General features: G+C 40.3%; 9 protein-coding genes and 1 pseudogene across 16 annotated transcripts in view; 5 read left to right on the forward strand and 5 right to left on the reverse strand.

The window, feature by feature from the left end:
* Positions 1-261: 261 nt before the first annotated feature.
* Positions 262-7249, forward strand: myoz1a (myozenin 1a). The gene is made up of 6 exons (XM_071537315.1): positions 262-402; positions 2590-2676; positions 3723-3910; positions 4654-4933; positions 5672-5831; positions 6507-7249. Exons 2-6 carry the CDS (start codon positions 2592-2594, stop codon positions 6739-6741), a joined length of 948 nt encoding a protein of 315 aa, XP_071393416.1. The 5' UTR covers positions 262-402; positions 2590-2591; the 3' UTR covers positions 6742-7249.
* A 579-nt stretch (positions 7250-7828) lies between these two features.
* On the forward strand, positions 7829-20270 carry LOC139659091 (protein-cysteine N-palmitoyltransferase HHAT-like). Its single transcript, XM_071537312.1, has 12 exons — positions 7829-7950; positions 8987-9134; positions 9237-9301; positions 9818-9931; positions 10024-10218; positions 11302-11514; positions 12242-12419; positions 13328-13478; positions 14429-14464; positions 15676-15877; positions 16189-16330; positions 19844-20270. Exons 2-12 carry the CDS (start codon positions 9014-9016, stop codon positions 19927-19929), a joined length of 1503 nt encoding a protein of 500 aa, XP_071393413.1. The 5' UTR covers positions 7829-7950; positions 8987-9013; the 3' UTR covers positions 19930-20270.
* A 9188-nt stretch (positions 20271-29458) lies between these two features.
* On the forward strand, positions 29459-47188 carry LOC139659079 (protein-cysteine N-palmitoyltransferase HHAT-like; annotated as a pseudogene).
* A 6838-nt stretch (positions 47189-54026) lies between these two features.
* Positions 54027-86016, reverse strand: LOC139659080 (voltage-gated delayed rectifier potassium channel KCNH1-like). Of its 2 annotated transcripts, XM_071537301.1 has the most exons (13): positions 85944-86016; positions 81565-81688; positions 77295-77401; positions 76766-76894; positions 75470-75588; positions 74633-75025; positions 71683-71709; positions 68412-68569; positions 67378-67649; positions 63504-63703; positions 60970-61222; positions 58684-58880; positions 54027-54878 (listed from the first exon to the last, which is right to left on the reverse strand). In XM_071537301.1, the coding sequence occupies exons 1-13, from the start codon at positions 86014-86016 to the stop codon at positions 54027-54029; spliced, it is 2904 nt and encodes a 967-aa protein (XP_071393402.1). The 2 variants fall into 2 exon arrangements, with proteins under 2 accessions (XP_071393402.1, XP_071393404.1); XM_071537303.1 differs by lacking the exon at positions 71683-71709.
* A 503-nt stretch (positions 86017-86519) lies between these two features.
* Positions 86520-88844, reverse strand: mrpl57 (mitochondrial ribosomal protein L57). 3 transcript variants are annotated; one of them, XM_071537318.1, is made up of 3 exons: positions 88704-88827; positions 88085-88232; positions 86520-87096 (listed from the first exon to the last, which is right to left on the reverse strand). In XM_071537318.1, exon 3 carries the CDS (start codon positions 87079-87081, stop codon positions 86770-86772), a length of 312 nt encoding a protein of 103 aa, XP_071393419.1. In that variant the 5' UTR covers positions 87082-87096; positions 88085-88232; positions 88704-88827; the 3' UTR covers positions 86520-86769. The 3 variants fall into 3 exon arrangements, with proteins under 3 accessions (XP_071393419.1, XP_071393417.1, XP_071393418.1); XM_071537316.1 differs by lacking the exon at positions 88085-88232 and having other exon boundaries at positions 88704-88844; XM_071537317.1 differs by lacking the exon at positions 88085-88232 and having other exon boundaries at positions 88699-88835.
* Positions 88845-89438: 594 nt separating this feature from the next.
* Positions 89439-101350, forward strand: LOC139659077 (cytochrome P450 3A30-like). Its single transcript, XM_071537299.1, has 13 exons — positions 89439-89538; positions 89829-89922; positions 91021-91073; positions 93359-93458; positions 95389-95508; positions 96174-96259; positions 96417-96559; positions 96681-96805; positions 97046-97121; positions 97856-98016; positions 99101-99327; positions 99915-100077; positions 100170-101350. Exons 1-13 carry the CDS (start codon positions 89468-89470, stop codon positions 100242-100244), a joined length of 1494 nt encoding a protein of 497 aa, XP_071393400.1. The 5' UTR covers positions 89439-89467; the 3' UTR covers positions 100245-101350.
* Positions 101351-102547: 1197 nt separating this feature from the next.
* LOC139659076 (cytochrome P450 3A56-like) lies at positions 102548-116917 on the forward strand. Its single transcript, XM_071537298.1, has 13 exons — positions 102548-103081; positions 103393-103486; positions 104285-104337; positions 107685-107784; positions 108980-109099; positions 109416-109501; positions 109669-109811; positions 109893-110017; positions 110303-110378; positions 111393-111553; positions 113037-113263; positions 115242-115404; positions 115500-116917. The coding sequence occupies exons 1-13, from the start codon at positions 103011-103013 to the stop codon at positions 115572-115574; spliced, it is 1494 nt and encodes a 497-aa protein (XP_071393399.1). The 5' UTR covers positions 102548-103010; the 3' UTR covers positions 115575-116917.
* Positions 116918-117179: 262 nt separating this feature from the next.
* LOC139659078 (solute carrier family 22 member 7-like) lies at positions 117180-123668 on the reverse strand. The gene is made up of 9 exons (XM_071537300.1): positions 123288-123668; positions 122740-122843; positions 121477-121631; positions 120418-120586; positions 119858-119981; positions 119361-119473; positions 118744-118958; positions 118348-118456; positions 117180-117390 (listed from the first exon to the last, which is right to left on the reverse strand). The coding sequence occupies exons 1-9, from the start codon at positions 123666-123668 to the stop codon at positions 117180-117182; spliced, it is 1581 nt and encodes a 526-aa protein (XP_071393401.1).
* A 14044-nt stretch (positions 123669-137712) lies between these two features.
* epas1b (endothelial PAS domain protein 1b) lies at positions 137713-193411 on the reverse strand. Its single transcript, XM_071537287.1, has 16 exons — positions 192987-193411; positions 165820-166010; positions 161523-161668; positions 159873-159960; positions 156787-156905; positions 155856-156058; positions 152918-153024; positions 150307-150454; positions 149948-150156; positions 149164-149396; positions 148242-148355; positions 146678-147210; positions 146267-146363; positions 145536-145629; positions 144813-144962; positions 137713-144137 (listed from the first exon to the last, which is right to left on the reverse strand). Exons 1-16 carry the CDS (start codon positions 193010-193012, stop codon positions 143986-143988), a joined length of 2610 nt encoding a protein of 869 aa, XP_071393388.1. The 5' UTR covers positions 193013-193411; the 3' UTR covers positions 137713-143985.
* Positions 193412-197187: 3776 nt separating this feature from the next.
* Positions 197188-246940, reverse strand: part of LOC139659073 (protein kinase C epsilon type) — an 82881-nt gene continuing 33128 nt past the window's right edge. Inside the window, exons 3-16 of one of the 5 annotated variants that reach the window (XM_071537290.1) lie at positions 236308-236476; positions 234504-234538; positions 234232-234320; positions 233522-233654; positions 232284-232426; positions 231616-231712; positions 231096-231196; positions 230898-231014; positions 229481-229654; positions 213581-213735; positions 203626-203764; positions 202969-203157; positions 201829-201975; positions 197188-201146 (exon numbers count right to left, since the gene is read on the reverse strand). In XM_071537290.1, coding sequence (XP_071393391.1) covers positions 201012-201146; positions 201829-201975; positions 202969-203157; positions 203626-203764; positions 213581-213735; positions 229481-229654; positions 230898-231014; positions 231096-231196; positions 231616-231712; positions 232284-232426; positions 233522-233654; positions 234232-234320; positions 234504-234538; positions 236308-236476 — 1823 coding nt within the window. In that variant the 3' untranslated portion in view covers positions 197188-201011. Of the gene's footprint in view, positions 201147-201828; positions 201976-202968; positions 203158-203625; positions 203765-213580; positions 213736-229480; positions 229655-230897; positions 231197-231615; positions 231713-232276; positions 232427-233521; positions 233655-234231; positions 234321-234503; positions 234539-236307; positions 236477-246940 lie in introns of all 5 variants that reach the window. The other 4 variants (XM_071537289.1, XM_071537291.1, XM_071537292.1 and 1 more) reach the window with 4 other exon arrangements.

Below are 246940 nucleotides of genomic sequence, written 5' to 3' on the forward strand. Positions count from 1 at the left end.
CTCTGAGCCATCTGTGAGAATGATTTTGCTCTCTTAATATCCCCATCAGCACTTTGAGCTGCCCAACAGAGATTTCTCCCCCCCTTAACAGCACCCCCCCAACGCCCCCCAACCCCACCCAACCCCCTGTTCATACTCCTACTCTCAACCACCTCCTCCTCCCCTCTTGACACCGCCGCTGCTGCCACCCACACCCCCACCCCCCACCCCTCTGGAAGATCTGCCATCTGAGTGAAGGGTGGGTTTTGCACTCCGCGGGACCAGGATCCAGCCATAGGGTCAGAGGCACTGAGGGATTTGTAAACTTGTGATCGAGATCACCAACATTGAGCCCTGGGTCTCTTCTTCTCTCTCCGGTATTTATAGGCCTGTCTCTCACCTCAGGATTACAACAAAAACCCGGTGAGTGGATCTGCATCCCATCAGTGTGGTTTGTTCTACTAACCAACCAGCAGCTTGGGTTTAACCAGAGGCCGGCCACTGCAAAACGGGAAGAGGGAATAAAGATGTGCGACAGCTTTCCGTTAATAAGCTGCGGGGGGTAGCAATTGCCGCAACTGCTCTTGGGAAAAGGAAGAGGATCTCAGCAACTCAATGAAGCAGTTCATTAACTTACTGATTTTGTGGATAAAATGCTTATGATGCTGCCAACCAACGCAGCAAAATGGCACTGGGAGTCCCTTTGCTGCTTTTAGAGTTTCTCAGTACGTCTTAAAATGACCGAAGGAATAGGAGAATGTGCTGGCCATCCTTCACTGCGTGCGCTGCAAAGATTTTATATGGTGTTACCAAATCCTGGCTGCAATACTCAGCTGAGAGGGGGGTGGGAAACCTGAGTGCCAGTCGTCCGCAGCTTGTGGTCATTTTTAGGGTAATTAAAGGGCGTCTAGAGACCTCCCCCTCCCTAACATCTCCCATCACAACCACCACAATTATCACTCGAGTTTTAAGAGAGATTCAAACATACCCTCAGAATTGTTTTCTAGTGGTTTGCATTGTGTCCTTATGGGTTGTGTCAAGCTCATTTGATAGTCCAATGACGCCGTTACTCGTCGCTAAAATGTCTTGGCTGGAAATGGCATTTAAAAATAGCTGCAGCGGATTGAGTTACAGCCAGTAGATGTGATGTGATGTTTTGCCACTTAAAGAAACTGCTAAGAGCTGAAGGCCCCAATAGACTGAAATCAGCGTGACATAAACACTGATAATGTAAAGATAATGTAAGGAACGCCATGTAACCTCCACCAGACACATATGATGATTTAAGCTTTACCTAAGGTTACTTTACTTAAGGTTTTGCTGAGCATGCATACTCTTTTTCAGCAACACACTGAATCAAATTCCTAGTCACATTCACACCAGGTTGATGTTTCTGTTGTTCAGCTGTGTGCTCCGACAGTTAGTGATACCTTGCTTAAAGCCACCTCGACAGATGAGAGAGGGGAGAGAATTACTCCCACCTTCCCCGCCCAGATTTTCCCGTGGCTGCAGATTCGGAACGATCAGATCAGATGATATGAATAATGCCAAATGCTATTTTGTGATCCCGAGGCCTTGGGTTTACAGCAATAGAGTTGCACAGGAATCTCTTGATCATTGATCTCCCGCCGGAACTGTGTTTCTGTTTATGTTCACCCAGTGTGTGTACGGTGTCTAGTGTCTCCAAACAAAACCGTACAGCAGGCTATATGTTTCCTGTGGGCCAGACATCTGTTTGGCCGGGGAATGCGGGGAATCCGAGGGCACTGACATCACCCTTGAACTTGAAAAATGAGCAGGGTCCATGCTGTCTGTCTGATCATGGCCTCATACGCCTGGGTCCCGTGGTTTCGCTTTCAGGGGTTGTTTTTGGCGGTGGTGGTGATGGTGGAGGAGTGATCTTGAGACTTTCAGCATAACAGTCAATCAAAGGGCAGAATGTTCAAGTTTCTTTCAATTTTGCGTGAAATATGCCTCAATATTAAAAGCAAAAACAACTTCCTTCAGTGCAGAAATTTGAACTTTTGTACTTGATATAAAAGTATTATGTAACATGAATAAATTTCTGTCTCTGAACTCCAATCCGGAGAAGGAGGAGTGTAACCAGTGACATCATCAAGTACAACTTTCTAAAGTACAGGGGGTTTGACTTTGTAGACTTACACATAATCTGAGCTTTTAAAAATGAGTTTTATTTTATAGAAGTGTTAAAAACTCAAGAAAACTAGAAAAAAAAGGTACCCATATCCCTTGAAAATCAGTCTGGATAGCGTCACAGTGTCACAAAATCATATTCTGATGCACTTTCTAGAGCAGCTTGATGAAATCCTAAATTACATATTTTATCTCTCTTGTTTCTAGCTTTGGGAGAAAGTTCATTTTCACAAATCTTAACAAAACGGTCCACGTCTATCACTGGAGTAACATCCGTGAATTATGCTTGAAATGTGGATTCAGCTGGATATTCAATTTAATATTAATAGATTTTAGGAGTTTTTTGCTTCTATTTTTTTGTAACCAGGGATAACACAAATGTTTTGCCTGTTGATACGACAGTAACCGTGGAGTGACCTTTTCACAGCCGTGCTCTGTTCTCCTCCCACCCTGCAGTCATGCCTCTGGGAACACCTGCCCCCCCAAACAAGCGGAAAAAGCCCTCCAGGATCATCACTGACCTGTCACATATCGCTCAGGATGGTAAGGCTAATTACATAAAATTATGAGAATATAATACTCCTCAACAACTGAAACCCTTTCAAATAAACACAGTACACATAAATAGATGGATGATAGGTGATAGGTGGGTGGAGCACGTTTGTAATTCGACAGGGACGTTGAGGTTTTGTTTACAGTACAGTAAAAACAATAAGACACACTAAAAAACAATGAAAATCAATAATAGAAATCCAGTCCAGACTTTTTAGTATAAAGAATGAGGTTCTCCCTTCAGATTATGAGATATACTGTACCTTTGTATCATCAAAGGTCACTTGGTGTACTGTAATATGAAGAGCTAATCTCCAGTTAAATTATTTCAAGAGAAAGCAGGAGGCGGCAGCTGTGGTGACACATGTCTGTGTGTTGCGCTACACTGACTTGCAGTTCCAGCGAGCTGCTAAATCATATCAATTTGCACTATTTATATCCTACTGTAGGTTTTGATGAAGGTGGATATAAATAAAAAGACAGATAGTGAGGAAATAGAGCGGGTGTCTTGAAACAAATTGGCCATTAATATTTGCTTTCCTTTCTTTGCTTTTCCTTTCTTTACAGAGGAAAAACATTGAACTGTCTTTTAAAGTGAACTTTTAATCACTATCAAATCTATGAGCCAGCACAAATATATAAACAAAATGGACAGTACGGAAAAGAAAACATTACAAGATGTGCAAGGAAGACCAAAATAGACAGCAAGGCCGTATATAGCGGCTCCATAAGAGATATAAGAATATGTCTTAATAAGAGAAATAATAATTACAATAAATTATATATGAAAGTGCATGCCTCACACACATGCACGCACATACACACACACACACACACACACACACACACACACACACACACACACACACACACAGAGTGGAATCAGGTCATGATTACACATATCCATGAACAACACAGAGCGCTGTGAATCACAACCCACAATCATTGTATTAGACAGACATTCTGTAATTGTATTAGAAAGACATACAGTACGTTTGCTTGGATACCCATCCTAACCCACTCTCACCTTCATCCAGAGTATGAGTCAGAGCCAGAGGCGTCCGAGTTCGACCTGGGGACGAAGATCAGGACTCCCAAAGACATCATGCTGGAGGAGCTGTCCCTGATGAAGAACCGAGGCTCCAAGATGTTCAGGATGAGGCAGCAGAGGGTGGAGAAGTTCATCTATGAGAACAACCCCGACCTCTTCAGCAGTGAGTCTATGGTGAGAGCCTAGTACATGGAAAACAAAACTAACAACCTCTCTGAAATTTCACTGAAAAATGTAATAACCTAAATAATATTCCATGGAAAACTGTTGCTCATGATGTTTAAAGAAACTAAATCTGTGGAATATTACTTTACTGTAGTAGCCTTACTAGCCTGGATGCAGCCCTGTCAATCACTCATTTTAATTTTCATTCATATTTTTAAATAACAACATGACCATTTGAATTATGTAATTCATGGGATTAGCACAGCTGTATTTGGACTTGCTTTCCTGAATTCAAAGTCACCTGGACCAATGAAATCTCAGCACTCAGATCATTCCTCATCAATGGCACTAGATGAGAGTTGTTTTAATCATCTGGGTACAAGTAAACACAGGATAATGGCATCAATCAGCATAGACTCAGGAAACCACTGCCAGGCCTTTGAATCCTGAAGTTCAAATTGTGAATCTGTCAATACTATCTGAAAGCCTACCTTTCAGACTAAACTAGGATAATAAAAAGTGGCAAGATGTGAGTGATGTGTATCTGTGGGAAGTTTACGGAGGTGTGCTAGTTTATCTGTAACACTTTAACTATAAATTTGTTATAGTTATAGTATAGTATATTTGGTATAGTGGTCAGAAGAGAAAGGTCTCAGTATTGGAAGTCAGAGGGCTGAGCAGGGTTAGAAAATGACAGTGTAGGTTAACACCCAACGCCCGGTTCCGTCTGTTTTGAATGTTTTTGTTTTCAGGACAACTTCCAGAAGCTGGTTCCCACTCTGGGGGGGCAGATGATGGGTGCTGGGGGGCACCTAATCGGCAAGCAGTCTGGACGGCTGGTCGGAGTCGGGGTCGTGGGGCTGGCCGGGGGGCAGAGCGGCGGGGGGGCGCCTGTGCCCCCTCCAAAGCCCGGCAGCAAAGGGGCAGGAGCAGCGGGGGCAGGAGGGCTGGGAGGGGCCGGAGGACAAGGAGGCGGTGGCCTTGGGCAAGATGGGACAGGAGCAGGAGGGAGTGAGTGGTCTCCACTGAAAGGTGGGTATCCGTTTATTTTAACAGGAATGTTACAAGAGGTTTTTGTTTTTAGTGCTCTTAACTTGCCACAAAGCCTGCACAAATCCTGATATGAATATGGATTCAAACTGCTTGAAGTGACTTTGCTTACCATGCACTTGACTGGCCACAAGAATCACTTGAAATATCAACTAATGAATGAATGTATATAATACTATAATGTAATATAATATATATTTGATTTGGCTGATTTTTTCTGGCAAATCTTTTCAATCTTATCTACAGCCGTCCACACACTTTCACACACACACACACACACACATCTTTTACACATATTTTGTCACATCTTTTAAATCACTTCTTAAAACCTATTTTATGGACTTGCTTTTATGTGATGTCTTTACCCTATTATTTTATCCTCACATTGTCTTACTCTATGTTCTTGTTTTTACTTGTTCTATCTTGTCTTTATTTGTTTTATTTATTCATTTATTTTTTGTTATTTTATGATTATGCTGTTTAATTTTTATTTGATTTGCAAAAAGGTTTATTATTGTTATTAGTTTATTATTAGTGGTATTAGTATTTTATAAACAACTACACAGTAAAATCCACACTTCACAAAGGTTTTAATGACATATATGAAATTACCCACAAATTTATCAAATATTAACCAACTACAGTTAGTTACAACTATACAGATGTGTGCTACTAACTCCAGTGTGCCGTGTCTTCTGGCTGTGGACTTTCCCCTCACAGGTGGTGGAACAGATGACCGAAGTAAGATTCATGTGAAGACGTATATGTCACCATGGGAGAAAGCCATGAAAGGTGATGAGAGCCTGACAGCCACTCTGAAATCTACAATGCCCGGTCCCATTTCTTTTAAGGAACTGCCCAAGTACAAATGCTTCAACAGGTAATTCCCTCAAGGTTCTTTGTGACAGATATTATTGTTTTTCATTCTTTGGTGGGGTTTTCTATATTAATTATTTATTATTATCACTACCAGAACAGAATACAAAGCGTGTTGAGTGTTGACACTCGTAGCCTACAATCAAGGCATGTGCTACGTTATGATATTGCTTTGGAAATTTATGATTTTCAAATGATATCTACTGTGAGACATTGAGCTGCCTCACTCATCTGTCACCATCTAGTCCATTTATGATCTATCATCGATTTTTATCTTTGCTTCATCTTTATTTTCCATTACTGTCATTACAAATGTGTTAGCCTGGTTAAATAACAGTTAAAGCCCAAATCTATAACTGCAGTCTTACAATTACCCTCTGTAGAAACAGTGCTGCTCTTTGTTTGAATGAATTGATTTGAATCAATTGAATTGATTCATCGAACTGGCTATATTTTTTTCTCAAACTGAGTGATGGAGCAGGGACTGAAAGTACTGTATGTAATGGCTAAATAGGAGTTTTATGTGTAATTTATAGCTTAAGAATGTTATTTTACTTTGGTAATCTTTGTAGACAGTGGAATAAAACGGGTCATGAAAGCCACCAAGTCAATACGCCATAAATTTATATCGGCAAATTAAGCCGGATTGGGGCTTTTATCCTTTCCCTTGCTCTGTTAGGAGTGCCATGCCCTTTGGAGGCTACGAGAAGGCCAACCAGCTCATGAAATTCCAGCTGCCGGACATCGAGGCGACCAAAGAGGAGCCTGAACCGGCAGTGGTTTACCAGCAAGACATTGGCTGCCGGCCCTCCTTCAACCGCACTCCTATTGGCTGGGTGGGCAGCAGCGAGCCCAGCAGCATTCACATGGAGACGGATGTCGTGCCCTTTGATGGAGAGACCGATGACCTGTGAAAAACACTCATACTGTGATGACACTCATTATGCACACACACACACACAAGCATGCACGCATGCATACACGTACGCATGCACACGCAGGATAGATGAGCTTACAATCGGATAACTATATTACTGATGGAGTTGAATCTCTCAGTGTGGATAACAGATTGCATATGAAAGGCAATCATGTTGTTATCTTGCTCAGTATTTGATCATGAGGCAAAGAAACCGGATATAGAGGTTATTGAAGGATGAAACAGTAAATGTTTCTTTGTTAAGTTTTTAGCAGCACGAGTTCAGTCCAAACACTCTTTTTAGGCTTTGTTTCCTTTGTATGTGCATGCAGTCTGGAAGTCAACTTGTTGCAAAATAGTTTTTGTTCTTCAGCTTACAGCCTTTGTTATTTACCAATGCCTTTTTGTTGTTAAGGCCTTATGACTAATTTAAATTTTGGTTGTGCTATGGAAACCTTAGTAAACTACCTTCAGGATGCATAGAATCAATGCATAGCCTACTGTACCACTCACAGTTTCTTCACAATAAACCTTGTCAAATTTTAATATTCCTCTAGTAGTGTGATTCATATTTCAAGGAAAATGCCTTTGTGTGTCTGTAGGCTTTGAAACATCATTTGTTGTTATTTTTTTTGGTCAACATTAAGATCAGAGCAACATTTATGATCTGTAACTCAGCTTTAGTTGAGGCCATCACGTAAAACATTCGCACACCAAGAACAGTCACACATGGATTATGATGGATTATGGCTATATTGTTGACTGTCAAGAAAAAAGCCATTACCATAAGATCTTGGGCTTTTATTTTGAAGTCGTGGTGCAAAATTCTACCGGAAATGTGTCTTCTTCAGATATCCATAGAAAACTTAGGATGCATGTATGCTATCATTTCTTGTTTCATAAGGGCAGCAAGATTATTACATATGACATTATTTGTTTTCCTTTGGTAGTTGAGATATAGGCTGTTTCCTTAATTCACACTCCCGCTCAGTTGGAGGCGGTAATGCACCGAAACGGTTTTCGCCAACCAGGATAAAAATCCAAAGAAGAAGAGGAAGAGGAATTCTGCATATTTCTTAACAGTTGTCTGGTGTTGCTGCTTTCACTGAGTTGTCGGTTTAGGGTTGTATGTGTCAGCCGAATGGGACAGTGCAGAGTGTGCAGGTTTTGTACCATGTACAACAAATCCATGCACACCAGCACTTAGGTAAGTTGTAACTTGTTAATTAGCCAACTTAGTAGCGTTAGCTAGCCTATCTTGGCATTTGACTTGAGAGGGGGTACGGGAGTTTTCAAGAAGTGGTTATGGGGATAAAGTGGCCCAATCTCAAACCGAGCACTTTGCCCACTTTGCGATTTGGTCCGAGCGGTATCGACGATCTCATCTCAAACGCTAACACTATACTAAATAGCTGAGTGGTCCACTGGACACTAAAACATAACGTTACGTGTTTGCCCGCTATCAGAACTCCCTACAAAGTGATAATTCCGCCACATAGCTAGCAACCTCTCGCCTCTGTTACCTAGCAACGCTAACCAGGAAGTTGAAGAAAGGTTTGACATCTCCATATTGTTACTTAATGTTACCTATAATTTATATGGCGGAATTTAAGTCATTAAGATGAACATACTCCCAAGAATTTTATCAGTTTTATGTTGCCATTACCTCAACCTGTCTTTTAGTGGCAGATGCTGCACAGCACCAATTTAAATGGAGAAGAAGAATATCTGGATGGGCCTCATGCACTCACACATAAAGTGCTTGAAAGTGAGCACTGAATGTGGAATATTAGTGAAGGCTTTCTAAGACTTTAAAAGACCAGTGATCAGCAAACCATGACTCTGATGATATACTGTTTCTGTTTCATCTTCAAAACTGAAAATGAAGATAGCTGAAATTGTTTTGATATGTTTCAAGAATCCATGGAGTATCTCACAGTTATGATTTCTTGTCTACGACATTGCTAGAAGTCACAGCAAATATTTATAATATAGCCTAGTTCAGCTGAGAAAAGGTGAAAATGTGTGAGGTAACCTTTGCTTTTCATCCACCATAAGTTTCTGTCACATGAAATGAAAGATGAGAAGTTATAACAATAGCGTGCATATTGGAAGTTCACGGGAACCCAGAGTTTTGGTTAAAGTTGTATAGGGACTAGTGTCTCTTACTCCTTGTAGAGGACATAAACTGACTGTGTGTGTGTGTGTGTATGTGTGTGTGTGTGTCATTAACACTGTTTTAGGTGTTCTATAGCATTGTCATTATCCTGATGACATCTAAATCAAAGGGCCAGTTGGCAGCGCTGCCACGCACAGAGATCCTCACGTACTGGGTGCTTTCCTTTGGCTCTCATCTGTACTCTTTCTACGAACTGCACAGATTCTCCACAGGTAAGACAGATAGGCTAGATAGCAGTGTTGAATGAAAGTTTGATTATATGATTATTAAAGCTACAGGAAAATGAAGCTGTCCTTTCTCCTGTTTCACCTCAGAGCATGAAGCAGGATTAGAGAGAGAATTCCAGCTGGAGAAAGGCCTTCTGAAGCAGTTTAAAAGAGTGAGTTCAGTGTTCAGTTTGCTGTTTAACTCCCCCAAAATTCATTTTACCTGTATAAGTCAATCTCAAGAACTAAAGAATAGAGCGGAATAGAAACATAAATCTTTATTGTCCAAAAGTGGAAATTTGCTTCATGGAGAAAATATAAAAAGCTCAGCAGGTCATCTGTGAATATTTACTTAAAATATTTTTTTTTTTTTGATTTTGTGAATTGGGGCTTTAAACTTAATCTGGGCAAGTATGTGTAATTTACTGACTTTTGTCTTGCCTAGATTTTTAATTCAAAATTCATTAGCAAAACTCAAGAGCATATGAATGATTCTGTCCATGTAAAATCATACTAAAAACATACACATCCTTGTTCAAAGTAATACATGAAAGACTGATTCAAACAATTTCAAACAACACATTTTGGCTGTTCAGAGTTTCTTCTGCTCCACAGGGTTCATCCCTGCATCCTGTTCCCAGCTCACATACGTGTTAAAGGCCCATGGTGAAGTTAGTTGTTTTTGTCAGGACCCCACAGACTTTGAGTGGAGTTTCTGGAGCGAATGGGCCAAGAAGTCTTTGCTGTGGACTCTGATCGGACATGGCCTGATATCTAGATTGACCAGCATCTGTTTCCCCAAGGTAGGAGGCAGCTGCTACAGAAGTTAAATGGAGAATGTTGCTATTAAGTGGAGATTTTGAATCCAACACATTTCTGATGTCGCCCCCAACAGCTAAGGGTGCCAGCGCTCTTGGTGTATGGCCTCGTAGCAGCCTGCAGTGTATTGGGAGTTAAAGGTGTGGCTGTGCTGCTGGTACATCTGGGCCTGTCCTTCTCAGTGGCCCAGCTGCGCAGACCTGCTCTGTCATGGACCTGCAGCCTGCTGCTGCTCTCCACCCTTCACATTCAGCCGCTGCAGGAGATCCAGGTGGGTTGGAGCAGTTCAGACATAGGCCTACTTGTTCCTGATTTTAAAGGTGTATTTTAGATTAGATTAAATGGATAAAATGGATAAAATAGAAGCTTAGTTTGAAAAAAAAGTTTAGGGACAAAACTTTGTCAGGTGAAACAAGAGTTGATGTTGCTCTCTTTCTTTCAAATGGTGCAACCTCTGATGTTTGCTATTTGCATTTCACTCACATGATTTTTTAGAGCTGTTTTTTGGTAGTTATGTTTTCAAGAAGCCAGATTTTATTCCTGATAAGTATGAATATGGCTGATAAGTTTGAATTTCACAAAGTGTTCTGTCATAGGTAATGGCAATTTTCAAATTGTCTTGAATTTTTTAATTTGCCATTTGATTACCATTGAAGAAAATGTCATATTTAAATGAACACAAGAGGGCACAAGACACTGAGAAGACCTGCAGACACTGGCAACTTGGCTCCAATATTCTTTCCCCATAACACTGGATTAAAGTCGAGTGAATTTGAAATTACTTTGGCTTTTTAGTTGAACCTATCTATTTGTGCAGTTCATCAGATTGAGTCAAGCAGATTCTTTCTGATCCTAATCATACATTTTGACTTAAAGTGTGTAGTAAGGACCAGACAATTAGAATGCAGTATGGTATCCTGTACTACTGTATGTGAAATAGATGTTAAGGCCTGATAGACCTGTGTAGGCCACACACTGAAAAACTGCCTCTCATTCCCTCCCATGCTCTCCCTCACACATGTGCATCCTGAGTGCAAGCAGGGCTTAGATTGAAAACAATTATATTGAAAAAGCTTTCAAATTCACCTTTTATAGTTGTTGTAGGCCTTGTTCATGACTATTTGGGAATTGCGAGATTTTCCTAGCCAGTTGTCTAGATATGCCACAATTCTGCTGACAGTGCCATTCTGGTCAGTGTCAAACATTTGATAAAACAGTGATTTGATTGACCCCTGAAATGTATCTGTTATTGCAGGTGAATGAATTGAATGTTTTTTCCAGAACTGTCACTGTTGATATATGGCTTTTTCAGGAACATGTTACAATTCACTGGACTTACCTTTGTGTTAAACAGAGAGGCTGGTATAAGACAGAGGAGGAGTACTACCTGTTACTCTTCAGTGTTGCCGTCTGTGGTCTTCGCTTCATCAGCTTCAGCCTCGAGCATTGCTGGCGCCCCCTGGAACCTGGTGGAGTTGAGCAGCTCTACTGGTTGTTTTCCTACTCTTTTTATCATCCCTTATTCTACAATGGACCCATTATCACTTACAAAGACTACATTCAGCAGGTAAGAGACACAGTAGAGGTTATTCCAAGAAGTAAGCTGCAGTTTGGTGTAGAATTGCCTCTTTTGTCTTTGTCTTGAAGAGCCACCAAATTTTGCATAGTGGCCTAAACATCACTGGTGGGCTATTTAGAAAATGTCTTGCTAGGACAATAACTTTAAATTGTTGCAAGTATACAGAAATGGCTACCGTTAATTTGATTTGGTCTAGTTGACAATCATTTATGTACTGTTTCTGTATTTAACTAATGCCTGCTTGTTTCAATACCTATCCTTGGAACAGGTTGGTAGAAGAAACAGCTGAGCAGCCAATCATCCAATTACATTTGGTCCATTTGGTCCCCTAAAATGGGGGGACTATGTATAAAAAGGGCTCTTTTTATACATAGTCCCCCCATTTTAGGGGACCAAATGTAATCCCTAAACTGTTCACCCAATATGGATGTAAATACCATCAAGTTAAAGGTGACAGTCTGCACTTTAACCTCATAGTCATTGGTTCATTTCAAATCCAGTGTGCTTGAGTACAGAGACAAAACAACAAAAAATGTGTCACTGTCCAAATACTTACAGACTGCACGGTACAGTCATTCATTAGGGGTTGGGTGTCTTTACCCAAAAGCACCTCATAGTATTGTTTTAGAGATTTTTTGTGCTGGAGATTGAACCAGCGACCCTTTGACCAGTAAGTGCTCTCCATTAACAGTTTGCCAACCTTCTGCTCTTGCAGATGCGGAGACCTGCTGAGGAAAGTGACACAGACAAAGCTGTTTATAGCTACTTGCTGCTTAGAGCAGGAAGGATTTTTCTGTGGTGGCTCATCGCAGAATACATGATCCACGTCATGTACATGCATTCCATCCAGACTAACGAGACCTACTTAGAAATCCTTCCTCCTTGGGCCTTGGGTAAGTCTGTATTTGCACTTTTTTTGGGGTCCTTTAAAGGAAATATATTATTGAGTCTTTTGCTCTATGATTTATCTGTGACTTCAGATCCACTGGAGCAATGCTAGAACATGTTTATGAGATGCAGAAATCAAAGACACTTTGCCCACTGACCACTCAGGATTTCATTGAATTTGAAACTCCATCAGATATGCTGATAACGGACTCAATCATTGCCCTCAATTCATAATCCAATATTTATGCTCTGTGGTGTTTTGCCTAAATCAAATACGCCTCTGGCAGAAAAAAAGATATTGGTCTGAATATGAGACTCTCCAAAACAGAAGCAGTCTAGTCTGCCTGACAGGATTTTCGGTGAAGATGGAAGTAGTCGGAAGTGAGAACTATCGATCCACCTGTATACTCTCTGCTAATAACGTGTAATGTATTTTCTTGTATGTATTTTCTTCCATTCCTTCCATTCCTTCCTTCCTGTTTAGAAACAGCAGTGATAAATATGGCCCAGATTTTTTGTGTAACTATTTTTAGCAAATATAGTAAATGAGCAGATTTTGAAATTTGATCAAAATATGAGTGAAAAGTGAGACACTGCACCGCAGGAGAACACTGGGCGGGGGCCATGAAAATAAGGAGTCTCCTGGGAAAATTGTGAGGATTGGCCAGTATGCTCCTGGCACACTCCTATGTTGTCTTGGCGCAGTCTGCAAGACACATGGAGTCAAAATGTTGTTACCTATGCAGCCAGCTTGGTCCATGGATACCCCCCCATACACAGCCTCATGCAGACCCTTTTTCACAATGTCAGCAGCCAATGACCTTACCCCAAACCTAAGGAATGGTCTATGGAAAATATAAAAATAGGTGTTTTTTCTTTGAAAACCCCCCTTCTTCTTTTCCCCATATCCCAGGCGGCCTGGCCCTCGCCCTCGTCCAGTTCTTCTATGTGAAGTACCTGGTACTGTTTGGCTTGCCGTCCATGCTGGCTACACTGGATGAGCTAGTTCCCCCAAAGCTTCCTCGCTGTGTCAGCATCATGTACAGTTTCACAGGGATGTGGAGGTGAGTTTATACTGGGGAACCGACACCGCTGACATAACCTGTAATGTGTTTTAGTTGCTTGCACGGCAATTTTGCGTTGGTCTTGCAGCATTCCTTAACGCCTCTCTCTCTGGAAAAGGTAGCATCCCCGGTATGCTTGTAGAGAAGGTGTATTTAATGTCAAGTGCTTCAAGTGGTCAATGTGCTTTGGCAATCAAATTCTCTGAGCATCGTGATTTGTCTCATCTTGTGTCATTACTGGCAATCAGAACAATAGGTTACCTCTACAACATCAAGGACAGTGCATCCTTCTTTCAGAATCAAGCTAAAATGGTTTGTTCTCTTGGCCCAACCTCATGATGATGAATATTTTCACAGATTAGACTTTCGATCCATTCCCAACATCTTAATAGCAGCGGTGCCAAGAGAATCAAAGTAAAACATGAAGTAGATTCAAAACTTTGAAACAACTGAAATGGTGTAAATCTTTGTGTTCCGAAAATCATTATGTGCTGCCTCTCTCAGTCCAGAATAACACAAATTGTCATATATTTGAATTAAACTGTTTTATATTATTTGAAGTTCTAGAAAAGCTCAAAGGCTGTTGGATAAACTGTATTTTCAAAAACATGAAAAACATATTGAAGCCTTTGTTTACATAGTGATTTATTGGCTTGAAGGCCTGTTTTCTCTTCCAAATGTATTGCCTGGGGTTTTTGACATTACAGTTAACAGCATATCACAACTAAACATATGTATATGTATATATATATATATATATATATATATATATATATATATATTTTGAATGTGTAAAGGTTTTTATTTGTAGTGTTTGTCAGTGCTGGAGTAAGCACTGTATTTTTTATGGTCTCTAAGCCCATGTGCTCAGGTGTTTCTTAGGGACAGCTACATTATTCTGTAAATCTCTAACTGAAACATCCAATTATTTCCCTTTCTCCCTCTTTTAGGCATTTTGATGAGGGTCTGTATCAATGGCTCATCAGGTAAGAGGCACTTCATCAAATTCTACGAGTGGTGGACAGCCTGATTCAAATGTTAATGCTTATTAAAAATGTAAATTTTACTCTAATTCAGATAATACCTAATAATTGGACTTCCTTGTTTTCTTTTTTGTACCACAAACCTAATTTACAAGCACAGCAGAGACACAGTCAAGCTTCCCCATTACCAGTTTTTGTCTAATATTTGGAATAGTGTGTGTTGTTACTTGTTGCACACTCAAAGAGCTCATTCACTATTGGGCATTGAACTTCTCAGTTGAATTACCCTCAAAAAGGTGTCACTGCACAGCTGCCTGCCAACATGTGCATCTCAGCAAACAAGGATAGTGAATTTGCATGTAGGCTTTTTCATGATTATGAGGTTGCATATCATAGGTGAATAGTTTTTCTGTTCCGTTACTGTTCTCCCCACTCTGGAGAAATGCCACCTTGTTTAGTATGTGCATATGTAATGGCGGCATTATGCATTTGCTCACTTGTACTTTAAACAACATGCATTATTAGTTTGTCTGCTTTTAATGATGCACACTTGGCTGAATGTAGCCTACTGGGAGTTTATGGTCTGCTTGGTAGATGTGGGTTGCTACTTTAAGACAGCAGTACTGTTTCACAGTTGTCAGAAAACACAGTGTGATTTTCTGTGAGAATATTCTAATGTTGTTGTTGGGTATTGTTTGCTAATTATTGTCTGTGTTCACTGAGTTTTTATTCTGTTTGATGTATACAATGGTGTAAGTATACAATTGTTTGTCAAATGTACAAGATTAGTTAAAAGTGAAATATGGTACATCTACCAATGAATTACAACCACTTTGTTAAAGATGCCAGAATCTAAATTGCAAATGAAAGTTTCCATTTTAATCCATGTCCATTGGAAATTGTTTTCCCTTGCTTTAATGGCATCCTTTGCAGTTATCCTACTGCAGATGCAAAGTGATACCCATGACACAGTGCCCCCCTGTTTCTTCTAGTGAAAGTGCTGTTAAAGAGGTTTTAATGCGGTTCTGAAATTTTGCTGCAAATTGTCTGAAGAGCGCTAGATGAGTGTGTAGGTGTTAAATGATGTGCTCCACATGACTCACTCCTGACGCCCTGTCTCCCTGGGCAGCTAAGTGGCTCTTTCCTCACCATTCCATTCAATTTTTTAAATGTTTTTTTTTGTTTGTTTTTTTTTGCCTGTACTCATGTTCCAGATACATCTACGTCCCATTGGGAGGTTCCCATCATGGTCTTCTGTACAAAGTGCTGTCCACTGGCCTGGCGTTTGGGTTTGTCTGCCTCTGGCATGGGGGCCATGACTACCTGCAGTACTGGGCGCTAATGAACTGGGCTGGAGTTCTGGTGGAAAATGGATTGAAGACTCTCTTTGCCTCATCCTTTATTCACTCTATTGTTGTAAGTTTGAGACCCAAGCATTTATCTTCCAGAATGCAAAAAAATTGGGATAAAAGAGAAAAGAATACATTGGAAAATTGTAGTTCTAGCTTTGGGGGAGAGTTCATGTTCTCAAAATAATGATTGAACTATCCAAGATCAGTTATATTGTGTTTCACAGGGAATTTCCCATATAAGTCTGATGGCATCCTGTGTAATCCTTCTAGTTTATGGTGATAGAGTGCAATGCTGTTGGTGTTCTTTGCATCTCAGATTTATGACAAAAATACAGTATTTTGTGGTTTTACTGCAATTGTGACATTCCCCAGGAGCACAATTTCTCTGCACCCATGAAACGGCGCTGCATTGCCCTTCTGTCTAGCTTCTCCACTGCCATGCTCATCCTCTCTAATCTGGTGTTCCTTGGGGGAATACATGTTGGCAGAATCTTCTGGAAGCGTGTCTTCGTTCAAGGTAAATTGCTTTCCACAACACTCGCTCAACAGGATTTGTGAATTTATTCTGCAGCATTGTTTCAGCTCGCATTTACAAATTTGTTTCCAATGTGGAGAATCAGCCATATGGTATTTTACTATCCAGTGTAAATTTGATTATTTACATTGCAGTTTTCCATATTTTCTTCCAATGATGACAGCAACTCAGCTTACCAGTTCCAAAAGCAAAGAGTTGGTGACAGCTGTTAATAGCCAACAACAATACTTGTTTTAAAAAATAGGACTTGAAAGAACCTATGCTGAAGCCCATGTACCTAAACATCCTTGTACTTCTGCCTGTGTCTTTATTTGGCTCATTTGGTTCCTAAAGCAAGATGGCAGTCCCTCCCTGGCATCTAGCAGCTCTCCCATTTAAATCTCCACACCAATTTTTAGCTTTTATTGCAAATCAGTTGTTCTTCTTTCCACACTTGAGGGATTAGTTCACCCAAAAATGATTTTTTTTTCATGATCTACTCTGTAGACTCCCGCACACTGTCTTCACTTCACAGAATTTTATTGAATGACACAACGTTTCTGTCAAGAGACCTTCATCAGGTATGTAAGATAAGAGGTACCTGATGAAGATCACTTGACCGAAACGTTCTGTCATTCAATAAAATTCTTGTAAGCGAAGACAGTGTGCGGGAGTCTACAGATTTCTAGTTTGCTCTCATGTCGGTTGAAACACCAGCGAATTATATATTCAGCACTTAGCCCTGGGCTCTATTTGGTATCTACATATGGACCCTGCATCTTCTGAAGTCCCTAAAGTGACTGTAGGATTTATATTAGGTGCTTGCTCAACTGCCCTTGTCTGAAATGTCTGTGGTAGTAACCTTTACAGGCCAGCTGATGGCCCTCATGAAAGATCACTCTTAAAACTCAACATTGTGTGACAAACACTCTTGTAAAAAGACATACAGTGCCATTAGACATGGTCTCTAATATTTATTAAAAACTATCACTCAACACATAAAACACTCCCAATTTATTGAAAATTACTTTAACTTCCTAGCTGATTTCAATTGTAATGCCTAAACTTCAGTATTACTTACTCTATAACCTGCTACCCTACACTAACCTTTTATATTGGATAACTTCAGCACAACAACTCAAAACCAACAATAATGGAACTGTTTGACTCATATATAACCAAATGATATAATACAATTTGCAATATAGGATATCTTGTGGTCAGTGAAAAAACTGCCCCAATACATAACTGAAAAACTGAAACTGAAAAAATAAAACAAACACAAACTTGCCAATGTACAATCTGTTACTTCAGTTACTGTCTCATTTATCATACACAACATCATGAAATAAGCCTGACCCTATTATATCTTTCTACACCAAACTCTTTGTCATCTTAATGCTTTCATATTGTCATGCTTGCCAGCTAGCACTGGAAACATGTTTCCAGTTGTTTCCATTTGTGTAATGATAATGTATTCAGGGAAATGGAAGCGGCAGAACTAAACTTGCAAATCTTCAGTTCCCGCTTTTACTGAGAAGCACAGTCCTACTGATCACCAATCAACTTTGCATTTAGTTTTGAGTTGCCTCTCTGCAAATGGCCTTTTCACCTCATTTGCACTTGAAGTACTCTGTGTTAATCAAGAGAAAAAAGCAACTGAATAATTACAGCACTGGCTGGCTGGACCCATAGTAACATGCAATTGAAGGAAAATAAATGTGTTATTCATCTTTTTCACTCATCTCTATCACTTCTCTGCTGCTGTCGACAAACTGCAGACATTTTTAAATCCATACAGCAAGCTTTAACTGATGTATTTGGGCAGTAGGTGGCTGTTCTTCAAATGGAAGACCTGTATTCGTTTTTCTGCAACTCACCTGCACTCCGACTCCGACAAGTGAAAAGAGAATTCTCTTATGGGGATCAATAAAATAAAACGTGTCATTTTTATATAAATAACTCCCAAGTGTCATGATGTTGCCAAGACATTATCCATTATAGCGGAGAAGCAGCTTTCTTATTTGCTTCAAGCAATAATTGTGATAACTGCAACGCTTTTGACGGAGTAAACCGAGAAGCCCTAATTCATTAATTTGACTTTCATGGCTCTTATTCTACATTACCCTTACTCTGTCTGCATGTTTCTACATGCTAATATGGTGCCAGTTTTTACTATTGTGCAGATGGTATATAACCAAGGCATGACACTAACTTCTTCACCAACTACCAACAGTGAATAGTGGATTCAAAATTTCACCAGTCAGTTTAAGTTCTTAGCTAGTAGGCTTCTTTAGAATAGCTAAGGCTGAATACAAGTTAGTTACATGCTAAAATTGCTGGTAGAAATGACAAACTTTCCAGCCATGGCCAAAAAAAAAAAAGTGTCTTGTACTACTTTGAAGTTCTAGATTTAACTCTGTTAAGTTGACAAAGCCCTACCGTCTGCATCAGTCAAATGGACAATCAGTTAGAGAAAAATATTATATATATTACTATATAGTGTTAATAGAATTCACTCACTTGCAAAGACAAGACACTGGGATGTCTTGGCATGATGGCACGGACTGCTCATTGGTCATGTAGGTTACGGACTAAAAGGTTTCAAATGGTCCTAATCCAATTTACATGTCAGAGATAATGTACTGTATGTAACCTTTCAAAAGCGTGCATCAACTTTTGTTCCACAATTAAGTTTTTTTTTTTTCCCTCTAATTGAAACGCGATGAATAATTGAGTCTGAAAGATAAGCAGCTCTAAGCTGGCACTTTTATTTGGACATGGAAATCCATTGAGGCCACTGCTCTCTTTTTGAAAAGCGCTGAACAAGCAAAAGAGAATAAAATGAACACAAACTAGACAACACAAAACTATATTTCAGAAAATATAAAATAAAACTGTCTATTACCAAAACATGGCTTGTTTAGCCTTAGTCCACCTGACCTTTCTCTTACTGCACAGTGAGCTGGTTATAGTACAGCTGTGCATAAACCAGCCTGTGCGTATGTGAATGAGATTTTGAAGAGAATAGAAAAGAATAGATCATTGAAATGCATTGTGGTTGCAGGTGCAGGTTACTGAGAGAATCTGGAGGCAAGCCAGTTGGGACGAGGTGCGGACAGCTGTCCCTGCCTACTAGACCTTCCAAGGAGCAGCTATAAATAGAATAAAAGAAAAACTGTAGCATAGAAATAGTGTAACTTCAGTGAGACTTGACCCAAGGAAGGTAATTAAGTAAAAAGTATGCAATTTCTTTCTTACTTTTGAAAAAGCATCAATAGTAGTCTAAATGTAAGTCTAAATTTAATTAATCAATATTAATAAATATTCATAAAGGAAACTAAGACCTGGTTCAGATCAAAATGAGTTGAGGAGTGGATTTACAATGAATCAGTTACATACTGTAAGAATGAGTTTGTTAAAAAATATTTCCACGGTTACTAATGAAACACAGTAGCTGAGAGTATACTGATTGTTTTTTAAAGGTATTTATGTTTGTTTTTATTTGTATTTCAGGCTGGTCTACCATTGCCCCACCTATGTTGGCTTTCCTCTACTGCTTTGCTCAGATCGGACTTGAGTGGACTTCTCACCCACCGTGAGTCACCTTGCAGTGGCATTGGATTGAGAATCCCTGCTATCATACAACCAGAGCAACCTGCTGAGTCCAGTGTCTTGCCTTCAGTAGCCAAGGTCTCTATGGCATATCTGGTTCATAGCCAGCGTCTCCACTGTCTTTAGAACAAAAGCTGGCTGGACTGTGTGAGCCAGCCACTTCTCACAACCTCACCAGACCGGCCGTAAGCTGCCTGCAAGCTAAGACATAAAGGATAAATGTTATTTCATTCCACAGAGAATGTTTCCTGTATTTCATGGAAAGCTTGTGCGCATTTGTACTCTTAATACAGTGAATGTTTATACTGTATTGCTGGAAAGCTTGAGAAGGTGTATACACTGAAATAAACACACTGCCTCTTTTCAGTGCAAAATGTTGAAATGCTGTCACACGAGTCAAATAAATGTTTTTATATATATTTTTTCATTGTTGAATGTTTTTAATTTATTGGTTTTGGCCAAATCCGGTAAGTGTCATCAGATTGAGGCTGTTCATTGAAGCTGGAGCTGGATGTGGAGTAGGATGTTGGGAATGCAATTTAAAAAAAAAATAAAAAAATTGGGGACATTTTTTAACCTGAAAAACATATGCAGCTAGGGAATTAGTTCCAAACAAGAGGTTAGATTTAAATAATACTGATAATTGATCCTATCTTGAAAGCATGCACAAAAGCCCCTCACATTTTAGATAATAATAATTAATTCTTGCAGTATAATTCAGCAGGGGCTGACTAGTATGGCATCCAGTGATTGAGGCAAACTGCTTGTTGCAGGAATTATCAGGAAGCTACTCCAGAAAGTTTAATTTTACAGAGTGCAGAAATTGTAATCTGGCACTCGAATCTGAACCTCCTCTTACTATTCACAATGCACAATAAGGTGTATGCCGTCTGGCTTCCAGGCTTCGAAGAAGTTGTTGGAAGGACATCAGTGCATTGTTATTCAGAGGAGCTATTGCTGAAAATCATTAACATGAAACTCTCTAGGTGCCTTAAATTCTGATACCATGCTACAAACAACTAGCATTTCCTTTAACATGCTGTATGTGCAGTTTCTTTGTCCATCAATTACTGAATCAATCAGTCAATCAATCAATCAATCAATCAATCGGTAAACCAGCTTAATATGCACTTGTGTGTAATTTTGTAAATTGGATGACTGTTCAAATAAACAAGCATACAACGAAGCCGTTTTGTCGATGTAAATACAAGGACTCTATAGTCGTCAGTTATTTTGAAGAGCCTCCAGGTTTTTCATTAGTTGATTTCTATTCTTGTCTGAGGGATTATCATATCTGTGGCACTAAGTAGGATCAGTGTGAGGGGTCAGTGAGGAATCCTCTTAAATGAGCACAAAACTATAAGGTTTGACTAACACAAGAAGATCAGCTAAGAGAATACATCTGCTGAATTACACCTTGGATAGCTTATGAGGAAAGTAACCCAGTGATCAGTGGCAGAGGAGCTAAAAAAAAAAGTTAATCACTTCTCACAAGTTACAAATAACTTTAAAGCTGCTATATGCAGATTTTTAACATCAACTAATCAAGACTGTTAATTTTGAGACATAAGCATGATTACTTATGTCTCTCTCTCTCTCAAATTCAAATTAGCTTTATTGGCATTAAATACTTCAGCATCTGTTGCCAAAGCAAAACAGTGACAATAAAAGTAGCAATAATGACAATGAAGATAATTGAACAATAGAAAATTGCAATTATTTGATCACATACAAAGTAGAATAGAAAGTATTAGTAGTTCTCTCTCTCTCTGTCTCTCCCTCCCTCTCTCTCTGTCTCTACCTTTCAGAGTGGCCTTCTTCAGGGCCTTCATGGCGGACAGCTGGTCAGCATCCGGCCCTGTGATCTTCTTCACCAGAAACACACAGACACACACACACAGAGGACAGTTTCTACCGCTGTGTCAACGGTGTGTGTTGGTGTTTATATGTGTGTGTGTAAGTGCGTTTGTTTGACCCATTTCTCATGTCATGCTAAACTAACGGAAACACCCACACAGGGCGAGCGGCAGGCTAATTGTTCATTCATAAAGATGATGACACTCAGCAGGACTGAAGGGCCCTCAGCCGGCTGTCTCCATGGCAACCAGCTCTCAAACACTGGCATGGGGGATATGTTAAGGGGATTGGCGTGGAAATCAAGCCCACACACAGGCATGGACACAGGAATACACATGCATGCAGTTATGCAGTTACACACATGCACACACACTTGGACGCACAACACACATGCATACGCTTACACATGAACATATCCTTCCATATAAAAATACACTCACTGAGCACTTTATTAGGAACACCCGTACACCTGCTTATTCATGCAATTATCCATTCAGACAATCATGTGGTAGCAGTGCAATGCATAAGATCAAGCAGATACAGGTCAGCAGCTTTAGTTAACGTTCACATCAAGCATCAGAATGGGGAAAAATTTTGATCTCAGTGACTTTGACCGCGGCATGGCTGTTGGTGCCAGACGGGCTGCTTTGAGTATTTCTGAAACTGCTGATCTCCTGTGATTTTCACGAACAACAGTCTCTAGAGTTTACACAGAATGGTGCAAAAAACAAAAAACATCCAGTGAGTGGCGGTTCTGCGGACGGAAACGCCTTGTTGATGAGAGAGGTCAGAGGTCAGAGGAGAATGACCAGACTGGTTGGAGCTGACAGAAAGGCTTCAGTAACTCAGATAACCTCTTTACAACTGTGGAGAGCAGAAAAGCTCACGTCAGACCTTGAGGCGGATGTCACTTTGGTTGACATTGAGCTGAAAGCTGATACCTACCCAGTATTAGTAAGGTGTTCCTAATAAAGTGCTCGGTGAGTGTATATACACATACAGTACACAGCACACACACACACACAGGGGTACTTTGCCGAAGGAGCCTTGCACAACTTGGCCTTCTCCGATCCCTCATCTTTACTGGCACATCATCACACACTCACACACACACACACTCACACACACGCGCACACACACATATTTTTATTTTCAGGGTCTGAAACACCAAATATCTGCAAAATTTGTCTTTGGCAGATAAATCATTAAGAGTGTCCTGCCACACTGGTTGCTAACTTTTTGAGACGATATCATATATATCTCAGTTATATACAGTCTTTGTTGTTTAACTGTTTTCAAACTTTGTCCCTGCTGGCCACCGTACACTCTCTGACTGTGAGCCAGTCAAATCAAAGCAAAACAACGGCTCTGTATCAAACAGGCTCCTGATTGGCTGCCTGTTACACTGCTCTACACAAAGCGGATGGTTAACTAGCCTAACGTCAGCAGAAAGTCAACTTTATGATCGTGTGAAGCCACCAAAAAGAAAAAATGAAGATGAAGAGGTAAAACATCTGTGGTAGAAGTGAGTGAGCGAGTTTCAAAGTTTCGCATGTTGTCTAATAAACCTGTAAGACTTTTCCAAACATCACTGATTATTTCCCCAAGGAGAGTTGGCAGCAACACCTGGCTTCACATGCATACATTTACACACATTCACACCTGGGAGCTTCCCAGTACAGCCACAGTCTTCTGCTGCTGGATGTTGAGATAGGGCCAGCAGCTACAATGGAGTATGATATCAGAAAATGTTTCAGCAATCTAAAACATCAATGGTAAATGTCAGGTTTTGGTGTCAGTCCCTCAGAATCAAAGAGCGAGGGCTTCTTTCTAGAGCCGCCGTTTTGCACCGACGTTCAACAACCATACAGGGAGAAATCCATCGCAGGAGAGGCCAATTTCTCCACCCACAGGAGCAGGAGAGAGACCAGAATGCAATGCAGCAACAAGACAGGTTGGGTTTGACTGTTACTCTCTCCACCTACAACCAACATCTGAATCCAACAAGTCCACGCCCCTTTTTTGGCAGTTGTTGCATTCTGGGAAAAGCAGGAAATCACTAACTGCAGTAGAAGCAGATGAGGCAGGTTGAGGGAAAGTGGGTACAACTATAACTACATTGAACATCACAGACTGATGATATATAACAGTGTAAGAGAATTTTAGATTTTTTTTTTTCCTTAAAGCGGTAAAAGAAACTACCGAATGCATAGATGTAGAGGAAATGTGAATCGACAAATTCAGACTACACATCTCAGTGAATCACACAACAGGTTGAGCAGGGTTCCCGACGTTCATCATCCTCACAGTAGAAAATTACAACACACACACACACACACACGGACACACAGTTGTCATGGAGCCTCCCCTGATACCTGCTTCCCACTGTAGCAGAGTGACTGATGATATCATCCTGTTTGTCATCATTCTCTTTCTGTCTTTCTTTCTGAAGCTTCCTAGCTTGCTGATTGGTGGATATTGATGCAATGAAACAAACTAGAAAACACTCTCACATCGTTTTCCTCCTCCTTTTGCTCCACTTCATCTCATCCACTCCCTTCATCATCCTCTCCTTCCTCTATATCTGTCCTCTCACATCATCCACTCCTCTACCTTTTCCCTCCCCTCCTCATCTTTCTTTCCACCCATCCATCCATCCATCCTCATCTTTCTCCAGCTGTCTTGAATCTATTTGCCCACTACTTCTTTTAATTTCTCCTCCTCTTTCTTCTCCTTTCCTCTCGTTTCGTTTCCTCACCTTTCCTCTCCTGTCCTTTTGTCTTTCTTCTCTCCTCTCCTGCTGTCTATCCTCTGCTCTCCTCTCCATTTGTCTTTCTTCACGTTACCTTTCCTCTCCTTGTCTTCCATCTCCTCTCCTCCGTCCTCTCTCCTCTGCTCACCTGTAGTTCCCAGGTCAGTTGGTGGTCGTGTGTCCCGGTGCATTGTGGCTCCTGTAGTTCCGGCTGAGGCTCTGCGGCGCTAACATGCTCCTGTGCATCGACTGCTAGGCTACTGGAGCCTGCTGAGACATCTCCTCTTCCCTAACTCTCTCTCTCCCTCTCTCTCTCTCTCAACTAACTGTCATAGTTAGTAGACTGCCAACTGTCCCTCCCTTCCTCCCTCCTTCGTTTGTTCCCCGCTGTTTTCTATCTTTTAACCGTTCTCACCTCTCCTCTCAGTTTTGCACCTCCCTCTCTCTCCATACTGACTCCCAGTGATGAGAAGTGATGAGGAAAAGTATATAGCCACTCCCCCCTCCCTCAAACACACACACACACACACACACACACACACACACACACACACACGGTTTACACTGCATGTCATCAGCACCAAATATGGAATATCACACTTCCATATGCAAACGAGATTCCCCACCCTTTAACGCAGCTCAATACTTCGACAGTTTTTGGTACCAGTGTATGAAAGATTTATCTCACTTCAGCCAATATGTCCTGAAAATATCAGCTCGCTCTCTCTGGACTCAGCACCTTCCAAAGAATGCGTGTGTATCTGTGTGTGTGTGTGTGTGTGTGTGTGTGTGTGTGAAAGCACTGAGTGTCCATGGTTGCATGTTTCACACTGTCTCTCTCGAAAAGCAGCAAACCACTGCTGTTTTTCTCTTTGTTTGATGAGTGTGTGTGCATTGTGTAAGTGTAATTGTACATGATTCCACCGGCTATGTTACAGAGGAGCGAAGGGAGAATATATAATAACCTCAAAATGTTGTGAGAAAATGTCAATCACACATGTATATCTCATATCTATGAGGTTAGGTAGGTATAGATACACACATCTGAATGTTGAGAGCGTCTTAACTCTACACTCCACGTGGGCGTCTTTTTGAATACTCTGATCCCTTCCCAAACAGTACCAGTGGAGGCAATACAAAATACTCCTCCACATTGTTTTTTGTTTTGGTGAGAAAATCTCTTTTGAAGATACGAGTCCTCTGAGAAAATATTGGAGGACCAATGCCATGCTAATCTTACTGCAGTCACATCTACAGCTGTGTGTTTGATCAAAGGCTGTTATAACCATGGGGACGCTCTGAGCTGTCTCTGTTCAAAACAGACCTATAAACAAAGCAGATGATGATGGACTTCAGCCTGACTCAAGATGTCACTGTCATTCATCTGCAGTTACAATCTACTGTAGTACCACTAAGTCTCAGGCTGGGTTTACCAAGGTCATCTTTAGGGGCTGTAATGTAAATTGCTGGTTACTCGATGTCCAATCTTCCTTTAAAAAATAGAAAATATTTTTTACAAAATGTCAGACTTCTATCTCAAAAACTGTTTTTTTTAATTATTATTTAAATTCTGCCCTTATGGAAACTATTGTAGTCAATGGAAAATACCAGAAGTATGTTGGAAAACAACCATGCTTTAGTTTAGTATTGGTCACGGTGGGAAAAATGATGATATGTCGGTGAAACATAAGCGCGCCCAAGAAGCCATGAAAAACACACCAACCGTCAGTTCGTTTTTCACCAGACATTTATCTGAAACCAACCAGGTAACAAAGGCAGAAGTGAAGATCTTGTTCCTTTTTGCTCTGAGATTACCGCAGGGCAGGCAGTAAAGGCACCTGATTAGATCTCTGGAACCAGGAGCAGTCTCAATGGCTCTGAGATGAGGTAGAAGTCCTGCGTCCAGCCGCTGGTCGAGTCCCTAATCGATGGCTACAACGCCACAGTCTTCACCTATGGGCAAGCCGGGTATACACACTAGGGGGACACGGTAAGTTGTTGGATCAGCAGTAGAAACCACATATCTGCAGTGGAAACATATTTACTTTAAGACAACATCTGCAGCATCCACCTGTTCAGCATAATCCAAGTCTCCTCAAGCCAAACAAACTCACGAAGTGACTCGAAAAGGCCGACATTTACACCATTATTTAGTTGAAATCGCCACTATAGCCGTTGATTTAAAAAAAAGTTTACGTTTGCGCGCACCGTGGGGGGGTATAAACCGTGTGGAGGATGTATTCTTGCTGCTGGGGGAGAAGAGGCAGAAGAGTGGGGGTGTGCAGGCCACTGGCAATCTAGCCTTAGTTGCTAATGTGTGCACAAGCTATGGAAACATTACTCTATGCAACCCCAGTTCTTGTGTTTAGCTATTTATACTATCTACAAACTGATAATTGTATGGCTAGCAAGCAACTATCAACAAAATACACAATATGACTGTGTCCTCTTGTAAATATGTTCACGTGCGCACTGCAGCCGTGTGCGCCACTTATTATCAGCCATATTTCCAATTGTCACCATGTGCCATAGGTGCCAGTTTTTTGGTATATCTGCATCTGTATTTTAAGTTAATTATGCATTGTAACTGAGTTACTGCCTTATTATTAGCTGTTAGCTGTGCACTGTTTGGTTGTCATTATAATGGTTGTAATTTCTGGATGTGAATCTAATGCCATTGGTGGCACCTAGTGGATCTACTGTGTATGCTGGTTAATTGCCACAAATTTACAAATGTTTAAGGATTCCTTCCATAATCACTCACTATCCCATGTATCTGAGAGAAACCTTTCAGTAGCATTCTAAAGTAGCTCATAGCTCTTTCTGTCTCAGCAATCCTGTTGGCACAGACTAGTATTTCAGTACCTCTTCGTCCATGATTCCTCCTCCACCTCTGCTAACGACTCCTGCACTACTACTACAGACACCTGAGAGTGGTGCCTGCAGCTGGGCCTTCTTCACGGTGATGGAAGACCTCTTGTCAGAAGACCCCGCAGTGAAGCCTGTCCACACTGTGGCTGCGTTTGCTGGTGATCTTTTTTTTATGTTCTGCAAAATGTGATTACCTTTTTCAATTGAAAAATTGCACATGACTCATGCAGACACAGGCCTACTAGTTGATTCCATGTTTGTATGACATGTATGGTATCCTTGCTGAAGCAAAGTGGTTAATCTTAGAACCCTATAGCTATTCATCTCCTCTGGGCATTTATTTGACAGGCTGTCTATTAATATTGTCGCTGATAATTACACCCCTACTTCAGTAGAAACTTCCACTTTATTCCTCTGTCATGACTATAAATTCTCTTTTAGGCCTATAAATTACAGATGTTTATAATGCATTAATTAATTTAAATGTTAAGAATTCGACAGGAGAGGACAATCTGGATCCTTGCCTTCTGTGTCTTTGTGCTCCTTTAATTGCCACTCCACTTGTTCACATTTTTAATCAAACACATTTCTCAGGCAGCATCCCCAAGGTTTGGAAAGCTGCACAGGTTTTTCCCGTGCATAAAGGTGGCGCCCACAGAAAACCAATACTGTCTTTCTGAAATGGGATTAAAACTGGCTACGCACATAATCTGCATTTTGACATGACTCAGAGACATTTGAATTTCTGGACGTAAAGATTTGAAGATGAACACCAATGACAGATGCCTCTCCTTTTTGGATGACTGCCTTAACAATAGGAATTTGTAATTTTGTTTTTCTTTTTTTTATTGTTTTATTTAATTTATTTATTTTTATTAGGTACTAGCTTCTGTTACTAAGCCTCAACAACGGTCACATGACTCCAAGGTGGACACCATATGTGTCACCTTCATCACACTGTCCTAAAAAAATAACAGTGAGAGCATAATTACAGGCCAAATTATTTTTATTTAAATTATTAGTCTGCGTCTAATATCCTACAGCTAACCAAACAAGCCAGTTTTCAATAGCTGAAATGGGAATATTTTGTTAGCTGTCTAACCAAGTAAAGTCCTTACGACTCCCAGCTTCAGGTAACAATCGTTATCTGACTTTGAGTGAGCATATGAGTGAGTTTTTCATGTCACCCTAGCATACATGAACAAGTTGTTTCACCCTGAGGCTACTTAGCTAATGTTAGCTTCAAGTGCTAGAATAAGATGCTAGAAAGGGAATGGGTTATAACCATATAATGTTACTCGGCCAGCTGTTGGATTTCTATTTCAATTTCACTTCACAAGCTAATCATTAGCTAGCGCTCTAACGTTAGCAATCGGCGCTAACAGTTAGTTAGTTAGCTGATAACTTACCTAAACAATTCGATTTGGGCTTCAATAAATGTCACCAGCAATATTCAAAATTGTCTGTGAGCTTCAGGAGAATGTATTGCAGCTGAAAGACTTGATTTATTAAGCATTTATCATGTTAGAAAAGAGCATAAACATCAAGCTATGCAGCTAGCTAGATAAATAAGCTAACACCCACTGCCAGGTGAACTGACAAGCTTTCAAATCAAATTTTCAAATTTTGGTATTAATGCACACATCTATGTTAGAGACAGTGCTGTAACTGGCTAGCTAGATATAGATGTTGCCACTATGCTTCTGCTCATTTTGTGGTCTATGCACTTCGTTTATCTGAACATTTTGTCTTTCCGCGATGTAAATGGGATGACCCATTCTCAACATAAATACTTTAATTCTAATTCACACTCCTGGCTGAGTCAGTAAATATTCTCATGCATATTTTTGTTTCAAGGCAGCCATGAGAAGACCAAAGAAGTCCAGCTCTCAGACTGACAGGTTTTAAGGAGAAGCCGCTGTCCGTGTCTACTACATAAATTCATAATGTTACAATTTTGGTGTATATGATTATCTGTTCATATCCATCTTTTTCACTTTGCATATCTTGTATAGTTCCACGGAGATCGATCAGGTATGCACCTACTCCTCACCACCCTCAAGACATCTGAGAACAACGCCATCACCTCCAACACGTCCCGGCTTATGGCCTCAGAGTGCCTTTGGAGCATCTTCAGTCTGCAGAACCTCTTCACTACAGTGGACCTTTAATCCAGAAAGTTGATGCAGAGCTATGCAGTCAGCTTCAAATGCAGCTGAGTTGGCTATAGAACAATCAAAACTGCAGTAACATTCCTTCAGTCCCTCTTTCAGAAAACATATGATGACATTTCGGACATTCTGTGCATCTATCCACCTTAGTGAATAACATGTTTTTTTCTTGTCAACACACATGAGATTAGTTTAGTTTATTTTATTGCACATAACCCCCCCCCCCCAACAAAAAAAACTGAAATACATAGAGATTGGAAAAAACAACAACAACCCAAAAACACACAAACAAACAAAAAACAGACTCTTCATTCAAGAGTATACGTCTAACCCCTCATGTAAAATCATAGTAAAAAAGCTAGTAAAAAAAAACAAAAAAAAACGGTTTTGCCTGACCTGACAAAGACCGTGCTGGTCAAAACGTTGCAATAATAAACTCTTTGGGAGTTTATATTCAGTGTGCGGACATGTCTCTGTAAGTTGCTGAATTTGTCTTTTTCTAGTTAGAAAAAAACCCAAAACATACTTTTTCACTTTGATGTGGAAGAACATTTGGGTTAAGTATAAATGATTAAATGCTATAAATGTTTGCGAGACTGAATTTCACATAGTGTTCAGTAATAGATCATGAGCATTTGTTCTGTATTATAGGGCTATTAATCAATCAAATGTATCAATTTTTTAGTTTTCCATCCAGTTTTTCTTGAATTGTTTTGTTTGTCATCTGATTATCATTGAAGGAAATGTCATATATAAACTGAACACAGGAGGGCACAAGACACTCATGGGATCTGCAGACACTGGTCACTTGGCTCCAATATTCTCTACCCATAACACTAGATAAAAGTCGGTGAATGCTATTCAGTGGAACCTACCTTTTTGTTCAGTGTTATTGAAAGCATACACCGTAATGTCAAGCAACTTCGTCCTGGTTCTAACCAAGGATCAGGCAATGAGAATCCAGTCATAATGGGTAGAATCTTATACTGCTGTATGTGAAATAGATGTTAAGGCCTGATAGATATGTGTAGGCCACACACTGAAAAAAAAATGCCTCTCTTTCCTCCCATGCTCTCCCTCACACACGTGCATCCTGTGTGCAAGCAGGGCTTAGATTGAAAACAATTATATTCAAAATGCTTTGCATGATTGTCTGTTTTCCTTTTCTTCCTTTTTATCGTTATTATCGTATATTGTTTTCATTCTTTGGTAATTAGGTGAGACACTATAAGCCGCTCTGGGTTTCTTTCCTCACCTGCACAATCTGTGTTTAGTAGCATGTTGTATTTATTTGTTACCATTTTCTTTGTGCGGAATATATAAAACAAAACTAATTGTTATAGTTGTTGTAGGCCTTGTTCATTACTATTTGGGAGTTTTGAAAGATTTTCCTAGCCAGTTGTCTAGATATGCCACAATTCTGCTGACACTGTCATTCTGATCAGTGTCAAATAAACCAATGATTTAAAACACATCACTATATTTTATATCATTCACATTTTGCTGTGTTGTAACAGGTTTAGGCTTGACAAACCTCTAAAATGTATCTGTAATTGTAGGTGAATGAATTGTATGATTTTATTTTATTTTTTTCAAAGCTGTCACTATTGATATATGGCTTTCCCAGGAATATGTTACAATTCACTGGACTTACTTTTGTGTTAAACAGAGAGACTGGTATAAGACAGAGGAGGAGTACTACCTGTTACTTGTCAATGTTGCCGTCTGTGGTCTTCGCTTCATCAGCTTCAGCCTCGAGCATTGCTGGCACCCTACTGGAGCTCTACTGGTTGTTTTCCTACTCTTTTTATCATCCCTTATTCTACAATGGACCCATTATCACTTACAAAGACTACATTCAGCAGGTAAGAAACACAGAGGTTATTCCAAGAAGTAAGCTGCAGTTTGGTCAAGAATTGCCTCTTTGGTGTTTTTCAAGAAGAACCAGAGTCTGATTGTTTCTCTGAAGTTGAGGGAATCTGAGCTCACCTCATTTTGCATTGTGTCCTAAACATCACTGGTGGGCTGTTTCGGAGATGTCTTGCTCGGACAATAACTTTAATTTGCTGCAAGTATACAGAAGTGGCTACTGTTCATTTGATTTGGTTTGATTGACAATCGTTTCTATAGTGTTTATGTATTTAACTAATGCCTGCTTACTTTCCTTGGAACAGGTTGGTACACACGTTCATAGGGGTTTGGTATCTTTACCCAATAGCACCTCATATTATTGTTTTTTTGTTTTGTTTTTATTGTACTGGAGATTGAACCAGTGAGTGCACTCCATTAACAATTTGCCAACTTTCTACTGTTGCAGATGCGGAGACCTGCTGAGGAAAGTGACACAGACAAAGCTGTTTATAGCTACTTGCTACTCAGAGCAGGAAGGATTTTTCTGTGGTGGCTCATCGCAGAATACATGATCCACGTCATGTACATGCATTCCATCCAGACTAACGAGACCTACTTAGAAATTCTTCCTCCTTGGGTAAGTCTGAGTTTTTTTGTTCTATGATTTATCTGAGACTACAGATCCACTGGAGCAATGCACCAACATGTTTATGAGATGCAGAAAGACACTTTGCCCCCCACCACTCATAAGATTTCATTGATTTTGAAACTCCATCAGATATGCTGGTAACTGACTCACTCATTGCTGTTGATTCATAATTCAATATTTATGCTCAGTGGTGTTTTAGGCTATTTTGTCTGAATCAAATACGCCTCTGGCAGAAAAAAAGATATTGGTCTGAATATGAGACTCTTGTTGAATCCCAGCCAAAACAGAAGTAGTCTAGTCTGCCTGACTGGATTTTCAGTGTAGATGGAAGTAGTCTGAAGTGAGAACTATCGCTTCACCTGTATACTCTCTGCTAATAACATAACTATGGAGACTGTATGTTTGGTGTAATGTATTTTCTTGGCCATTTAGAAACAGCACTGAAAGATAGGGCCAAGATTTTCTGTGTTACTATTTTTAGCAAATATAGTAAATGGGCAGATTTTGAAATTTGATCAAAATATGAGAGAAAATCCTGAGAAATGAGACCACAAGAGAGCACTGGGAGGGGGCCATGAAAATAAGGAGTCTCCTGGGAGTCTCCTGGGTTGGCAAGTATGCTCCTGGCACATTCGTGTGTCTTGGCACGGTCTGTGAGACACATGGAGTCAAATTTTTTCTGTAGGTGCATTATGTTACCTATGCAGCCAGCCTGGCCCATGGATACCCCCCATGTGCAGCCTCATGCAGACCCTTTTTCACAATGACAGCAGTAATAACCTAGGTAATGGTTTTGGGAAATAGGTCAAATAGGTGCTTTTACTAACCCTTTAACCCTTTTCCCCATATCCCAGGCGGCCTGGCCCTCGCCCTCGTCCAGTTCTTCTATGTGAAGTACCTGGTACTGTTTGGCTTGCCGTCTCTGCTGGCCACACTGGATGAGCTAGTTCCCCCAAAGCTTCCTCGCTGTGTCAGCATCATGTACAGTTTCACAGGGATGTGGAGGTGAGTTTATACTGGGGAACCGACACCGCTGACATAACCTGTAATGTGTTTTAGTTGCTTGCACGGCAATTTTGCATTGGTCTTGCAGCATTCCTTAACGCCTCTCTCTCTGGAAAAGGTAGCATCCCCGGTATGCTTGAAGAGAAGGTGTATTTAATGTCAAGTGCTTCAAGTGGTCAGTGTGCTTTGGCAATCAAATTCTCTGAGCATCGTGATTCATCTCATCTTCTGTCATTACTGGCAATCAGAACAATAGGTTACCTCTACAACATCAAGGACAGTGCATCCTTCTTTCAGAATCAAGCTAAAATGGTTTGTTCTCTGGGACCAACCTTACTCTCACAGGATGAATCTTTTCTTTTTTAACCAGGCTCTGTTTATTATACTATGTTTCTGGTATGCTCAGTTTCATCAGTAGTGAGAAACCTACTGCAGTGATGCTTCCCCCAAATTAGACTTTCAATCAATTCCCAACAGGTTAATAGCAACGGTGCCAAGAGAATCAAATTAAAACAAAGAGTCTCTGTATGTTAAAATCAACAAGTGCATTCATGCATTCATGCTTTGGTGCAAAACTTTGAAACAACTGACACTGCATAAATTGTTCCATCATAGCGGTGTTCCAAAAATCATTATCTGCTGTGTCACTCAGTCAGGAATAACACAAATTTTCATCCATTTGAATGAAACCCTTTTATATTATTTGAAGTTCTAGAAAAGCTCAAAGGCTGTTGGATAAACTCCAACTGTATTTTCAAAAACATAAAAAACATATTGAAGCCATATTAAAGTCTCCCTCCATTATTGTAGTATGGAGCCCCAGTTGAAACACTGCCAACCCTCTACTTGCTTTGTTTACATAGTGATTTATTGGCTGGAAGGCCTGTTTTCTCTTCCAAATGTACTGTCTGGGTTTTTGACATGACAGTTAACAGCATATCACAACAAAATATATTCTTTGAGTATATTTTGAATGTGTAAAGGTATTTTTTTATTTTTTTTTATTTTAGGTTTTTTTTATTTGTAATATTTGTCTGCAGAATACAGTAAGTACTGCATTATAATTTATGATAAATTCAACAAAATGAAGTTAATTTTCCATCAAGTCAGATGTACAGGAAGTAGACAGAATAACAGAAATAAAACATGAAAAAAGACTTGAACTTTGGAGTTACTGATCACAGGTGAATCATGTTTGTTGAATACCAATTAGCAGTATGTCAGCTTTAAAAGAGGAGGTCTGACAGTTGCCAGCTTGTGAGTATTTAACACAATTTTATGTAAATAAGATATTTAAAAGAGTATAAAGAGGAAGGATTTTCAGGGTTTACTGAGTTGAGGTTTATGCCCATGCACACGCGCAAACACACACACACACACACACACACACACACACACACACACACACACACACACACACACACACACACCCACATACCCACTCCTTATGCAGCCCCATCAGTTATTTCAATCACACCAGCCTCCACAGAGAGTGAACATTATAAAATTATATCTCAAGGGGATTGCTACATTTATTAAGTTTATCATAAACTGTTACAAAAACAAAGACTATGCCTATCTTATGCTGAAGGGGTCACAATTGCTTAAGATAATGAATACACATTGCAGTACTTGCTACACAGAGAAAGAGCACCTTAATCAACATTACTGAAAATGTGGAAAGGCTAATTCCCACTAAGCTTCCACTGCTTGGATGGATATTGCAGCACGGTCAGAAACATTCAACATCGAAAATTGTGTGTCACGCTGCCATTTGCCTAGACTGAGAGAGACTGCTGGTTGACATGATGCAAATTTGACATGCGTCTCAGCCTAAACAAAACAGACATGCAATCATAAGCAAACCTCATGATATACAATCAAAAAATGCCATTATTGGATCTGGCGAATAAATGGAATGTTGAAAATTGGGTTCAGATCTGGTTTAGGACATGGCTATAAACGAGGGGTGAAAGAAATGACCAGTTTGACGTTTTAGAGAGTCCAGTGTAGAGAACCTCAACATTTTACATGACTTTGGCATCTTCGTGACTCTTTTAGCGAAATCTTTTGACTCGTCAACATAATCAGTAATAACAACCCGCTCTCTTATTTCAGTCCACGTTAGATTGAGATGGAGGTCTGTGTGTTGGCTTAGCATTAAAATGTATAGGTTGTAGACTAGATGGACCAATGTGCTGACAGCGATGCACTCCAATCCAGCTCATGTCTGCTGAGCTGGCCGATGTTGACAGCATTGATGGAATGCATAAAGCTGTCCAGTGACATCACTGACAAAACAGTATCAGTTTATAGGCAGAGTGAAGAAGAAAAACGCCTCCTCCTTTCTAATCTTTTTAATACACCCCCCCCCCCCCCCCCCCCCCACACACACACACACACACACACACAATACATGCCTCAGTGTTTTATGTCTATTTTAGCCTCTAAGCCCATGTGCTCAGGTGTTTCTTAGGGACAGCTATATTATTATGTAAATTTCGAACTCAAACATCCTATTACTTCCCTACTCTTCTAGGCATTTTGATGAGGGTCTGTATCGATGGCTCATCAGGTAAGAGGCACTTCATCAAATTTTACGAGTGGTGGACAGCCTGATTCAAATGTTAATGCTTATTAAAAATGTAAATTTTACTCTAATTCAAATAATAGTTGTTAAACCTAATACCTAATAATTGGACTTCCTTGTTTTCTTTTTTGTACCACAAAGGGTTAGGGTTAGGGTTAATTTACAAGCACAGCAGAGACACAGTCAAGCTTCCTCATTACCAGTTTTTGTCTAATATTTGGAATAGTGTGTGTTGTTACTTGTTGCACACTCAAAGAGCTCATTCACTATTGGGCATTGAACTTCTCAGTTGAATTACCCTCAAAAAGGTGTCACTGCACAGCTGCCTGCCAACATGTGTATCTCAACAAACAAGGATAGTGAATTTGCATGTAGGCTTTTTCATGATTATGAGGTTGCATATCATAGGTGAATAGTTTTTCTGTTCCATTACTGTTCTCCCCACTCTGGAGAAATGCCACCTTGTTTAGTATGTGCATATGTAATGGCGGCATTATGCATTTGCTCACTTGTACTTTAAACAACATGCATTATTAGTTTGTCTGCTTTTAATGATGCACACTTGGCTGAATGTAGCCTATTGGGAGTTTATGGTCTGCTTGGTAGATGTGGGTTGCTACTTTAAGACAGCAGTACTGTTTCACAGTTGTCAGAAAACACAGTGTGATTTTCTGTGAGAATATTCTAATGTTGTTGTTGGGTATTGTTTGCTAATTATTGTCTGGGTTCACTGAGTTTTTATTCTGTTTGATGTATACAATGGTGTAAGTATACAATTATTTGTCAAATGTACAAGATTAGTTAAAAGTGAAATATGGCACATCTACCAATGAATTAGTTACTTAGAATTAGAATCACTTTGTTAAAGATGCCAGAATCTAAATTGCAAATGCAATTTTCCATTTTAATCCATGTCCACTGGAAATTGTTTTCCCTTGCTTTAATGGCATCCTTTGCAATTATCCTACTGCAGATGCAAAGTGATACCCATGACACAGTGCCCCCCTGTTTCTTCTAGTGAAAGTGCTGTTAAAGAGGTTTTAATGCGGTTCTGAAATTTTGCTGCAATTGTCTGAAGAGCGCTAGATGAGTGCGTAGGTGTTAAATGATGTGCTCCACATGACTCACTCCTGATACCCCGTCTCCCTGGGCAGCTAAGTGGCTTGTTCCTCGTCATTCCATTACGGTTTCCCCACCTGTACGCCTCTGTGTCTCAGGTTCTGTTGTTACCCACACAAGCGGTATTGGCCAACAAAAGAGCTCTTACTGCTCAATTTATTTCAAAGTAGGGGTTCTTAGGCAGGGTTGTTTGGTTGAGTTGTTACAGCTACCCATGTGAACAAGACAAGCTTTTGATCCCAAATCCTGGGAATAATTTTCCATAAATAAATAAGTAGGGGTCAAAGCAGTATTTCACTTTGGTTTTAATTTACACGTACAGCAAGCACATCTTCATATGAGATGATGAACAGTCAACTGCCAACATTAGTTGCCAATTGCCATCATTGTCTGCTCCAAGTGCTTGCAGTGGTCAAGTGTTACCTGATACTGTATTTTGGAGGGCTTCCTGCTTTACACCTACGGACCTTTGATCGACATACTGAACCAAAGTTACTTTATTTCCATTCCATACAAAGAATGCAAAAAGAGGAGGTGCTCTAGGAACTACACGGTGCCAGACCCCCCCGGTCTGTTTGACGGTCACGTCTGGCCCATGTATATAAAACACAAGAACATTTACATCTAAATAATGTTAGATTGATAAATAGATATTCAGGACATTTAGTATTTAAGACATTTGGCAATTGCACTGACCCTTTGGTCGCTGTAGACTTTACCTCTCCATCTGTTTTTGCACCTCCTTTTATGCTCCAACATGGCCAAGCTGGCCACTCTATTGAAGGCTCAGAAAATGCTGGCTCATCTTTCAGGAACATTGATTAGCCACAGGGTGTCTGAGATAATTAGTTCCCAGCTCAGCAACACTAGACTGAAAGTGATGTTTGCTTGTAAGTGTTGTGGAGTGATGTAGCATGGTGAGACTGTTGGTGCCTCTGGGACAGACAAGGTTCTCACAATACCTGAGACTATTTTTCTTCACATCATGCACAACACTCTCTCTACTTTGCATTTGTACTTTGGCTTTGAATTACTGTGAGGCAGAAAATTCATGTTGCTTGCCTGATTGTTGTGATATTATTCACATTATGTGGGCTATTACATGAACATGGCTATTTCTATATTGTTTTTCTCATTTCAAGCATTGAAAAATTAAGTACTTGAGCAATATGCTTGTTTGTTGAACTATCACATGAAAAAAAATGCAATTTCATTTAACTGTGCAGCCTCAATTTTTATTTTTTAACCTTTGTTATTCTGTTGATATCAGACATTACACACCTAACAAATAGATGGACAGGACAGGATAATTTGGATGAGCCAATTGAAATGATGAAAATGTCCACATGGGAAGTGTCTTGGGCATGTGTTTAGGGTTCAGTACTGAACACAGAGGCCACTTTGGAATCATTAACCCAGTTACAGCATTAATAACATCTTCGCAGAATTGATATTCTACGGAGTAGGTACTCCTATTTTTGCACTGGGCATCAGAGCATTGCTTATTTGAATAAAAATCAATGAACATCACATGATAATTTGTGTGACAGGTGCTCTTTGGAATTCATTGGTGCTCTGTGTTGCTGGCTTTGTTTTACATCTGCATTATTCACTGGCTGCAGTATGCCTATATCCGGTCCTTACCATCTTTTGCTAAAGAAAAATAATGAAATCATTTTATTGTCTATTTGTTATCTGTATACACATTGGATGTATAGATGTATAGAAGAGACGTAGAGAATTTATATATCTTTTTTCTTTGATTTGGACAGGCTATAATCTCCTTTGAAGAGCTTTAACATTTTACACATGTTGATTGTATTCACTGATTTTTTTTGCCTGTACTCATGTTCCAGATACATATACGTCCCATTGGGAGGTTCACGTCATGGTCCTCTGTACAAAGTGCTGTCCACTGGCCTGGCGTTTGGGTTTGTCTGCCTCTGGCATGGGGGCCATGACTACCTGCAGTACTGGGCCCTAATGAACTGGGCTGGAGTTCTGGTGGAAAATGGATTGAAGACTCTCTTTGCCTCATCCTGTATTCACTCCATTGTTGTAAGTTTCTAAGCATTTACCTTCCAAAATGCAAATAATTTAGGCTAAAAGAGAAAATAATACATTGGAAAATTGAATATTGATAGAAATCTTTCCCAAAACTAAAAAAACAACCATAATAATATAATAATCTGATTTATTAAGAGATATTCCATGGAGCTACTTCAGTAAGAATAGATGGGAGACCAACTTTGTGGATCCTGCGACATAAAGAAAACTTATTGGCATGTAAAAGTCCAAGTAAACATTCATGTGCCCACAAGTCTGTTTCCAATACATTAAAAATGCAGAAGCTGCAGGCCGTTTCTCTGGATGACATCACAGATTGAGTGAGTCAGTCTTGCTTCTTCGGCTTCTAGCTTTGGGGGAGAGTTCATGTTCTCAAAATAATGATTGAACTATCCAGGATCATAGTTATATTGTTTTTCACAGGGGATTTCCCCATATAAGTCTGATGGCATCCTGTGTAATCCTTCTAGTTTATGGTGATAGAGTGCAATGCTGTTGGTGTTCTTTGCATCTCAGATTTATGACAAAAATACAGTATTTTGTGGTTTTACTGCAATTGTGACATTCCCCAGGAGCACAATTTCTCTGCACCCATGAAACGGCGCTGCATTGCCCTTCTGTCTAGCTTCTCCACTGCCATGCTCATTCTCTCTAATCTGGTGTTCCTTGGGGGAATACATGTTGGCAGAATCTTCTGGAAGCGTGTCTTCGTTCAAGGTAAATTGCTTTCCACAACACTCGCTCAACAGGATTTGTGAATGCCTTTATTCTGCAGCATTGTTTCAGCTCGCATTTACAAATTTGTTTCCAATGTGGAGAATCAGCCATATGGTATTTTACTATCCAGTGTAAATTTGATAAAGATGACTTACATTGCATTTTTGCACATTTTCTTCCAATGATGACAGCAACAGAACTTACCAGTTCCAGAGGCAAAGAGTTGGTGACTGTCCACTTTAACAACTGTTAATAGCCACAATACTTGTTTTAAAAAAAACAGAACTTGAAAGAACCTATGCTGAAGCCCATGTACCTAAACATACATTTTTTTTTTTACTTAACTAATAGTATAATTAATATTTTTTTAAGGTGTTGGCAGAATAAAATAATTAATACTAAGCTGTAGTTTAACTGCTATTCTTTGCATGCGCATGGGGAAATTCTCCAAAATAGAGTGACATCTGCTTCATGGCTGTGCCAGTCCTTGTACTTCTGTCTTTATTTGGCTCATTTGGTTCCTAAAGCAAGATGGCAGTCCCTCCCTGGCATCTAGCAGCATGTTTAGATTTTATTGCAAATCAGCTGTTGTTCTTTCCACACTTGAAGGAAAAGTTTACCAAAAAATGAAAATCTTGTCATTATCTACTCACCCATGTCAGTTGAAACACCAGCAAATTTCATATGTCCACATAACACAGTGTGTGTTAGTGCAGATTCATGTCAACCTTCTCCAAAACAACGTAAGTGGCCAGGAAGTGGTTCTTTAGAGTTCCAACAAGACTAGGTTAAAACCTAGTATAACTAACTCCGCTGTAGACTGCTAATACAGAATAATAGTCCATACATCCATACTGATCTCTGTTCCGGCGTGTCCCGTCTCCTCTCTCCGCCGCTGTCCTCTCCACCATGCCCACGGCCCGCACTGATCCTCCCGATCCAAGCGGCAGTCGCTCTGCTACCCATCAGTGCCGAAAACGCTGTTCACCGGACACCCGGTGACGCATCGGCGTCGGGACCCCCGCCGAAATCTCGGCCGGATCACCGGGAACAAGTCGGCGCCCCAGCTATTGGCACTGGCCGGCACGTGCCCCCGGGAAACTGGTGGAAGGTCGGCAATACTCCCTTGGTGCTTCAAAACCTCCATGCTTGTCTGTGTCTCTCTCTCCGCCGACAGAACAGAGGGCTGTCAGGTGGACTGAGCTCGTGCATATGCATCGAAATAATTGTAAATAATAATTGTATAGATTCTACTTTAGCTTCAGCTTACATGCATGATATTAGTCAGCCTGCTTACTGTGTGGGAGAAATGGGCTCCCGATGTCAGTGGAGAAACAAGATGGCGGAGAAAACGAAACTTAAATTTCTGGCTCTGTGTGCCTATGATGTGCCACGTGCCACGGCCGACCAATGGTGTAACTTGATCACTCAGTCAGTCAGTCAGTCAGTCACTCAGTCAGTGAGTGACAGACATTTGCGTTTATAGGGCTGGCCCCGCTGTTGCGGTCCAGCCAAAAAGGTCAAGAAATTACTATAAAATTACTCCAAACAGCTGGTGCTGCATAATCCAATTTTCCTGAAGTATTCAACTAACATAAACGTGAGTAGATGACAAAAAAGTTCATTTTTGGGTGACCTATTCCTTTAAACCTGAAATAAGCGATTTCAGACCCTATAAGCAATCCTGAAACTAACATGTGCTATGTGGAGATTTCCTTGAGATATAATGATATAAACAAACAAACAAACACACACGGGCCAGCTGTGTTGCTTTTTTTCACCTCTTTTCTAAAGCTTGTTGTCAAAACCCGGCCAGACTCGAAGCTCCTCCCAGCCCATACAGTAGTTTTTCATTGTTTTTTTTAAAACTAACTTGTCTCGCGGCGCTCTCCCCCTCTCATTCCTGAAAACAGAATTCTCCTAAGGCGGAATTGATGAAGTGAGCGAGTAAACTAGTAATCTTACTACCTACCTCTAAAGGTCAATTTATGCTCTTTGCGGTGTGCATGGTGTTTGCGGTGCGGCCGTTTACCCTTTCTATAGAATGGGCAAATTCCCTTCTGTCCGTGTCACAATCTGTGGGCTTGTCTGACTTTAGCCCCAGCAGCCGGAAGGAGGTTATATTCCAATCACCAATTAAGCTTTGCTGTGACAGTAAAAGTTATGGGAGCCTGACTGGTTCACAGCAAATGGTGCATGACATTATGCCCCCGACTACCCCTCGCTGTTAGCAGACACAATACCCTAGAATTGATGTAAATAAGTTAAAAGAAAAAGCTAAAAAGAAAAAAGTATACCAGAATGGGTTCTTGGAAAATGCCATTTCTGTCTTGAATTATTCAAAGCAAGAACTAGACCTATGAGAAATTCAGTTTGCTTTTATGGGGAAGCTTTTCACTACTCAAGGGTTCATCAAGACCCTTATTAAAAATACTAATAAGATGCAAAATAGCGCAGCAGTCAAGTCTTGCGTAAGTGTGGCTCTTGGTAAATACTAAAATAGCCCATTGAAAAAAATAATATTTGATTTTGGTGCCTTTCCTACGTATTGGTATTTTTGTACCTTAAAGGACCATACTGGTTTTATTGCATGTTTTAGCCCATTTACTACACAAGCATGCTTTTACATTACTACCGACCATTTTCCAAAGGATACCATACTTTTTTAGATCTTTGAATGCATTTTTCCTACCTCCCAGGAAGCCATTTGTTTCCATTCATTTCATTCCGATTTGAAAATCAGCTTGCAGAGACTTGAAAATTGCTTGAGATAGGTAATCACAGTGAACGTGTTGCCCCTGGTTTATTTTAGTCAAAATTACTTTATTGTTGTGTGGTAATTTAGTTTAATGCCTGCATTGATTTGAAAAGTCTGCAGGTCTTCTTGTGCGTTCACGTGTTCACCAAGTAGGGAATTTCTGATATATCCGTTAACATGTGAATGCACAATTCCTCTCTGAACTCGGAAACTCTTTCCATGTAGAGACACCGAGAGACACCCATACAACAGAATGTCCATCTCTGGCAGAAAATAGTGCCTGAAGAAAAGATTGTTTTAAGAAGTACATTCATACATCCATGACTTAAATCCGGGCACAAATGCTAGCTGGAGCAGCAGAGAAATTTAAGGTAGGTTTATCACCTTAACATTTGGTAAAAAAAAAATAGATAGGGAAATCGGGTAAATATTTAAAAATCTATAAGGTATGGTATGCTTTGGAAAAAGCCCTGTATGGTCCTTTAAATTGAAATGTAACGAATCCACCTCTTATTCCCATCGGTGCTCTTTATGCCAGCATGATAAACTACCAAGGGAGAGCTGGGGCTCATCTCATTAACATGAGATCAATGCTGTTAAATCAGCCTGCATGTGGTTTTTAATGGTGCTGGCAGCAGCTTAGTTCTCTGACCTCTCTGATGAAATGTGTACATGTATGTTTGTCTCGAAGAGACACAAATTCTTAATTACACTGTGTGTACAGTAGTATAGTGATCGGCTTTGCGACATCAGCATCATCAGATCTCTGTTGCTTCAGCCACCAATAATGACATAATGCTGAATGCCGCAGTGATTCAATTGGTATCTACATCTAGACCCTTCTGCATCTGCTGAAATCCCTAAGTGACTGTAGGATTTATATTAGGTGCTTGATGAACTGCACGTCTTTGTGGTAGTAACCTTTACAGGCCAGCTGATGGCCCTCATGAAAAATCACTCTTAAGATCCAACATTGTGTGACAAACACTCTTGTAAAAACACATACAGCACCAGTAGACGCAGTCTCTAATATTAATTCAAAACTATCACTCAGCACATGAAACTATCCAGCTTTATTGAAAATACACAACAACTCAAAACCAACAATAATGAAACTGTTTGACTTCTATATACCCAAATGATATCATTGAATTTGCAATATAGGATATCTTGTGGTCAGTGAAAAAACTGTCCCTTTAAATAAAGAAAAAATAAAAATAAAACTTACACAAACTTGCCAATGTACAAAACCTGCTGTCTGCTTCATCATACGCAACATCATGAAATAAGTTTGTCCCCATCCCACAAAAGCTTAATGGACTTCAACCACAGTTATATCTTTCTACTCCAAACTCTGTCATCTTAACAAGTGGTATTGCTTTCATATTGTCATAGAAAGACGCTCACAGTTGGCAAGCATGTAACTAGCACTAAGTTAGTTTCCAGTTGTTTCCATTTGTGTAATGATAATATATTCAGGGCGATGGAAGAGGCAGAACTAACCTTACAAGTTTTTGGTACCCGCTTTTACTGAGAAGCACAGTCCTACTGATCACCAATCAACTTTGCATTTAGTTTTGAGTTGCCTCTCTGCATGTGGCCTTTTCACCTCATTTGCACTTGAAGTACTCTGTGTTAATCAAGAGAAAAAAAAAGCAACTGGGTTGTGTAATTACAGCACTGGCTGGCTGGACCCATAGTAACATGCAATTGAAGGAAAATACATGTGTTATTCATCTTTTTCACTCATCTCTCATTTCTCTGCTGCTGCCGACAAACCACAGACATTTTTAAATCCATACAGTAAGCTTTAACTGATGTATTTGGGCAGTGGGTGGCTGTTCTTCAAATGGAAGACTTGGATTTAAGCCTCCACAACCTTGTGTTAGTGTCCTTGAGCAATAAACCAAATCCCTATTAGCACTAGGGGGCGCTGTTCTTCATCTCAACCTGCACTCAGACTTCCCTGTGGGGGGGGGGGACAAGCGCAAACGAAAATTCTCTAATGGGGATCAATAAAATAAAACCTTCTCATTTTTATATAAATATCTCAAGTGCCATTATGTTGCCAAGATATTATCACTCACATTCACACATTATACACATTATAATCACATTATTATTATTATAGGTTGCCGGTTCGAATCCCTGGCCAGATGGCACAAAAATCTGGCAAAATGACAGCTGGCAACCGGAGGGTTGTCAGTCAAGATCGGATGCAAGCTCCTGCCATTGTGGCCTCAGGCCTCTCCAGCTTATGGCTGTGTGTTTGGATGGGTTAAATGCAGAAGATTAATTTCCCCATGGGATTAATAAAGTAGTATTCTATTCTATTTTATTATTTTCTAACAATTTGAAGCAGGGAAATTGGGAGGTAGTGAAGTAGCATTTCTAAGTTTGCTGCTACCCTATGATTTGAGTTAGTGGAGGGCAGATTGATTTACCCTAAAATAAAAAAAATAATATCATAATCATAATCGTGATTGTGCTTTGGCAACACATGTCAAATGTCATGCCAATAAAGCCTATTGAATTGAATTGAATTGAATTGAATTGAATTGAGAGAGAGAGAGAGAGAGAGAGAGAGAGAGAGAGGGCAGCGGTGGTCAAGCGAGCTAGAGAGTGAATGAAGAGAGGGAGCGGTGGTAGCGAGAAAGCCGGTGAATCAGAGAAATAAAGCGTTATTTTCTGATTGTTTCACAACAATCACAAATGCACAAATAAACACGGCCACACCCCCGCACACCTCTGCACAACCCTGCGGGAAGTGCCGCGATGCCTGATGTGGTGTGAATATAGCCGCACTGTGCAGCTCTGTGTGTTCGTGCCTGAACACAACGAGAAGGGGGTGGGCAGTGGGCGACTTTGGAGGCGGGCTGTAGACTGCCCACCCAATCAGAAGTTAGAAACGGTACTGGTATTTTCTGTGCTATTTTTCCATTGACTGAACAAAAAAAATTGGTGGCCTTGGTGGTCAGTGTCTGTTTTGTTTGGAGAAGCAGCTTTTGACAGAGTAAACCGAGAAACCCTAACTTGAGAAACTACATTACCAACAGATTACCAGCAGCTATGGGAAAAGTTTGGTGTTCCAGAGGGTTTGTTGTTTGGTCCCTTCCTCTGTCTGCATGTTTCTACATGCTAACATTATCCTTGGACACTGTGTCAGTTTTCATTATTGTGCAGGTATATAACCAAGGCATGACACTAACTTCTTCACCAACTACCAACAGTGAATAGAGGATTCAGAATTTCACCAGTCAGTTTAAGTTCTTAGCTAAGTAGGTTTTGTTAGAATAGCAAAGGCTGAAGTTGGTTACATGCCAAAATTGCTGGTAGAAATGACAAACTTTCCAGCCACGGCCAAAATGTACCAGCATTTGTCTAGTGGCTTGTACTACTTTTAATTTCTGCATTTAACTCTGTTAATTTGACGAAGCCCTACCAACTGCATCAGTAACATCAAACGGATGGACGGTTGTAGAAAAATATTTCACGCTGAGAGTGTGAATGAAATTTATTCACTTGCAAAGACAAGACACTGGGATGTCTTGGCATGATGGCACGGACTGCTCATTGGTCATGTAGGTTACAGACTAAAAGGTTTCAAATGGTCCTAATCCAATTTACATGTCAGAGATAATGTTCTGTATGTAACCTTTCAAAAGTGTGCATCAACGTTTGTTCCACAATTAAGTGTTTTTTTTCCCCTCTAATTGAAATGCGATGAATAATTGAGTCTAAAAGATAAGCAGCTCTAAGCTGGCACTTTTATTTGGACATGGAAATCCATTGAGGCCACTGCTCTCTTTTTGAAAAGCGCTGAACAAGCAAAAGAGAATAAAATGAACACAAACTACACAACACAAAACTATATTTCAGAAAATATAAAATAAAACTATTACCAAAACATGGCTTGTTTAGCCTTAGTCCACCTGACCTTTCTCTTACTGCACAGTGAGCTGGTTATAGTACAGCTGTGCATAAACCAGCCTGTGCGTATGTGAATGAGATTTTGAAGAGAATAGAAAAGAATAGATCATTGAAATGCATTGTGGTTGCAGGTGCAGGTTACTGAGAGAATCTGGAGGCAAGCCAGTTGGGAGGAGGTGCGGACAGCTGTCCCTGCCTACTAGACCTTCCAAGGAGCAGCTATAAATAGAATAAAAGGAAAACTGTAGCACAGAAATAGTGTAACTTCAGTGAGACTTGACCCAAGGAAGGTAATCAAGTAAAAAGTATGCAATTTCTTACTTACTTTTGAAAAAGCATCAATAGTAGTCTAAATGTAAGTCTAAATTTAATTAATCAATATTAATAAATATTCATAAAGGAAACTAAGACCTGGTTCAGATCAAAATGAGTTGAGGAGTGGATTTACAATGAATCAGTTACATACTGTAAGAATGAGTTTGTTAAAAAATATTTCCACGGTTACTAATGAAACACAGTAGCTGAGAGTATACTGATTGTTTTTTAAAGGTATTTATGTTTGTTTTTATTTGTATTTCAGGCTGGTCTACCATTGCCCCACCTATGTTGGCTTTCCTCTACTGCTTTGCTCAGATCGGACTTGAGTGGACTTCTCACCCACCGTGAGTCACCTTGCAGTGGCATTGGATTGAGAATACCTGCTATCATACAACCAGAGCAACCTGCTGAGTCCAGTGTCTTGCCTTCAGTAGCCAAGGTCTCTATGGCATATCTGGTTCATAGCCAGCGTCTCCACTGTCTTTAGAACAAAAGCTGGCTGGACTGTGTGAGCCAGCCACTTCTCACAACCTCACCAGACCGGCCGTAAGCTGCCTGCAAGCTAAGACATAAAGGATCAATGTTATTTCATTCCACAGAGAATGTTTCCTGTATTTCATGGAAAGCTTGTGCGCATTTGTACTCTTAATACAATGAATGTTTATACTGTAGATTTAGGCTCGTCCCTAATGGGAATTATACCCCTAGCCTTGGCTGTGTCAAGGTATATTTTCTACACAAGAAGCTATGCTGAATCACTGTAATTCCAAGCAACTGTAAAAAAAAAAAAAAAATATGGACGCTGAACCAATCTTGGATATATGATTCTGATTATGTATTGCTGAGTGGTGCAGTAAGCTGAGGAAATGCTCATTTGATATTTGTCGTCCTCCGTCCAGCCACAGGAACAGTTGGTGTATTCACTGGTACACAATAGCCACACAAGGCTGAATAGACGAGGAAGGACATAATAAATGATTCCCCACAGGTGTAATTTATAATTTGGGGAAGAATATGATGGCACCTGTATGAGTTGGAAAGCTTGAGAAGGTGTATACACCAACACTGAAATCAACACAGTTAATACACTGCCTCTTTTCAGTGGAAAATGTAGAAATATTGTCGCACAAGCAAATAAATGTTTTTCTATCATTTTTTTCATTGTTGAATGCTTTTAATCTATTGGTTTTGGCCAAATCCGGTAAGTGTCATCAGACTGTTGAGGTTGAGGCTGTTCATTGAAGCTGGAGCTGGATGTGGAGTAGGATGTTGTGGATGCAATAACAGATAAAAAAAAAAAAGCTTTTTAACTTAAAGTACAACTAGGGAATTAGTTCCAAACAAGAGGTTGGATTGAAATTATACTCAGTGATCTCGAAAGCATGTGCAAAAGCCCCTCACATTTCAGATTGCAATAATTAATTGTGTAATTCAGCAGGGGCTGACTAGTATGGCATCCAGTGATCGAGGCAAACTCCACTTGTTGCAGGAATTATCAGGAAGCTGCTCCAGAAAGTTTAATTTATTAATTTTCCATGCTTTATCTTGTGAGTGTAGAAAATGTAATATGGCAAGAGAATATGAACCTCCTTTTACTATTCACAATGCACATTAAGGTGTAAGCAAGTGGCTCCAGGGTGTGGCTTCCAGGCTTCAAAGAAGTTGTTGGAAGGACATCAGTGCATTGTTATTCAGAGGAGCCATTCCTGAAAGTCATTAACATGAAACTCTCTAGGTGCCTTTAATTCTGATGCAATGCTACAAACAACTGGCATTAAACATGTTGTTCCCAAGGCTGTATGTGCAACTTCTTTGTCAATCAATCACTGAATCAATCAACCTGTAAACCATCTTAATATGCACACTGTGTGATTTTGTAAATTGAATGACTGTTCCAATAAACAAGCATACACGTCAAGCTGTTTTGTCAATATGAATAATGACAATACAAAGACTATGTAATAGTCAGTCTATTATTTTGATGAGCCTCCAGGCTTTTCATTAGCTGATTTCTATTCTTGTCTGAGGGATTATCACATCTGTGGCACTAAGTAGGATCAGTGTGAGGGGTCAGTGAGGAATCCTCTTAAATGAGCACAAAACTATAAGGTTTAACCAACATAAGAAGATCAGACAAGAATACATCTGCTGAATTACACCTTGGATAGCTTATGAGGAAAGTAACCCTATCAGTGATCAGTGGCAGAGGAGCTAAAAAAAAAAAAGTTACATCACCTCTCACAGGTCAAAATGGATGCTATGTGGATGCAATCACAATAAATTTCCCAAGGTGAAAAGAATTATTGCTCAAGCTGAACAAACAGGATACAGTATATATAAAATATTTATTGTTATGAATCGTACAGTATATCACAGTCGTTAAAGAGTTCCTGTTGTGCTTGCAATAGTTACATTTCTGATCACATGAAATGTATGAATATAGAGGCATATGCATATTACATAAATGACCATACACTATAGCCAATCTTTCCTTAGGAACAAAACATTGCAATGTAATTTGTGCATACATAGTGTACTATCACTAGGCAGCTCCCTAGAGCTGACCACAAAAATAGTTCTATGTTCAAATTCCCTATTCGTGCTAATGTGTTTCAGAGGAGCAACCGTAACTTGGCTATACCGCCTTTCTTAGTGCATGACTGGACAAGGGTTATGGGGCAATTTTCTAAAGGCACAGTTTTGCATGCTTTTCAATGGAAAACAAAGATAATTGACTGTAATAATAGCAAGAGTAATGTAGCAATAGTAATGTGGTTGTAATAGCAATGACTGTAAAAATCCATCATAATCGGCAGCTTAAGGTGTTGCATTATGCATATTTTTGTTGCTGCTCGGACCTTTGTTTATAAATGATACAGCACAGAACGACATATTGCTTTCAGAGGTCTTGTCTCTGAACTTTTAGAGTGCATCTAGATCCCATTTCAGTACCATCCAGCAGCTGTGGTGTTGGTAAAAGATTTAGCCGGTCAAGATGGGCTTTAAGTTAAAGTACCCTTATAGCTGCAATACACATGCCAGAAAGAATGCCTTAAATGGTTGCTTGGCTGCATTTACATGAGAAAAGAAAAATCAGAAAAGAAAATCAGATTTTTAACCTTATAGGAGACAGATCTGATCTTTTTAACGATTTAACATGAAAAAAAACAAAAAAAACAAGTCATATTCCTCTGACATATTGTAAAATAAACATTTCTTTAACCGCTCAACTGGTATCCAAAATGTTGGTACTGGCTACAGCATGAGACACCAAAATAAGGTTGTGACAATGAATTACCATAGACAGTGTAAATATAACCCATCACTATATGACAGTAGCTCCAGCATATAAAACCAAGGGTATGGGATTGATAGCTTATATCATTCCAACTGAAAGTTTTAAACATATGTTGAAAGAATTAAAGATTCTGTCATGCTTATGTGTCATTGGTGGAGGGAAACAGACTTATATTGTGGCTAAAATGACATTTTTCTGCTAATAGTAAGTTAAAGGGATATTTAAACAGTTTAACTTTTTGTCTGGTAAAGAAAAATGATTAAAATTAAAGATGTCAAGTACTCATTTAAGGGGTATGGATGGAGTGACAGATAAAAAAATAAGAAGGATTACACAAAGTCGTTGTCAACACAATACACAGTGCACATAGGGAGGCGGTTATTAAGTGATAAACATTTCTAATTTCATTTCTAACAATGGCACCGCTGCATCTCTCACTTCATATGATTTCAAAGCCTTGTGTAAAATAAAATCACTTTTCTATTAAAATGACTCAAGAGGCTACTAACCTGTCTCCCATAAAATTGTCATGCAAGGTTAACCATCATATCAATATACTCATACATCATATATATATATGATTTTTGTTCAGATGAAGGGAGGATTATGCAAACTGGAGTCCTATTAACATCATTCTCTGACAGTGTATCAGCTGTCCTTCGCCTTTATTGTAAACAGTCAGTACCTTGTTGTAATTCTGGTCGCATATCAAACTGTTAGCATTATTTAAAAAAGGCATAAGGTTTTCTTCTGCTGTATCACTGAGGATGCTCTAATGGATTTTAACCAGTTGAGGTTACATTGTAGTAACATATATATATATATATAAAGTTTTATACCTTTGTCCTACCTTTGTACGGAACATTTTCAAGGTACATAATGTGCCTTGAAAATGTTCCATTCTGTCGATTGACTTATCAATGCTACAGTTACAGACTTGAAAATAAATGTGGTACCATGACTAGCTCTCATATGTTTACCAATCCAGAAAAAAACCTCAAGTTTTTGTTGGAGAAAATATAAGCACTGACTCACTTGTTCATGTCTATCTCAGAACAACATAATTTTACTGATCCTGAAAAAGGCTTACCTTATTACTTTTAATGATTCTAAAAACCCTGCTTCCAATTTACCAGGAAAGCAAAGGTGCCCAACCCTAACTTGATGTGTGAACTGTCCAATTTTGGAGAAAATTCAGAAAATGACATGGAATATTACTACTGAATTACAGTTTTTTCTTTGAGCAATTCTCAAACAATAGGCATAATTTAAAATGCAATAACGCTGCATTTAATTTATTGGTATTTAAATATCAAAGAATTTGAAGATTGATTGGACATGATTTCTAAGAATCATAATATGACTCTGACTGCCCTTCGAATAATTTGAGACAGTAGATCCCTCCTCCACTAGAGTGACTGAACTCCTTGGCAACACTGTCAGCGCTGCCCTTCTTTTAACTATTGATTTCTGAATTCCTCACTAAAAGTTTGCCTGCGCAGCTTCGTGAATGCCCTCTGACCGAAAAGTCCAAACAAGACGCCTTCAGTGTTTTGTTTTTTTTTGCACGTTTTTAGAATATAAAAAACAAACCCAGAAAGCACGAAGACTGGCTCTAACCCAACTGGGTTCTCACCTCTATGATGACATGGCCATTTATTTTTAGTGAGATAAATTTTTGATGGAAATGTGGCTACAGAATATGTAGGAGTGACAACCTCAGCTGCTTCTTCCCCTTCGCTGTATCCTTCTCTGCCTGTCTCCTGTCTAAATAAGAGAAAAGGCATGCCAGGGAAATGAATTATCCACGTACTGGTAAGTGGTGTAACGGTTATTTTTAGCCATGTAAAAGAATGTATATTCTCCAGACACATTAAAGCAGGGGTTCTTAAGACTTTTAAGCCTCAGATCCAAATTTTTAGTTGCACCCTGGGAAGCCAGATTAGTGAAAACACAGTAGAGACGCAGTGAGTACCCACCAGAGGAAGTCCCATAGCCTATTAATGGGTTCTTGCCCACAGTTAAAAGAAACACTGCTGTGTGCCTCTATAATTATTATTATTATAAATACCAGTATTATTAGTGTTAATATCAGTGGGGTGAAGTTGTATTATCACTGAATGCAATTAATTCATTCTGAATTCATCAATATGAACAGCAAAAACAATTTGATGAAAAGTTAAAAAAATAAACATTTATTAATATTACGAAGACTTTTCAATCATTCATAGTGCCCTTAAAGTGCATAAACAGATGATATTTTAAACACAAATTTATCTTGTTACACATGATGCAATATTGTACTGAGGCTCATGTGACATTATGGGTCATGGTAATTCTGCACAATTATTGCTTAGCAATACCAACACGCGTGGCCCGCTTACACTCTGCTGTGTGTCTCTCTCTGAAGGTGCCTGATTTTAAACACTTGCCATATACTGCGAATTGTTAATTTTGGACTTAGCAGGGTCCTGTAAAGAATTAAAAATGAAAGGATTTAACTATCGCAAATTCTGCTCCAAAATGCACTGCTTATTCCAATCTCAATACACCTATTGTGCCTACTGTCCTGCATCCTGAATTAAAGTCTAACCTCTGTATTATTTATTTATTTAGAATGTGTGCAAATTTCATGCAAATCAACCAGAATTCAAATTTTTGGCCTTTGTGACACCCCTTAATAGTCATTCATTTTTATCCCATGTCCTCATGGAGCATTCTGGTTTTTGTGTCATGGCTCTGTCTTGAGTGATTCTAAAGATGATTTGCTGGACAGAGACATAAACACACATGCATGCAAACAGGTGCAACAAACACAATACATCTCCACAGCCATTAAAGCCAAAAATCACCATTATCATCATCTTGGACCGCTTGCCTAGGTTTGCGTACATGAACAAGCCTCGCCTACAACTAGAATCCCCAAAGAGCCAAGGCGCTAATCTGTGAAATCCTCAAGATGCTGCAATGACGATGAGTGGGAAGCTGACTTGGTGCACTCAGAATGCTTGTTAAATACGTTTTATTATAGTAATATTATCCAAAAGGGCATTCTTTACTGTCATTATGACGGTGGTGCAGCTACAGTAGGTATGGGCCACAACCATATACCATCAGCATACTTAATTATGCATAATCACTGCTAAAAAATGCATGGCTTTTACAGAAAGGTTACCAGCTCATCTATATTGTTCTAGTTGTTTTTATGTGAGAATAATACATAATTGATAGCAAGAAAGATGGATAACTTGCTCCCTGCTGCCACACTAGTTAGCAACCAATTCCATTTTTCATAAAGAACAGAATCCGTAGTTTATGGGAATTATTAGTTCTGCTGAAACACCTCTTTGAACAATCAGATTGCTTGGCCAGGACTACCTGTTGTATAATTCATAATAATGATGACGGTTGAAATAACAGGAAAATATAGCCTACCCGTTGCTCGAGGAAATTACCCTGGGACTGTTCAGTGTCTGAATAGACTCCTGTCTTTTTTCATTGTCTATGTAAAATAATGCAAATTACTTGGTGTGTGGCATCAATTAATCAAATATGGATCATCTGCATTTTGATGCACAAGTCTTTTATGTGACATGCAAGGAATCCTATACAAATGTCTCAACAAACCAATGAATCATGCTGTTTCCATTGGAGCTTTCCAATATAAGCTAAAACTGTAATACATTATACAACTGTGTGCTTTTGTTCAGACTCTCTCAAACTCTGTGATGATATGAAACAGTGATTGGACTCAAGATTCAATTATTTACTAATCAAGCTATTTTTCCATCATAGGGTAATGGAAAAATAAATCAAACTTATGTACAAACATCATAGCGCTGTCAGTTTTTGTGTTGCCTTTGAGTGTTCAGGGTGTATTTTATGTTAGTTGCCAAAATTTGAGGCTACAACATATGAATACCTTGACCTCTCAACACAAGTTCCCTTGTTAGCCAACCGGTACTGGGGTAAGAGCCAGTGAATCTTGAAGACCACAGCATTGCCTAATCTAAATGGCGTGCCCAATGCAGCCTCAGCCATCCAAGTAATCTGGACATTACTGGATCCCAGCTGAGTTCACCAAATGCTCGGTAGATTGCTGTCTCACGACTCAAATGCTCCTGTCATCCTTTACGAGAAGATGTCCTCTTTGTCCAATTCTGGAGAAGTGGGTCTAGAGATCTCAAAGAGAGGCTGTGGAGAGCCAGAAGCAGCTTTCCTAGCTTTGAGGAGCTGAAGTGCTTCTGTAAGTTGTGCCTCCAGGCCAGACATTCGGACGTTCAGGTTCTTGAGGTCGTCCTTCAGCTCCAACTTGAGCTCCTGAAGTGAGGCCTGAAGCGTTTGCTCCGGGATGGGGTAGAAGGCATGCCTGGTCTCTGGCTGGACAGGACTGCGGTCCTGCGGGGTTGTGCGGAAGTCGCCCACTTTGTCCAGGCGCAGGTCGCTTTTGGTGATACCACTGTCACAGGAGTCTGTCTTCTTTAGAGACATCTGTGAATCGTGCCCCTTGGTCCGTTCAGGCAAAGTTTCCATGGATTCGGCCTTAGACACTTTGTTCCAGTTGTCAGCTTTGGCCATGGACTCTTTGAAGCGACCCCAACCTTTGACTTTGACAGGCTCAGCTGGCCGACATGCTCCAAAGGCAACAGGAGATGGTGCCTGCAGCTTGGCCTTGTCTGAAGGGGTAGAGTTGGAGGGTGCTGAAGATGAGGGTGTTGCTGGGCTTTCCGTTACTGTAACAATGCTGGTGGTGGCGATGGTGGTTTTAGCTGTAGGGGCTTCCACATACACAGGGCCTTTCTCTATATCATGCTCGTCTAGGTCAGGTTTGTCAGTTGTCAGGCGGGCTTCCTTCTGCTGTCTAAAACGCTGAAAGAGTCTTCGTACTGGGTGATCCGGTGGCAGGTTCAGAGGTGCTTCATTTTTACGTCTTAGGCGCTCTTCTTCCTCTCGTTTCACATCACTGATCTTTCGAAAGACAATCTACAAGAAAATAAAAGATTTTATGAGCAAAACACCATAAGTGATGATCATTAGATAATTAGCATTAACAATAGAAATATTGAAAGCACATAAACCAAACCAACAAGTTGTAAAGCCTCTAGTTAGGTATAAAAATCAGTTTATTCTCAAACACATTGATAGAAATCATCTCCAGTTAGATGGTCAGGTTTTCCTAGTTAATTGATTGTGAGCATGTGTGAAGAAGGTTGTCTAAGGTGCATTTCAAAATGTGTGCTCTCTGTAAATGTCACCTTAAAGAGGGTATTCCCATGGCACAGAGGGAAAGTTCATATCACGCCTCTGGCTTCAGTGGGTGAAGAGGCACAGCAATTTTACCATGCAGTTGCTAATGGACTACTACATGTTGAGAATTTGTGTCGCAAATTTTGACTTTGTAGTTCACTTTTATGTCATTTTGATTTTGCTGATGTACATTGTTTTTATGTTATTTGTCTGCAACCTTTAGGTAGTAGTAATGTCTGCAATGTTGCTGCTTTCTTGGCCAGGTCTCCCTTGAAAAAGAAAGCTCAGTGACACTATTTGGTTAATTAAAGATTAAATACATTTAAAAACAGAATTCATGTTTGGTATTTTTACAGCCTGGGGCAGTCCAGTCAATAAATTTTTAAACAGAGAACTAAGACTTAAATTTGAGTTATCTGGAGCTACTCCACTGACAATGAATAGGAAACTAATATTGTCCACTACAGAATGTTTTATATCTTATACCCAGTTTATAGTTTTATAGTGATGTTTCAGTTCTTAACAAAAAAATATGCCCTTATCCTCAAAAAAAATCCACCTGGGTTCTCTAACCTTTACTATTTTCTCCAATTCAATGTCTATAAAGCAAGTGCAGATTTTACATCCTGATCGCATCAAACGTTCAAATAGTTTCTGGTTTAAAGAGGGATTCAGGTTCACAAATATTGATCAGACTGTATTAGACCATTGGAATAATACATGTCTGCTTAAATTGAGTTTCATTCTTTTAATATAATAGTATTTCAATTAATGTTGAAGTCCTTCATTCAGTGGTATTCTAAAAACACTGACACTAACTATTTACATCCACATGAACTGTGACACTTAGCTAACATATTTTCAACTTTAACTGCTCCTCTTTCAGCTACTTTGTTTGCATCCAGCCTTCAAGCCTCTTCAGGATTCAACTACTTGTAGGAAAGTTAATGCGAGGAAAAAGATCAATTCAATCAATAATTGGTCTATGCAGGATTTTAAAATGGCAATACAACTGGCACATTTTTCCTACTGTACATGGAAACAGCTGAATTGAATTATTCTCATGATCAGGGTAACAGCTATAATTAGATTATTGTGTATGTGTAAACTTAGTTAATTAGCTTATGGTGTTTATTGTGCCAGGAAAGGAAGCTGGTTCCTGTGCACTGAAATTCCTGGGGCGCTTGCAATTATAGAAGGGGGCTGCCTGTGCAGCTTTATGCAATTATTGTCTCTTGATTACAGTGTCAGGTGTATGCAGAATTTGAAAAAGGATCTTGAGAATGTGTACTTGGTTTATTCCACAATTTCATTGTATTATTGTTTCACAGGTGAAAACCAAATGATTATTTACACTTATTCACATTAATCTACATGGAAATGTTACAGATTGGTTTGTGTTTATGTCAAAGAAAAATATTCAGTGTAAATTGCTGCTTTGACTATGAAATCTCTTATTTGATAAATACATTTTTAGCTGTAAGTACAAAATGTATTTATCTACATGGAAATGTTACAGATTGGTTTGTGTTTATGTCAAAGAAAAATATTCAGTGTAAATTGCTGCTTTGACTATGAAATCTCTTATTTGATAAATACATTTTTAGCTGTAAGTACAACATTTTTTCAGAAGAACATTTTATGTAAAAGCCACCTGTATTCCAGTCTATGAGATCCATTCAATCACTTCCAGGATTTCCCAGCTGTATAAATCTAGAAAGTATAGGACCCTAGTGAACGGTCAGTTCAATGCAGCAGATGAGATTGCCTCTCCACATGCAGGCAATTCAATCTCACTCTCTTGGGGAGGGGAACCTTATTATGAACAGCATAAAGATTGGTAGCTACAATCATGCTACTGCTGTCACTGCTATTCATTTCTGAATGGAGCAGTGGGTTTATGCATGGTCACAATTTCATAAAATTGTGTTTCTGTATATGTATAGCTGTGTGACATTGTTGAATGAACTCTGTTTTTTTAATCAGTAGAGATCATCAAAGTATGAATATTTTTTAAGAAAATCCCATTCAGATAGATACTCTTTAATCCGGTAACACCACACAGTTTAACAGATAATTGCAGAAATCCCACAACATTGATTAATAATGCTGCTGCGCTCCTGCTGGCTTGGGATCAAATGACGAAAGCCCCGAGCCGAAACGCCGGCTTTACTAATAAATCTTTCTCCTCAGTACTGCAAGTGTTGCTGGAATTTCCTCTTTCCCACTGTAGGATCGATTCCCAGCAGAACCTTCTCTCCAGTGTCTCCCTCTCTCTGCTCCTCTCAGCTTTCCTACTATCTATCTCAATAAAAATAAATACTAAGGGGAGTGGATTGCCCACTCCTAAAACTGCTATTGGATCCACTTTTTTATTGTGACCAGGCAGGTCAATTAAAGTAACATTCCCTTGACATTTTAATAAAAATAAATGTCCAATTTGCTACTCTCTATTGCCAATTGATATATCACAATAGTAATTCAACCTATAGGCGACCCAGTTCTTTTACATTTGTTGTTCTAAACACCCGATGTTGGGCAGGTCTTTCCCAGGAAAAATCCTCTGGAAGTGAAGCAGGAAGTGAAGTGTTTGACATGTCCAGGCAGCAGCAACAGCAAACGTGTCTTTGGACTAAATAGAAGAAGAACTGGGTAGTTGAGCATGAGCAGCGATAGCCACCATGGCTGAACAGACAAAGAAAAGAGCGCTACCTACATTGACTCAAACTTCATCAACAGAAAATCCAAGGAAAAAGGTAAGTGTTGTGCAAAATCATTGCAGCAATGACCGCTTATCACCAAAGATGTCACCAAAATAATAATTAATAAAAAAAAGCACATATTCATATTTAAAATTATGGCCTGGCGAAAGGAATTCTGAGGGGAAAGGGGATAAGGGGTTAAAAAATAAAATGAAAATAATCATAATTTGAGAAGCAGACAAACAACATGGGAGGAAAGTGTAAATGCTTTGCGTTCTTTTTTCATATAAAGGCTGCTATGGGAGCTTACAAGTACAAATCTTGTTAAACTCGCTGAGCTAAGCATCTTTTAGATATACAGTACTGCAAGGCATCTCTAATTCAGTCTCTAATTAATAGGTCTATTTCCACTCCTATAATTTAGGTTGATACTGTAGTGCATTTAAATCTGGTGGATGAGTGTTTTGTTGTTGTTGTTGCTGTTGTAATAGCTTTACTTTTTGAAAAAGATATGTGGAAAAAATATGTGCTTTGTACGGTGTTTTTCTTCTTTTGCTACCATAGTGTACAACTGAAAAAGAGAATTCACATAGCTTAACAAATTAAATGAATAACATCATGCTATAGTTTGTCTAACAAGCACTAAATATGCAGCTATTGTGGAAATAAGGCAGTTGTAAGTATTTTGAAAGAAAAAGTGCTATGTAAAGATAGGATAGGTGTTGAATTGAGTGAATTCTGACTGCTTTAGTCTTGTTGAAAAGTGAAGACTGTACCCCTATCCCCATCTTCTCACTTGTCACATTGATGTTTTGAAATCTGTGGTAAGAGTCACTCACCCTCTTCCGAAGGTTGTAAGTTAGCAGCAGATTTCTTGAGAAGTGGTTGGAGAATGCTGTGTAGAATTCCAGCACCTTTTGCAGAGCGTCGCGTTTAATGACGTGCAGGTCGCAGTAGGTCAGCGCTCGAACGTTGGCACAGGCTTGGGCGAGAGTCACTTCTTTCCAGAAAACATCCCCAAATACATCTCCCTTACCTGCAGAGAGAGCACAGAAAGACCCACTTTTTGACCTGACACCAGCATTTTCGTTTATGAAGTAACTCTTGCAGAAAAATCAGCTCTTCCAGTCCTATTTGGGCAATGGATTACTTGACAGCTCTCTGTCAGCTACGTAGACAATTGATCTGGTTATCTGGTCCGACACTGTTTGCGGCTTTACTCTAAGAGAACTGCATCCTCACATGGAGTCCATAGTGTATTAGGGAATTTCAAACATCTTTACTCACTTTGGATTAGAACCTACGATCTAGGTTGAACTTGAAGTGATGCAGCAATCAGGACCAAAGCTGAGTTTAATCCAATCTGATAAATTAGTTTAGTTAGTTTATTTCTCAGTTTAATGTAGCTCTCAATTTTCAAACTGACCATAAAACAATGAGGAACCATTTAGTATTATACATCATTTTAATCTTGAATTTGGTTTTATACAGTATGTCCGACTGCCATCTGAATAATTCCTGATGGCAAGCAGTATAGGATGCAGTAGCATGATCAGTTATAGCTGTACAGTTCATATGCAACATCACTAACCACTACAGGATAATTTAGCTCGTCAGCCAGCAAGAAATCTATACGTTTGAAAATAACCTATTATTGATATTCAGTTGAATTACAGTGATTAACTTCATTTAAGCTCCCAAAAGGTAGCACCAGCCCCAGGAATAAATGAGATGCTCCATCTTGTACGCACATGTACTTTATATTTTGTTTCTGTTCGACAGTGCCATTAGGCTAATGAGAACTTGATTCATAGTCGTAACTTGTTCATCATCAGGGCTCCATTGAAGTGAATCCACCCAGGTCGATCGTATCAGCCTGACAGTATATTGATTGTTCCAAAGAGGAACCAATAGTAGGTTATTGACGCAAAACAGCCAAGGCTATGTTACTGAGTTTCCCAAAGAAGGCCATCCATTACTCACTGAATCAATCATTTGGCAAATTAAAGCATGAGGCAAAGTTTTAAAAAAAATAGGAGCTCTGCTATAACATAACCAAGGTAGATTATTACTGCATGTCGATACAGTACAAACAGTACTAACTCTGTATGTGCGTTTTTGTGTGCATGCTATTTTGCTCATGAAGGAAATGCACTTACCATTGCAGTGTAACCCCATCAAATACAGACCACAGTTCCAAAATGTGTAAACTATACTGAATGGGAATAGTGGCTTTCATCCAACTGAAACTAAGAAAAAGATCAGCCACCAACTTGCCCCAAACAGCTCAACTTTTACTTTTGCAGTCAAGAATAGCTTACAAGGTGGTTTCTGGGCGAATTTATGGGGAAATCGAAGGACATTTTCGAGGAGGAATTTAAACAACTACTCTCACAAAAATATTTGGCGACGGTGCTTGAGGCCAGTCGGAGTGAAGGCTCTCTCTGCTGCCCTCTCTCTCTCTCTGCCTGCCTGCTTGTGCGGATGTGTCTCTCAACTGACGGCTTGGGTTAAGGGCAAGTTAGCAGCAGCACATCCACACAGGAGCCAAAAACAGTGAAGGGAAGGGAGAGCTTTCTTCTTGTAACGTTGGTTCTCAATGTGAATGTGAGACCCATGCTTTTTTACAGCAGTACCAGTCTGGATTTATAGTCTGCAAGAGCTGACCAGATCTGGGTTATGTCCTTGGACAATTGGGGAAATGGACCTTGAAGTCCTCTTTCATGATATAAACAGAAGAAATTCCCATAACCATGTCAAATTACTAATTGCAATTTAGTGAATTTTTGAGTTTGTTATGTTGAATAGGTTTCAGGAATTGAGAAAAAAGGCGTTCTATTTTTAACATTTTTTGAATGGGTCTTATAATCCCTGGTTTCATGAAATTAGCTCAGCACACAGGACCACATTTCTGTAGAAAAATATGTTTATTCAACCAGTGCGGCAAACATCCTTGGAGTCCTGAAAGTGGCATGCATTAAATCAAAAGCACATAGTTTCTCACATCCACACTTGCACCCCTTAAACTTGTCTAGAGAAAATGGCTGTGAATTTAGTGTTGGGAACGCAACAACATGTCTGAATCCGTCTCTTAACATCATGTAGAATGAAAGGGCTCGACTCACCCAAAATGGCCACCACCTCATCGTCCTGGATGACCTCCAGTGATCCCGACACCACGAAACAAAGGCTGTCCACACTTTCACCGGCGTGGTAGATCAGGTCGCCGGGGGCACAGTGGATAGTCTGAAACTCCATGGCCAGCGCTCGAAGGCACCCGTCGCTCGCTAATCGGAAAGCCGGGTGCTCTTTGAAAACCTTCCGGTTGAGATGAACACAAATATCTGCTCTCATATCCTTGGGGCATATCTGCAACACCTGGAGAAAAAGAAATGTGGAGGGATGGGGGGGGGGGGGGGGGGGGTAACAAAAGACAAATCACAAGCTGCAAGCTCAACTTAATTCAGGTAGTTTCAAATACTCGGGCCTTATATCCCCTGTTGGGATCAGACTCCTGATATTGCTATTCAAGTGGCATGTGTATCAAGTATTGAAGACTAACAAGCAGTCTTGTTTGTCTGTTCTGAAAATCTAATATTACGCTAGAAAAAGACTGGGGCCTATTTTATTACCTGTACTTTATGGAGATTTGTTGCATATGAGTACATCAACTCAATATCTATGCATGTTAGATATTGTTTATCACAGTACATTTATATTTCTCACAAGCAAAAAGGCCCAAAATCCTTCTGGTACATTTTATTGCAGGGCTAGTTGGTCATTTCTGTAACTGGGTCCAGAATTACTACAGGAACCATGGATACTACAATCAAGTATTAGGCTACATGTCATAAGTTTCAGTTTAAGTCACTACAATAGGAATACACATGAGATCAAAGCAAATTTGTTAAGTTTATAACAAATAAAAAACAATTAAAACAAATAAAAACAATCAACAATCATACATGGCCAAATAAAGGTCTACTGACACCAATGCCTTCATGTGTTGCTTATGTAACATAAGGAAGGTATAACAGCAGGTATAAAGGCAGGAAGTCTGAGTAAACAGTTTTTTGATTTCATCAGGTGATATCAAATTCTACTTTTTGCTCTGGAGCTGATTTTACCCTGTTCCCTTTCCAACACATAAGACTTGCTCCAAGGCATTTTTTAAGCCTTGGAGCAATTTTTGACAAGATTGTGCAACTGAATAGCAGGAAGGTTGGTCCTAAAAATGTGTACATTGAGTGTGTATATTGAGATTTAGGAGACTTTGAGGTTGTGATAATGTTGAATAATACTTTCACGATTTTCAGTAGGGCAGTGTGATAATAAACCAATAAGAACTAATGAAATAGGAACACTAGAGAAATCTTTTATTTGGTATTGTGCTGTTAAAGGGGAAATTCCCCCCTAAAACATAATTATCATCTTCATATGATTTTGGAATAAGATATTTATCCCACAGCAATTGGATAGGGGTACATTTTCTGGTTCAGGACAATTAGCATTACCATAAAATACATCTGAGAGTAAATGCTCAAACAAATATTCAGAGTCTGCAGTGTCTGCCTACAGTTAAGTGTGTTAGTTTATTTTTTTTGTATTTAAAAAGAAATTAAGTATTAATGGAGCAGCCCAAGTTTTTCATAATGCAGATGAGAGACTTGAAGTATTATTTTTTGGGGGTTCTCGCTCTGGGAGACTTGATTATAAGTACGTATTGGAAGGGACTGAACATGAACAGGATGAATTCTGCTTTATTTTATTTATTTAAGGTCATACCAGCTTGAAGTCCAGCAGCCATTCTCCTGTTTTTGAAGAGTGTGGCAGCATGTTGTTCAAGTACACCTAATCAACAGGACGCTAGCCTGTTGTAGGGCACTACCTTTAAAACAAATCTCTTTGAAGATGAATGTCAAGCGGAGAGGGATTATGTGCCATTTTTAGAGCCTTTGGTATGGCCTGGAGCCAGAGAGATAAATGATACATAGGCGCAGTGTGAGCTTAACATATAAAGAGGAGAAAAATAATGAATCCATTTTGTTTTCCATAAATTTACCCTCTGGACACAAAAGTTCCCCCCTAGTTACAGAATCCCCCCTTATTATAATTTTATTACGTCCCTAATTTGAGGAAAATCAATCTCAAAATTTCCTCCAAATCCATAATTGGCTTTTGGATAGGTGAATTTAAACGGGCTGTGGTGATATGAGCACATTCTGGCTTCCAATAAACTAGAGCTGCATGAGTTGAATTTATCTGCTTTCAGCTTTAACTGCTTGAATTCCACCCACTCAAATCGTTTTAGCATCATTTGAATGGGAGGGACGGTGCTAACTGCCAATTACTGTGCAATACACTTACCACACCTAGTCAGTGTCTGCTTTTGAAATTGGTCTGTAAATTTGGACACAGAATAACCTCATGATTTATCAAATTACCAGTGAAACGCATTTAACAGTTTCACACACGCTGATGTTATCTAGAAGTTGGAAAAAATAAAATGAGGGGACATTTAAACAAAGTCACAAGAAGCACACATAATATCAGGAAAACTGAGGGAAACTACCAGCAATCACACACTGTAAGACAATCAACAAAGGTGAGACAGAACTGCATGCAAGTGAATCAATGTCTGGCTTACAGTTTGAGATACCTTTTCAGTATCTATGCCCCGTGACATAGACCAGGTGGAGGCAATGTAGTCCATAACTCTCTCGCTCAAGCCCTTGGGCACCTGGTAGAGCTTGAGGAAGTCGCGCACGCTGTTCAGCATCTCATGGTAACGGTTCGTGTTGGCATACATCTGCTGGAAGATGGTCGTCACGTTACCAAAGATGGTGGCGTAAAGAAGGGCTGGGAAAAGAGGGATGGAGAAGATGAAAAGGTAGGAGTTTCAATTTTGGGGGATCTGAGGCATCATCAAACATTCTGTGTTTGCCTTCAACATGACAAGACTGAGCGTTGCCAAAGGGAAATTCTTTGTGCTGTTTGCTACTGAAGCATATATGACAGAATATAAGATTGCCATGTCACACACACACACACACACACACACACACACACACACACACACACACACACATTCCATTGAATTCAGTGCATTATCCAACTTCATACCCTACTTGTACATATCTAACCCCAGTCGAACCTAACCAGAATTTTAACCTTACCTTTGACCCTTCAACCCTAAAATTAACTTTTTTCCTCATGAAGGCTGTCAGAAATGATTTCCCAAGTAATTTTAGTGATTTTATATTGTACCACTGTTGTGAGGTGAAAACCTTGTATCTCTAAAATGTCAACTTCAACTGCGGTAACTAAGAAAACAGCCTTGTTTTTTAGCAAACATGCATTTTTCAGTTTGCCTTAATATTTAATACTGGTTCATCAGTGATTGCTTTGGTCAGTTGAGTGGGAAATGAACAAGTAGCACTGCTCCATCCCTCCAAATCTATAATCAACACACTGCGCTACTTGGTGGCAAACAGGGAAAAAACATAATTGTAGCGGTCAGCTCCCTAGTAAGTGTGTGTGTGTGTGTGTATGTGTGTGTGTGTGTAACCATCCCTCCCCATGAAGCTACACCCTACTAATTACGAATGTCTCTTTTCTTAACCTGCCTGGTGATATAAGAGTTAAAAAAACGTCCAAGTAGAGCAGCGCATAGTGAAGGTGGTTGGACTGGAAGGTTGCAACAGCTGGAGTGTGTATGGATCAAAGACATCAGATGTCTGCTGCGTATGTGTAGTGTTCTCTTGGCAATGAAGCCCTAATTAGCCCTGCTAGAAGGGACGGAGAGGAAACATGCCAACCACACTTTTCAATTATCCTCAGATGATGACAGTAAGCTGTGTACGTGTGTGTATGAGTGTGGGTGTGTGAGTTGTTTGTTTATTTTACAGTACATAATCAAAGTGCTGAAAAACTGTACAGGGAATAATACTAATTAAAAAGCGCTCTAAACTCCTCGAGGGCAAGGATAACCACAACTTAAATCCTTTCATCGCCATTGCTTAGTGGTAAAGCAGTATTATCGAGGGTTGCAGTATATTACATATTCCTATAGCACCTAAAGACAAATAATATTATTCATGCTTCCACATATTCTCACACAACATATTCTCAATGCTGGACATTTGTAGGTTACAGAATGACAAAATGAACAGCTCAAGAATCAATTTAAAATCTCAGAAATTATTTGACGATCGTCTTCTTTTGAAGTTGTCAAAGTTTCGGGATGATAGCTAGCTCAGGCTTGAGCACAGATGGCAAGCTCAGACACTTCTCTGATACCAGACACACTGTAGCTGTAACCAACGATCCTCCGCTGGTCTCTATGGAGCCTAATGGTGTTTCATATAGTCCCTAACATCGCTCTTCCCTCGCTGACATAATAGAACTTTATCGCAGCGTTGTGTATGGCATCTAACAGCTGGCTTGTTTGAAGGTAGTTAAAAGACAGTCAGAAACTAAAGCCCCAGGCCAGCGGTTGCTATAGCAACAGGACATATGTATAGCCCCCCATCCCACCCCCCAATCCCTCGTCACGCTGTGATCTTCTACTGCCAACACCGATCCAGTGCTGATGGTAAAAATAGAACAGTATCAGGGCATCCATATTTCATAGAGAACAGCCATGGACTAAAGTAGATTGCATCTCCTTTAGTAATCCTCCTGAGTTTGTCTGGTTTTTAGATATTTAGGTTTTAAGATAATTTGTATTTCACAATGAAAAAGTTAGACAGAGATAAGTCTGCGGCTGAGTTTGCAAGTGCCCTCGAGAGCATTATTCATAAACCGAATGCCCAAACTGAGCGGGGACTGTGATTCTCTCATCACAGGGTTGAGGTTATGGCTGGGAAAACTACAGTGTAGGTGAAGAGTGATTGCAGAGGGATTGCAGAGAGTGCTGTGCTAAATTGATCCGGTGGTGTCAGTTATTGCTTGGAGGTGCTGCTCTCCGCATGCAGTCACACATAATGGCAGTGCGCTGCACACTGTATTATGAGCCACACAAGCAGCAGATACCTTATAAATGTTTAATCTCTAGCTGGGGAAAGAAGAACGCACTGTGCAAATCTGCACTCTTCTTTTCTCAACATTTTAGATCTTTTTGTCAGTGGGTGTAGTCAGGTTTCAAAACAAAATCAGAATTCGGTGTTTGTTATTTACAGCAACACCTGCTATTTTTATTTTATTTTTATGTAACCGTAAACATGAGTTGTGAGACACATTTTTGCTCTTTAAAGGCCCAGTCCTTTAAAAAAGACAATAACATGGCTTTGGATTCTTGCCTTGATAGGCATTATTCATACTGTTATTTGTCATCTTTTCCCATTTTTTCAAATATTGAGATATTTGGTGACCATTTTGTTTGGATTTATCACTCCCATATGCTTTAATGAAACAGAAATTACACCTTTACCTCCTTAAAAACTGCCGGCAAGCCGTCATATTTGTTGCCCCACTAAACTTGCCCTACTCCAGCCTCTGAAGTAGAGCCTCCTCCTCCTGCTCCTCCTCCCCAGAAGCTGTTTTAAGGCACTATGGAACAACTTCTCACTCACCAACTGTGGTGATGTCTTTAGGCATTTTAGATACATTGGAAGCCTGTGTAAGTGATGTAACAGAACAACAGACTTCCCAATATCTCAATAATTCAGCAAGATGCCAAACACCAGTCTGAAGTATTAACTCACATCAACACGTGAATGACAAGCCCCACATATCACTGTATTAGTGTGGACTGACATGATTGACAACATGCTTGATGGGACTGAAAAAGAGACTGACAGTAAAGTAAAAGATCCAAACCCGTTCTGAATGCCATTTGAAACTCTTAAAGGCTTTAAGTTTACATTGTTTGAATGTTAGTATTTTTGTCTATGCCACTGACAGTTTTATAAAATCAGGAGATATTATTAGTGTGCTTATATTGGTAAATTAGTATATCCATAATACCCAAGAAGATGTTCTTTTACACTGGGCACAACACTGATGCAGCTAAGTGAGAGACACTTCACAATTTTACCTTAATGAGGCTGGAAATGGGTTCTTTTCTTGCCTTTTCTGTGAATTTGTCAAATTCACAGAATGATAAAATGTGGAAAATTGAGTACGGAGTGGACTGTGAGACATCCATTATCAACTGTCCACTTTTTCTCATCAAAATACAGCCATTCACATCCCAGGTTACAGGCAAACTCGTTTATGGCAACAGGTAAATTCATTGCCATGGTGCTACAAATAAATTATATCTATAGTGAAATCAATACTTCTGGCACTAACTTATGTTGAAACTCAGCAGTGTATTCTAGGTTACACAGGAGGTAGGAATATTGCTAAGCTCATCATCTGTAAAGTTCTATTTTCTGAACACCTATGGCTGTATCCATAATTCATTTACTCAACTACCTCCATGGATTGTGGCTTTAAAGAGCATAGTTAACCTCCTCATGTATCATGTATCATGTATCATATATCATGTTTCCCCTACATTAGTTGAAAGATAAAACACCCCCACTCACATCCAATCATCATCATGGCCACGGCAAAGATCTTCTCTCCGTCCGTAGTCGGGGCGATGTTTCCAAAGCCGATGCTGGTCAGGCTGGTCATGGTGAAGTATAAGGAAGTGATGTAGACCGAATCTTTGTTCGGGCCGCCCTCCCACTTCCCCGAACCGCTGGCGTTGAAGCGGTACGGCGTCCCCACCGTCTCGGCCAGTATGTAGAGCCAGCTGTCCACACGCACAATATTGGTTTCTTCATCAATAACCTCATAATCGCCAATGCTGTACCTGATGTGCGGAGAGGGACACAAAAGGTCAGTAAATATTTGAGGGTTATGTATTCAGTTTACGTTGCATTTCACAGTCATAGCTGGCGCTCTAAACCAGGCCGTTACCTGGATTGTGTGGACTGGAATCAGAGCAAAATTGGTTGTGAATGTGTTGGTCTATTTGTGTGTCACTCTCAATTATTCATAGTTGTAAATATGTTATGATGTAAACATAAAAGGACATATAAAAAGGACAAATAGGTGTTAAGTATCAAGTATCATGAGCAAATTTATCTTGTTTTTATGTCCCGCCACCATGGCACACGCAGGACATTATGTCATTTTTATTATTATGTGTGTGTGTGTGTGTGTGTGTGTGTGTGTGTGTGTAGACACATTGTTGTGAACACAATAAATCAAGAACAATACATGATGGGTAGAGTAGATTATCTGATTGGGTTTTGAAGCACCTTGCTGCATGAATCTGAATATTTATAATTTAACATGATGATCTATCTATCTATCTATCTATCTATCTATCGACAGTCTATTATAGTATAATGATACTGTGATTTATATGTTTAAGTAGCTCCAACCTAAAACTTTTTTTTTTTTTTTTGTCATTTGTAAGCCTAGTTATATGAATTAATAATAGAAATCCTCATCAGTGTACATGTATTGAACTGTATAGGGAAGGGAATAGGGAGGGCTGTTTGGTGAATGCCAACTTGTGAAAACTAATCAATAAACTAATAAGAAAATGTCATGGCATGAACCGTACCAAATGCAGGCTAGCCAGTGAGCGGCCAGTCCAAAAACACACACCAGCAGGACCAGCACAGCCGCCCCGTACTCGATGTAGTGGTCCAGTTTGCGGGCGACCCGACCCAAACGGAGCAGCCGGACCACCTTGAGTGAGCTGAACAGACTGCTAATCCCCTGAAAGAGGGACAAGAGAGGAGATACAGAGAGGCAGATGTCAGAAACAATATAGTGGCCTTGGCATCAACAGTAGATAAGACATCAAGCCTTTAGACAAAGAATCATATTCATATCCATTTCCATTTTTATTTATTTATTTATTTTTTGAATGGCTATACTTGAAGTTGTGCTGTCAGTTCATATCATTTGAAGAGAATGTTACACAACATCTGAAAGTACATTTGAAATAGGCTATATACTGTGAATGTATACAACCAACAAGGATACAGTCTTTAAATAATGAAATAATGATTTTGATTATGTAAGTTCCAATATGAAAACGATTCTAGTTAAAAAAAAATTTTATTGTTTACTTAATAGGAATGAAACAAACATGTAGTAGCTCTTATGGAGCAGTTAATCCCTATATCAGTATGAGGTGACAATAGTTTAACAGCAATTATAACTTCCAATTGTGACTTCCTCAATAGTCTCATGTTCTGGATAATATTTGTTTCAACTTTTATCCAGAAGTGTTCAAAATGATCATCCTTATCATTGATAATTAGCACTGAACAAAGCCCATTGTCAATATAGAGTATGGTGAAATGACACACTCCTCTCTTTTGCTCCTTTGCTTGCTCAGGGTCTGACCTACAAGTCAAATATTAATAAACAAATCTATATATCTATAACTGTATTGATATAAGCCACATTACATCAGAGTGCTGTGAAGAACAGCTACAAAAGCCCATTGAAAAGTTTTGTAAAGAACCAATATGAGCTGTTATGAATCAAAGTTAAAACAATGGTATAATTCACAAGGGGTTCATCTACTGTATTATATAATCAATGGATATTAAATATGTGATAAGATCACAAGTAGATAATGTAAATAATTAACTTATTTGTTAGATGGGTTTTCCAGCAGCCCCCTCATCTGCTATTTTATGAATGATGCAATTATCAAATGGCACAGAATTCAAAGGAAAGCTCTTTGTTCCGCTTTGCCATTGCAGGTAGATTTACACCAACCTACCAACCTCAAATCATTTAACTAAAGCTTTCTGAGATGCCACAGAACATGTATGTGATTGTTTTGCTTTTTTTTTTTTTTTTTTTACCAAACTGACCCTTTAAAATGATCAAATTATTAAACTTCAGACCATTTTTGGTTTTATGTTTCTAGCCTGCCACAATGATAAATAATTGCAACAAGTAAAAAGTGTATTTCACTGACAATACACTCCATGTTCTTTGTGCACAAGATGGCATTTTTAGGGAGGGATCAACTCAAAATCTGTACATTTTTATGTCCTTTCATGCGTATTTGAGGGAAACCTTGGTTGATAGGTTTTAATATAGGTACAGCTTAGAAAGTTATATTACATTACAAAGCTATTTTTTAGGTGAGTGTTAAGGTAGTCTTGATTGACAATGATCCAGAATAACGTATTTGTTATCGTCTTAACGACCTTAACAGGCATATTAAGGCAAAATTAAGCTTACAAACAAGACAAGGAAAAATACAAACATTTAAAATGTGGAAAAAATGTCTTGTGCTGGTTTCACACACTCCTGTGCAATGTAATGCAGTTTTACAACTTATAGTGGTTACATAACCCGCAGCTAAATGTCTACTCAGCTGTACTGTATATTGAAACTCCCACTCAGTGATAAATTCAAAGAGACAATGGCAATCACAGACAAGTCAGTGTGCTTTGCTGTTTGTGAGTGTACAGGATTTCTCTTCTGTGGCGCTGGTATTGTGTGGGTGGATATTGATCTTGCTAATGTGCTGTGGTGTGCAACCAGAGTACAACTGCAGCACTTGGTGTCACTTGATCCGATCTTGCTGCCAGCCAGACACCTCAGCTTCTCTAAAATCAATTTGCAGACCTGAGCTCCCAACTCTATTCAATTAACAGTGCGAACATGGTTCTGTATTTCAGTTGTATTTGCAAAACTCTATAAATCCAATTTGGGAAAAAAATAAATAAAGATTGACTATTTCTAAAATACAGTCTGTAAATGGGTCATTATTTAGTCAAATCAGGACTTGAATTATCTACTATCCTATAAAAAGTACCATTATTTGCTTTAATTTTGTAGTCAAATAAGGACTTGAATTATCTACTATCCTATAAAAAGTACCATATTTGCTTTAATTTGGTATGATCGATAATTATGTTAATAGGTGTCACTTTTTTATCTCATTTTGGATTTTGTTGTTGAAAGTTTTTACCACACCTTTGACATAATTGACCAATAGTAAGTCTGGAGTTAAACATAACTGGCAACCTTTTGCTATATTTCCCTTAATATGCTCTTAAGGGTTAAGTTGAACAACTTAAATTATCACAATATTATAATAAAACTTCTGATATCCCCAAAAATACCTTAGTTGACCAAATGAACCAAAATGAAGACAATATGCTATGATATGAAAACGGGGCATGAGTAGCACATGGAAAGGTGCGTAAACGAAAGAGGTGGTGCATATAATGAACAGCGTACAATGTCTGAAAACAGCTTCATGACACATTTTCCTTCCTTCCTAATAATGCATACAGTATTTTCAGTTAAAAATGGCGATCCCTGGATGACTTTTATTTTGAAATTTTCACTCTATAAACTGACAATGCTGCAGTATGTCACAAATGACACAGAATCATATAAACATCAAACATGAAAATTGACATGAGGATTTAATCAGTATTCATGGTTGTGTCATGCAGCTGTTATGAAGCTCATTATCAAATATTAGTAAAACACACACCCAAAAAGGTGCAAACTACTGGCAATGATAAGCTATAGAAAAATAAATAGTCACACACTCCTTACATTTGCTGTGAAATTATATTTGCGCTTTCATCAAGCACTATAGCTGAAACGTTGGTGCGTAAACAAATCAAATCAAGTCACAGGAAAAGTAAGGAGTGTATCACTATTTCTTTTTCTATAATGAAGCTGTTGTTCAGGCAAGATGAACCAGATAAACCAGAGTTTATGTAAAAAGTTAGTCAGGTGTGCATGTGTGTGTACCAGTAACAGTCGGTAAATCGCTGTTACGCAATCTGCTGGAATAATAATATTGATCAATATCGTATTCTGATCAAACTGAAGCCTACTTGAGTGACAGCTCGGTGGTTCCAATTCTTCGCATCACGTCCCATGCATGAAAACAGGCAGAAGAGGAAGGGGGCCATGCAAACAGAAAAGAGGAATGAAACAGAAGAAAAAAAAAACAGGAGTGAGAGAGGAGACACTTGATCAGTAGTAAGCGATGAATTCATAGATGAGAAAATCAATATTAAATAAAGGTGTCAAACGAAAACAACACAAAAATTCATGTAAAAATGTTATTTGTAAAGCATGTGCAGTCCAATGCAGGATCGAGCGTGCACTGAAAACTCGGTCACTTGTGTCACTCTATTTCTGTCACTTGTCCCCTAAAGAGCTTACTGTCACAGACACATACTGTCAAGTATTTGGATGGCCACACACTTGTTTTGTTTTGGTTTCATGCTTTCATTATTTTGAATGTGGAAAAAATGAGGTTAAATCAGTCTTGAATCGACATGATCCTGCCGTAGAGCTTTAAGATTGCCAAGAATAACTTCCTCGGTCGTTTCTATTTACTGATCTTCCCTTCCCTATTTGGAAATCTGTTGGGGAAAACAGCCATCAAAGTTATTCATGTCAGTCGTTAAGGTCTGTAGCAGGAGTGTGATGTATCAGCGCTGCTTTAATAACACAGACAATTGTTTACTTGCTCTCATTTACCCCTGCCATGTACTGCCTCAAAGCAATTTGGAGCAAATTGGAGTCACTGAGTTCTCATAGAGACACACAGAGAGACTATTCTGCAGCTGGAAGGTCACAGCTTTGATGTCGGTTTACAACCACAGCCAGTGTGTCCATCGTCCATCAAAGTGACAGTCTACTCTTGAACCTCACAATAATTGCGCCATTTCCCATACAAAATAATGTGTATGGAGTATGAAGCTCACTGCACAGCGCACAATTCACCCCGCACAAACTAAACACGACGTGCCTGACGGTTAAAGAATAATGCTTCATCACAGTGGCTCCAAATGCCAAAACGCTCTTGTTTTTCCCTCCTCCTGACCCCTGGCTACTTCTGCTCCAGCCACTTGAACTTGTCAGCATTTAGGATGCTGAAACGTTGAAAGACTAGAATGGACCAAAATGCTGCACCTGCAAATACAAGTCGGCGCTCGCTGGCCGCTGCCCACAAACAAGCATTACCACAGCATTTCATCGTGCCTTGTATGTGCTAGCAGACAGACAGAACATACACGGTGCTGCCACTGTGTGACACACTGGGCCTTTAAGTGCTATCACAGCATTTTACACACACGTGCAGTCGCAAAAACACGTACTCTCACTCGCAGGCACACGCATACACACACACACATCCTGAGACAAAACGCATTAAAGCACACATACAGGCACACACACACATACACATACACACAATGATCCATAGATATAATGAAAACTGGCGAGCACAGGGCCCTGAGGCTACATTTAATCAATGTGTGTGTGTGTGTGTGCGTGTGTGTGCTGGAAGTATAAAAACCAATGATCTCCAGGAACATTTGGGCATGATACAGTAGCTCCAGTTGTACCTCAGAGAGAGAACTGACTTTCAATAAGACACAGCTGCAGATACACACATATTATTATTTTGTTATTTGGTGAATAGTAAATTAAATTTCTAATTTCATCACCAAAGCACACATGTTAAACTCATCCAGTTTGTCCTCGCTGTGCTGTCTGAGAGAACAGCAGCATACAAGAAAATAGAGACTGTCCACACTACTCAGCAAGAGAGCACAGAATTTCAACATATAATAGCAGCTTATAATGAACCCTCCACATAAGTAGATCGTAAAACAGTAATTCGTCCCTGAGCTGCCCATAGCCCAAAATAGGAAAAGGTGACCCGCTCTAAATGCTTGAATATGATATAGTTTGAATCACGGCTCACGTTTTGCCATGATTCAACCCTTCTGTCAGCTTTCGTAAGCTGTTCATGCAATAGTTGTGTCATTTGTCTCGAAACCATCACTCATCTCTGTCACCCCCGCCTCGATTCAGAGCCTCTGCATCACAAACAACTCGCCTTCCCCCAGTTCAATCGGGCCAATTATTTCAGGATCCTGTGATAGGACTCAAAGCTGCGCTGTACAGGAGAAACATCCCTCATTAGGGTTTAACATCTACGAATCCACAAACAAGCATTTTATTATGCCCTTTCAAACACTTTCTTTTTAGAGTCAGTACACAGAATATTAACCAGTAAACAGGATCGGATGTAATTATTAAACTAGGTTCAGTGCCTGCATGGAAACCTGGCAAAGACGTTATAGGATCAATCACCTTATATTTACTCACACACACACATCATATTAGGACTCTAGGATTTGTGAACTTCCCCTTTAATGACCAGAGCTGAACAGGCAGAGAACAACAACTCTGTAAATGTAAAGACCAGTAAGTATTCGCTCATATTTACAGTAAAGTCAAGTTGTCTGTTAAAATTTTAGACTCTAATATAAGAGAGAATGTGCACCTTCGTCTTTGTGGAATAAGACTCAGCCATTCACAAACATATAAGGTGGATAAGCATGCGTGCAATAAATGCCAACACGACTGCGAGAACTCCTGCATGAATTGTTTATTTCCATTTGTCTACTGGAGGGTGAATGCTCCTTAACACTGGAATTATTAGCACTACTAGTCCAAGTCAAGGGACCAAAATCATTTTTTCTGAATAAAACAGCTTCCTTGCTGTTTCACAACATAGTTCATGATAGATTAGACCTGACCTCCATTGACTTACTTAATTATTTCTGCTTCTAATGCTTCAATAACCAAAACACAGGTGCAAGTGGTTTTCTGGGCGGACTGAAAGGATTCCCTGTTCATGATCAAACATATTGGCTTCTCAAAAACATGAGCTGCCCTTTTAAAGCCTTTAAATCACACCATGAAGCACCAAAAAACAGACCATCTTGACTCTCATGATGCCCAGAAAAATGCCACACTAACCTCGTCCACGTTCTCGAAGGCGTTGATGACGTCGTACGGCAGGCAGGACAGCAGGTCGATGACGAACCAGGTCTTCAGGTAGTTCATTCGGATCAGCTTCGGGTCTGAGATGACTTCGCCGGCGGGTCCCACGAAAGTCGTGTGGAAATTCAGAACGATGTCCACCAAGAAGATGACGTCCACGATGCTGTCCACCACCAGCCACGTCACGTTGTTCTGCTTGGTCTTGAAGGAGACGTTGTACGGCACCATGATGGCCGTGTAGAAGGTGAGGATGAGGATGACCCAGTCCCAGGTGGTCTTGAAGAGGCAGTAGTGCAGGATGATGTGAGGAGGGGTCTTGGGGGTCTCCTGCTTGTACTGAGGTAGGATATCTGAGCCAAGCTGCAGCACCTGCCAAAGATTTCGGCGTTTCAGCAAAACTTAAGAAAACCAACAGATATACAGCGGAGGCCAAAAATACCTCAAGGCTTGAGTTCTGTCCTCCTGGGCTCACCTGCTCCGAGGCAGAAATTTGCTGTGTAACTCTTAAATGTTGAGTCGGTCGAAAAGACTCTCCTAGTTCACTGTCTTGAACAATTTGTCAGTGCCAAAAGTTTGCGCCCTATTACACCTGTCTTTTCCATTCATTTATCACATGCAAATTACATGCATACAGAGTCTTAAATCTAATGTCTCTGTGGAAAAGCCCATGACAGAATCAATGACTAATGCACAATTTTTCCAGCTAAGTTATTAATATAATCATTTATACAGAATATGACAAATCTTCTTTGAATATATGCTAATTCTCACTAAATAAAATATGGAATAAAAATCACATATCCATACCCATACCTCAGCTAAGCGGGAGTGCTTGTGGACATTCTCCCCTTTGTGGACTGTGGGCTGCAGCTGTTGTAATACTCCTCTACTGCTGGTTAGGGCACGAGTCAGACGGGCAAACTTCCCCCAGCCTGAGGACAAACACATATTTCAACGTGTCACATGATGATTTTAGACACTGGGCTGTTTTCTGGTATATTTGAGTGAGTACTAGGTTTTCCAGCTTGGGGAAAGTGCAGACAGAGTCACAGAACCAGGGTCTAAAAATGTAATTCAGGTATGAATGCACAATATTCCGTTTTTTTTTGCTATACATTTCTTCAGTATTCAACAATTGCACAACAGTTCATAACAAGGCCATCGTGCTTGGATTATCGGCTGGGCATGCAGGGCGCAAAGAAAAATAATAATAATTTTTTTAAAAAGCCCCGGGTTTGCGTTGGGATAAATTTTGAATATTTCACTGATTTTAACTGGAATATGTGTCCATGTTGGTAAAATTAAAATTGAAAAGGCCTCTGACTGCAGGGTACCAGACACAACCAAGCTATTAATATGAGATTGCTTGGGCTACCGCCATTTCTAGTCTGCCAATACTGTTATGGGGCCTTTATAACCACAGTCCCTACTCTCTATTAATGCAGTAGGGGCCCATGCTAGTTATTGATGCCTTATGTAAACTACAGCTGCTGTAAAAGAGGCGGCCCAAACTTCAGTCTTTACGGATGTGAGGGACTTTAGCACAGTTCTACCTGTTGATGCAGGGGATTGAGCTACAATCTCAGTTTTGAATTAATTCCACATCCTGTTCATATTGTAAGCGTTGATTTGTAGTTGCTCTCTTACACATATTTACATACTATCATGGCTAAAACAGTTATACGATGAGCATTTTTTTAGTGCTGTGTGCCCGACCTATCTGATGGCTGGTTAATTGACTGAGTCGGTACTTGATGGGGCAGATGCACAATGCACAGGGTCGAATGATGATCGCTGGCAGTTTTGTTTGCACTCTGCATTTTCGAGAAAGCCTAATGTTGCCTCTACTCTTTCTCATATCATAACCTTTGTATTGATATACACGCATTTTTGAATGTAGATCCATTGGGTTTCATATTTTATTGTACATATTTATTTCAAACTGAAAGGTGAGCAATTTTAAAGTATATGAATTTTTTTTTCCATTTAAACCACTGTGGGACTTGTTTTTTGTATTGTTTTCAGTTGGCAGCTTCAGAAGGATATCCTTCCCGACAGAAGATGTGATGTTCAATAAATACTGTCGAAGTTTCATTTGCTGAGTCAAACCTTTGGAAGAATCGTCCTCGATGGGCTGTTTAAAGGCTGTGATGTCGCTGAATGTGCAAAGAAACAGGACCACTTTCTCTTGTTCATTGCGAATGGGAGCAATTTTCACAAAAAACCAAACAGGCGTCCCTGCAAAAAAAGAAAGAAAAACATTTATTGATCTACATCATGTGATTATTTTAGAGATGATGACACTGAATAAGTAATAGCATTGTGTATAATTGTGCAATCCATATTGTATAGTGCGAGTGGAAAGTGGAATTGTACTGGGCTTTCAAAATTTTCCATGTAACACCTGCAAGCAGAGGAAGGTTACAGCTGCAAGCGGAAACAAATACTGCACCATTTTGCTAGGAAAGATTTCTCTGGTCTGGCTCTCAACCAATTAGTACATTTCTACAGAGGTAGAAATGTTCTGGGCTGCCTTTGAACTCCGCTGTATGTTACAGAGGCTCTGAATATATTTGCATGACAAGAGATTGGAAAAATCGCATCTTTCTATTTCTTCACATATGCCAACGCTACTTACTGTTCTTCTTGTACATTAGTATTTCAAATGAATTCATCTCATAGTTCTCAAATGTTAGTCGCACTTTCTCAGTCGTGTCCTTGTCTGTGAGCTCCCCATACATGAAACTGGAAAACACAAAGGGAAATAACATTGTGAATTTTTAATGGACATTGGCATAATGGAAAAGCACAGACATTCTTGCGCTACAGAAAGACTGCTGAGCAAAGCTTGAATGTGTGAATATTTCAATAATTCCTCTGCCAAGTTTTCCCTGGGTAAAATAATGGTATTTTGTTTTGTTTTCAGATTTCTTTGACATCACCGTTTCAGGTCACCATGTTAAAACTCCCAGATCAGGTCCCCTGTTTCCCTCTTTTGCATCCCACATTCTTTAGAAAAAATACTCAGGACTTGAAATAACTGTACATTTCCTCCACAACAAAACGCTAGCAGCATTTTACAGGTACAACGAAACTGTGAGGACCTCCGTGTGCAAAAGCATACTGTAGAATTAGGCTGTATGAAATTAGAGTGGAAGTAGATTGATGCTCATTGAAATATACCATGAAGGCACACAAAGATAAATGTTTCCCAATGTCTAATAAGCTACATGCAAAGTACCTCGCAAAAACAAATTAAACCTGAAGAGGGGTCAAGCCACCGTGAGCACATTTACCCACGCTGCAGAGACATTCATCTCACTTTGCTTGTTACTGCCACCCTTAGTAGCAGCCTGTTCCAGCATGATCTAAATATAACTCTGGAGTTTGTTATGAAATACAAAAGGAAGGCTAAATTTAATGAGACTACATTCTGACGCTGCAGAGAGTGTTCAGAGCGGCGCTTGATGTAATATCACTGATGAGTGTCCTCTCTCACAGCCAGGAGGAACGACACTCTCACACGACTTTCTTCAAAGATAATACTTTTTTTTGTTTTAATGATTTTTCAATTGACTTACCACACAAATGCTAAAAAATACAATCCCACAGGTTTGCCATTGCATGTATATTATGATCAACTAGAGATAAAGGCATGCATGCGTGAAGAGACATAGACACACACACACACACACACAGAGTTTTGGTCGGAAACCAAGAACAGCATCTTTCAATAAGATGGTGACAACATCTTTGATCAACAGCTATAACAAAAAATGTTTAGATATTAGTAAAGACTAAAATGCTCTTGGGAAATGAGTACACATTTTATGTTTAGGCAATCTTCAAAATCACCAAACATCTATATTGTGTGATTTATACAAAAACATATGACTTAAGGCTTCATCATGAGGCTCATAAAGATATCTCTTTCACAGAAAATTAATCTGCACATGGCCAGTCCCACATGAAATGGTTCAAATAATGTGGAAGTAAACAAAAACGTGGGTATAAGCTTTTTTTTAAAAAAGAAAAAGCTTGAAAACCAAATGGACGAACAGCAGGAAAAGATGAAAAGACACAGTATTGTTTGAAGCCGAGTAAATAGGGGTTGCAATACAGAATAGCATTTTTTTTGAGAATTTGAGGAATAGTTTAAGCCTTTTGAAAGTGTCACTGCTATACAAAATTTGGTGTAGAATTATGCGGATGTTTTTGGCATCTTGTAGATCAGGGAAATGATGTTGAGTCATACATCAATTTACTACAATCAATCTTTTCAGAATGTACACAAAAAAAAGCTGCTGCACACCAAATATTTCTATACAAACAGAAGAATATTTTCCACTGGATCTTGAATAACACTCAGAAGATTTTAGGACTGTTTTTCTTACAAAACACAAGGCTCCACTGCAATCTAGCAACCTAAAAATAAACCCAAAATAAATTGTCACACTATCTATTCAATATTTGAATTGGCATGGGTTCTAAAGCTTATGTTTAGGGACCCAAAGGCCTAAATCAGTAATAGCCGCAGTGCTGGCTGTGACAGACACCATCTCCCACAACAGACACCATCTCCCACGCTTTTGAAATCTGGCAGTACCAAGTGTTTCCATGTGATTTAGTGGTTGTTGATATGCTTATTCAGGCATAATGAAGATGACAGAAGTCCAAAAAAGGTTCACTTAAATGGGAATAGTACTCAGTGTAAGAATTCCTACATGTTATTCCTATTTGTGAACATAAACAGGGACACTGTATGGGTCCACAACACCAGTCTTTCATTCAATGACTAGCTCCAGTTGTTACAACTTGATTACATCACATATTTATGCCTTAGTTCTCTGGTTTCTGGCTTTGCAGGAGAGACATTCATGTGTTATGGACTATCTTAGACCATGAGAACACCATATATGAATTCTAATAGTGAGTGGTTTTCTCCGTTTTCATCCGTTCTATTCATTTTCTTGTTGTTCATACAGGTCCGAGTCATGGGGGGCAGCAGGGCAAGCAGAGCGGCCCAGACCTTCTTTTCTCCAGCAGCTTCCTCCAGCTCCTCCTGGCGGATCCTCAGGCACTTCCCAGGTCAGCTGGGAGATGAAGGCCCTCCAACGACTCATGGGTCCGCCCGGGGTCTCCTCCCAGTCAGCCAGGCCCGGTACACCTCTACAGAGAGGAGGCTGAGGGGCATCGTTACCAGCTGCCCACACCACCTCAACTGGCTCCTCTCGATGTGGAGGAGCAGCAGCTCAACTCTGCGCTCCTCAGCCTGTCCCACAGAGAGTGAGCCCAGCAACCCCATGAGGAGAAACTTCATTTTGGCCATCTGTATCCACACTTTCGTTCTGTAGGTCACTACTCAAAGCTCTTCACCATAGTTGAGGTTTGGAACTAAGATCGGTAAATCAAGGGCTTTTTTTGCGGCTCTTTGTAGTTTTCAGTTACAGGTTTTAAGAAACTTAAAAAAAAAAACAACAACCCTATAATAAGCACTTTATCTTGTAATGTTCTGTCTATTTTTCTCTTTATGTCTTTGTTTTATTCTGTTCATTTATAAATTTTATCTCTGTTTTTCTTTTACATTCTTTGATTTACCTGTACAGCACCTTGTAACGTTGGTTTAGAAAGGCGCTACACAAATAAAGTTTACTTACTTACTCACTCTCTTTACCACCACAATCCGATGTAATGCCCACATTATTACAGCTGCTGCCCTTAACCGGCAGTCAATCTCACGATCCGTATATAAAATCAATAGTTAACATGTTTTTGCTGTACTGCTAAGGTGATGTTAACTCCTGCATGAACTCCTCCACTCTCTCTGATAGATGATGAAATCTAAAGACACTGCAATTGTGGCAAAACTGCAAATTAAACACATTTTACTTTGAGATCATAACACGATGTAAAACCACTGCAAATCTCCAATTACAGTACTTAGCTAACAAGCAATCCAACAATCCATGTAAAACGACTCAAGGACCAAACTGACAGCTCCATTATAAGGACATTATCTTAGGGGCCAAAACTGAGGTCTGCTTTGCCAACTTTTTATTGTAGGCTCTTAGGACATAAGAGCAAACGTTCTTCAGAAACACTTCTCTCTGACCAGAATATTGGGCTAGAAAGACTTTAATTATCTCAGCTTGGCCAGCGAAGGTGAAGCTCATCCAGATTACTGACACAGCCTCAAACAGGGAAGACCACAAAGAGGCAGACAGACAGTTCAACTTCACACACATGTAAAACACCAGGTCCAAATCAAGTGAACGAGCTGCTCTTCTGTTTAATGCAGTAAATATCCTTAGAGTGCATGTCATCGCATATGCAACCATAAGAAGGTCTTGGGAAGTCACTGAGTCATTTCTTCAGTCTACTATTATATACAAAATATCTGTCACAAGAAGTTTTAGTTGTTTTCCAGATGGACAAAGAATTCATCTGTGACAACCTCAAAATGTAGTTTGTAAATTTGGGGTGGAGAAAAACAAAAAGGCCAATTATTTGAAGTTTTACTTGTTCCATATATTCTTGCCACTACTATAATTTACTGTCATGTTTCATTAAAAATGACAGATATCACAGACATCTGGTTTATCAATAAATTGATCAACAAATATCAAGACACAAACAACATTATCCACCATTAGAATCTGTGAATATTCATATAACAAACATCTCACCTCCTTTACTTTTAACGAATATTAGTTAAGTTATGCTTGCAAGATTAACTTGCATGTTTTATTCTAACACACATATTTATTCTAGCGTTAATAAACTTACATGCATTCAAGGCACTTACATTTTTTTATTTATCTTTGAGCTACCTTGGAAGACCTTTCTCAAACATTTTTTCAACACATTAACACATTTATTCAAAAACACACAAGCATCCTGTTGCCTACCTGCAGGTGCTGCTTTTCTGCATGACTTCAGCCCTGTGGTACCCCGACAACTTGCAGAAACCATCATTGCTGTAGACGATGGGCCAGTCCACTATCTGAGCATTTCCGAGGACAAAGTTGGTATCTGTTTAAAATTAAAGAGGAAAGAAGAGGCCAAACACTTGAGGGGTTACAGTACACCCTAACAACATCAACGATCTACAAATAATTAAGCAATATAGTTTTGGTGGGGAAAAGGTTGATGCCAATTGCATTTTATCTCAGTCAAAACCAAGGATTTGGGGGAAATGCAATTGAAAAAATATGAAATGGAGAAACAGTTATTCAAATAATAACAAGACAATGCAAATGTGAGAGCAAAAAATGTCATTTGACAAGTTTTGAATGATTGTAAACTGAGCACTGCTACATACCGCTACACATCTTTCATTGCAACAAACTAGAGTCGAGTGCATTTTGAATCTTGTTTATTGGCAATCTTGCCTGCTGTATAGCTGAGCAAAATCATCAGTACTCACGTTTCTGAAGTGTCTGCCCTTGAACATTCCTTCTGTTTTTATTTGTAGTGCAAATATTGGTGTAGTTATTCTGAGAAATGGACAAAATATCTCATCCAATATTAAGAGCCCATTATGTGTGTACGAGTCTGGCTTTTACTGGAAAAGTACACATGCATCTCCTTCATGGATTCTCAACGTGAATCTTGATATGCAATACTGAAGAGAGAAACAATTTTGGGGGGAGGTAATTTGCCGATATTGGCCTTTTATTAAATATCTGATAGTGGCCACTTGTGTCATGCAGTGCTGATATAATGGAGGTTCCTTCCTGACCACAGCTACAAAAAACAGCCTGGAAAACTTGACATGGACGTTTATTTTCTTTCGCTTATTTTCACGTAATTGTTCAGTTAAGTTTCTTTGTAAATTAATTCCTCAGTTAAAGGCAGTAATGTATGCCACAGTTTCCTCTACCATTAAAGGTGCAGTGGGTCACCCTGCCTTAAAGAGCTGCTAACCCACTTTGTTTTATTAGGAGATTTTTAGTGTCCATGATGGTCTAAATGCTGTTTTCAGAGGCTTTTAATTAATACTTTTAATAAGTTGATGTGAAATGCAATGACCAGATTTAAAGGCATTGAATAGGACAGGTTAGCTGATGATGAGAATTGTAAAAAAAAAAAAATCTCACATTAGTGCCTTGAAGGAAAATTTTTCACAGCAAGTCTTAAAGCAATCCACCAAGCTAAGCATAATAAACTATAACAACGTGAGGACAGAGGGGTGAAAGAGCGGGAAAAGGAATTCAAAACACATGACTGCACAGTGACACATGGTGACCGACATTTCTATGATCACATCACAATAAAACACACTGAAATGACAACTACAAGCACATGAGACTGTCGACACAACATGATTGCACAAGACGTTCCATGCCAATGTGTTATTTTACAGTGATCAGATGCGTGTTAATACTGTGGATAAGTATAAGTCATTAACCCTATGATTGTTAATATTCCTGGGATTGTTAATTTACTATTATGTGGTGACCAAAACATTCTAAAAAATCTCAACAAGCCTAATGAATTAGTGCTTTGTAAATTAACAGCATTTGGTATAGAACATTTAATGATACACTACAAAGAGAGAGGGATATTAGAGAGAAAGAAAACATAGGCAGCACTCCAAACTATACTGTATAGTACCTGTCTGTCTATGTGACAGTGTCCAAACTGAAAATGTTAAAAAAAAAAAGAAAAGAAGGGTTAACAAATAACAGTGAGAAACATCCTTGAATGTCAGACAAAAAAAGATGGGAAGTGTCAACCAAAAAAGTGAGCTGCTGTGATCCTAGCGATCGTCACAGTGCCGCTCTTAACCTGAAGAAATGCTACCTCAAAGCATCCTGGGAAGAGGGGAGACGGGAGTCAGATCACGTGACGTTGGCCCTTTTCTATTGCTGTCTGAGGGTTTCTATTGCTGTCTTTGGGAGGAGCTTGATAATATTAACCACCAATTCATAGATGTGTGAAGTTGAGATATACAATATTTTTATTGTGCTTAACACTGTTGCTAAGCATCTTTTTCTGCCATTAGGGAAATTTGAATAGCAATTTTTTGCTGATTTATTCAGACCATGGACTGCAGATTATCATTGAAGTTAAAGCTGCTGGGCCAAAAGGTCACTGGTTCAAGTCCCCAGAGTAAGATACTATAGACTGGGCTGCTGTAAATTAAAGGACTACTTCACTTTACATCACTACAATAATGTACCTTTAAAGACAGAAAACAATCTATGCATAAACAGAATTAACATGTCTTGTAAGTTATTCCTTTTATTTTGGACAGCTAAGCTAAGATGGTGAATTATTGGACATAAATAGATTCATCAAAACTAGAATCAAGAGAGACAACACTGTAATCTTGGACTGTGTCATCAACATGTAGCATGGTGCTGCTCCATTGACAATGAATGAATGAGGGACCAACGTAACGTTATATAAAATGAATACCCCCCCCCCCCCCCCCCCCTCCCTCAACCCCCTCCGCCTCACAGAAGCAGCTCCCTCACAGTGGCATCACAGATTATAGTCTTGGCTCTTTTGTTTCTAGCTTTAGGGAAGATTTACTGCTGGCTAATCCATACTAGACCGCCCAAGGTCACAGGAATAACATATGCACATTTTTAGAGTGGTTTTTCCCTTTTAAAACACACCTTAGAGACCCAGATGGATACCACACATCTAAAGAAAGCCTTGTTCTGAAGAACTGGGTGTCACCTTTTCTGAACAAATTCTTCCCTTGTGTCATAACACATTTTTAATGTAGATATTTACAACAGGGGCAGGCTGACACAGCGGCCTAAGGAGCACACACACACACGCACACACAAAATGCTGTATGTTTGGATCTGGCTCACGGCCTGCTGTCAAGTGTCATACTTCTCCTGTCTTTCCTGTCACTTCCTACTGAATCCAAGAATACAGAAAGGCCAGGGGATTATATTAAAAATGTGTTGACCACAAATGCATGTGGATTATCTAACCTCTTCAAAACTAAAGCCATGACACCCATGTCCAGTTCTTAAAAATTTCTTCAGACCGTTTTGAGGATTTTAGTGGAAAATAGTCTCCAGAGCTGGACGACACACATGAATGAGCCAAAATGACTTCCATTTGTCTGAATAAATTGCAGATTTACTGTTTGACTGGTTAACAAACTAGTTTGTTGCTAACTGGTTAAAACTAAGAGGCCTGGTGTGTGTGTATGCATACATACAAACATGATCAAATGAGGCTGGATACAAGCCATAAATTGCTACCCAAGGAAATGATCAGTCATCAGTTTTACCATTATACATCAAAATCTCCTATGGTGAAATGGTCATTTGGTTGGTTTGCCTGTGGTTTAGTGTCCATATAACTGGAGATGAGGTGATGCTGCCAAGTTTCAGGGGATAATGTCCCATTAGTGTAGTTTTAAAAGATTTTTTAGAAATACAAATAAGAAAAGACACTAGTCTCCATTGGACAGCTGGAGGTTGGGTTTAACAACAGTAAGGTTGGTCTTTAAACTGCATTTAATGGTAATATTAACTTACAAAATCACAAGGCACTTAATAGGCTATTGCTTGACTTCAAACAATACCAGAGAATAAGAGTTAAATTTCCAACCAATCTGTAGCTTGGTGGGGAGAATGGTGGTAAATAATACATTTTTTTTATAAGAGAGATCAGCGGAAGGCCTGCTGATTCCTGTTAAGGCAGAACATTAACGACACTGCTGTATTTAGACTTTCATTTTACACTGAGACATCTCTGCAGGCTTTACTGAAGAACAATCATCTGCTTTCATAATTACACTTTGCTTGAAATAACCTGTAGACTACTGAACCCTCAAGTGTCCCTGACTAGAAATCACTATAATATTCCTATAAAGACTTCCAGCATAGTGTGAGTGTAGTAATCAATGGTAACCTTAACGTACTTTGTGGTATTTGCCTACGCTTTCACTAATTGTCCAATATGGACTCGACTAGGGGCTTTGCTGTAATATTTTAAACATTTTAAAATACATCATAAGATGACTATTTTTGTTTTTCGTAATGGAACTGCCTATTTTAAGCAACAATGTTTTTTTCAAATTAAAGGTTTTTACTCTTAACAGGATTTAGGCAAAACAAGTGCATACACTAAAACTTTTAAATGTATGGAAAGGTGGCCATTCAATCACAATTAACCTGCTTCAATTTCAACTCATTAGCCAAACGAGTAGATTGCCTTTATTAGACATCGGGTAGTTAATAAGTTTCTACAACAGGCTAGGCGATTGTTTGTTGTCTAAAAGCTTCATATGCAAAATAAGCCTAACCCTTACCGTTCGACCGTCTGACAATATTCTCCAAAAAAGTATTCTGAGGGGCCACAAGTCCCCTCCGACCCCCCGCCATGCTGCCGCTTCACTCAGTCCGCTGCGGGGAAATCTTACTCCTAAACCTCTGACCGTCACTCCGGCCGTTCGTCTTCATGGTCTCCCCTGTTTGGAGACGTTGCACGGGGTTCTTGGTGAGGGGCTGTCTGCTTGGTTGTTACCTCAGCCCAGAGAGGAAATGTGGTGCGGTGCGTTGGCGCCTCTACGCACCTCAGCATCCAGGAGAGGATAACGACGCCTGAGCGCACTGAGGTCTGCTCAGGAGGGGCTGGGGCTCCGCGCTGCTCCGAAACATCAACCATTAGAAACACGTGAAGCGCCATCTGCTGCACATGCAGTAACATTACATATACTGTGGGTCCAGTTGTCTGTACACTGATGGAAAATTCAGCATCCTTGCCCAAACCAAAAATGACAGATAAACTATTATAACGTCACTATAAATGTAATTTGTCTATTTACTGCGTAAGACTATACTCTTACACCCAACTCTGAGATGAACTCGAACCCAGACATTGAACAAAATGTTTACCATTTTTCTTTTAATATAGTGACACAGCTGAAAATAAAATACAGTCAACGGTGGACTTGATTCATAATTTATCAGGGTATCTTTCCAGCTGAGATACACAGACCCATCGCACATCAGTTTACAAACAAACGCGAGCTTGTCTACATACATAGACAAATTACATAGCCATGACAAATGAAATAAAGCATTACAAAGACAGTCTCTGCATGTCGATCAAAGTAAGCTTTTCCATTGCTCGCATTAACTTGACCATGTCTTGGTGGTTTTGAGGTGATTCAGGTGGTCCGTTATGTACTTGTGTTCTGGAAAGTTGCATAATTTGCTCTCCTTGAACTTGAGCCAGTTCTGGGCTCTGCGCTCGGCGGCGTGGCCGCACTCCTGCTCCTGACTCATGTACGACCGGCTGATCCAGTACTCGTTCTCAGCCTCGCGCTCCAGATGCTTCAGCGTGTTGCGTTTCATCTGCCAGGTAATGGGTCGTGGGCGGCGGTACTTCCCGATCCACTGCTTCCCCGGGATGCCTTTCCGCAGCAGGACCAGGGTGAGGAACATGGCGGCAAGTTACTTCTGAAAAGGCACACAGTAGCACAATAACAAGAGTTGAGTGAGAACAGCGATGCCAGTGGTATTGTTCATGCCATGTTTGTGTTTATGTAAATGAGCTGTTTTATTATTTGCCTTTACCCACTTAGTCAATATATCCACATTACTGATGATTATTTATCAAAAATCTCATTGTGTAAATATTTAGTGAAAGCACCAATAGTCATCCCTACAATATTGTCGCAATACCGATATCGAGGTATTTGGTCAAAAATATTGTGATATTTGATTGTGTCCATATCGCCCAGCCCTACTTACAACATTTAGCCCACTTCGTAGAAAATACCGAGATATATATCGTGTATCGCCATTCAGCCTAAAAATACCGAGATATGATTTTTGGTCCATATCGCCCAGCCCTACTTGGGACCCAGAGTACTGCTGATTTCCTATCCTATCAGGTAGTTTATTGTAGTTAATTGTACTCACCTGGCATCCCAGATGTAAAATAGTCCCTGATTAGATGGCTACAATGAAAACCAACAGAGCTTTGCTACAGGAGGTTCAGGATTGGAAAAACCCTGATATAGTCCTTGGTTTCTAGATTTAGCAAAGGTCACGATGAGCTGTCCTATGTCCAGTAGCGAATATATATATGTATATGTCTTAAATTCAATAGTGCTCCTCAAATCTTTACAATCAGTTAGAGGCAACTGTTGTTGAGGTAGATGCAGCCATTAGTGCTTGGGTTTTTCTGTTTAAGATTTCACTTAGGTTTTATTTTTTCCCTATCTTAAGGATTACATTTAAGGACGTTGCAATAAACATCTCAAATCGATTCCTTAAGTTAGGGAAAATGCGGAGTGGTTTCCCACATAGGCTACTACCTGAAATACGTTGTCACAGTTGCCATGGTAACAGTGAACCATCTACACTAGCTTGCTGCTGCGCTGACAAGCCAGCGAGCTAACGTTGTTTTTAACCATATAACAGACCAAAAAGTTTAACTAACCTGTAAACTTAATCTCTCATCAGCTGTTGACTGACGCTCTTCAATGAAAATAAACTCAGCTATAGTTACCACTCTTCGATAAGATCTAACGATGCTTGTGAAGGTACATTCAGTGTTTTCCTCTATTTCGTTTGTTAATCCGATAAATCTGTGCAACAGGAAATATTTAGAAATGATTTTAGTAAAATAATTAAATCAAGATGCTTTGTGGAACCGGTAAGGTTTCTATCTAAAACAATACATCTCTGCTTCTATGTTTATACAAAATAGACAGATGAACGTTAGCTCCAGTTCATGATCTGCTCGTCTTCCTGGCGAAACCTAGCGTTAGCGCCTGGATACAAGTTAACCCCACGTTGACAAATTAACGAGTATTTACATAAGGTCCGACAATCAATACACTGGCGACGATAACTATGACCCCAAACGCATATACAAAACCCTTAATTATTTCATTTAGCAAAAGTAAACTAACCAGCAACGTCAGCTACGTTCACACGTAAGCTAACATTAGCGCTAGCTAGCTGTACTGACCAAGGGCAGCATGAAAGAGTCGCATTCGGAATTGCTCACAAAAAAACTTGCAAAGTAACGTTAACAGAGTTGTTCTTTACCTCACCTTCGCACTATGATTGATTTGTTCACTTTCCGCACACCCGATGAAAAACGCTAGGAAACCGACAACATAGGACAACCCTAATGAAAAACGTGAGAGTCAACGGGGTCGAGCCGGAGTGTTATTATACTTCCGGTCTCTTCTACGGCGCACGGGAGGGGTCAAAATAGTCGTTATTCAAAGAGAAAAATGATTCTTAAAGCAGCTGGCTTGTAAATGCCATTGCCGTTTCATACTCTGCGCAGACTGCGCCACAACTCTTGCATCAAGTAGACCAGCAGTACCACAAATCATTTGCATTATCATCATTATTACTTTTGCAGTTTATTTTTTTAAAATTATCGTTTACGGACACAAAACTGACACGTTTTATTGCATACAGTAGTTTCAAATGTAACCTCACATGACATGGTGCCTTCAAGTGTTTTTGTTGTTGTTTATTAACCACAACAAGTGTAAATACAGGCACTTACAATATTATACAATGCAACTATACAGTCAGAACAAACCAAATATGCCAGGGTGGATAAAGTAAACATTACACAACTACTTTACAGCCAGGAGTTGATGGGCCAATCTCACAACATCACTGAAAGACAATAAACTCTTGACCGTAGATGACCGTTCACTCCCTCCCACTAACGTCTGTGTGCTCCTCCCACCCCCATGTTTGGAGGGTGATGAACTTGTTGCTTGATATCAACGCCACTTCCTGGCTGTCTCAGGGTTTGTGTACAAGTCTCCCTCTGCACAACAACACGACCAAGATGTTTCTCTTGCCATTTTTTTCAGCAACCACGTGGGCTCTCCTGGTTCTCTTTCTTGCTCTACTGTTTTGGTGAATAGCGTCTTTCTTTCTCCCACTTTCTTTTGTAATTTCTGACACTTATCTCTTCTGGTTGTCTATTTTGACATTTCGATTATTCGTTAAGCTGTTGTAACCATATTTGTCCCTCAAATAGCTTATTTGTATCTTATATCTGCTGAGCATGATGATTTTCAAACAGAAATTAGGCTTTATATTTTCCCCCAATTGCGTCAGCGCGGCTTGACAGGTTGTTTTTTAAGGTCCTGAATACTGACTCTCATTAGCCTATATGCAACAACATTGCTTTTTTTGTCATATAGGTATGGCACTTCGCCACACAGGTTCTTCAAAAAGCTGGGAATTCCTGGACCAAGGCCCCTACCTTTTATGGGAACAATGCCATACTTTGCCAAAGTAAGTGATCATAAATTGCATGTTTTGGGTCTCCTCGATTCCTCCAATTCCTGTCCATGTTGCCTGTTAGTGCAGTAAGGCGGTATACTGAGGCACATCCCTCAGTTAGGCTGGCTCACACAATTTAAACTGGAATGAAAAGCCGTTACTTGACCTCCTCCTATAAAACATTCATATGTTTGTAAGACTGGCATAACTGATTACATGAGCAGTCTTGGCGCACAGACACAATATAGGCACGACAGCCACGCAATAAAAAGTTGGTCAATGATTTATTGATCTAAATCGATCTCCAGTGCGCCTAATGTGTGATGTAGACATTACGTCATGTTTGTCATATGGCGATGCACAGACCAGCAGCGTTCTACTTTAACCCGAAAGGGGGTCCCGCTGTGAAAACGAAAGTGAAACTCCAAACTCGCACGCGTTGTAACGGAATTTGTAAACATCAACTTGATACTTTTTAATCGGAGATTTATAACACTGCTCAACTCTCAGATATAAAGTTAACGTGAGTGCAGTCAGTGCAGAAACCTAATTGCATATTAAGTTAACTGAGTGGAAAAGATGGAACGCACTCCTGGATTGCTGAGGTGTATTTACTGTCAGCAGTTAATAAACTGGACACTGACACCAATAACACATAATTGAGAGTTATGGAGTTCTGGTTGAAGACGATCCTCCTTGCAATGGGGTCCACCTTTCCTCTCCTCACTAATTATTGCCCAATGGTATTCTATTTTTAGCACCCTGATGAGGAGAGACGTTTTGTCTTTTTTTAAATCCAGTAAAATAAAGGTATTACAGTTGTGCAGACGTTTTGTCATCTGAGGATGTTCAAGTTCCCTGGTTAAGGGTCATACTTGCAGGTATTTCTTGTTATGACAGATGTCCATCAATAGTTCGACTGATGTGGAGATTTGATGTAAAGCGAAAGAAAATGTTTGTTTTACTGGAACAGGATACACCAGTCCCCCATTATAAGGCACAGTAGCCTGCTTGGTCATATTTTGCTTGCCTTACACGTGTTTATACTGGTAGTTGTTGGAACCTCTATGTGTCTCTAAACTTGACACTTTTTTCTGAAATGCCTTGTAGGGACTTCTTCTTTATGACCGTGAGTGCCAGAGCAAGTACGGCGATGTCTGGGGGTAAGTTGTTGCTTAATCCTTCAGGGCCAACTACTGCTGATGCTGTTGCTTGAAGTATTTAAACAACAGATTTATAAAACAGGGTCAAAATTCCTTCTTGTTTGTTTGGAGTTGATTTAATGATTCTGTTATACTATGATAAACTCACTCCAGATAGCGTTTCTAATAAAGGTTAATTTTGGGACTTTGATCAAATAACAATTACTATCATGCACCACAATACAATTTTACTGCATATACAGGTCAGTGAAGTTATAAATTCAAAGTGCAGTACATTCATTGCTCATATGTAACGAGCGTACTGTTTTATACCTTTAACAGCTCATATCTTTGTTAAGATCACATATGGTATAGGCTATTTCTTGGCATCTGCATATCCCAATCAAAAAATCCCTGTAACAAACAACAAAACAATCTGAATACTGCCATGGAAGCAGAATTTGCACAGACTACAAAAACAGTGTTACATGCATCAGTGTCTTGGTTTATAGGATATGAGCTTACAGTATGTAGGTCACTCTAAACAACATACAGTTTATTTGTTTGTTTATTTATTTAAGGATCCACATTAGCTGATGCCGTGGCAAGGCAAGGCAAGGCAGCTTTATTTGTATAGCACATTTCATACACTGGGGCAATTCAAAGTGCTTTACAGAGTGATAAAAATAAATTAAATAAAATAATTAAAAAGTGCAAAAGTACAGACAAGAGATACAAAAGATAAAAGACTTAAAAAGTAAACTAGTGCAGTTCAAATCAAATGAGATAGAAAGATGAAAGAACGCAACAAATACAACAAATACTCCCACTTTTAGATGCACATTGTGAGTGAACCCATATGTTTTTCTGTAATTTTCTTTTCCCCTGTCCTTCCTGATTCTACTCTTGATCTGATATTTATGTCAGATCTCACTGCCTAAGGCAGACGCAAATCATAGATTCTCCTATTGGTCAAAAACCTCACCATCCAGAGATGGATGAGAATCATACAGGGTAAAGCTCTGTCCCCCCCCACATATAGTGTTCATTCATGCGCAAGTAAGCATTACCTGGACAAGACGAATGAAAATTCGTACTTGCCCGTGTCAGCTCTGTTGGGATCCTGAACAGAAAGAGTTAAAATTAAAGTTATTTAAAAGCTAAGCTGAAAAGATAAGTTTTTAGCCATTACAGGGTAGAGTAGTGAGCAGTGTAAAATAAGAAAGTTTTTAGCTTTGACTTAAAAGTGGTCTGAGTCGGGGCTTGTCTAATATCATCTGGGAGGTTATTACAGGTCTGTGTTGCATGATAACAAAACTCTGCTCTACCGTGTTTTGTTATAACTCTTGGGACAGCCAGCAGGCCAGCTCCAGATGTCCTAAGGGTCCTAGAAGGTTCATATGGCACAAGCATGTCAGAGATGTATTTGGGCCCAGAGCCACAGAGTGATTTGTAGACAAGCAGCAAGATTTTGAAATCAATTCTCTGAGTGACTGGTAGCCAGTGTAAGGATTTTAGAACTGGTGTAATGTGGTCGTATTTCTTAGTTTTCGTCAGGACCCTGGCAGCGGCGTTCTGAATAAGTTGGAGTTGCCGAAGAGCTTTTTTTGAAAGCCCTGTGAACAGACCATTGCAGTAATCCAATCTACTGGAAATAAAGGCGTGGGTAAGCCTTTCTAGGTCTTGTTTGGACATTAGTCCTCTGACTCTTGCAATATTTTTTTAGATGGTAGTAAGCTGACGAAGTTACCGATTTGATGTGGCTATTGAAATTTAAATCTGAGTCCAGGATAACGCCAAGATTTCTGGCTTGACTCTTAGTTTTGAGGGACAGGGAGTCAAGGTGAGAGCAGACATTCTGTCTTTCTTTCTGTGCTCCAAAGACAATTATCTCGGTCTTATCTCTGTTTAGTTGGAGAAAATTTTGCTGCATCCAGTCATTGATTTGTTCGACGCAGTGGCAATCAGTTAATCTTCCTGGGGTCCACACCTAAACAGCATGCTTGTTTATCCTGCATAAGTTCAGAATATTAATATGCACGTAGGCTAATCATAATGATAACCAATGTTTATCACAAGTTTAAAACTCCATTCAATAATCCATTGTAAATGAAAGATTAATCCCGCCACAGAAAGATTAATTTCTTTCCTCTGAAACAGTTGACAGAGCTCTGGATGCAAGGTCTGAAATTAGAGCTAAAAAATAGGTATCAACATAGACCTAATCCAGTTTTTTGAGTTGAGATATTATCCATCATTTTTTTTTTTTAATAGTTAATACTTTATATGTTTGTGTTTATGCGCAGGTTGTATGATGCACGTAGGCCAGTGTTAATGGTGGCAGACCCTGAGCTGATTAAAGCTGTTTTGGTGAAGGAGTGCTACTCAGTGTTTACCAACCGCAGGGTAAGAGAGCAATCATATTCCAGTGTTGTGTGCTTGTGTCTCCATGTTGTGGACTAGGGTCCCGATATTACCGTACACCAGGGTATTTGAAAAATCTCAAGGTATATTCAATACCGTGATAACATTTACAATCTGCTTTCTTTCAAAATACCACATTGTGTTTGCTATTTACTGTTGTGTAATACAGCACCGATAGTAGCTGCAGCGCAAATTCCACTGTTATACCCTCAGGAATCGATCTTTGGGGCAACACGCACAGCACCCACTCTGAGCTGAAGGTAAAGGAAATTAAAAAGAAATGCTACTGTACCCGTTTGGTATTTCTTTAATGTAAAGGCAGATGATATCAGAAAACCAGCTGATTTTAGCAAACAATGGAAGTATGAAGAGGGGTCACTATCACCACAGGGTGCGTTTTGTATCTTCACTGTAAATCAATCGTAGTCCTTGTCTACATTTTATATTTCCAAATTTGCTTTAAAATTTGTTGTTAGACTGAATGTGGTCAAGAATAACCCGTCCTCACTGTCATGTAAAAATGTAAGTTAATTGTATTTCATAATTTTAGAATTTAATAAGTAAGATGATATCCTCTTTTACAAGCCAAGCATGGTCACAATCATTTGGGGTTTACTTTAAGGTGATAGTGTCTATGCTGTCATTGTCCACTCTGCCATCCACAGGGTTATAGGGGTAGTGGAGATATTAATTGTTTGTAATGTGTTGCTAAGTATGATGTGTTTGCATTAATATTATGAACTAAATATTTATATACACACACATACACAGAGTTGTGCTCATGCAGAGTTACTCCTGAGTAGGGGGTTGGGAAATGTGAGCAGACACAGGCCAGCAACTTACAGTCCGGCCAGAGAGTGTCAGCACCAGCCTAAGGCTTGACACTGGCACTGTTGTCTTTGTGGAACTCGCTGTGCAGTAGGAAGCAGATGAAATATTTGAAAGCAAGAAGCTTAGACACACTGACCTAGAAGACTGAGCACTAAAGCTGGAAAGACAGAGTACGCCTCGTGGAAGTCAGGTGACTTGGATTCATAGCCATATCCTCTACTTAGTTTACAACAGGCAGTTAGGGATTCATGGTCCAGGATTATATCAGGCCAATAACACAGCTTCTGAGGCAGCTGAAAAAAGCAGGCAGTGGTTCTAGCTGAACATAAATTATACTAGTTAGGGTTCAAAGCATAGAAATCTATCTCTTTACTCTATCCCATGACTAAGACTGGAGTTATATTTCATATGTTGGCATCGCTATGGTAGGAGGTCTGGGTAATCAACACCATTCTCAGCTCTTGGTATAATTATCTTACATAATGAAGCTTATTGTTTGCTAATATAATTCGATTTCTGCACTGCTGAGCAGGCGGTTTCAAGCCAGGCGGATCAGCCGTCCCTTTAGCTTATTGTTGGTGAAAGTTTAGAAATTATTGGTTTATGTTGTGTACTACGTATTTATGCCTATGTGTAGGAACAGGAAGGTGGAGATGAGTACAGTTCGGATCAGTGTTGAGAGCAGGTGAATGCAGCATAGACTGGTAGTTGTTTTGGAGAGTGTTCAGTGTAATGCAGATGTAAATTTTTTCATAAGACAAATAAAAAGAGCAAAAACTGTTGTGTAGTAGTGTGAAGGTACAGTATGAACCAATGTTTTTAACTTTTTGGCCAGAAAAATAGAGATGCAGTAGTCTTGCAAAACTGCAAATTTGGAGAACTAAGATTATCTGTGATTTCAATGAAGATGTATAACCTTGAGCGGCTCCGCATACATTAGTGTTATAAGGGGTTTCATTAGTGGGGCAGACAAAATCTGTTCTCTGCTTTGGCTCTCAGAAACAGTAGAGGACGTATACAACAACCGTATAAAAATCTAACATTCAGTGGTTTTTCCCCTTAATTGTACTCATGTTCACAGGATACTGTTGCAACACTGATGGGGCCTATGGCAGATGGAGTTTCAGTAGTTAAAGACGAAAAGTGGAAAAGAATTCGGAGTACTATATCTCCATGCTTCACCAGCGGCAGGCTGAAACAGGTAATCTTCATATCTGGAGCTCAAACAACAAAACTGCATGCATCACTTTATGAAACATCACAGTCTCTGGGGCTGATGTGTCTCCAAAATGTGTTTAGAAATACAGTATGTGGTGACACACTGACTTGTGTTGTATTTGGTTGTGTTATATTTACTGTACAGTATATGCTATAATATATTGTACTGTAAAAGTATATTTATGCCTCTGTGACCATGTACAGTTGCACTAAAGGTTAGGATAGTAGTTTGCAGAAGTGGTCTGTGTGTCTTTCCCACAAAAAGTCCTGTGGACAACATACACAAGTTGTTTCCAGTGGCTGTCCAGCAAAGGGATGACCCAATTTATCAACAAAATATGATTATTAGTATTATTATGTGCACCCCATGTATTCTGTATACCACTGGGAGTTGGATCATTTATTTTTTATAGATAGATGATAGATCTTGATAAATATATATATGTGGAATGTGGATGTATTCTATATGTATATGTATATGTCTATGTAGATGGATATATGTAGACTATATAGAGATATATCCATATTTAATAAGAGAGATCCATTGAAAGAAGTTGGCAGTGGCACCAATGACAGAAGTAAATGTGTATAGTACATGTTTAATTTAAGTTTATCACACATTAAAGTACAACGTTTCTTTTTTTAAAGGTCTTTCCCATTGTAGTGCGCTATGCAGACCGACTCATTGGGAGCCTAGGACAAAGAAATTTGGATGAATCTGTCGATATTAAAGGGTACGTTGCCACCCTGTTACATACAACAATGTGATTACATTGTTTTTCATGACATAACGTGGAATGCATCATTGAATTATTTCAGTTCAGCATATCTTTTTTCACTTAACCCCCTTAGTTTTTACAGGTAAGCCACATTTCTGTTTTTCTGTTGTAGGTTCATGGCGCCCTACAGTTTAGACGTTGTGACCAGCGCATCCTTCAGCATTGATGCAGACTCTATAAACAATCCAGATGATCCTCTTATTGTTCATCTCAAGAAGATTCTCAACTTCAAAGTGTGGCCTCTTTTTATATTAAGTATGCATTCCATTCACATCCGTTGGAAGTGGAGATCATTTGATTTCATGAGCACCTTGGCATCACTAGTAAATGCGCATTTTGGCTGAAACACTCATATAACACTTTACTCTCCTTTCAGTGGTTTTTCCCTTCACCAGCCGGCTGTTAAGGTTCTTGGACATTAGAATAATGCCAAAAGCCAGCGTGAATTACTTCTATAACATTATCAAGAGATTTAAAGAACAGCATCATGCAGATGAATCTGTAAGCTTTTCATCTATTCCAACTGCATAGACATGAAAAAGGTTCAACATAAAAATACACTCACTAACCTTTTTCTGCTGTTCTTTACCCACACCTTCAAATGAATTCTACTGCATTTGAAAATTTTATTAATAAGCTATGTAGCAAACTTGCAAGCCAAGAATGCAACTTTATGACGGTATGAGGGTTGAAGTGTATGCACTTTTTTGTAACTTGGATGTCGAATATTCTGCTGTCTAGATGCGAGCAGACTTCCTGCAGCTGATGATTCAGAATGAGATCCCAGAGATACAAAATGGTGAACAGCCAAGTAAAGGTATAGTTTCATGACACTTTCAACACTATGGTAATTCTATGGTAAGAGAGGCGGTCAGATGCTCTGAAAAGTCCATCGCACTCCGTTTCCAAAATTAGAATTGAAATTCTGGTTGTTTCGAATTGAATAAGCTATTACTTTTGAATCTTGTTTGCGCAAAAGTTTTTGCAGTTCCACAATATAGGGTAGCAAACATAATTCAGATTTGTCTTCGATAATAATCTATCAGAACTAAAAGGTGCGTGTCTTTATTTGGAACTTTAACAGTCGGTTAACCGATCTCCAGGCTCCTCTGATCAGATTAAAACTAGTGGAGAGAAGTCTACAATAACATAACATACAGTCAATTGCTGAAGGACAACTACTATTCCTCATGCCCATCACCTTTGGGAATAAGCACACTGTTTGAGTATGTATTTCATGTTAAGTTAAATTGTTGCAACAGCAAAATGTTTAAGTCTGTTTAAGTAAAGTTTACTAGATGGTCATCTGTTTGGAATCATTTTATTTCAGGAAAAAGCCTCCTCACCCTCAGCTAATCTTACATGTGGTGTTCCTCAAGGTTCAGTTTTAGGCCCCATTTTATTTTCAATTTTTTGTATTTCTCTTCGCCACATTATTTGTAGTCACTGTGTCACATTTCATTGCTATGCTGATGATATGCGTCTGTTTGAGTAGAGTTTACTTGTTCATTTGTTTGGAATAATTTATCTTCATTTCACTTCATGTTGCAGGTTTGACTGATAAGGAGATCCTTTCCCAGCCTTTTATTTTCATTTTGGGTGGCTATGAGACCACCAGCACCACACTGAACTACATCCTTTATAATCTGGCAACCAACCCTGATGCATTGCAGACCTTGCTGGAAGAGATAGATGCCAACCTACCAAGAGAAGTAATTCTGAATGTGATTTATGTCTTGGTGTGTTCCTGCTGTATCTCACTGGCTCATTTCCCTGCTGTCTTAAACATGCTATAGTACAACCTGTGTTAAAGAAACCCAATGTGGACCCTCTTACTCTTAGTAACTACCAACCGATTTCTAAACTCTCCTATCTAAGGTCTTATAGAAGGTAGTCTCATACCAACTGTTATCTTTTTATGAACACCAACAACATGTTTGCAAAGTTTGAGTCTGGTTTTAGAGCCCTGCACAGCATGGAGACTGCTCTCTTTTTGGTTCTTTTAGATCTCAGTACAGCATTTGATAATGTAGACCATGCCATCCTACTTCAACGCCTTGAACTTTGGGTGGGCGCCATAGATACCACACTCGACTGGTTCCGATCCTACCTCACCAACAGAACATTCTCTGTTGTTTTAGGAAAAGCCTCCTCACCCTCAGCTCATCTTGCATGTGGCATTCCCCAAGGCTCAATTTTAGGCCCCATTTTATTTTCAATTGATTTGCTTCCTCTTGGGAACATTATCGGAAGGGAATGTGTCTCCTTTCATTGCTATGCGGATGACACGCAGCTATATCTTCCCGTCAAGCCCAGTGACCCCAGCTGCCTCAGGTATTGTCTTACTGACATAAACTGTTGACTGTCCCAAAATGTTCTCCATCTTAATGAGAGTAAATCTGAGGTTGTTTTATTTGGCCTTCCAAATGCCATCAGTCAGCTTCAGAATCACCTTGGCAATCTATCAGCTAATGTTACATCGACTGCTAGAAATCTGGGTGTTCTGTTCAATCCAGATCTGCACTTTAAGAACCACATCAAGAACATTGTTCAGGCTTGCCTCTTTCATTTGAGAACCATCTCTAAAATAAGGTAATTCTTATCATTTGCAGACCTTGAGAAGGATGACTCATGCTTTTATCTCAACCTGCTTAGACTATTGTAATTCTCTCTACTAAACCAGGGCTCTCTCTCCCATCTGCAGCTAGTACAGAACGCCGCCGCAAGACCTTTAACCAGATTTATCCTCATCTGCTTATGTTTGTGTTTGATGCTTACTCTACTTTTTGCTTCTAGGCTCCCGTTTCATATGAGGGTCTGATGGGTCTACAGTACCTGAACCAGGTGATATGTGAATCAATGCGTTTAACTCCCACTGCACCTCGGCTTGAGAGGATGTGCAAAAAAACTATCCAACTTAATGGCATCACCATTCCTGAAGGAACCATGGTTGGAGTCCCTGTGTACATGCTGCACAAAGACCCGCGCTATTGGAGGGCACCTGAGCTCTTTAGACCAGAGAGGTATCAACAAATACATATTGCATTGTGCTGCTTTCATTCATTGCACAATGAAATCCTTAGAAAGAGCCTCTTCTTCCTCCTCATCAGATGCTCGATTACAGCATAAAAGAACAACTTTGAAAAAAATGTGATGAGTTTAGCATGACATTTTCATTAAATGTTCTCATTTTGTTGAGTTTACCGCGGACATTCTAGCCTACACAAGGAAAAGTTTGGTGATGTGGATGTTTCATAAATTTTACACGGCTGTTGTGTATGTAAATTTTAATTGACCAAAATTACCCCACATTACGTTCATTTAATTACATTTACTGTATATTGTCCCATTACTGAAACACCGGACCTACAAGCAAATAAACAGTGAAACTTAACAGGTGACAGCCAAAACACACAAAAAGCAATTTTACACATTGTCCCAATACTTTTGCCCCTGACTCAGTAATACTGATTCTGGAGCATATGATAGCTGTTATGATAGCTTTCAGCTTGTTCTACATAGCTGTACTGTCTCAATGGGCACTTAACTATTTTAATAGTATGTGACTAGAATGTGTTCATGTGGTATGTGTGCCTGTCTGTGTTTGCAGGTTCAGTAAAGACAGTGGGGAGGAAGTGAACCCATATGTGTATATGCCATTTGGGCTTGGTCCTCGTAACTGTGTTGGGATGCGCTTCGCTCTCATGGTGATGAAGATGGTTCTTGTGCGTCTCCTGCAGAGTTACAATGTGGAAACCTGCAAAGACACTGTGGTAAGCCTAACAGTACACATACATTTATGTGCATTCACAGTCATATTACTCTGTCTGTTTTGTCACTATTTTTACATCTTTTTTTCCTTTAGCTTCCTTTGGAGTTTAATCTAATATTCCAGCCCAAACAACCAATCAAGCTGAAGTTTGTTCCCAGAGAGCAGTAACCAAGGAGGAGCATCTCTAAATACATCTTGCTTCTGAAATCCTGCCAAATACATCATTTTCACTTGGCTGACTTTATAATGTATGACGACTGCTGACAGTATGGCACTGTTCATTGTATCTTGATGATTACAAACCACACAAATGCGTATCGAAGTTTTTGACCTAGAGTTTGACCAGTTTTTCCTCCATCACAGAAGAGGTTATCTCTCAATTCTACAGGCATTTACAAAATGAGGTTGGCTACTCGCATCTAGAATCTGTTGCTACTATGCACAAAGGCAAGCCAAGAGTCATGGTATGATATCCATCAGCACAGAAACAAAGCCTTCTCATTATCATCTCTTCACTGATGTATGTCTGCTGTGCTCTCTGATCCCAGCATAACGTCTGTCTTCTCCGTGGGGTGAGAAGAGATGTGATTTCCTCTGAAATTATATAAAAAGATATAGCAGCAATTTGGATAATTTTATTTACTATACTATATATACGGTTCCACGTGTCATTCTATATACTGGCTGTTCGATCTCTCTGTCTTTTCACTCTTGACCACTGACAGTGGCACATAACTGTACTTATGCTTGTACCCCATAGTGATTTTTGTAAAACTAGATCATCACTTACTTTGCACATGTGCAATTGATAGGAATCATAGGTGTGATTTGGTATCAGACATAAGACAAGACATAATATCTGAGGAGTTACCTGTTTAACACAATTTATTTGACCATTTACATTTCTGGTATAGTCACATCTTAAAAAGTTTATGTGATGGACAATAAATTTACAAATTTATTGTTTCCGGAAGGAGCAAAGACACTAGGCCAGATATAATGGCAACAGAGCAGATGATGACCTTTGGAAGATGTTTCCACATGTCCTCCAACAGTGGTGCTATTGCGACACCAAGATGACCCATTAAACTGGTGTAGGCCATCCCATTTTGCCTGTTAAGATAGGGAGAAAAACAGTAAATCAGAGGAACTTGCATAATGAAATACTTTATGAAGGAAGAACTGTTTAAATATTAATATATCTGTCCTCTATAGCCATTAAAGAAACTGTCTGTAGCCCTGTCCAAGGAAATATAGACTACTACCAGTGCTACTACAAATCATCATCACTTTTGTATTTTTGGCTGGACTGCAACAGCGGGAATCTATACAATTATATCACCATTTATGTCGATGCATATGCGCGAGCTCAGTCCACCTGAAGCCCTCTGTTCTGTCGGGGGAGAGAGAGACAAACAAGCATGGAGGTTTCATCACGCCAAGGGCTTATTTCCGACCTTCCTGAAGTTTCCCGGGGCCACGGTTATGGCCGGTGCTGCTAGCTGGCCGCCGATTTGTTCCCGCTGATCCGGCCAAAATCCGGCTGGGGTCCCGACGACGATGCGCCCCCGGTGTCCGGCGAACAGCGTTTTCGGCACCGATGGGTAACAGAGCGCCTGGCGCTTGGATCGGCAGGATCAATGCGGGCCGTGGGCGCGGTGGAGACGACAGCGGTGGAGAGAGAGACGGGACGCGCTGGAACGATCAGTATGGCTGTATGGACTATTATTCTGTATTAGCAGTCTACAGCCAGGGGTTAACGTGGGCCGGAACGATCCGGAACAGCGTTCTGGCACCTTTGATTAATAAGTAAATAAATCTGATTGGCAGTTTCATACATAATTATGACAAGCGAGTTCACAGGGCTGCCAACTCTCACGCATTGACCGAGAGACTCACGCAATTTACATTTTTCACACGCTCTCACACTACAAGTCTATTTTCTCACGCAGTGAAAAACAAATTCATAACTGATAACGTCGCGACGTGAAAAAAGGAAACTGACAGCAGGACAGACGAGACAGAGCAGCACCGTGCAGCAGAGTTATTCAGACCAGCTGAATAGCGAGAAATATACACAAATTATTATATTATATTATTATATATATTATATTATTATTATATAATTATTATATTGTAATTTATTCCCATGCATGCTGCTCAGAGTAATCTCAGTCAGCGGCTCTTCTGCGTCTCGTTAATATAGAACCTCCTTGGTCTCTCCCTCTCCTCTCGCACCGTGCGCATGCAGGCAGTAGAGAGAGTGAGTTGCTATGGTTACGGGGACGCTGAAACTTTCTCATGATTCCCAATAATAGATTTTTTTTAGGTTAGTATGCCTATGCAAGATCATGAATGTAAGCACCTCAATGCTGAAATCTAGTAATATAACATAATTTTACATTTTTGGTTAACATTATACAGGGTTGCTGTTTCTTGACTTAATCCAAGAGGTTAGGTGGTGTAGAAATGCAGGAAATTTGTTTTAAATTACTATTTTTTTCTGAACCCCCCCTCCGAAACAGGGTTCCCCCACCTGCCAAATCCCACTTTAACCCCTGTCAACAGCGGAGTTAGTTACACCATTGGTCGGCCGTGGCATGTGGCACACTCATACACGGTCCAGCCATATACTAGGTTTTGACCTAGTCTTGTTTGTGGTGGGGCGGGGCTTGTCTGTCAAAAGTATTTTAGAAACATTCCCACAGCTATGTATCAGATAATATAATTTCAGTGTTGTATTTTACCTGAGAGCCAGGAGTTGATCTGATCAGGTGTCACACAATGCCCTTTACTCCCTCCCTCTAAGGTCTGTGCTCCTCCCACCCCCAGGCATGTTTGGAGAGTGACGAAGCTGCTTGTTCTCAAAAGTCATTTCCTCATATTCTCGTGATTTGTGCACAAGTCTCTCTCGGCACAACAGCACAAGCCAGGATGTTTTTCTTGCCTTTTTTTTCAGCAGCCACCTGGACTCTCCTGGTTCTCTGTGTTACTCTACTGTTATTGTGAGTAGTTTCTTTCTCCCGCTTTATTTAGTCGTTTCTGACACTTCTCAAAGCGCTAGGTTGTCTGTTTTTCAATTATCTTTCTTCGTTAAACTGTGGTCATATCTGTCACATATTCATTAATTTGTCTCTCAAGCATATGTCTAACTACTGAGCAACATCATTTTCAAATGGAAAATAAATTAGATTTAGCTTCAAAACAGTCATTTTAGGGTGTCTGCTTCAGAGCGTATTGGCTTGACAGATTGTTTTTTTAGGTCCTGAATGCAACAGTACTGCAACAAGGGTAATTCCTTCTTTTTGTCATATAGGTATGGCATTTGGCCACATAACCTTTTCAAAAAGCTGGGAATTCCTGGACCAAGACCCCTACCTTTTGTGGGAACAATGCTATACGCTTTAAAAGTAAGTGATCATAAATTTCAATTTCATATTCTTCTCCAAATGTCAATGTTGCATGTTAGTAGCTGGCTAGTAGACTGGAATAAAATGCCAACACTTTACACAACCTCTTATATAATGCAACTGTTTTATGACAGGGTGGCTCATTAATCCCAAATGTCAGCTATTTCATGAGGTCTTTTTAATTTTGGACATTGAGGTGTCAACATTAAGTGAGTGGGATAGATGGAACACATTCCTAGGTTGTTGAGGTGTATTTTGTATACTGTAAATAGTTCATAGACTTGACTCTCTGACACAAATAATACATGATTCAGAGTTATGGAGTTCTGACTGAAGACAATCCTCCTTGCAATGTTTCCTGTGTTTCTTCCCCTCTATTGGGTAATAATTACCCAATGGTATTCTATTCTTAAGACCCTGATCAGGACATGTTTATCAAATAAATCCATCCATTTAAACCCATTAAAATATGAGTTTCATTTGCATCAAGGTAACAGGTGTGCAGACGTTTTGTCATCTGAGGATGTTAAAGTTCCCTGGTTGTGCTTAAAGGGTCATACTAGCAGGATTTTCTTATTATGACAGATGTTCATCAATAGTTGTTCAACTGATGTGGAGATTTGATGTAAAGTGAAAGAAAATGTCCCTTTTACTATAACAGGATACACCAGTCCCCATTATAAGGCACAGTAGCCTGCTTGGTCATATTTTTCTTGCCTTATCTACATTTTATGTTTACTTGCTGTTGGAATCTCTACGTACTGTAACTTTGACACTTCTTTCTGAATTGCCCTGTAGGGACTTCTAAGTTTTGACCGTGAGTGCCAAAGCAAGTACGGTGATGTCTGGGGGTAAGTTGCTGCTTAATCCTTCAGGGCCAATCACTGCAGATGACATTGCTAGATAAGTATTGATAAGTATTTAAAGACCATATTCATAAAACAGGGCCGAAGTTGTTCTTGTTTATCTGTTTGGAGTTAATTTTATGATTCTTTTATGCTACAATAACCTCACTCCAGATAGCATTTCTGGCGTGCTCTTCAAGCCACAAAATTAACTTATATTTCAAGTGAATGTTAATTTTGGGACCTTGATAAAATATCAATCATTGTCATGCACCACATTGTAATAAACAGTTATACCCAGTATAAATTCTGACAAGTAGGATTTAAAGGTGGAAAATTAACTTTTCAGATCATTGCTGTCCCTAATGATAATAATAATAATAATAATAATGATAATAATAATAACAGTATAATTTTACTGCATATACTTAAAGGATAAGGCTGGTGTTTTTTAATGCATTGCTTATCGTCAACAAATCCTATGAAAATAACAAAATCAGTAATGATTTTGTTTTGCCAACAAGTCTCGTCCATGTAGCCGGTGCCCAATGAAGCCATGTCCCAGCAGCCATAGAACTCCATTGTATTAAAAAAAACGATTAAAAACACGTCAAAGAGCCATGGCGTTGCTCTGGGCAGCATATTTCATCATCATGATGCACCAGGGCAGCCGACTTTTTCCTCAAACAACTTAATAAGTTGGCTATAGACGCGTTTGCGATCTCAGGAAAGTAGTTCTGTTGCACCGAAAATAGTCCCCGGCGTAATGAAGAATTTGTTCCCATTTGAATTTGATTTGGTAATAACTACAACAGGCTGACTTTTAGTGGCAACAGTTAGCAATTTTTAAAGTTGAAACTATGTCTTTGTGAGCTGTATTTCAAGGTTTTTAGCTTACAATTGGAGCCAATGACATCCGGGTTGAGGGCTAAAAACGGTACGTGGGAAGTCAGAAAGTAACGGGAGTAGAGCAAACGCATTGTTGATTTTGTTATTTTCATAGGATTTGTTGACAGTAAGCAATGCATTAAAAAACACCAGCCTTATCCTTTAAGCCAGCGGTTCCCAAACTTTTTAGGCGACGCACCCCCTTCTACATCCCGACCGGGTTGACGCACCCCCAATCCCCCACACCTTAAAAAAAACAAAAACAACAACAACGCAACATATCCTATTTATAGCCGCATTAAAGGCATCAAATTTAATCATGCACAAATAATCAGAACACACATAACAAAATATTCAAGAGATCGCAACAATGCGCTCTCACATTCAAATGAAACTGAAACTGCAACAAAGTTTCAATAAATTGCAACAAAGTTACACACAAGCGTCACTTTTAAAGAGCAAAGAGGATTTCAGCATTGAGGTACTTACATCCATGATTTTGCATAGGCATACTAACCTAAAAATTTGTTATTGGGAATCGCGAGAAAGTTTCAGAGCGACAGAGACACAGAGCGTCCCCGTAACCATAGCAACTCACTCTCACTCCTGCCTGGTGCACACAGCGCGAGAAGAGAGGAAGAGATGCAGAAGAGCTGCTAACTGAGAATACTCTGAGCAGCATGCATGGGAATAAATTACAATGTAATACATTTGTGTATATTTCTCGCTATTCAGATGGTCTGAATAACTCTCTGCTGCACGGTGCTGTTCTGTCTTCGCGCCGCAACGTTTATGAATTTGTTTTTCACTGCATGAGAAAATGGACTTGTGGCATGAGAGCGTGTGAAAAATGTCAATTGCGTGAGTCTCACGGTCACTGCGTGATAGTTGGCAGCCCTGTGAACTCGCTTGACGTTATTATGTATGAAACTGCCAATCAGATTTGTTTACGGATCGTTCCGGCCCACTTTAACCCCTGCAATTAATCATACATAACATAGCGGTTACGGAAATTAGAACACCAGTAATTTGAATCAAATTGCAATAAAGTTACACACGATCCACCAAGTAAAGAACAAAGAGAATGACACATGCATAGGCTCAGAAACAGATAACATGGACGAACAGAGGATCCCACAAAGAAAATCCCACTTGAAAAAATTACAGTGAAATGGTGTAATTATTACACCATTATACCACCATTACATTTTTCCTCTCACGCACCCCCTAGAGGCAGCTCGCGCACCCCACTTTGGGAATCCCTGCTTTAAGCAATATCACACGAGAGGGAGTGCTGTTGTACTATATATCAGCACGGCTGTGATTCGGTCGTTCAGATACATCCGTGGTGATATAGAGTACAACGGCACGCCTCGAGTGTGATATTGCTTTTATACAACAGTTGTATAAACAAAGGTATTTATCAAGTAATGGTAATTTGAGACAACAGATGATTTTTGTCTGTTATTTGTCTCCGCCAACAAAAAACAGTTCCCTCAGGATTCCACTACCAAGTGTTGTCAAGCAACAGGTAAACTGTTTCCCGACTGCAGCTAGCTGCTTTGAGGTTTGCACAGACAAATTCATCTTACTTTCTTCCCAATCGTCGTCCTCTGATGACCGGTCATAATTAAGGTCAATGTATCCATATCGCTGTCGTTACTAGGTGCGAATAAAGTTAGAGTTTTGTGTAGCCGTGTATTGGGAATATCTGGTAAGCATTTGTTTGTTGTACAACACTGTATTGTCTGCTAGAAGTGCTAACCAGCTGGTTAGTGAGCTAGCCAGCTGCTCAGTTAACGTCATTTATCCTCACATGAAGTGCTCCAGGCAGCGCTGTTTCCACAAACAAACGCTATTTGTGAACGCAGCCTAATCAAGGTTATATTAGAACACCTGTGAAGCGGAGTGATATGTATAGTAAAAAAAAGTCCCAGTGCTGTTAATGCCTCTTGTCCAATCAAATTACTTGACCGGAACTAACTGTTGTATAAAGGTCAATAAACAATTTATAAATTCAAAGTGCAGTACATTCATTGGTCATATTTAACAAGCATACTGTTTTATGCCTTGATCAAGAGCTCTGACAATCAATTTGAGAAATGCATGTTACCATTAACAGCTCATATCTCTGTTAAGATCACATTTGGCATAGGCTGTTGCATATCCCAAAATATTCTGAATATTGCCATGGAAGCAGAACTTACACACACAACTTACACTGACTACAAAAACTAACTAACTAAATGTAAGTGTTTACATCGCTCAGTGTCTTCTGGTTTATAGGAGTTTACAGCATAGGTCATTGTAAACAGGATATGGCATTTGTGTGAAAAGTTATTCCCGCCACAGAAAGCTCTGTATGCAAGGCCTGTAAGTAGATGTTTGTTACAAATTAGGTATCAACATAGACCTTTTTTAGTAGCTAATACTTTATACTGTGATATTTTTGTGTTTATGCACAGATTGTTTGACGCACGTCAACCAATGTTAATGGTGGCAGACCCTGAGATGATTAAAGCCATTTTTGTGAAGGAGTGCTACTCAGTGTTTACCAACCGCAGGGTAAGAGAGCAATCATACTTCAGTATGTGATGTGTGCTTGTGTCTCCATCTTGTGGACTAGTTTTGGCTGGTGTCCCAATGTTACCATATACCAGGGTATTTGAAACATGTCAAGGAATATTCTTTTTTCTTTTCTTTCTTTCTTTTTATTTCAAAAGAAAGTGTACACTAACCAGCACCAATGTTTAAACACACAAACATAATAGTACACTAATTATCCACATCCCCATCCCCTCCAAAGGTAAAAATTGTGATATTTGGTCCAAGAACAGCTTAAAATTTGGAGGAGATTCCTTTTCCAAAATACAAGAATACATTTCTTAGCAGAATATGTTATAGTGATTAATATTCTGCATGGAGTCTCTGTCCATTGCCAATAGTAGTTGCAGCTTGAGCATGAATTACACTTTTATGCAGCCAAGAAACACACTTTGGGGGGTCACGTGTAACACCCACCCAGATGGTGAAGGAAATTAAAAAGAAATGCTACTTAAAGTCAGATGATATAAGAAAACCAGATGATTTGGGCTAAGTTGCACACAAGCAGGAAGAGGGATCAGTATCACCACAGGGTGCATTTTGTGTCTTCACTGTAAATCAATCCTGAGTTATTATTTTGAGTTATTATTTTGAAATGCTCTGTTTATATTGGTTATTATCATGAACCTAGTGACATGGGTTGCAAATTTTTTTAACAGTCCAGCACTTAGTCCATAGTCTAAGAGGAATACCATTCAAAATATTCATGTACATATTATTCATATGGCCTGAGGGCAGTCAGTATTTGATCAATGATGCTTGCAAAACTACAAATTGGAGAACGAAGACTCACCTGTGATTTCAATGAAGATGTATAACCATGAGCAACTCCACGGGAAATGACAAGTTTGGCCTCATTAAATTATGCTCAGCTTTTGTCCTACCCAAATGAGCTGTATGGTTCCAGCTATGAAGCAGAAAATACCCTTATTCTCAGATAATCATCTTCTGATCACAGTCACTTTTTCTTGTTTCTAATTAGTTCAAGACAGAGATATGCATTGGTGTTGTAAGGGGTTACATTATGGGGCAGACAAAATCTGTTCTCTGCTTTGGCTCTCAGAAACATTAGAGGATGTATAAAACTCTCCTGTATCACAACTACAAACATCTAACATTCAGTGGTCTTTCCTCTTAATTGTACTCATGTTCACAGGATACTGGTACTGAGCTGACGGGGCCTATGGCAGATGCAATTACAGTAGTTAAAGATGAAAGGTGGAAAAGAATGCGGAGTACTATATCTCCATGCTTTACCAGCGGGAGGCTGAAACAGGTAATTATCAGGGTCCAGCAAGGTCCATTCTTATTAAATATTCAGGCCTACTTAAAATACGTGAAATAGTAAGGCATGTCATTCTATACAGTATATACAGTATATATATGTGTGTGTGTGTGTGTGTTATTTATTTATATATATATATGTATATATATATAAACATATTCCTTCCTACATATTTACCCCCAATAATTATAGGGCAATTTTGTATCTATGATTTGTGGCACCAATGACAGAAGTAAATGTGTACAGTTGTTTTTTGATTTGTTTGATTTGATATCACACATTAAAGTACAATGCTTCTTTTTTAAAGGTCTTTCCCGTTGTAGAGCGCTATGCAGACCGACTCATTAGGAGCCTAGGACAAAGAAATTTGGATGAATCTGTCGATATTAAAAAGTATGTTGCCAACCTGTTACACACAACCATATGATTACATTGTTCCTCATGACAATAAATGAACATGGAATACAACATCAAATTATTTCACTTCACCATATCCAGTTTCTTCCATTTAACCCCCTTATCTTTAACAAGAAAGCTGCATTTTTGTTTTTCTGTTGTAGGTTTGTGGCGCCCTACAGTTTAGACGTTGTGACCAGTGCATCTTTCAGCGTTGATGCAGACTCTATAAACAATCCAGATGATCCTCTTATTGTTCATCTCAAGAAGATTCTCAATTTCAGAATGTGGCCTTTTTTTATAATACGTATGCACTTGTATTATTATTACTATTATTGTATGAGCATTTTGGTTGAAACCCTCAAATAACACTTTATTCTCCTTTCAGTGGCTTTTCCCTTCACTGTCCGCCTGTTTAAGCTCTTGGATATTGGAATGATGGCCAAAGACAGTGTGAATTACTTCTACAACATTATCAAGAGATTTAAAGAACAGCATCATGCAGATGAATCTGTAAGCTTTTCATCTATTCCAACTGCATATACATTACAGAACAAGCTATGAATCGCAAGCCACAGCCTCTGTGGGGTGAAAAAGGTTCAACTTAAAAATATACTATTTTTCTGTTGTTCTTTACCCACACCTTCAAATGAATCCTACTGCATTTTAAAATCATATTAATAAGCTATGTAGCAAACTTGCAGGCCATGAATACAACTTTCTGAATGTATGAGGGTTGAAGTATATGCACTTTTTTGTAACTTGTGTTGGATGTTGAATATTCTCTGTGCTGTCTAGATTCGAGCAGACTTCTTGCAGCTGATGATTCAGAACGAGATCCCAGACATACAAAATGGTGAACAGCCAAGTAAAGGTATAGTTTCATGACGCTTTCATCACTGTGGTAATTCATAGAGGCCTAATAAGCTATTACTTTCTATAAATATCCTTGTAATGTACAGTTTAACAAATTTTAGCCCAGTACTGTCAGGGAGGTGCAGTGTCATTTCTGTAGTGTTATGGCCACTCATTAAAGCCATAAGAACAATGGAAGACCACACAGTTAGGATTGAGTTAAGATAGCCTAAGTGTTCAATTTTAGGCACCATTTTATTTTCAATTAATTTATTTCTCTTGGCCACAATATTTGTAGTCACTGTGTCACCTGTCCTGGTGCCACATCCTATCTGAAAAGGCCTTTACTGACACAAAGTGCTAGGTGTCCCAAAATTTTCTCCACCTTCAGCAATCTGAGGTTGTTTTATTAGGCCCTCCAAATGCAATCAGATTCGGCATTACCTTGGCAGTCTATCAGCTAATGCTACATCCACTGCTAGAAATCTGGATGTTCTGTTTGACCCAGATCTACGCTTTAAGAACCACGTCAAGAAAAAGTTGTTCAGGCTTGCCCCCAGTTGAGAACCATCTCTAAAAGGTTAGACTTTTAACCAGATCCAGGCAGAGTGGTCATATCACCCCTATCCTGGCCTCACTACACTGGCTACCTGAGAAATTTAGAATAGATTTTTAAATTTTACTGACCACCTTCAAGACACTCGCTGGATTAGCACCAACCTATATCTCATACCTTTTAATTTCCTTTGAGCCAAACCACAGCCTCAGATCTTCAGGCAGGAGTCTCCTAGTTGTCTCCACAGTCCAAACTAAAAAATAAAGGTGACTGTGCCTTCTCAGTTAGAGCACCTGTACTGTGGGACAATCTGCCTGAGGAAATCAGATCTGCTACCTCAGTCTTCTTTTATACGATTGCCTTTTCTTTGATGTTTTTGTTATTGCTTTCTGTTGGGGGGGGGGGGTGATAATAGTAATAACAATTATTATTATTATTATTATTATTGTTATTTAACTTTATTTTATTTTTGTGCAGGTTTGACTGATCATGAGATCCTTTCCCAGGCCTTTATTTTCATCTTTGGTGGCTATGAGACCAACAGTACCACTCTGACTTACATCCTTTATAATCTGGCAACCAACCCTGATGCATTGCAGACCTTGCAGGAAGAGATAGATGTCAACCTACCAAGAGATGTAATTCTGCCTGTGATTTGCTGCTGTTTGTATCTTGGTCTGCTCCTGCTATCTATGGGCCGCCTCCTATAGCTGAAGCCAAGCTGATTAGTGATGCAAAGTTTGGCTCTTTTATGAGATTCGGTTATTTATGAGTCACTCAGTGAAAAGATTCATTCAGTTGATTCTTCCATTCAGTTGATTCAGTTGGCCATTATGTGAGGGTGAGAGAGAGAAGACTCCCGGAGAAGTAGACAACAGAGTGTCTCTCATTCAATGAGAACTGTGTAGGCTCAATCAATGAGAAGTGATCGTGTAGATTAGAAGAACCAAGCGCATTTATTTCTCCATCGCTTGTCGACTTATATAACATTACAAAAGTAGGAAATGTTACAAATAACTGAACTAAAATAAATAGGTTGGGCCAAATAAAAAGCGAGTATGAATAAAAAAACAACACAGAAGTGAAATAGGAAATATTAGAGACTTCCAGGTCATATGGATCCCATGCTGTGCATATTCCAGATTTCATTTTTTTTAAATCTGCACACACTTGAGCTCTACACTTAATTCAAAGAAACATTTTAGCAGTTGAATGGTGAGTAAAACAAATAAATATAAAACATGTTTATTTTCATAAATATGCAAACAAAATATATGATTAGGGTGCACACAGTAGTTTAAGATGTAGCCTAAATGACTGCTTCTCTAACAATAAGTTTGTGGAATAAGCAAAATTATTTACTAGGTGGAGGAATGCAAAGTGCTAATTAGTCAGCTCGCTAGTAGAATTACTCACATCTGACTGCATATTCGGTTGTAGTGTAAACATCGTGCTGCAGTGCACACTGCAAGGGTTAGCCCAGAAGCTGCTGACTCGCTTACTCACTCAACAGCAACGAGTCGAGAGGAAGAGCCTGTTTGCGACAACTCAATTTCCTCAACCCGCTCACAGCTCCTTTCGTTCGCAAATCGAGACTTGATTCTTGAATGGCTGCATGTGGTGCTGCGGAGCCGTGAACGAACGACTTGGCGGACTGAGTCCTGAGTCCCAGTTCCATATGTAGAGTTGTTGGCACAAAGAAATTGTTCACAAATCTTCCATCACAGATCTTCCAATACAACAGCTGATGTCAGACTTACCACACACCTCTGTCTTTTACACACTGAAGAACGCAACTGGTTTCATATTGCCTGGAGAATTTCCTAAAGCCTTTGTACACGGTCCAAATGATCAGATCGCTGAATGACATTTTAACTTTGTGACTGTGACACGTGTGTGTATTTTATGTTTACAATGCAATATCAATAGTTCAGCTTGGTCCCAGGTTCATGTAACAGTTTTTACACTTGACAGATATTATCAGCTGTCAATTATAGTTAAAAAGAGGACATCGGAGACATAAGGTTTCTGCTACACACAGCCAATATTAAATTTTTATATAGTTCTTATCCTTATCTGCTTGTGTTTGTGTTTGATGCCTACTCTACCTTTTGCCTCTAGGCTCCCACTTCATATGAGGGTCTGATGGGTCTACAGTACCTGGACCAGGTGATATGCGAGTCAATGCGTGTAATTCCCTCTGCACCTCGGCTTGAGAGGATGTGCAAAAAAACTATCCAAATCAACGGCATCACCATCCCTGAAGGAATCATGGTTGGAGTCCCTGTGTCCATGCTACACAAAGACCCGCGCTACTGGAGTGCGCCTGAGCTCTTCAGACCAGAGAGGTATCATACTGCATTGTGTTTTGCTTTTAGCTATTACGTAATGGAATCACTGAGAAAGAGCCTCCTCATTAGGCCGGCGTTACAAGGTGAAACTCTTCACGCAACTTGCGTTAGTAAGTTGGGTGAAGATGCACCTTTACTGTTACACAATGCAATTCAAATGCAATCCAAACTACACGCAGCAACACGCTCTACAATAGTTTAAATGGTGGAAAGTCATGTTTTACATTGTTTACATTTTGTGTTGACATTAAATTTAAAAGTAAGTGATTCAGCATGTTATCTCTTCGCTGTGGTGTAATAACATAACATAAGCTATGTCCACAGTTAGCGGTTAAGCTAACGCCAGCTAATGTTCACTGCCAAGTTGGGTAATATATAATGTAATACATAATAAGGTAGTATATATAATGTACTACCTGGAATACGACAATATTTAAATGTAAATTTAATCCACAGACCTTCAAAATACTGGATGCCTGATTTATTTTTCTTGGATGTAGGCTACAGTCACAAGCTGTATGCCATCCATTGTTTTTCTTTGTTACTCTATCAGCTGGCCGTAGTAGAGCTGGCCCAACTGAAGGTCACGTGACATGATATCAGTGTTTTGATTGGCTGTTGCATGAACCAAGTGCAAAAAGTTAAAACAGTTTCAACTTGATGCAACCAGGTTGCGCGTAACGTCAACAAACAGTAAACAGTGTATACAAATTATATAAAGTATTTTAAAAAAAAAACAGTACAGAGTGTATACACAAACAAACACAGTCAAAAATAAAATAAAATAAATAATAATAATAATAAAATAAAATAAATAAATACATAATAATAAATAAATAAATAAAAATAAAAATAGGACACATACAGAACATATACAGTATACAGTATAAATATAATTCAATGTACAAAGCTGCTTTACATGGTGATTATCGACATCTTACATTAGGTATAACCTAGTTGTTGAAGCAAAGAACCAAGAGGATATTTATTGCCTAGCCTCAACATAATCAATGAAGGGTTGCCATGTCTTATGGAACTTCTCAATGGAACCACGTAGAGTGAATCTGAGTTTTTCCAGTTTAAGGTGTTGCATAACATCTTTAATCAACATAGTGTAAGTGGGAGGCTGTGCCTGTTTCCAGTCCAGGTTGCACATAACTTTTAAGTTAGTTGCAGTTGCATATTAATGATGCCTCTGTTTTGATTGGCTAATCGTTTCAAGAGTGAAACATGAGACACCAAAGCGCCGGCAGAAGAGGCAGCGACAGGTAGGGAAAACTGTCCGCTAATAAAAAATGACAACCGCTCAACCGCTTTGAAAAAAATGCTTTGTTAGTCAATTATTTCTTACAAAAATGATAATGAGCGAAACTTTGTGACGCCACAAAGTTACGGAAGTCCAAACGGCTCATTTAGAGGCTCGCTTTTCTAATATGGATTGTGTGGATTTAGTTGGTGACCGTGCCTTTTGATACTTTCACGATGTTTAGATAGCACATCCAACTCCTTTATAATAAAAGAAAAAAAAGAAAAGAAAAAAATATATAATAAAATGAGGAGCTTTATTAGGGATTAAATATGTATTTACCAACAAAGAATTGTTCAAAAGTGTGTTCAAATGAATCATAATCACATATTGATATTGTCATTCATGTTTTTTATGTATCTTGTTTACTATGTAAAGCGTCTTTGAGTATTTCGAAAAGCGCTATACAAATAAAATGTGTTATCATTATTATTATTATTTTTATTATTATGATTATTATTATTATTATCATAGCCTTTGCTGTGCAGTTCTGTTTCACACCCTAACAAAGGGTATGATGGCTATGATGCTGAAATGCGTAGTTTTCAGTAGAAAATTATTGTTCTAGTATACATACGCAGCTCTACTCTCCTAATGGGGACTTAACTATTTTAACAGTGTGTGTCTAATATGTGTTCATGTGGTATGTGTGTCTGTCTGTATTTGCAGGTTCAGTAAAGACAGTGGGGAGGAAGTGAACCCATATGTGTATATGCCGTTTGGGCTTGGTCCTCGTAACTGTGTTGGGATGCGCTTCGCTGTCATGGTGATGAAGATGGTTCTTGTGCGTCTCCTGCAGAGTTACAATGTGGAAACCTGCAAAGACACTGTGGTAAGCCTAACAGTACACACACACATATTCATGTGAATTCACATTGTTGGACTGTTTTGTCATGTCACTATTTTTACATCTTTTTTTTCCTTTAGCTTCCTTTGGAGTTTAATCTAATGTTCCAGCCCAAACAGCCAATCAAGCTGAAGTTTGTTCCCAGAGAGCAGTAACCAAGGAGGAGCATCTCTAAATACATCTTGCTTCTGAAATCCTGTCTAATACACCATTTCCAGTTTGCTGTCTTTATGATGTATGGTATTTTATATGTATGGTGTTATTCTCTGTGTACCTCAATGAGATGAAACTGCAGCATAGTAATGTTAAGCTTTTTAAATATGCTGATGACATGGCTTTACTCGGTCTATTCTGTAAGGATGATGATGATGACTCTGATGAACATTGGTGTAAATCCAGCTCCTTGCTAATCAATGTTGACAAAACAAAGGAGTCTGTGGACACGGTTGGCTGTTTTAAGTATCTAGGAACATACATTGACAACAAATTGAGTTTCACAGACAATGTTGATTTCATTTGCAAGAAAGCCAGTCAAGGACTGTTTTTAATTAGAAAAGGGGTTTGGGGTCAGTCACTGTTCTGGAAACAGCGTGTCAGCCTAATAGAGAGTATCCTTGTATTCAATATCTCTGTCTGGTATGGAAATTTGACAATGGCAAATAAAAAAAAAAAAGCTAGCCAGGATCATCAAAATGGCAGGGAAGATAGTAGGCCGTCAGCAAAAGTCCCTGGAGGAGTTTGAGCTCCTCCCCTTAGGACGCTACAGAACACCCCTGGCAAACAAAAGGATAGACAAGGGATCTTTTGTAATGCAATTCATTTAATTAACAAGCTGATTTGATGTAATTTGTTTTTATGTTTTTGTTTTATTTTATGAAATTTTGTTTTAACAATAAAGCTGTATTGTATTGTATTGTACCTGCTGACAGTATGGCACTGTTTAGAGTTTAAGATTATACTGTAAAACTTGCTTCTGCCTTAGCCATTTGTGAATTTTCTTTAAATGGACACACTCCAATGTAGATGAACCAAAAAAGTGTATTTTATTCACTCTGCTTCCAAACAATAAATTGCCTTCAAATTTACATTGTATCTTGATGTTTACAAACCACACCAATGCATATCGAAGCTTTTGACCAAGATTCCCAATGAGGTTTGCTACTCCACACTGTGCTCACAACATCTAGTATCTGTTGCTACCATGCACAAAGGCAAGCCAAGAGTCATGGTATGATATCCATCAGCACAGAAACATCTCTTCACTGATGTATGTCTGTTGTGCTCTCTGATCCCAGCATAACGTCTGTCTTCTCCATGGAGTGAGAAGAGATGTGATTTCTTCTGAAATTATGTAAAAGGACATAGCAGCAATTTGGATAATTTTATTTGCCATACTATATCTGCATTGATTCTGTGTATAAACTGTACAATCTGTCAATCTCTTTTAGCTTTTGACCACTTATGTTTGAAGAACCCCGGTAATTTTTGTAAAACTAGATTAATTGTATTTACACACATTACAAATATAAATAAACCTTTTGCAACCTCAAAATGTTTAGCTTTCATTTTACCTCAGAAAATTAATATTAAATTTGGTTTTTTTTTATTCAATCCAACACATGTAAACAAAGTCAACTGTGGGGTGACTGTTTCAATACAGCCAGCATATTTTCATTCCAGACAGGTTCTTTAAGCCAAGCGATTCAAAATAGTACTAACTAGAAAAAAGCTTGATGAGTCTTCCTATTTAAATCAAATTTTTACCTTGGATGTTCAATGTCCTCAATCGTCTCTGGCAGCCTTTCATTGAGTGTTTCTGGAAGGAGCAAAGACACTAGGCCAGATAAAATGGCAACAGAGCAGATGATGACCTCTGGAAGATATTTCCACACATCCTCCAACAGAAGAACGAGTGGTGCTATTGAGACACCAAGACGACTCGTGAAACTGGTGTAGCCCATCCCGTTTTGCCTAGTAAGATAAGGGGGAAAACAGTAAATCAGAGGAATTTACATAGTGAGATACTTTAGGAAGAACTGTTTTGTATTTCTGTTAGGAATCATTCACGTCATAGCTCAACCATTTATGCAAATAGAGATGGCAATACAGTTTGACTTGGTGGTATGGTCCTACTCTTGGGAATGCTCCCTGCTGCAGCATAACACATAGAATACACATGATAAATAAGATGCAGCAAGCATTGCAATAATCCCCATGGGGATTAATTTAGTTTAAGTAAAGACCCTCCAGGTTGCAAACAAACAGAGCAGAACTAAAGCAGGTGGAGGCTGGGGTGGAGGAAACTCTTGCAAATAACAGCAGCAACCATGCAGCAGAAGCACATAACAGTGTTCAGTGTGGATGTGAGTGTGAAGGCCTCTAAATAGACAACCAAATCAGTGCAGTGAGATGCGGTAGGTGTGGCAGCAGTCAGCTGACACAGCACATGTCCTGCCAGAAGTAGGTCATTAGTCCTCTATAGCCATTAAATAAACTGTCTGTAGCCCTATCTGAGGAAAAGGCTCAGGATCTTTAGAGGCCTGCTATTGATCACTAATCAACATCCTTTTTATGATATTGAAAGAGTTTTCATGCCTGAGTTTTTGTTTTTGAGAAATTGACAGGGACAATTAAAATGAAGCACAAAGCAAAGCTGATAAAGTATTCTCTTCTTTTTGCATGATAGCCCTGCTAGTCTCACATTAAACTCCTATGGAATAATGCAGCCAATCTATTTAATTAGTCCAATGTCATAAACAGTGGACCAGATAGGATTTAGCACAACAGGCCTGTTGGAAGTGACATACACCAATTAGGCTACAACTTAACAGAGGATCCTTTGCTGAAAATGAAATAAAAATCTAGATGGTGGATTTAGTGTATGGTGACAATGTAGTGACTTCATGAAAACGCATGGCAGTGACTGACCTTACAACTGTGGGGTAAAGTTCAGTTGTGTAGAGAAAGACAGTAGTGAAGGAAGCTTCTGATAGTCCTTTCCCTAGAATGGCCACAGCAGAACGGACATGCCACAAACCTACATAGAACAAGTATAGTTATAGCAAGAAGATGTAAAGATGTGTTTAGACCATCAAAACATTCAAATTAATTTCAAATTGAAATGAAAATATAAAGATAGATGTAGAAAATGACTGCTTGTGTGTATGGCACATATACACCAAAAAGAGCATGTTTAAGTACTCACAAACCATGTAAAGGTCTGCCTCAATAAAACATGAAGCCTCTTCTGTAAATTGTAACTGAAGGATATCATAGTATTGATGGCAGATTTAATACAAAATCATTTAAGACATGTAATATAACCTTTTGGAACAAAGATGTTTATAGCAATGCAGGTTCCTGTAAGTAAAAGTGTGCCTGCTTGGCACTTTCTCCGTCCAATGATGTTGAGAAGACAATAGGTCGTAATCTTGGCAGGCACTTCAATGGCAGAATAGATGAAGTGGGTGAGGTAGATGTTCAAGCCAAATCCAGTTATGTTCAGGCTGATTCCATAGTATGTTGAGGCTACTCCATACCTGCAAAGTAAGACAGCTGTAATAAAAACCAAACTGATACTTTTTATGTTACAGCTTGCATTTGCCCCTCTCTTTCAACTTTCTCTTGTATCGGGATTTTTAACCAGGAAATCCACTATAAAGCCTCACTGTCCTGTACTCACTGTCCTGTACTGTTGATGCTGGTGCCTATTTAAAGGCCTGTAAAACAGTAGAGGCCAAATGAATGTCTCCAATCAGTGTGACAAATTACCTCTGTGGAGAAAGATACTTTTTTTTTTGTAATTTAACAAGCAAATACCATGAGGAATGACCAAGCTTTGGATATTCTTGAAGCCAGCAGAAGTGATTGATATTTGTGTCATACAGTAGGCTAAATTGTATATTTATAATTATAGATGGTTTTTAGAGGGGGATACCCACCACACAATCCCAGTCAGTAGAGATAATTTTCTCATCTTTGGGGTCTTGATTAGATCAAGGTAAGAGTAGTTGTTTTTTTTCTGGTTTTCCAAGATCTCTATATTGGACAATGTCTGTGTTTTGGTAGAGAAATCAAGTTAGTGATATGTGCATCCAGAGCATTGCCTCATTACAGTCAAAAAGCCACAGTACAGTCTGAATTGTAATAGGAAAGTTACAAGTAAGATTTTTACTTCCCCATAGTACAAAATGACCATAATACATCTGTGGGGGGTTGATTGGGTTGTCGATTAATAGTAATAATCAAGAGGTTGATGGTCATAGGTGGTCAAGAGGTCATAGGTTAGTTAATACCCCTTTAAAAATGCAAAAATATAAATGAGACCAAATAATCCAGTTTGTGTCATTCTGCAGGATCAGCTAGCTAAGTAGCTAACCAACGTGATAGCATTGAAAATACTGCTTCAAATGAAGTCAATTATCAAACTGCAACTTACCTCCAATTTGAATTTAGATGACATTTTTTGTCTCTTGTTGAATCGAGCACATTTATCAAGGTAAAACTGTGCCCTTTCCACTTTACCATTGGCTAAAAGCCACCGGGCAGATTCTGGAGTCCACCTACAATTACAATCAATATATGAGGGGACACATTAATTAGGGCCTAATTCTAATAATATTTTTTGAGAAAATCCTACACATGGAGTTTCATTCCAAATTGCTACATCCTGATTTTGGAAAAATTTTACTACATTACATTAAATGAATCGAACAAATGAAGCAAACTATTTTGTCAGCAGAGATCTTAAGATGACTAATAACTTAGCAGTAAAACATAATGTGCTTTATTTTCATGCATCATCATTCTGTAAGAAAAGTAATACTTTTTTATAATTGGGGACAGCTCATTTTGAAACAAAATGCTTCACATTTAGATCCATTGAGCTCAAAAGGGCAAAATAGGAATTTACAGTGTTGATTTCTTGCAAAACAACAGTACATAACCGTCAAGTCATCCTAGTAAGCTATAAGGAGATATGAAAGATGCTTCTCTTACCACCAAGTCAAAACTGCAAAACCCAGAGGGGCGGTAACAGTCATGATCAGCATCCGCCAGTCATTCACCAGATAGGCAAAACCTGCCAGCAGCATGTTACCTATAGACCAGGCCAGGCTGCCGGTCACACCTATGAGTGACCGATGACGAACGTCAACCCACTCGATGCCTTGATGGGGAGTAAAGGGAAAAACTGGATCAAAAGATATACATTTTACTGTACGTAAATGGATATTTTGCATTTTACAGTTGGATTTCATTTTGTTTTCACTGGTACTGCCTGAATTTTGGTAGAAATATTCCTAACTCATCTTCACTGACCTGAAATCAGATCAGAAAAGCCTGTGCAAAGTACACAGTTATCCTGAACAGATCTGTTCAGGATAACTGTGTACAGTTTGAGCCTGCCCACCCATCTAGTATGTTTGGCAGATATTTGACTCGTATCACAAAATATTCAGTGAACCAAAAAAAAACAAAAGGAGTCTGATCAAAGAAAATTGAATGGCTTTCAGCATGATGATGCTACTTACACCTTAAACACACCATTTTGGAAATAATAATTAATGATGCAAAACTGTAAATGTGTCAGCCTTCATAAAGAAAATGTATATTTGGATATACTTTCACTTCATGAAGTTGGTGGCAGTGAAAACAGTTCCAGGATACAGAAAATGTTTCTTTGGTATATTTAAAAGAAATAAAGGTTTGTGATCTAGATGGTTCATGTTTGAAGTAGCCATATGGAATTTAAATGAGTGGTTTATTTAAATAAATACAAATAGACCAGTCAATAAACCCAAGAGGACTTTAATTACTGTACCTTTGAAACAATGGATGCCAGTAATTGTGACAACAAGTTATTGTAAAATAAGGTTGGGGGGGGGGGGGGGGGGGGGGGGGGATTGAAAAATACACTGATTAAAGTAGTTTTCAAAACGTTTCTGAACACAGTATATAGCTCAGGACTCATGTTGTTCATGGCGTATCTTTGCCAAGGGAGTCAATGATGTAATTCTGGAGAGCGCTGTATGTAGCTTGGCATGTGAAACTACTTACTGAGAACCACTGAGGTTATGCTGATTCCTACAATTCCAAAACCAGTGAGGAATCTCAACGCTGTAAACAGGGAGTATGAGTTTGCGAATGCGCTTGAGAAGCCAAACACAATTGTCATAATGTAAGAGGCCAAGAGAGTGCTTTTCCTGCCAAATCTGGAAGACAGTATATGGAAAATTCAAGACAGTAAATAAAAATAAACAGGAAGATGGAGATTTGTGAGTGACATATGCAATAGGCCCTTTTCACATCTTCATGGCAACAGCATACGCGTTGAGAAACCGGTACATTACAACTTCCTGTTGCGTTATAAATCACTCGACAAACTGCCCAAAATGAACACTGGTGAAGTGCAAAGACTTGCTGACCTGTTTTCATTGACTACAAGGCCACAAGTTCTTCACCTAAAGTTACCTCTTTGGTTATGAAGGTGAGTTTTAGCTTCAGTTTCTCCTCGTCTGCTGTCATTCTCTTGGCAGTCATTTGCATAACGTTACTACATGATGTATGTAGTGCTAGTAACCATAACAATTTTGTTGTTTTTGTTGTCTTTGTTGGATTGGTTTGTCAACAAGTCGCAAAAAGAAAGTTGCCACAGGAATTTGTGATGCACCTGTTTCTCAACATGGAAACTGTTACCATGACAATGAGTATTTTCCAGAAAGCTCCTGCAAAGCCTTCACTTAATGCAAGTGTTATTCTAAACACTTTTATTAACTAAATTAAAATGAACATAAAGACGGAAATTTGTGATTGATATTCTAAAAACCTTATAAGTAAAGGCTTTACAGGCGCACTGAGATCAAATCAGGTAAATGGTAGTTCACATTTTCTTCATCATGTGTATTCACCATTTTTTTTTAAGTTAGGCATCACAGATGCTAAAGTACTTAAGTAGATGTTTTTCACTCTACTCCACTTAGCACTTCTCAGGATGCATGTGCACTCATTTCCCTAATTTGCACACTCAGCCATTTAACACCTTGCAATTGATTTGATGGTTCAAATGACATTGATTAGAATGACCCCAGTTTTCTCACATTAAATCAATTTTGTATTTTATGCTTCACTGTTTGAATGAAAGTTTACGTGTAAAGGAAGACATTTCTGCATAAAAGTGACAAAATATCATTCTCTGATGTAAAATCAATGGATAAGGCCTGATCAATCTTTTGTTTAAGACAGTGGGCCACATAATGCAACATAGCACATTTTATATCAAAGTGATGCTACAGATTGTAAGAGACATTTCCATCCACATACTTATCACAGAAGGCTCCACAAGCTATTGCGCCAAACATCACTCCAAGAAAGAAGACTGTGCCTGTGGCTTTATTCATGCTTTTTCTATCACAGACAAGGTCCCACTAGGAAAGAAGAGCAGCACAGAAGAAAAATGTACTTACTAATGGCCAAGCTCTCAAGAGTCTTTAAGTCCCAGTTTATTCTTATACAAAAAAGTCAGTCAAAACAATCCCAGACTCCAGTATCTCTAGGGAGTACAGTGAAACTAGAATTACAATTAATATGGATTATATGCATTTTGATGTAATATGACACAAAAAAACTTCATTGACTAATGTTAATGCTATTATTTTAGCTTAGTGCATACAAATATGTGTTCATATTTGTATCCCTTATGGTTCATCTGAACTTCGGACCTCTAAACTTACTACTTTTCAAACATGTGTTCAAACATGTGTCAGTAAAATCCAGTGGGGAGAATCTTATGGGTTGCAAGTCAATACCCTTTTATTTGTACCTGCACACAAAATTTACTACTTGATGCAATATAATCTCAGTCATTTTACCTCTGTCGCCAAGGTAGAGGTGAAGGTCGAGTTATCATAAACCCATCCTCTCTGACACTGAACTGTAGGCATGTAGGTTCCATTGGACACATTGGATAGGAGCTGGAACTGCGGCTCTGCAAACATCTCACAGGATTTTGGACTCCCATCTTCTTGTACAGGAAGGCTGACAGCCAGCTTCTCCTCCTGAGTTAAAGTTCTGAAAAGTTCCCCATCGTCCAGTTTGCTGATGTCACAGCGGTGAGGAGGCACCGCACCAATAAAGTTACTCAGCAAGAAGTGGCATGGCAGAACTATTCGAGGGGCGCAGAGTATTACGATGATGACTATTTGAAAAGGCCCAAAACCATCAATTTCCTCCAGAATATTCTCAAACTTCATCTTCAAACTGCATACGGATTCTGCAAAACAGAATAATATTTGCAACAAAACCTACAATAAATGGACAGTGTGGCTGACTTAGAGGCACAAGGGAATAATCTGAAATTACTCACCTGTCGAGAAAATTGATTGAGGGTCTTATTCAAACAGGGTGAATAACAAATGCTAAAATGCTCCTCAGTGTCGCACAAGGTTGTCTCTGTTGAAAAGCCTGCAACTTAAATATGCATCCTGCAGGACCGAACTGCAGGATAGTCTTTGTTTTATTTGCTTTGGCTTTAGTTAACAGGGTTAATCATACCCTATATTTTCTTCACCGAAATTGCCACTAAATTACTCGTCACCTTTGTACATTGTAAAGTTGTGTAATGTTACAAGGTACACATAGTTAAATAGATTACACATTGGACAAATACTGCATTTCCAGCAGCCACCTGAGGCAATTGAGGGAAAAGGTGGTGATGGCAAGGAGCCCCCAAGCTGCAGAGAGTCTCCCATGGTATTAGAACTGTCCCAGAGTTTCTAGAATCGCCCCAGTTTTTTTTTTTTTTTTTTTTTAAATGTCCATGTTGATGATGATTGATTGATGTTGATGATTGTTGTACATTTTGAATTCTGTGCTATTTGATGTTCATCTGACTTTGTTTAAACAAATGTTTTTGAACACTTCTGTATCTGGAAGCTAAATTAAAAATGTTTTTCTGAGCACAGTGGGTCAGAACACAGGCCCTTTTTGACAGAGTTCCCTCACATCATGTTGTGTGTTTTATTAATGTCTGTGCTTGTGTAACATTGGAGGATTCATTGGTCTGCGGTTTTTGGCAACCATGGAAGTCTGTCCCACACAAGGTAGGAGGCATAGATGAGCAGTTGGGGCAATACTGTCTATTGTTTGATGGTCTAATATGGTTATATTTTATGTTTTATGTTTTATTGCTAGTAGTCACTATTTACTGGAATGATTGTAGCGTGTATAGGGGACCACAAATTGTAAATATATCCGTATATGTGTAACATTGTATGTTTAAAGCTATGTCCTATGTCCTTGGAGCTCCCCCGGTGTTGTTTTGTAATTAAAGTGCCCCACCATGCTCTTAAAATGATCTTTGACCTGTCTCCTGTCTCCTCACTGATTCTCCAGTTTAAACTAACTTTACATCCTCTCAGTGGCTTACCTATTATCTCCGCTGTTTTGTTGAGTTAAAGGAGGATGAACCTTTAGACTCACATTTTTTTCAGCTGATTATCAATTTTCATGACAATATTATGATGACACACATCCATCTTGGTCATAATCACATAATCGTTTTTTTTCTGGATTTTCTGCACAAATCCTTTTTACTCTGTTAACCTTTGACTGAGTCGTGTTGTTTTGGTGATTTTCAGAATTTTACACGTCATCATACATACTCCAATCTTTCACACTCACCTCCCACTCCTCATGCCACATGCATTGACCTTTTAAAGTTCTGAAAACCACCTCAAAATGAATGTCACATCATAAGATAGGTGTTACAGTGCATGTTGCACGATGAGAGATCTCAGAAACAGACCCATATCTTTAACTCATGTAAGTGATCAAATGTTGATGTCGTTGAAGCCGATGTATATTGGCATGCCGTAATGAAAGACATCAGTCCTGGTATTCAATAATTTTTAATGCATATGTTATGCATATTGGACATACATGATTACAGAATGTGCTTTTTTTCTAGAAGGGTAGTGATGTCATACGAAGAAGTTTGGGATTGGTTGAGCAGATTTAAGGCAAGCACCGCCCTTGTTGACCCTGGGACAATCAGGATGAGCCACTCACACACAGCCTCTTTCTTTCTCTCTCCCTTTCACACACATACACACACACACACCCGCACACACGCACACACGCACACACACACACACACACACACACACACACACACACACACATACACACACAATCTCACACCAACACATTCCCTATATCTTTATTAGGGGTTGGTCAATAACACTTGTCCAATGATATGCCTTTGTGTGTCTTTGTGTTAAATATTAAACAAAGATTTTACAACATAATAACCTTTACTTTGCTTTGAGTTCTTTGAGTACTTTGAGTAACATGCACTGATTAGTCTTACTTCGTTAATCTATACTTAAAAAGAAATAAAGAGGGGTTTGTTGTCTGAAACAAATATAAATCTATTCTGCAGAAGCCAGATGCTGTTTGATGATGAAGTTTGAGAATATTCTAGAGCACATGATCCGATTTTCAAATGTTCATCATCATAGTGCTCTGTGCCCCTCGCATAGTTCTGCCTTGTACATATGCACTGTATATGTATATATATATTAAATTTGACACTAACTGTAATTGAATGCAACTTTTGTGATTTGTGATCAGATTATGGAGTCCCAGTAAATGTAACTGATAAAATGCAATCCCTGTGTGTCTCTGGCTTAATCAAAAACACAGCAGTCTAATTTGTTATCCTAATGTCTCTAAAGTCAGGTGAGTTTCAAAATAGCTGTGCTTCTAAAAATGCACACTGAATAAAAAAAATGCAACGAAATCGCATGTGTTTGAGGCAGAAATAACTGGAGGTAAATTCCTCCTTTTCCTATATTATCGATTGGGATTTTGTTCACCTGTCTCCCTTAAATCTACAGCATGGTCATGGCTTTATGATTAAAGTAACATGTACTGTGGGGTCTCAGTGCAGAAGCAAGTGAGAGCTACTGCAGTAAGTGTTTTCTTCCACTAGATGACCACCCAGCCACATCTGACACTAACGTCTCTTCTCAAAGGGAGAGGAATCTCAGCATGCCAGCGGTGATTTTCGCTGCTCAAGATCTGGTAAAACAACAACATTCAAAGACAGTAACTGTTCAATATTATTTCACTTCAGTTGGCTAAAACGCACACCATGTACTTTCAATATTGTGGGTTGTGGGTGCATGTCAATTCCCCTTCCCATATTTCCTGTGTTTTTATCCGCTGGGTACTATTTCAAAATGCTGATATTATGATCATATCCAAACCAGGGTTAGACTGGAGTGGAGTCAGTATATTCCCCTCTCACATTACAAAACATGAAGAAAACATACAGTATACCACACAGATGCACACACACACACACACACACACATAGGAGTGTGAAGTTTGAGCAGTCGAGAGAGAAGGTTCTCATGAGAAAGCTGATGTTTACCATCCCGGAAACTCTGGTCTGCTCTGTCTGTGGCTTTCACTTAAACACACACAGAGACACAAGGACACAACGCCATCGCTACCATCTGTCAGTGTGCGTTTCCTCCCCACAGGAAGTGAGCTCTGAAGGTTGTCGAGAGGGTAAAGACAGTCACGAGGTCAAAAGGTCAGTCAAAGATCTGTAAGTGCAGTCTGAACTGTGTAGGATGAGTCTGACGTCAAACAGGCTTCAGCTTGAGATGGCTGCCCAAAGATTAGATAGATAGAGCAGAACTTGGCCGGAAAATGTCACAGCAAAGAAAGATTATATCACTGTGAGCCTTCAATACAACTCAGCTCATTCCTTTGAACATCCTTCATGAGGTTTTCTTTCTTTTGCAATCAGCCATTTTAAAACATTAGCAAACACAATGTACAAAGACGAATATCTATATTGCTCATATACGTATGTGCACCTCCCTCACTATTTTGGGTTTATAGCAGTGGCTGCCTCCTGTTGCCCCACTGCTGGACTTGTTTTTAGTGATTTGGTGGTTCTAAACATTTCTTTTTCACTCTAAAATGTATTATAAGATTATGACACAGGACTGACAGCATGGCTGAGCATATTTTTTTAGGGTTGTAATTTTTGTTTGTTTGTTTGTTTATTTGTCACTGGAGTAAAGCAGACTTTTACTTTAAGTTATGAAGGGTCAAGATGAGAGCTCTAAAAAGTTTATTTTCCCTCTAGTGAATGTAAATGTCTACACAGACATATGTGAATATACCCAAATTGAAATGGTCAAATTAATTCTGGCCTGTGTCCTGTAATGGGATGTTTTTTATTTATTTTTTTATTTTAACCCACCCATGGACCAAAACAAAGAAACCAAGAATTTTGAGCTACCCACAGTTCATATTTTAGGACGCTGAACAGCACACCTTGTCAGTCATAAAAAGTTATGAAACCTGTATATGATTACAAATGTCAAGGAATGTACTTGAATGAAAACATATAGGTGGATGTCTCCACAGTTAAAAAAGCAAAACATTTGCCTCTGATGGAAAAGACAACATTAGTTTTGACAAGGAGACTTCTGAAACACAACCAGATGTGACTGGAGACGTATCAAAGTGAAGGTTTTCACAACCGATATCATTCCTATCCCACACTCATCCAGCACTTACATAACTGAGGAAGAAGAAGAGAAAAAATAAACCTTTTGTCTCTGTCTCTATGTACATCCTGACCAACGATTACGTTATTTGTTGATTTGCAATCTGTAAAGGATATCCTGTCCACTTGAGATGTATTTATTTTTTTCAATATATTGATAGAGTATAATCATTGGCCTCCATCACCACTCGTCCCATCAAAAGGCCGATGTTTGTCCCCTTTCCTGACTGGGCCAAACTTGGTTCTGCGGGGTCAGACAGTCAGATGATTGAGTAATCATTGTGTAAGCTCTTTGTCTTCGTGCCTCCCAGCTCAGAACAATTGCTTAAAAACACAATTCTGACTGGAGAGGCTTGATTTGGCCAAGTATTGTGTTTTGTATGAATTCCTTCAGAAACAGACTGACTGGGAAACAAACATGTGGACAATCAATCTGCCAATATTTAGGATCTGATGTAAGATGTAACTATCCATTGTGCTATAAAAGTAGGGTGAGTGTGTTTGCAAAACCTGGCTCGGCTGTTTGGGGATGAAGGTTAGGGGCGAGGATTTTGACTCAGGCACATGATGTCTCTATAAGGATTAAAAGTTAATTCTTATGTACTATACGTACATGCTTGATTGATTGATTGACTGATTAGTTTATTATCATAAAAAAGAAAAAGAACTCAAATATCACACAAATAAAAGATCCCGCCTTTTTTCCTCATGCTTTACAAATGAAATGAGTAATATGAAAACTGCCTTTTCTAAAACATTGTTCAAGTTTTTCATAATCATCTAGCCAAAAGAAATTCATAAAAACAGCAGTCATTTTGCTATACAGCACATTTCTTAGATCAACATATGCTGGAGAGTAGAACATAAAATGAATCTCATTCTCAGTTTCTCCCAAAGTAGACATGTTCTTTCATCTTAAGAAATGCTAAACCTACCTGTTTCAATGGCTAACGTTAATGTACCTGACCTTAACTGTGCTTACACTGCTTACATTATACTGACACTGCACCTACTTACATATAACCTGCAACAACTCACCCCACAGGCTATTGGCAGTTCAGAAACTGCATTATACCAACAATTGCAGACTTCATGTAAAGAAACAGCTGACCCCACTGTCTTTAAGCAGTCCCTACAATATCATACTACCATAGCTATGTCACTAGAGATGCATTTCCATACTTTGGTATACTTTGCCTTTGCTCTCTTTTGTTTTTGTAATGATGTTTTGTCTAAAGGCCTCATTTTCACTGTGATTAAAAAATTTTTACTGCACCATTTGTGGAATGACTCATTAATCCTCCTCCTTAAAGAAGCATATCAAACTATCTGACTGTCCTTGCTCCTTTCTCCTACCTAATCCTCACCTTGAAATCAGTTTCAAAGCACAATGACATGGAAAATGCTAACCTCTAAAAGCCGTTAATTTCCAGTTTTAGAATCTTGTGTGATGGACTTCATAACTATTTTCTCTGACAACCAAACTCTGACAGCCATCACGACTTAACGTCCATCATGTTAAACTGATGACAGCACAACATGAACAAAAATGTAAGAAAAACATTTTATATTGACAAAAGAAAACAACATCTCTCTCTCTCTCTCTCTCTCTCTCTCTCTCTCAACATGGGAAACTCGGATGTTTGTTTACAGTGAGAGTTGAGCTGCGCTGGGGTCAGCCCCTATCGGAGCAGCTTAATATCCTGGGATTGGACCGGAACATAAACAAGCTGTCCCTGGATCAGTTTATTGGACAACTGTCTTGAGACCCGTTGAGGTCCCATAGGACAGACAGACATATGGCTGGACAGACACACAGACAGACAGGCGGCTGGTTGGACAGAGGGATGGATGGGTCAACTCACAGGATCAGACTGCAGACAGTTTTTTCCACTGCTGTGCCTCATTCCTGTCTCACAGCTGGCTGTACAGTAGTTCTCAGCAGTCACCCAGGAAAGATTTCATGGACAGTGAAGTGCAGGAAGTTGCCTGGATCAACATCAACCCAAACAAACACAAAATTTTCAGTATATGATATTTTGGCATCGTAAAAATCCATTTTAAAGCAGCTTCGGAAACTGTTTTAAACTGATATCAGAGAGAAATTTACATCTCGATTTCACAAAATGATGTTGTTAGCGGCTCTGGACGACTACGGACATCATCTTTGATTTTGGTGATAAAGCTGCACAGGTTTTCAATGGTATTCAACGTCAATTTTTTACTGGGCAGGCTGGTGCAACCTGCAGTTTGTGAAAATACATATACAAATACAACATTCACAAATGCAATATATTTTGAGTAAATAGCCTAATCTTATTAGCATTTCTCATCCTTGAATGACCAGGTAATTTAAATCAGTTGTACATTCATTCATTCATTCATTTGTTTGTTTTCTTTACCTTTGCCTTTTACAGACACTCACATTCATATCTATGGGCAATTTAGAGTCCCCAATTCACTTGCATGTCTTTTGGAGTGTGAGAGAAAACTCAGACTTCCAACACGGGGAAAACATGCAAACTCCACGCACCACAAACAGGGGATTAAACCTGTGTCCTTCTTGCTGTGAGCAACCGTGCTGACCTTCAAAAATATTATTATATAATATAATCAGTGCCATTGTTCTGGGTGGTCTGATGTGTGTGAGAGAAGAGATAGAAACAGAGAGAGAGAGAGAGGGTTTGGGATGAGTTCGTAAATCAGTGGTGCAACACTTGGGAACAGATAACTCTTCCCTCAAACCCGCTGACCTCTCTCTCAGTACGGGGGCAACTGGGCTGAACTGTCCATCTGATTCATTTTTTGAAACCGTCTTTTTTTTCTGAAAAGGGACTGTTACAACAACCGTTACTTTCCCATTACAAACTATTGACATTGGAATAGTTGTAGCTGAGACCCCAATTCTTTGTCTTTCTGATCCTCTTTTTTTAAACAGCAGAGTGGTCAGTCCACTCACCTTTGATATTTTAATTTGATTGGTTGAACTTGCTGAGAAAAGATTATTACTACCAGCCACTAAGAAGAAGAAATGTAGGTCTGAGGAGTGTGCCGTTTACTAATGTCACGTTACAGGATTTCTGGGTAATCAAGTCCTTCAAACTTTCCTTCAAAATTCAAATGTTGCTGCCATGTGGGGCTGTGGCAGACAGGGGAGCTTTGAAATTTCCTTTCCTTTCCTTGTTGCACACATTCTACATAATTAAGTTCAAACACACTCATACACACATGCACACTCGGAGACTCATAGCGTGCAAGTGTTGACAGCAAGCCTGAATATTATTCACTCACCAATGAGGCTCCCTGTTAACTCTGTTGTCTTAGTGTGGTGCCATATTATTACCCACTGTGATCCCAGCATGTCTGTGCATGTGTGTGTGTGTGTGCGTGTGTGTGTGTGTGTGTGTGTGTGTGTGTGTGTGTTTGCGTGCATATTGCTGCCTACTGTGAGCTATAGAGTAGAGATATACAGTAGGGTTACTTCACAAGGTGCTCATTGAAACTCTGCAAAGCCACAAAACAGTACTCATTTGATGTGATGCTGCAAAATGCTGCTAATCAATGCAACGGCTTTGACTGAAATCTTGACTGATTACATAAGAAATTCAAGGCTGTAGATTAAGATACAATATCTGCCTGGATGAAATGGTTGGACTGAATTGCCTTATGTGCCAAAATGAAATTAATAAATTGTGCTTTTGTGAAATAAATAATTATATGAAGCACATTAGGTGCTCCATATTGGACAACTTCAAAAAGTCCCTAGCAAAGCAGTTGTAAATGGGACAGGGAAAATGCAGTATAATGCAGTTCACTGAATCTATTAGACTAATTATGTGGAGTCTATGAGACAATGTGTCTTTGAATAGCTTTTCTTGTTTTTCAATAGAGTGGAACGTCGCTTCCAGCTTTACGCAATGTTCCTGCTCCCAAATTGAGGTGTGTGTGTCTGTGTGTGTGTGTGTGTGTGTGTGTGTGCACATTTTACATTGTGTTCAATGATTAATCATAGACTGTATAATGACCAAATTAGGCCAACTGCCTTGGTTGATACAGCTCATCCTTCTATTTGAAAGGTTATTGGGTGCATTTGGACTGCAGAGAACACAAAGGCGTTGTGATATTGCCTTATAATGTGTGAATTTGCAATTTAAAAGCCCTTAAACTACACCTATCAAAACAAAAACTGATTAATAATATGATAAATTATGTAATAAGGTGATAGTGAATTATTATGCCCTCAACATGTAAGTAACAGAGACGCAGCACTGTGCCTGCCAGTGTCGTCCATCTTGTGGAAGTTTTTGTGGCTGCAAAAGTGAGCCAACGTTGAAAGTCTTTGAGATTTTGGAAGGTTTTCATCCAACATGAATTGTTCAGCACCAGAGGCTGAAGAAAGACCCACCTTGGAAACCTGAATCAGAAGGAAGTTGATTAGGCTGAGACGCCTGTTCCTCCTATTTTACCTCCACCATGTTTTCCTTACTCCCCACCTGAAGCAGACAAAAGGCTCTGAGTCTGCTGGAACAAAGGACTTCTGGATGCAAAAACTGTGTATATGCGTGTGTGTGTGTGTGTGTGTGTGTGTGCGCGCGCATGTTTGTATGAGTGAGAGAAAGAACAGATGCATGCGTCAGTGCCGTTTACTGGTATTTCTGTATGAATTTGTGCACAGTCACACATTTCACATGCACATTGCGCAAATGTGTATGCGTTTGTGTGTGTATGCGTGTGTGTGTGTATGTGTGTGTGTGTTCCCAAGAAGTTTGGGTTCCAGTCCTGGCAGAGGAAGGAAATAACACAAAGAAATAAAGAACAGAAGAAGTCTGTATTTCTGTGTTTTGGTTAATAAACACTTGGCAGCTAAGACCAGTCAGGACATGTTCAGTCAGCTCTGCACTCTGTGGCAGCTGACTGCCATACAGTCTCAATAACACCCTTGGGTAACGCAAGGAAACAAGGAAAGGAAAGAGCTTCCTTAACTCAACTGTTTTGGTTATTTATGTCTTCCAGGACTATCACAACTAACCAGACACTACTGTGAAACCATTAAGCTCAGGACATTGACCCTTCTATAGCAGTGGTTCTCAACGTGGGGTCTGGGGACCACCAGGGGTCCTTGAGAGGGTTCCAGAGGGTCCCTGTTAGACCCACAAAAGTAATAACCCACAAACGTAATACAAATCTGCACCTTTTAATGTAATAATCCCACCAACGTAATAAGTTTCCCACAAACGTAATAGCAGTTGCCTACCGCAAACGTAATACGTCATTTCCCGCAAACGTAATAACTATTACGTTTGCAGGGATTTGTTACGTTTGCGGGAAGGTGAAAATCTTCAGCTTTCAAAATTGTAATAACTTCCCACAAATGTAATAAATCACTAATATAATCAAAATCTGCAGCTTATACAAGTTGCTAACTCTAAATGTCTATGTCTCTATAAATGTCTAACAGCCAATGACATTTTCTTCCCACATATTCTTGTCCTTCAGGTTCTTGCCTGTTTAGACTGATCAAGTGTTGTTGCAATTAAACCCCATCATATTAATTCCAGATTTATTCCAGGTGCTATTACAAAGTCAAGTGTAAAAAATCTCAGGAGAGGCAAAAACAGTATGATGTCACTCTAGCAATGAAAGATTTACAACCAATCATAGTTAACCCTACACAAAAGTTTCAGTACAAACTCACCTGCTATACAATTAAACTATGCACAAGTAAAGAATATAAAGTATTGATTGACAGTAACAGCTGGATATTATTTATCCCTATTACCTAATTTTAATTCCTGTTTGGAGCCAGTAAACTCATTTTTTTAGAATCATTTGTCGTTATAAAGATATGTTTAACTTCTACATGCTTACTTTTTGCTGACAATGAAAAGAATATTTAATCTTAAATCTTTAGAAAGAATTAACAATTCTAAAAACTGTCTGGATGAGTTTATTGGATCCAAAAGAGAGTGAAAATGAGGTAGAATCATGTTTTGGGTGGAGTATCCCTTTAAACACAATAGTGGCCTATGTTTGAACCATTTAAATAAAATATGTCTGCATATCAAAAGCCAAAAACTTGAATATGTATTTTGAACAGTCTTTCATTCTTTGAAATAATGAAAAGGAAACATTTCTCAAGATTTAAGTCTTAAGACTGAAAATTAAAGGCTTGAAAACGATTAATGACTGACATCAGGTGAGCTTAAATTAATGTCAGTGAATGCAGGAAAGAATCTGAATTCCCCTGTACCTGAATGTAACATGTTATTTATCCTTTTATTTTATCTTGGAAATTTTCTGTCACATACGGGGGAATTTAGATTTAGTCATTAATTGTTTGCAAGCCTTTAATTTTCAGAAGTTTTGAGAAATGTTTTGTTTTCATTATTTCAAAGATTGAAAGACTTATGTATGTTCAAAATACATATGTTGGCTTACGATATGCAGACATCTTTTATTTACATGGTTCAAACATAGGCTACTATTGTGTTTAGGGTTAGGGTTAGGCGCTTAACCAACCTGAACACTACATATAAAGAAATGGGAAACAGATTTATTCAACTGAAAATATTACATAGGTGGCACTGGACGCCACAAAAGTTACACAGGTGGAATTTAATACCAGAGGACTGTTGCTGGAGATGTAAGGGTGACGGTGCTTCTATTCTACATATACTCTTGGTCATGTCCTGTAATAAGCAACTGGTGGAAAAATATCCAACAAGTTATATTTGATGTTGTTAAGAGACAATTCCCGATCACTGTGAAGTTGTTTATGCTGGGGTCAACACCTGAACTCATGGACTCAGGTCTCTCCTCCTTTCAAATGAGATGGATTATCCTGGCCATCACAATGGCTAAGCATATTCTCTTGAGACATTGGAAAGAAGACTATCCCCTTTGAAGAGTGGGCTACGACTATGGCTCAGCTGGCTAGTTATGAGAAGGTATCATACAGACTTTTGGATAAGCTTGACCAATTTCTGTTTACCTGGGGCCCATTTATTGACTGATCAAATAGAACTTAGTGGTCAACTTACTGTAGTGAATTGTTTCATTGATTTTTGATGTGGTGTTGCTGTATGATTGTACTGTATTTTTTTTTGTCTGTTTTGTCTGGTTTTCTAACATTTCTAACATTTTAGTTGTCATTGTCGGTTAAGTTTTTAGTTGTCATGTCCTGTCTTTTGCTTGGAAACGTCAATAAAAATGTTCATTACAAAAAATAAATATGCCTTGAATATTTTAGATATGTCTCATGCCTTATGCTGCCTCTTTTGTTTTAATGCTTACTATGTTGTTTGTCTTATATGTCTCTTTATGCTGATTGAAAAAATTCCATTCATGGATAATAAAGTTTCAAACTAACTATTGGTATTGGGGTCCAATATAAATAGAAGTGATTAACTACCTGATTCTCATCAATTTATTATTCAGTCTCTGTTGCATGTCACAGCCCTGGTTACCTCGAATAACTCCACACATCCACAGTGAAGAGAAAGAAATTGGAAAAAAAAAAAATACATTTTGGGGGCTTTAGTCCACTAAATCATTCCAATTTTTCTCCCTGCTTAAAGCACCACCTCCTGCACATGTTACAGCTGGGTCCCACCACAAGAGTCTTAAACTAATTTTGCCCTGATTGGGCCCCTATTACAATGAATGACTGTCCAAGCCTGTCTGAAACTCAATCTTAGTTAAACACGGTTTAGTATTCATGACTCTTGCTGCTTTTTCTATGGCAGATCAATGGAAAAGCCTATAGTCTCTCGACTGAGTGGTTGTAAAATGGGGATTTCAAATAAAAATGTTTTTTTTTTAAAGTTCTGTTGTTTGTGTTCAGTTTGATCTGTAATTGATGGCAGTGGAAGTCTTCCTCACATGATGTTGTGTCCTAAAAAGGCCAAAAACACGAAAAATACCTGAATAGACCTGTGAGACAGGAGACAGTGAGTCTCCGTCCGTCTGTCTGTCTATCTGTGCCAGTCTGCGCCTATCTGTGCCTATCTGTCCATCTGTGCAGGAGGATGTGCGTCAAAAATCCAAGACAAAAACATCAAGCACAATAACAAAGGTGGAGTTAAAAGCTTTGAAACATGTTTTCCATGCAGCGGGAAATCGGGCCAGATTCCACAACCGTTTTTTTAATCACTGGCAAACAATTTCAGAGTGAAGGCCTTGAAGTTGCATTTCAGTGTCAAAGAGCTGTGCCTTTATGGAGGAGAGGCTGATATTTTACTATGATATTTACTGTGTTTCAAAAAGTTAAAAATACAACCCCCCCCCCCCACCCCACCCCACCCCCCGCTCCCACCCCACTCCTGTCTCCACTCTTTCACTGTCTGTCTGTTTTCTATCAAAGACAGATGCACAAATGCCAAAAACCCCAACTCTATACATATTTCTGCCGACATATTTCCCTACTCTGTGTCTGTCTTCACTGTCTCTGTTTCATTTGTAATAGAAATAAAGTAGAGGGAAAGCCCAGTGTCCTCCAGAACGGGACATTATCCTCTTCACCCATTAATCAACGCTGTGTTACAAGAACCCATCCTGACATCTTTCACACCTAAAAGTATTAAAAGATTTGTTCTTATGTGTGCCTCAATATGACTTTTTTTGTGTCCTGGCATGGGGTTTGTTTGGCACTGTTTATAACTTCATGCTCTGTTTAAAATAAAGATAGGATGAATTAGTGAGTGGGCACGACTCTCATTCCTCATATGTGATCACTTCAGCAGATATTAAGATTTGACTGCAGTCCTTAAACCGAAACTGATTGGGACCCGGCTCCCTTTCCTCCTTTTATGGCTGTTCTGTGGTTATTGGCATTGGACAGAAAAGAGAGAGAGGGAGAGAGAGTGAGAGTGAAAGAGAGAGAGGGAGAGAGAGAGAGAGAGAGAGAGAGACGGACAAATGGACAGACAGACAGAAATAGAGATGGCAGAGTAACAAAAAAATGAGAAAGAGTGAGGGAGAAAACAACACAGAACACACTGATATGGAATGTTCTTCAATTAACTGTCTGAAGCTGCTAAATGTTCTGGCTGAATTGCAACTTGAACACACACACACACACACACACACACACACACACACATACAGGCATGCACACACACACACACACACAAAAAAACCCCAACATGCACGCAGACTAGTTTGTGGAATCACTGTTTTCTGTGAGGAACCGCAGACTACTCTGACCCGGCCTACACACAGGTTAAGGCCTACACACACACACACACACACACAAACACACACACAAACACACACACACACACACAATCTCCATTCTCTATCTCTCTCTCTCTTGTCAGAGTAGCATTTTAATATGGATGAATGATGTGCAATGTGAAATGTGCAGCTAAGCATGGATAAAGAATATCTGAGACAGCAACTCACACACACACACACACACACACACACACACACACACACACACACACACACACACACACACACAACCACACAAGGAATATATTTAATTCTGGTGTAAATAGTATGCAAATCAAAGCTCAGCTTCAATTCTTGAACAAAAATCATCAACTGAAATTTTGCTTTTCTTGTTGTGTTCCTTTCTGTCTCTGTAACTGTTATGTATGAAATCATAATAATAAAAAAAGTGGTAAAAAAAAAAATCTTTGATCATAAATAATCACAAACCACAATGTCACATGAAATACAATAAAATACAAGTGGACAGATGAGAGGGTAAGATCAGTATGCTTTAATAAGATATCAGTGCAGAAACACAAACTTCTTATTGGGTTAAATTCCCCATACAGTAATAACAATAATAACAATATGATAATAATAAGGTCAATATGAATTTTTAGCATATTAAAAAAATTGCAGAATCAGCTAATATAACTGTACTGTATGACATCAAAAAAAGAATACAAGAAGCTGAACGTGGATCCCATTAGAAAAAAACACAAAAACAAACCCCCTCGTTACACTGACAAGAGAAAATGCTGATATTGTCTTTAAAGAAGAAGTTCAATGTAGATTAACTCGTGAATTATTTTGTTATTTTGTTTTGGAGACCCTTCAAGTGGCACAGTATCTAGAGTAATAGGACTGGTGATAAGCCTTCTATTGCTAAAATAGATTTTTTTAAATTTTTAAATCGACTTCCATCCAGCCAACTCTTTCCACATACATTAACACAATTTAGTTCAAATCGCATCAGTTGTCCATCTGAGGGTCTGTTCTGCTCTGTGCATGGGAACACAGGCCCACTAGAGTCTGCGGTGGCCTTTCTGGTTTCCAAAAAGCAACTTAGCACCGGGATCATTCTATATTCCATTAAAAGTCAGTGAGAAATAAAGAAAAAACAATAGTAATAGTGCTGATAAAATGTTTTGAAAGCGCTATAAAGTGCTTTTCTGGAAACCCAATCTAACTGACTTTGGTTTCAATTACTAATCATTCAAGTACAGAATAAAAATAATATTTTGAACTCTTTGCTTTAAAAAAAAATCATACAAATAGGAATCCTCCGCTCTGTAGGCTTTCACTTTAGCTTTGAATTAAAAGTTAAAGATAGCGGATCAGGGGCCTCCTGAAGAAATGTATTTGGATTTCATGTTCAACTTGAAAATGTTTATTCCGAAATGAGATATCCACCTTTTTGAAAAAACTGACACTCACTGTTACAAAATGATTACTGACGTGAAAGTAGAGCAAATTACGGGTTGCAATGAAAGTCTTCTTAAGACTGTTTTTGAGGCTGGAATCATTTGTATTTTTGAAATACTGACTGATGAATTTCAAGTAAGACTCAACAGAGTTTTTTCCCCCCAAAATGGGTATGCAGCATTTTAACTGATGAAAAAAATAATTTCTCATATTTTGCATACACCTGATTTAAAGCTGTGAATTTCCATCTATAAAGAAGCACCTTGGGTATTGAAGTCCTAACCGTAGACCTTTTGCAGCATTTCATACTACAGTGCAGTGTTTTTGCTCTGTGCAAAATACAGTATTATCAGCTTTTTTCTGTGTTATCTATACTCTCCTTTCAGGTGTATGCATGTCAAGGTGGGAGCTGAGATAGAGCTAACTTTTAATTTTTTTTTTTTTACAGTAAATGCCCCATCAATCCATCTAAATAAAAAGCCGTACTTTATGTATTAAGCCTGAAATCAAGTAATGTCACCTAGAGCAGTCTGACCATCTCTAGCTACAGCGACTGCGAGGAAACTCACACAGCCATGTGCTCATTGTTCGACGTCTGAGAATAAATAAATAGATGGATAGAAATTATACATCCTTTCATGTTGCGTCCTTGTGTTTAGTTATTCTTGGCCGTGGGGATAATTAAATAGGAAATGTCCCACATTCCATTGGCTTTGGCACAGTAAAGACTAGGAGCTAAGGTTCTCATCGTCTGTCATGTCTTTGGAGTTCACAGCAGATTCAGTCCCTTTAACAACAGAGGCCGATGTTTTGCCTTTGTCAAAATGTACGGTGCGCTGACAGGGAGGCCGGTTAAATTTCACGCCGCGGCTGCTCGGGTTAAAATAGACCGCTGTGGCCGTATGTCTCAACATGTGAGAAAAGGGGAAGAGGACGGGTAAAGGAAAGTGAAGAAGAAAGGCTTAGAAAGAGAGAGAGAGAGATGAGTGATCTGCCGAGCGGAGGAGTGGAGAGATATGCTTCAGTGGGCAGGCTGAGCAGGATGTATCTCTCCTCATCTGTCGCTCAACTCAACATCACTTCCCTCTTCTCATATCTCGATCATATATATTTAAGCCTGTCCGTCTCAGGAGCATGTGTCTGTCTCACACCTCTGTCTTTTGGTTTTCTCGGCTATAATTACCATGCAGCTTGTCTATCTGTTGCTTTGCATGTCTTAAACCTTTCTGATTCAAAACTAATGGAGCGCAATCTTTAATGGCTCCTGTGGGTGAGATTTAACTTTTTTGCTCCAACATACTGGTGTATCTATTTACATAATACTCATTCATAAAAGAAATTGAATTGCCTTGATTTTTGACTAGTTAGACTGTACATTCTCCATCACCAAGACACAGGCCGTCAAACTGTTAAAGGAAACATTGTTTTCTTATATTTGAAAAATCCATAATTTTTCAGTGTATCACCCTCTCTTAACATCTTCAGCATCATCCATATCTCTGACAGTATTGGTCCCTGAAACGCCACAATTAGAGTGCATTTTTAGGCAGCTCCATTGGTGCACTGTAGCCACGGAGCTGTCATTGACTTTGGTGAACAGGGTGTATCAGACACCACTATCCTCCCCAGCGTGTAGAACCTTTATTGTTCAGTCAAATCTTTGTTCAACCAAGCCTAAAACCCACAAGAAGCATCATCAACAGATAGGCTGATGAGCAGGGGAATCCGTTTCCTCAGAAACCTTGCAGCATTCGACTCCGCTGTGACCTCTCTGCCGGTCATCACCAGGGGGCTCTACACTGGGTTCTAACAGGGTTCTAGTGGAAACTGACGGGCATCTACTGTATATCGACCACTCCACTGATGTTCTATTGGGATCTAAACGAATGTGTTAGAGGAGACTATCGAGGACCTTTGGGCTACACAACCTGGGGGATTATTATGGAAGTATCCCAACTGTAAAATCATATCTCCACATTTTAGGATTTTTGCCAATTCAGAACTGTTGTGATACAGATAGAACTGGATCCATGCTTAGGATTTGACTTGTATTTGATTTTGAAGTATCATTAGAAGCAGCATTGTAGAGGCTTTCTATTATCAGATGCATAGCTGGACTTGCTACTGCAGTTTGTTCTGGTTTTGTTCGCTACCGTTAGATCTCTTCCAATCAGCTCTGAATAAATGGCTCACTGTTATGGGTAAATGCTGTGCTGTAGCAGTGTGTTAAGTTGATTTCGTGTACATATGTGCATCTGCATTAACTTTGCTGAACCATGGATGATGAGCTTTGTAGACTCAACCTGTCAGTCACTAGTCAGGAGGAAGTTCCCTCTTTGGTTGCCCCTGACGACAGGTATTAGAAGAAGCAGTTAGGGCGTCCACACAAGGTTAAGTTAGGAAGTTAAATTTAAGCTGAAAAACCAAAGGGAGGATTTAGGATATTCTTCAATAACAGAAAAAGGAGATTTTCCCATCTTTAGCTGAGATAGGAGTGAGATAGGATGGGCAGTTAGGATTTTATCCGGTAATAATCCCCCAGAGGTGAAGGAAGTCGTCTACAGATTGTAGGGAACAAACTCTGTGCACTTGAAGGGCAAACTTCAGGGTCGAGTCTGTATTGAGACAACCACAAGGTAAAAGATAAGGCACATTATACCAGTTAGAAATCAACTTTAAAGAGAATTTCAGCGGCAACATAAAGCAAAACATCAAAATACAATGTTAGTGGAAGTGGATCCAAGAGATGTAATAAAAGTTGGTTCTAAAAATGAAGAACAGATACATTGTCTATGAAGCACCATTGCTTTATATATGCGATTGGAAAACTATGTGATTAACTCTGTGGCAACTTTGCCTTGTTTACAATATTCAAAATGCTACATGTCAAAAAAGTGAAACTTAGAAAACTGTTATTCACCTTTCATCTTATTTTTTTTCTGTCATTTTCTTTTTTGTTTTATCTTCTTAAAGCAAGAACAAAAACAGTACTGGCCTGCCGACAGATTCAATAGATATTTTAAGCATAAAACTCTGGAAAAAAAAAAAAAATGCCACAACACAGGAAACAGCACAAAAAAAGACAAACCAGCACTAAGAGAATTCTGCATCAACATAAAGGAATCGGTTCCATCTGCATCTACAGGGGTAGATAGGACAAAGTACCAGAACACATAAACACTAAAAACACTATCTTCAACATTATAGTTCTGTCTTTTAAATACATAACGTATACGTGTACAAAGCTCTATGATTCATACTCAAAAGTGGTCACCACACAAAGACAATTACCTCAGAAAATAGAGTGAGATTAAGACAAAAAAAGAGATTGCGAGAGAACAGGATATGGGAAAGAGAGAGAGAAGGGAAAACAGGTAAGAAAGTGTAAGTGTTTTCACTGAAGGCATACTGAAGGCATATTCTGAAGGCATATTCTCATTGATATTATCAACAGCATTTTGACGAACAGGGGTCAAATTGCATTTGCTTGTTTCAAAAGAAAATTGAAACCATACTCTCTACTCTAACTATACTCTACACTCTAATCATGAATGCTCAGCAATTTCTCAATGCAGCTAATATCATTTTATGTCAAAGCTTTCTGATATGGGCAGCCGCTCTCCGTCTCGAATCGCAAGAAAACTGGCCTTGTCCTGATCATGAGGAATAATGCGTACACTCCACTTCCAAGTCACTTTACAGGCTGCACTGAAACAAAGGTTGCTGTCCCTATGTACATATGTATAGTGTGATAAGTGCTGACTACATCCTAATCATGGCAGCTGTTCCTGTCCTACACTATCTGTGAGGTCCTGTCGAATTAATGTCTCTTGTGCATTGTAATATGTAATCATATGAGCATCAAAAGTCAAATCGCACATGCTATTTGTCTGGCAAATAAGGCTAATTTTGATGGTAACTCTATAAGCGTTAGCTCAATGGGATAACTGAGCAATAAGGAACAAACCCTGTAGTCACACAAGCTATTTACCTGACCGCCTACCAAGAGAGAGAGAGAGCGAGAGAGAGAGAGAGAGTTTTTTTTAGAAAAAAACAAAGACAGAAGACAGATTTAAGAAGAAAAGGCAGATAAGATAGATAAAAAGAGAGAAAACTTTACAATGTCAAACTTACAGTAGGATACATGTATTGCAATATATGTTTATTAGTGTGCCTACGAGAAAGACACAAAAAAGAAGAACAGAAGAAATAGATAGGTAGAGATATTAAGGCGTAAGGAATAAAGAAAATAAATGAGAAAAGAGAAACAAAATGGTAAGGATATGGTAAAGTGTCCTGTTGATATGGATTAAACAATGTGGGGAGATTTGATAAAAGCAAACATACTGCAGCTCAGTTCAATAAAAGAAAATAGACTCATGATAATAACTAAAATAACAATATAATGCGTATAATTTATGGCAATAAAGTTGACCCAAACAGACCTCAAGCCACGGTTAACTAATTATACAGTGAAAGGCAAAAAGGTGGGCTGGGATGGCGGAGGAGGCCTTGCACCGAGACTCATCCTGAATCAGTGTGATGATATAATGATTCAGGCGGGATGGATTCAGGCAAGAAGAGGCAGAGTTAGGCTGATACTGTCTGTGTGTGTGTGTGTATGTGTGTACGTGTAGAAAAGGCCCGAGGCTGGGAGAAAAAGACAAGAAGCTTGGACTGGGGCTTGAAAATAGCGCTAGAAAAGAGGGCTGAGGGTCTAATTAGCAGGTCAAATACACTAAGCGGAGGATCACAGCGCTCAGCTTTTCTCTTGAGAGCCAGAGGAGTTAGGGTTAGAGTTAAAAAGGTGCGGGGCTGCATAGAGGCCTCGACAGAGAGTGTGAGGGGAGGAGAGAGCTGGGTGAGAGTTTGTGTACTAGACAGGGTCTGGGTAAGACGCAGGTTGCAGGTTTGAATGCGTAGCCTACGTAGCCTGGCTGTGGGTTCTCACCTTGGACACAGACCTTGGGATATGGTTGTAGATGTTTGGCACATGGCAGGGACAGAGTCTGGCTTTAAGGCAGGTTGTGTGTTTGAATCCCACGCCACTAGGTAACCTGGCCCTGATATCTCAGCTTGTTTGGAGGTGGGAGGACAAAGGTCTAGCTCTACGGCTAAGGGTGTAGGCACAGGACTACAAAAAGGGACAGCGACGAGGGCAAGCTAAATAAGGCAGGCTGTGGGTTTGAATACCATTCCCTAGGCGGCTTGGCCTTGGGCTCTCAGGAGGCCCAGAGGTGCACAGGTGGAAATACAGGTCTATAGGTCTAGGCTGCGAGTTGAGGTACAGGGCCGGGAGCAAGTCTGGGAGTCTGACTGGGTTGGAAGCGGCGGCTCTAGGTGGACTGGTCCAGGGCTCGCAGCAGGTCACTGCCCTGGAGGAGGTGCAGGCTGCCCTGCAGCGGGACGTTGACCTCGCAGTCGTAACGGGTCAACTCTGGCAGACAGTAGGACTCGAACGACGGGCCCAGCAGACGACTGGCTACACCTGGAGAAGGACAGACAGACAGAAAGCCAAAAAACAAATCAGTGAGTCAACCAGATACACGGGCAGGCAGGCAAGCAGACACTGACATAAGTAGACTTAAAAGCAAACCGATAGAAGAGCAGGTAAACAGACAAGCGGAGAGATAAGCAGACAGAAACAGAGAATGTGGGGAGCGGAGCGGAGATTATTACATTTCTATCTTCCGAGAGAATAGAGATAAGTGATGACAAAACAGAGGGAAGCTACTCTGACGTCACTGAGATCAGCTCGTGATCTTTGCCATGACGTGAAAGAAGTCAATAAGTCTCTGCCCTGTGGCCATTAGTTAAAACAAAGCGGTGTTCCTCGGTAAAACATGACGCGAACATGATGCTTTATCAGGTGGAATGTTTCCGATGTGAATAAGAATAGGTTCCTGAGAAATGCTTTAAGAACCAGGCGAACCGGTTGCTGCTGGTCCCATCAGCGCTGCGAACGTTCACTTGGAAATGGAAAGGACACCGGGGAGTGGCATCTCAAATGTATTTCAAAAGCAAAAATAGCCTGAGCACAATTCAGTGGTATAAATCTTTTCAATAAAGGTGTGAGAGGTTCGAGGCAGCGCGGCCCGGCTTCAGACTTTTTGGATTCTACGATGTTAACTGAGTTCCTACTGTAAAAAACAGGCCAGCTCACCCTCTGTTTTGTTGGAGGGCAGCATGCGGTATTCTGTGTAGTTGCAGCTCTGTTGGGGAAAGGGCTTCTTATGCGCACCACCTATCACACTTCCTGGATACTGAGACTTCCGGTGTTGCTGCAGGGGGCTGAGACGCTGGGACACACCGCCTGGCAGAGAGAGGGAGAGAAAGAGAAGATTTGTCACATGAAAGCAACAAATAGCCTACAATATTACACCATGAAAAGTCACTTTCTGCTACAAACTGGTCAGATCTGATGCCGCAAAACTAACAATCTCAATCTCATGACTGCATTTTGTCCCTCTGCTTAGAATTTGTGCAGTACAGACAATCTGATTTTGCTTAACACCGGAAAGACAAAGCCACCGTCATTTCACAGCTGTTTTGAATTTTGCAATTGAAATATCTCAGCATTCAAAAAGCCCCTTCATGACTTGTCCTAGACCCACATTCTGTACCAATTGCTATTGTTATATTTTCAAAATCACGCAAGGAAATAGTTGTTATAATTACGTTTAACCCCTTCATGTAGTGGCCTTGTCTTAGATTCCCAAAATCCCATTCACATAAAGGTCCCATCACCTAAACCATCAAGTGTTAATGCACACACATGTACACATACAAACACACACATTACATTATGCCATTTAGCAGACGCTTTTGTCCAAAGCGACTTACACACACACACACACACACACACACACACACACACACACCATACCTGCCAGAGAGCCTGTGCTGAGGGAACGATCCATGGTGACACAACTATCACTCCTCATCTTCTTCCATATCATTTCTGATGGCTTACTTTCACCCTAATACAGACACACACACACACACACACACACACACACAAGAACACACACACACACACACACACAAAGTCAAGCGCTTTGACAGAGAGAGGCTAAGGATTGATCACAGACTCACAGAAGCCATCAAAGTCATATGAGAGGTCTGTAAGAAGCATATTCCAATGAACTTCTATATTATTGTAATGCCAATCATTTTTTTTATATGTGATATGATGTAAAAAAACAAGTATAAAAAGTTGCCAGTGGGGTGAGATAATTTTGTGTGAGGTAATTCTTGAAACAAGTTGATTTGTATTGGAAAACAGTGAAAATATGTCACATTTTAATGATGATGATGTCTTGATTCAATACAAAGTTTAAATTACTTAAGATGGATATTTTTTGCAGTGTATATTACCCAAATTTCATTAATCAGTATTTTAAAAAATAAAGATGATTTTATTCTCAAACATGTCATTGTTTTGTAAGGTCTCAAGATAACTGATAGCTATCTATTTTCATGTCAGTAATAATTTTAAGTAATAAAGTAATTAACACATTTTTCAAATGGTTGATATAATTTTAAAATGAAACTTTTATTACATGTTTTACAAACACAGACATTTCTTTTTTCAGAGAAACTCCAGATGAGACTCACCACAGCCATCTGGGTGAAGGAGCGCTTGATACTGTTGGCCATGGCCACTCTGGCTGGACTCATGTCTCTGTAGGCTTGTACAAAATTCTCCATGGACCTGCTCACACACACACACACACACACACACACACACACACACACACGCACATATACACACGCCACAAGGTTTAAGTTCAACATCCAAACTGTTTTTTTTTTGTTTCTTTTTATAAAATGCTGACAGGTAGTTCTGCTGACAATATGAATAACCATAGGAAGAGGAACATTTGAGAGACATGGTCTATTTATTTATTCCCTTTAGATGCCATGCTCTTTATTTCTCATATGTGTGATTCTGTGTCCCTAGACAAGATAGATTTTGTTTCTTGGATTAAAATTTGAATTTAACTAATGTTTTCATTGCTATTTCACCTCTGTTTCTGCATAAGAGTTGGCATGCTCTGCTGGCAGGACGGGCGCTCCTCTCCTGACAGGCGCTCTGTCAGGTAGGTCTTGGCCGCCCGTGGCTGTTGCTGGTAGGTTAACAGGGGGTCTGGGGGCCACTGGAGGTTCTGCCTGCCACCCATGGAGGACAGAGGGGTGCTGGCTGGGGCCTGGTACGGAGGATTCTGCGTGTGCCCCGACATGTAAGACCCTGTCCTGGGGTCCACGGCCCCCTGGCCGGGGCCCCTCTTCTCCCCCGGAGCCCAGGCTGCAGCCGGCTGGGACTGGTAGTGGCCCTGGGGGTGCGGTGGGGAGGACAGGGGCTGGAAGAGGCTGGCGACGTTGCTGAAGCTGTGCTGGGTGGCTGGGTGGTGGGGGGTCAGGCTGTGGCCCCCCAGGGATCCTGCCGGCCCCCCTTCCAGTGACTCAGACTCTGGGATGATGGGATTGAGCTGGAAGTCCTCTCCGTCCATGGGGATGTAGGGAGCCAAGGTCTCCAGGTCCAAGTCACTCAGGTCCGTCTGGGAGAGGGAAAGGGGCACATGGTGTGTTAAAAATGAAAATGTGTATTTTTATATTAAGTTATACTGGTTATATATTGCAAAGTCATTATGTGTTCTGTGTTGTCTTGAGTGACTTTAACCAAACTATATTTAAGAAATAGAACAGAGGATGGAGGGAGTATGCTGTGGTCGATATCATCATGGCTGTGATGTGGTCACAGACTGACTAATGGAGGCTTTGTTCACCAACTGATTCAGTCCAGCTCTGAGCCTGAGGCAGCTACTAACACCAAACATTTGATAAAAGTGGTACAGCATTCTGGTTAACTCCTTCCTTATACTTGTACATCTTGTTCAGTTTTAACCAACCACTGCATGCCGGCTGGTTGTAGGTGCAGACGACTTTTGTTTTTGGACAGAATTATGTTACTCTAGCACTCTACTTCAGGTCAAAACATTAAAAGCTATGTTTTTAAAGTTTCATTTCACTAGCCTCATTTTTGGACTGTACTGACACTGATTTTGATACAATACTTTGATTCTAGGGTGTAAAACTAACAGATTTTTACCATTAAAATATAACCAGGATATTGTCTTCCAATCATAAATTAGTAAGTAGATAAGTAATACAAGCAAAGTGATGAGGCTCAGCAGTTGTATATTTAATAAATTAATCATTACAACCAAATGTTTACAAATATGCATTACTGTGTTACTTGCAGACCTAATGGTTTGTACAAATTAAGTTACGCAAATGTTCAAAACCTGCCAGCCCACATGGTCAAATTCTTGCCAATGTTTGAGTTAGCAAAATGTTTCCCTAAAGAGGAAAAAGGGAAAAAGCCTGCCAAGTTTTAGGTCAAATTTAATATCAAATGGGCCTCGTGAGATCAGATTAATGTTAGAAGAGGGAGACATAAAGCTTTGGACAAGAGAATTTAGAGATGATGAAAAAGCCTGGTGAATTGTTTTAATGAATTTGAAAGGTTAACTTAGGACACACGCACACACACGCACACACACACACACACACACACACACACACTAACCTCAGTGTTTGCAGGGCTGTTGGAGCCCTCTGTGTCCAGGGCAAAGAGTTTCTCAGTCAGCTCCACCTTCAGGTCGCTCTCGACTGGGCTATAGTAGTCACCTGGGCTACTGGGCTGTAAGGATGGTCGCAGGGAGGGATGGAGAGAGGGATGAAAGGAGGGGGGAAGAGGGAGGGGTGGAGGGAGGAAATGGGGAAAACGGATAAATGAGGGGGAAAAAGACATGGATGGAAGGGTGCAAGGGATAGAAGAGAGAGAAGTAAGGATAGGGGCACGAGAGAGAAGGAGAGAGGAGGAGGAAGGGATGAATGGGAGGAGAAAAAGTATAAGGAAAGAGGTAGGCGGAAGGTGGAAAAGAAGTGAAGGGAGGGATGAATAGAAGGGGAAACAGGGGTGGAGGTGTGGTGAAATGAGGAGGAGGAGGAGGGGATGGAGGGAAGGGAGAGGAATAGAGCAAGCGATGAAGAGAGAATGAAGGGGGAACAAGAGGATAAAGGTGGCGGAAGAGGGATGATGAGGGGCAGAGTACACGGAAGAGAGGAACAACAGAGTGCAGAAAGAGGGGTAAAGCAGAGAGAGAGAGAGAGGAAAGAATGATGAGAAACGAGAGGGAAAGAGAGAGAGAAAACGAGCAAGAGAGAGACAGAGAGAGAGAGAGAGAGATGAGTTATGACAAAGGCGCTATTCACTGCTAACTGACTGTCTGTTTCTTCCAAACATCCACCCCCTCTATTCTCACACACACTGCCCACTGTTGGTGCCCTCCAACTCCCCCCGCAACCCCCACTGCACACAGAGGCAATCTATGAAATAAACATAACCAGTCACTTGCTTGCAAACTAATTAATCCTTTCATTTCTGCATCCAGTAATTCAAATCAACCCTCCCTCCTCTCCCTCCTCTCCCTCCTCCTTGTCCGTACCGTGGAGCAGCTGCTGAGGCTGGGAGTAGCGCTGCCAGGTGGCGGGTTCTGCGGCACGGAGAACGTCCCGGCCATGTTAGCCATGTCCCCTGGCACCGGAGCCGGGGCCGGGCCTGGCGGGGCCGACTTGTGGCTCTCGCTGGCCCAGGACGGAGGCCCCGGAGGCGGCATGGAGGCGGCAGACACCTGGGCGTACGCCGGCGGCTGCTGGGGTTCCTCAAACTGAGGGCGACCTGCAAGGTGCGATCACAGATGACAACAGCCACTTGAGAAGTGAAGGGATTAAGAAGGAAAATACTACGGAGATTATGGTTCCAATATTTTTGAAGGCTGATATGTTTGTACTAAAGCTGCCGATCGGCTTTGTTTTGTGCCGATACTCAGTATTATAAAATTGGACCATTTTCATTTCTCATGAAATCCCAATATTACAAGTATTCAGTGTTTCCCCCAGAATTCTATTCTTGGCAGGGTCGAAGCAGCATTTATATGATAAAGTGACACTAGAACTGACACTAAAAATTTTATTGCAGGATTTGCACACTGTTTTGTAGCTGTGATCAGAAAGGAACCTCCATCATATCAGCAGTGGAACACAACTGGCTGATATTTGATATTTCCTAAAAGGCCAATATCTAATCAAGACATATAGCCTATGTCCAATTATGGTTTCTGTAACTGCACAATGACAACTAGAATTGTCCTTTACATGTTTTTAATATTTCATGACCCTATCCCCCCAAAAAAATGAAAATAAAAGGTATTATATGAAGTCGATGCTGACCAAAGTCGAGGGCGATGATTGCGTCCCCGGGTGTTGGAGCCAGCTGGGTGAGGTCTTCCGGCTCCTCTTTGAGTTTGGTAAAGAGGGCATCGCCCGGCTCTCCGGCCACACCCGCGCCTCCCGCACTGAAGAAGCCGCTCATGTGGCGCGGCTTGAACAGTGACTCCGTCTGCTCCATGGAGAAAATTATCGACTTCTCCTCTATGTCACTGTGGGACGGGAGAAGGAGAGAGAGAGAGAGAGAGAGGATGACAGCAGGTGATATGTGTAATTTCAACTTTACAGTAGGTTGTAAGAAAACGAAAAAAACAAATTTAGAGGGAACTAAGAGTTTCATACAGACAAATGACAGTTCTTACCTGAGGACATAGTTGATGCAGACAATACACTGGGGCTGAGAGTTGCGGCTGTTATAAATGACGGTTCCCTGGGTTTCTACCCAGACGTAGCCTCCATTCTTAGCCAGCATACGGTACTGACCGCTCACCGCCTGACCCTTGGTACACACTGCAGAGAGAGAGAGAGAGAGAGAGAGAGAGAGAGAGAGAGAGAGAGAGAGAGGGAGAGAGGAGGATAAATGAGAGCAGTCAAAAGCAGTGAGTGTGTTCTTGTTTGGTGACACGAAGCAGCTGTGGGGAATGGCATGGTGGCCTACGAGATGATATGGTGGTCTGTGTGTGATATGGAGCTGCTTTCTTCATTGGAGGATTTCAGGTCATTCACATGGCCTCGGCCATAGTTACGCTCAAGATGAGAGTAATGATCCTATAGCCGGTTTTGCCCATGTGCAAGCTCAGAAGTTCAGAGGAAGAGTTTTCTTTGGGGTTTTGTGGTGCACACACACATTGGGCATCAAGGTCCTTTTTGCCCAAAACAACTTTTTTTCAATTCAAGACCACATGAAATGGCATTTTTACTTCCTTGATTTGATGTATTCTGTGTTGAAACAGGATGTTGGGGCGGGACATAACACAGTGAGGGATCATTCAAAAGTCTAAACCAATTGAACATCAGTCAAGGAGAGAAAGGCAGCTATATTTGATGGGAGGGGTGTAGAGGGGGGGCATTGTTAAAAAAATCTGTCATGGTTTTACTGGATGGAATTTCTATTTACGCCTACTAGTGTAGTATGAGGTCACCTTTAAAGATAATCTGTTTTCCAGGAAGTAAAAATAATGGGAGTTCATTTCATGGGGACTTTAATATGGGTGGGATTAATGCATTCAAAATACATGGTGCTGTCTTTGCCTTTCCTGCTAATTTACATTTCAGGATGGATAGGATGAAGGATGCGGTATGAAATAATCTGATATCATCAGATGGGGGTACTGTGGTGGATTCAAAATACAAACCAAAACTTGGGTTAGAGGTTCAACTCTCATAACCACTGGAGAGCCCTTGAGACCCAATATCCTTATGATCAGCAAGTGGCTACTGAAGGCTTAGGTCTAAAATGCACAGCCCGCTATTCCATTCTGTTAATATATTGTGTCAATCACAGAGATTTCATTAAACTTGTAATCCTGCAGCATTACAAAAGCACTGAAACACACAATGCTGTCAAAACCTCAAACCATCCCGTGTGTCTGTTTTGTATTTGCGTTAAATTAAAACTTAAATCATAGATTTTGTTCAGTAAAAAAAAAAAACAAGCATTTATTTTCTTTGCGAAGCTCTGAAAAGAACCAAAGATTGGTTAGTGGGAGAAAGTGGGATGTTTGACTTGAGCTGAGAAGGAGATGTGCTGGCTGCGGCCCAAGGTCCAGCACTGCCGTGGGAAAGAAGCAGGACTGCGGTCATAGAGTGTACATAAGGGCAGTGACTCTGTGTGTGTGTGTGTGTGTGTGTGTGTGTGTGTGTGTGTGTGTTGAGGGCAGCTCAGGGCAACATTACATGCAGCACAAAACGCTGCTAACATGTGCTGATCGACAGGCAAGTCACGTTGGCCATGAGAGCGGGTCGTCTGTGTGCACGCATGCATATGTGTGTGTGTGTGTGTGTGTGTGTGTGTGTAGGTGTGTGTGTGTGTGTGTGTGTGTGTGCGTGAGTGAGTGTGTCCAGTGACGGAAGCCACATAGAGAGCTCTTTATCTCAGCAGACTTAGGACTGCAGACATGGATGAGTAAGAATTGAGGGACAGGAACACACACAGATAGAAAAAACACACAAATCCACATGCACTAACAAAATAAAAAGCACAGACACACACACACACACACACACACACACACACACACTGCTGTCACGTTGCAGGGGTATATGTGGTTTTGAAGAACTAAGTCATGTCAGTCATTTTTCTTCTCTTGTTCTGTTGCTTTCATTGTGAGCTTCTAATGACAGTACTGTCACTGAAGACAAAAGCCATGACACTTCTCTCATACACACACACACACACACACACACACACACACACACACACACACACAAACACTCACACACGCAGAGTGTCATTAGAGCATAATGGAGGCCACCTGGCCCCCTGTCCACTCTGTGTGTGTTTGTGGCAGCAGATGTGCAAGCGTTATCAGGCCATCGCTGGCTACATTTAATACAATAAAAGACTTCTTAATACCATGCTCTGCTCTCTCTCTCTCTCTCTCTCTCTCTCTCTCTCTCTCTCTCTCTCTCTCTCTCTCTCACACACACACACAAAAACAGTAACACTCAAACGCACTGATACATGCATATAAACACCTGCCGCACCTGGCACACATGCATATACACAGACACAAAATCACAAAACGCACATACACACATAAACGATGGGCAGAAGAAAAGGAGAAGAGCATAGAGAGAAAAGATAAACAATAAAGACAAAAAACTATAGACATCACATATTCCAACACTTCTCTTTTTGAATCGACAAGGCTATGCAGTGCCGGCTTGGTCAGAGCATCTATGTGCATTCTGTATGTGAATAATATGAGTGTGTGTGTGTGTGTGTGTGTGTGTGCGTGTGTGTGTACTCACAGTTCTGGTGGCTCTTGGTGACGCTGTCTGAGTCCAGGGCGTGGTAAAGATCGTAGACGGAACGGCCCAGCAGATCCTCAGGAGTGTAACCCATCAACTCTGTTACCCTGCAACACACACACACACACACACATACACACACACTTTTTTCACTTTCCTGTGTCTTCCTTCTTGCACGCAACACTGAAAACACACATATCCTTTCTCAGAACAGAACTTCAAAAGGCTTCACACACGATTTACAAATCAAAAAAGAGGGCTGGATATTCTTCCAAAATGAGAAGTGCTCACATTGAATCTCTCTCTCTCTCTCTCTCTCTCTCTCTCTCTCTCTCTCTCTCTCTCACTCTCTCTCTCTCTCCTCCCTCTGTTTCTGGGAAATGTTAATCTCTTCCCGTCACTCTCATCACGAGTTCACTTTGTTAGCGAGGATCTTGATACTGGCATCAAGTTGCCTTTTAAATTTAAATCTTTTTAAATCCCTTCTTTTCATCTATTCCTCTCTTGTCTTTTCCCAGTAATAAATACCTCATGAACAGGTTTGAGGATAATTGATGACACGTTACGGAATTGCAGCAATCTGATTACAACAAAAGCTGCCTGTAATCAATTGCATTTACGGTGAAAAACACAGAAAGTATTTTGAAATGACCCCCAAAATGGAAAGGTTTCATGGGTATAAGGTGACGGATGTTGACATCTGATAGCCAGCGGTTAACAAAATGAACTGAGGGCAAACTGCAATCTGGATTGATGCTCATATTCAGATATTTCTACATGGGTTCTCTGTAACTGTGTGAACAGTAGAGAAGGTAAATTACAGCAAAGAACAAGTTCCCATATTGTGTACATGTACACTGGAATCAACTATTCATTAGCATATTCTACAGATTTTGGTGGCAGAGTTAACAAGCTTGAACTTTGTATTGGATTATGTTACTTATTATAATTTTAAGCACCTAATCAGTAATATGTAATTGATTTAATCTTGAAATTGGTAGTAGAGATTGATTGTTGACAGCACATTCCCAAAAAACTTTGAAAATTGGTATTAAGAACTCTGGGGGCTGTAGTAATGTTAATTTGTCTCTTTTTAGTTTCTTTTTGCCTTGTGGAAAAAAGCTGTATTGAGCCTAGACTTATCAAGATGTGGCGGTGTGGAGATTAACAATTATGTGGATGACGGTGTGTGTGATAAAAAGAAAGAGAGAAGAAGAAGAAAGAGAGAGACAGAGAGAGAGAGACAGAGAGAGCTCTGGTGATGCAGGGGCTCTTGTCCACAGGTTACATAACACAGACAGCTGCAAGCCTCAGACTGGAGGGGGGGAGAGTGCAGAAAATGGGAGAGGGTAGGAAAAGAGGAGAGGATGAGAGAGAAAAGAGGATGAGAGAGGAAAGAGGATGAGAGAGGAAAGTGGACGGGAAAGGAGAGGAGAGGAGAGGAGAGGAGAGGACAGGAGAGGAGACCCATATAAATACAGTGCCAAAATAAAAGTTGAGATGCATTGTTTTGTGAAATCAGGACCTAAATATCTTAAAACAGTTTCTAAAGCTGGTTTAACATGATTTTTACGAAGCCATAATATCATATTGAGAACATTTCGTGTTTGTTTTGCTTGATGTTTAGCCGCGTCATGTAAACCTAAGGGGTTGGACTTGGCCTCCTCTTACACATCGCTGTCTGTCAAACGCTTGCTGGGTTCTCTCTCTCTCTCTCTTTCTTGCTCTTTGGGCTTCACTTTTTTCCTCTTTTCTTGCTCTCTCTCTCTCTCTGTCCCTCTCTTCTTCCCTCTACCTCTTACAGTGCCAGGCATGAGGTAAGGAAACTGTCTCTCCATTCACTAATGAGTCCCCAGTAAGTGCCCACTGAGCCCGGCGGGCGACCTACCCACAATAAACTCATTTGTGTAATTGGAGAAGATTTGGGCAGCTATTAAATTCCACTAAAGAGACGAAAAAAAGAAAATGGGCCCTTGTTTGTAGCCTGATCTCGCATACACACGCACCTGCATGCGCTAGCACACATTCACTCTTCTCCACAGGAAACCTTTGTCTTGCGTGAGCAGCTTGATAAGATTGTGTGTGTGTGTGTGTGTGTGTGTGTGTGTGTGCGTCATCACCTCCTTGTACTAGTAGGAGATAAAAATTTGGGTGCAATCTAACCGGTTCCTTGGCCTCAAGATGGCTGTTGTGTGTGTGAAGGAGTCGGCCCCGAAGCGACATAACATATAACATCCATCACCATGGTGACACAGACATGACAGCGGGTAGTGATTCTGGGTTGTCACGGTGACATGTTGTCATAAAGCCTATTTGACAGATTTGAGAAATGCTGTTACATGTGTGTGTTTGCGTGTTTCTGTGTGTGTGTGTGTGTGTGTGTGTGTGTGTGTCTACATCTCTGTCTGTGAGTGGTAACACTTGGCACAGTCTGACGATGCCGTGCGAGCAGCATATTAAAGTATTAATGTGTCATCTTTAGCTTCTATTTCCCACCGGCTTCCCTGCCAAACTAAACTGATTCAGTCAGCAAGCAATCAGTCAACAGGTCTGTGTATGTATGTGTGTGTGTGTGTGTGTGTGTGTGTGTGTATGTGTGTGTGTTTGTGTGTGTCTGGAATTTGTGCTGTAGAGACAGGACTGTGTTTTAACTGACTGTGGTTCTTTATCTTGTACAGTACCTCAATATAAACAAAATAAAAATCAAAACAAAATCATTATCTTTTCTCTATTTGCGTGTGTGTTTGTGCATGCGTGTCTGTCTTTGATTGTGTATTGGGAGTGCTTTAATAAAATTTGCCAGTATTCATGTGTACACATTCATGTGTCTGTAATGTAGGGCAACTTCATGCTGCGTGTATCAGACTTTTTGTGTGTCTGACCTGCATAAGTGTGTGTGTGTGTGTGTGTGTGTGTGTGTGTGTGTCTATCTCCCCACCTCTCGTCACAGTAGGTGAACTTCATGTCCATGCTGTGTCTGCTGAGGAAGGTCTTGCTGTCCAGCGGCGTGTCGATGTTGGATGGGTGTGGGATGGGTTCACACATCAGGACCGCACAGGTGAGCGGGGGCTCTTTGAAGCCACACAGCACACGGGGAGGGCAGCTGTTGTACATCTTCAGGTGGCCGGTGCAGTGCAGCACCTGGAGGGATGAACGCAATACACATGCTGAGGAGATAACCCGGCAAGGAGAAAGCTGCATGCTGTACTGCACGATGGGTCATGTCTTTGGTATTCTGATCTGTGGTGAAATATACAACTCATGTGCTGCATTGACAGTAAAGGGAAGACTGACTCAGCAATACAGTACAATGTTTAAGCTTTCACCCTGAAGTGAGCTGTACTTTATATTAGTGGTGAGACCTATGACCCAGAAAATGTGCTCACACCCACAGAAACTTCTTCTTTCTCATGTTTTTTTATTTCTACATCAGTGTAACACCATAGTTTCAGGGCTATAAGGGACAAGACCGTATGCTCACCAGCACAAACTCATCTATCCGAGGGCATGGTGGATATTCAAATTTGTTTTGATTTTGTCCTTTTAGTCACTATATAGTGAGAGTTTCTTAAGTTACAGACTTGAATCTTTAATATGTAGTGTTAAGCAGCTCACACATTTAGCATCTTGCTCTCTAGTTGGCTACTATTTAGGCTTCTTAACATTTTTCCCTAGCTAACTAGTGTATCGCTTATATGTACATACAGTATGCTAAGGATTCATAGTAAAGTTAAACTAGTATATGAAAAGCTAAACTACGACGAGATGTTATATAAGGGTTTCACTGCAATATGATCTACGTCCATTTTGAGAAAAAATATGTTGCTTGAAATATAAAATATTCAGAATATGTAACATCTCTTTCTTACCTTCCAGCTGGCTGACTTGAGGTTGACGGTGCGTCCTCTGTTGGTCACGGTGCATTTCATCCTCATGAAGAAATCACGCTCAGTGCTCAGCTCTTTGCCCTTCTTACCAAAGCCGCTGCCTGGAAAACACATGCAGACAGAAAGGAGAGTAAAATCCATATTGCTTCCCTGTGATATAATGTATAATTATACATATACCATATATATACACACACATATAGTATAGTATAATTCCCTATGTTACTGCTATAATGATTCATAATTATTTTGCCATAAAGTAGTCAATTGATTCTAAATATTCAGACGCCGCATAGCAAAAACTGAACAAGAAAATTCTAGTATTACAGTAAATTGATTTAAAATAAAATAGTTTTTGGCAATGATCACTAATTTACCATCATTACAGCTCATTAACCTGACTTTTATCTCTGACCTCACATTATCACTCACCTTACACTGTAAAACACAGACAGTGATGTGCAATTGCAATGTAATCATTTACTAGAACTTACTGATTTAACTGGCTGCTGCAGATCTACTTGTTAACTGCTGGTGAATTGATCTGACATTTTTACTAAATGAACACCAATTCAACCTAAATTATTACCTCTTTTCTATTACCTTACTGTTTCCAAAAAAGAACACTAAATAATCAATCCTTGTCTCCAGTGTGGTTTCTGCATAATAAACCGGTAAGAACTTATACATTATTTTGTCATTTAGGATGATAACTGCCTTCTGATTACAAAGTATACACTATTATTGTAAGTATACACATTATTGCCTCATTTACATTTCTTTACACCTAAAAAAAAATCACTACAGTCATGTTTTTTACTGTAATATCTGTTTCCTTAGCATTACTTTAGATTCGTCATACATTTCAGGTTAATGAATGGTAACGACAGTAAATTATCGGCCTGTAAATTGACACTGCACATTACCTTTACGTTATTTCAATGCTATTTTCTCTTTTTTTATTCAAGAATTTCATAAAATGTTGTTAACTTAAGTTTCATAGACTACTGTGTTATCCTCCTTATCTGCCTCTGTCTTATGTTACTGGGAAAACGGTTCCACTCGGTCAAGGTTTAGACTCGCTGAGGTCACACACACACACACACACACACACACACACACACACACACAGAAGACAGGAACACTGGCCAAGTGGTTACATCATAAGGTCAGAGTTCAGCCTCCAAGCTGCCGCAACAGAGTGGAGTGGTGAATTGTGTGTGTGTGTGTGTGTGTGTGTGTGTGTGTGTGAATATGGCCTGGTTTTCATAACTAAATAAGTGTGTGTATATCTTTATATAGTAACAGTAAAAAACAATAAAAAACTTGCAAGGGCATTTTTTCAGTCCTCACATAAGAAAAAGTGTGTGTGCACGTGTGTGTGTGTGTGTCAGTGTATAAAAGAAAGTGTCCCACCCGTGTGTTTTGTGGACATTGCTGATAAGACGTATCAAGGAAGGGATATTGCGTGTGTGTGTGTGTGTGTGCGTGTGTGTGTGTGTGTGCAGCAGAGTACCAAGTAGGGGGTGACGCCGGAGTAAGGCCTGACACTGCCTACGTGTGGACACAACAACAGTGCCCACACGCACACACACGCACACACACACACACACACACACACACACACACACACACACACACACCTAGACACACAAAAATAACCCTTGTTCTATCAACACTGTCAGGAAGGGGGCCTTGGAGGTACAGATCACTCCGGTGTGGTCCAGAGAGAAAGAGAGTGAATTGAGAGAGAGAAAGAGAGAGAGAGAGAGAGAGAGAGAGAGAGAGAGAGAGAGAGAGAGAGAGGCAGACAGGCAGGCAGACAGGCAGACAGGGAGGGAGGGAGGGAGGGAGGGAGGGAGGTAGAGACCGAGCCAAGAAAGCAGCCAGTGTGTGTGTATAAAAGACTGCTATCATTATTTTCTCATGCCGTACAATACAAACCCCAGCCGGCGCAGATATTATTTTGGTACGTTACACAATTACATTCATGTTTATTTTGATAGTGGAAACCCGCTCAGCGCAGGCAGAGAAAATGCTGCATGTGTGTCGCTCTGGATCTTTAACAAACGGTTTCTCAAGTGTGCGTGTGTGTGTGTGTGTGTGTGTGTGTGTGTGTGTGTGTGTCCATCCGCGAACAGTGTGGCATACCATGTTCCCTATCTGAAAGAGATAATGCCCTGTTCCTCTCTCACTCTCTTTCTCACTCTTTCTCTCTCTCTCTCTCTCTCTCCCTCCTTTGCTTCTCATCCACATCCTCAAAGCCCTTATCAATGACTTTCCCTCGTCCCCGCACACGTACACACCGGTCCCACACACACTTTTCTCGTCCCTCACACACTTATCTCCTTTTGATTTCATGTTCTGTCTCTATATGGTCTCTGCCTCACCTCTGCTGTGGACTCTCCTTCTTAATATAGCAAATATTGTATACAATATTACATGCCCAGTTAATGTTTGCATAATTTTTAAAGCACAAGTGCGGCCACAAGTGAATGTGCTAGACTAATAACTCCAATGTAATTTATTTGCATTTATTTGATTAGTGTGTGAAGCCTATGAACTCTTCTGTGTCATTTAATTTAATATTGCACTGTACAATGCTCTATTCAGATTCACTAGATTCCATTTTATTCAATTAATTTCTTTTCTTTTCTTTTCTGTTCTAATCTGTGATATTTTGAGTTAGAGTAAGATAGATAGACAGATAGATAGACAGATGGATAGATAGATACATTGATAGATAGATAGACAGATAGATAGATAGATACATCGATAGACAGATAGAAAGACAGATGGATAGATAGATAGACAGACAGACAGACAGACAGATAGATAGATATATATATATATAGATAGATAGATAGATAGATAGACAGTTTTTGAATAAAAAAGAGCATGAAATATGGCATATACGATATATGGCATTAATATTAGGATCTGAGGACAACTGAGGTTTGATGATGAAAACCGATAGTGAAAACAAGGATGAGAATTATATATGGATTAAATATGGGAGGAAGAATGGCAGTGAGGGTGAGGAGTGATGGGTGAGTCTAGGTGCTAACCAGCTGTCTTCAGGCTGAGGTTTTCTCTGATCTCATCATGGTCACATGGGTGGGTGAAGTCAAAGATGCTGTGACCAGTCAGCTCCACCTGAAAAATAGTGAAATATAAATGGCTTCAAGTTATAGTCCACAACATTTTAATACAATCACATGTTACACTCTATCACTGATTGATATGACACAACAGTGATTCAGCCTATCCCTAATTCACAAACGCTTTTAAATTTGCTGGTGTTGCATTGGCCTTTCCCTGGAAAAAATCCTCTGCTGCACGGGAAGTGATGCATGATGAGTTTTACATTTCCAGCATCGGCGGTTTGTTTGGCAAAAACAGAAGAACTGAGAAATCAGCATTTAAGCAGCGAGAGCCGTCGGGGCTGAACGGACAAAGAAACAGAAAAAGAGCTGCTCAAACTTCATCGGGAGAAACTCACAAGGAAAAAGCCAAAAGCCAAGTGATCTCTGGGAAATGCAGTGCGAAAACACAACTTATCACCCAAGATGTAGCGCCAAAATCAACAAAACAAGGATCTCCCAAAGATCTCTCAAAGATGTTGTTTTTTTTCCCAGCTTTGCTCTACTCTTTACAAACACTTTCAACTCTTGTGCAAATTCCTTTTCTAGCTGGCGGTGAGTAAGCGCTGGGTGGATTGGGCGTTATTTACCGTCCGTGTCTGGCCTGAACACACCGCTGGCAGGAGCGGTATTTCACACAAACGTGACAGGCGAGTCTGAGTGACAGTTTACATCCATGTCTCCCTGTCTCCCTGTCTGTCTGTCTGCCTGAGATGACGTCGTCCTGTCTGCATGTGTCCGCCTGTCTGCCTGACGTTCTGCTTATTTGTGCAAGTTCTGTTCTATTCTGTTCATTTCTATTCTATTCTATTCTATTCTTCAGGAGGGAAAAAAATAGTTTGGAGAGCTGTATACGCCAAGGAAATTCCAACAATTACTGATCTGTAAAAGATATTTTCTGTGGTCTTGTGGTCTTCTTATCATTGTGATTCTTATGAACATCTATAGGGATCTACTCTATTCTATTCTATTCTATTCTGTTGTGTTCGATTGTATTCTATTCTTCAAGAGGTTCTTCAAGGGAATAAAATACTTGGAGAGCTGGATCGCCAAGGAAATTCCAACAATTACTGATCTGTAAAAGATATTTTCTGTGGTCTTCTTATCATTATGATTCTTTTGAATCCTGAGTTAGTTCCGTTCTGTTCTATTCTGTTCTGTTCTATTCTGTTCTATTCTGTTCTATTCTATTCTATTCTTCAGGACGTCCCTCAAGGCAATAAAATACTTGGGGAGCAGTATCGCATAGGAAATTCTGCCTTAAATTATAGCATGATCTGTAAAAGATCTTTTCTGTGGTCTTGTGGTCTTCTTATCTTTGTGATTCTTATGAACCCTGAGTGTAAGGATCTATTCTATTCTATTCTATTCTATTTTTCAGGAGGTCCCTCAAGGAAATAAAATACTTGGAGAGCTGTATCGCATAGGAAATTCCAACAATTACAGCTGATCTGTAAAAGATATTTTCTGTGGTCGGGTGGTCTTCTTATCTTTGTGATTCTTATGAACCTCTACAGGGATCTATTCTGTTCTATTCTATCATTTGCTAGTCTTCTGTCATGGTTGCTGTGGTACCTGTGTGAGTCCCATGAACTTGTTGATGTTCTCAGACAGGAAGATCATGTCTCCGTCGGACGTTACCACGGTGACGAAGCCCTCCAGAGACTTGAGGTACAGGCTGTCCATCTGTCTGTCCTCCTCGCATTCACTGCTGCTGCAGCCTGGAGACAGACAGAGAGACAGACAGGGAGGGTTACAGACCATTTCTCTCTTTCTCTATGTTGAGTATAAATGGGTATAATTTGTGTGTGTGTGTGTCTGATGTGTGTGTGTGTGTGTGTGCGTGTGCGTCAGGCTTGTTTTGCAACTTGAAGCTTTGGCTTGGGGCCAAAACAAACCAGTGCAGCTTCTTCCTGTGTCTCAGACCACTCCCGACCCCATCACCCACCCTCACACACACACACACACACACACACACACACACACACACAAATGACTGTCCACTTTTAGAACATTAGTTACATATTATGCAATTATTGTCAAATACATGCAGTACAGTATCCAAACATTTACATACAGAGTCCAGTATGCCCAAGATGTTGAAAATCTGCCAACGCTCAACTCTCAACCGCAAGACTCCTTGCAGTGCTAATTGATACACAAGTGAAAAAACAGAGATAGCGCCTATCTGGCCCCAGCTCAAGAGGGAGTGTGTGTGAGTGTGTGTGTGTGTGTTGAGTGTGCGTAGATGGTGGCTCCATGCTGAACAAAGCCCAGTGGCCGAGGGGGTGGAGGGTGGGAAGCCTGCAATTCCTCCAGTGTGCTTCCCGGAGATAAGAGCGGCCGGTTCTCAAGGCCCCAGCGAGGCCCGGGGCTGGAGTTTGGAGCGGGGCCCAGACCGTGTTTCAACCCCCGGGGGAGCGCAGGACTTTCTCATGGGCCTTGGGGAGCCGTCGGCAGCTGGGAGACTCGAGCTCCACTCCAAAGACCACCGGCACCTTTGGCCTAAATACTTAGCTGCGATTACCGGTCATTTGGGCCGCTTTCTTCTCCTCTGTTGCTCTTTGGTTGTGTAACCGCCCTCGTTTCAAAATAATGGAGTGCGGAAAAGATCGTTTGACAGAGACGACTGCTGTTTTTGACTTTTCTGCCATACTGGACAGTGTATGTACAGTAGTGGAGAGTGATGGGAGAGATGAGAGAGCTGAGAGCGAGACTTTTCTCTTCTCTTCGTTATGTTTTTCTGAGGTTTTATTTTCTGTTTGCTCTCATAACAGTTTGAAACAGTCAGAAAACTTGAACTAGACAAGCTTCAGAGTGTACCGCCTTACAAAAAGGTCACAAGAAGCCATATTAACATCATCCACCCTCTGATCTGGGCTACAGTGAGAGAGGACTCAAATTTCATATCTTCCATCTTCAAATTTCAAGATAAAGGACAAGATAACATTCATTTAGGTTTCTCAATGAATGAAAAGGGTATATGACACACTTTTTTTCACTCATCAATATTATGCAAATAAATTGTATCAATGAGCTAAAGTAAGGGTTCCTAAGCTTTTCACACTCGGGAACCCTAAATTGAGTATATTTACTCTCACCATAGAACCATAATCTTGTGGTGGGGAACCACATGAAACAGAAATATGACTCATTGTTTAAGCAACATTGGCTGTAATGCGTCTTAATCACTAAATCAATTTCTGGAGATTCATGATTGAGGCTGACTTAAACCTGAAAATTTGAGCAAATCTGAACCAAGCCTTTGAGTTTGAACTTAAGGCCAACCCTGCTAATAATTTCTGACTATAATTTACTGATAACAGCATATTTCTTACAACATTTTTAAATCAAAGCCTTAGTCAAACTCCTGCTATTAAGTGAGAAATACAGCCAGCTCCTAATCGGTGCATCATTATGAGCCTAAGCTCCCAACTGAGCTGACGTTACATAACAGAGGTGTTCCCCTGCAGCTGCTTGCATGTGCGCCTGGGTGCATGTGTGTATATGTGTGTGCATGTGTGTGTGTGTACCAGTGTCCCAGTGTGTGTATGGCGCCAAGGCAGGCCGGTGTTATGGCTAGCGGGGTAACGCCAGCGCCAGCCGAACGATGGGCAGAACTGCTCGCTTCCTCTCCAATCTCTCTCTCCATCGCAGAGCAATCAGAGTAACACAGGCCAGATAACGCTCTATCTCCTGCTGCATCGCTGCTCTTTACTCGGCCACTAATCTCCCTGTCCTCTCCTCCCTCCTCCTCCTCTCCTCCCTCCTCCTCCTCTCCTCCCTCCTCTCCTCCTCCTCCTCCCTCCTCCTGCCCCTCTCACTTAGTGCTTGTCTGTCCTTATCCCCTCTCCTCCTCCTCCTCCTCTCTCTAGCGTCTCGCATTTCTCCTCTCTCTCTAACTTCTCTCCTTACCCCTGTTTCCACTCGTCCCACCTTCCACGGCCTCTTCCTCTCCCTCCTCTCCTACCCACATCCCCTCTTCACCCCCCCCTCATCTCCCCTCCTTCCCCTATGGCCCCCCCCTCTACTGCGCTGCGAGAGAGTATCTGATAATTGTCTAGAATTTCCAGAAATGAATGATACCCTCTCCGCAACACCCCTATCCCCTCTGCCTTCCTATATTGAATTTGACTGCTAATCACACAGTACTGCAGCTGTTGTGAAAATGGTTTTAGGGTAGCTACTGGTTTAGAAAACACTTCATACACTTGAGCTACATCCGAAGTTTCAAGAGTGCTGTCCGTTCACTGAGAACAGGAGTTTTACAGACAGTTTAAAATGTTAAAATTGACAAAAACACAAATTAGCTACCCAGAGACGGTGTATTGGTTCAGTTTATTTGCATGTGATCTCAGCTTTCTGGCTCCCTAAATTGATCAACTGCCTTAATCTCTTCTGTGGAGAATACAGTAACGTTAGGCTAGTAATTTATTAGAAAATGCTAGAGTATGTGTTGTCTTGCAATCATGAAAAGATGTAGCTATATACCTAATTTAACCTAATTAACCTCATTTTGAATGCCGAATTGAGTGAAACAGGAGGCAGAGCTCACCTGGCTGAAACAGGCAGTAGTGGAAAGTAGAAAGTAGTAGAGAGTAAGGGTGTGGAGGTGGTGGATCTGTGAATACATTTGGCTTCAGCTCCGCCTACCGAGGTTCAGTTCCCAACTCAAAAAATATGTAATTGTAGTTGTCTAACCTTAACCAAAATTTGAATTACGTAACCGTGACCCTAACCTTAACCTAAGTTGTTTTAGATACAATTTAACCCTAATCTAAACCATTATCATAACCAAAGCTGTTTTAATTCAATTAACAAAAGTTTTAACACAGTGATAGGCCATGTGTAGGTATAGTACCAATTAAGATATCATACAAATGATTGTATGAGAACATATGGGCTATATACATCACCATATCACTGCAATCCATGCAAACTAATAGACAAAAAACACTTAATTAAAATCACAGCTAAGGTGTGAAGATTTATAGTTAAAGTTACATTTTCACACTAATACAGCTTTTACTTTATTTGATTAATTATATACTGCTCAATAAAGAACAGAGTTGATTTCTGACTTTTACCAAACCGTGACAAAGTTTCCTAGCGTCCGGGAATAGAGGAGTGAAGTGTCTCACTTCCAGCTGCCCCGACTCTTAAAGCTTACTGCACTGTGGTAAAAACTAGTAATGTGAGCGGACTGCCTTCTCTCCTGCGTAAAAGGAATGTACAAACTGTTTCGTAGCTGCGTCAGGGAAAAGAAAAAAGTTTTATAAGTGCGGTGGGACTGTGTTGGTTACTGATGTTGCTGCTGTGCAGTTTGCGGCACTCTGATCTTTTTTCGAGACGCAGACACAGCGGAGAACAATAGCTCCGCTCCTTTGTCAGGCTTCCGCAGCTTCTGATTATAAATAAAACAAGAGGAAGGAGGACAAGTGTACAGAAAGGGGCCAACTAATACCTTCCTACCTCTCTACACAATCAGTCACACAGACCAACACACACACACACACACACACAAATGATTTATTTATGTCCACATAAATACAAGCATACAAAGGACATAAACATTATAAATCCAGTGAAATATTAGGACACCTGTTACATAACAGTGCCTATTTGGCAACCACAGTGATGCACGCACAAACACACACACACACACACACACACACACACACACATCATCTGCCCAACTATTGTGCCAAAGAACTTTCTGGAGGCAACCTCTTTGTTCCAAATTTGCATTGAGCCTCATTTTTAATATTTCCTTGTGGGTAAAACATTCAAACACACTGGACTACAGCTTGCATGTGCTTGTATCTGTGTTTGTTTGTGTGTGTGTGTGTGTGTGTGTGTGTACAGTATGTACCTGTGGCGAGCAGCTTGCGTGTGCGCAGGAAGCTGATGGCCAGCCTCATGATGGAGGCCTTGTCCAGGTGGGAGCTGACGCTGTGGGGTAGAGGCAGCTGGTGGGCCAGTTCGTAGAAAACCTCCGTCTCCTTGCTGCGCCTGCAGCGCGCCGCGTCCCGCGACTTCTCCTTACGCCGCTCCGAGCTGCTCCTGCCCAGGAGACAGGACAGGCTGGTTAGAAGTTTAAATTTGTTTGTGACGAGAAAAATCTGCGGTTTTGCTGATACACAGGATTGCTACACATTTTCCATTTCAGAAAAATTCCATAGTTTTTCCAGACCTTAATTTCTTGGCTTCATTTGAATATTTTGGTTAATATTTACTGTAATATTGTGTGTGCTGATAGTGATTGAGAAATATGACTGTTAACCTTATCACTCCATACAGTGACAGCAAATATCACATGACACGTGACATGACAGTGAGTCTACAACTATATAAAATGTGTGTTGGGATGGAGCAACAATGATATTTTCATAATTGTTCCAAACTTTTTGTGCCGTTTTTCTTTTAAAAATTCTCAAATTATTTTCCCCTACTTATCTATATATATACACACTCTCTCTCTCTCTCTTTCTCCTTTGGTATTTATGCATAATATGTTACATTCTCCATGCTGATAAGTGTTACAGAAAAAAGATTTGCACACTATTTTTATCTTCATGCTTAAGTTATGATCTCAACTCAATAACTACACTAGGCCCAGGTCTGATACTGCACGCCTTAAACTCAACTAAACTGGTATAAACTGCAGCTCTGATGTTTTTAATGACTGAAAATAAATTCACATAACATCAATCGCTTCTGCACAACGGCCAAAAAAAGAAGAAGCACAAGATACGATGACAGTACAGCTCGATCACTATTTGGCCAAGGATCATGACTTTGTTCTAATCTGTCTTTCTCAAGGCTCGCATCTCTCAGCCTGTCTGTCTCTTTGAAGGTGGGGCGGTCCCTGCATGTCTAACACTGAGGGAAGTTGCAGCGATTATGAGAAACTTTTTCTTCTCAGTTAAGCTGGTATCTCACAAAATCTTCCCTGTGCGCTAAACAAAAAAATCTGAAATGTGAGAAAGAGAAACGGCAAGTGAGGGAGAGACTGAGAGAGACAGACAGAGAATGAGAGAGAGAGAGAGAGAGAGAGAGAGAGAGGATAACGGCTGCTAAAGATGCATCAACATAACCCGTTTCCTGTGTTTCCTGTCTGAAAAGTTTCCATCACCAAAATCAGGTTAGTGCCCTTGCAGTGCTGACGCACACCTCTCAGAACACACACACACACACACACACACACACACACACACACACACACACACACACACACACACACACACACACTGTCCTCAGTACAGGGTAAATAATTAGCAAAAATGACAAAGCAGTACTCGCCCCAAAAAGGTTCTTCCCTGAACACACACTGCTACTGACACAAACACGTGGCATATACACACACACGCACACACACGCGCGCGTACGCACACACACACACACACACACACACACACACACACACACACACACACACACACACACACACACACACACAGGGTTGCAGGGATTGACATTGCTGAGAGGTTTAGGGGAGTGAAGCATGGAGACAGGGCCTTTAGCACCTTGTCATCATGTGCTGGATTAGAATGAGAGAAAGGGAGAAAGATAAATGAGAGAGGGAGAGAGAGAGAAACTTGTAAATTTAAAGAGAGTGAAAACATAAAATGGGCAACACAATCTATATGTATTGATACAGGAAGCTTTAGTTTTACCATTCTTAGCATGAAAAACATTATCTTCCCTTAACCCATTCCATATATACTGTAAATCCTCATGGAGGGACTTTTCATTCTGATATGGGTTTAGGTCTCCAGGCCTCAAACATCTGAACATGGTGTTTAAAAATATTTGCTCTCCTTTGCTCTTCCTGTAGAATATGTTATATTCACCTGAAATACACTGTCATCATCAATATAAAAAATGTGAGACATGATAATTTAGATGCTGAACTTTGTCTCTTTCCGTATATAATTCTCACTAAGGTCACTGTTTTCCTTCATGTTTAAGTTGTTTCACATAGCGCTGATTCCCACTTCTTGTGTTTGTTAAACCTGCTCATTGATTTTGATTGAGCAAGGGCTATTGAGCAATGGTTCACTGAAAATTGGACATGACAGTATAAAACTAGGTGGTTGGAGCACAGCCATGAAGTGCAGATGGTGGTTAGCAGTGCAGTTTTATAGCTGGTACTCTATGGGAATAGTTTTCTACCTCTAAAAACAGAGAAGGTGGGCCCGACGTGTGGCAGCAACTGATTATTTTTAATTTGTTCAGGTTAATTTGATTAAGTTGATTGTTAAAAGAAGAAGCCTATATGCTAACAAGCAAAAAACAAACACTAACCCCCCCAAAAAAATCTAAATTCTGCAATATATTTGTGTGTAAAAAAAAAAGCTGTATATGTCACATTCTGGAAATTAGCTTGTGACTCACTGAAAATCTTGTCATGACCCCCTTGGAGGTCCCAACCCCAGTTTGAGAACCACTGCTGTATGGTGAGGTGATGCCGTCTCCACACACTAAAGACAACACTCACACTGAGTCTCAAGTCTCAAAGCTCCCAAACAAGAAATCAGAGCTCATCTTGGTGGACAGTACCCAGGGTGATTTTCCAAGAATATGGGTTCATTTTCTGGTTCCACACAACAATGGAACAGACCTCATTCTGATGTAAAAGCTCAAACAAACATTCAGTGAGTCCAGAAATTCAATCTGTCTCCAGTGATCCAAAAGAGCAGCACAAGAAACCATACATGGACATCCTAGACTGGAGTTTTGGTTTATCTGGGTTCTGGCTTTGGCAAAGGGTCGCTCATGCTCGTATTCATTGTTTAACATTTAACAACAACCTGGATAGCCCCGCCAAAGGCCTCAAGGCAAGTATGTTCAACCAGAATGATGCAGAATCATCACAAACAGATGCAGCAGAGACAGTAACAGCATCATGTAGTAGTAGTAGTAGCTTTTATTAGTGCTTCGCAGTCATTTACAGACTGAAATTACACAACAATTTACATACATATAGCATATCAAAACAGCAGGGAGATAAAATACATTTTCAATAATTGTGAAAGTAGTAGCATATACCCGTGGTTCTCAATGTGGGGTCTGGGGACCACCAGGAGTCCTTGAGTGGGTTCCAGGGGGTCCCCAGCAAATTGATGAAGTGTTAAACTTCACCATTATTTCATTTACAAGAAGTTAACACAATTAGAGAATGCAGAAGAATGACTATTTTGATCTTAGTTTCACTGTTATCTCTCTACCTACAATACAGACGGTCATGGAATTCTGGATAAAATCATATCTAACAATAAAAATATTCTCAGATTTGGGTCCAAGAGATAAAATCTCATGAAATGGGGGTCCGTGGTCCTAATATGCACTAAATTACGGTCCTTGATATGAAAAAGGTTGAGAATCACTGGCATATACAATCTACAATGAAATGTAAACAGGGTAGTCAGGCCAGATCTAGTGCAAATCCTATGAATATCATAAACATGAATATATATCATAAACATATTACCACACAATTTTCCCATAAGCAACTTTATAAAATTCTATGTTTACATTAATAGTAGTCAACCAATGGCCTATCAGCTAAGGCACAGTGTAACACCCCATTATCATTTCAGGCCAGCAGGATCGCAGGCAGCCAACACAGTTCTATGCACAACTTGCAGATGGCTGTAGCTTGTGTGGATTTGCATGGGACAATGGCAACAAGTCACCAGTAATAACACAATTTCAATTACAGCGTTATAGAGACCAGAAAAAGATGCCACTGTCACATTTAGGGTTTTTATTTAGGGTTAGTTGGCATCAGTCTATGTTTGCAAAGGATTGCTACTCACTACAATCATATAACTTTGCCTGCATGGGCACATATTCCAGTTGAAATTGGTGAGATATTGTAACTTGGGGCTTTCAGGGCCCTTGCTGGTTCGGGACCCCAAGGCCACGTGCCCTGCATGGCAATACAGGCATGCATAGGAATCCGATTATTTCCTTTAATGAAATGCTTATTTTGTAACTCCAGCTGTGTGAATGGCAAAAACATATCGGCGCTGTCAGGTGAAAACTTTGTATCTCAAAAATATACATTTTTCAGGATCAAAGAAAGCAGCCTCATTTTTAGCTATACAATCATGCATTTTTGAGTTTATCCAAAAATGGTTTTATGAGCCTAGGGATGGCAGAATTTTCTCAACCCACAGAAGACCATGCAATCCTTCAACTGTGTCAAAAGTGAGGACATGAAAATCACCAAAATTGAGTTACGAAGTTTTCAAATGACAGCAGCGATATGATATTATCTGTCCCAAGACAAACACATTTTTTGGTATCATGCAGCCTGTGCTATCTCCAAGTTTTTCCAAGGACCTCGGAGATAAATAAATTATCATTTTTCTGTCACCAAGACATAAAACCCAGGATTTGTTAACACAGTAACAGCTCACTTTAAGAGCCTCCACAAGTCCCACAAGGATGATTAAGGAGTTATGGCAGTAGCACGGAGGCTTCAAGGGGAAGCTTTATTTCACAGTCCCAAAGCGCGCATTGTGTTGTCTTTCAGCAGGAACCAAGTCAATGACAGGATTATGATATTGATTAAATGAAAGGAAGATAAAAAAGAAAACACATCCTTCTGGTTGTGTTGTGTTGTTGCTTAATGTCTGAAACGATACCAGCAGGCCTGTAAAATCAGACTCTGCATATTTTTTTCTCACAAACCACTTAAAACCTGTGAACATGAGGTGTTAAAAACTTAGGAAGTTACTAGAAATGTGTGAAATGCTCTTCCTCACTTCAAAAGGTTTCAAAAAGCCTCAGTAAAAAGAGACAGACACAGTTTAGCTCTGCTTTTTAAGAATAGCATTCAACTCTCCTGCATGCTTCATATATTAATATCAACAAATAATTGATGATGTCAAATTGACACAAACACACACACGGCATGATCCTTCACTTATAACCTTCTAAGGCTCATTTAAGGGTTTTTATGATCCCTGAACAGCTTACTTTGCTTTTAGTTGCCTGTACGCAGCATAAAATGAGGATATCTTCCAGACACAAAAGAGTATGTGTCTGTGTGTGCACAGTATATGGTTTGTCGGCGGTTTTATTGTGGTGAGGCACGTGGCACTGGCCTGGTGAACTTTTGATGCCCTGCCACTGTGGTGACATATCACAGTTTGTCACAGCGAATCATAGCTGTTACAAACTTTCAACATGCAATAACAGGAAAAACGTCACAAAATGACAAAAAATGGAAATGGCAACTGGCTCGCATTCACATTCATGAGCACACAGTGTAAGTGCCCCCACACACACACACACACACACACACACACACACACACACACGCATCCTCGCACACACAGAGACACAACGCCCACAGTGTAGGAGATAAGTTCAGTGCCCGAGACTTTTAAAAGCCACAGAGATAAGAAAACGAATTAAGTGCCAAAACAAATAAGAAATGATGAAATACTACACAAGCTTAAAGGTAAATGACAAAAAGTAACAACAAGATCCCCTTTAACCTAATATGTGTTCCTGTCGCTAGGAGTCAATAAACTAAGAGGTGGGTGAGAAGAGAAGAGAAGAGAAGAGAAGAGAAGAGAAGAGAAGAGAAGAGAAGAGAAGAGAAGAGAAGAGAAGAGAAGAGAAGAAAATTTATCTGAAGTTGCATGGTTGGGGCTAGTGTAATGGTTAAGGTTAGGCATGTAGTGGTGAGGGTTCAAGGCGTACAGAGTGTGTGTTTAACATTCAACAGAATGTACGTGTGGGCATGTGCACGCATGCATGTGTGTGTGCGTCTGTGTGTGTGTGTTTCCGTGTGTGTTCTGAGAAATAGGTTGGTGTGTGTCAGTCCATTTGAATTTGAGCCAGGGCACCAGAACTTTTTATTCACTCAATCCAACAATAGACTTCAACATTGCCAACATTAACAAAAACTACACGCACGCACACACGCACGCATGGATGCACGCGCGCACACACACACACACACACACACACACACACAGGCACGTGAGCACATGCACACACCATTAGTCTGGTTTGTTGATGGAGTATCTGGGCCAAGACGGAGTCAAGGAGGCCATGTTCTAAAAATGAGTGCTTTCCTCTCCTCCAGCCGACATTTTCTCCTTCCTTTGCCCCCCCACCCCCACCACCAAAACCACCTTAACCCCAACAGGACCAGGAGGACAAGATAGCTGAAGAGACCTGGAAAGCAGCAGCACCTAAGACGCTGTCTGTAGTCACTTTTACAGTGTCTCCACAAATTATTAAAGGACAATACCACTGCCAGCCAGATGGGAAAAGTAACTGGCTAAGGGATGTTTGTGGCGGCAAGATAATTTTTTTTTATTTTTATGAAAGCATGACAATTAAAATAACATGAATAAACATTTTTATTAAAGGCTCAATGCTCAATTGAAAAATAAACGGATAATCTTTATTAACTGTGAATGTTTAATGTACTTTCTTGAGTCAGTGCAGAAATGCAATTTTTAATTGTAGGAAATAAGTAGGCTAAAACAAATATATTATAACAAATAGTAATAAATATAAGAACAAAGTTCATATTTTAGTCTTCTCAGAGCAATACTGGATCTCTCCTGAGATCCAATAATTATGGAAACATAAATCAGTTTAAATATGAGAGAGGTTTCAGTTAGTCCAAGTAGGGTGCAGCAGAACCGGACTGGACAACTTTTTGTTATGTGACATAAGGTGAAACACTCGTTACGTTACATAACATTACCATCGTTAATTTGAAAGAGACAGAGGTAAGTGTTGTGAGACATTCTCAATTTTTCTATCCAGTCTGTTTCCTCAACATTGCGGTTGTTCCTATCAAGTCCATGCTGTGAAAAAAGAGAATGTGACGCTGCTGTCAGTGGCGGTTTATTAAGACTTTATGGGTAAATTGACGCCTCTGGTTACTGGTGTCAAGTAAACCGAAAATACAGGCAATGGTAACCACCATATTGATCTGAAGTAAATGTTACTATGGTTACAGACATTATTTACAGCCATCGCGAGATCGTAGGAGTGGAGTGACTCCCGTGTACCATACATACAGCCTTAGTGACATTCAGTTATAAAAGGAGGTGGGTAGACGGCTAAATAGCCGGCAGCCGGCGCTTGGGGAACCCCCTGCTCTGAGGGAGTCCTGTGACACCTTAAACCACATCTAATCTGGCCTGCTGAGCAAAGCTTGTTTATAAGACCAGACCAAGTTATGGCAAGTCAGGGAAACCAAGCCATGCTGCATTAAAAAAATAGGTCAAAATCAACCGCTTCACATCTAAAAACATCATCAACGATGGTTGCGGGTTTCAGCAAGTCTCTGCTCTGATTTGAAAACATGGCTCCAGTGTTTTAAACCCACAGCTTCGGCTCCACCCGCGCTCCAGGCACCATACAGCCGTCCACACACACACACACACACACACACACACACACACACACACACACACACACGGACACACACAGACACACGTTTGTGTGCACATCCACACACATTAGGGGAAGCTATCATAAAATTAACAGGGAAGGCAGACCACAGAACACCATTATCTCATCAACTGCATCCCCCATCACTCTGTTTCCCTGCCTCTCTCGCTCTCTCTGAAGTTTAAACTCATTAACCCCGACTGTTTGACACAGTCAGTCACCAAAACCCTCATTACTGCTGCAGCAGCGAAGGCCTGCAGATTGGAGACCAGACAGTTATTGTCTAAAGATGGTTTGACTGCTTAGACTCAATGAAGTGAACTGGAACAGCTAATGTCTACTAGCTCCTGGATGTGTGTGTGTGTGTGTGTGTGTGTGTGGTGCCACTCTTTGATTGTCTGGGTCCATTGTTGCGCTGCGGTCCCAGCGGACTGTTTGAGGATACAAAACAATGGGAGTCACAGCGCTTCGCTAGGGCACCAAGCCTTCTGATGTACTCAACGACCCCTCACACACACACACACACACACACACACACACATACACCGACAATACCGGCACAGACACACACGCTCATCATGTATACCCATATGAACACACACACACACACACTCACACATACACACACTCCAACAAGACTGTACACAAAACAGTCCGGCTGTAGAGTGTACTGGGTTCAAGCAGTCAAGCTGTGTATGGAAAATAACTGTCCGGTCAGCAATCTCAGACTTTAGCCAATCACTGTTCCAGTCAGTCATTCAACTCATCCCAATAAGACTCGGCTGTTGGCTGCTGGGCGTCCACCAAGCGTTCCAGAAAAGCACTCAGAGGTTTGTGTGTTTTCTTTTTTAAGGCTATTTTTAAGGCCTTTCTCCTATTTCAGCAGACAGTGGAGCGGGACAGGCGAGAGGGGATGACCCGTGACAAAGGGTGTCAGCTGGATGTGTGGTGTGATGATGATGCAATGTGATGTCATGTGGGGATCAATATATTCTCTCCTTGTTATTGTTATTGTTGTTTAAAAATTACACCAGCTTCTGGCAAAAAAACAAGCTCAACTTGCCGCTGTGGGACAGTAAGATTAGAAGCAATTTCACATCCGCGTGTTCAGTATTTAAGACTCTACGGTGCTTTTGTGATGATGGAAAGCTGGCCACTATAAATACACAGTGTGGTGAAGTGTTATCATACACCACTGCAAACTAAATAAATACTGGGCACGCACAGAGGTGAAATCGCTCGCTGTCAACGTGAAATCCCCGGTCTATTGAAGCTGTCAAAGGTAAAACTATCTCCAGCAACACGCCAACTAGGACACAGAGAGGATGCAAGGAGCTAGAAATTCATGTTTGACCTGAACCTGTGACTCCTCACTGTCCTTAAGCTGTGGGACAAAAATGCAGGGGAATGTCAACATGCCACTATGAAATGCCAGCTATGCCAGCTATTACTGACGACTTAACATTCCCCACTGGAGAAAACTGTGGTCATCTGAGGTCTAGCTGGAGTAAGGGAGCGAGAGATGGAGGGGTAATGGAGGTAGAGAGGAAGAAAAAAAAGAGAGTGAACTTTATTATATTCAGGTTAGATTTACTGATATAGATCTGGCTGAGATACTGAACTCCAGGCATTCAATTTCCATTAATGTTCTCCATTACCATTTTTTCAGAGGACCAGGATAAAGAATCACTGCTCTATACCACATCAATATTAAAACTGCACAGTGCAACATTTTTCACATTAAAATAGCAATAAATAGGCTAAATAATATACAACATATATTACCTGTCCGTGTCTGTCTGTGAACCTGTATGCCTAAAGGACTTGTAATACAATTAGCTGCCTTAAATGGATTGAGAATATTGTTACCAAAACATTTTACACAAAAACACATTTATCAAGCTTTGCTGACAGTCAAAATGACTGAAAAAAAGAAAAATAAAGAAGAATAAAAGAATAAAGTGTTTACGCATAGTCACATACACACACACACACACACACACACACACACACACACACATGCACACACACACACACACACACAAACACACATAGACACACACACCTCTTGACACAGAATTTCAGCTCCAGCTAATTAGTGATGTGGCCAATAAACAACATGTATGTCAACAACATATATGTCACTGCAAGCCCCTGTGACGACTAAGAAGGTCACACACACACACACACACACACACACACACACACACACACACACACACACACACTAAAATAGGCAGTGTGCACCTCATGCCATCCCAGCACTGTGTTGGCAGAAATCCCACTGGATTTATCTCCTGCCCTTTGAGCAACAAACTAACAGATGAACGCACACAACCAAGCCAGGGGTCAAACACACTTCACGTTTCTGTCACTCTGACTTCACCTGCAACACTACCCCCACCCCCCCACCACACACACAGACACACACACACACACACACACACACACACACACACACACATACACACATACACAATGAGATCACTGCTACAGACCTCAAGAGTAACCATGTGTTTCCAATGCCCAAATCATCATCAGCTCTTGGTTCTGTGGTTGCACAAGAAGAAGACAAGTTTTGACAACCTGACAATTTGACAATATTTTTCCCATTAGTACCCATTCCCCCTCTAATCAGGTTGATCTAGACAAATATATGTTGTGACATCCTGAATATATGACCTCTGTCTTGTTGTAAAATCACTCTACCCACATTGGTAGCCCTACATACACCTGGAAAGACAACGTTACCGAAACTAGAATTCAAAAAGTCCACACACATTGATCTGTGGCCTGAGAACACATGACTCAACATCAATGTGAGTCAATGTGAGGAACGTGAACCTGCCGGGACCAAAACATTACACGATAGCGGCTTTCATTTCAAATCTTGCCAGAAAATGACGTAAAAGGAGAGATAACATTCTTTTATTTGCTCTAATTCACCGGCACATCCTCACGCTGCTTTTACACCTTTCAGAATAGCAGCCTAAGCTGAGTCGATGCAGGCTGCCGACTAGTTACATCATCCTCACACACGCAAACACTGCATGCATACTATACTCCTCAAAAGAGATCTGCAGTGTGTGTGTGTGTGTGTGCATAAGGCAGGATTTACCTTTTCATAGTATTTTACAGTAAGCCCTCTAAGATTTTTTTGTGCTGTAAGATAGAGATAGATACAACAGGCAGACGGATATACAGACAGACAGATAGACAGATAGATAGATAGATAGATAGATAGACAGATAGATAGATAGATAGATAGATAGATAGATAGATCGACAGACAGGCAGACAGACAGGCAGGCAGATCATAAGGCTGGTAGAAAATTCATACCTGACATTCTGAAACCTCCCTGACAGAAGTAGCGCTGTCACTCTAAACCACAGCAAGTCACAAGGCCACCCAGCACATTGTTAGTACAGATGAGGAGACACAAAGTCCCTAAGGCAGGAGGCCGCACACACACACACACACACACACACATACAGAGAGAGTGTGTGTGCGAGAGTGGTGACAGTGGCATTAACTTATTGAAGGGAGATAATAGCAGGCTGCCCGTCTCTGTTGTTTACTGAGCGATTGTATTCTAACAAAGCATGACTTTTTAACAATGTCTCAAACAAAACAGAGGTAACAAGAAAGTCACTGTTATTTTTTATCACCAGTCAGTTACCTCCACTCCATAATTGTACAGTATGTAGACTGTCTGTTGCTGAAGTTGCTTCTCTCTTGTTTTCATCCCTGATACATGAATAGATTGTTTGGCACGTGTTTTGCTTTTTCCACTTTGTCACGGCACTCTCAAACCCTCACTTCTCATTTTTAGCTATTTGCATTGTTGATGATGCATGAATTTAAACTTATTCCAGTGTTGCACCTGTTTTAAGTTGCTCTTAATGCCTCAAATGTGAATGTGTAGTTGAGCTATGGCCAAATCAGAGCCTAACACTTGCAATAAGTCATTATTTAATATCTATTCATTATTATTTAATGGGTAAGTAGCAACTAATTTATGCTTAATGATTTCCTAAATTATATAGTGTATAGTATTTAATAATAAATCGATTAATCATTTCTATATAGTTTTATAACTCCTAAGAAATGAAATCACTGCTTTTTGATTGCCTTGGTTAACAATAAATACAATATAAATAATCATTATAGTTCCAATTATAAGTTGTAATTGATGTTTACAATGGTTATAATGGTTAATAAGTGTTTTGAAAAACATAAATGAACCTTATCCTGGCCAATCTTATAACTCTGGTATGACTCAGATGTTTACAATGCATGTGATTTGAGCCCAATGTTTTTCTATTCAAAGCTCCCTTCATTAGTTCCTGATCTTACTGATGACTGATAACTATTCTATTTGTTTTTTTAGTGAAAGTCTGCATGACAGCAGCTGTCTTCCCTGCCCTCATCTCCTGTTCATTCTTCATTCTCTGAAAACCCTCCAGCCTCTTCAATCTCTTCTTTCCCTCTCTCTCTCTCTCTCTCTCTCTCTCTGTCTCTTCTGCTTTTGATTAACCTGTCAATCAAAGCCTTTAAACTGGAGCCTCAGGGCTATGCTGAAGCTGACGTAAGCAATCACATGTGCACATGCAAGGATGCACACACACACACACACACACACACACACACACACACACACACACACACAATATCAGAATCTATGGAGTTCTCCTTTTCAGCCCAAATCTAATGGAATTTAGTGATTTTATAGCCAGTTGGGACAGAGAAACTATTCGCACAGAGACCAACTCAAACGAACAAGCAAACAAATAACAAAATAGACTGAAATAGATGGACAAACAGAAGGACAGATACCCAAACAGATAGATACACAGACAGGCAGACAGAAAGGCAAGTAAACAGACAAATTAGATGAGCGAACAGACAAACAAACAAACAAACCAATAAATGGAGGGAACAACTGCTGCTGTCTGGTTAATGTCTCTGCCCGTCTTTCTGCCTGAGGCACCAGTGTTACCGTTAATGAGACTGTTAATACAGGTTTCCCCCAGAGCGTTCTCCTTCTGCCAAACTGAAGGGAAACATTACTCTGGATTGCAAAAGTGTTCATGTATTAATATAAAAAAAAAAAAAATCAGCCTCACAGACACAAACAATACACAGGTCTTATTAAAGGAGAACACTGACGTCACTAAGAGTTATAGCCAATTTACTTGTCTCTATGTTTACATTACCCCCAATCATTTTGCAATGCATGCTGTATGTAATAAGATTTTTTTTACATTTACTCGTTTTAAAATATGCTATCAAAGACGCCCCAAATAAAAAGACACGGATGTGACAATAAAGTTTGTAAGCCGACATGTTTTTAAGGATTTTTTTTCCTGCTGGTTTTATTTCCATTTTTTTCCTGCGGGTGTCAGGTGATTGACGGAAAGCAGAGCGTAATGTAATGCAGCACGGATATATGAAAACTCAGCTGAGGCACATAAAATAACTCTCTGATAAAAAAAAACAAATTAAGGCTTCCTGTTTACTGTGATGGATTATCTGGCTCAGGAAATTTTCTCTCCGTGGAAGTTGTTTTTCATACTGTACGAGAATGAATGGCAGCAAACGGCTTACTCTGAAGGGAGGAGAACCAGTGCTGATATCTCAACCAACTACGCTGTGTGGAGACACCAGCAGGAATAATGTAAAGGAGAGGGGCAATTTAGACGATTGGTACAAACACAGGTATTATCCTGGGAAAGACATCAAATGACAGCTCATATATGGTGTGTGTTGTGGTGAGGAATTGACTGTGTATTACTTGACTATGATACAACTCAGGAACCATGTTTTCAGCTATTAGAAACATCAAGGGAACACATTCATCACACTGGTCAGCAGACAACAATCCCACAGCCTGTTCAATGATGAAGGCAATCCAAAGAGCATTTGGTAATCGGCAGACTAGACTTCAACCTCAGGCTGCTCTAATGAAAATAACCAAGAATCCAGTTATTGTGAAATGTGGGCCGATACGCAACTAGATAACATGATGCAACTGAGTGTGCAAAATCTTTCACTTGACAGCCAGTGATGACTATTCCTGAAACTATGGTGGTGTAAAGTGTTATGACATCTGAGCAGGTGCAGTTTACTGTTGTTGGTCATCACTGTTCAGAGACTATGACGTGATTTTAACTTTTCTTCTTTTCATGGACATGTCTCCTCTCCTCTTGCTCACAACTTTACGGCTAGTTCAGGCCTGGATTGAATTTTCAGGCATGTTGATGCAACACACACACACACACACACACACACACACACACACACACACACACGGACATTAACTCCTGTTTGGTGTCTGTGTGAGTGGTTATTGTGATAACAAGCAGAGAGATGCTTATAGGAAACAGAGCCCTTGCCCCCATAACCAGACCAGGTGTAAGTGTGTGTGTGTGTGTGTGTGTGTGTGTGTGTGTGTGTGTGAGTGTGTGGCTAGAAATGGACAGTTGGGCCAGAGTACAGGTGAATTGATAACAGCTTTTCATGGACAGTACTACAACTGCGATATTCTGCCACCATGATCATAAATTCTGTATTATACTCTATTATATTATATTCTATTCTATTCCTTTATATTTATACTGTAGACCAGGGATTCCCAAAGTGTGGTGTGCGTACCCCTTGGGGTGCTCGAGCTGCCTCTAGGGGGTGCGGGAGAGGAAAAATGTAATGGTGGTGTAATGGTGTAATAATTACACCATTTCACTGTAATTTTTTGAAGTGGGATTTTCTTTGTGGGATCCTCTTTTTGTCCATGTTATCTGTTTCTGAGCCTATGCATGTGTCATTCTCTTTGTTCTTTATGTGGTGGATCGTGTGTAACTTTATTGCAATTTGATTCAAATTTCTGGTGTTCTAATTTCCGTAACCGCTAGGTTATGTATGATTAATTATAATTTAAACTTGATGCAATTTTTCTTTAATGCGGCTGAAAATATAACAGCATTTTTTCCCATCTTCTCTCATGATGGGCCTATCTGCCTCTGAGCCTGCGCGTGTGGCCTCGCCCTCACCCATCCTCTTTGCTCTTTAAAAGTGACGGCTTGTGCGTAACTTTGTTGCAATTTATTGAAACTTTGTTGCAGTTTCAGTTTCATTTCAATGTGAGAGCGCATTGTTGCGATATCTTGTATATTTTGTTAGGTGTGTTCTGATTATTTGTGCACGATTAAACTTGATGCCTTTAATGTGGCTATAAATAGGCTATGTTGCGTTTTTCTTTTTGAAGGTGTGGGGGATTGGGGGTGCATCAACCCGGTCTGGATGTAGAAGGGGGTGCGTTGCCTAAAAAGTTTGGGAACCGCTGCTGTAGACTATTGAATTCTACTCTGACCAGGCTAATCACTTAAAACATTTGACTTAGCTGCATCTTGTCTTTTCCATTACTGTTCTGCCAGCTACTCCAGATCCATAATTATGTCACTTTTGTGTTTGTATATTTTCACATCAATATTTGAATTTGAAATAACCATAACGGTGGTTTAGGGTCAAAAAAGGCCATCTAGTATGCCACTACCCAAAATACACAGACATACACACAAACACACACACACGCACGTCTACTCACATACACACACACACACACACACACACACACACACACACACACACACACACACACACACACACACACACCTTTCCTTGCTTACAGTGGGCCTTCCTGTAGTTGTGGCGCCTGGTCTAACACAAACAGAAAGCAACAATACAGTGCTGCCTAATCTGTGATCCTGAGGAACACAGAGTTCTGGAAACACAGCCAAACACACACACACACACACACACACACACACACACACACACATGGCCAAACAAACAGCCATCCTAGACAGGGGCCCCGACTTCAGCTCAATCAGGGGAAGAAAGATGCAGGAGATTGCTGATGTTTCTGATAGTCCGTGAAAGAGAGGCGCATGCACACACACACACACACACACACACACACACACACACACACACACATTCTGGCACAAACAAACAAACCCACCCACGCCACGCTGATGGTTGGGATAGACTGGCTGAGTGAAAGAGAGGCACAGAGAGGAGGGAGACTGAGGGACACAGAGAGAGGGAGAGGGAGAGAGAGAGAGAGAGAGAGAGAGAGAGAGAGAGAGACAGAGAGAGAGAGAGACGCCACAGGTGGTGTGAGGGAAGTCAGCTGGCCAGACTTGGTCCCTCCATCAGAATACCAAACAAGATGTGCTTTGCCCAGCACACCCGTGATTTAAAACAGGCAGGGAGACGGGACCAAGATAGACTCTGGGAAATGAAATAAGATAGATGGGAGAGCACTTACACAAGTGTAATCTGCAGATAAGGATTAAAGAGACTTAGAGAGAAAGGAATGCACCTCTCTTCCTCTGTTTCACTTCTTTCAAGTAAGATTTGAGGTTTAATGAAGCTTCTTAATGCCACTCTCACATGCAACTTAGCTTTGGCATGGTAAAAGGAGAATACCGGTGTCATCAAGAGTTATATCCCAGCACTTACTACTGTCCATCTGTAGTTTACATTTCCCCAGTAGTTTTGCAATGACGTATGTAATAAAATTTTTTAACATTTACTTGTTTGCCGACAAACTTTACGGTGTCAAACCGAGCTTGAAATGAATTGCTGTCCCCGGCCAACAAAGCAGGGAGAAGAATACATGGATGTGGCAATAAATTTTTTAAGGCGACATGTTTGTGAGGGATTATTTCCTGGCAGAGACTTCCATTTCTTCCTGTGGGTGTTAGGTGATTGACAGTAAGCACGGCGTATTGTAAAACTGAATGGCAGCAAATGGGTTCTTTTGAAGGGAGGAAAACAAGCGCTGATATCTGCAACGATGCTGAACCTGTGCAGAGCAGACACCAGCAGGAATAATGTAAAGGAGAAGGACAACTTAGACGACTGATACAAACCTACAAAACCACAGGTATTATCCTGGATTTCAGCCGTTTTTTTGAATCTCTGGTGTACATTCACCTCTTTTTAGTCCTTCTCAGGGTCACAAATTCTCCTTGGGCTTTGAAATTGTCTGAAATGGACGTTGAAAATAAGGCTAGAAGGATAAAAGCTGTTTGCCCTGAAGACACAGGGGTGGACAGGGTACAAACACACACACACAAACACACACACACACACACACACACACACAGTCTCACTTACATGCACAAGAGTAAGCGAGAGTGGTGAAAATTGTATTGCTGGTGAGATGGTAAAGACATACGCTAAGTAATGTTAAGGAAAAGAACTACAAAGATAAAACAGAGAAGCGACAAAGTCCGTCATTTTGTGGGGCTGGAGCTGGGCCAGGTGACATGCTGGAGCAAGGCCATTATGGTAGCAGAGGAAGAGGAAGTCGGGGAGCTGGCGGACGGGAAATAGGAAATAGGAAATGGCAAGGAGACAGAGTTCTGAAGGAGGGGAGAGAGGAGGGAACGTGGTCGAACGTGGAGGCATGGGGGGGGGGGGGGGGGTGCGGCAACAAAGAGGCAGTTGGGATTTGAGGGTAAATATGAGAGAATGTGATATGAACAAAGAGATACAGAAAACACGTGAGCCATCAAGACACAGAGCGGTGAAGGTGAAGAAAATGGGGGAAGAATGGATGAGATAAAAATAACAATGGAAAGATGCAGAGAGAGGTTTCCCAGACCATCTCCTCCTCTCTTCCCCTGCTGTTTCCCCTTGCTGTGCTGGGGGGGGTTTGAAGTCCAGAAGGGGCTGGAGGACTTTCCGTGTTGCAGACCAGACCCCCCTAGACTTCACAGGGCCTCGGGATGGGCAGAAGTCTGCTTACTGTTTGGCCATACATTATTATTTCTGCTCTTGTCTCGTACTTATTCACTTTGTCGAAACATTGAGCCTCCTCCTTTTCTTTCGTTTAAGGCCCTCTCTCTCTCTCTCTCTCTCTCTCTCTCTCTCTCTCACCCTCGCCTTGTCTGCCTTGTTTCCCTGTTGCTTTTCAAGGAGCGTGTTTGTTCTTTGAAAGTAATCGTATATTTAAATAAAAAATATGTCTACCTTTTCTCCTCAGCTCTTCCCCCATCATACTGTACATGATCATATTAGGATCATGGGAATATTTTCGTACATCCGCTGTCTCTCTCTTATACGTCTTACTGAAAATATTTCATAAAAGATGAACAATCTATGTTTCAATATTTTAATCATCCAACCAGAAGAAGGCTTATAGTGCATTTGTCATGATAATTATGATGAAAAAGGGAATGAGTGATTTTCAAATTAATTTTACAACTTGTCTAATAAATTTCCTGAAAGTTGCCACATAACATTGCCACAACATCAAAAGACAAGACAGGACATCACCCATGTAAAAAGAGGCACGATAGAAATATTTAATTCCTTTACCCCTTTTCTTTGGCCCAAAATACAAAGTTACACACATACATGCACTACAGCACCCATATAGTCCAGGGGCCAATACTGATATTTTCACAAATTGGTACCACCCAAGGTGGCCAAACAATTTTGGTATTTTTGTCTTCCTACATGTCTCTAGTTTATATTTTGGTATGATAACCCTGCCTATCTTGTAGCTTAATGATAGTTATCACTCGGCGGAGGTGTTTGGAGTGCAATCCCAGTGTACCACATCCAATGGATCATGGATGGAAGATTCATGATGGAGATCTGGCCATTGAGTGGATGCGTGGTACGCCTGCACCAGAGGCTGTGTTGGACCTGCTATCCTGCTCATGTGTACGATCATGCAAATTACCAGACTGCCCATGCCTTGGAAATGGTCTGAAATTCACAGACATGTGTAAGCTGCAAACCTGCAGCAACCAAGCAAATGAACTAGAATTTTTTTTAGAGCTGAATGATAGTGATGTGGATGATTGTGACACAGAGTAAGTTTGTCCCAATTACATTTTTTCTCCAAGTGAAAACAAGAGTAAGTTTAGTTCCGATTGAGATGCCTAGACACGTTGCACTTTTTTTGTATAGTTTATTGTATACTAAATTTGTCCTCTGCATTTGACCCATCCTATACACACACTAGGTGCCCGGGGACCAACTCCAGTTCTTTTGCCTTGGTCAGGGGCACTGACATACATGTCTTTGATGGTGGGAGGAAACGGGAGCACCCGGTGGAAACCACGGGGAGAACATGCAAACTCCACACAGAAAGGACCTGGGACAGACCGGGGTTCAGACCCAGGACCTTCTTGCTGTGAGGCAACATTGCTAACCACTGAGCCACCGTGCCGTCCCACTTGAAAGACTGGAGATCATAGTTAGGAGGAAAGACGGAGAATGGAAGATTGTTCCAGAGTGTACCAGTAGTGTATATAAAGGATTGGAAATACTGGTTAACTCTTGCATTAGAGAGTTGGACAGAAAAGGGGTGTGATTGTGTAGCAAGCTTTGTGTTCTGCACCCTCCTTAAAGGAGGAGGCATACTACGTGAGAGTTCAGAAGAGCAGTGTCCATTGTAATAACAATAGGGGACCAAGTCAGTTAAAGGAGGAGAGTTGATGAGACAAATAGCCTTTGAGAAGCCTTCTTGAGAAGTGTTGTATGGGGAAGAAACTGCTTGTAGCCTTTTCTGATAATTGTTTATGCTTATGCTCTTATAACTGTGTAACTTTATACCAATGCTTGAGTGTATGAAAGATAAAACACATTGGATACATATTCACTGTTTGTAAGACCATTGGTTTCCAAAAATATTGTCTAGAAGTCATAATAAATGATATATACAGAAATCAGGGTTTTGTCATTTTATACGGGGGTAGGTTTGTTTACAGAATGATAACTATCATTAAGCTACAAGATAGGCAGGGTTATCATACCAAAATATAAACTAGAGACATGTAGGAAGACAAAAATACCAAAATTGTTTGTGAAAATATCAGTATTTGCTCCTGGACTAATTTTGAATTTTCCTTTACAAAAGTCATTACGCTACAAGGCTGGAGAGACATCATATATTAATGTTTTCATATTGACCCTATTAACATTCTGGAACCACTAATGTTTGGCCACCTTAGGTGGTACAAAAATCTGGATTGACCCCTGGACTAATAGCAGGCCCTGAATTTTGACCTGAATAAAATAAACAAACAGGATTATCAGTCCTCTGCCTACTTTTGCTGAAATGTGGTAATCACCGGAAACATTTTAAGCCTTTAATTAGCCTTTAAATTCTGTCTCATTCCCTAACAGAGACGCTCTGAGTTGCTCTTGGCTAACTAGCAGTGATGTGTTAAATAGCTGCCGGCCTGGCAGGGCCCCGAAAATCTCTCTCTGCCTCTACCTCTACCTTCAAAGTACAAAGTCCACCAGTGTTCATAAGTGCGCCACAGCCTCACTGCTAACTTTAAGTAGCTCCTTCAGCCTCTCACTGGCCCCTGCTGTCCCTCCTGGCTCCTTAGAGAACTAGTCACAATAAACCACATGCTCAAAACTAGAGGAGTCCCACAGCTGGGAAACATGCTGTATCTGTATCTCCATCGCTTCTCTAGTTGATAACACTCTCTCTCTCTCTCTCTCTCTCCAGCCACTCTCTTCACTCGCTCTATGCCCTTTTATCTTTTTTGTCCTACTTTGTCTGTCTCTCAGTCTCCCTCTATTCTGTCTCTCTCTCTAGTTAATGACTCTCTCTCTCTCTCTCTCTCTCTATCTCTCTCTCTCGACTACTCACAATAAACTCTGCTTAAGGGCTTTAAACCCAAAGACAAACAGTGGAGTGTTGTAGCACAAAAGCAGTTTCTTAACCACAGAGCAACCCGTTCCAAGACTAGAAACACACTGAAGTGGCTTATTATGTTGCTAAGTGTATAAAGTGTGTGCGTGTGTGTGTGTGTGTGTGTGTGTGTGTGTGTGTGTGTGTGTAACCAAGTATATAGCTAAAATAGCTAAAGTGGTACTGAAAATTTTCTCCAGTGCTTGAATCTGGTACTGAGAGCCACTTGTAACTTACCAGAAATCAAAACAGACTTGATTTTCTGCCTCTTTCTCTAATGGATTATATCTCATTTTGTGCACAATGAGCCTGAACTAATGGTGTAAGTCTATGTTGTTCAGTAAAGTAATAGATTGTATCGGTCAATCATACATAAAGTTTAGCCCTGGGACTCATTACTGGCAGTGGTGAAGTGGTACTCTACACCCTAATACCAACAATACAAGAGCTTTTTTTTTTTACACAGTGATAAGGGAAAATGATTTGGGAAATGTGATACCTATCCAACCCTTGATTACTGAAATGATTACTGTCAAGAAAATCAAGCTGACAATGAGATATTATTGAACCTATTAGCTATTCTAAGATATTTGTTTATAAACCAGTAATATTATTGAGGATAAGATAAGCAGTATTTTCAAAATCAACAGCATATCAAGTAAATTTTTTCTCCCAAAAATGATTGAAAGGGCATTTCATATCAGACAATACATACTATGATATCAAAACAAAACAAAATGCATTCTGGGGCTGAAAAATGTATTTCATACTTTTATAAAAGTTATAGCCATAGCATTACATAACAAACAGCACCACCTACTTTCTCCTGAGCAGGTGAATGCAGGTGGAACCTATGATCCTTTATTGATTTTAACTATTTAGTTATATTGAGTTAACTGGGTCACAAAGTTCACAAATCATCGTCACCGTTTCGTCAAGTAACAAGACTCTCTCTTTTCTTATCTATTTTATCACTCTAATTTACAACAAAACGTATAACCAAGCCATGTTCTGCCAAGGGAGACTTTGTTTCATTCTTTGTGCATGTTTCTTTCAACTTATGGGTATGGTGGTGACTGAACAGCACTGAAGTGCCCATAATCAATAGAGAATATCTTCAAAGGTACTTTGAAGATATTCGGTTGTTTTTATACAACAGGTGTGTACTGTCTGAATTTTCGTTTTCTGAAGTAGTATAAAAGAAAAATCACAAAGCTACATAACCACAAGCGTTTAGCAACCAATACAGCATAACTAGCCATGCTTTATGGGAAATAGCTGTTGGAATACATACTGAAAAATCAGATTGCTTGGCTGAAACCACTGTATAATATTGTGTCATTAACCGAATATCACATATTGAATTGTTTGATAGTATATCTTTACCTTCCAATTCTATGCTGTGGCACATCAGTGTAGCCCCACAGTCCTCTAACTTGCCTCCTTCTAAATAAATGGAGAATACTAGAATAGGACTAATAGCATTCCAAATAAAATCTACTCTATCACCTTGAATCATAGGAGGATGATGAACTCTCACACCCCCACTGTCTTGACTTCTTCCTCCTATTTTTGGTTGCAGGTGAAAGTCAGCAACAGTATAGAATACTCATCATAAAAACCACAAATCAGAGTTTTATCTGTCTATAAAAAGAAACTAAAAATCCAGCCACAGCTGTACTGGTAGGCATTTGGGGACTAGTCTCTCTCTCCCCCCGCCTCTCTCTCTCTCTCTCTCTCTCTCTCTTTCTCTCCTTGCATTCCTCTGTCCTTCAGAGGGCAGGTTGAAAGGGCGCTATAAGTGGGGTGATGTTTGGGTAGTGTTTGGAGGCCGGGTTGGCAGGGGTTAGCACACAAAAGAGGCATGACGGCACGGTGCCAAGCAGGCCCCGGCTAGCAGCAGAAGGCCGCTGTGGTGTGAATCGCTGAGTTGACAGGCCGAGCGCGACACAGGGCCGGAGCTGGCTCTTTCTTTTTTTTGTCAACTTGTCTTTCTTTGCATTCTTTTACGGATTTGTGTTTATCTCCATTTCTCTGTCCGGTTAATTCTTACATGAACTCATCCTCTTGTTCTCTATCTCCCTCTCTCTCTCTGTGCCTTGAACCCAAAGCCTCGTCAGACAACTCTCTCTCTCTCTCTCTCTCTCTCTCTCTCTCTCCAGCTCTCTCTTTCTCTCTCGTTTTTCAGTCACTTATTCTCTCTCGCCCTCCCACTCCCTCCGTTCTCCTGTCAGATGAGTTTTGAGAACAGAGCACGCCACAAAAGTAAGACACCCCATAATAAGCAGTGACACAACAGCAAAGAAATAAAACAACAACAGCAATAAAGCAGCGAAAAGAGTGTTTACAGGTCATTTAAAACCAGACAGTATTTTTGTTTTTTTACTGCTTTAAGTTGAAAATGATGATGATGGTGGTGAAGGAAAAGATGATTACGATGATGATGATCCCAGTGAGAATGGTGATGATGATGATGGTGGTGGTGCATGGAAGATTATATTAATTATGTGTGATGAAGACTGTGATGATGATGATGATAAACTAGCAGGATTACGGAGAGAGAGAAAAGAAGACATTCCTCTTTTCGAGACTAACTCGTTGAAACACTATCCAACTGGATCCATGCTTTCACTGTCATGTAACATATCTATGTGACAACTGCCAGGACTGTGACCTTTGTGACAATGTTTCCACTGGAATCAGAAGCTGAAAGCGGTAAACAGGGTTCCTGCGTTACCCTGCAGGTTCTTAAATTATTTCTGGTAGCAGTATAGGCTCGGGGTGGGGAAGATAAATATAGTCAATATTGGAAAAGAATGAGCACATACAACATCAGAAGCACTGCTAATATGTTACTACCAATATGTTAACCAATAACATCTTTCTACCAATTAGACCAATATATCAGGCCGATATCGATTCTTACTTAAAAATCGGATATCATCCAATTAGTGTCATTCAACTCGGATATGATAGATTTGATGCAGGCTGCTTGATTCCATATTTATTGCATAATTACAGTAATCAATACAACACTGGTTGTCTATGGGAAGCCCTTAACCAGAATTGATTGTAATACATTATTTTGATTGGATTCCACACAAGTATGCGTCAATATGTCATCATCATCCTGGGGTTCAATGGATCGTTTTAGCGTCTCATGGTCCAAACATGATTCAGATGCTTTTTCTGCCCTGCCAAGAATAAAATGCTGGAGGAAACAGTGAATACTTTTTTTTTATCTACTGGCATGAAAATTGTCAAATTGAAACATATTGAATATTGGCACAAAATACTTTTTAGGCTGTAGGTTGTTTCCACATCAGATTCCAGATGGAGATAGGATTTCATTTTTTGTGAAAGAGTCAAGTGCTTAACTGTTGGCTTTTCCATGCAAATCAGTTACAGCGGAAGCATTTTTGAGGGGATAAAACATTCATCGTTCTATTTTTGAGCGCTTGTATTTTGAGTATACTGTATGTGTAGTGTCTTTTCTAGTGAAGCCTGGTCTGATTTTGATGCATTTGATTTTCAGCGCATACTACTCACTTTGACCTGTCTTGTCAAGGAGCAAATTTTCATTCCCGATTGATTTAATAAGGAACTCAACATTTTCCTTTTCGGTAAGGAATGACTCCTCATCCCAATAAGACAGGAACATATAAACATTAAGCACAAGACACTTCCACTAAGTAGACAAACACATAAAACTTTCCAGTGAGTGGATCCTCTCGTAACAACGCACGGTTCCATGAAACCATTCTTAAATATTGCCTCTATAATAAACACAGCAGTGCGAGCCAGGGCAGCAGCCATGAATCACACGACTTATCAGAGCAATTAGGACTTCCAGGCAGAAGCAGTGACAATATACGAGTGTGGAATGCAGAAAGACACACACACACACACACACACACACACACACACACACACACACACACACACACAGAGGAAAATACAAACACACCAATGAGGAGACAAAAATAGTGCACTCACACACACACACACACACACACACATACACACATACACATACACACACACACACACACACACAGAGAGGCTTTTCATCTGCACCCTGACAGAGGCACTTGCAGGTCTCCTTCCCTAAAATGGCCGATAGCTCTCCAGTGGAAGCAAATGGGAACCACTCTGTTTCGCGGCCAGAGGAAATTCTCTTCTTCTCCTCCTCCTCCTCCTCTCGCTTTCTTAATCTCTCTGTCATTCTCACCGTATCATTTTCTCGCTCTCCCTCCCTTTATCCCTACCGTTTTCTCTCTCTCTCTCTCTCTCTCTCTCTCTCTGTGACTCTCTCTTTCTCTCTCTGTCTCTCGCTCTTTATTCCCCCCCTGATGACAGAGACTCCAGTGTTTCTGCAACTCTTTCTTAATACCTGCTCTGTTTATGTTTAGGGCCTGATCTGATAGTGTGTGTAAGGGTGGACTGGATAGACAAGAAGGCGTCAGGGGGCGAGGTCAACTCCCAAAGTCCCTGCTGATTCCAATCGCTTTTCTTCCTCGGCGGTGTGAAAGTTGAAAAAAAAAAAAACTATGACAGCAGAGATCACTTTCCTCTCGCTCTCTAGTTCTCTTCTCCCAGTTTCTACATCTCTTAATTAGCTGTCCCACTTGAGTGAATCACTCAAGTGTTCACAGTGACTTTTTCATCACCTCATAGACACACACACACACACCCGCATTACACACACTGACACATACCACTCGAACACAAGCAGACCACACAATCAATGTTGGACACAAATCGATCATCCTATTGCAAGAAAAAAAGGCAGACCACAGAAAGAAAGAACAAATTAAAGAGAGAGTTTTAAGAGAGGTGAGAGGTTAATTCTTTCTCCCTCTGGCACGTGTGATTAAGCCGTGTATTAGTGACATGAATGGGACAAATTGGAACCGGTAAATAAGTTATTAGGGGAGATGAGCTCGTGACTTCAACACGACTGGTGAACAATTATCCCTATCCCACACCACAGGGGGAAAAAACAGAAGCACACAATTCAGGGAGACTCCTGCTAAGGCACATGGTATGAATACTTTGGATAATGGCTGTATATCGAAGTATTTGTTCAAAAATATAAATATAAATATACACTTTAAATACATACAAATAAATAAATCAAGCTTAGTAGAATAAGGGCTAGATGATTAAGTGCCTTGAGGCAAATTTGTATCAACCTCTTTAGATGCTATAAATGGGTCATCTGTAATTACATTTAATTTCCATGGGGAATAGTACAAAATAGCAGGTGTGTGAATACAAAATACCCTCCATGTAATGTTCATCTGTGTCTGACAAGCAGGTTTTTAGTACATTATTTGATTTGCATTATAGCCTTGTGTTCTTAGGCTGATTAAAGCAAACAAAACTTACATGAGCACATGAACTTAAATCACCAAATATATCACTGATTTTTTAAATCTGATTCAGCAGTCTGGTAGAGCTCATGGTCATGATTAGACGACTCTAATCTGCTCCATAGGAAATCAGTCTTGTGGCAATTTTGCGTATAAGATACCCACAAGCCTAGAAACTTCCTGACCAAGTTATTTTCTGTCTACATGAGTCATCGCTTATTGTGCCGAGCAGGTAGCAAGTTTACAATGTCGCAATACCAGGTTTTAAATACTTCTTATCTCTTCTCTTCATAAAAAAAAGATCAGAAAGGTCTTGAATACCATATCTGTCCCCTCTCTAAAGAAATCTTAATCTGGAGAACTTGCTCTGATCTGGTCAAAACTCTGTGTAGAGTTAGTGGTTTTGAGAGAGGCAGGCCTGCTGCTTTTTTGTGTTAAATCTGAGTCTAGTTTGCAGTAGTTTGTCTATTCAGCATCCTCTCCTCTCTCCAGGGAAAATGTCTTCTGTGGCTCTGTGGAAGTTTGTTGGACACTAAACCACAACATCACAGCTTCATCTAAAGAAACAGCAGCTTCCATAAAAAAACTATAATAGGCTATATTACTGTATGTTACTAAGCTATGCACTGCACATACTGTATAGTTTAACTGCAAAAACGAATGTGATTTCTTATGGGCTACTTAGCAGGGAAGGATATATTTTCCAGTGAGAGCTTTCTTAGCATTTAAACCTTTCATTGATATTTCAAGGAATAATGACATATGAAAAATAAAATGAAAAATAAAACAGTGATCAGAAATTATTCTTGATTATGTTATGGTTTCTAATACCACCTGCCTTTATAGATTTTATAATGACTTATAAATCCCTTATACTGTTTGTACTACTTGTCTGGGTTTTGTCCATGTAGGCTGCGGTTTCACTACCACCGTTGCAACTATTGAGCAACTGGTTTTACAGGCCTATTAAAGTTGTATCCAACTTCTGTTGGGGAGTGTGTTCAAACAGGTTAAATGTAAAAAAGAATATGTTCATTGCATCATGATTATAACAAAGTGAAACCTTTACCTACGTTGGAGACATATATTCTATCAATTATACCTATAGATTGCTTTACTTAATTGATTATCAACCAACACCCAATTTCTACGGTCCAGGTCTCTAAACCATTTTACTTTTTTCATTATAAACACATTAACACGGTCATTGTTTTCCTAATAAATTCCATATAAAACCGTTAGCTGTGACTGCAACTTGTCATACCAGCCACTCTCTACCGGTCAAGTCCCAGCGCTGCGGTGCGCTGCAGCAACAGGTTTCCCACTGTCTCAGCAGCCAAACTGTCAGGCGATTCATACCCTAAATAAACAAATACAAGCGCCTAAAACTGGGTTACATAAACTTCACATAAGCCCTTGAGCCTCCCTGACCGTATTAAGTAGCCTAACGCATAGCCTACTGTACATTTACCAGAGAGAGAGAAAAGTCTGACTTACCTCTTTTTCTCCTTATCGGCCGTCATGTTCTCTGTTATGCAAAATAACCCACTTGACAATGGCGTAATTCCCGAAAGTCTAAGTCCAACTTCAGACAGGAGTTTCAACAGAAAGGGAAATAGCCTACATGCAGATGCAGACAGTGCAGTGAGGCGCGCACTCTTGTTTTTTTTGCGGTCAAAACAAGCCACTCAGATTATGTCATTAAACCTATTCCACCAGTTCAGTCCATATTACCGGGCAGGTTTGGGCTAAAACACTGGAGGGGATCGGGGCTATACAGTCTCAGAGCACTGCCGAGGATTGTATAGCCTTTCACCCAGTTCACCCGGAGATAAGTCCACAGTCTGTTTCAACGTTGCGAACTGTCGGTAAAAGCCGCTTGTCAAAAGTTTCCTCGCTGGCTGGTCTGAAACTCCCAAAGCCCCCTCGCGCTCCGTCCTCCTCTGCGCGGCGCTCAGCTGGCCCGCTGACAGCCGCTGTTCAATCCCGCCACGCTGATTGGTGCAAAGCGCCGCCGGGCACCGCCTCCAGCAGACCCGCCCCCCCCCCCCACCCGCTGCACCGACTGTCGGTCAACCCACCCACCTGTACACCCAACCCCCCTACCCCTCCCCTCCCCCTCAGCCCTCCCTCCTCTAGGCTGATGGTGCTCTCCCTGTCCCATGTAGGCTAATGTCTGTAGTGCTGGATGGGCCGGGGCAGATCGTTTGTGTTGTAATACTACTACTATTACAACTACCACTACTTCTACTACTAATGTTTCCTTTTGCTTAGTTTTACCGTTTTCAACAGTGTATGTGTCCAATGGTGGATAAACTAGTCAAATCGTTTACTTGAGCAGGAAGAATACCATAGTGGAAAAATACTCCAGTAAAAGTAAAAGTCCTGGATTCAAAATTTTACTTCAGTAAAAGTAGACTATATAAGTATTGGCAGTAAAATGTACTTAGGTATCAAAAGTAAAAATAGGCTACTTTAACTGAAGAATGGTCCTTTTCAGAGAGTTAAATTACTGATGCATTCAACTGTAGGAAGTATTTTAATGTTGTTCAGGTGGTGCTAAGTCTAACTACTCCATGTGGGCTACTGCTGGGGAGTTTAAACTTTAATTTTACAAGCTTATATGTTTTCCTTGAAAAACTTAATTCTGCAAAGTAACTAGTAACTACAGCTGTCAGATAAATGTAGTGGAGTAAAAAGTACAATATTTCCCTCTGAACTGTACTGGAAGTCTCACAAAATGGAAATACTCCAGTACCTCTAAATTGTACTTAAGTGCACTTGAGTAAATGTACTTGTTACTTTCCACCTCTGATTGTGTCTCATAACTCATAACCGAGCGGCCCCCATGCCTTGGATTGAATCAAGTTTATTTATTTGATGGTCATGGGGAGTGACGCATTAATAATATTCTATTATATGTCTACTGTCATAGTCAGTTCTTATACACTCAACTCTGTTCTGGCTGCAGGCCTCTAGTTACATATTTATACCTATTTATACCCTGGAACAAGATGCAATACTCTCTAGGCCTGTATATATTCCTGTTTATTATGATTATTATTTTTCCTCTATTACTGACTTCTATAGCTTCCCAGTCAGGTTCCAACAGCAAACCATAGCCTACTATATAAGCCTATTTCTTACATTTTTTATATATTACTTATACATACATATTGCTTCTTGATATGCTACCACAAAAAGAGACCTATTCCTTAATTCTACTTAAAAAAAAATGTATACACTGCAATGTATAAGTCTGACTTGTGAGTCTAATAAAGATATTAATAGACTTGAGGGTGGCGCAGTGGCTCAGCGCCAGCAGGAGGAACGACCCTGGTTTGATTCCCAGTGTTGTGCCAAAATTTCCACTAAAAAAGTGTTTGCCCCGGTGGTAAGGCAAGGCAAGGCAAGGTAAGCTTATTTATATAGCACATTTCATACGCAACGGCAATTCAAACGGTGGTGTGCCTTGCTGTGATCGTCCCGTGGGAGACATGCACTCACTAAATGTATAGCCTGAAAACTTGCGGTTTGAGATAAGATCACGAACAAGTGTGAGCTGCATTCATTATGAGCCAACTAGGCAGGTTGTGTTCGGTGGGCTACTTTCATCCTGAGTCTGAATCTGGTGAAATGCTTTTTTAAAATGTTGTCTGACTCTTTTCAAAAGCCAGTAATAGGAAAAGACACAAACACTGAAATGATTTTGTTATTTTCTTCCCTGGCGTGAAATCAACACAAAGACACACCGCCAAGGGAAACATATTTTTTAAGGGGAAAAACAAGCCCTGTGATGGTCTGGTGACCTTTGCAGGGTGTTTCCCTGCTTTCCGCCCAGTGTATACTGAGATAGGCTCTAGGATCCCTGACCACAAAGACCCAGTTTCCTTTGGTCTGAAGTCTAGATTTAGGAATGACCAGAAGACTCCTGCCCAGATCTGAACTTCTGAAACTAACAGTTAAACAGTTAAGTGATGCCAGAATTGATGGGATGCGATTGCTTCTGTTAACATCAGTTAAAATCCGAGCTGCTGCTTTCTGTATAAGCTAGAGATGTTGGAGAGACTTTTGGTCGAGGCAGAAATAAAAGTTAGTGGCAGCAGTCTAGACACAACTCTCTTTACCTGAACATCAAAAGATAAAAGGTCTGCATGAAAGATGTGCCCTACATTTCTGGTAGCTGGCTTGATATTAGCGGGTGGAGTATCAAGTTTATTTAGAATCATATGTATGGTATTATAGGGGGAAAATAGTCCTATATGATTCTTTATCAAATCAGCAGAACTAAAAATCACTTTAAGTTGCACAATTAAGAGTAAACATGCATTTGTGTTTGTATATGTTTGTCAGTCAATACATAATTCAACATATAACAGTCCTATCACATTCATAATGCAACATATTGCATGTTGTATTATAAGCCATGCCCTTTTCTGCTGGGATTAGGCTTTAAAGTAAAGATAGTGCAAGGCCAAGAGAGATATTACTTAGGCTCATCATGTCTTACTGTAAAGCAGTGGTTCTTGAGAGGGGTCCTGAGCAAATTGGTTAATTGCTAAACTTCACCATTATTTCATTTACAAGACATTTACAGTTTCACTGTTATCTCTCTACCTACAATACAGATAGTCATGGAGTTATGGACAAAATCATATCTAACAATAAAAATATTCTCAGATTTAGGTCTGAGCGACAAAATCTTATCAAATGGGGGTCCGTGGCTCTAATGTGTAGGGGTCCTTGATATGAAAAAGGTTGAGAATCACTGTCTTAAAGGAATACACCAAGTTTTAGGGAAAATGGCCAGCTGGTCAGTCGGTTTAGTGAGGAGAGTGAGGAGAGCATAGACACAAGTAGTTCAACACAGTATGTTATGTTTGTATCATATTTCGTGTAAATTTTACCAATCTCCTACATAAATTTGCCAGGCTTGACCGCATTTGATTTAAGATTACTTTTACCATTTAGCTTTACAGCTGCTACATTGTTGGGTTCAACTGACTAATCTGCCTTACAACGTAAACATTTAAAGGCTATAATCTATATTCATGCTGAGGTAAAATAAAAAAAATGTTACCTGATATATTAGAGAGAAAAACTACAAGTGAGTGCACCCTCATAAAAGTTACCGTTTTGCCCACCAAGGCCTAAAGATGTGCGACAGCTTCAGTGAAATTCCACACCAGGGTTTAGTTTCACACCTGCAATCATTTTTAGAAGAGCAGGTTCCAGCACATTTTTCACAAGGACGATAAGTAAATTTGGCAAAAAACACTGGCTTTCCTTGTCAACTCGTCAAACTTTTAGAGCATGAACAATTTGGATGGAAAATATTACGTTAGTGGCCAATTTATACGCATACTCCTGCTTGACCTACACACACATACACCCTTACATGTGTATTTCTTGAGAGAGGTCAGAGTGCAGGGTCAGCTACAGGAGCTGCAGGGTTTAATGCCTTGCTCAAGGACACTTCAGCAGAATTGGTGGGCAAAATACTTTCATTATTAGCCAGGAACCCAACCTGTGGTCTGCCCCAATTTCTGACTTACAGTTCCTTTTAATCCTAGATATACTTTAAAGAGCTTGGGCCCCAAAAGTCAGGAGGATAAATAGCAGATTCAGATGTAAAACGCTAAATAGAAATATACAAAACAGACATTTGTTTTTGACATCATGATATTTAATTGGTTTCCAAAAATCAAAATACACCTTCACATCCTTTTAGAATACAGTACATTTGGCACGCAGCGCAAAAAATGATTACATCAACATAACACAAACGAAGGGCATAAAAGGAATTCATAAAGGAAAAAAATAAAATAAACACAGGGCAGGTGACGAAATGTACAGACAAAGCTTCACAAATACAGGGACTGCAAAAACAATACCATGTACATACAGTAACATACTGCATATGACCCGAGGAAGGTGCTATGTTTGATACTGTACGTAAAAACATAATACTATTAACGTTTCCGTTGTTTGAAATCAACCTCATGCCATTGCGTGTAATATACAAATTCAGTTCAACTCGCTTCATTGACACTGACAACCAATCAAAAGGAGCTTCCTACTTGGAGTATTCTTCCTTTTTTCCTCTCACAAACATGAAGATAGTCAAAGTAAAGGGATTGTGAGTGGAAAATTTGGAGTTAGCATTTGGCATTTAGCGTTGAGGACCTCTGGGAGAGAACATCCATTTTGGGTCGTAGTGGGACTGAGGGTCTGACATTTCAGATTGAAACTAAACTAAGATGCATCAGGAGACACATTCAAAACAGTGAGTGGGGAGAGAAGAGAAGAGAAGAGAAGAGAAGAGGAGGGAAGAAGAGAGACGAGAAGAGAAGAGAAGAGAAGAGAAGAGGAGGGAAGAGATCATAAAAGAACAGAAAAATAAAATCATGGACACCAGGAAATAAAGATAAAACCTGAAAAAGAAAATTGGAGTTGGTAGAAATTGGTTGCCAGTAATACTCTCCTAAACAGTATTACATTTGCACTGCTATGCATACTAACTGTACTGGATGATTCACTGACACAGGTGTGTGTGTGTGTGTGTGTGTGTGTGTGTGTGTGTGTGTGTGTGTGTGTATGTATGGGGGGTGGAGGGTGGGTATGTGTCAAGCGATAAATTGTTTTTCCTACCACTACAGCTACAGAATCTGAACTCTACTACAACTTCTATTATTACTACTTCTACTACCATTACTAATACTACTGCGGTTGCTATGTCTTCTACTACTGTCAGTACACGTACAGTGCTACCTTTGTCTCAGCCTTTGCTATTGTCCTATTTGCATGGCCTGCCAGGCTACATGGTAACTCGCCTGCTACAGATATAAATGTAGATAACACACGCACACATCACTTTTTTTGTTTGTGGAGCTGGGAAAACATGCATCCCCAAGTCCTACATTCATAGAAGAAAGCACTATTCCACACAAATACATTGCCTCTGCACCTATTTATTTGTTGAGGCTCCTACCTCACATCCCTACAGTTAAGTAATGCACTAATTAAATTGGGTATGCAAAAATATATTTGTGCATAAATGGTCTTGAGGCAATTTAACTGACTGAAATATTGACTAAACAGGTGCAGAGGAAATCTCTGTGTGTGGGATAATTCTCTCTTCCATGAGCCCTTACAGCCCAGAAATAAAATGTACTGTATAGTTCCAGCAGCATCACCTTGTACCTCTGTGTGTGTGTGTGTGTGTGTGTGTGCGTGCGTGAGGTTTGAAGGAAGCACAAACAGCTGAAAACCAATGGTGGAAAGAAAGAAAGAAAGAAAGAAAGAAAGAAAGAAAAAGAAAGAAAGACACGCACATAAAAAACAATCAAGCAGCAGAACAGGCTTTGGTGGAAAAAAAAATGTGTGACAAAAAAAAAAAAAAGAAACAGTCTTACAAACACAGAGTATTGCACATGGACTTTTCTTGAAGATTTTTAGATTCTATTCAATACACTATAATATCATACGCCTGACCATGCAACACGGGGTAACGCCTCTGGAGTTTTCTCTGAGGATTGTTTGCTAGATGAGCTTATTAATTAATTTATATACAAGGTGTGGGCTGTACAGGGAGGAGTGGGCGGGTCAGATACACGGTCACCTCGGTCACTCTTTCGACCCCACGTGCGCGCGAGTCTTGCTGCATAGCGGGAAATCAAACAGATTTCAAACACGTCAGCAACAAGACCATCCAGTAAAAACAAGATGACAACAACAGAAAATACGTACATTTAAATAAAAATAAAACATCGTAAAATATCGAGAGAGGGCACTTCTTCTGGACCCCGCTGCCAATGCCACACGCATACAAACACACCGCAGAACAAATACATTCAGTTTAACGCACATTCGTTCACGTGTACTAACACATTCACCTCTGCTAAAATCCATGACATTCATTTGGAATCACGTGGATTTGGATTTCATGAACAGGCCCGAGGCCTTAGTGACCGCAGGTCCAGTACAGTAACTGATCACACAGTTACACACACAAGGCATTTCATGATCAAGTGGTCATGGACAAGGATTTAAGGAGCTGACCCAGGAAGATTTTATTTCAGGAATTGAGTTGAACTTTGTGAGTCAACTATTTAAAGAAATACTTTGACATTTTGGATTTTAGCCTGTTACTTGTCTTCACCAGACACTTGTCACAATGTCAAGTATCAACTTATCTGAAAAACAGCTTGTTAGCATTGTCAGCATCCCTCATTAAATACCAATGGGTACTGCTAGTGTGTTAGCTGGCAGCTAATGGTACCTTTTGGTTTTAATGAAGAATGGTAACAATATCCTACAAACAAGCTATTATTAAGAGAGGAGAAGGGCAAATTGTGAAACTTTATTTAATAATAAGACAAGTGTTGGTGAAAGAAAACTAAACTAATGAAAATTCAAAATGCCATGGTGTCTCTTCTGAAGTCAACCATAAGTTGACAGTGTTGCCTCTTTAGTTTGGACTAAAGCACTGATACCAATTCAGACTCATATTCTAATTTCATGTTGATTTCAACAGTAAAAACCTTTGATTTCTCGCTTTTTGCATCTTTAACATCTCTATCTCCTTTTTACACTTCTATCAATACTGCATGAAATACGTTTCTCAAGACCTTATTCATTCTTTGAATACAATCATTGGTTCAATGAAAATTTTTGCATTCACATATATACGGTTAGGGAAGAAAAACATTCTTAAACACATAAAATGACATACAGGATACAGCACATGTACAGAAATGACAGTTTTACTCTTGCTAGAGGCATGTACACCCATGCATACATGCACGCTTGTACACACACACACACACACACACACACACTCTCTCTCACACACACACACACACACACACGCACACACACACACACACACACACACAGCCCATGACCTTACCCGCCTAATTTCTTCAATACACAGACAAGTTGAAAACAAAATATTCTCTTTTCAATCCATAGTCCAGTGGTCGGGCTGGTGGTGGTGATGTAACACGAAAAACAATCCACCCCTCCGAACGCTCAGTTTGGTTTGGTCCGCTGCTCTGACTGGAACAGAAATGGGTCTGGACCGATCCACCGGACCTCTGACGACACGTAAAGGGGAACCGGGGCGTTTCTTACAGTACTTGACCTGCACTTCCTTGATGCTTGAGCATACAGTTTGATGGGACATGCACAAATGGACAAACAAGACGAGAGCACTGGAACGATGACGAGGGATACAGATGGTCTAGTATAATTCCTGGAGGGGTCTTGTCTAAGTTCCGCAGCACTCCTTCCAGAGGCCTAGTTTCTTAGTGATCACTGTTTCATTGAATACTGTGTCTTTGAGCTTGCAAGTTTATTTGTGTGTGTGTGTGTGTGTGTACGTGTGTGTGTGTGTGTGTGTGTGTATGAACATAAGCAAGTGTACACGCGCATATGTGTGTACATGCTTACACAGGTGTGTGTGTAGAGTCCAATGTGTGTATACTAGCGTGTGTGTAAGAGGTGTGTGTAGGCCATGGTCTACTCTCCAAAGTAGGAGAAACCTTTGAACTCATCTTGGTTGATCTGCTTGATGATGGTGTCGTCCACCGGCGTCAGGACAGGCTCCTCGCGCGTGAAGTCCTGGTCAAAGTTATTCACATCCCTTTTGGTTTTCTGAGAGAAAGAGAGATAAGAAGAAAGATAAGAGGGCGGCAGCAGCTTAGAGGTTAGGGAAGCAGGCTTCTAACGAGTCGAGAGTTGGTGGTTTGAATCCCTGGACCAGCTGGGGAAATATAGATGGGGAAAGTGAATGAGACCGTAACATTGAATTTTTGCCCAGCCATAGTATGAATGTGAAGCAGGGCATCACTGGAAAACAGCAGGCATGCTCAGTCAATTTTCCCTGGAAGTATAAAGGTTATAATATAAAATAAGAGGAGCAGATTTAATTCAATAGTATTAGATAAGTTAGCTCAAATGTTTATCAGTTTTGGAAGATTTCATTCCTTAGTGCGAGCAATTTCACAGATTTGCTGTTAGATTGATGTGACTGTGATTCCTCAACGCAACGCAAAGCTCTATGAAGATTAATAGATTAGATTAGATTAGATTGGAATTTCTTTAGTCAGAGATAGTTCTACCAAAAACAGATAAGAAAATGTTACAAAATTTGTGTATGATTCTTTTGGCAACCATCTTGCTGCATCAGTGTTGAACAGCATGCAAAAGGAATGTTCACATTTTGGCCTCAGCCCCATTTAAACAGAATGCATTTTTCACACTTATCTGGGTGTGTGTGTGTGTGTGTGTGTGTGTGTGTGTGTGTGTGTGTGTGTGTGTGTGTGTGTGAACTCACGATGCGTGGTTTGAACGGTGGTCTGATCTTCCTCTGCTCCAGCAGAGTCCAGTCGATCTCTCTAAAGAACGCATGGAGCTTAATGGCCTCTTCCAATCCCTGGGCCATCACACAGCCCAGACGCTTGTTAGGACTTTTAGTCATGAACTGAGCAGTGAAAGAAAGAGGGAGAGGGAGGGAGAGAGAGAGAGAGAGAGAGAGAGAGAGACAGATAGAAACAGAGAGGAAGACAGAGAGAGACGGAGAGAGACGGAGAGAGATGGAGAGAGACAGAGAGAGAGAGAGAGAGAGCGAGAGAGAGAGAGAGAGAGAGAGAGAGAGAGAGAGAAAGGGAGACAGAGACAGAGAAGAAAAAGTAAATTTTCCTTCATTGTGCATTGCTACTGTCTATTTTATCGTGGATGTTTTTATCAATTTGATTATGTTATTTGTCAATTTCAAAAAATCTAGTAAAGTACTAGTAAGGTACACCATAAATCAGAAGATGAATTGGCCCACTGTATGAAAACTGATCACCAGTATTATCTATTTATCTTGAACTTGAAAATTGGACCAGCACAGTTGCTCCAAGAGCTACTAAGTAGCCAGTCTGAGTTCAAAGAGTGGTCAGCGCTTATCATGTGACCTTAAAGTCCTTCAGCTGGATGACACGGCCAATCAGAGCCGAGAGCTGTGGTCAAGTGACTGGTCAGAGTCCAAGACATAGTCTGGTCCAAGACAAACACACACACTTTCCCACAAGGCTTTGCAGTCAAGCCGCACAACAGCCAAAGTAAACGCTTCTGATGGAAGGCTTGTGATGGAAAACTTGGATGGACAAACAAATGGATGGACAAGTGGACATGCGTGTGCACACACACACACACACACACACACACACACACAGTAATATCATGGATTCAAATAGAGCTACACAGAACCAATTAGCCGATGTTCTTCCAGTCAAGGAACAGGAAATGTGGATCAACACACCAAGAAAAAGAGAATGAAAGACAAAAACAGAGACAGAGAAAAAGACAGACCAGACACAGATATGGGAAGACACTAATATGTCGCCCCTCCATCAACACACACACACACACACACACACACACACACACACACACACACACACACACACTGTCCCTCCCACTAACTGACCGCTTTGAGGATAGACACGGCCTCCTTGCTGAGCCAGACGGGGTAGAGGACGTCGTCATGGAGGATGGACTCAAACAGATCGTCTTCATTGTCGGCTTCGAATGGCGGCTGCCCGGCCATCATCTCGTACATCAGCACCCCCAGAGCCCACCAGTCCACCGACGGGCCGTAGTCCAGCTCTTGTAGGATCTACACACACACACACACACACACACACACAAAAAGGAGAGAGCATACCATGTTGTTGAAATCAGGTTCACAGGGTGGGAGTGTTTAAAAAAAATCATATCGTACCAAAACGAAACATAGAAGAAGAGAGGAACAGAAACATGGAGGCGACTATAGCAATGCAGCTTAAGGAGTGGGATGTGTGTGTGAAGACTTGGATGCTGTCATGGCCCTATGATCAACCAATCAGAGTGCGCGACTCTGCGTAGACTCGACACAAAGTTGTGATTCTTGGGCAGGTACGCAACACCTACGCGGAGATTCAACCCCAAATACGCGTCAAATAGCGTCAGTTTACGTGCAGAAACGCTATTTTCCTTAAAGTATAAAGAACATTTAACGCAAGACAAATCCATACTCGTGTATATGTACAGTATGTGTAGGTGTGGACACCCGTGTGTGTGTGTGTGTGTGTGTGTTCAAGGTTACCTCAGGTGCTATGTAGTCCGGCGTTCCACAAAAGGTGGTGGTGGTGACTCCGTTGAGGATCCCCTCCTTGCACATGCCAAAGTCCGCCAGCTTACAGTGGCCCTCCGCATCCAATAATATGTTGTCCAGCTTCAGGTCTCTGCAGAAAGGGGAAAGATGTCGGGGGTGATGGGTGGACAAGCAAGGGGAAATTGGTTAATTATGCATGTTGAAGAAAATAGTAGTCCGATTATTCGAATTTGGGAAACATGCACACACATACAAACATATGAACCTTCTTTGGGGAAAGTCCACAGAAAGGAAGGAATTAAGAAAAAAACTGGTACTTTTAAGTCACACATTTCCTTTTGAACTGGTGATCCAATTTGAACGATACAGTCCGTTTCACGGGTCTACTCATAAAGGACCTCATTTTCAAGAAAAAACCTAGAATTCACTAGAACTGTGAGTCATGGGGTTTTCACACTGCAGCAGTGATATTTTAGTCTTTACAGAAAGCAGTGTGCTTCATTGTTGTTTGGTTGTGTCTCCAAAGCCAGAGCGGAGAAAAATACAGGATGAGAGAGATCAATGGAGAGGGGGAGGGTGTGTAGACCTGGAAAAAGAGAGAGAAACCAGAGAGTTGAACTGGAGATAGAGAGGGGAAAGGAATGGATTTGAGGGAAGGGAGGGAGGGTGGGAGAGAGAGAGAGAGAGAGAGAGAGAGAGAGAGGAGGAACAGTCGAAGAGAGATAAGAGCAGTGGTGTTGAGAGATGACTGGGCCGGCCGTGAACGCAGCCGCTCTGGGCTTGATGGTTGATCGCTACAAAAATGTCAACATCTCCTTTACTCTGCCATTCAGCCTGAGGTGTTTTCAAAAACACAGCCGCCCTGACAAGCCAGGGAGGAGATTAAGCACGTGCATGTGTGTGTGTGTACAGTATGTGTGTGTGTGTGTGTGTGTGTCTGAAGTCAAGGGCTTATGCAACTGTTCTGTTTTTGCAAGCCCCAAATAAAAAGGCGGCTTAACAATCCTGTTTCAGAGCTGGCCTGAATCGCTGGTGAAAGTGTGTTCGTTCTGTCCCATCATGCTCTGACATTGAGGGGGTTTCCTCTTAGTGAAACCCCCTCAACTCAATTAGGGACTCTACAGGAATAAATGAAGTATTACACAGCCTCAGTGGAAACACCACAGAGCCTATTGTCAATTTACAGGCTGATCTGGGCCACAGTAACAGACATTTGATGGATGTTTTCATTCAAAATGTCTTACAATGCTATGATTGCATACATGTATTTTTCTTGTTTCCGCGGTGTGTGGCGCAAGTGGGAATTGAACACCAGACGTTGGCAGTAATAGTGACTATACAGGAGATTGAATGCACAATCTGTCTGAGTTTAAAGACTGCATGAAATCGCATCTTTACTTCCTGGATTTGATGTATTTCCTTGTTGAAACAGGATGTTGCGCCGGGACATAACACAGTGAGGGATCATTCAAGTGTCTAAACCAATGAAATATTTTGTCAGGAAGAGAAAGGCAATTGATGGGAGGGGTTTTATTGGTTAGAAATGTATATTTACGCCTACTAGTGCAGCATGAGGTCAGCATGAAAGATACTCTGTTTACCAGGAAATAAAAGTAATGGGTGTGGATGAGGATTTAAAGGTAATATATAGTGATTGCCAGGGAAAATAACACTACTGCTCACACACACACACACACACACACAACCCTAACCCTAACCCTAACCCTACGCTCCTCTACTGAGAATGTTAATGTTCAAGACATCTCTCTCTCTCTCTCTCTCTCTCTCTCTCTGTGCTCAAGTCTCACTTGACCCTTCCTCTCTCTCTGTCTCCCTGCAGTCACGTCTTCTGTCCTCTCCTCCGGCGCTTTAATTCCGGTGTTTACTGGTGTTTATTGCTTCACTGTTCCTCTGGATAGCCGATGTGTTCTCTCTTTCTCCCTCCCTCTCTCTCTCTATCAATGTCTCTCTTTGTGTCTTATTCTGTCTCTCTACCATTTTCTCATTCTCCCTTTGAGACCCCCCACTCTTTCATCTACACCCTCATACAGTGTTTATTCTTAAATGTATCATGGGTTCCCACCCTTGCTATCTCATACAGCCCACCTTCATGTGAGTAATGATGAGCATATTGCATGTAACCGCTTCCCGCAAACAGCCGCTGTATTTCAACATGCCGTGTGATGCTGTGACTATGAGCTATATGGAAACAGTAAAAAAGAGATTTATGCTCAGGTTTAATACTTGATCAAACACGAACAGCTTGCTCCGGTTAAGGCAAGTCTCTAGAGCTTGAGTAACGTTAAACACGCATGGCATGTTAACGTGCCTCAAGTTTAAAGGAAAAAAACAACATGACAGTCACCTGCAGTGGAGCTTGACAATTTGCCTGAAACCAAATTTTCACTTAATGGTTCAGGTTTGGGTCAGGCTGAGGTTAGAAAAGTATTGTTGGATATAAATGATTATGATTATTAGAAAATTATTAGCAGTCTTGGTGCTTTAGTCGTATTCGGTCTCACAAAAAGCTTTGGATATAGTTTTTGTATTTCTTGGTGGTCTAGCCTCAAAAGTTTCACTCCAGAGACTTCAATGGAGATAAATGGAGAATATGTGGGATTGATGATTAAGTGTGATGTGGTGTCGACATGTCAGGTCCTAATGAAATGTTTTGACATTGATTCATTGAACACTTTTACATGGACTGCAATATTCCGATATTAACCCGATTAAGACAATACTCTGAATAAGACACTGCCATGTAAACAGCATTTTCTGATTACCTTAACCTGAATAAGGTCATAGTCGGAGTAAGCGATAGTCGAATTAAGACATGTGGAGTATTCCGATCTTAGTCGCATTATTGAAGTGCATTGTAGACATGTATACACCTTAATCGCACTATGACGTCCTATCGGGGTTTTCACAGCATTTTGCAACACGTTCGGCAATCCAACTGCTTGACGACGCATGCTCTAGCTTCCAGTGAGTGTTGCGCAACTTGTTTACAGAAGAAAAGATGACGGCCACTGGTAAACAGAAGTCCCAACATTTTGTCCCGACCACGGTAGCAACATGACAGAAAGGGTTTCAGGTTAAATTCCGGAGGGAAACTCAGATGTAGGACATAGGGACGTAATGTGGGCGTGCGTCTTCAGTCATTAATCGGACTATGCTCGGTAGCATGTAAACGGGAATATGAATGGAATATTCTATAAGCAATTCATGTAAACACCTTAATCAATATACTGTCTTATTTAGAATAAGGTCAATAGTCAGATTATTGCAGTCCATGTAAACGTAGTCATTGATTCTAGTTCATTGCAAGTTATCTTTCCATGGGATACATTTCCAATATTTTTGTACCTACAGTATGTTTGCTGAAAAATTTAGGATTTTATTTAACAGAACTCCGCATAAACTCTCACACTTTTACAACCACCATCTTGTACTTAAGCTTTTGTGGTTATGTGCCTTGCTAAAGGGCACATTGATGGTCTCTGTTATGGGAGGAGAGAGCGGTGCTTGTTCTGTATTTTCCCAGATGGAAAATTAATCTGGCAGCCTCCTGGTTACCGGTTTGCATCTCTCACCTCCAGGCTACTTCCACCACATTATTTTTGAATTGAACACCTGCAGCAAGGATGAAAAATAGCAAATGATTTGTAATGCATTTGTGATTGAATTTACATAGCAACTGACGTTAATCGTTTTATTGCACATCACTTTGCTGCAACAAAATTTAATATTAAGTGGCTGCAGGTGTTCAACAGCACTAATGGAATGATATTTATTTATTTGAAGATGTTTTATTGTGGTGTGCAGGAAGCGTTTCAACCTCAAGCTGCTGCCAACAATTTATGTTGCACACTGGGAAACTGACACAATTATAGATATAATTTTTCATTTATTGTGTTATTTCCTATTTTCCTTATTGCAGAAGAATTGAATCAGTATACATGAATGTGCCACGCACTCATGAATCTTCTTATTAAAGTGTTATGAATGCTAATGAATGCTATGAATTACAAACTGCAGTTCATGTAAAGTGTTACCAAAATGACAGCAATGGCAATAGCCAATTAATTGTAGATGTTTTAAAGATTTACATTAACATAAGACATTCAGTGGATGTTTTCATCTGAAGCACCATTACCATGAGTTCATACAGGGTATTATCACATATGTCTGTGCATTAGGTTGGTAGGGGTACATTCCTCACTGCTAATACAGATCCTGAATACTACAAGCTAGGTATCAGCCGATCATTTGCCCGTTTCCAGGGGCAAAAATGAATGAAAAAAATGAATGAAATATAACCAATTTCCTCAATTAGAGAGCTCTAACATCCCTCTATACGTGAAAAAGGCAGAAAATTTTGTCACTTTGCATCACAGATTTTCTTGGGATTGAATTTTAGTTAAGTCCCTAGTTAATGAAATTCCTTTATATGATGTTTCTTCAGAAAAGCAAAAGAAATTTTTGTCAATAAACAGGAACTATTCTGTCAGCACTGTGAGGACCTCTGCTTGGAGTTTGGCAAACATCTCTATTGTATATCATAACACACACACACACACACACACACACACACACACACAGTATACACAGACACAAACGGACACACTAGCAATCAGGCCCAATTGAGAGCATTTCCTGTGTTTCATTTTAATCTTGAGTGATTTTTCCATTACGTACTCCGCGGCAACCCCTGTGCACTGTGACAGCTAACCCCTCTCTCTCTCTCTCTCTCTCTCTCTCTCTCTCTCTCTCTCTCTCTCTCTCCATCCACTCTCTCTCTCTCTGTCTCTCGCCCTCCATCCTTCTATCCTTCCATCCATCCCCTCTTCTCTCGGCCTATGTGCATGTTCCAAGCACACATCTCGCCAAAACATACAAACACACACAAAGCCCTGGACAAACATGTGCACGCACGCCCACGCCCACGCCCACGCACACACACACACACACACACACACACACACACACACACACACACACACACACACACACACACACACCGTATTGCCACTGTCTTATTTATCTGTGTAGAACCAAGGGAATCATACAGCAGGGTGGATATTATTTTATCAATATTAATATTGTAAAATATCTTTGTATACTTTGAACGTGCTATCAATAGATGGAACGACTACAAAAGACCATATAATGATGTTCTGTCAATGATGTTTTTAAGTATAGTCTAGTAGACTACCAAGCTCTGGGACCCTTGTGTGTGTATGTGTGTGTATGTGTGTGTGTATGTGTACGTATGTGTGTGTGTGTGTGTCCACCCTGGCATGCAATACAGGCTTCTACCAGTCGCCCTCAGACCAGTCCAAACCTGCTTTATCAACAGTATCACATACAAACGCTACTGTCTGCCTGTTCCTCACTGGCTTTAGCATAGCAGGGAAGAGGGAGAGTGGGAGGTAGAAAAGAGAGAAACAAGTGCTACTGTCTTCAAATGTTTTTCTTATTTTGTGGGAGGGGGAGAGAGGATGAGCGCTGATGGGAACAGTGAGAGGAAGGAGAGAAGGCGTAAACATATGGGGTGAGGAGTGGGCTGGGGTGAAGGGTAGAAAGGGAGGAGAGGAGGAGAGAACAGGGAGGAAGGAGGGAGGCAGGGGATGAGAGAGAGAGAGAGAGAGAGAGAGAGAGAGAGAGAGAGAGGGAGAGAGTGAGGGGAGAGGAGAGAAAGTAGGAGGCAGGCGGGAGGGAGGCAGAGGAGGAGGGAGGAGAGACACGGGACATAATGTTCCCGAAACACTTGTTGTTCATCTTCTTTCGGTCAACAAAGTAGGTCAGGGAAGAGAGAGGGAGACAAACAGAGAGAGACAGGCAGGGGAAGACAGAGAGTGGTGACAGAGAGAGAGAGATAGAGAGAGAGAGAGAGAGAGAGAGAGAGAGAGAGAGAGAGAGAGAGAGAGAGAGAGAGGATCAGGTAGCATAAGCAGTCCTTGAGTCAACTCAGTCATCCTAAATTAACACGCAATCGTGTGCGTGTGATGTCTGAATGTGTGTGCATGTGTGGGCGTGAGTTTGTGTGTCTACACTCCCTGCCAACTTCTGACAACGCAATAATCACTATATCAAAACAGCCTGACTAAGAAAACAACGTCAGAAGATTGAACCATTAATCTCAATGTTGTCAACTGCTGTGTAGAGTCATACTCTGCTTTGAACCTCAATATGGGAATGAAAACTTGCTGAAGGTGTGCAGGCGAACAATGTGAAGGGACTTAATAATAATAATTAAAATAATTCCAGCATTGTGAGTTCATGCAATTGCCTTACAAAATACATACAAAAACTATTGAATATACATGCTGTAGAGATGAAAAAGTTGAGCTCTTTTTGAAGTTTTTGAGGAACTTTTTTCTCACATCATTTCATTCAATATGCTAAGTTGACAGATCTTTTACATTGACGTCATCTGATAGAGTGTTCTCCATGATAAAACACATGACATTAATGGTTGGTTTTGTAGCCAATAGCCATAGAGGTGCCAAACACAGAACAATAGCTGCTAGCTTTTGGTTGACGTCTTTAAACGTTAATGATTTGAATTAAATCATGGCGTGAAGCCCAAAAACACATGTACACACACATACACACATGTACACACACACACACACACACACGCGCGCGTACACACACACCACACCAAACAATAATGCTACATTTTAATTTTATGATTATAACAAGGCCCCAGTCATTATTAAAACAATTGTAATAGCAACAGTTTGAGACAATGTGTCCTGATCTAGCAGGCACCAGAGAGGCTGGCTGCTTGTTGCTCTCAGATCACGTAGTCAGAACTGCTTTGATACTGCCGGGACAATAGCACTAGACTGCAGTCTCACCGGCTTTCCTGTCCTGGAGAGAGAGAGAAATATAGAGAGAGAGAGAGACGCTGAAAGTGAGAGAAAGGGAGGGAAGGACTATATCAGAGAGAGGGAGGGAGAGAGAGGAATAGAAAGAGAGAGTGAACAAGTGACAGAAGCTATCTTTCCATCAAACTGTCACACAAAAAAAACATCCACCAGAGAAAATGAGTGACTGAGTTTGTCAGTCTTTGATCAGTATTAGGCGAGCTGTTGACGTTCTCTTGTGTCAGCTAATGCTGGCCATATTCCATGCTATGTGACCCAAAACAAAGAAATGCACTTGGCAAGAAATGCACTTGGCAATATTCTAATAAGATAAGATAAGATTACACTTTATTAATCCCCATGGGGAAGTTAGGTCATCGCAGCAGCAAAGTAATAGGATTCAGCAGAGAGAGAAAACAGACAAATATAATATAAGAGCCACGTCTGCTTGCTTGAATATAGATACTATACTAGAAATATGTGCTATATATGCATCATAACGCACCAACTAATGGCCATACAACCTGATTCCCATAAAAACACTTGGATGGAAACCCAGCTAGTGTAACAGAGAGAGAGAGAGAGAGAGAGGGGGGGGGGGGGGGGGGCAGAAAGAGACTGCGAAGGAGGGAGACGGAGGGATAAACAGAAATGAGGAGGAGGAGAGGGAGGATAGCGTGATGAAGGGGGAGGAAATGTCAAAAAAAAGGAAAAGTGAGAGAAAAGGCAGAGAGGATGAAAGGATGAAATTAAGAACGAAAGAAAGGAATCTCAGTAAGGAAGAGGAACTTAACATCATCTGTCATTTCCAGTCAGCCAATGATTCAAATGACCTTTCCTTCTCTGGTCAGGACAATACACAATTCACGTTTGATCGCTTCCCAGACTGTTTCCTCATTCCGTCACTGGTGGTGACTCAGTGTGTGTGTGTGTGTGTGTGTGTGTGTGTGTGTGTGTGTTTGTGTGTGTGCGTGCATGTGCATTTCATGGCATCATTTTTTAAATTTATGACTTCTTGGGACCAATATAACTCCAATTTCCATGTTTTTCCATGAAATGAAGGTTTACATAGTCCTTACAGTAACAGGCTGAGCAGGTTTTATGACAACTGGGTGAAAACCCCAGTGTAGAATTTCCATTCAATGCCTTATTTATAATCTAATATATAATTTCAGGCTTTTTGTTTTCACTGAAGATGCATATCACACATTTTGGAGCTACAAAGTTGCCATCCGACAGCAGTGATAATCTTTGTTCTGTTATTAGTCAATTGAACATAACTTACTGGGTATTTGCAAGTCCCAGGCCAGTAAAACACATCAAATGAGTGAATTGAGTGAGTGTTTATTCAAATGGGCCCTGCGTCTGGGAGCTCCTCACATGACATGACGAGTACTCGTATGTTAACATGTTTTTACCAGGGTATATATAAGGTCAAAGGTCAATTTTATCCAATTTGGGTCCTGGATTGAAAAAGTTTTAGGTTCCCCTGAACTAAAATGCCCCTGAGAAACTGAATGAAAAAACAAAAACAAACAAAAAAAAAAAAACAGCTGAAGGAATCCACAATGGGGCCTCTGACAGTGTGTGTGTGGGTGTGGGTGTGTGTGTGTGTATAGTACTTAATTGGGTGTGCATTGTTTGCAGGTATGGTTCCAGACGTGTAGGCATTTGTGTGTGTGTGGCAAATGATATGGAGATGAGAGGATAAACCAGGCGTCAGGGAACAGGGATAAATGGCCAGGATGAGGAAACATGCTGCCATAAACAAACAATACACACAGCCTCGTTACTGGGCAGAGGAGGGTACACACACACACACACACACACACACACACACACACACACACACACACAAGCAGTTACTTCTGACCTAGTTAAGACTCACGTGTGACTAGTCCGTTCTCTCTCTCTCTTGCACACGCACACACACACACACACACACACACACACACACACACAGATTGCATGATGGCAAAATCTAAACAGCAAATCAAACCTCAGATTCATGATGAGAAAACACTGGAAAGAAGAATTCGCCTATCTTACATAAAAGTTATTTCTGGGACACAACAGCCCTAAATCTGCACTTCGTCTGCTGTCCCTCACAATGGTGTTATGATTCAGGCTGCAGTTGCTTTGTGGGACCGGCTGTGTGTTTGGTAGCGGTTGACAATGATATTATGACTGTAGAGGACACAGACAGATAATAGTAGGCTGAAGGAGGGAAGTTGCGTGAAAAAGGACAATCTTCTCCAGCAGATGACAGCTGCATTTTGGGGTCACTGAGTTTGAATTTCATAATTTAAGATAACATTTCCGGTCATTCAATCTGAAAAGAATATTTAGCCTGTTTTTTTCATATACATTCTGCTGCTTTTGCTACACAGGGTAAAAAAAAATACGATGAATGTCTGCAGGCAAACATGACTCAATTTTAAGATTAGCTAGGAATATTAGCTATTGCTGTACCAATCATATGATATCATATCGAGGGATTTGAACCGCCAAGCACATGATTACAAGCTCACTTCTCTAACCTTTTGGCTACCAAATCTGAGGCCAAATGCTGACATCCAGGTTGTCATATCACTTTTTTGAGTGATAGCTCTAGTTATTATTATATTATAACTCTCTATCTTATAACTCTCAGCACGATATATAAAGGAAACCTATTTTACTTACTTATTTGATCTTATCAAGAAACAAATACAGGAGAATAGCAGGAGATAAAGTTAAAATAAGAGAGGAATCCTTATCAGCCAGTGACCAGCTCAGCTCTGCTACTGTTGTACCAGTGTTAACTGTAGAGATATACTGTATGCTAACACCATTAGCTTGGCTAGCTATATAGGAATATATTAGTACAGTTACCTGTTGAAGGAAATGCTAACAAGCTACCATTACTATCCATAGGTGTATAAACTATAGGCATTGTCTTGGTTATCTGTGGGCATATTGCGCATCTGTGGGCATATTGGGCATATATGAATATAACAGTTACCGGTTGAAGTAAATACTAAAAAGGCATCATTACTGCCCATAGGGGTATAGGCTAACAGTGTGGTTACCTGTATATAACTCCATGCTGGTGCAGGAACATCAGAGCAGACGTGACCTCGGCGGCATAGAAACGAGACCGGGCCTCGTCAAACTTCCTCGACCTTTGAATCTGGAACATCAGGTCTCCTCCGTTCACATACTCCATCACAAAGAATAACCGATCCTGGAGAGAGAGAGAGAGAGAGAGAGAGAGAGAGAGAGCGAGAGAGAGAGAGAACAGGGAAAGCGGTTACTCACTTTGCATGTATTGGCTTGAGTATTGGCTTTATGCTTCCATCTGCAATATCGGAAATATAAAAAGATGTGCGTTAGACATATTAAGCGAAACTCATTTTGAAACTCGAGCATTTCTCAAGCAGTTAGGGATTACATAAACTCAAGTGTGCATTTAAACTGATGGCATCAAATTTACAACACACTCCACGCTTACAAAACAAAATACAGGACTATGGGGCCATTACAGATTGTCTCCACACCCCTAAGACCCCTTCCTGTGACACACACACACACACACACACACACACACATACACACAAACACAAACACACACAAAAAACACTCTCTATACCGCACCCTCCAAGCCCTATTCTCTAGGCACCGAAAATGGGCTCTCTGGGAAAATGGCCCCCTTCCTGAATTCCAGCATGCTTCCTTCATATAGGAAATCAGATTGAGAGAGAGAGAGAGAGAGAGAGAAAGAGAGAGAGAGAGCAAGAGAGAGAGAGAGAGAGAGAGTGGAGAGCGAGTGAGGGTGTGTGTGTGTGTGAGATATAAAAAGCTCTCTATATAAGAACCAAGGACGAGTCCCTCTGAGCCATTGTCTGAGACCTCAGGGTTCACAGGAGTGGAGACCGTTTGCGGTAAAGGTGAACGCTGACACATATGTCACAGTCTGGACTACAATGAGGCGCTTCCCAAAACCCGCAGCATGTATTCACAAAGCCGAAGGCAAGGCCCGACGTTTCCCCGCATAACAGGAAGCACCCTGGTTGTGAGGCAGAGTTAGAGGCGTTGCACCCCTCCTATACTCCACAAAGCATTTGCCATGCATACAGGATGTAATGGATAAATGGATCCCATATAGGAGTGGTCAATGGTATACAGGCAAAAGGCAGTGAGTTATAATTAGTCTTTATTTAGGCAGTGATTCATCTAAAAATCTAAATTAAGGGTGTTAAAATATTTAGGTCTTTACTGGGCGTCTTCCTTGAATTCAAGAAAAAAGTTCACTTTTAACTTGCGGTTCTAATACTTACGTAACGCTAAAATATTACATTATATTCATGTGAAATATTTTAGATACTTTAAAAATACATATTTGATACTTGATGAATGCCTGGGAAAGCAAGTGTTTTTCCAGACAACGACAGCACAAGCAGACAATAATCCAGTTACGTAATCAAACACTGCTAACAAAGAAAGAGATGAATTCTGGGTAAAGGACAGGAAACCGTGTTTCGTCACAAAGTCATGGATGGGGTAAAATTCCTGTATTTCCAAGTAACAAGGATGTTACCAACTGCTGAATCAATCATCATGACTAAACATAAACCCCAAACCACAGGATTCGTTAAGGTCTTCTATCTGATTTGTATGCCACTTTTCAAAGTTGAGCAACATACAGTACTTAAATACTAAATACTTAAAAGATATAAAAATGAAGCTGATAAAAGTCATAAATTACTTAAAATAAGGTTAGAAAAACGTATACAATGGGAAAATACAACAGGAACAAAATCAGTTTAAAAAAGTAAAACATAAAATACAAAAACGAATGTGAAAGTCACACAGAATTTGTTCAAGAACAGCTGGGAAAAATTCCCCAGTTATTTTTTATTTCCTAGATGATAATAACAATATAAAGACTGCTCAGTGGTTCTTAATTGGCTAACTAGAACATTACTTAATGAATGGTCCATACAGCACTATGTGATTTCATTCAGTTCAAAAGGTTCTTTCAAACAAGTCTTACAGTGCTGCTGCTGTACTTATCAACGCTACAAGTGGGGAAAAACAAAAACAATCTACTGGTTCTGATAAAAACCAAGTTCTTCTCAGATGTAAAAGACATTAACAGGTTCATACAGAAGCACAAATGGTACTGCAAGGATGTAGAAGTATTATAGGTTGTATTTGCATATTCTATAGTTTTATGTGCTTCTTTGATAGCTCTTAATCATACGTATCTGCAAAGCAAGAAGGTGAAGGAATCTTCTTGGACAATGATTGCTTAGGATCAGAGCGTGCTTGAACACTGTTGTTTGTACCATACTGTCCACAAAGTTGGTTTACAATGAATAGGAATGATGAGTTATTTCCTTATGAGATGGTACGATAATGCACTCATAAAAACAGAAATATAGCACCAACAGTGATTATGACCGCAGTAACCACTAACTGGCAGTGTAAAGCACTTTTCCTTCATTGAGTGCAATATTACCCAGATTGTGTGCAATCATATTTGTCATCTGGGACTGTTATTGTATTGGTCACGAAGCAGTGAACACCAATAGGCCCACAGTGAGTTTAGTGTCAAATTGTTCTAGGTGAGTGTGTCTGGTGATGAGATCTGGAGGTCAATTGACCATTTGCAAAATAATGATTGACATAATGATCCACCAATCCGTGCTTAGCTTCCATCTACTTCCTACGGCATGTTGAAGTACAAAAGTACGGCTTTTGTTGCAGTGGTTTGGCTCTGACAAGGACATAACACCGTAAAAATGTGTTTTTGGGGAACCACTGAGTCGGATTGTAGCGTCTATGGTAGCGCCCATCTTCAAAGTGTGTCAGAGATAGCAACAGTAACTAAAGGGGGCGGGAGTTAACAGAAATGTTGCAAACGGTCAATTCCTGAGAAAACGCAGGAAAAACAATGTGCAGGAAATTAATGAGTAAGGGTTACAGTTAAGTTGCCACCCTGTTTTGGGTTTTGTACAATGATGCTAGTTTCCATGGATCAATTAGACCTGTACTGAGTTAAATTAATCCAGCAGTTCAACCACATCAGCTAGGCTTTTCTGGCCAACTTGCCCACATTCAAAATCCATATTTCAAAGCCAACCTCCGGCTCTTGTCTTTTCTCCAGTGTTAAGCTGAAGGGGCCTAAGGACCCGGTCTTACATAAGTGTCCAACGCTCCACCTCAGCAAGATTTCTCCCTCTTTCTCCTCCTCCTGAAAGCGAATTTAAACAGGATGTCGAAATAGTTTGTTTAAATGTACCGAGGGTCCCGGCTGGTCCCACCCAATCAAACGTGAATAAACATTTCCTGACTGTAATTAGAAATGTACAGATACTGGCTTCCCAGTGCTGACACACACACACACACACACACACACACACACACACACACTTATACATACAGTATATGCCTATATGTGCACACGCATGTGCACACTAACACAGATGCCCAACCCAACAAAGACAATTGTTGGGTTGGGTTGATGGTTATCTGACCATTGTGTGTGCGAGTGTGTATGTTTGTGTGTATGTGTGTGTGTGTGTGTGTGTGTGTGTGTGTCTGTGGTGACAGACGTGTCCTCTCTATGCCACCCCAGTGTAATGTATGTGGATCCAGTCTGAACTCGCCCCTTACATAACCCACTAACCATTTATTATCTCTTGTTCGCTCTCACACACACGTACACACACACACACACACACACACACACACACACACACAAATACCACAACTTAAACATGTCTTCCTTTGTCTCCTGCTTCATAGGACATGTTCCATAACACAGACAGAGAGATTTTCTTTTTCAAAGTACGATTATCCAACATAAAAGCTTTATGGATCATGGACCCTTCACAAGAATACATCAGCTCTTTATATGAAGTTCATATAGAGTAAATACACCCATGGAAATCAGTAAAAGCTGGGAACAATATGAAAGGGAGGAAAGTAGGGTTTTGAACTTTTGTCCATGTACAAAAAAAGTGAATTGGTGCCCTATTTTTCTCGGAACATTACAAGCCATTACCGTTTGGTCGTTAGTCATTACCACACAAAGCTCTCCCAAGTAAAGATGCGGTCAGTGATTTTATTCAACAAGCCCTAAAACCTGTTTGGTTTCGGACTGGGGTTTTGGTAAAAATGTGTTTAATGTCCAATTAGCGATTATCGATTGCTTCATCTGTTTTGGTGCTTTCAACAAGAGAGGCCATTTTTGAGGAACTCGATATCACGCTGTATATTGTCCAGAAATTTACTGTTCATCTCCTTGTGAAGTCCACTGCATGCATTTTATGGACTGTGGCTTTAAGAGGTGGGCAGGATTTTTTATTTTTTTCATCACTGATAGCGGCAGGAAATGATTCTAATTGGAGGACAGAGTGTATTGTGTGTGGCCCTGGAACCTGATCAAGAATGTTTATCCTTAAAACCTCAAGCATTAAAAATGAAGCCCTTGCCATAGCGCTAAGCAGACCACTCACTGACCAGTGCACACACACACACACACACACACACACACACACACACACACACACACACACACACACACACACACACACACGTATGCATACACAGACACAGAGAGAGAGAAAGACACCTTTGACATTTTTAACAGTAATAGTGCAGCGGTATGTGGTCCAGAATGTGCAGTTTGTGTGTGTGTGTGTGTGTGTGTGTGTGTGTGTACACAGACATACAGACGCCCCTACACATTCACAAGAGGACAGACAGGCACATACAGGACAATCAGTCAATGTCCTCTCTTCTACCCATAATCAAACACCCACACACACACACACACACATACACAGACAGATACACACACACACACAGATTCAGCACACTCCACTTAACCATAGCTTTATAAGGCCCTGACTTTCCTGAACGTCTGTTTCTCATGAAACTAATCAAGACAAACTGTTCACTTACCAAACTGTTTTTTTTTGGGGGGTTTTTTTACCAACAAACCCAAGTGTTCTGTTCTCTTGTTTTTACAGGAACTAGAAGTAAGGAGATATTATGTGGGAGAATCAATAGCCTGCGGCACGTCTTTGGTTCCTGTCAAAACTGCAGTAGCACAGTCTGAGTGTGAATTTAACATGCAAGAACAACGCTCACACACATAAACTCATGTGCATGAACATGAATAGTGAATAGTGTAGACACACGCACACACACACACACACATACACACACTGCTTCCCCAGCCAAATATGTGTCAGTGTGGTGCAGCAGAAAGTTGTTCTTTTCCGAGCTAGTCATTACTGGAGACATGTTTTGCTGTTCTTGGGAAGAAATACAGGCACACACACACGCGCACACACATACACACACAGTTCTGCTGGAAAGGGGCAAACAAGGAACTGGCTTCAGAACAGACATGTACCGGCCATCGCTAAAGCTCTAGCCTCAATTTAATCCTCTGTTTCAATTTGTCACCCTTCTCTCCTCTCAACCACTGAGTGTGTTTACATGCAGCCTGGTAATCTGACTGAGCTATCTGACTTTTAACCTGATCAGCCTCGACCAGGTTGAAACTTGGACCTGGTTGAAGGTGCAGGGTGGCACAGTGAGTGGAGAGGTCACACTATTCACAAAACTTTCTTACAGTAAGAAAAAAATTCTTCTCAAGTGCCACTTTTTTCTTAACTTTAGTCTTAAGAAAAAAAATACGAAAAAATTATATTCTCAAAAACAGTTCTTATATATTTTCTTAACTTTCTTCTTATGTTTCTTCCTCAGAAAAAACTTAGGAATAAATGGTATTCTTGAAATGAAAGTTCTCAAATTTGTTCTTGATTTTTTTCTGTCTTAAAATTCCTACAGTGAAAAGGTAAGCCTCTAATATTATATATTTAAACACATTTTAGACAAGTAGGTTATACTTCAAAGTCTTCATAGGTTCCCCTACACCTAACATTAAGATTAACATTTATTGTAAAGCTTTATTTGGTGTAGGGCCTCTGTCTCATGTCGGTTGAAAATAAGCTAGCAAATTTTACAGTTACCAACAGCAACCAATGTTTAAATCTTTGCCCTAGTTGCTCTAAATAGGTTTTTCCCCCAATTGTTTTGTAGATGGAAGCACTTTGGGTTGCCTCCTAGCCTCGTCTCCTAGCATCAATGGCAGTAAGCCTAAAGTGTATTAACCATAATTAATTCAGGCCCTATTTTGAGAAGTTCTTAAGTAGGAAAATTAAAGAAATTCGTAAGAAATTAGACTGTTACTAAGAAAATATTGAGGAATTGCACGTAAGAGCCTTCTTAAGAACTTCCTAAAATGTCCTCTTATGTCATTTCTTAAGATATATCTTAAGAACACATTGGTGAATCCGGTCCCTGGTTCCCACTGAGGCCTAGACGCAGTGGTGGAAAGTAACTAAGTAAATTTACTCAAGTACTGTACTTAAGTACAATTTTGAGATACTTGTACTTTACTTGAGTATTTCCATTTGATGCTACTATATACTTCCACTCCACTACATTTCAGAGGGAAATATTGTACTTTCTACTCCACTACATTGACACAATGGATAATATAACAAGCTTTTAAAATACAACACATTGTTAAAGATTAAACCAGTGGTTTCCAACCTTTTTGGCTTTTGACATCTTACAAAAAGCAGTGTGTAGTCGGGTCACATTTCAGATGTCTGTGAGTTGTTAACAACTCCACCAAATAGTGATTTTTCCCTCTAAACCTCACATGGTTTCATTTCAGTAAATGTTCAAATGATCCAATATTTCAGCAAAAATCAAAGATTAGAGAAAAAGTACAAAAACTGAAAACAGATTTATGTATTAGAACTTTGTTTTTTCTTCTTTCCTGTCCCATTAATCATCTCACGACCCCTCAGATTTATCTGGTGACCCTTTGGAGGGGCCCGACCCCTAGGTTGGGAACCACTGGACTAAACTAGCTAACTGTATATAAAGTAGATCAAACTAGCTCCACCTCCAGCAGCTACAACAGTAACATGCTGCTTACACACTGATGCTTCAGTATTAATAATCTAATGATGTCATATATAATAAAATATCAGTCAGAGGGACCAAACTACTACTTTTACTTTAATACTTTAACTACATTTTGCTGCTAATACTTATGTACTTTTACTTAAGTTAATTACTTCATGCAGGACTTTTACTTGTAATGGAGTATTTTTACATTGCTGTATTGGTACTTTTACTTAAGTAAAGTACTTCTTCCACCACTGACTAGATGCCATTTCCAAGCAGTAAATACATTACATATTTACACATGCATAAACAGCTATAAATGTCTACTAAACTTTCACTTTTAAACCCTATGTAGCCCCATTTTAGCCAAGAAGTCTATAACCATTTAGAGATCTTTTAAATAGCCAATCAACATACAATTTCTCAGTGGGTTTCAAGCCACTCTGTCGACGAGCATCCGCCCTGCTGAAGTGTCTCTGAGCAAGACACTGAATCCCTACCAGCTCCAGGGGCATCAATAGTGTATTACATTTTTGTCACCATTTTGAAAATCTATCAAATGGGAGAATTTCAGTGTAATTGCTCTATATAAATGCTTCATCAAATCAGACACCTCTGATTAATTTCATTGAAACATCTCATGGCAGTGTGGCACTTTAGTCTGTATATGTGTGAGTCGAAATCAGAGACATTAAAAAAAAAGGGGTACAAAGCATCCATTCTGATTACATGGTGTTGATGGAATTGTTAATAATTAAACAGAGTAGCTTTGGTTTTATCTGTAATTTCATATTCATTATCAACCAACACTGGGAGATATAGCGACTGAGAGAGAGATAATGAAACGCTCATGTAAGATGTCCTCCTCTTCTCTGAAACCCTTGCAGCCACACACACAAACACACACACAAACACCCACGCACACACACACACAAACATGTTCCCACGTTCCTCCCTGCTGGGGTCAGCCAGAAGGGGTGGGGTCAGGAGGCGGGGCTAAAGGAGAGAGGGTCCCATTAGCAGATTCTCCAAACAGTGAACATCAGGATGAGAGAAGAAGAGTAAAAGAGGTAATTCCATGTCAAGCGGAACCGCAAAGTTGCATATTTCCAGATATAAGCAAATTTATTTCAAAGTCTTGGAACACAAACTTGATTTTACCATTTAATTTCCAACATTGTTTGTTGGGGCCCACTGGATTACCTGACTTGGATCTTCTCCCAGTGTATTTATTATACATTTGTTTTACAGCCTCTTAATAAAACATTAACCACAATCACCCTTATCTTGAAACTTAATGTCCAAAGCTAACTTTCATTATGATACTGTCTAGGCTGAGCTTCCACTTCTTACCATCTGTATCTTTTCATACCACTGCAAATGTGATATCCATTGTGGATTTGACAACTTGAAATAGGACAGAGGCAATGTCATGTTTTCCCTAGGTAAAGCAACAGAACCATGACACTTAGATGCTATATTGTATGGACACTTAAAATGTGTTGTTTTATATAGTTATAAATAGTAAATTCCCCCCCTTTTGATCACAATGAATTTGAACATAGAGGAACTTTCATTTGTTTTGTTTGTGTTTTTTCTTTTGAACCAGACAAACAATTTTTCATTCAATTCAAATCATTTGGAGTCTGAATATTTTTTTTTCACCAGTAAGTACTCCGACCACTGCTGTCTTTAACTATGAATGCGCACTCACTCACTAACCGCTAATCATATTTGGAAACCTTAGAACCTTAGAAGCAGCCTTATATGGTTCTTCACAAAACTTCATTCATATAATTCAAGACCAGTTTGATCAATGCTTGTGAAAATTACCAACTCTCTCCAAAAGCTAGCACACAGACAAATAATCTGTGATTTCATCAAAAGCTACAAAACAAAACCTACACTGACATATTTGACTAACTTGTTGAATGTTGTTTTTAAGCTTTTGCATTCAAATGAGCTAGAGTAAAATTACACCTGGTTCTGTCACTGTAAGTGAAGTCATCTGTAAATGTCTTCTGTTTCATGGTCAATGGAGCAGCACAAAATTTAACCTCGTAACAACTGTGTTTCTCATTGCATGCAAGAGAGCTGTTCATTTACACCTAGACACACACATGTGTCCAATTCTAGACTGTCCAAGATCACACAATGAAATATATGAATCCTGTTGGTTTTAAAACTGATTGGTACCTGATTGTTAGACTGAAGTACAGCTTTACTCTGACCTTAAACTCTGAGCCTTGAACCTTGCCAACAGCATATCTGTCCCAACTTGAACCAAATCAGAGGGGAAATGTTTGTTTTTCTGAGCCCAAAAATAGGCAAAACAGTATCTTGTCAGTAAGTGTCAAGAAGAACATGTGTTTTTCCTCTATTACTGTAAGATAAGGTTACGGAATGGATTTCTTTGTAATAAATCCTCTAACAGACAAGAATTGCCAGAACTTTTGTCAAAATAAGCTGCTGGCATGGCCTAAAGGATTTAGCAGTCATATAGTCTATGACAAGGGAATTAAAAAACAATTAGCACCACCCATAGCCTATGCAAAAATAGACTGCTGACATTGATCAACATATATTCAAATACACAACTTTCCATTTGTACAACCACTGCCTCAGCGGTGTATGATGTATAAGGATGCTGATCTATATTTTTACAATGTATTTGAATGCACAATTCTCTGTCTCTGTGCCAAGTACCCAGTCACTGTCTAGAGCTATCACAGACAGTGTGAAAGTAAATGGATTGCCAGAGTTTCACAACTACAGGAAAATAACTGGCACTGCATGTCTCACAGCATAGATCTAAAACAAATCATGTTTGTGCTTAAACAATATGAGGTGGAGTCTGCAGGCTAGTGGACTGGAGCACAAGGCTACTAGCCTTTTGAGGAGTTTTTCTTTCCTTTCTGTGCTTTTGAAAAAGTAAAGATCTAGCAGGCAAATGTTCCATTTTGTTTTAGTTCAAATGACTGAAATAAAAAAAGTCTCCATGGGAAGAACCTCCTCTTCCTCTTCCTCACGTACATCCACCTGCTGCAGCCTGGCGGTGATGCTGATGCTTACATCCCTGCTTTCTGTCACCTGCCAAGGTTGTATGACGCTCCCTAGTCCCCCCATCTCTGTGTCTCTGTCTCTATCTGTCTTGGTTTCTATCTCTCTTTCCATCTTTCCTTGTCTGTCCATCAGTGTCTCTCTTTCCTCAGTAGAGGAGAACAAAGGCTCATTGAGGTACCTGGCTGGTTTCTGGCTGCCCCCGCTCCCTCTGATGTAATACCAATTACAGCTCATTAAAAAACACTCACTCTGCCACTCTCCTCGCACTCTCTGTCCTGCTCCTCACGTCTGTTGACTCACTTTTGGCCAAACCCTCTCTCTCTCTCTCCTGTCTTTTCTCATTTTCATTCCTCCTTCTATGCCTCTCTTTATCACTTTCCCTTCCCTCTTTTCAACAAGGCCAACCATCTAATCCCTGTGTGTATGACAATCTCTCTCCTGTTGTCTGGAACCGGCTTTCCCGGTCTTTCTTTTTTTTTTTCTTCTTCTCCCTCTCTCCCTCTTCCAATCCTCCCCCTTCTCTTCTCTCCCCCTCCGTTTCTCCACTCGCTTCATCCCGGCCTTCCCTCCGCTAGGCCGGTGTACGCGAGGCCCGAGCAGGACGGGCCCAGCGCTACTGTTGTATAATGTTATTTACATTTCTCTGCAGTAATTAGGCCGATAGGGGCACGGCTGCGATCCCACAGTCGATTAGGAAGGACAGAGGGAGGGGAAGGGGGCGAGGAAGAGGGCGAGGAAGGGAGGGAGGGAGGGAGGGAGGGAGGGAGGTAGGACATAGGTCATACAAAGTACAGAGACATTCTCTGTGTGATTTAAATGTAGACATACACACAAACTCTCTCTCACACACACACAGAAACACGATCTGGCATGTGACATCACTACCACACTGTTCATCACGATGTAAAGGGAGAGTATGTGTGTGTGTGTGTGTGTGTGTGCGGGCTCCGGCCCAGGAGGCAACAAGTCTGGACACAGAGCGCTCAGTCGTAGGCCTCCAGGTAAATTAGCCATTGAGGGGACTTGCAGTGAAGCGAAGTAGAGAGAGCGTATGAACGAAGGAGGGAACGAAAGAGAGGGGGGGGAGGAGAGAGGAAAAAATGTCAATCGGAGGTCAGAGTCGACAAAGAGACAGAGAGAGGGAAGAAAAAAGGGGGTAAAGAAAAAATAAAATTGCTGCCACACACTGCGCTCTTGTTTCTTGAGTGAAAAATGTGATTAGTGGTGAGTGATGATGAGGGAAAGAGAGAGGAAGAAATATGAGAGAGCAAGAGAGAAAATGATGATGAAGATGTGAAGCAAGAGAAGAGAGGCAGAGAAAGAAAGAGAAGCGATCTCATGATAATCGTCATCTCCCAACACTCACACCTTTGTGTGTTCCTCTATCTGTCTGCTTTTGTAACTGATGCACGACTGATCAGAGAAACATCCAATATTATTCTGGTGTGTTTATGTGTTTGAAAGCTCTGAAAATAAATTTGAGAGTGCAACAATGTCTTCAATCCAGTGAATCAGTTCATAAACAAATCCTGTACTGGGATGACAAGGTGTCATCTGTAACTAGAAGGGCACTCGGAGAGCACAGACCTCCGCCAAGGTTCGTGCTATTATTGCTTGTTCGTGAGTCGGATCCGGATCCGCTCCAAAATTGAATGGGTTCTTCCTTGGCCCATGCTACACCCTTCCACAAAGTTTCATGAGAATCAGGCCAGTAGTTTTTCCGTAATCCTGCTAACAGACAAACAAACAGACAAACAAACAAACAAACGGCACCGAAAACCTCCTTGGCGGAGGGAATTACCATCTGGGCCATTAACATTTTGTATGTGTATGTAGTACATCTGTTTTCACCATGCCTATTGTTAGCCTGTATTAGTCTTATACTCTATACAGTCTGTTGTTGTTGTTTATAATCTGTCTATACTTTAAATCCAGTATACACCTGTACATCTCTATGACACCTTTGGCATCTACAAATCTCAGTTTTTAATGGAAGTACAGATTCCAAGATGATCTTTAACAAATGCCATGGTTGGCACCCACCGTCATTAACAAAAGGACATATCAGGTTGAAATATATCCCTCAGTACAGGCCTGCATAGGCCATGATGCATGACACTGACCCAGTATATAGATAAAGTTTGATTTCCCTTTCAAGCTACCTAAGGGGAAACATAAGGGGTTATTATAAAGTTCAGCTGGAGTTTAAACAATTAACTCACTGTCCAGCTTATACTGTACATTCCCATAATGCACTGCTACTGTGGAACACAGTCCCATACTGTAGTGCCATGGTGAAATTAGCTAATTCATTAGCACACTCATTCTGTGCATTAGGCCAGCCAGACCAAGTGGAACCAAACTTATATAAGAAGTGAGGGCAGAGTGTCAAGCTCCAACTAGGCCAACGTAAAGCTGCCCTGTTTTTTCTGTATGTGTGAATGTATATGTGTGTGTGTATGTGTGTATTTGCATGCACACACACATCAGTGCCCTTATCTTAATCACATTGTGTGTGTGTGTGTGTGTGTGTGTGTATAGGGGGGAGGGGTCAAACAGCATATGGAATACACATCATACCCCTGATAAGGATCAAATCAGTTATGCAAGAGTCTTAACAATCCACTTGTTTTGTCCAAGCACACACACTCCCAATCACCCGACTGTGTCTGCAGTGTGTGTGTGTGTGTGTGTGTGTGTGTGTGTGTGTGTGAGTGTGTGTGTGCGAAGACAGACAGGCTGATAGACAGAGAGAAAAAAGTTCATGAAAGAGAGGAAGAAAGAAAGAAAGAAAACATCTGACATTAAGAGAAGAACATTTGAGAACGCCTTTTCTTGCTTTTTCTTGCTCTGTGTGTGTGTGTGTGAGAGAGAGAGAGAGAGATAGTGTGTGTGTATGTGCGCATGTTAAGACAGGATGATAGATGGAGAGTAAATAGTTATTGACAGAAAGAAAGAAAGAAAGAAAGAAAGAAGGAAAGAAAGAAAGAAAGAAAGAAAGAAAACATTTAACAAGATCATTTAGGAACACTTTTTCTTGGTCCCTCTCTCTCTCTCTCTGTCTCTCTCTCTGTTTCTCTCTCTCTCTCTCTCTCTCTCTCTCTCTCTCTCTCTTTCTCTCTCTCTCTGTCCATGTGTTTGTGTTTGCCTGTGTGCTTGGGGAAAACGACAGGAATAAATAAATTGAACAGGAGACGCCGTCATTAGAGTTGCGGTTTCCAGAACATTCTGAGAAAATAAACAAAGATGCTTAGAAAATGTTCCCTGCTCTCCACCTCTAGCTCCTCCTCCCCCTCCTCCCCGACTCCTCCTCCGCCCCTCTCTCCTGCCCTCGCTTCTCTTCACTTTCCTCCCCTCCTCTCCTCTCTTCCAGATATTTCTTTCATAATTCTGCATGAGAAACCATCAAACAAACCTTCAGTCAAAGAACCACAATAACTGCATTTTAGGTTTTCAGACGAGGGATCTTGTCAAAACTATTAGCGAATTTTACTATTTTCTATTATCTAAAGATGCCAAGTTTGAGCGTTGTGTCCATTCATGGTTAAGGAAAGTAGTAGGACTGAAAGATATTCAGTCAAGATAATCGAATTGGGATTACTTGACAGAATATTGCAATTGAGATTTAAGTTTTTCTTGTCATGAATTTTTTAGAACTTTGAAAATTGTTTAAAGAAAAGTGATTTTGTTAAAAAACAACATATATGTCAATATGCAGGATTTACTGAGTTGATGATTAAAGTTTTCACCAATATTATACTTGATTCATGGACCACAAATTACTTATACAGATAACTTATTTAGAAAACAATTTTGGACACCCCTCTCTCTTAAGCATTTAATTGCATCCTCTGCTATTTGGAAACTGCAGAAGTTCATATTGCAATTTTTTTATTATTAATTGTTCAGCTCTAGAAAGTCGAAGTGGTGTGTTTTTAAGTGATTAGATTCAGTGTGCCATTCAAAAACAAAATAACAAATCAAAACTTCAAAGACTTCTTACAGGGTTTGTCGTCTCAGTGGTTCAGACTTGCAAAAAATAGTTTTGGAGCTAATGTTTTGGTGAAGTATGTGTGATAAAAGTTGACACCTGTGCAGGCCGTCCCAGCTCTGTCAAGCTCAAGTGGCAGTCAAAAGGATTTGGCACACATCCACCCAGCATGTGATCTGTTCCTACAGCAAGCCGTCAAACCAGAAAAGTACACACCTGGGACTCTCTGTCTCATGCGAACACACACACACACACACAAGTACCCACACACACACACACACACACACACACACACGTACACAGCCATCTACTGAGCCCCTAAGCCGTTTAGATACATTTCACTACAGGAACACTTATGCAACATACAATAGACAAAACATACAGTAGCCTAGAAGAGCTGTTAGCATCACCAAACTACCACCCACGGGTTCCCTTTGTGTCTGTGTCTGTCTGTCATCATCCACTTACAGTATAGCTGGCCAGTTTAGCTGAACCGTGGAAAAGTGAGAGGAGAGCTGCAGTGTGTGAAAGAGAGTGGAGGGAGATTGAAGTGTAGAAAGGAGAGGGAGAGAAAAAAATTTAAAAAATCGACTGTTCTTTCACTGTCCTGTCAGCGGATATTTTTCTAATGACTTCAGTGTTAAAACTGCTTTAATACTTTCCCACTGTCAAACACATTGTGCCTTTATTGACTTGGGAGAATTTCCAGTCACAACAGCATCACGTTCTTATCTGACATCTGCTTAACAGTGCGTATAACAATACTCAATCAATAAGTATTATAGAGCATGAATGCTGACCAGTTTTCCAGTGAACTCAAAAATGAGTTTATTTATGTCATGTTCCCTGAGTGCTGAGTCCAAAGCAGCTCTCCTATTCTTCAAAGCCTTTGGAAGTTTTAAGTGTTAAGAAATTTTACCTGCTACATTTTTACCCGGCAATTTTTCAACAGTTGTCAGTTCACATGTTTAACAGTTTAAAGTCACATAGTACTCCTACAATTGATCTGTTTTTCATTTTTTCTGTTTTTCATTTTTTGACACTAAGTTTACATGCTTCTCTATGTGTTGAGTCAATGTCATGACTCTAGAGTTTCTGAAACCCATTCAAAATACACTCTGGGATTTAAAAAAAACCATAATTGTCTTTTCAATTCCTGCAAAGCTTTTTGGAGTTACAGTTTCATCTCATGGAAGCAAAAGACGCTCAGACAATACTCTTCAAATAATTTCAACAGGATTTTGCTGTACTCAATAAGCAACTATTGAGTAAGCAAATTGAGATATAAGTGTTGCTACTTGATTGGTGCTAGCCTCAATAATATTAAGTTTAGATAGGGATACAGGCCCCAGTTTCACTGTGGTCTAAAAACCACTGTTACAGGAACAGTTAGAACAATCTGCATTTTAACTCTATTATTTTTGGTGGTATGGGAAAAGACTCCACCAACTCCCACCAAAGTGAATCTTTCTGGAGCTGTTGCATGCGACCCCACTGTAGTATATTGCTGATCCAACATCAGTTTAATTTTATAATCAATTTTGGAAAAATTCCAATCTCTGAAATTCCCAACTTTCTATCTTCAAAACCAATTATTTTGAAGGCAAAGATGACTCATAAGTTTAATAGTATGTACTGTATTTTCATACCAGCCTTCATTTTGTAAAAATATATAGTAGGTGTCAGTTTTTTCAATTAAGGAATATATTATTTTGGTATGAAGCTCTTCAGTTCACTTCAAACAGATGGAAGCTACAAATTCAAATCTGAGCTGATAACGCCCCCTAGAGGTTCATATGCAAAATTACCCTTAGCACTACAGCATGACAATAGTTTGGTACATGAAGGATGCAAATATTCACCCTGGGAATTTCTGTGTGGAGAACCTAGGATCCAATAAAGATACTGTATATGTGTGTGTGTGTGTTCCTACTTTAGTCTGGAAGCAGCAGAAGAGCTGGGTCAGGTAGGGGTGTTTTCTAGCCAGGGCCAGGATGCGTTTCTCAGTCAGGGTGCAGTCGACGTCGTCATCCTGCAGGATCACGTCTTTCTTCAGCACCTTGACGGCGTAAACCTCGTCGCTGCCTTTCAGCTCCGCCAGCATCACCTGGAGACACAATGCACGACGAGTATGAATTTAAATGAAATGAATGTGGAGAGACAATACAGCGCAGACGTGAAAACAGAAAATACTTTGTGTCCCTCTCCCTCCCTCTTTCTCCCTCTCTTTCTATCTCTCTCCCTCCTCACAGTATCTCTCTCTCTCTCTCCCCCCGTTCATTTCTGTCTCTCTCATTTTCTGCCTTGCCCTAGCATTCATCTACCCTACTACTGTCCTTTATTTCTGTAAAATGCTCACTCTCCTTATCATCTATCTCCCTCCATTCCCTCCACTTCTCTCCATTTCTTCCTCCCTTCCTTCTGAAGGCAACACGCAATTTTTGCAAAAATTCACCCATCTTATCAGCCTATATCACAAATTGTGGCTGCAACAGATGATGATAAACTTTTTTTTTTTTTTTGCACTTGCTTCGCACTTATGCACTGCTGCACTTCTTTTAAAATGTTGTATTTTACTTGATTTTATGCATTCTATGTACTCTATTTCTTAACTTTATTTTTATTATTATTCAGTGGGTTTTATTTTCCATCTTATGTTATGCTCATTCTATGTCTATTTTCATGCATGTAATTTCTTTGTTGTAAAGCACTTTGAGCTGCATTTCTTGTATGAAAGGTGCTATACAAATAAAGTTTATTATTATCATTATTATTATTATGATTGTCCCACCCCAACCCCAACTGAGTCTCTGTGGATTAGTCCTACTTCTTGGCGCACAGTAAGTGAGAAATTGATACTTAAGAGCAAAATACAACATTTTCAGCAGCAAGTGCTCTTTGCAACATTGATTGAACCTGCTGTGAAAAGATTTTCTTCACCACCTTCACTCACAAGTAGAAGAAGTTTAGGTTCAACAAGTGCTCAGTTTTCTGACATTACTGTATATTACATGATGTATTTCATGAAGTTCTCAAAATTCAAAAGTTACCTCTTGCTGCCATTTGGTGCGACATTGCTAAGTGCAGCTTTAAGTCTATTCCCCCTGTCTCTCTTTTTCCACTTTCCCCTCTTCATTCATCATCCTACATTTCTCCCTTCTTCCCTTCCCTTCTGACAGTTACACTCATACACAGAGACAGACAGGTAGTAGAGTGAAGGAAGGAAAGAGGGAAGGGATGAAAGAACAAAGGAAAGAGGGAAGGAAGGAGGGAAGACAGACAGACAGACAGACAAAGAAACATTCAAACAGAAGATAAAAAGGAGAGAAAGAGAGGCGGCATACACGCACCTTTCCGAAGCTTCCCTTGCCCAGGACTTTGATAAACACAAAGTCAGTCAAGTTCATCCTCTTGGCCTCTGGAACACTGTGACCTTTGACCTCTCCGTTCTCCTTGCCACCTTCACCCTCCACACCGACCCCGCCACCACCTCGTTCTCCTCCTCCTCCTCCTCCTCCTCCTCCTCCTCCATGGCTGTCCCCCGTTACCGTAGCAACAGATGAGGCGGAAGTGACGGGGTGTTTTTTGTGCTCCTCCCCGCGGTGGTCGAACGACAGAGCCTTCCGGATGTTCTCCAGCTCCTTCAGGTCTGGACAGTAAAAAGAGAAGAGAAGTTTAGGGTTTGTTTTTCATTTGCTTTGAAGATTTTGGTGCTTGATTTTGAGATTCCTATTTGATTTGGGGATATGTGGATTTGATTTCAGGGTATGTGTACTGATTTTTTTGGGATGTATATTTGATGTCGCCATTCATTTGACTTTGGGGTTTGTTGCCTTAACACCTAAAGGGCCACCTTGACATTTTGAATTTTAGGTTTAGAGCTACCTATTAGTTAACCATTAAAAAGATACCTTGTTAAGTTAATTTTAGTCTGTTTTGTTCTTCAGCATGTGCAAATTTATCACTTAGAATTAAATGTAAATGTAATTATGTGTGCTATATGACTAATGATCACTCATTTGTGTGTGTGTGTGTGTGTGTGTTGTGTGCGTGTGTGTGTGTGTGTACCCTGGTCACACGGGGAGGTGGGGGCCGACTTTGAGCGGTCGTCCTCTGTCTGAGGCGTCCCTGACAACGGCTGCTGGGGGTCCTGACCTTGGGGAAGCTGTGTAGAGAGAATCGTCACCATCATCATCCTCGTTACCACTTTCATCATCATCATTATCATCATCATTAACTTCAACCTCAGCACATAAGAACTGACTGTAGAACAGCAATCACCTAACAAACACTGCTATGCAGGGAGAACTTCTAATAGTTTCAATGTCAGCGCTTCCTGATATAATATTCAATAATCTAATGTTGCCAGGCAACAGCCAGTAAGCAGAGGTTTGAGATATGAAGGATGTTTCCAGACCCAGTTTTGCTCAAGGTGAACAAAGTAGTGTTCACCTTGAGCAAAACTGAGTCTGGAAATTTACTTTGCAGCTTTCTCTCTGTCACACACACACACACACACACACACACACACACACACTTCACTAAACTAAAAATGTATTGTTTGAATGATGTTGGTGGTTTCTTACAGGTTTCAGTTTGTTATTACTACACCATCTTCAATTTTCTATATTGTTCTTACTGTCTGTGAAAAATCATGTTTCTGTATGAATGTACTTTAAATAAATGTAATTTCTTCTAACCTTTGAAGACTCACACCTTGCCCCCTGACCTCTCACCTTTTTCCGTCTCTGGGCGCTGCTGGAGATCTTGTCTGGTGTGACTCCAAGGTCAGACAGGACTTTAGCGATGCCTCTGGCATCCACACCACAGTTAGGAGCCACATTGCTCTCACAGCGCCTGTGCACATTCACTTTACACACTGACACACATACACACACACACACACACACACACACACACACACACACACAGAACGAGCCAGTCAGCGTGTAAAAATTTGTCCCAGAAATAACTTTTATGTAAGACAGGCAAATTCTTCTTTCCAGTGTTTTCTCATCATGAATCAGAGGTTTGATTTGCTGTTCAGATTTTGGCATGCAATATGTGTGTGTGTGTGTGTGTGTGTGTGTGTGTGTTGTGTATAATTTCACCCAAAACTCATAACAATGCCATGACTGCACACATTCAGTATGGATGATCCCAGTGGGAATTGTGAGCTTATTTGGTTCTGATTTATTGGGCTATGGTTCTACCAGCAGGGAGATTTTCTCATCTCTGCAAGTTGCCTTTGTCTAAATGTTGAAAATAGATTATATCTTTCATCTTTTTTCTCCTTTGCCCCTCTCAAGTCAAGGCTTTTGTGCTGATAAATGCATAGCCAAGTTAGATTAGCCGATTATTTAATTCTGTCATTATCATGTTTTAGTAAGTCAGCATCATGATACAAAGGTAGCCTAATTCACTGAAGACCAGTTATTTAATGGCACAGTTAATTTCAAATGCCAAAAGTCCAACTTTGATAATTAAATACCATATTCTGATTGATTAGATACATTATTCACTATAACTTTGGACTGACTAATCAGATTTGATAAAGCAAATTCTTAGTTGGGGACAGGGTTTAATAAAAAATGCTGTACCAAACTGAACTATCACCTGATTTTGTGCATCCTCCATGTCTTTATATTAGGGATATTAGGGCACCAATACCAGTACTGGAATCAGATACTCCTTTGACACCAGGCTCAAATAGGGTATTCTATCAGAGAATTTGCTCAATGCTTAAGTCCAGTATCTCGATACATAATTACATAATGTCAGAAATCAAAGCAGAGAGAGGATTTCTATCTTCTGCATTTTACCTTGTTCAGTAAAGGAAATGGATCAGAACCCAGTTTTGGAAAATACAACTCAGAATTGCTTCTGGCAATGTAAAAGTAATACTGATGTATCCCTTGTTTACACTGAAACTTACACTGAAGGCCATGTCTGAGTGTGTTTCTCCATACTGTACCTTTACATTGGAGGCCTTGTCGCAGCAGGCCCCAGAGCAGAGAGCCACAGTGATCACAGAAGGTGAGGACTTTGAAGTTGTGGATGCTGAACTTGTGGGGCATGTTGACACTAAACCTCTGGGAGCCGACCGGCTGCAAGAGGCAGAAAAGGACAGTTAGCTCACCAGACTGACAGCAGCTTAGATGTAAGGGGGGGGGGGATTGTGACAGGAAAGACGCCGGCTCGAATGCCCGGACCGGCTGGGAAAATGTGGGGAAAGTGAATGAGTAACGCTCTCCTCTTCCTCAACAACTATTGTCCCATTGAGCAAAGCTGTTAACCTGTAACTGTGCCAGTAGATCTGGTAAGTGACCAACAGGTGAAGACTGTGGTTGTGTGTGAATACGAAGAAATTCATTGCCAGTTCAAACTGCTGGGCTGGCATGACACTTCAATAAAGACCTTGTCTAAAATAATAGATGAGCCTAGATCAGACTGAGTTCAACACACCCCTGTGAAACCAGAAGCAAGGAAAGAAAGAAAAACCACAAAAATATGGATTACTGTACACCCATGTTGGTCCTGTTCTTTGACATTTAATCAAACAGCAACTGAATCCCTCTGTGCTGATCTGTTTATATCACAAACACGTGAGTCACTGTCTGTAGGAGAGATTCATTTTCAGGAACTGTGTGTTGTACCTAATAATAAACTGATGTACATTAGTACCTCCTCTACTGTGTCCTCTTGTTTCTTCATCCCCGCACACTTGGTGATGATCAGCTCATGGCATCGCTTATGGACCACGCAGGTGCACACTGGAGAAGGGACACACACACACACACACACACACACACACACACACACAGCATAGGAATAAACAGGACAGTTGTGTAAAGGCCTTCAGTTGATAATCTTAACAAACATAAATTAAGGTATCAATACATGTGGGAATATAGGAATGTAGAGGCATGCACAGACTGAAAGAAACATCATCATACCTTGACATTGGTACCCCTGCTTTCCTATGACTCCCCTAGATAGAGAGAGAGAGAGAGAGTGTGTGTGTGTGTGTGTGTGTGAGAGAGAGAGAGAAAGAGAGAGAGAGACAGAGAAAGATGGGAAAGGAGGGAAAGGAAACAACCATTGCTAAGAATAAGTGTTGCACCCATAAACAAGGTAACATATGGCCGCTTTCTAGAGCTGCTTTCCTTGTCCTAGTTTTTAAGGAGGAGGCTAGGTGAACAAGTGACAGAAAATGTTGTATTTCCACTACATTTGTGGACTTATGACCAAATGCTTTGCTGATTCAATGCACTGACAAAATTGTGAATTAATTTCTTCACTTTAATACATTTAAGTCACAATGAAATCACCTTGTTCACTAATTCTCCATAGCATAGCATATACCTATTTAACAATAAATGCAAAAAAAAAACAAAAATCACATTTTTATTTTCTTTTATATCAAAACCTCATTTATTTTACTTCCTGGAAACCAGTTGTATTTTCAGTGGTTACCAGTAGGCATATATAAAAAATTCCAACCAATAATACCATCACAGATTTTTTAATAATCCAACCCTCTGCCTTTCTCATTATATAAAACCTGCAACTTCTCAACTTTCAAAGTTTTTGTGACAGCTTATGATGTGCAAAGCATTTTTGAACTTTTGAACAGTTCCTCCTCAAGTTATATCTCATCACAACATCCTGTTTCACAAATAAGTCCAATTACAGACGCAAGACACTATCAAAGCAGTTTCCTTGTGACTTTAATTACAGATCAAACATTCTTTCAGTGTTGAGTAAGTTCAAAGAAAAAAGTCCCCAACCTTAGTGAGCAACGGACAACAGCCATATGGCTTTTATTACGGGTCGATCCGATATTCAGCATTTTTCCAATTATCGGAATCATTATTTTGTCTGATTTGTCTGATAAAATAAATAGGAGCTCTCTGCACTTTATTTTTCAAAATGTAATGTTGAAATGTTCTGTTTTCTAGTATTTACAGGAAAAAACCTGACAAACATTGTTTGTAAATTGTACCTGTTTCGGGGAGTTATTTAGTTAATTATTTTTTATCTATTTAAAAGTTCAGTTCAGTTTACAAGAAATGCTGCTAGGAGCTCCCTGCACTTTATTTTTCAAAATATAATGTAATGTTAAAATATAACGTTTTCTAGTATTTAATTAAACTAAATATGTTTAAAGGCACATAAAGGAAGTTTTGTGTTGGAGTTTGTGCTTCTGTAAATTCTGACACTAAAATTTTGATTTTTACGGCAAATGTATATCAGCCCCAAATATCGGTTATCGGTCTCCTTGATTACTAATAATCGGTATCGGTATCAGCCCTGAAAATAACATATCGGTCGACCCTTAGTTTTTATGTGAGTTTTGTGTGTATTTATGTGTGGGGAGAACATGGGGAAACAGTTGAGGCAGATAACACAGTCGTTGGGACTGAAATAAACACAGCTGGCACTCTTTATCACTCTACACCTCACAACGTTATCTGAGTGTGAGTGTGAGTGGGTATGTGTGTCGCTGTGTGTGTGCGTTAGGACTGACACTTTTTTCAAACTTCATATCTTAGTTCTTTCATTTGATGTATTCACATTTTTATGTTTTAAAGTGTGATTTTCCCTTCATATCCTCCTTTATATGGGACTTAGTTTAAATGCAAATTTAAGAAAAGGTGATGATCCTACAAGATATAAGTGGAGTATTAGTGTGTGTTTGTGTGTATGTGCGTGTACATGTGAGAGTGTGTGTGTGTGTGTGTGTGTGTGTGTCCCCACCAGATGAAGTCCCTGCAGTGAGAGCAGTAGGTGGGCTGTCGGAGGTAGGTGGCCATGAACTTGTGGCCGTTGACCTGGTGGACTCTCCTGCGCACCGCACCCTGACGCTTCCTGGGACGCATCCGCTCTCGAAACACACGCTCCTCATTCTCAGTGGAGCCCGCCGCAGCTGGACACACACAAACAAACAAAATGAATGTAATTACCAGTTTCAAAGGAATACATCAAGGTTTGGGAGATCGGCCCCTTGGTCAACATACATAGATGCCAAAATCATCCATGTTCCCCCAGTAGATTATTCCCTCCAGCGGTCCATGCTAACAATTTAGCATAGACCATGTTGGGTGATAGTAGGCGACTAGCATTATCTCAAAAGTGAAACATTTTACTTGTAGCGGCTCTAAAGATAAATCTTAAGTACTTTCGATTTGATATGCAGCCAATTCTGGCAGATTTGTGTAGGAGATTGGTAAAATTGACAATAAATATGACACAAACATAATGTACTGCTTTGAACTACCAGGACTACTTTCCCTGTTTCCATAGTAAGTGATGAAAAGCGAACCATACCTACATCAGATATACTGAGTTCATGAATCTATTGCCCATATAATAAACCACTAACAACTTTTTTATTACTAAAAGGTCAGTCTTTTTAGTTTCAACAGGACAATCTGGGAAAATCTGCACTTTCACCGTTTAGCCACTAGATGGTGGTGACACTGTGTAGCTGAAACTGACAATCAGTGTCTCTCTCTCTCTGTCTCTCTTTCTCTCTCTCTACTGCATGTCTGATTACAGAGGGTATTCCCAGTAGTATACCAGAGGTTTCAATTACTGTCTAACCCTGTGTTAATTACATACACACAACCTGGGGCGAGGGAAGAAGAGAGACAGGGAGAGAGGGAGGGAGAGGGAGAGAGGGAAGGAGGGAGGAGGGGAATACTTTAGAGAGTGATGGAGATTGGGAAGAGTAAAGGGTTGGATGGAGAGAGTGAGAAGCAGAGAGAGACAGAAAGAAAGTGAGAAAGAGTCTGGGTTGGGTGAGTATAAGCTGTGCATGAAGTCACAGAACACACACACACGCACACACGCACACACACACACACACACACACACACACACACACTAGGAAGTTACTGCCATGAAACTCAGCTTTTGGTACCCATATTTCCCAATTAGCTATTTCTCTATCCAAGTCACTGTAGGCCTCTTTCAAAGTTTTGGTTTTCAAGTGTCTGGCTGAAGAAGTGAAACCAAAAAATATCCTGCACATTCCTGCACGTTGCACAGAGTTATGCATCAAGTTGGAGAGTAGAAATCAACTTTATGGACTGGTTCTAGACTGGATCTGATTACAAAAATGCACCTGTTAATCTGTTACAGTTGCATCATGAAACACAATAATTATATTGCAGATACTGTTGGAAAAAGCGGACGTCTCGTTAGATTAGTTTGAGGAAAAAACATATATTATTACACATCTTAAAATAATGGTTGCTACTGGTTGTGTATGTTGAAACATGATGCATTTTTTATATTACAGACTGTAATATGGAAAACACTATTGGGTTAACTGGATATTTAATAAATTTTGCTGTCAAACTTCGCATTTAGCGTTAACATTGAAAAGAATAACTTACAAATCCCATTTGGTGGAGATACTTATCTTAAGTGCTTTACAGCGCACTGAGCTACAGAGTATCACCAACTGAGTACACCATCATCCATCTATCCTCTGTCTCTTCACTTCAGACTATATTTTCTCTAATGAGGTAAAGTAGAAATGAATCAGAATATTATAGTGAATGAACTGGTTTGCAGATCCTGTCCCTTGCACGAGTTTCCCAGATGAAAAGGAAACAAATGTGAGTTTTCCAAATAACTCCTCGCGGGGTGGAGCAATAATACACACACACACAAAGTGCGATTTATCCGATGGCTACATGTAGAACATCTGCACTTCTCATAAAAGAAGTGTGCTGGTGTGGTTAGCTGCCGGTTGGTTTGCAGGCAGTGGCAATGAAAGCATGACTGGGTTGGAGTGAAAAGCAGCATCAACCATTCGTTCTGACTTTTGGTTCAAGGATGCATTTCATCTCCTTTGTCTTTCTTATCATGGTCTCTCTCTCTCTCTCTCTTTCTCAGACACACACACACACACATTCTTCCCTCCCTTGTCATGCTCTGCCTGTCCTCAGCCTTATCCTTCCAGCCCCTTGCTATACGCCGTCACCATTGCCTAGCAACTGACGACTGCTGCCTAGCAACAGTGGAAGGCATAGCGTCGTTCATTGAGGGTGGGGGGTGGGATGGGGTTGAGGGGGGGGGGTCTCTGAACACGTTGCTCCTCTGTGATGTCTTAATCACTCCTCCAAAAGTAAAGACATATAGTGTGCCTGTGTGTACATCTGTAAGTTGCATGAGTGACACATACATATTGAAATATGTAAATCAGCACAAAGTCCTCAATCAGTCTCTATGCAGTAAAATGGGAAAATATGGGGATATAAGTTACTGGGAGGAATGGTGGGAACCAAAGAGAGAGTCTTGGTTTTGTTGCAAATTATTCATCAAACACATTTGTATGTCTAGTTTGATTTAAAGCTGCTCTCTGCAACTTCGTACAATGCTCCGAATGGCAGCAAGAGGTAACTGTGAAAAATCTGAACTTCAATACCCAGAAATCATGTGATGTGTCATCAGTAAACTGCACACAACACGCTCATGTTTACCAACCCGGCCTGTCTGTGATGCTGTATATCAAAGGATACCAAGGGGATCAGAGAGGAAAAAGATCTAACGCTGGTGAGTCCAGCTTTCTCTGGACGGAGCGCTGCTCGCTGGTGTTTAGGAGACAGTTTGTATTTCACTAAGTTTCATTAAGTTTTGATTTGTCACTTCCTGTGTCCATATCTGACGCTAGGATTTCATTTGGGCAAATCTACGGGTTAATCTCAGTTAGGGGGGAGGGACGCTCATGTCTGCTGCAGCCCCTCTTTGTGATTTAAGCTGATAAAACGGGTGGATTTTCACATACAATTTTGCCTAGTGAACAGTTCAATTAATGTTACCATAATTCAAGTCGAATGTCACCATAATTCAGTATTTATACCTTCACTTAGCACAAGGTATAAGGTATAGCTTCTGTGGCCATGTCACATGGTGGTTTTGGTCTCTATCTACCTGCAGTAGACCTACCATCCCCATAGGTGTCAGGGGTGAGGGGTGCTGAGCCGCTCAAGGTAAAATTAACTGTTTGCAGGTCTGAACAGCTTTGGCAGAGGCAAAGTCGGAGGGGCACCTAGACTGAAATTGCCTCCCAATCTTCGGCTTAGCAGATTTTGGTATGTTTAGTTGTTACAAATGGGTAAAATAGGGGTTTGAATCCCTTTTAGTCACCTAGTATTCATGAAGAAGAAGGTTTCTTTATTGGCTAATTTGCACAAAACATATCTCTACTAGACAGAGACACACGTAGTTCTCTGCATATATGTAGGAGATGCTGGGGATTGAACCAGCAGCTTTTTGGTTATTGGTAGGACCCTCTCTACCTCCTCTTACCTTCCTCTCTACCAATCTGCTGCTGCCGCTTTGGCTCTTCTTAAAATGGATATTTATCTTCATCCTCTATCCACTACGCACTTGGCTTAGAACTTGTACAATAAGGACATATTTAAGAAAACACGGGGGTTTATTTAGTCATATTTTGCATTTGTTTGGAATCCTGTAAGCTGCCAAAATAGTGGGAAAAAACATTCAAAACATGAACCACGCATGCCAAATACTTCATGCCTATAGCCACAATGCTTTCCTTACAAATTTGTTCACATAAGAATATGAATAAGAATAATAGGAATAAGAATAGCACTGTGTGAAATGCTGTTATAGGCCAAGCTAGACTATAACATGCAAATAATAATATTCGGAATAAACTTTATTATACAGTTATGAGAGTTATGTATTCATAGCTGATAATAACAAAGTACTGTATGTCTAGCCATAACACCACATAAATATTTCACCTAGCTTTTCGACGACAACCAATCAACACCCTGTTCCTGTGACAGCTCTGTTTGTGTGTGTGTGTGTGTGTGTGTGTGTCTCTGTGTATTGTGTGTATGTAAGCTAATAGGTTGATTGCAGCTCTCAGGCCTGACAGTTCACCATGTGTTCTCCGCTATGCAAACACATTTAACTAATGACTGCAATGTCTGTTCTCAACCGGAACACACGCAAACATGCACACACACACACACACACACACACACACACACACACACACACACACAGACACACAAGCGCATGTTTCATTCCAGACAAGAGACAAAGCAGAAGGGAAAGAAAGAACAAAAACTATTGAGGATCAAACATGGCAAAATTGGAAATGACAGCAAAAAGTCCTTTTTGTTTTCTTTATGGCAGCTCTTTTTCTATCTCACTCTGTATTGCTCTCTCTCTCTCTCTCTCTCCCTCTCTCTCTCTCTTTCTCTCTCTCTCTCTCTCTCTCCCTCGATGATGTAACTGGTCCATTAGAGAACACTCCACTTTAGTAATCAATTTATCACCCCCACCCCTCTCTCTCTCTCTCCTCTCTCTCAATCCCTCACCACACGCTAACTCCCTCTCTGTCTTTCTCCTCCTCTATTATAGCCTGTCTGAAACATAAACTGGTTCTCACATACACACACACACAAACATACTCTCAAACACCGTTTCTGGTAAACGTTCACACTGTCATCTCAAGAGCTAGCTGTGAGCAGAGAGCGGAGGGATAATACATCTGATAGCTAGTTTGTCCCTAGACAAGATGGGATAGCGATTCACATCTGGTAAAGTGGAAAAAGGCTTTGTTTTTTTAGCTCAGTGTTCAGTCTTTCCTTCTCAAGTATCCAATCAATTTTTCGGGAGAAAGGTGGAGAGAAGAGAAACTGGAAAGTGGACAGGGAGAGAGCCGCCAGCATAGAATGAGTCCAAATTTGATCCCCATGCAGTTCTGAATACGTGTTACAGAGTTAGCCATGGTAGATGTCACTAATCATATATCTACAGTTTCCTGTGTTAGTATTAAAGCCTCCAGGTCCTCGTTTTCTTCATTTTGGCAAAATCTGTGGTGTTTTTGCACTGCGCTTCTCAGAGATCACTTGGCAAAGAAACAGTGTGTCCGGTACTGTGAAATCTTTCTCCTTGGGTTTCCTGTTAAAGTTTCTGTATGGTGGCGCTCTTTTCTTTGTCTCTTCAGCCATGGTGGCTATCGTCGCTCATGCTAACCTTCCCGGTTCTTCTCCTATTTATTCCAAACAAACCGCTGTTGTGCCAGAGGATTTTACCTGGGAAAGACCAACCTGACACCGAGTGTTGAGAAGAGCAAATGTAAAAGCTTGTATATCTATATTGTATAATAGCTGTGTTATATCAATCAGCATTAGAGAACAGCAAAACGGACATTCATCTATATGAAAGCATCACCGATTATTTCTCTAAGTATTACAGCAGAAATCCATTATCTATCCTCCATCCTGCAGCTGTATCTATCTCTGATTAGTATCTCAGAGGAAGCCATGGTAGAAGTCCCCCAACCTGCATTCATCCTGCATTAGTACTACAGAGGAAGCCATGGTAAAAGTGTGTAACTGCCTGTTGATGCTGAGCACTACTGACAGGGGACAGACAGCCAGCGAGTCTTTTCGTATGCCTGCCAGCTCCTCTTGTACAAAACAAACCCCTCTCTCTTTCTGCTTCTCTCTCGCTTTCTCTCTCCCCCTGTTCCTTGGAATCGTCTGACAGGTGATCTCTCCAGGCTCTGTCATCCCTCACGGACACTTCCTCTGTGTGTGTGTGTGTGTGCGTGTGTGTGTGTATGTTCATGCTTTGTTCACATTTCCACACCTATCTATATCCAGGATTAGACACGCAATGACACAGCTATGTGTGTGTGTGTGTGTGTGTGTGTGCGTGTGTGTATGAGTGTGTCTTCTCCCCTCTCCCCCTTGTTTCATAACACTGGACATCTCCCTAAACTAGAGCCATGCCGCCTTGAGGTTCAATAATAGAACTGAATAATTGTATGCATAGACAGTTAGACAAAACTAAACAAAAACAGCCACATGAGGCCTTGAAGTTACCAAAAGCTCAGGTGCAGCAGGACATCTAATATAAAGTAAGCTGTTGGCCGACTGTCGAGCAACTTCAAACACAAATTCTTTTCAAAAATCTGGACATAATATACTTTTTAAAATGATTTTTTTTATACAGCATACAAAGAGAGGCAGGAAAGCAGGAGAGGAGATGGCATGCGTCGCGCGCCGGATTAAAATCTACAACATTGCGAAAACATGGAATGTTCTTCAGTGAGTGAAGACGAAACCCAGGGTGTAACATCTTTGATTTGCAGTGAATATAAAGGGGTTTTCAGGAGGAGATTACAGCCAGGTTTATTCATTTATTCATTGGACAACATGTAGGACCAAGAAATATAAACATTTGCTTGGCATTAATTGTCGATGCGCGATATGAAATGCTATCAGTAGGCTGGGCTAAATAATAAACTAGAATATTAACTCTCTGAACGAAAAGATCAAGGTAAACCTTTAGGTCTTTATGTGCCAAGTAAGCCCATTCAAAACCAGTAAAATTCTACTTCAACATAATATATATGTATATCCCCCATTTTTTTTTAAAACATGAGGTTTTCATCCGACATTAGCTCTATGTCTCACTTTATCGATGATGAGGTGAGCTGGAAGTGTTCAATGTCAAACAGTGAGTTTGTGTCATCATTTGACTCCTATCAAAAGGCACTTACTGCATGACATCATGCCATCATCTCTCACTCCTGTATAGCAGTGAGTCTCTCTCACACACACACACACATACACACACACACACAGGAAACTCTAATTGTCTATTTCCTGATGCTGCCGTAGTGATTACACATGGGCGACAGGCTGACTCAAGTACGCTGTCTACTCACTTGCTCACTCTCTCTCTCTCTCTCACACACACACACGCACACACACACACGCGCACACACACACACACACACACACACACACACACACACAAGGAGAGACAAACTGTGTTGTTGTTATTTAAAATCGGTGCGAATCCTTTTATGAAGTACGCATTCATCAAGATATTTGAGAGTAAGAGGAATGCAACGATTTAATTGTATTGAAGACAATTGAATTGAAAAGGGAAAAAAAACATATTCAAAGGGAATTCATTTGAAATGAGACGCGAATATAAAGAAAAAAACAAAAAAAAAGAGGAAGACGTGGCCGCATAGAAGTGTTACTCAATGGACAAAAAGTCAAAGCTTTTACTGTGCAACCATGTGCACTGGAGACAAACTGATGACAAAACACACACATCCGCAAAATCACATAGGAGAGGAGTGAGAGAGAGAGAGAGAGAGAGAGAGAGAGAGAGCGATAAAGAGAGAGAGCAATAGAGAGAGATAGATAGATAGATAGATAGATAGAGAGAGAAGGGGGGGGGGGGGGAGGCAGGAGTTGGATGCAGGCCACTGGCTTGGGGCGAGAGATTTCCAAAGAAAAGGGGGATACGTTTTTCTCTGATTCCCACAGAAATCACAATGACAACACAGTAACACTGTGTATAAACAGCATAAAAAACAACATGACCATGACAAAACTGCACCGTAGATCAGTGTGTGAACGTGGTTGATTCCTTGAAAATAAACTCTGATTCTGCTTCTGTGTGGTCCATGTTGTTCGTTGTAGACCGCACAATGATAATAATAAGCTTCAACACCATTGTGATAGGCAGCAACTGACAGCCACCTCTTTCTGTGTTCTGTCTGCAAGACGATCCATCCATCTGTGTAACCTACACAGAGATCCATGGCATATACTGTAGATACCCACAGCTAGATAGTGTGCAGCCCTACACAGGCCCGTTTAGACTTGCAAAATCCACAGCCATAAACAGATGACAGGACCATTCATTTCAACAACGGATTGTCACACCTTTTTAAGTGAAGCGGTTTACACTTTCGTTCCCAGGAGGCAAAACTGTGAGGCTTGACTTACGTAACTGTCTCTCGACCTACAAGAAACATGTTGGAAACGTTTTAAACTGAGCAACAGGCACATACAGAGGGGGGAGCTCTGGGTGCTTGGGCACCTTTTCCCTTAATTGAACAAAATGCCCCTTCCAGTATAATTTTATTATTTTAATTTAGGCGTTTTCTGAATAGTTAATAAGTTGTAGCTACACGAGTAAAACTATTTGAGCAAATGCACAAATGAGATTGTCTGCACAGTGCATTGCCCCTTCTCTCTGTTCTTCTCACATGTGGCTGTTTACCTCCCTCCCCCGTCTGCGTGTGTCAGCGCACTGAGCAAAGTTTAGTGCTGCAGACAGAGCTGCTATCAACAGACTCACAGAGCAGGAGGATAACGAACCAGGGAGACTGTACTGTGATACGTATCGGTTAGTTTGATAAACTGAGAAAAGTATGTGACGAGTTGCAGCCATTACTTAAACCTGCCGATATATCACATATCCTGCTATTATTTCTTAGCATATAGGCTGTCAATGAATCAGTGTAGCTAATTGAAATTTGGACCGAATTGACTATTGCTAGCTAGCTTGATGCTGCTGCTAACTTTCTTAGCCCAGTAACTCAGATTCTCTCGTTTGCTAACATTATTATTTTATTCATTACAAAATAGAAACAGGCGTGCTTCTTAAGGCTACTTTGTAGCTGGGACTTCAATGATCAGAGTTCAAGTTGAAAAAAAGCAGCACACCAATATTATAATGGAAAAGACATAACAAAAAGAAGTCACCTCATTTCCACCAATTTAATTTTTGCCGTTTCAGTATTACACCTTCATCAGAGCATCCTTTTATTATCATTATTTTTTCACTATACATATTATATAGTGAGTGGCTGCAAGATGCCAAAGAGAAAGCACAAGGCAGCTAGAGGGACTCAAGACAACAGAGAGGCAGACTGGGGAGTCAGACAGTGGCAGGAAATATAATAAGATAATAGAGGATTCATCACTAAGATAAATTTAGTTTTTTTTTTAAATTTAATTTAATATTTAGCACAGGCAGACAGAAATGCAGAGATCTGTGGGGAGACGGTGAGCGTGAGAAAAGAGAGAGAGAGAAAAGAGCCAGACTATTAGTAGCAGACCTCGTCACAGAGAATGAAGCCCTCCATGCGGGACATGGAGGGTCCAGAAGACCACAGCCATGGCTGGAGCCACATGGAGGAACCAGAAGACTACAGCCAGGGCTGGAGCCACATGGAAGAACCAGAAGGTCACAGCCAGGGCTGGATCCTCTAGGAGCTAGCCATGAAGCTCAAGGCCTGTGAGGCTGAAAAGAAAGCCCTCCGCCAAGCCATGGAGTAGCAGGCCATCAAGTTTGCGGCCTGTGAGGCTGAGAATGAAGCCCTCCACAAACAAGTGGAGGAGCTCCACAGCCCCTATAAGCTAGCCAAGATGATCAAGGCCTGGAGGAGCAGGCCATTAGGTTTAAGGCCTGTGAGGCTGAGGAGACTCTTCATCAGGAGAAGGAGGAGCAGGTCGTCCAGCTTGAGGTTGAGAATAAAGGCCTTTGCCAAGAAATGGAGCTGATCCAGAGTAAGATGGCCTTCTCCACAAATGACCTGGCTGCTAAACTTAAGGCAGAGCAGGAGGAGTTCCTCCAAAAAATGGAGGAACTCAGACATCGCCACAAACAGATGGGCCTCTCCACCTGCCAGCAGGCCACTGAGCTTAAGGCTAAGCAGAAGGAGAAGGAGGTCCTCCTCCAAGCAATGGACAGGCTTAAAGAACAGCTCCACACCAACTACAAGCAAAATGTTCCAGAAAAAGGAGGCCTTGAGAAACCTGGAGACCATAATGCTCAGTGGCTCAGAGCTGCTTAAGACACTGGACCAAACAGCCGAGGAGCTGAAAAGGCTCCATGCAGAGAATGCATTGAGCACAGAGCTTACCATCAAGCTCAGGGCAGAGAAGGAAGAGAAGGTGGGCCTCCTCCAAGAAATGGAGAAACTGAGGATACTCCAAAAAGAGGAGTTGAGCATCCAGGAGGTTTCAATCAGGCTCAAGACAGAGAAGGAGATGGAGGTTCTCATCAAAGAAATGGAGGAGCAGGCCATGAAGCTCAAGGTCTGCATGGAGAAAGATGAGAAAGAGCCTTCCAAAATGAAGAGATTGATAACGCTTCTGACCCCAAAAGGGAGGAAGAAGAAAAGGGAGAAGAAACAGGAGAAGATGGAGTCCCCCACAACGACTCCAACATTTGACTTTTCCTGAATTACCTCAAGAAACTGAGCACATTAACACCTGTGCTCTCAGACACACACACACACACACCAACCCCCGTTTATAACCCACCATCCCCCCACACACCCTAACACACATTTAAACCCACCCTCTCCACACATACCCTAACTTCCATAAAATAAAGTATCAATTAAAATAATGCTCTTCCTGTATTGTTTTATTCCTGTAGAGAAGTGAAAGTGGCACTGCAGTCAACATTGTATGCAGAGAATTTAAGACAGTTGGACAGAGACAGTGTTATAGAGAAAATATAGGCTAGCTGTATTGGATCTATAGTTGTTTTAATGTTTTTGACGTATGAA

This window comes from Centroberyx affinis, unplaced genomic scaffold (genome assembly GCF_046629955.1).
Source record: "Centroberyx affinis isolate AG114_WGS23_722 - 3 ecotype Tasmania unplaced genomic scaffold, CSIRO-AGI_Caff_v1 ptg003015l_1, whole genome shotgun sequence".
Lineage (NCBI taxonomy): Eukaryota > Metazoa > Chordata > Actinopteri > Beryciformes > Berycidae > Centroberyx > Centroberyx affinis.

Coding starts and splice junctions, on each gene's coding strand:
- myoz1a (XM_071537315.1), top strand. CDS start 2,592: ATGCCTCTGGGAACACCTGCCCCCCCAAACAAGCGGAAAAAGCCCTCC. Junction 3,911..4,653: donor TCTTCAGCAGTGAGTCTATG/GTGAGAGCCTAG, acceptor TTTTGTTTTCAG/GACAACTTCCAGAAGCTGGT. Junction 5,832..6,506: donor AAGTACAAATGCTTCAACAG/GTAATTCCCTCA, acceptor TTGCTCTGTTAG/GAGTGCCATGCCCTTTGGAG.
- LOC139659091 (XM_071537312.1), top strand. CDS start 9,014: ATGACATCTAAATCAAAGGGCCAGTTGGCAGCGCTGCCACGCACAGAG. Junction 15,878..16,188: donor CCTTTATTCACTCTATTGTT/GTAAGTTTGAGA, acceptor ATTCCCCAGGAG/CACAATTTCTCTGCACCCAT. Junction 16,331..19,843: donor GAAGCGTGTCTTCGTTCAAG/GTAAATTGCTTT, acceptor TTTGTATTTCAG/GCTGGTCTACCATTGCCCCA.
- LOC139659080 (XM_071537301.1), bottom strand. CDS start 86,016: ATGGCGGGGGGTCGGAGGGGACTTGTGGCCCCTCAGAATACTTTTTTG. Junction 71,710..74,632: donor CCTTCGAGAACGTGGACGAG/GTTAGTGTGGCA, acceptor CGTGATGCGAAG/AATTGGAACCACCGAGCTGT. Junction 54,879..58,683: donor CTTACAACCTTCGGAAGAGG/GTGAGTGACTCT, acceptor ATTTTCTTGTAG/ATTGTCTTTCGAAAGATCAG.
- mrpl57 (XM_071537316.1), bottom strand. CDS start 87,081: ATGTTCCTCACCCTGGTCCTGCTGCGGAAAGGCATCCCGGGGAAGCAG.
- LOC139659077 (XM_071537299.1), top strand. CDS start 89,468: ATGTTTCTCTTGCCATTTTTTTCAGCAACCACGTGGGCTCTCCTGGTT. Junction 96,260..96,416: donor GAATCTGTCGATATTAAAGG/GTACGTTGCCAC, acceptor TTTCTGTTGTAG/GTTCATGGCGCCCTACAGTT. Junction 99,328..99,914: donor GAGCTCTTTAGACCAGAGAG/GTATCAACAAAT, acceptor CTGTGTTTGCAG/GTTCAGTAAAGACAGTGGGG.
- LOC139659076 (XM_071537298.1), top strand. CDS start 103,011: ATGTTTTTCTTGCCTTTTTTTTCAGCAGCCACCTGGACTCTCCTGGTT. Junction 103,082..103,392: donor TGTGTTACTCTACTGTTATT/GTGAGTAGTTTC, acceptor TTTGTCATATAG/GTATGGCATTTGGCCACATA. Junction 109,100..109,415: donor CCAGCGGGAGGCTGAAACAG/GTAATTATCAGG, acceptor TCTTTTTTAAAG/GTCTTTCCCGTTGTAGAGCG.
- LOC139659078 (XM_071537300.1), bottom strand. CDS start 123,668: ATGAAGTTTGAGAATATTCTGGAGGAAATTGATGGTTTTGGGCCTTTT. Junction 119,474..119,857: donor CATCTAAATTCAAATTGGAG/GTAAGTTGCAGT, acceptor ACCAAAACACAG/ACATTGTCCAATATAGAGAT. Junction 118,959..119,360: donor CTACTGACTGGGATTGTGTG/GTGGGTATCCCC, acceptor CTTACTTTGCAG/GTATGGAGTAGCCTCAACAT.
- epas1b (XM_071537287.1), bottom strand. CDS start 193,012: ATGACGGCCGATAAGGAGAAAAAGAG. Junction 166,011..192,986: donor GCCGATAAGGAGAAAAAGAG/GTAAGTCAGACT, acceptor TCTCCTGGGCAG/GAGCAGCTCGGAGCGGCGTA. Junction 149,397..149,947: donor AATCATCGCCCTCGACTTTG/GTCAGCATCGAC, acceptor CGCACCTTGCAG/GTCGCCCTCAGTTTGAGGAA.